General features: G+C 41.3%; 1 protein-coding gene across 1 annotated transcript; it reads right to left on the bottom strand.

Annotated features, from left to right (window-relative positions):
• Nucleotides 1-93100: 93100 nt before the first annotated feature.
• Lhfpl6 (LHFPL tetraspan subfamily member 6) lies at nucleotides 93101-286520 on the bottom strand. Its single transcript, XM_051176920.1, has 4 exons — nucleotides 286263-286520; nucleotides 284386-284955; nucleotides 119183-119281; nucleotides 93101-94230 (listed from the first exon to the last, which is right to left on the bottom strand). The coding sequence occupies exons 2-4, from the start codon at nucleotides 284768-284770 to the stop codon at nucleotides 94112-94114; spliced, it is 603 nt and encodes a 200-aa protein (XP_051032877.1). The 5' UTR covers nucleotides 284771-284955; nucleotides 286263-286520; the 3' UTR covers nucleotides 93101-94111.
• Between the last annotated feature and the right edge of the window lie 1838 nt (nucleotides 286521-288358).

Genomic DNA, 288358 nt, shown 5'->3' with positions numbered 1-288358 from the left:
CTGGGGAGTTCATATGATAATTACAAGGGATATTTACTTCCCCCAATAAGAGTTTCACTCATGAGTGTGTGTGTGTGTGTGTGTGTGTGTGTGTTGGGGTATTTTTATAATGCGTGAAGGCTACTGTAATAAAATATTTGCAATTATGAAACTTAATAATTTTTGTTTGTTATACTTTTGTTGATTGAAACAGTGCTTGATGACATATCACAGTAAGTTTAAAAACAAAGCCCCTTGTAAGTGTGTTTATTCATCAGCAGTGTGCACACAATGCCTCACTAGAATGCGCATGTGTTTAACACAAGCTCCTTTTGCAAAAATAAAACTTTTTATGGTAGAATATTACTTTCAGATGTGTGACTTTTGTTTATGCTGCATTTGTTTAATTCTGTAAAGCTGTGTTACTGTGCCTGTCTAAAACACCTGATGGTCCTAATGAAGAGCTGAACGGTCAATAGTGAGGCAGGAGCAAGGATAGGCATGTCTGTCAGACAGAGAGAATAAATAGGAGAGAGGAGAAGACGGAGAACAGAGAAAACAAGGAGAGGAAGACATCGGCTGGCCAGCCAGCCACAGAGTAAGATGAAAGTAAGATACACAGGAGTAAGAATGATAAAAGCCCAAAGATAGACGGGATAATTTAAGGTAAGAAAAGCTGACTAAAAACAAGCCAAGCTTTAGCTTGATTTATTTGGCAGCTGGGTGGTGCCACCCCACTCTTCCCCCCCCACCATCCCAAAGAGCCAAAAGGCCAAAGAGTAAAAAGAGAGATAACACTTTTCAGTTAACAAAAGTAGTGTCGCTAACAGTCTCAGAGTGAAAATATAATCCCTTCCCAGTTTCTCCCTGATCTACCCAGCTCGTTAGATAACTAGGATTTAGAATCCCATCCCACCTTTTACTTGGGTTTCTGAACTCTTGTGGTGATGATAGTTGGGTTTCTAAATCCTTCCACTCCAGAGGCCCTGCTGCTCCAAATGGGACTGAATGAAGAGATGCCATGCCATTGTTATCATTTGGTATTAGTACTGATGCCCCTGGGATTCACCTTCATCTTGTGAGTATCAGGGCAGGTTCCAAAGCTACACAGAGAAACCCTGTCTCGAAAAAACAAAACAAAACAAACAAACAAACAAAAAAAACTGGGATTCTACATCCTAGTTATCTAGCTAGTTGTGTAGATCAAGGAGAAACTGGGAAGGGCTTAGGCTTATGTTTTTCACTCTGAGACTGTTAGTGACACAACTTTACCTGTGAAGGAGAATTGTGGAGGCTCATCTCTATCTCTCTCAAATGACTTGCTCCTGATTAAGCTGATGGAGCTATAGTGAGTGCAGACTGCGGGTCTGAAGTGTGGTAGCTTACAAGACCACTTGTCTGTCCCTACCGCTTCTCAAATTCCCACTAGTGAAATGGCAACCAGTGGCAGAAGTCAGGGCTAAGTTTGTGACCTTCATATTGTAGATGGCTATAGAAAAGAAAGAAAGAAAATTATTTCAAACACCAGACAATCATTACAATCCTAGAGAGTGGTGGGTAGAACAAAATAAAGAATAGAGTCTCGTAAGTGATATGCTATGCGGTTTTTAATGAGTAAATTCATATATGCATCAGCAAAGTGAAGCAGTTCAGAAGCAGCTGGGAGCTGGGCATTTCGTGTTATTGTTTCTGCAATGACTGTAGAACTTTATTACTGTGACTGTGTCCTAAGTGAGCCCTACTCTACAGGAAGCAGAGCTCTCTGGGAGGGTAGAAGGGGAAATGCCCACAAGTTGAAGAGTCTGGAGCGAGACATTTAGGAAGATCACAGCGGCATGTTCACCTGGCGGTGCATGGTTGCCGTCCCTGTCATTTGGCCCTGAGAGACTGAGTCAGTTATTTCCCTGTGGGCCAAACACAGAGGGCTCTGACTCCTGTGACCTAACCGTCCACTTTTGAAGTCTCTTCTGGGCTTGCTTTTATATTGGACCCGTTCTCAGTCCCCTACTGGCAGTGGCACAGGCTGTGTGGAAATGTGGGCTGAGATTGGCTAGCTTCTGGTATAATACACCGAGATGAGGCAATGCACTCAGTGCCCGTGAAAAATCAGATGGTGCAGTGGAAGGGGCTGTTAGTGTTTGCTCCTGCTGTCAGTTAGGAGGGTAACTTCAGGCAGCATCCAGAGCCTCTGTTTCCTCCTATGTACAACGAAAAAGTGGATCTTTGCAGTGCTAACATTCCATTATAGAAGAAAACTAAGGCCAAGAGGCCAGTTTGTGAAGAGACAAGACTATCAAAGAAATGAGTTCACCTGGCTCTATCCTCTGTTCTTGGCACGTAGTGATGACTGAGGAGGGAAGCCCACACCTGAAGGTTTACGCAGCTTGTGTGGCTCATCCAGGCTCCTGTCTTCTTAGCTTAGGTGTATCACTGTTTAATGATGTGTTCATCTATTTCTCCATTTTTAAAAAGTGTTCGGCACAAAGCACAGCCCTATTACCTGCTCCTTGTAGCTGCTCTGAGGCAGCTTAATTCTGTCTCCTGGAATAATTTGCTGTGGGCTCCTATCGATACCCAGTATTGTATCCCTGTCAGAGCACAGTGGCTGGCTGAGTGCTTGGGCCTGATTAGAGTTCCTAAAGCTCTGCTTTAACCCTTTGATGTGCTGAGGCAAGAGTCCACAACAACCATAAATCATCTTGATAGTGAGGGATGGAACCTGTTCCCCCAGAACAAGGCAGGATGATGTCTTTGTATCCCTGTGCTTTAATCACTGGCTGGATGCCTTCTACTCCTGACACAGAACCCATTCCAGCAGGGCATCCATTATCATTCATCCCCTCTTGCCTCCTTCTCCAATCTCAGTGCTCCCTTACCCATCAATCAGTCAGAGATAATCACATGGGAAAGATGCCTTTTCAAACAAAACTGTTCCTTTGTCTTTCTTTGGGTTAACCTGCAAACTTCAAGTATCCATCAATACTTTATAAAGCAATTTATTCTGAGCTGCAGCCTGGGTTCTCAAAGGGCTTCCTAAGTATTGTCTCATATATCTCTATCCAAGAACATCATTATTGTCTCAATGACAGAAAAATGAAGGCACAAAATTGTTAAGCGCCCAAAGTCTCATGTTGAAAGATGCCCCCCTAAGTACTTAAACATACTCTGCAGCCAAGGTCAAGGAGGCAAAGGAGAGAATGGGTGCCGAGTCCCTCCCACTGGCCTCCTCCACTGTGGTCTCACACCATCAGCCTCTGGCTCCTCACAGCTCCCTGGCAATCTAATGCCTCTCTAGAATTCCTGGCCACATGGTGTTTCTTCACCACCTAGCTTCTTTCCTCCTTTTGTTACCTCCTAACCTACGTCTGCCACCTCAATTAGTTTTCTACTACTCTTGCCCCATTTTAACCCCTGGAGTGATACTTCCAAAGTGTAAAGCTGAGCATGTAATTCCTTTTCTAAAAATAATTTTAAAAAGATGTAATTAAACAATCTACTTAAGTTGCCTTAGCAATGTACATACAGATTTTGTAATTTTAAATGTTCTTTCCTCTTGTTTTGCATATCTACAAAGCTAGACCGTTCATAACCACTTCCACCTCCATTGTCTGAGGTTTAACTGCATGAAGGTCAGTGTTTGAGCTCTGTGCCTCTCTCTACTTGGGCCCCCACATATTGCTTGGGTTGTCATCACTGACTAGGGATTTCTTGTGCATTTCTAGGCTGTAATGGGAACTGGGAAGTGACTCCCCATGCAGTGTTAGGCTCTGTCACAGGCTCCATGCTTGTATAGTCTTATTAACCTTTGAGGTATCTCACCAATAGTCTCCCCTCTCCCCTCCCCTCCCCTCCCCTCTGCTCTTTTCCCCCCCCCTCCACTATGTCAGAGCAGGGATTCATTCTGTCAGGTTCACATGCAACTACTTCTCTCATACTTTCTTCCGTTGCTAATTGGAATTGGAACCAAATCTCTCTTCATTTAGGATGGATTCTTCTCAGTTCTTGCCCCTATATGTGAGGCATTCTTCTGGAAGGTGCATTACACATTTAACTCACAATAATAACCTAAATCATTTAGAAAATATACTGTAATTAGACATATTTCATGGCCACATGTAATTGAATATTTTGTGCATTGAAGTTGCTTTATGAAAGTTAAAGAAGTCATGTTGGCAATAGCATTTCTAGAATACGGTGGTATTTATCATATCATTGTTGACTATAATTATATTTACAAATAAAATAAAGAGATTATTATAATATGATGATCCTGGAATGTGAGTGTTGGGTCTTAAGTCTTGCTTCCTGGGCAGTGGGTGGGTAGATGGGTGGGAATACCACCAAATGAGATACTTAAAAGAGAAAAATAATGGGTTTGAGGAAATTACCCAGCATTTAGATGTATTATGATAGTCATTAAAATTCATTCCTAAATAAGCTCAGTCCTTCCCCCTGGGCAAATGGAAGATACATTTTATAATTTATGTATGGATGAATAAGACCATATAATTAGTTCTGGGCAATGTGGTTTTAAAGAAATGTCATGTCACTGCCAGTGTGGAACCCTCAGAACCCTCCTCTCTTCTGCCTCAGTGACTGGCAATGACTTACGTGCTGTCTGCTTTGTCGTTCCCAGGCAAAGACCACATTAAGTTAATCCCTCAGCCAACTCCTGATGGTGATTTGTGATGTGTTCAGTGTGGTGTGAAGCACTACACAACATGCCGGTTAATACACACCTTTTCCCATAGAGCACTGTGCATCCTCATGGATTAGGCTGTCCTGGGCTTCAAACTGAATAAGCCCTTTACCAGCCAAACATTCTTGTTAAACCCTGAGCAGAAGGAGAGGGAGGTGACAGCATTCTATGGCTGAGCTATATCCCAGCTCTTTTTTATGATAATATTTTTTAAGTTTGAAATAAGATTGTTTCACATGTCAATCCCAGTTCCTTCACCCTCCCCTCCTCCCCCAACTCCCATCCCATTCCCTTTCTGCTCCCCAGGGATGGTGAGGCCTTCCATGGGGGAATCTTCAAAATCTGTCAATCATTTGGAGCAGGGCCTAGGCCTTCCCCCATGTATCTAGGCAGAGGGAGTATCCCTCTATGTGGAATGGGCTCCTAAAAGTCCATTTGTATACTACTGATCCACTGCCAGAGGCCCCATAAACTTCCCAGTCCTCCTAACTAACACCCACTTTCAGGGAGTATGGGTCAGTCCTATACTGGTTTCCCAGCTATCAGACTGGGATCCATGAGCTCCCCCTTGTTTGGTCAGCTGTTTCTATGGGTTTCTCCAGCCTGGTCTTGACCCTTTTGCACATCACTCTTCCCTCTCTGCAACTGGAGTCCAGGAATATAGCTCAGTGCTTAGCTGTGAGAGTCTGCTTCTGCTTCCATCAGCTACTAGATGAAGGCTCTAGGATGGCATATAAGATAGTCATCAATCTCATTCTTGGGCTTTTAAGATAGCCTCTCCACTATTGCTTAGATTGTTAGTGTGGTCATCCTTGTAGATCTCTGGACATTTCCCTAGTGACAGATTTTTCTTTAAACATATAATGGCTCTCTCTATTAGGGTATCTCTTTTCTTGCTCTCCTCTATTTCTCCCCTGACTCAATTTTCCTGTTCCCTCATGCCTTCTTCTCCCTTTCTTTCTCCTAACTCCCTCTCTCTTCCCACCATTCTCCCAATTTGTTCAGGAGATCTTCTTCTTCCCCTTTCTCAGGGAGACCATGCATGTCTCTTAGGGTCCTCCTTGTTTCCTAGCTTTTCTGGTGGTATGGATTATAGGCTGGTGATCCTTTGCTCTATGTTTAAAATCCATAGATGAGTGAATACATACCATGTTTGTCTTTTTGTGACTGGGCTACCTCACTCAGGATGGTTTCTTCTAGTTCAATCCATTTGCCCACGAATTTCATGATTCCATTGTTTTTTTTTGTTTTGTTTTGTTTTGTTTTTTGTTTTTCCATTGAGTAGTACTTCATTGTGTAAATGTACCACATTTTCTTCATCTGTTCTTCAGTTGAGGGGCATCTAGGTTGCTTCCAGGTTCTATTATAAATAATGCTGCTATGAACATAGTTGAACAGATGTCCTTGTATGAATGTGCATCTTAAGATTTGGGTGTATGCCTAAGAGTGGAATTGCTGGATCTTATGGTAGACTGATTCTTATTTTCCTGAGGAACTGCCACACTGATTTCCAAAGTGGCTGTACAAGTTTGCACTCCCACTACAAGTGGGAAAGAATTGCCCTTTCTCCACATCCTCTCCAGCATAAACTGTCTTTGGTGTTTTTGATTTTAGCTATTCTGACAGGAGTAAGATAGTATCTCAGAGTTGTTTTGATTTGTATTTCCCTGATGGCTAAGGATGTTGAGCACTTTCTTAAGTGTCTTTCAGCCATTTTAGATTCCTACACTGAGAATTCTCTGTACTCCACTTTTTAATTGGATTAGTTGGTGTTTTAGTAACTAGCTTCTTGAGGTCTTTGCATATTTTGGAAATCAGCCCTCTGTCAGATGTATATCCCAGCTTTTTAATGAAATCTTGGGAAAGTATCCATATAATATCTGCACCCCCAAAAGCACAGAGCAGTAGTGAATATTTAGATACATTTTTACTGTAGCTTTAAGTTGAAGGATTTTTTTCCCTAAGGTGACAATGGAAGTCACTTTTACTGTAAATATACTTTCATTCAATCACATGGTTTTAACTAGACATTACCCAAGGGACCTGTTACCTTCCAGGATGAGTGTACTTAGCAGGCATTGGTGTCTTCCACCTTGCATAGGATGGAGGGTTGGAACAGAAGCTGCCACACAGCACAAGGTAATGGGAATTGCAATCGGGACAGAGAAGCTCTAAAACTGTCACTGCTAGTTGTCAAAATCTTTAACTTCATTATGACTCAAGAGCTCTCTTCATCATGTGGACCTTGAGGGAATTTCTAGCCACTCTCATGGACCCCAGTGAGTCTCTATTTCAGAGTTATTAAGCTGCACTGGACCTTGAGAAGGAACATGACTACCTAGCATTATGAAGAATAGATACAAGGCTCTGAGATGTCACTTAGTGTGAATAACTAAAATGCTGCTAAAATAAATAATATCTATTTACCCAACATAATAATTCCCTCTATTCTGAAGGCACCCAAGGGAGAATTAGCAATTTCAAAACTCTATTTTTTTTCTCAAGACTTTTTGTCACTAAAAATTCATGTATATGCCAAATTAGCTAGGGTATAGTTTTTTTGGCTCAGTACAATTCTAGATATTTTCATGAAAGCATTATTTACTTTTGACTGATATTTAAAATTTTCAATTGAGTAAAGTTGCCTATTTACACCAACTGGAAAGACTCATCCAATCAGTCAGAGATTCTAAGCACAAAGACTGAGGGCTCTTCAAGGAGGGTAAGAGTCTATCTGTAGCCGGTCTTGAAATTCTGACCATAATCAATATGATGAAATTTCCAGCCTGCTTCTCTACTCTACAGCCTGCTCACTTGCCAAGCTCCACAATCACATGACTCTTCTTTAAGGCAAGTCTCTTCATGTATGATTGATAGGTAGATAAAAGATGGATGATAGATAATAGTAGATGATCAATGATAGACAGACGGTACATGATAAATAGAGAGAGTGTGTGTGTGTGTGTGTTTGTGTGGTGTTGTGTCTGAGAGAGAGAGAGAGAGAGAGAGAGAGAGAGAGAGAGAGAAAGAGAAATCATCACATCCTACTGGCTCTCTCTCTCAGGAAACCCCAGCTAATACAGCCATACAGCCCCCAGTATGTTAACAGATAAGCAGAATTTAATGGCTATCTGTTTGCTCATGGCTCTCCTGAATCTTTTTTTCATCATCTTTGCTGTTTTTCCCTTTCTTGGCACAGATTGGGAAATGAGAGACTTCTGCCCTCCAAACTCCTACTCCAGGCCCTTTAAGAATGATGGGACATATAGACAGCTATCTGGGCAGTAGGAGGAGAGTAGGCTTATCTTAATATATTCTGAAGTGGAAAGACACCAGGATGCTGCCTCAGCATGGTGTGGCTTTCTATAAACTTTACCTACACACTGGGTGTGGTCCTGAACAATGAGGTAAGCAGTGTAGTCACCTGGGGCTGGAAGGTTTAGCGGCCCTGTGAAAATCTCTGTAGAGACTGTCTGGATTCATGCCTTGGGTTCCTCTCCTCCCCTCTTGTCTCTTCTCATTTTCTCTCCCCTCCTCTGCCATGCCCTCCCTTCTCCTCCTCTATCATCCACTCCCCTCCCATCCATACTTTCCGAGACCCATCCCCTCCTCTTTCCTTTTCCTCTGTTCCCTTCTCTCCTCCTTCACCATTCCTTCCTCTCTCACTCCTTCCCTTCCTCTCTCCCTCCCTCCCTCCCTTCCTCATTGCCTGACTTATCTTTTTGAGACAAAATCTCACTAAGTAACCTAAGTTAGCCTTGAATTCACGTTTCTCTGTCCTCAGTTTCCCACATACAGGTATGTGTCTTCACTACCACACCTGTCTAAATTTCTCAGCACCACATTACACCTAAAATTCTTTAAAAACTAAACAAACCCTCTCACATTGTATTTGGAAATTAGCACAAGTAAACTTAAGCTGTATGTGGTCGATTTGTTCAAATGAATACTTGAAGGTTTCCCAGCAATAATCTTTATACACAAACAGTATTTCCACAGCATCAAAACAAGGAGTTGTTTTTTTTTAAAAAAAGCAATGATAAAGAGAGTCCTTGGAAGTGAGTGTCCCTCCCTTGCAAAAGCCTCATTATTATAATATACCAACATTTTAACTCAAGTAAGAAATGTTGGAACCCAACCCACTGGCTTCCCATTTTTATTCAGGTATTTGGTAGGCAGTGTCTGTGAGTTCTGCCAGGCTGCAAAACTGATTGTCCCCAGGTCTCAGATTGCAAACTGTCACTCACATCGAAGATTATTTATAGGACTTTTGGGGAGTCAGTCTATTACCATTCTCCATGCAAAGGTCTTCTATCAGCACCCTCTCCCAGGGGACCACCTGCATCAGTGGCCTCTCTTAGCCCACTTGTAGTCCAAGGAAGAGCAGAAAAAACATTTCTTGTGGAGGAGGACTTTCTCTCCTCAGCACTCCATGGATGTCAGAATGACTGATAGATGCTAAATCCCAATCAGTAAGTCAATTTACCTCCAATCAGGAAGCAGCTAGGCATGTAGATTAGAGTATTTCCCTCTAGAAAGCAATCTTTTTCCTTGATCAATCTTAACATTGTGATCTACAGACATGGCTCACAAGCATCCAGAGTGATTGTTGGGATTTCACCAGCAAAAGAGAAAGACAGGTTAAGAGCCCTTCCACTCAGAACCATCAGAAAGCATACTATTTTGTCTAGTCTGGTGTTTAGGTTCCAAGCAATACTCACCCACAATGCATGGACTGGAGTCATGTTTGGATATGTTTATATTCCCAGAAGGGCCAATTTCTCATATCAATGGACAATAATTTTACTCTTAAGCTATTTCATTCCATTTCAAATATTTTTGATATACATAAACTCTTAGAACATTATTTATTTCTATTCATATGTGTACATGCCTGAGTGTATGTATGTGCACCATATGCACCCGAAGAGGCCAAAAAAAAAAAAAAAAGGCATTGGATCTCCTGTAATTGTAATTGTAGATGGTTGTGAGCCAACATGTGCATGCTGGAACTTGAATCCAGATTCTCTGCAAGAATAGCTAAATACTCTTAGCAGTGGAGCCATCTCTCCAGCTCCTGCACTAACATTTTGCTCGAGAATAAGCCATATCTTACTTATAATTGTTTATTAAGTACATGTCATGTAGCTGCTTAGCAGAAGAGACTCAACAGGCTGGCAGTCTGGGTGCTTACCATGCAGAAATAGCAGACAGCTCACATTTCTGTAGATAGCGAGGTACTATTAGGGTCATTTATTACGTAGGGTTTAACATTGGATTTTCATTATTCTAGTTCAGAAGGTTAGGTTAGTCTTAATGAAAGATGGTCATCAAATAATCACCTTGCATCATACGAGCTCCTGAGACTCAGCTCACATACTCCAGACACTTGCAGCAAGAAATTGACTTGTACAGCTTGCTTAGGGTGGGGAGAGCTAGATAAATACAAAATCCAAGCTCTATACTCAAGAAGTGAGCCAGGGCCAGTTGGAAATCTCAGATAGAAAGGAGTCACTGAATTGCTTCTTCAGGGAAGCCTTGAGTGTGCTCCTAAATCCTTCTGGCCGTGTCCTGGTTACCTACATTATCGCAGATAATTTAGAATTCCAAGGTCTGCTCATCACAACCTTCTCTCCCACAAACATAGTTCTTCCTGACCAGATAACACTGCCAGAGTACCAGCATGACTCAGAACAATGACTCTGCCCCCACCCCCCAACATATCTAGGCTTTCTTTCTGAGACAGAAGCTTCACATGCACCTTCTGCCCCTGGCAGATTCTCAAATCACCCCTAGTAAGTCTTCATTTTCTTTGTTTCTTTTTTTTCCATGACACCACTAAGGATTCATATTGAACTCAACACTGGGGCTCAGCTATTGTAGATGATGAAAATGGTTAGATTTTTCTCCACCCAGCTTCACTGTGTACAACTGATTATGTCTAATACCCCAAGAGAGTTATTTTTAAATTGTTACCTAGTTTTAGAAGAAGACAACATCCTAGAAAAAAATTGATTGAATATTAGTGTAGGGTTAAGAAATATGTGTTGGGGTTGGGGGGGTATTAGCAATATTTATTTTGACCATGTGAGTTGTAGACCTTTTCATTGAAATTTCAAGATAATAAATAATTTTCTAAAAGTTATTATTAGAAATCATATGTAAAACAAGAAACATTTTAAGAGGCTGAAAAACTACTTCTACTTCATAAAAGTGCAATTTGTAATCTTAAAAGAAAAAGCGATATACTAATTAAAGATTTGGTAGACATATTATGTTTCCTCTTTAATATTCTTTAATGGTTTTTTCTGACAATTCGGAAGAATGTTTTCTCCATGGGTTTAAACTGTTTCTCAAGCTTCATATCTGAAATTATTAATCTTCTTTTAAAGGCCAAACCAATCATATATAATTCATTTTCTCATTTCTAACGCAATGGAAATGACTTTTGATTTGGAAGGAATAGGTAGAAACACAGTAAGCGTGAAACATACTTCAGAGTATCCAGGCCCATTAACGTTCCTGGAATTTTTTCTTTTTTTTAATCTCCTAACAAACTCTCTTTACATTATATATAGGGAAATGAGGCAATGACAACTTTTTTCCTGAGGGCAGAGCTGGAGTGTGGATCTCCAGTTACCAAATGAATGTTCTAGAATGTAGTACCCAGAGTCACCACAGACCCCAGAGGCTAAGGACTCAGTCTCAGGAAGCTTCCTTCTGTTCAGTCCACCATTCCCATCTCTGGTTTAATCCTTTGCTAGAATAATTCATTTAGCTGAAAAAAAAAAAAAAAAAAAAAGAAAAGGAAAGAAAGAAAGAAAAAGAAAAACTCAACAGTTTGCATACAGTTATCAGTGTGTTATGAAGACTACCAGGCAAATGCAGAAGCCAAGGGATAGGAGAAGAGCACAGACTTCCATACTCTCCCCAGGAATTCCCTTAGTATGTTTGCTGACCAAGAAACTAACAGAGAAAATCATGTTCTTGTTCTTACAGAGATCACAGTATCACTCAGGAGGCAGAGATAGATGGACCTCTGTGAGTTCAAGGCCAACCTGGTCTACATAGTAATCTCCAGGCCAGCCAGAGCTACATAGTGAGACCTTGTCTCAACCCCCTCCAAAAAAAGTTTCAATCTTTTAGTCACAACTTAGTCTTGCTGAAGGGGACTCCCCAGTTATGTCATTATTATATAAAAGACACAGCCTTAGAATTGCAGAAATCCCAAGAATATTAGGAGCTGAGAGTCTTTCTTCCTTCACCTTAGAATCTTAGAAGCATGTGATTCATTTAGGTAAGTCATTGGGCAGCATTATCACAGTGTACTGCAACACTGTGGAGAAGGGCAGAGTTGCCCTGGGAACCGTTTTTCCATGTCTTTATAGGTATTCCTTGGTAGTGGTGCTTCCTCACCAATCATGTTATCTGTCTGGTCTGATGCTTGGAGAAAAGCACTCTTTCTCCATCTTTGTTGGATTCTTTCTTCATGGAGGGGGGGAGCAGGGTGGGAGAGAAGTAAATGGAGGAGGCAGCAGAAGATTTGTTTTAGTAATTAATGCACAAAGAGAAATCAATCTCTCCCTCACCCAATTTGACTGTTGATTTTTCCATCTGAAGCACAAATACAGCTTACAGCTTTTGTTCTTGGGTCTGGCATACTAGTGGCAGGAGGGTTGAAATACAAAATTGTATTCAACTAACACAAATTAGAGAATTTAATCTTCCTGTTTTCTTCCATCTTCTACTCATTTGCCTACACTTGAAGGGCCTTTAATTCATTCCTGATGTGTTTATACAATGCCTGTTGTAAATCTATTCCCAATAGCCCCTTCTTTCATGAGATACCCATGTGTACAGCTTGTGTGCACCATAGACACATCGCAGTACCTCTTGAGCCTTAGTTCCTCTTCAGTCACCCATAGTTTTGAGAAAATTAGGTCAGATAATTAATAATACATAATAGTACTCAACAAAGTTACTATATGCTATAAATAAAAAGAATGGATTATGAAATCAATTTCCATTTCTTTGTTTCTAAGCAACTGGGGGGGTCACACTTGATTCTCTAGTGTGGTCCCTTGGCCCCCATTCTCATGTCCTGGGAGCCATCTGTCTTTAGGATATCTGCATTTTGCATCAGAGACCACACTTCATTCTCTCCATTTTCATGGGTGGCCACCTCTGCAGGCTGTTTCCTCCCTGCAATATGCACTGTAGAGTACACATCACAAGATACTCTTGCTTCCTCTGTTGAGACCTGGTACAGGGTGGAGGGAGCTGTGAAGGTAGGCTCCAGCTTTAGAACAGCAGTTGGTTGGGGTCTCCATCCAGCTTCACATATTCTAGAAATACATTAAATATGCACAGCATAGAGAGACTTTGGTTTAGTGGTTTCTTTCGTCTTTCTTGAGTGCTAGTTTGTACTTTTACCTACTTCATTACCTTCTCAGTCTCAGGGTGCTGAGATACCAGGATTTCCACCAAGGTGACCACACTGCTGGGTTTCTATGGCTCCATCTGTGCCTGTGTTTCAGAGCTATCTGACAGGTACTGCCAACCATCATACACCTACTTTCAAGGTCAGTAGGAAATGCAAAATGCTATAAGCTGTAGCTCCTTCCAAGAGAGTTATAAGCCATTAAAAATGACTGTGTCCTAAGGTAAGAAATTGGTTTAATGGTGACTGGCTGTAACACGGATTTATTTGACCGACGGATCCCTTTGTCACTAGGAGCTGTGAAGGACTATTAGCAAGGCACTAGTGTTTCAGGGGATACCTTCTGTGAGGTACTGATGCACAGGGCAAAACTCTGTTCTGCATTTCAGATACTTTTAGAAACATTGTGCTTTTGAAGTCATTACAAAAGAACAATCTGCTTTATTACCATTGGAATGCACATGTGATCAGTGAATTTAGGTCCTAAGTCGTTTACATGATTACCTGGTATGTCTGAAGAGGATACAAAAATTACCCCAGAATCTGTAGCATTAGCCCAATTGTAGAAGATATTAAGCTGTGAATGAGCAAATGAATAGTTTCACAAAATTTGAAAGCAGAATGGATAGGACAAAGCTACGACCAAAATTTAATTCACCCACCATACCACTATTTCTGTGAAACAGACTGAATGGTATACTCTTGGAATGAAGCCATGTACGATCCTCTTCTCACTACCTGGATTTGGAGAATGAAGTTCTAAAGGAAGTGGGTTACCCAGACAGGTACAAAGGGTGGCCATGGTCCTGGTTGGAGTCCCACTTTGTATGTTCAGAAGCAGCACTTATCTGTGCGTTTAGGAATATTTAAATTCCAGGGGACTCATGTGACTTTACACATATTAGAATAATTTATTATATTAGAATAATAAATCTAAACTTATAATTTGCTCATTTAGAACTCAACGGTTGCTTTTAAAGACAGGCAGTATTTTTCTACTATGAAGGGGGAAGTTCTACTACGAAGAGACTGAGATATCCAGGTCTGTACACAACCTAATGAGTTTCAGAAAGATGAGTATCAGGCCCCGTTCCTCTTCCTCAGGAATCTTATTCCTTGTCTACTTCATCCATTTTTCTCTTTTCCAATTCCACTCTCAAAAAAAGCAATATTTTTTAATTGCATTTTGTATGCATAAATATTTGCCTGCATGCATGTGGGTCCTATGTTATGTTCATATTCCTGGGTACTTGTGAAAGTTTCTCAGATGAAAAGGGGTCATGAGTAAAAACTGTGTGAAGACCTGCTCAAACTGTGACCGATACAATCAGGTTGACACCATATTTGCATTTGGGTGATCTGATTTGTCCTTGGGAAAAAATTTAATAACTAAATTAATAACAGAGTAATAAATAAATAGTCTGTAAGGAGAATTTCTGGGACATGATGAAATCCACAGAGCTGACAAAATACTCAGATGTGTTCTGCAGAGCCCAGGGATGGCAGTAACTGGAGTCATTGTTTCAGAGGCTTCTTGCTGTTTGCATGGTTTGCCTTGACTGTTGGGGTTAAACAAGCATGGCTTAAGAATTCTTCCCTATGGTTGAAATTAATAAACAGTCATGCTGCCTGAGGTCTAGGCAAGTAGGATCACAAGCTAATTCATCATATGTATGAAGTATTTACAAGGAGATTCTGTACTTTCTCATGCACCCCATTTCCAGTAGAGCAACAGAAGCAGCCCTGAGATCCAACAGGAAGATGCAAGCTCCCTCTTGTTGGGATCTCATAATGGTTCACAGTGGCTAAGTGGTTCACAGTGGTCACTTGTGGTCCCATAACATCGTTGTCCTCTCCTTATAAACTTGTTCATGGAAACTATGAGATTCTTCCCATGAACCTAGAGGTACTTCTTAGACTTGCCATTATAATTGCTGTCCCCAGCCCAGTCTAACACAGTCAGCACCCAATAAACATTGGTTGAAGAAACAAATGGCAAACTGCTTAGAGTACACTCTTGAAGACTTTTCTTGAATCTCCCTTGTGTCTAATTAGACACCCTGTCTTGTGTAAAAATCTTACACTGCTCTCAGAAGACCAGTATCATTACTGATTTGTGTCTTTCTCCCTGAGGTATGATTGCCTATGGGCAAAGCATATTCTATTCACACCATCTCTGACATCTAAAGCCTCCTGTCAAAGAGGAGGGTTCCAAAGACAAGCAGCAAGAGGGATGTGGTACCAGCTATAATGTCCAATGTCACTCTCCCAGTTTCTCTGGCTTCACGGGACTTCTTGGATTGAGTCACAGTTTTAATGCCATTTGTCTGTCTTCTGCCTGGGTGTAAACCATGGCCGAGTGTTTTGGAAGTTTTAGGCCTTGCCCTATTTCAAACATTTTTTAAGCTGGCATACAAAGCATGTCACTATATTTTGTTTTTATTCATTCCCTCTTCTACCGTCTTCCCCCTTTCCTGCCTGCTTCTTGTTGGGTCCCTGTCATTTCTCCAAATAGTCTCTCCTTCTGCTTTCATGGATTTAAAAAAAAAATAGTACTGGATTCAGCACTTGGGAGGCAGAGGCAGGCGGATTACTGAATTTGAGGCCAGCCTGGTCTACAGAGCTAGTTCCAGAACAGCCAAGACTACCCAGAGAAACATTTCTTTAAACACACACACACACACACACACACACACACACACACACAGGACTTGGTGTTGATTTTGTCTCAACTAATCCTTCTACCCTCTTTGATTGGCAGACTTGGAAAACCAGTCCAGGTGTCAGCAGCAGAGAGCATGTCTCTTGGGGTGTAGCACAGCTCCCTCAGTAGACCTGTTCACAGCCTACTGAAGCCTGTCCTCTCCAGGAACTTTGCCACCCTGGCCTGGGAGTGGGGCTGAGTGCAACTTCATTAAAATCCACATATCTTGCTTGCATTCTAGGTCTCTGCCCTGCAGAAGACAGCTGCCTCCTACCCCCTGAGGGTGGATTTCTTTTTCTTAGAAGTTTTCTGCCTGAGGAATTAAGTGGCAAGCCCTGTGCTCCACCCCCACTCTGACAGCCCTGTGGACAATCCATCAGTGAACCAAACACCCACTCCCCCTTGAGACACATCTGTCCTCATATGACTGTCAATCTTCTGGCTGCTTGTCAGTGACCTATATATATAATGCCTGATTCAGCGCAGAGCCAGCTTCCATCCTCACCCAAAGATCCAAGGTAAGAATAATAAGGAGATTTGCATCTGTGAACAGTCAGCCAGATATGGCTTCATGATTATCAGTTGGGGCATCGATAAAATGGGAAAAAACACTCGCATGTGGGGGCAAACAGCTGTCAGGTTGGATTAATTTCGCAGATATTGAAGTAAGTGATCGTCAAATGTACATGCACAGTAGCATGTGTGACATGGCTTTGAAACTGAGGTTTGTGCTGCAGAATAAAAGATGAATTAAGCCACTTATACCTGTCTTCACTTACAGCTTTCATCTGCAGAGCCTTTTCATCTTATTCTTATCTCCTCCTCCCACCCCGTACACACTGAATGCAGAATTACAAGTTTCCAATGAAGTTCCTAACACAACTGTAAATTAGCTGCACTGTGACAGCATGGTAGTCAAAAAGCAAAGGGAATTATATTCTCTAGAATAAGACATTACAAAGAGCATGCAAATCAGATGTGCGAATGTAAATGAAAGTCCTTCCTGGGGGAAAATGGAGTTTGCATGGGCCTGTGTATGATGTCTGAATGCTTCTCTCTCTCTCTCTCTCTCTCTCTCTCTCTCTCTCTCTCTCTCTCTCTCTCTCCATCTCTCTCTTCTCTCTGCCTCCCTCTCTTCCCTCTTCTCTCTCTTTCCCTCTCTCTCTCCTTCTCTCCTTCTCTCTCTCCCCTTCTCTCCTTCTCTCTCTCCCCTTCTCTCCTTCTCTCTCTCCCCCTCTCCCCTCAGTTCCCTGAAAACATAGTACATGTTCCCAAGCAGGTGGCTGTGTAAAAGGCAGTATAGAACAGGACATGAAGTGGCTCCCGTTTAGATCTGCTTCACACTGAGACAGCCTCCTAACCACGTTTTTCCATTCTGAGATGGAGAGCAACTTGCTGAATCTCTCCTGGTCAGCGATCTGGGGTGCCCCAAGTGTTCTTCGAACTCGGCAATGCTTTAGGCATAATTCAGAAGGACAGACAGAACCAGCATCTGGAAAAACTGGGAATTGACTATTCTTCTAGATTTCTAGTTAGAAGCACCTTGTCCCTGCTTTTCCAGCTGCCTCCTGATCCCCGACATAGAACTCTCACTCCTTCTCCAGAACCATGTCTGCCTGCACACTGCCATGCTCCCAGCCATGATGACAAAGGACTGAACCTCTGAAACTGTAAGCCAGACCCAATTAAATGTTTTCCTTTATAAGAGTTGCCATGGTCATGATGTCTCTTCACAGCAATAGAACTGACTAAGACACCCAATTTCAAGATAATGATTCTTTTTGTATTTTATTGAAATTCCAATAATAAAAAAACATGTCTCTGTTCCAGGACTTAGGATAATTCTCAACTGGCTGTCACAACTCAGCTGACACCAGACAGTGAATTCTAAAATGTTGACACAAATGCTGGTGTAGGGTGACCAGATGATGTGCAGTTCTGAAAACATTTTCTATTAAGATGCATTTTAGAAGCTGGTATAGTGTATTGCATGACTCTAGCCTGTAGGAAGCTGAGGCAGGAGGATTATGGTTCAAGCCAGTGTGGACTACATAAGAAAATCCTACCTAAAACAAAACAAAACAAGCAAAACATCATTTTAATTAATTTGAAAATAAAAATAATTAGATCCCTACATACTGACATTCTATTTCATCAAGCAGTCTGTTAATAAGAAGATTGTGTTAATGTGCCCCTCACCATCAATACTTCTATCAGTAACTGAAGTTCGTTTAGTAAAGTGTGAGTCATGTTTAGGAGTTGTATGAACACACATACATATTGCTTTGAAAATAAACTTTTTTTTTTTAAATTTCAGGAACATAGGTATCTCATTAAGTCTGCTTTTATTTTTTTCTTTGGATATGTGGGTAATATGACTTTCGAGGTCTTATAACTTTCCAAACTTATAAGGATATACTTATAACTTTGGAAGATCTATCACAGAAGTCCTTCTCATGAAATGGTAGGTGAAGATAAAGTAAAGGAAAACAGGAGGAGTAACAGTGGGAGCTATCTTTGGCTAATGATCTGTCTTTGAGAAAACAATTTTGTGATGCAGCTTACTGTTTTGTACACACTGTCACCGAATGTTCAGTGTCTTTGTGCTATCCCTATTACCAGTCCAATTATATCCTCCTTTAAAAAAAACATTAGAGAAATGAGATAGAGAGATGTTTAACCAATATTACATGTGTGTAGTGCGCAATTTCTTATTGAATGGCTAAAAATAAATATTAATATGTGGTGAAGATCCTTTCTGAAGAGAGGATACTTCTGGTCTACCTAGTGGCATCCCCGGACCTGCTGTGGAGCAGAGAGGATCATTGTATACTGAGCTGAGCCTGCAGTCCCTGGCCAAGGAGCTAGAGATGGGAGGGGTGCTGTCATGAGGTGAGGAAATGTAGTTCTCATATTTCCCACTCTCTTCACACATCATCTATGTCTGCAGAGTCAGCAGTTCCAAGACACAAAAGCCCCAACGTGCCTGTGTGCTGATCTTAGCAGTAAAAATCTTTACTTATTTATAAGTACACACCGCACTTCTATTTTCATCGAAGGGTCCCGAATAGCTTCCTGGGCAGAGAGGCATGATTAATCCCACTTTACATGATTGGGTCAAAGTTTGCCAGAAGCCATCATTCCCCAGGCATTTCCAAGTTAAATTTTCTGCATGGAAAAATACATCCTGAAAAGATTTTTTTCTTGAAAAATTAACACCAGGACCAAGCACACTGAGTCCCTTCCTAGCTTTGTCCCCATGCAACTTACAGACTTTCAGCAGCACAGGCACAAGTCCTGAGCAGTTATGCTAATGGAACCCCGTCTCTGATTGTACATTTTATTTATTCCTTCCAGTGGATGTTTAGCAAGATAGAGGATCCTGGGATGACCCTGTTCCACATGAATTGAGCTGGTGAAATGAGGTGGCATTTCCTCTTTCCTTTTCAAAAAGTCCTCATGTGCCTATGGAGACAGACTTCAGAATGTCTGACTTACCTTCCATATTAGACTTTTTATCTCTGCGATTGAACAGCCGAGCATAACTTCCAAAGAGAAGATGATTGATTAGGTCTCTTGTTTTCAGAAATATATGGCTGAAGTTCTTGGCTCTGTTGAGTCTGGACTTGAGTCCAGCATCATAGTAGTGTGAGCATGTGTCTAAGCTACTGGTTTCAAGATGGAGAGGAAGTGGAGGGAGTAAATGCCTGTGCCAGATGACATTCCTTTCTGCCTTTTATTCCATTCAGGGACCTATACCATGAGTGAGTGCTGCTTCAATCAGGGTGTGTTTCTGCAGTCCTTGTTCCTAAGATTATCCTCTCTAGTTTCTAGAGTTCCACCCTCATGGACACACCCACCCCCAGGCATATTTTATTCCTCTGGGTACCTCTCAGTCTAATGAAGCAGACAGGATGGACTACCAGACCTCACATACTCAAGAGGCACTGATTGGAAGGAAACAATTTGGGTCTGCACCAGGTCAGGCTGGTAACTTCAAGAGGGAAGACAGGTAGTGGAAACTTCCTGGCAATGCAAAAGATTGACACTTAAAGAAGAATGTGCCAATCATTTTTATTTAATATAAGAGATATCTGTGACAAGCTTTGGGGGAGGCAACATTTATTTTGTATCACAGCCCACAGTCAGCCCATTACTCTCAGATCTGTGGTGAGGCAGCACACCATAGCATAAGCACATGGTACAGAATGTCTCTCTCATGGCCAGAAAAGAGAGAGGCTAGAAGAAATCAGAGTGCCATTTTATCCTTTGAGGGTCTCTGTCTCTGATTTTGAGAGACAAAAAAGTTTACAAGAGATCAGAGTGGTTTCTCATTGGCAAAGGATGCATCCTTTGCTAATTCTAAGATACATTAAATAGGTAATGATCTCATTCACCTCAGAACCAAGGTGAGGCCAAATATTCCAGCCATGGAATCATACACTGCTTAAGATCCATTATCGTTCATGCACCTTTTAAATTTTTTATTTCACATAGTTCAAACACAAGTGCCATTGAGCTTATAGGTGTCTATTTCAAGCTCCCTGACTTTCTGATGCCTCTTCCGACAGCTGAGTTAATGAATATTTTTCTAAGCAACTACATGAAACAGCAAGAAGATCCTTGAACTTAGAGACAGAACTGGTTCGGGGTGACTGCCGTTGATTAGCTGTGCTACTTCTATGACTCACATAAAGTCACCAAGTCACAGATAGCATGGAGAAAACAGAAAATACATATGAAAGCATTTGTATCAGCTGTCAAGCAAGAAACCATTCTCTGTCTACATTAAGGGCTATTTTAATTAACATTAGGCTGACCCTGGCACTGAGCTGAATGCTTAATAAGTCAAATATATACTATACAAATTGGAATATTTTTAGTTCTAATGTAGCCCATAATAGGAAGGGCAGAGACAGACCATGGTCAGCCTTTAATCTACCTAGAGTAGGCATGTTACTGAGAGCATTGGCAACACAGCCAATGAAATGAATGCTTCATTTCAAAAGATGAACTCTTCAGGGTGAACAACTTGAATATATATTAACACTTAACTGGTGTCATTAAAGGGGCATCTGCCCCTCACAAATATATTTGAAGAAACTGAGTATTAAAGAAGAAAGGTGAGAAAGTAAGCTATCTCCATAACCAAGAGTGAGGTAGGAGGAACACAGTTCAACACAGAGCCTGGGTGTCTGTTAGCTAGCTGGGAGCTGGAGAACTTGCTTCTCTTCCCCAGTCATCAGAAAAATTCACCAAGAATGTTCTCCATTCATCATTCCTGTTTCATGGGCAGAGAACATGGAGGAAGGGAAGGGTAAGCAGCAATCCATGTTCCTTGCAAATCACTTGCTCCTAAGAAGAGCATAGCTCAGGTATTTAGGTCCAATTTAACAATTGAAACTTTACCAAAAAATAAGGCAATACAGCCCCTTCACCTTGGGGTGAATGGGTTAAGGGCAGAGATGCTGGGATTACATTTAATTATGTTCCCTTACAGGAACAAACATTTCTCATGGTATTTTCACTTTGTTATTCTGTTCATTTGGGTCTAATTACCAACTCCCTATATGGAAGGGGCATCAGCATTTCAGAATACATCTGTTTTCATCTTGAATGCAATGCCCATGTTTGCTAGAAGTTGCTGCATCCCCTGGAACTAGAATTATAGATGTTTGTGAGCTGCCCTATATGGGTGCTGGAAACTGAACCTGGGTTATCTGAAAGAGCAACCAGTGCTCTTAACTTCTAAGTTTCTCTTCTTTCCCTTCTGGTCCCATCTTAGGTCATTTATCCATTAAAGTAACAAACTGTTTCTCTCATATATTATAGCCATGTCTTAATGATAAAATCAGACACTGGTATCATGGTCAGTGAGGGCTCCTTTTACAAAGTACCACAGACCTGGTGTCTTAAACAGCAGGAATTTAAACCTTGCTGCCTCCAGCAAGAGGTTTATATCCATTGCTAGAAGCCCAAAGTCTGATAGCAAAGTCCTAAGGGGACTGGTTTCTTCTGTGTCCATTCCCAAGGTGGTTAATGGTCATTCCCAATGTCTCCCCATGGCCTTCCTTCAGAAGCAACTTTCTTTCCTAATCATTTCTCATGGATACAAGAGTCATGTTGAGTTAGGACAGACTCTAATGACCTCATTAACTCAATTACTTTTCCTCCATATACTATCACATTTGGAGATACTGGCAACTCGGCTTTAATGTATGAATTGAAGAAGTGGGATTCAATTTGGCCCATAACAATTGAGATGTCCTAGATTTTAATATAACTCCTTTTTTATAATTTCACATTTCCAAGGACAATTTACTTTGCAGGTTGAAGTTCAAAGACTTCACAATCCAATATTAAATCACCTTGCCCTGAGGACTTAGAAGTTTAAAGTCCAAAGTTCTTGTTAGGTAAAAACCAATTTTCTCTAATATTGTATCCTGGCCAAGCAGAACGTGTGGAATGCTAAGAACCTCAGTTGTAGACGATGGCAGATCTCCTGGAACTGCAATGGTTCCCGATGGTTGTGAGCTGGTTCCTCTGGGAGAACGGGCAGTGCTCTTCATTGTTGTCTGTCTGTTCTGTCCTGGATCCTCTGCAAGAGCAGCTTCAGCAACTGTCCCAGGGTTGGTTCCACTGGAGGCTGTGAAGTTCCTTCAGAGCCCAGAAATCATGACCTTAAGTGCATCACATTTTTATAGATGATCTTTGTTTTGTTTTGTTTTGTTTTTCTTTCATGTTTCTTAACTTTTTCAAAGCAGGATGTGAGGGGCAGGAAGCCCTTCAAAGACAACACCAAAAGAGTTGTGTGTTACTTTATTTGTGCTTACACATATACTATATGTTTCCCCATTTGTGATTGTCCAGAGTGGAACCCTGGGCTTTCACTATTCTAGATAGAGTCTTCTTATTTACTTGAGAGTGGAATATCGATTGTAAATAGACATCATTCTGAAAAGTTCACAATTGTCTGCAGATCACTGTGTTTTATTTTCATAGTCATTATCTCCTAGCTAAATGAAAACTGTTGATTTAAAAAAAGGTATGCAATATGATATTCTTTCTTCTCTCCCCAATACCAAGTAAACTGAGATGTAAAATGTAGAAATCATGTAGCAGTACAAGACGGGGAGTGGCTTTCATTTCTGTCAAGTGGGTTTGCCAGCTCAACTCTGGAAACAGTCTCAGCTCCTCACCAGTCAGCACTCTACACCAGAAGCCTTGATGCCCCCCCTCAGTCCTGCAGGGAGTGATTCCATCCTGGGGGAAGTGGGGCAGTAGGCCTTCTGATGGTAGTATTTCATGGCCGACTTGGACATGCTGCCAGGGTGTCTCATGATACCTACCCAAAAGCAGATCTATTGGTCTTACTTTGCACTTTGTCTTGGGATGAGCTGAAGGGCAGAGAAGGAGTAGAAATCACATCAACTTCTACCATAGAAAGAGAAAGCCAAAAGTGGGGAGAACAGGCTCTATGATGGCTTTTCTTGGTATCAACTTCACTACATCTAGAACTGACTAATAACCCAAGTCCCTAGGCACACCTATGAAGGATTTTATGTTAATTGTCATTTGGGGTCAGAAGACACACCCTAAATTTGAGACGCAGCATCCCTTAGCAGCAGAGAGCACAAGGAAGAAAGAGTTTGCCTTTTGCCTGCTTGCTCTTGGTCCATTCCTTCACTGGTATTAGAGCCCATTTCTTTGGGATTCCAGCATATACTGAAGACCAGCTGAGACATCCACCCTTGTGGACAGCTGTTGTCAGACTAGCTGGATCACAGCCTGCAAGCCACTCTAGTAAATCCCATACACATATCAATTCATTCTATCAGTACTCTAGAGAACCCTGACTGATACAAACTTCCTCGTGTTTTTACTGTATTGACTTAAGGCTTTTGTGTTTGATTTATTTTCATATGACAATGGAAATTCATGTTTGCAACAACTGAAATGATACCACCCTACAATGACATAAGAGGGAAGAGACCACTGCAGTCCATCTTAGATGCTCTCATTGACCAAATCCATCATCCTTTCTAGGTGCACATTCTTCCAGCTAGTCTGGGTCTTCTTACTTTGGAAGTAACACATCCCCTTCCCCCAGGCAGACATGAGTTCTGTAGCTTTCTTAGTCTATGACCTCACAGTATGGCTAGGCCCATGACTTCAGGGATCTTCAGAGGCCACTGGGCTGCACTGTTATTATCCTCAGGCCCATGCATGGAAGGACTGCAATATCCCTGAAGGAAACTGACCCTTGCCAACAGCCATCAATTGCTAATAGCTAACTCCCTCCACATCCATGCTTGGACCAGTCCTGGTTTGACTGGATCTTGCATATGCTATCACGGTCTCTGTGAGTTTACGTGTGCTACATCCCTCTCATTCCTGTGAAACACTGTTTTGCTGTGGTCATTCACTACCTGTGTACTTACAATCTTTCTGCTTGTCTTCCCCAATAATCCCTGAGTCTTGGGAGGAAGGAGTATGATATAGAAGCCCACTTGTGGCTGAGTACTCCTCAGTCTGCTAAAGGACTGCTTTCTCCTTTAATTTTAATGAACTGAATTGGGATGACATGCTCAATTTGTTTATTGTTTGTATACAAAATAATGGGTTTGTTGTGCCTATTCATATATATTTGGATATATTATAGATTGTAAGTAATATATTATTACATACAGTTAATATTTACCTCTTACTTTCCCCATTCTTCCTGAACACTCTAGCAGATACCCTTCCTTTTCATACATAGCACCACTTGAGCTTTCATATCACACACACACACACACACACACACACACACACACACCACACCATACACACACACACACACACACGAGCACATACACACATGTATTGTCTTTCTGGCAAACAAATAATCCTTGCCTTCTTGGGATGTGAACAATTTAGACATAGGATATCAGTGTTTTGATTTATCAACAGATTTAATCTGCTGATACTTATTTTTTTATCTATACTTAATACTGACAGTGATTTATAGTCTTTTTATACATATAATAATTTTAAACATTTTATCTCCAACTTAAGCTGTCTGATGAAAAGAACTACTGAGTTTCCACCTTTTTCTGGTATTGAAAGTAGTTTAATAAATGATAGGATAATCTTTCTTTTAATGGTTAAATGAAATTCAGCTGTGAGCCCATCTGGTTCCTGGATCTGTTTAGTGGACATACATTGATCATCTTCCAGTCTCTCTTTGTGGTAATTGACCTAATAAAGGTTTATATCTTAATTTGAGCATTTCATATTTTTTCAGGAATCTTTTCTTCTATAATTTTCAAATTTGCCCTGATGTTACATACATTATTTTATCTTTCCAAATGATTGCACTTGTATGGTTTTCTATTATCTCTAGTATAATAATATTAGATGCCTGAGTTCTTTGGATACTAAAGTAGGAAATAGAGAACACATGCCTAGAAGTTCTTATATACTGGGGAACCAACTGTAGTGCCCTGGCCCATGGCATCAAATTCCCAGCATTGTGCTAGGCCCATAGAACTAATGAGTAAGCAGACTGTCTCATACCTGCTGTATTTTTTATGGTCTTAAGTAACCCCTATGAAAGGCTTGTTTGATCCACAAAGGGGTCAAGACCCACAGGTTGAGAACCACCGTTATAGTGGAACTCAATGACTAAGACTATAGTGAGATGTGTGAAATTTTGGCACAGACATATGTATCATAAGACCACAAATGCAGACTGAATTGGTTTCTGTACAAGTCAGATGGTCATTGGACAGCTGAGTGAGAGTAGACAGATTTTCCCAAGGAGCTCCGGGAAGATGTGGATGTCAGCCCCTTGGCAGGGGACATCTGAACTCCAGGGTTGGTAGAAAGTCAGGTTGGTGTAAGCTACCCAGTACTCTGGGATATTGTTCCCAGGTAAGTGAGACTCCTTATATATTATGCCTTCTGTTTTATTGTTTCATCCTTGAATATTCTGCCCCATTCTGAAATGTGACTCACATCAAATCTTGACCTAAAATCACCAATGAGACTCTGTGTCCCCCAGTTATCACTAACTAATTTTTTCTGCTTTCAAGACCCCAGACAACTGTGTAAGTATTTGTAATGCTGTCCCCTTTCCAAATGAGGTGGAGATTTTTATTATTGCCCACACACTCCTTTTTCTTCTTCACTTTCCTTGTTATCCCTTGGAGCAGCCTCTTGACTATTTCTATCTCAACTTTATACTTTAAGGTCAAAATTAAAATTAAAACCAAGCTCTTCACTAGTTAAACCAATGCTTCTTATCTCTGTCCTCCAAATTTATAGAAAAGTTGTTGGCTTTGTTGCATAATCTGCCTGCTCATTCTAGGTTATATTTCTTTATCTGTGTGTATCTTCATGATTATTCTCTGAGGTGAACAGCATTTACACGGCTGAGACTCCCTCAGGTCTAGCACAGTGATAAGATATGCAAACATTTCTAATTAGTTGGTGCCCACCATAGGAATATTAAACATTGTACCTACCACACACATAATAAATATTTAAACAGGCAGGTGTAAATCCTAGCCAATGATGGTTCTGTATGAATTATTCCTTTGGGGTGGCTTTGATCTAATTCTAGTTTCTAGGGAAAAAAACTTCATCTATCTGAAAGAGATGATAGTACGTAAGAAGCAAATCCAACCCACAGGCTGAAATTATTCTTATGTAGTTCTAGACTAGCAGTCCACTGACATACAGGGACTCAATGAATCAATACAATTTCTCTCTGCATTCATAAAATGTTCAACTTTGTAGAAAATATAGCTACTTCTATGTCTGGTCCCTGTGTCTCCTTTGATGATGACAACTCACCGTGATGGCTAATTTTATGTCTAGAATTATTGGAGAGGAGAGACAAGAACTTCAGTTGAGGAAAATCCTCCATAAGGTCCAGCTGTAGGGGCATTTTCTTAATTAGTGACTGACGGTGGAAAGTCCAGTCCATTATGGGTGGTGCCATCCCTAGGCTGGTGATCCTGGTTCTAAAAGAGGAAGGAAGACGAGAAGGTGAGGAGGAGCACAGGAGGGATCAGGAAGAAGGAAGATTGAGTCAGGAAGAATAGAAGAGAGCAAAAAAAAAAAAAAAAAAAAAAAAAAAAGAGACACCATAATAGACAGAGCCATTATATGTTTTAAGAGAAATCTGTCACTAGGGATGTCCAGAGATCCACAAGAATGACCCCCAAATAAGAAATCTAAGCAATAAAAAAGGGTACCTTAAATGTCCTTCCCCTATAATGAGAATGATGACTACCTTAAATGCCATCCTAGAGCCTTCCATTCAGTAGCTGATGGATGCCCATTGATGCTTCTTTAGCCAATAGCTGATTGCGTGCATGTGTGTAAATGGCTTGACATGCCATTTTCAGTAATAACACTAAATGTGGATTGCTTATCACTCAAAATTATTTAAGGTGATATACTCTCGAAGAAGTTGCTAATAATTAAAGATACCTCTACTATTGACATATATTAGTATCAAAATATATGGTAAGAATTTTAAATATTTTGGGGGAGATTTAAGAATGTAAAACTAGCATTTCTAAATTAAATATTGATATATTGTATGCAAATCTGTATTCACAACCATATTATTGCTTCAGTTATGCTTGATGTGTATAACTAAATAACCCATCAAATATTATTTACATCTCTGAAAAGTGTGTATGCTGGCTTATTTTATATCACCTTGACACAGGATAGAGTTATCTGAGAGGAGGGAGCCCCAGCTGAGAAAAATGCCTCCATAAGATCAGGCTATAGGCAGACCTGCGCATTTTCTTAATTAGTGATAGATGCTGAAGGACCCAGCCCATTGTGGGTCGGGTCATCCCTGGGCTGGTGGTTCTGGGTTCTACAAGAAAGCAGGCTGAGCAAGCCATGGGGAGCAAGCCAGTAAGCAGCACACGTCCATGACTTCTATATAAGCTTATTAGTTCCTGCCCTGTTTGGGTTTCTGTTTTGAGTTTCTACCCTGCTTTCCTTCAGTGATAGAAAATTGCTTTTGGTGATGGTGTTTCACCATAGAATAGTAACCCTAATTAAGATAGTGTGTACAATCAAGTTGGACAAGAACAATTTTGCTTCATGTTTAAGTCCATCAAAGACTTGAGTCTACTTATCTCAGGTTATGCTAATGTCAAGGCATTGTTCATTTTTTTTTCTAAAAAAGACTTTTTGCTCCAAAGCACTTCCCAGAAGTATTGTCAGGGGCCCAGCTTCTCTTCTCTTTTTGGAAGAGAAAGAGAACCCATGACCTTCAAGCACGGATTGACTGAAGGGCAGAACAAGCAGAAGTCACCCAAGAGAGAATTAGCTTTCCTTTGGCAACAACCACTCAAGGGCAGTAGCTAATGGTTTCACTTTGAAAACCACAGAGAATAAAATGATACTATAATTTGAATGTTAGAGATTGTAATAAAGTAATGGCATGATTGGTAGCCCTGAGAAAAGGAGAATGTGTGGGTCATAGCCTGTCTGATAACCTGATCATATACTTTCAGTTTTGTGGTATAATATTATTTTAAGGTGTGTGACTTTTGTTTGTGCTGCATTTGTTTAACTTGGTGAAGCTGTGATTGTTTGCCTTTCTAAAACACCTGATGATCTAATAGTTGATTGGCCAATAGTGAGGCAAGAGCAAGGATAGTAGGGGCTGCAGGCAAAGAGGAGGGAAAAAAAGAAAGAGGAGGACATCAGGGATCAGCCACCGAGTCACCCAGCTTCACAGCAATCCTTTGGAGTAAGAGTCAGATGACAGATGAGAGCAGGAAAAGCCCAGAGGCAAAAGGTAGATGGGATAATTAAAGAAAAGCTGGCCAGAAACAAGCCAAGTTAAAGCCGGACATGCATAACTAAGAGTAAGCCTCTGTGTATGATTCATTTGGCAGCTGGGTGATGGACCCTCCAAAAGAAGAAAAACCTCTTACTACACAGTTTGATGTGTTCCCAAATATCCAGGAGGTCCTGAAGAAAGATAGGCTGAACTATGCTGATCTGGAGGCAGCAACATCATCCTTGGACTTCAGTGGGAGCTCTGTCTTGGCCCCGAAAGAGGAATTCGGCTGGTCTAAGGTAGGGCCAAGGAACCTTTAAACAAAGTGTCATGGCTTAGCAATGCAAGTCTCAGGAAGAAATAGATGTCAGGTGTGGTCTCTTCAGGAGTTTACAGTACCAGAGTAGCAAGTTGGGATGGCTGAAAGGAAAATGAGTTTTGTATCTGGGTTTACATTTTTGTTACTTCCTAGGTGTTGGGACATTTAATAAGGCGATTAGCTTTATTGCCCACACCCATTTTTGACTCATTTATCTTTTCAGATATGTACATGACATTAAGACTGATATGAGCAGATGAAAGCTGATGGCTTATAAAATGCTTGGAGTTGTTTCTACTCTTCCTTTTCCATATCAAATTCTTTAAAAACTTAAGACAGTTTCTCATTTCTAGTAGACCTTTTTTTTTTTCTGAAAACAATCTGTGGTGGTTGGGGAAATGGCTAAGTTGTTAGTTCTTGCCTTGCAAGCATGAACTCCAGAGCTTGAATCCCCAGGACTGTTTGTGGGTGTAACTGCTCAAAGGGCAGAAAGTAAGTGTCTGGATTTGCTAGGCCTTAAATGGGACATCTGTATTGCACCTCTTCCCACAACACTCAGAAAATTGCCGTGAACCAGTGGTTCTCAACTTGTGGATCATGGCCCCTTTGAGGGTCAAATGAACTTTCACAGGGGATATCAGATATCCTGCTTATCAGATGTTTATGATTTATAACAGTAGCAAAATTTACAGTTATGAAGTAGCAACAGGAATGATTTCATGGTAGGGGTCACCACAACATGAGGAACTGAATTAAAGGGTCCCAGCAACAGGAAAGTTGAGAACCATTGCAGTAGAGGGAGGCGGGGATATTATGAGTTAAAAGTGGTGATGGTGGGGAACTTCTGTGCTCATCTCATGAATTCACGGCAGCTGTGAAGGCCTAGTAGATCAAGACCTAGCTGAGACAATCAGTGGCTGTAGGGGAAGGGAGGGTCAATTTTCTTCAGGTGTATGGCTCACAGTATGGCTCATGCCCCAGTGGACGATCCCATGCCACGTGTATATGAGAAACACAATTAGACTCAGTAGATGGTTTCTTTTTTTAAGTGTAAAGAGAACATGAATGTGAGCAGGGAATGTGGGGGGTCTGGAAGGAGTTATATTCTACATATGTATGTATAAAGTACTCAAAGAACAAATTAAAATGTGTGTTTTTAAAAACTGAGCATGGGGGCATACCTGTAGTTCCAGCACTGGCAAAGTGGAATCGGCTGGCTGCCTGGAGCTCACTGGCAAGTCAGAACAGCCTTTGGAATGCCTCAAGAATGGCACCCAAGGTTGTTTTCTGGCCTCCATATGTGTATATATTCACAGGCATGCACACCTGCACAAACAAGAATGCTTTTCTTGGTAGCCATGTTGCACATTTACTTTTCTGGGTGCTCAAAGAACTGTCACAGCCACCATGCCTTGACATGGCCTGTGACAGATGGTACCCATTTAAACTTCCAAGACAGACAACAATTGCTGGCAATGGGCAATGGAAAATATGCATGTAGCTCTAGGTGGAGCAGAGACCTTACTTTTAAATTCATGCACATCTCTGTGACCTGCGTGTGTATCAGATTCCTGTGAGTTAAATTTTGCTTTATACATTATAGAACTCAAAATGCTCCATTTTCCATGCTATATAGGTGATAGAGTAATAATGTTACAAATTGAATCTGTGACTTTTAGCGATGAAAGAGAAAGGGAAAGGACAAGAGGGACCGAAGAGGAGAGGAAGAGTGAAAGGGGGAGAAGGGGAGGGGTGTGGAGGAGGAGGGAGGAGAAGAAAGACCAATGAATTGGACTAGAAAGAGAAACCTGGAGAGGTCTTTGGGCAATTTATGCAAGTACTGTAGTCTGGAAAGTCAGTTGAATTAAACATCTAATCTGCATGTTTGCATTTGGAAATGTTTCTATTGGCATTTGTGTCTTGGCAAATACTAATTTTCTCTCAATAGCAAGAATTCATCATCTGCAGCTCCAAGAAAAAGAGCCAAACACATGTGACTGGAAATTCCTTCTTACTGGCATTCAACTCTAATCACCTACAAAATTGCATATCACCCAGAAACCATTACTGTGGCTTTAGATTTGACCTCTAGCCTTTCATTTTTGTTTTCACTGTGTTGAATCAAGAAAAGGGGATCTGGAGACAAAATTTCATATTAACTTTTGCTGATGTAATGTTTATTAGGAGACACTTCATCCTAGATCTCTGGATTTCCTGAGCAGAGGTTCTAGCCTCTTTTATTCTGTATTATATATTTTCAAGCTTATTGATATAATAGCCCCGTGGAGGTTAGGTATGCTATCACCATCCATACCAAAAAGTAGATTTATTTATTGTCCAATATAATAAAAATAGCATCATTTAGTCCTTAAATGTCCTCTGATAACCCCATGTCCTGATGGCTTGGCAATCAGCTTATGATACTCTGGAAGGTAGTAGCATCCCTAGGAGTTAGGACCTAGTGGAGAGAAACTGGGGCCATCTCCTATAGAGCCTAGTGGAAGGAGATAAGATCACCTGGGATATGTCCCCCACCAGCAATTCTGAGAAGCGAGTTGCCTCCTTTTCTTCTGATTCATGATCAGCTTTGCTCCGCCCTATTTTCTCACATTGGCATTCTGCCTCACAAAGGGCAATGGGACCTGGTGGCCAAAAACCAAAAAAGCAGAACATGTAGCACAAAATAAACTTTCTTCTTCTAGGCTGATTTATTTCAGTCATTATTTTACCACAGCCACAAAAAGCTGACTATCAGAAAGCAAAGGTCGGGCATGTTTGCTCACTACCTAGGCTAAGGGCCCCTAAGCTCAAGATGTCCCTTTCAGTAATGTAACTTGACTGTGTGCAGTACTTTCAGAGGCCAGAAGAGGACGTCATATTCCCTGGAGCTGGAGCTATAGGTGTTGTGAGCAGGCATGGGTGTGCTGGGAATTGAACCTGGGTCCTCTAGTGCTCTTAACTGCTGAGCCATCTGTCCAGCCCCACCCACTCTTACTTCTTGCCCTGTGCTCAGGTAGCTGAGGGTCAGAGTTTGCTTTTGTTTTTGTTTTAATCTGTGCATTTGAGATTGTAAATTAAGCATGGCTATAATCCCATCCCAGAAAAAGAAGTCACTTTTCATTGTAATTTACTTAAAAGCCTTTTATAGAAACCACTCTCTCTAAACACATGGGTTATTTAGAATTAAACATCTTCAATTTTCAGACATAGAAGAATATTTCAGTTGGCTTTATCTTACTGGGAACAGTCATAATTGCAGTGTAGTCAAAGGATGCAGAACACTCTGCATTATTAGGTTATTTACTTTGGCCTATCACATCTTTTTGTAAATGTGTGTAGGTGTCTACAAAGAATGCTTATTGGGAATTTATAGGCCCACTGCTTCCTACATATCTATTTGACAAGCTATGTAATTGGTCTTTGCATGTATACTTTATAAAATTTATTTTTCATTTTACATACAACCCTAGTTTGCCCTCCCTCCTCTCCCCTCACTATTCCATACCCTTCCCATCCCCACCCACTCCTCAGAGTTTGTAAGGCCTTCTTTTACGAGTCTGAACAAAGTCTAGCATACCAAGTTGAAGCAGGGCCAAGTCCCTCCCCCCTGTATCAAGGCTGAGCAAGGTATCCCACCAAAGGGAATGGGCTCCAAAAAGCCACTTTGCATTTATATTCTACATGACCACTTGAGAGGTTTTGTAATTGTTTTTTGTATATATATATTTTACTGAAATTTCATCAGGTACTCTTTTTTACTAGAGGCAATTGTGTCAAATTGTCTTATTGTGGTATTGGATATCTTCTTTTAATTTGTTCAATTTTTGGTTTGTGTATTTTGAAGTTATGCACAATTTGATTACCATAAAATATTTTTAGCTGGGAATGACTGCCCCATAAATACTACTGCCTCTTTTTTATATTAACACACTAGCTCTTTTCCATTAGATTTTGCATAGCTGTCAATATTTTTATAGTCTTACATTTTAACTGTCAGGTTATAAGCAGAAATAATTGGGTTTTGTTTTCTAATCAGCACAGCTGTCTTTGTCTTTTTAGAACCAGTTTATGTTAATGTAATTGCATATCTATAAGGTTAAAGATAGCATATTCCTATGGCTGCATTTGCTGTTCTGTCCCTGTGTGTCTGTGTTTTATAATGAGTGTGTTTTGCTCCTTCTTTTGACTGATTTGTGGGCAGCAGGCTGAAGTCTTCAGAAGGAAAATAAGTGAGGAACAAGAGGCACAAAAATCATGTGGTCTGGGGAAATTGTGACACAAAATAATGAGATTCTGTTTTCAAAGATCCATGTTGTCAGTGACTTCTTAAAGAGTGGTCAGGACATGCTGAAGCACATGGCCACACATGGTTTTGATTCTTCAAGGAAAGGATGTGCCTTATTTTTCTCTTGACGCCAGTGTCAGGGAATATTCTGAAATTAATGTCTTAGAAAGAATGACTTGTAAGGCAATCTTCAGGAAAAATAATTGGCGATTGCCAAGCCAGACTGTGTTCATTTGAAATGCTAAATAAGATTATCTACATTTTCTCTTTATGAGAGGATCACTAGACCAGTGAAACAAGGTGGTACATAAATAATTCTGGAATTCAACAAGCTGTTTGACATAACATGCACTGGATGGACATGCTGGAGACACACAGGCTGGATGGCACCACAATTGCCTTCTTTTAAAGGTGGTTCCCTAATAGTTGCTAAAACTTCCCATTCATTGTCTTGGTCCTCAGGTGGCTTGCCGCTTTAAGGGATGACTTCGATAAGTTCATAGAAGTAATGCTATAAAACTGTGTGTGGTGTGAAGCTATAGGAGATGAAATATGTGCTGGATGATGGAATGGCATTCAAAGGATCTCTCACACACTCGTTATCCTGGATGGGTAAAGTCAGGGGGCTTGAATCCAATTTTATTTTTAAGGCAAAAAGCAAAAACCTAAGAAGCTTGGGCTTGGCAACAGTGTGTGAAGTGGGTTTAAATCCTGTACATTTACGCTGAGCGTGAAGCAATATGAAGCAGCTATGTGAGCAAGCTTCCTCACAGTTCGCCTTGCCATTTTTATAAAAAGCAGTATATATTAAGCAAGAATGGCGTTGACCAAAGGTACTTGGGACATCAGATTTATTACTTGCTATGATCCCATATTACCCACTGAAATGTTAGGATGTCATCAGAAAGTGTAGGAACCTTGAAGTAACGATAAACTCCAAGGGCCACATGAGTCCCAAAGTGATTGTGGATGGGCAGCATCCTAGATGAGAGGCAGTTTGGGTCTATGGAGACTTGTCATCAAAGACAAGCTGATGTAACCAGCAAGCTTGAATTTACAGAGACCCCCCCTCCCCACAGGGACAGACACACAGAGACAAACACACACAGAGACAGAAATGTAGACAGATACAGTGACACATAGGCACACACCCACGCAGGCGCGCGCACACACACGCAGGCGCACACACACACGCAGGCGCACCCACAGGCACACACACACACATGCAGGCGCACGCACACACACAGGCACACACACGCAGGCACACACGCAGGCACGCACGCACACACGCACGCAGGCACACACACACACGCAGGCAGGCACACACACATGCAGGCACACACACACAGGCAGGCACGCGCACACACATGCACGCAGGCATGCACACACACGCAGGCATACACACGCAGGCACACACACGCAGGCACACACACATGCAGGCTCACGCATACACACACACACGCAGTCTCTCTCTCACACACACACACACACACACACACACACACACAGGCACACACACACCTCAAAACCCACAGGACATTGGGGATCTGTCTAGGCTAGGGAGAGAGCAGAGCAGTGTGTACTCATGTAGACAGTGCTGGGGCCCGTGAGGCAGCCTTGACAGGGATGGAAAAGCAAGGAATGAGGTTGGGCATTGATTGCTTTGTATAGTTTTTCTTTGTTTTCTCCCCTCTCATAGCAGATTTTCTCAACATGAAACTACAGCACATTTGGTCTACAAGAAAAATGCACACCGAGTTAATAGTGGCATTTCTAACTTTTAAATTTAAATTTATTATAAAGTTTAAAAACATAATTTTTAAAATCAGTCATTACTAGAGGCATAAAAATGTTCCTCTACTCCATTTTTCCTCTGGCCAATCCCTTTCTTAGGCCTAATTTCCATTATTATTTTTTAAGGTAATCCCTAGAAGCTACTAATTAAATTTGGCTTCTCAAGATAAGGCTTCACTTGGTGGCTCAGGAACTTTGTAAGCTAGACTGGCCTTGAACTCATAGCAATCCTCCTGCCTCAGAATGGTGGTTCTTTCTACCTTAGCCTCTTTAGTGCTGGAATTACAGATAAAGGCTCTCCTGCTGTGATTTCTGGAAGATTTGGAAAAAAATTTTTTTGTTGTTGTTCCTTAAATCCCCAAATTCTACATCATACTACAATACTGATTTTATTTTTCTAACTACTACAGAGGTACTATAAACCTTAGGCAGTTTGTTCCCCCTCTGTGAGGTGTGATGTCATTCATCCTTCCAGTCCAGGTCCTTCTCCACTCATGTCCACCTCTCTGGCTATGTTTAGGGTGAGTCGCTCTAATCATTTCATCTTATTAGAGCTATGCAATAGTGTTGCTTACCAAGCCCCATCCTCCTATGGTTTTGACTGTAAAAGTCCCTCAAGGCCCTTCTTATGTCAGATGGTTGTCCTTGGCATATGGTTCTGGGAGGAAGTGGTGAGTTGCTTGAGAGGTGGAGCCTATTGGGAGGGCTTCACTAATGGGAACCCAGCCATCCCCTCTCCTTTTGTTTTCCCTCTGGCCACTAAATAGAAGGTTTGACCGTCTCACATATGTCAAAGGGCCAGAATGGCAAAACAATCAATCAGACAATACCACTAAAATAAGCCTACACTGAAACTTTTCTCTTTATAACTAGGTCTTACATATTTGGTATAGTCGGAGAACAATGACAAACATACTCCTTAACAACAACTTTCATTTCCTGGGGTTATAGGTGGCTATTTGTTTGCCTAATTTTCCATGTCAACCAGTAATGTATCAGAAAGGGCTAATGTAACAAACCCCTTCTTGAGCTAGTTCTAACATTTTTATGTAGCTTTCTTCTGAAATTCTCCTACCCAGATCTTGCTCCTCTCAAGGATGACTCTGCAGCTAGAGCAGCAACAGTCTTGCGTCTCAAAGTCCCAGAATCCTCTTGGTTTCCAAGAATTATTTACTTTCTCTCTTGGTTCACATTGCTTAATTTACTGGAGCAGGTATTGCAGAAGACCTCATGACAAAGCCTAGGAGAAGGTGTCTTGAGGCCTTAAAAGTCTGATCGTGTCTCATTCTAACTTCACATTTGATTAACACTTAAATGGCAATAAAATCAAAAGTAATTTTCCCTTCACATCTGGGAGGAGTTGCTGACTCCCCTGTGGCCCACGTTTTGAGGCCCTGTTTGGACTCTTGGTACCTCTTCTCATGACACAGGATGTGATCTAGTTAGTGAGCAGAGGGCTTCACTCTGCAAATGTGGTGGCTGCTTTACTTGTGGGTTTCAAAACAAACTCTTGGCCCATCTCTTTCCTGTGGTCTGGTAAACTTCCCCAGAAGTGGATATTCGAATCTACTGCGTGGGGGACATGAGCCTGACTGGCAGTATCCAGGCAGCAGCACACAGGGTCCCCTGCTAGCACTCAGCCCTATCGACTTCCACATAACACCTTTCTGTATGTCACCCTGCGCCCCAGTTTTTCCAACAGCCAATCTTCCTGGTGCAGTTTCTCCCAGAATTAAACTCCCATTTTTTGCCATTAGGTGGAGGGTTGGTAGGTGGTGGTGGTGCAGTTCTCTACCAGATTGGCCAAAGGAGGGCTCATTGGGGTAACTGCTGTTCACATTAAAGTGAAGGTCTACTTCCTTCTTCCACAGTTAACTGTTACAGCAATTTTAGAGACATCTATGTTTGCTTTGGGAAACTGAGGCCTCAAATTTTTCTGTCACTATCCCCTCCCTATTGCTGACTTATATTTCTACTTTTGTTGGTTCAGAAAACTTAAAAATCACTAATTTCTGTTTCAGCTTTCTTGTGTTTATTGAGACTTGCTTTGTGACCAAGTATGTGGTCTATTTTGAAGGAAGTTCCCTGAAGTGCTGAGAAGAAGGTATATGCTATTGTGTTTGGGTGGAATGTTCTATGAATATCTTTTAGGTTTATAGTATCAGCTCCAGCATGTCTGTTTAGTTTTTGTCTTGATGACCTGTCTATGGTGAGAGTCAGGTGTTGAAGTCTCCGACTATCAATGTGTGGAGATCAGTGTGTGATTTAAACTGTGATTGTTTCTTTTAAGAGGTCGGAACCCTTGGGTTTGAGGGACTTATATTGAGAATTAAAATGTCATCTTGATGGATTTTTCTTTTGATGGGTATGAAATGTCCTTCCCCATCCCTTTTGATTAATTTTGGTTTGAAGTCTATTTTGTTAAATATTAAAAATGGCTACACCAGCTTGATTCTTAGGTCCATTTCCTTGGAATATCTTTTTTCAATCTTTTACCCTGAGATAATGTCTATCCTTGATGAGATATGCTCTTGTATGCAGCAAAAGGATGGATCCTATTTTTTTATCCATTCTCTTAATCTGTATCTTTTTATTGAGTAATTGAGGCCATTGATATTGAGAGATACCAATGAACAATTATTGTTAATTCCTTTGCTGCTGCTGCTGTTGGTGGTAGTGTTGGTGTTGGTGGGTGGTGTGTGTGTGTGTGTGTGTGTGTGTGTGTGTGTTGGTTTTACTGATGGGAGAATATTTCCTGTGCTTTCATGGGTATAGTTAAACTCCTTGGTGTGAGATTTTTCCTTCTAGCACTGTCTGTAGGACTGGATTTGTAGTTAGGTATTGTTCAACTTTGATTTTACTATGGAATATTTTATTTTCTCCACTTATGGGTTTAGTAGTCTGGGCTGGCATCTGTGGTCTTTTAGAGTCTGCACCACGTCTTTCCAGGCCCTCTTGGATTTTAAAGTCTTCATTGAGAAGTCTGGTGTAATCTGATGTCGTTATATGTTACTTGGTTATTTTCCTTTTCAGCTTTTAATATTCATTCTTTATTCTGTATGTTTAGTGTTTTGATTATTATGTGGTAAGGGGACTTTCTTTTCTGGTTTAGTCTATTTGGTGTTCAATAAACCTTTAAAAGCAGCTCCTTTAGGTTAGGAAAATTTCTTTCTAGGATTTTGTTGAAATATTTTCTGGGCATTTGAACTGATATTCTTTTCCCTTCTCTATTCCTATTTGTAGGTTTGGTCTTTTCATGGTGTCCCAGATTTCCCAGATGTTTTGTGTCAGGAACTTTTTAGATTTAACATTTTTTTTTTTTTTGGACCGAGGTATCTATTTCTTCTATCATATCTTCAATGTCTGAGATTCTCTCTTCCATCTCTTGCATTCTGTTGGTGAAGTGTGCCTCTGTAGTTCCTAACTCTTTTCCAGGAGTCTCTCAGTTTGTGTTTTCTTTACTGCTTCTTTTTCCATTTTCAGGTCTTGGACAGTTTTGTTTCCTTCAATTGTTTGTTGTTTTTCTGCCTTTCTTTAAGGGATTTGATAATTTCCTCCAATTGTTTGTGTTTTACTGTATTTATTTCTTCTCTAAGGACCTCTATCACGTTGGTTTTAAGGTTTTTGGGTTTTTTTCCCCTTATGCTTCAATTATATTGGAATTTTCAGGACCTGCTGTGGTAGGACAGCTGGGCTCCGCTGGTGACATATTGCCCTGGCTATTATTGATTGTGTTCTTATGCTGTCATCTAGGCATCTGGATTTGGGATGATTATAGGTCTAGCTGCTGATTTCTGGGTTTGTCTTGGTTGGGTTAGAGTTTTGCTCCTTGGTTTCTGTTTCCCCTCCAGATTTTTAGAGAGTGTGATGGCTGAGTGTTGCCTTGTTTTACTGGTGTGCTTGCCCAATGTGCTCATAGGGGAATGCTGACTAGGGAAAGGGGCAGGGAGAGATGGTCTAAGGGAGCCACAGGAGGCATAGGCTGGGGCAGGGAGCTGCTCCTGGTGTTCTGTTGCAGCATTAGGGGTAACTCTGAGAATTCAGCCATGGGGTAATAGAGAGTATGGTGGAGGTCCCTGGGCAGCCTACCTGGTCTTCTGGCAGACTTTGCCTGTGGTGGAGCAGGGGATATCTGCCCAGGTTTGGAGCCTTTTTAAAATCACAGTTGCTAACACTTCATAGCATTCATATTTCAGGGGATACTACTGAGAGAGTAATTTTTACATATATCAGGTATATGATTGATAAGGAGACAGCTTCAGAATTTGAAGACTGAGCATTGTTTGAAATAATGGCTCTGCCTTTTGTGTCATTGTATGTTTTGGGAATCTCATTTTTCTGAGGCCTTCTGCCAAAGCATAATAATAGTACTTCCTTGTAGCATTTGTGACATGATGTGACATAAATATGAAGAGAAAGTCCAGTGTCTCAGTAGGCCATTAGTTAATATTTGCGGAATAAGTAGATGGATGGATGAGTTAATGGCGGAATGAAAGAACCTTTGATTCCCATGTTGTGATGGCTTGGTGAGATTTGAGTGGGCTCTCTGATAACTTGAGTGTTTTGAGTGTCCTTCTGAGGAACCATGGTAATTAGTTGAATACTCTAAGTGCTTTTAACGCAGTCCTTTTTCCCCAAAACCTTGGCACTATTCTTGCTGAAGTTTTAGCCTTGACTCTTCCAGTGGAGTTTAGCACACACTTCTCCCTTTGTGCTAGGATATAGATATGTTTGACAGTGATGCTGCTGAAAAACACTCTCGTCTGTATGCTACAGGTATGTAGACACTGTCATTTCACTTTTAGGAGATGTTGCAAATCAGTTGCACTTACTTGGTTACTGGATTATTATAAGCAATAAATTTCCCTCATGGAAAAACTCCTTCTGAACTCCAAATACAAAGGCATCCCAGAATATATCATCTAAAATGTCTCCAATGTGCCAGAATGGAAGCAGAATGCTTGCTTTCTTCACAATTAGTATTAGCCTTAGAACTGATGGTTCTTTTATCAGGTGTCCATCTTTAAGTAATTATATATTGCTTCAATTGCTTCAGTGAGCAATTGTCTTAGAAGTCTTTCAGATGCCCATGATTGAAACACTGGACTAGTGAGAAACTGTGTTGAGGAAAAGCTTTGAACTGAAAAAAAAAAAAAAAAGTCAATGAAACACAGCTAACAACCTTAATTCTGTTATCTTTCCATGTGAAACAAACCCTTTGCTTTAAAAAGTTTGTGAAGTTATTTCCCTAAGATTCAAAGATTTATTTTATTTTATTTCATCCGTGGGTTTGTCTGACTGTACGCATGCATATAGATGTCCACAGTAGCCAGAAGAAGGCGTCAGATGTCCCGGAACTGGAGTTATAGCCAGCTGTGAGCCACCATGTGGGTGCTGGGGGACTGAACTGTGGTTCTCTACAAGAGCAGCTGGTGCTCTTAACAGCTGAGCCATCTCTCCGGCCCTGGTTTGCAAGAAGTTGATTAAGTAGCTCCTTGTCTGCCTTAATTCTTCCTGTGCTTATTGATTTCATAAGACCCTCTTGGCTTCTGTGAAGAAACCATGTTAATTTACTTATAAATGCTTTGTTTGTGTTTGTTTTCAAAACCTGCTTCTTCTGGGTGAAATTTTCCTTCCATGGGAAAAAAACATAAGAGACAGCAGATGTTTGGTGAGAATGCTTATTCTGGCCAGACTCTACAAGTCACAGGCATGTGCTTCCTGATCTCTCAAAAGACTCAAAAGAAATGCTGATGTAAAACCATGTGTTTCCTGGTATAAGGACAAGTAGATCCTTCCACCTTAAGTGGTTTTAATAGAAGCGATCTGTATATGAGTGGTTTCTTTTACAAAGTATTTCCAAGTAATTTGTATTATTTTGTACAAAAAAATATAGTAAAAGGAAAATCTCTACATACTCCAACACCAAGCAGATATGTTTCCCCTCAATTCTTCTCTGACAGTTTTTCTGTGAGATAATGATTAAAATAAAGAGAAGGCAAATCGGACTTATATAATAAATAGAAAATAAAAATAGGCTTTCTAGAAAATAACTAGAGATGTTTTGCAAACTTTTATAAGGCAGGAAGGTGGGGATGGAGAGATGGTTTGGCAGTTAAGAGCACTGGCTGCCTTTGCAGAGGACCTGATTTGGCTCCCAGCATCCACATGGAAGCACACAATCATTTGTTAACTGCAACTCCAGGGGACCCAGCACCCTCTACTGGCCTCTGCAGGCACTAGACACAGTACACACATGCATGCAGGTAAACACTCATAAAAATTAAAGAATTCTTTTTCTAGAAAACAAGACAGGAAGGCTTTCTGAGGGCAAGCCATCTAATACTCTGAAATAGGTATCTGCTGGTTAACCTCCCAGGCTCAGAGGCTGGGTATATTAGACAATTCATTGGTGTCCCACCAGCATCTCCACTATGCCTGTCAAGGGCTGTTTGGCTCATCCTCAAAAGCACTGCTTTCATCAGATTAAAAAAAAACTCAATTTACGTGAAAACAGAGTCTTGGAATACATGTGAGGTCATGGTTTATTGTCTATCCATCATCAGAGTTCCTCAAATATTTTTCTGTGTGATCAGGATGGTAACAACTTAGTGATGTGACTAGTGGCCATGCTTGATGTAATCAGGGCTGACTATGGAAATGAGAACACTGATAGCAAATATGAATGACAGTGTCACCCATAAGCATACAAAGAGCTGTTGGCTTACAACGCCACTGGTAATACTTAATTCCTTTCTACTTCCACAATAGTAAGTCATACGAAGGCTAAAAAAAAAAAAAAAAAGAAAAAAAAAAGAAACGTGTTCATATGGCTCAGCAGTTCTCAACCTGTGTGTCACAGCCCCAAAAGACCATCAGAAAATACAGATATTTATATTATTATTCGTAGCAGTAGCAAAACTGTCATTATGAAGTAGCAATGAAAATAACTTTATGGTTGGGAATCACTACAACATGAGGAACTGTATTACAGGAACTGTATTAAAGCAGCATTAAGGTTAAGAACCCCTAACATAGATAATACTATTCATAGAGGATGACTGGTATTTTCCTGAATGACAGACAGGTTCGTCAAAGTCTTCAAGGGAACTTGCCTGCTCTGCTGCTTCTGATGCTTATTTAAGAGTCTCAGAGAGAATTTCATGAAACTTTAGGGCCATGCTAGGCAAAACCTAAGTGCCCATTAGTTGAATGAATAAAGAAAAGATGGTACATATACTGAATGGAAGACTTAACTAGTCATCAAAGCATTGAATCCTGTTACTGTAACAACACAGACAGAGCTGAAAATCATTGTTAAATGAAGTATGTGAGGTCCAGTTTGGTACCACTCATGTGGAATCTAAAATTAAAGTTGATCTCACAAAAGCAGACAGGAGAAAGCCATTACCAAGAGGCTTTGAAAGGAGGAGGATGTGATAGGAAAAGTTTTCATGAATAGGTATTAAGTTAGGGTTGGATAGATGTCAGAAGTCTGCTATGCCTATTTCAGCTAGCGACTAAAGATGACAAATATTGGACATGGGGGGCATTTTGAATGTTTCATGATGAATAATGTCTGAAGACCATCATGTCAACTTAAGCTTTCAACTTGACACATACCTTGAGTTACCTGGGAAGAGGGAATCTCAGTTGTAGAACTGCCCAGAGCAGACTGGCCTATCGGCATGTCTCTGGGAGCACTTTCTTAATTGCTAGTTGATATAGGTGGCCCAGCCTAGTGTGTGTGGTATCATCCCTAGACAGAAGGGTCTGTGCTGTATGAGAGTGGTAGCCAAGAAAGAAAGCAGCATCCTCCATGGTTTCAGCTTCAGTTCCTGCCTTGAGTTCCTCTCCTGACTTCTTTCACAATGGATTATAGCCTGTAAAATGAAACAAAATCTTTCTTCTCCAAGATGCCTTTGACTGTTTATCACAGCAACAGAGCAAATTAGTGTGTGTGTGTGTGAGAGAGAGAGAGATGAATTCTCTTTGTTCTTAATAATACTCAATAGTCAGATATTAGGGTTAATGAAGATCAGAGAAGCAAAGCAGCCAGCCACTAGAGAATTCCTACCTCTACCAATGCTCAGACCAAAGGGGCCATCCTGTCCTCAGACTGCATTCTCAGACTGCTTAGACTGCACTGCTCCTCAGACTGCACTGAGCTCCTGTCTCCTCCCATTTTATATTCCTCTCTAGTGCTGGGATTAAAGGAGTGGGATCCCAAGTGCTGAGATCACCTTTGTGTGAGCTCTGTTTCTCTTTTAGACTGGATAAATTTCATGTAGCTCAAGGTAGCTGAACTAACAGAAATCTGCCTGCCTCTGTCTCCAGAGTGCTGGAATTAAAGGTTTGTGCCACCACTGCCTGGCCTCTATGACTAGCTAATGCACTCTGATCTTCAGGCAGGCTTTATTTGTTATGTCATAAACAAAATACCACCGTGTGTGTGTGTGTGTGTGTGTGTGTGTGTGTGTGTGTGTGTGTGTGTGTGTGTCCATGAGCAACCATATCTTAAAAAGTAAGGTTCTGCCTCCATATTGATTCACACTCATGTGTAACTACATAGACCTGGGTATACACATAAACATGTACACAAATCTGTGTATGTGTGTTAGACCTCATATAGCACCTGTAAATAAGTTTCTATATGTTTTTGTATTTGTTAAAACTAATGGGGAGAAAGCTCCCTTTGTCAGAAACTCCTGAGGTTTATGTTTATAGTTAACTATCCACTCAGATGTCAATGTAGACAACACTTTTTAAAAGCATCTCAAGCTCTGTGCTTTTTCTTAGGCATTACTTCCAAACCTGTAGCCGAGGAATGTCTGTTGGGGGCAGGCTTCAGACCTGGGCTCCCTGCAGAATTCAGCCAAGGAGATTGTTTTCAAAGGTCCAGAGCATATAGGCAGACGAAGTGACTTGTTCCGACCTCTGGGGTTGCTGGAGGAGACAAGAATGAGAAAATCAGTGACTGCAGAGGTGTAATGCTGTGAAAATGTTCAATTATGGGAGGTGATGCTGTGTATCAAAGCGAATCCTGCCATTTTCTGTCCAGATGACAGGCTTTATACCCATAAGTCTACAGAGTAAAGCAGAAACAACACAACAGGATCCACAAGAGACAAAGCCATTAAAATATATTTTAGTCAGAAATTTATTTACATTATATGTGATGTGATGTGCACGTGTGTGTATATGTATGTATGTATATAAACACATACATGCTACATGTATGTGGGTAGACATGAGTGGGTGTGTTTGCATGCATATGGGGGTCAGAGACTGAGACTGGGTATCTTCCTTGATGGTTCTGCGTCTAATCACTGCAGCAGGTCCTCTTGCTGAACTAAGAGTTCTGGTCCTCTGGCTGGCCTAGCTGGTCAGTCAGCTTGCCCTGAGTTGCTGGGTGATGGCTTCTGCTACTTGAGCCATCTCAAAAAACAAAACAAAACAAAACAAAACAAAAAAACATCAGGCATGTTTATGGTTAGGGAAATCCAAGAGACTCTCAAAATAAAATAGGCTGTTGCTGCTGCCCATGGTTGCCTCCTAGAGGTTGAAGGTTGCTGATGGCGCCATGCACTTCTAACATAGGATTTAGGATCACAACTGGATCTGGCCTGGAAGCCTCCTCCCTGGGGACTAGCTTTGGAAACTACAAGGGAGGGAAGCAACCTGTATCGTTTTGGGGAGTCTCTTGGACTCCCCTAACCAAAAATATGCCTGGAGCTGTGGTTTTTGTTAGATAGTATGGTGTTTTTTGTTTGTTTTTTGTTTTGTTTGTTTGTTTGGCAGTGAAGATATTTCAATAAATAGGGTGACTGGACTACATATGTGGGACAGGTGTAGTGTATCTGATGCAGCAATGAGAACCCAGAGCAGTAGTACACATGGGGAGACATGTGAACATTTTGGTAGTGCACACTATTTTGCTCTTTTTAAAACTTGAGGGCAAAACTAAGAGGGAACAAATTACCTATTCTTATTCAATAACGTGTGCAAAATCATTATAAGGTGGCTAATTTACAAAATCAAATAAAGTAAGTTCATATGGATAGAAGTCAGTAATAATACATATTCTGTTAATAGCATTAGATAGCTATTTAATAGCTTTAGCTAAGTATCTAAAGATCTAATAGCTTTGGAAGCTAAGCTAAAGACTTGCTTGATAGAAAAAGATGATCAAATGTATGTGTTTATGTGAAGTGAAAAACTGAAGATGATTAAGCACTTTCAAAAGTATACCAAATGCAATCGTACAGTAAGCAATGGAGATGAGAATACAAAGGAAATTTATCCTGTCTTCAAATCACTTGAACCATAGTGAGATAAGTTAATCTGAAGTAGCAAGAGGGAAAAAAATTAATAAAGCATTACAGACCAAAATGATGTGGTTTGGCTCCCCTCCTGTGAGGCTATTACACTGAGATCTTTGAGAAGTAAAGAGATAATTAAGGTTTTGACACTTTCTGATGCTAATAACTCCCACAGGAGGAAGGAGCACTTCTCATTCCAGGAGCTCTCAGCTCCCCACAGTGGCCACAGACTTGGAGCATGGTGGGAGCATCCCATTCCTGCCCAGCACACAACATGCATTCACTACTGTCAAATGGCCAGCACTCAGCCCTTCATTCAGTCAGATGACTGTCATGTCGGGTCATGTGTGCTTCAGCTTGACTAGACTGACAGTCACCTAGAAGACACATCTCTGGAAGCCTTCCCTTCCCATAGAGGCAAGACTCTCCCTGAGTGTGAGCAGCCAGGGCCATGTTCTTATGGGCTATTGTTTTGGAGTAAAAGGAAAAGCCAAACTCAGCCCAGCACTCACCTCTCACAGCATCCTGACTATGCAAGTAGGATCTTCACATTCCCTGCTGCCATGCCTTCCCTGCCATGATGGGTTGTACCCTCGAACCCTGAGACAAAATAAACCTTCCTTCATTGACTTCATTTACCAGGTATTGTGTCACAGCAATGCAGAAGAGTAAATACTGGAAGGATAATGAAGGGCTTTCTGGGATGGGGGAGGAGGGACACAGTAGTCTATAAAATCCTTCAAGACAAGGGCAGTTGTCATCAAGAACATCTCTAAAACTCCCAAAGCTGACAGAAAACAACCCCTGACAAAAACATTCTGGCAGGAAGAGCCCAGCAGGAGAACGATCCCCACCATTTTAGCTGATTTTTATGTGTAATAAGTCTTAAGATTTGTGACTCTGCACATCAAAGGAATCTCTGAAATAATGCTCCCTAGTGCACAGTGTTTGCTACATTCCACATTGATTTATACCTACTCTGCTGACTCTTGAAATTTAATAAAACCTTCAGCTTTGACTTAAAATTTGAATTATAAAGAAATATGGTCAATAGTTTATTTAAGACTTGAAGTCCTTTTTTCAAAGAAAATTCAAAAATAGTCCTCCCCAGATGCATAAATCAGGGTCAGCACACTGAGCTGTGAGTCATTTCTTCCTCTCCCCATTATTCTGTAAATAAAGGTGTTTGGTTGTCTTTTTAACATAGCCTCTGTCACCTGCCTCCCTGTCTGTGGCTGTATTAGTACTATAGTTGCTGAGTACTGTAACTGCCATAGGGACAAAACAGCCCATAATATATTTACTTCCTCTTCCTGTGTAAGAAAAAGGAATTACTGAATTCAAAGTGTTGGTGTATGCTATAACAGCAAAGGGCATTTTACTACGGGAAAGAAGCCTTCTCAAAAGACTAGATATCACAATTCCCTTTATATATGTGTGGTATGAGCAAATCTATGGAGACATTACATTAACGATGGCTTCAAAAGTGGGGACTTGAAAACTATGTCACTATCAACTGACATAGTGGTTTTGTTGTTGTTGTTGGTTGGTTGTTTTCAATGAAATGATCTCAAGCTTGAAAATTTATTTTTAAAGCATGGAAAATTCTGTGAATATATCACCAAACAACTGACATATATATTTTAAGTGGGTAAATTTTACAAATGAAGTATATTTTCATAAATTTTTTTTTCTTCAGACAAGGTGTGAGGGGTTGCTAACTTCCAATTGAGATTCATGGAGTCAGCATCCTAAAATAAGAAAAACTTGATTTTGTTAATTCTGTTATTGCTTCAGAAGTGATTAAGAGTCCCACTGTGGGTCCAGCATGAGTTCTGAAGTTGCATATGACACTTACTGCATGGGCTATTCTGTACTCTGACTTCACACAGTGGCAATAAAGACAGGGTTTTTCTACAATGGCCAACTGGAGGATCTACATGTGACATTTCAATGCGGTAGCCCCAGGAAAGGGAACTCTGGACACAGGGTGTCAAAGAACAAAGCAACAGCAGCAGCAGGGTTTATTATGGCCCCTTCCTATGTGTCACATCGCTTCTACCACATACACTGCTTCAGCAAGTCTCTGAACCAGACTCCACCTCTCCATGGGAGAAGATGCAGGGATTTGCAATCATCACCCTCATGCTCTGTATTATGTCCATAACACAGCTTCTCATAAGTCAAGGCAACAAGAACTGAATCTAACCAAACAGTTGGTGCTTTTAAGATCATGTGGAAATTAATTACATTCATTTCTCACTTGGCATTTTAATACATGTGTTCATTCTCATGGCCTATGAAGCTGGAATTTTCAATACTCCTATTTTTATTTTACAGAGGTATCAGATGACCCAAGCTATCATTCTTTAAAAACAACACCCCCAAGGAACTTCTTTTATGCATATGATTGTTTTGCCTATATGGGTGTATGTACACAATATGCATGGCTGGTGAATTCAGAGGTCAGAAGAGGGCACTGGATCCCTTAGAACTGGAGTAACAGATGGTTGTGATGTACCCTCTGGGTGCTAGGAACAGAACACAGTTATAGAGTGGCCAAAAGAAATTTGTAGTTTTCTCCCATGGGAAATAGTGTCTCTGAACACAGAAAGGATTGTAGCTGTGTATGAGAAGCAGTTTGAGAAAGTTGAAATGGAAAGTGACAGTTATATGCTATCTTTTCTTTTCTCGCTACTAAAAAATACAATTTGTGTTTTCAACTTTTTGAAGATTTTATGATTGTGTGTATACAATTGTGACTGTGATTGTGAGTGTCTGTGGAGGCTTTTGGGTTACAGATACAGGCTGTTGTGAATTGTCTACAGATTCTGGGAACCAAATGTTCATCCTCTTCAAGAGCAGCAAGTGCTTTTAACCACTGAGCCATCTCTCCAGCCTGTGTGTTTACATTTTTAAGTTATATTTACTCCAGATGTGTGGGAAAGCCCACAGTGTGGGGGAATTTTTAATAGCATGTCCTTTGCCAATTCCAAGTGGGTGGTTGTACCAATAAATGTAATGAAACTTACAGCAAAGTTCTATTGGTCCTCATGTGCCAAACAGATGTGAGATGAGAAATAAATGCAAGGTCTCTTAGCAGGGCTGAGGCATAAGGTCCCTAGACAAACTGCTTGTCTCACTGAGCCATCCGTAGACAGGTCAGAACCTGAGTGAAGAAGGAAGTTTAGAAGGTTAGAAATGAGAAAGAAGATAATTGTCCAAATGAGAACATAACTGAAGCCTGTCTCAGAAACTTATTGTGAAGATATATAGGAAAATGTGTTTTTTGAATTCGCTTTTCTTTTTTAAAATATCTTTGAAATTGTATGCACATGACTAGCATGGAAGAATGGCCAAGAAAATCCTTGTAGAAGTGCAGGCATGGAATCGGGCTCATTTACCTTAATCCTATGTGCTTGAGCCAACCAGCTCATCTGGGGCTATCTTAAGATAAACAGCAATGTCTTCACTTAAAAATCATGCATCCTGAAACAATATTCAGACTAATAATCAACATGATTTTCAATTTAATACATGTAAACATTCTACATCTTCTTTTTATGATTTTTTCATTTAAATTTGAAACAAGCTTGTTTTACATGTCAATCCCAGTTCCCTCACCCTCCCCACCTTCACTGTCCCCTTACCCCCATCCAATTTCCTTTCTGCTCCCCAGGGAGGGTGAGGTCTGTCATATCACTTGGAGCAAAGCCTAAGCTTTCCCACATGTGGAATGGACTCCTAAAGCCCATTCATACGCTAGGGATAAATACTGATTCACTACAAGGCCCCATAGACTGCCCCATCCTCCTAACACCTAAGACCCAGTGTAGGTCTGGGTCGGTCCTATGCTGGTTTCCCAACTATCAGACTGGGATCCAAGAGTACCCCCTTGTTCAGGTCAGCAGTTTCTGTGGGTTTCTCCAGCCTGGTTTTGACCCCTTTTCTCATCAATCCTCCCTCTATGCAACTGGATTCCAGGAATTCAGCTCAGTGTTTACTCATGGGTGTCTGCTTCTGCTTCCATCAGTTACTAGATGAAGGCTCTAGGATGGCATATAAGGTAGTCATCAATCTCATTATTGGGGAAGGGTATTTAAGGTAGCCTCTTTACTATTGCTTAGATTGTTAGTTGGGATCATTCTTGTAGATATCTGGACATTTCCCTAGTGCCGGATTTCTCTTTAAACCTCTAATGGTATTATGGTATCTCTTTTCTTGTTCTCCTCTGCCTCAATCTTCCTGCTCCCTCATGTCCACCTCTCCCCTCCTCTTCTCCCCCTTCTTTCTCCAAACTCCTTCTCCCCTCCTCCTATGCTACCAATTTGTTCCAGAGCTCTTGTCCCTTTCCCCTTCTCCAGGGGACATCTTCTTTATAATGATGATCTTTTCAAAAATTTGACATTCCATGGCACATTTTCATTCATTTTACTTTTTATTTTTGTTTCTATGTGTGTGTATGGGGGGTGGGGGGATGCACATGAGGACAGTGCCCTTGGAGGCCAGAAGAGGGCCCTAGAATTCTAGGAGCTGGAGTTACATGTGGTTGTGAGTTGCTAAATGTGGCTTCAGAGAAGTGAACTTGGATCCTCTGAAAGAGTATTAAGTACTGTTAACTACTGAGCTATCTTTCCAGTCTCAAGTTTTAAAATATAAAAAAGAAGTTATTACAACTTCTTTTATTGTTTCATTCAAAAAAAATGAAACTCAGGAGTTAAATAATAGGAAATAAACCTATGGAGCAATGGAGAAACGATCACCTATTCTCTATCTTCCTGATCCAAAGACCCAAGAATCTCCTTCTTCGTCCTCCTGTGTGTCGCTCTAGCTTCCTCTGAGTCCTCCAGAAAACTCTATGGCCTACTCTGAACTGCTGAATTAGACTCTGCCCTCTAAACCAAGGTCTGACTCCATTGGCAGTCTCAGAGTGGCAACAAACAAATCTACCATAGCACACAGCAGTTGTTAAGAATTTGTCATTTAAAGGTTGAGGAGATGGCTCAGTGGTTAAGACTCTATATTGCTCTTGTTGGACTTGGTTCCCAGAACCTAAATTCCACCTGTAAGTCTGGTCCAGATTATCCCAATACACTCTTCTGGTCCCTGGTCTCCAAGGGCACATTCTTTCCTGTGCATGGACACATATGCAGACCAAAAAAAAAAAAAAAAAAATTAAAAAAAATATAAAGTAGAAGTCAACCAGATCTTGGTTTTTATAATATAAATAGGATTATTGATCAGACAAATTTTGTTTCTGAGGTTGTTAATCTCAATGGGGGAAAAAATCAAATCTGGCACAAGAAATATTCAAAGGCTGAACTTGGGGCTCCTTAGAAGGGATTCAGTCTGCAAGAATCCTATTCATAATCCCTATGTAGGGAAGATATTATGTCCACGTAACACACAGGAACTGCTTCATTTGTCCTCACAGTATTCCCCCTTCTGTTCTAGAGATGAAGAAACTAAAAGGCTAAAAAGATAAGGCTTGCTTTCTTCTCTGCAAATGCTTGCCCAGTCCAGAGCAGAGTCAGGACACTGAATTCACCTCCCAGGGCTCCTTTCTTCCACCCTCTGTGAACTCAGCACCTCCTTCTGCACAGGCTTTTCTGTCTCTCATAGTGGGTCGCTCTGTGTAAATGCTGCTTTGCTTGCCTGAGTGCCTTTCACCAGAAAGACTTCTGTAAACATTGTGTACCAGTCTCACCTGCTCTCAATATTCAAAACAAATATGGGAGTGAGCGGGCGACTTGATGTGCTTCTCCTCCATTCCCCTTCTAATATTAGGTTCAGGGTGGATGCCACTTCCTCACCTCCTACAGTGGGCAAGCACAGCCAAGTTATGGTTCAGATGGATACCTTATAAATCACTGCTCTGTTTTTTTTTTTTTTAACAAATTTTATTTTAATTAGAAACAATCTTATTTTACATATCAATCCTAGTTCCTTCTCCCTCCCATGCCCCCTACTGACTCCCCCCATCCCATCCCCCATCCATTCCCCAGGGAGGGTGAGGCCTTCCATGAGGAATCTTCAAAGTCTGTCAAGTCATTTGAGGCAGGGCCTAGGCCTCCCCCATGTGTCTAGGCTGAGAAAGTATCCCTCTATGTGGCATAGGCTCCCAAAGTCCATTCATATATACTAGGAATAAATACTGATCCATTACTAGAGGCCCTATAAACTGCCCAGTCCTCCTAACTAACATCCATGTTCAGGGAGTCTGGTTTGGTCCTGTGCTGGTTTCCCAGCTATTAGTCTGGGGTCCATGAGCTCCCTCTTGTTCAGGACAGCTGATTCTGTGGGTTTCTCCAGCCTGGTCTTGACCCCTTTGCTCATCATTCCTCCCTCTCTGTAACTGGATTCCAGGAGTCCGGCTCATGTTTAGCTGTGAACATCTTCTGTTTCCATCAGCTTTCTCTCTCATCTTTCTCCTAACCCCCACCCCGTGTTTCCAATTTGTTCAGGCAGGAGCTCTTTTTCTTTTATTGAAAATAGATTCTTTTCTCATACAATAACACTGATTATAGTTTCCCTTTCCTCTACTCCTCCCATTTCCTCCCCACCTTCCCTCCCCTCCAGATCCATTCCCTTTCTGTCTGTCATTAGAAAAGAACAGGCTTTTAAGAGACAATAACCAAATGTGACAAAATAAAATATAATAAGATAAAGCAAAAACTGTTGTATCGAAGTTGGACATAGCAACCTAACAAGAGGAAAAGAGTCCCAAAATCAGGCACAAGAGTCAGAAACCTATTCATTCTTACACTTCCATAAAAATACTAAGTTAATAGCTATAATATGTATTCAGAAGACCTGGTACAGACTCATGTAGGTCCTGTGCTTACTGTTCCAGTCTCTCTGAGTTTACATGGACCTTTGCTGTGGATCAACCTTTTTGTACTATATGAATATGTATTACTCTCATTGTTAATAAAAAGCTGATTGGCCAATGGCTGGGCAGAACTTTCAGAGAAAATGCTGGGAAGGGCAGAGTTAGGTGTGTCACCAGCCAGATGGAGAGGAAGCAGGAAATGTAGAAGAGGTATGAGTCTTGGGGCAGCACTAAGATTAATAAGAATGGGTTAGTTAAACTGGAGGACTCCATCAAAGCCCTTCTCCTAGAGCTCGGGGAATCCCATGAAAGCAGAAGCAGGGGGATTGTAATAGCCAATGAGATGAAGAACACCAGAGGAACAAGGCCCCCTGAATCAACCAAGCAAGGTGTGTAGGTGGAGTTTCCCTGTATCCTAGCAGCCAGCTATTACTATCTAGCTCAGCCCTGTAGTTGGTTAGATTACAAGCTGCTCCAGGCAGGGAAATCTCAGTGGATATTGGTGGGGTGAATGCAGGCTTGGAAAAATAAAAGCCCAGATGCAAAGCGATAAGAACATTCCCAGGGGAGTCCATTCATCACCACAGAGGAACAAACAAATCACACAGATCCCTTTCTTGAAAATCACCAAAACATTTTCAGAACTTTACAGACTTGATTTTTGTTTTTTGTTTTTGTAATCACAAACAAATCATTACATTCACAGCACACTTGGCAGAACCCTGTTGTAGGTAGGAAATTGGGGTAAACAGGGAAAGCTAGTGTGATCATCTCTGTAGAAAGAAACCAAGATGTAAATATTCTCATAACACTAAGAGGAGCCCTGTGCCACATAAAAGATTTCATCTAATTTCTGAAATATATGAATTTTGGCTTTCTGTAGCACATTTTACGTTCGGGATAATGAAAAGTAATGAGCTGGATATAGATCCTTATGTGAAAGTGAATATGATGATCATTACTCATCTCAAACATAAGAATCTATTTTAATTACATCTTAGTAAATTTACTCTGTTTTAATGATAGTTTGGCGGGCTTGGTGGTGCTAAAAAGCATTTTGAATCTTTGATTTGCAATGGAAATACTACATATATGGCGCAAACTTGCACAAAAATGAATGTAGGAGGGAGGGCTCAGACTGCAGAATCAGGACCACCTGGGAAAGATGCTAAATATGCAGAGAGGTGTTTGTGGTGGTTCTAATGAGGAGCATCTCCCAGAGGTGTAGGCACTTGAAGGCTTGATCTCCAGTCCCTGTTGGTGTCATTTAAGGTTTAAGTGGTGGCACCCTGCTGGAGGAAGCACATCCCTGGGGGGGGGGGATTTGAGAGGTTAAAGCCTCACTCTGCTTCTACTGCACTCGCTCTTGTTTGTGATTACAGTGCCCCTTTGACCACTATGGACTCTCCCCCCCCCCCCCCGTGATCATCAATGAAATAAACTCTCTGCTTTTGGTGGTGATATTTTATCATAACAACCTGAAGGTAACTAACACAGTGCTGTATTTTGCCCTCAGCCCAAGAGACTCTGAACAAACCTTTGTGCCTTTCCATTGGTGATAAAGCTTCACATTTGAATGTTGGAAACAGTGTCTAGAAGACTTAGACTCAGGAGGTCCTGAAGCTGGTTGGCTTAGAAACAGTGGTCTAAAAGGTCAGATTCAGTGGGGGTCTGAAGCCGGCTCTACTGACTCTCAAAGAACCACTCATTGTTCATGGTTACTAGTTTTTTACTAGCTAAGATATTCGAGCTTCTGGCCTTTTTAAAATTGAAACTGTTTTACATAGATTGTTTTTGTTGAAATTCCCTGTTGAGTAGTGGTGGGCTTAGGATCAGGGCAGATACTCAGTTCCTAAGTTGTCAAATTCAGCACTTTACCCCAGTGAAGGGAAAAATCAAACACTTCAAGAAGTAATTGAACAGATATTTGAAAAGCAAGGAAAATGAAAAATTATCATGTGATGTAAAGTTTAAGGGTCTGGAACCTGGTGTTTACTCTGAGTGGGATGAGGATAGACAAGAGTGCACAGATCTGCTTAGAGAAATTTCTTACATTAAGTCAGATTCAACTGTACTTTTAAAAAGCAGCTTCAGGTTAATTCACACCCAAATTTAAAACCTCTCATACCACATACTCTCTTTTTATGGTAATTGTCTCACAAATAAAAACCTCAAACCTGGAATTAGGTGGAGGTCATATACTTAATTTATCAGTAACCAAAGGCACACAGGGATTTGAATGTTGGGGCCACCAAGGAGAGTCCCATGAGTCTGAGATATGAATGGCCACACTCTCCATCATTGGGCATAATGTTTTATGTGTAAAAACCACTGCTCTAAGGGAAGAAAAATACAGGTTCACCAACTTATGAGTGAAAAATATGTAGAACAGACTAAATTTGGCTCACAAAACAAATGCAAAGCATTCCTATTTTCAAACAGTGGAAAGATATACAGAAGATGTCACCATGAGTGGTTATACAGCGTGAATACAGATTGGAATCTCATATGTTGACATCAGTGAGTGATAGATTTTCTTAATATCTTATAAAGATAACTGTCTCATAAGGAGTAAATAACTTTACAAATCACAATTTAAAAAACCCTTTATTCAGATAATGTATCCCAACTTGAGATCCACAGAATTCAATTCCATGGGGATATATTGACAGACTGACTATTTGACTCTTAACTGTATTCTGTATATGAATAACAAACATGTTAGAAATTCCTTTGAAAACAACCTCTAAAAATACTTTGCAATAAATATAACCTAGAGGTTAAAGGATCTTTACAATGAAATTAGCATACCCAACCCATAAATTACTGCAGAAATTAAATACCCCAAATACCAAATCATTCCACCAATAAATGAGCAAATGAACTGAACAGTTTTCTAAAGAAGTACTACATGTGATTAATAAAGTGTGAAAAGGTGTTCAGCATCTTTACTGTCAGGGAAATGCAAACTGAAATAGCTCTGACATTCTTTCTTACCTAAGTCAGAACAGCTTTTATCAAGACAACACGTGATAACAAAGGTTTGGGAGAAGTTGGGAAAGAGGAACGCTTACTTACTGCTGGTAGGAATGTAAACTGGTGAACCCAATATGGAAGTCAGTATGTATATTCCTCAAAAAAAATGAACAATAAAAACCCCACTAAAAGTAGAACTATCATATGACCTAGATGCACCGCTCTTGGGTGTACACCTAAATTAGGAATCTAAGTCAGCACCACAGCGATATCTGTGTTTGCAGCAACATTGTTTAGAATATCCAAGATATGGATGTTTATCTACAGATGTATAAAGAAATATGACTGATATGAGATAGATAGATAGATAGATAGATAGATAGATAGATAGATAGATAGATAGATACAGACTCTGGGTAACTGTCTGAACAGGGAGATTGTGTGGCATCCAAGAGACAGAGTAGTTGGTACCTGTGCCCAGAAGTGACTTTCCTGCCTCTGAATCCCCACGGGAGCATCACGGGAAGTATCTGCTTTTTTTTAATCAGGTAGATCATTTGTGGTGATACTCAACCCCCAATACCCATGAATCAATGCTTTTCAGGCCACAGCATGTATTTTAATTATCCTGTCTTCAAAGCAGTATCAGTCTTAAACTTAGACATCTAAAAAGGAAAGACCCAAGAATAAAATAAGTGATCCATACCAGCTGCTTCTAGTTTTCTCTCTTTTGAGGAAACATGTTATAATTTCTCATTTGAAAGAATACTGTGCTTGAGTCTACCAAGAGCTGTGAGAGACCCTGCAGCACAAGCAAACACTTTTGCATCTGGTTTTCTTTCAGTCTTTCCCCAAGTTTTGCTCACTGGAGCCCTGTTTACACAGCCAGTCTTTGTGAGTTGAAAGAACAGGAATGCATTTCTTGAAGCTCTGCAGACTGAAGGCCAACACCAGGGTGAAGTTTATGTAGGTTATACTTACTTAACATGGCGTAAGGGCAGTGAGAGAATGCCACCCTCATGCCCCAATTGCTTACCAAGGCCTCAGTGCCTAGCACTAGCATATTGAGAATAACGTTTCAGCATGAGTGGTGATTGGGAAGGGTACAAAGTTAACCCACAATAATCCCCACAATTCCTAAGAAACAGTTTATGGCATAGTTGTTTTTCTTTCATTGAAAATAGATTCTTCTTTTCTCATACGATATAAATTACAATTCCCTCTCCCTCCACTCCTCTCAGTTCCTTCTCACTTCACCTACCCTTCGGGTCCACTCCCTTTCTCTCTCATTAGAAAAGAATGGGCTTCTTAGAGATAGCACAAAGCATGACAAAATATAATAAGATGGTTATGGCAACTGGAGGAATTTGCAAGGGTTCCAAGAGCAGGCACAAGAGTCAGAGACGCATTCATTCTCATGGTCAGGAATCTAATAAAAAAATACTAAGCTAATAGCTATAATATATATGCAGAGGACCTGGTGCAGACCCATGTAGGCCTTGTGCTTGCTGCTTCAATATCTGTGAGCTCATATGTGTCTTGTTGAGTTGATTCAGAGTGCCTTGTAATCCTGGTATCCTCCATCCCCTCTGGTTCTTAGGATCTTTCTGCCTCCTCTCCCTCGGGATACCATATTTTTCTTTCTGGGTCTGGGTAACCTCACTTGGGATGATTTTTCTTTTCCATTTCCATCCATTTGATGGAGACCTCCCATTTAGACTCTTATCTCCACATAATGTCTGGCTGTGGATCTCTGTGTCTGTTCCCACCTGCTTCTGGAAGAAGCCTCTCTAATGATGACTGGGTAAGGCACTGATATATGAGTATAGCAGAATACCATTAGGTGTCATTTTGTTGATACTTTCTTCTAGAGCAGAAGCTTTTGGCTTTACTCTAAGTCTCTGGGCTGTCTAGTCTCTGGTTTGTGGATATCCAAGCAGTGTCAGGCATGCTTCCCACTCATGGAGTGACCCTTAAGTCAAGTCAGACATTGATTTTCTACTCACAGAAGTTGTGTTCCACCATTGCCCTAGTATATTTTTCAGGCAGGATAGATTGTAGGTCAAAAGGTTTTGTGGCTGGATTGGTGTCCAGTTTTTCTTTCAGTGGTCTGCCATGTACTTTCCCACACAAAAGAGACTAGAATGTAGGAACCAGTTTGACTTCTTTGTGTTCAATGAGGGGTGTGTATGTGTATCTGTGTGTGTGTGTGTGTGTGTGTGTGTGTGTGTGTGTGTTATCCTTGGCAAATGGGACTGTGCTTTCTGTTTGCAGAGAGCAACCCTTTGTTTTAGCAACAGCCTGGGATGTTGAATTTCTATGGAAACCCCTTGGCTCACAACTCATTTGAATATAACCCAGTTCTACCACTGGAAGCCTTGCCTGGCAACAAGAGATGGCCAGTTGAGTCCTATAACCCCCATTACTAGGAATCCTCATTAAGGTCATCTTCATACATTCCAGGAAGTTTCCACTTCACTAGGTTTTTACACTACCCCTCAAATGTTCCACAGTGCCAGTCATCTCTTTGCAGTTTCTCTCTCCACCCCTTCTTCCCTTAACCTGATCTCCACACTCCTGTCCCCTCATGCCCCTAGTCTGCCCATAAAATTTCTTCCATTTTCCCCTCCCAGGGAGATCAGGTGCCCATTAAGCCCCTCCTCTGCTGACTGTAGCTTGGTTATCATGTACTTAGCAGCTGATAGTCACTAACAAGTGAGTACATATCATTCTTTATCTTTCTGGATCTGAGTTACCCCACTCAGACTGATTTTTTTTTCTAGTTCTATCCATTTTTACAAACATTTTATGAAGTCATTGTTTTTAATAGCTCAGTAATACTCCATTGTGTAAATGTACCACATTTTTCTTTATTATTCTGTTGAGGGGCATCTAGGTTGTTCCTAGTTTCTGGCTATTATTAAAAAAGCCACAATGAACATGATTGACTGGATGTCATTGTGGAGGGATGAAGTTTCCTTTAGGTATATGCCCAAAAGTGGTAATGCTGGATCTTGAAGTGGGTCAATTCCCAACATTATGTAGAACTGCCATATTGATTTTTATAGTGACTGTACAAATTGCACTCCCACCAGCAAGGGAGAAGTGTTCTCCTTGCTCCAAATTCTCACCAGGATGAACTGTCAATTGTGTTACTAATATTAGCCATTCTGACAGGTGTAAGATGCAATCTTAAAGTAGTTTTGATTTGCATTTCTTTGACTAAGGATGTTGAACAGTCCAAGTGCTTCTCAGCCATTTGAGTTTCCTCTATTGAGAATTCTCTGTTTAGATCTGTAGCCCAATTTTAATTGGATTATTTGGGGTTTTGATCTACTTTTTTGAGTTCTTATATATTTTGGACATTAGTCCTCTATTGGATGTGGAGTTAGTGAAAATCTGTAGGCTGCTGCTTTGTCTGACTGACAGTGTCTTTTGCCTTAGAAAAGCTATTAAGTTTCATGAAGTCTCATTTATTAATTGATCGCAGTATCTACATTATCAGTGTTCTCTTCAGAAAGTTGTCTCCTGTGCTGACTATTATGGTGATATATTGTTTATGATTTAATAAAGATTGCCTGAAACTCAGAATGCAAAGCAAGCCACACTAGTTAGCCATACTGGCCAAGAAGTGGTGGCACACATCTTTAATCCCAGGACTGAGGAGACAGAGGCAAATGAATCTCTGTGAACTCAAGGCCACCCTGGGATACATGAGAATGAATCAGTTTAAAAAAGAAACAGAGCTCACACCTTTAATCCCAGCACTAGAGAGAATATAAGAAGCCAAGTGCAGTCTCAGACAGCAGTCTGAGATTTGGTGAGGAACAACGAAATCTTAGATACAATCTGAGGTTTGGTGGATCACCCCTTCAGTTTGAGCATTGATAGAGGTGAGAGCTCTCTGTTGGCTTGACCTCTTTGCTTCTCTGATCTTCAACTTGAATCCCAATATTTGTCTCTGGGTTTTTATTATATGTACTATGGACAAGTAGCACAAACTATTCCTACTTTCAATTATATCAGGTTCAGTGTATCTGGTTTTATTTTGAGGTTTTGATCACTTGAATTTGAGTTTTATGCAGGATGATAAGTATTAATCTATTTGCATTATTCTACAATACAGACATCTACCTTGACCGGAACTATGTGTTTGTTGAAGATGCCATGTGTATTTCTGGTTTTTTGTTTGTTTGTTTTTGTTTTTTTTTGTTTGTTTGTTGTTTTATCAAAAATAAGGCATCCATATGTATATAGATTTATGTCTGGATTTTCATTGGCCAACATATCTGTTTTTATAACAATACTATGCTGGTTTTGCTATGATAACTTTGTAGTACAATTTGAAATCTGGAATAATGAGACCTTCAGAACTTTTTATTGTTCAGAACTGTTTTAACTATCCTGGGTATTTTTTTTTGTTGTTGTTTGTTTTTCTTTTTGTTTTTTTCCCATATGAAGTTGAGTCCTGTCAAGCTCTGTAAAGAGTTGTGTTGGAATTTTGATGGGGATTGCATCGAATCTGTAGATTGTTTTTGGAAAGTTGGCCATTTATACTATGTTATTCTACCATTCCATGAGCACATGAGATTTTTCCATCTTCTGATATCTTCTTCAATTTCTTTCTTCAAACACTTGAAGATTTATCATAAAAGTCTTTTACTTGCTTGGTTATGTATTATTTGAGGGTATTGTGAAGGATGTTGCTTCCCTGGTTTCTTTACCAATCCATTTTTGTGAGTTAATAATGTATCCAGCTACTTGACTGAAAGTGTTTATTAGCAATAGGGGTTCCCTAGTGGAATTTTTAAGGTAACTTATATATACTATCATATCATCTTCAAATAAAGATATTTGACTTCTTTTCCAATTTGTATTCCCTTAATTTCCTTCACTTGTCTCATTGCTCTAACTATGATCTCAAGCACTATATTGAGCAGGTATGGAAAGAGTGGGCAATCATATCTTGTCTCTGTTTGTTTGTTTATCTATTTAACAGAATTCCTTTGAGTTTCTCTCCATTTAATTTGGTGTTGTGGCTTACTTATTGTATTGTCAGTCAACTATGAGTTTTTTGTTTGCTTGTTTCAGGGAAGAATAACCCTGCAGTTCTTTCATATGTAGTGTTATATACAAAAGTCCTGCACCAGTCCAACTGAGCTGTCTGATTAGTGAGGCTAGCACCATGGACCTGCATTGCTGGAATCACCAGAACAACATACTCCTGCTCTGTAGCAAAGAAAGCTATATCCTATGTCTAGCACTAAATGCTAGCACTCCAGGGAGGACAATGTGGCTTAGACTCCAAACTCCAAGTGACAAATCACACTCAAAGACATTGATTTCCTTTACTGGGAAGTTTTATGACCTTCTGCCTGTGCTTCATCTTTACTGCGTATTTGCTTATTGAATTATGCCCATGCCTATTTTTCTTGCCAAATTACTTAAAAAATATTCTCAATGAGCTACCTCTTCATCCCCAATCTTGGTAGTAATATACAGAGCACATAAGCACCAAGCTTTCAGCAATAAAGGGGGGATAGCTGCTGTGAATAGAGCTGTAGATTTTTAAAGGAGCAGATGGGCCATAGACCCCATGCTGCAGGAAGGAGGAGGGTGCTGACCTTCAGAGTTTAATCTGAAGATATAGACCTCAGCAGATCTCTTCCTCCTTTGTTATACTTGAGATTCTCCTCTGGTCCTCAGTGCTTAAACTGATCTCAGCATTGCTTGAGTGATTATTTAGCAATGCTAAGGGAAAACTATGTTAACAAAGGGCAGAATCTGTGAGGAGAGTCTAGTAGACATTTGAGGACTGGGTACTCCAGGGAGTTCATGTCAGTTAAGGTTGAGATAATACATTCTCATGTGTTTAGAGGAAGCTATTTTCCAAGCTATTTAGAGGAAGGTATTTTCCAAGACCTTGGTGGGAGGGTCCAGCACCTATGCACAGGAACACTGACATTGCTGTGATTATACAGAGAGAAGAGACTCTAGATGCCTAGAGAAACCAAGATAAATGGATCTCTGAACTGATAGGATCCTTGATTTTGGATACCCTTGATCTGATCTTCCTTCCCACATGGGAAATTCCAAGGCCCCCACATATGCCAGGCTTCTATACCACATCTCCAGCAAACTGGGAGCATAGAAGTCCCTGCTGAGAGTTATAAAGGCTCATACCACTGTCAGATCAGCAAAAGAGAAGCCTGCCATTAGCCTTAAGAAATTGCCAATCAGTGACTGTTTAAAGGCTGAAGGTTGGGGAGTGCGGGCTGGGGTGTATCACACTCTAACTTGTGATATTACAGTAATGGTTAGTACTGAGGAGGGAGCAAGGTAAAAATAAATGTGCACTTGAACTCTTAGCTCTAACCCTATGTACAGTGGAGAACTGTCCCTCTGTTGACATCTATCTTATCAGGCATCATGGGACACTGGCCAGGAAATAGCTCCACAGATTTCTAAAAATGCTTGTTGCATTAGTAGGTACAGAAAAAAAATTATTATTATGAAATCAACTAGCTTTTAGTGGATGCCAAACTTGGTGTTAAAACTCTTTGCTTATTTTATTTCATTTACTCAATAGTTATACGTAAGAAGTGCAATTATTATAATTTTATAGATAGAGAAATCAAGGCTGAGAAAAGTAAAGGAATATCTTCTGTTAACATGTGTTGTAAGGGGAGACCTGGGATTTTAGTCTAAAATTTGCATTCTGCCACCCCATTTTCCCCCGACCCTTGCATGTACAAATTTTGGTCCTCTGGGATGAAAAAACAAAAATCTCTAGACACCTGAAAAGAGGACAAGAAATAAGCAGGAACAATCAAAGAAAATAAACAGCTTAGAAATGGAAGGAACAAGGCAGAGGTTGGGGCTTTCAGTGGTTCAAAAACAAATCACTCCATTAATTGCACAGCTACAACTCAAACATTGGAAAGAACGTCTGTATTGCAGACATCCATGAACTGCTGGCTAAGAGTGACTTTCATTCCAATGAGGAGTTTTCTTTTCTCTTTATGTCCTACATACAGTTACAAGTCTGTGAGTGGGCCTTCTGTTGACTCCTCTACATGGTCAGAGCAGCTGGGGTTCTTTCTTCTACATGTTGCCTCAAGAGGGGTAAGCCACTGACTTTCTGAATTGTAACAATCATAAGTGTAAGCAGCCAGGCACAAAAGTCTAGCCGAAGGAAAAAATTAAACAAAATTTTGTTGATTTAAGTATGTGTTATCCACAGTCCTGTACTTAAGAGTATAGCAGTAAAAGTCTTAGAGTTGCTGGTTTAGTGACAGGAGACAGTGAAAAATAAAACCGTTCTTTCCAGCCAGTGCCTAGCAATGGGCATCTCTCAGAACAAATGGCACACATGTGCAGCAAGACCAGGAGTAAGAGAAAGCCTACCAGAAGAAGCAGAAATATGAGCTGGGACAGCCTGCTGCCAACTAAGATTGGCCCTTGTTATAATATACACAGCTGAGTTCCAGGAGGCAATAAGGAGTAAGGAGCCCTGAGTTTGGTTGTGCAGAACTTTCCCTGGGGCTCTCAGGGAATCATCGACATTGTCTACCATGCATCCAATAGTGAACTGGTCTGCATTGAGACCCTGGTGAAGAACTGCACCGTTTTTATTAACAACACACAGTAGGGACAGTAGTACAAGTCACACTGTGCACTGCCCCTGGCTTTGTGAACCATGTAACATTCTCAGATATATCTTCTGGAGGGGACTAGATGGGTAAAGGCTGAATTCACTTGACCAGTGATTCAATCAGTTGTGGCCAGTGAATGAAATCCCAGAAGGAACTAGTACTATCACGCCGTCAAATTGGGTGAACACACTGATACTGGGGAAGAGTAACATGGACCAGCTTTATAAGAAGGGTGTGGGAGCCCAGCGTTGATGGCACACACCTTTAATCCCAGCACTTGGGAGACAGAGGTAGGCAGATCTCTGAGTTTGAGGCCAGCCTGGTCTATAGGGCTAGTTCCAGGACAGGCTCCAAAGCTACACAGAGAAACCCTGGCTCAGAAAAACAAAGGGGGTGGGAGAGGAGGGAATGGGGACTGTGCATTCCTGACTGACTGCCCCAGATATTGCTCTGATCTGTATTCCCTATAACAAGATATATTATAAACTGTGATGCATAGTGTTGTTGCTGATTTCTATGTGGTATTCCGTTTATCTGTGTTTGGGGGCCTGTATCATAAGACCCCTCAGTATTAGGCCAGTCAGTCAGAAGCGCAGTGGGTCACAGCTACCATCAGAAGTAAGTGAAATCCTTTTGCTTTGGTTTTAAATTTGTTTTTTTTCCTTTAAATTTTTATGTGTATGAATGTTTGCCTGCATGAATGTCTGTGCACCACATGTGTGGAGTGCCTGAGGAGGCCAGAAGAGGGCATTGGATCCCCTGGGACTGGAGTTATAGACAGTTGTGAGCTGCCTTGTGGGTGCTAGGAACCAAACCCTGGTCTTCTGGAAGAGCAGCCAATGCTCTTAACCTCTGAGCCATCTCCAGCCCTGTATGATTGATCTTGGGCTCCATGACAAGCCTGTGTAGCATCTTCACTGACTCTAAGTAGTCTGTGAACTGAACTGCAGAACTATACCACAGACTCATCTTGACACTGTATATTCTGTGCACTGAGTTGAAGTGCTTTGATGACACTTGAACATATTCAGTACAGGAATTTTAATTCAGAAAGAAAGAAATGTTGGAGGCTCTTGGAGGTGCCTCAGTCAGTAAAATACTGGCCATACTAGCATGAGGATCTGAGTTCAGATCACTAGAAGCCATTAAAACACCAGGCAGGTACGGTAATCCTAGTGTTGGGAAGGCAGAGATAAGAAAGGTCACCGAAGCTCACTTTCAGACAGCCTCACTGAATTGGAAAGCTCATGGTTTAGGAGAGACCCTGGCTAAAAGAAAATATAAGGCAGATGGCAATAGAGGAGCAAATAGTAGAAGACACTGTCCATAAACCTCTGACTCAGACACGCACATGAACGAGCACATATGCATATACTACACACACACACACACACACACACACACACACACACACACACACAAGACAAAATTTGAACTTGAGGACTATACTATTGATCTTGCAATAGACTAGAGAAAACAATGTTGACATTGCCAGAGGCAAAGTTTGAGCTGGGAATTCTAGGAGGAAAGCACACTGTCCTGTCCAGAAAGTTCTTTAATTGAGGGCAGCAGTTGGCATCAGTAAATGGTGGCTCATCTTAATCCACTGATCATGGTAATCACAATGCCTGCAAACTGGCCAAAAGCAATAATGCATTCAAATTAAAGTTCAGCTGCTGGTTCCATGAAACTTGTCCAAGCACAGTGCTTCAGCAGTGTATGTAGGTGCAGCCCATCACTGAAGACATAGTGCCAGTGCTGTAGAAGAAACCCAACAAATGATAGGCCAATTTCTCAGAATTCAACTGTCTCCCAGAAGCATCCAAAATGCTTCTCTTTACAGGGAAGTTAGTAAAACCCATGAGTTGGAGATATTTTATACCATCTCCACCCAGTACACTTGGAATGGAAATGGAGAAACCCTTTTGGAATGGGACATGCTAAGAAACCTAAGCTATTTTATCACAGGCTCAAGCACTGATGATTGATCCTCTGCTTTACATTTGACAGCACAGAGAGGCATCTCTGTGAGGAATACCCCAGGAATTCCATGGCCTGGCTTTACCCTGTGAATTAATGAACAATAACCAACTGCTTGCAGCCCCCCAGTGCCTTCTAATTTACTAAAAATGAAGAGTAAGAAGCGATACAGAGCAGCTGCTTAGGCTGACTGGTAGCTAATGTTATTCCAATCAAACTAGTTATAGTAACTTGGAAAACACTGTATTTAGGGGCTGGAGAGACAGCTCAGTGGTTAAGAACACTGGCTGCTCTTCTAGATGGTTCTGAGTTCAATTCCCAGCAACCACATGGGAGATCATAACCATCTGTAACGAGATCTGTGCCCCCTTCTGGCTTGCAAACATATATGCAGGCAGAATACTGTAGACATAATTAATAAATAAATCTTTTAAAAAATAACTATTCGTTGAACTGTATTTAACTGATATTCATTTAAAATCATCCAAAATTGTTTTCCTTACCAATAGTAATGGTATTATTCCTTTGGCACTTATGGAGACTGACAGACTGTTGGCTGGATGTTAATTAACTTAGCTTCAAATTTCAAAATTGCAATTTTTCACTGAATAAGACTTGGCCAAGGGCAACATAAGGCTAAGTGGATGATCTCCAGAAAAAAAAATTAATTGGTGTGGAATATAAAAACAAACAAAACAACCATTTTATATCTCTGGATATTTCTTCAAGAGTAAATAACAGGTGGAAAATATTCTAATTACTAAATCTTGATATGAACATTTTAGCATTTGAGTCATGACTGCCCCATCACTCCAATCTTATTCTAGTTGTAGTTGAACAGAGAGTGACTCCAGGGGACAGAGGCAAACGGATGATGTCTACTGCTCTCCTCAGCCTCTAGACTGAAGCTGCCATTTCACCTCTCAAAGAACAGGTCACTAGCACACCATTTATCAGTCACACTCTCATATTGTAGAAACTCTGTTCTGAGTAGACATGGCAGTGGAGCCTGGATGCCTTTCTCCATCATCCCACCTCACAGTCACAGGATGAGAGCTGAGGTCCATGTGCTATAAGCTGAGTACTGATGGTCTCCACCAGGGCCTGCTCTTAGGAACTGTTTCTGTCAGTGCAGAGGATATAACCATAGCAAAAGGATTTTATCTTGCTGGCTGTGCTAATAGAGTAGGGGTGGTACATGGTTAGCGGTGAGGTGCCATCCCACTCCCCACTCTGGTACAGAAGCGCTGAGGATCATCTAGTTGCAAGACAAACATAAGAATGAAGAACTTGCCAGTTCTGTCTGAACATGGAGTAGTTGTACAATACTGTGAAAAGGAATAATGGTTTGGGGGAACAAATAATTTAAAAGGGATTGGTAGCTCCAAGCTTGCAGAGCATCCAACAGATGAAAACATCAGGGTCAGCCAAGAACAGCCTTGATGTGATTTAAAAAAAAAAATTAAGTTACCCGCAGGGGTCTGCAAGGCTGTGTGAAGGCTCTTATCAGTACCAACTCAGGAGCAATTAAAGCAGGTAGTGGAGATTCTGTCTATCAGCAAAGGTAGCTGAGCCTTATGAAACAAAAACCACAACTTCTGACCAAATGCTACTTGAAAGTAGGCTTCTCTGGCATGAGGGAACAGGATGGTCGAATTGGGAGAATGGAAGAGTGGGAGAGCAATGAAAGAGATATCTTGATAGAGCCATTATGGGTTTAGGGAGAAACCTGGTGTTAGGGAAATTCCCATGAATCCACAAGGATGACTGCAGCTAAGACTCCTAGCAATAGTGGAGAGGGTGCCTGAACTGGCCTACCCCTGTAATCAGATTGGTGGATAATACCAACTGTCATCACTGAACCTTCATCCAAAAATTGAGGGAATCAGATACAGAGTTCCACAACCAGTTGAAGAGTAAAGGAGGTCAAGATCATAATGGGGAAATCTACAGAGAGCTGAACCAAGTTTGTGGAAACTCATGAACTGTGAACCAACAGCTTTGGATCCTCCATGGGACTGAACTAAGCTCTCTGAATGTGGGAGACAGTTGTGAAGCTTGAACTATCTGAGAGGCCCCTGGCACTAGGACCAGCTAATATGAGCTAGTTTATGGGAGCCTATTCCCTATGATGGATTGCCATGCTCATCCTTAATGGAAGGCGTGGTCCTGCCTCAACTTAATGGGCCAGGCCTTGTTGATTCCCCATGGGAACCCTTACCCTTTGGGAGGAGTGGATGGAGGTGGACTGGGGAAGTGGTGAGGTGTGATTAGAATGTACAATGAAATTAAATAAACTTAAAAAATAGGCTTCTCTAACCCAGAGGAACTTCTAAGGATAAGGATCCAAGGCAATCCATTGTCATCCCAATGTGTCCAGGGTGTTATGAGTAAGCAACAGCTTGCCCCATCCAGAGAGGATGGAAGGAACCAGAACTCAACCCTGAATGAGTGTAGAGTGCACCTGCAGCAAGTCCCTATAAATGTGAAACTGCTCTTCAAACCACACATGAGCATTTTGCACAGATAGGCTGGTGTGTGTGTGTGTGTGTGTGTGTGTGTGTGTGTGTGTGTGTGTGTGTGTGTGTGTGACTGGAGACTTCCTCATGGGTTGGATGAAGGGCAGCTTCATAAAGATTCAAAGAGTATCCCTAGGAAACAGCAACAGGTGAAAATCAGAAAAAAAAATACGAGCAAAACATCAGAGGCAGAAGACTTCAGACTTAGAAATGGCACAGGATCAATACTGTGATAATAGCTAAATGACTAGTATTTAATAAAAAATGAGCAGATTTGCAAAGAAACAAACATATAACTCCTATACAAGAAAGGCAGCAAAAATATTTCTAAACAGAGCAAAAGCAGCTATCAAATATGATCCAAGAACTGAAGGAAATCGTGTTGAAAGAATGAAAGGAAGGTCTATTAATGAGGGTTCCACAAAGAGTATTAATACAGACATGAGAGTGGTCAGTTTTATATGTGTTGACACAACTGGGCTAGGTGACACCTGGGTAGGTGAAATCTCATCAGTCCTGGGCATGTCTTATGGAGGAGATTATCACTGGGAACAGGATAGTGAAGGAAGTCTCCCTCACTAGTATGGGTAGACAGCATCCATCCTATAAAGGTTAGACACAATGAAGAAGCAGAGGGGGTTGCTTTGCCTTTTCTTGCCTTTCCCTCCTTGAGAAATCAACACCCGTGTTTCTCAGGCCTTTGATCTAAGACCAGAACTCTACCTGCTTCCCTGGGTCTTTGGGCAGCTGGCAGCTCATAGGGCTTCTCAACTTCTGAGAATTAAATCGTTCCATAGTCACAGAGCCCTGAGGAGTCAGTTTTTCTGGGGTGTCTGAATTCTGTCTCTCTGTCTCTCTCTCTCTCTCTGTCTCTCTTTCTCTGTCTCTCTCTCTCTCTCTCTCTCTCTCTCTCTCTCTCTCTCTCACTCACACACACACACACACACACACACACACACCAGAGCAGTCATTTGTTCAGAAAGAGCCAAGTGGAAATTCTGATATTGAAAAGCACAAATGGGGACTAGATAAACAGTTCAGCAGTTAAGAGCATTTATTGCTTTTGCTAAGTACCCTGGTTTGGTTCCTAATGCCTAAATGAAAGCCCACAAGTGTGTGTAAATCCAGTTCCAAGAGATCCAGTGTCCTCTTGTGGCCTCTGCCAGCACCAGGCATTAATACACAGTGGTATATGTATATATGAAAACAAATGCACATAAATAATTTTTGAAAATAAAAGCACAAATGTGGGGGAATGGGCATGATTCATTGGCAACATTTTGCCTAATATATATGAGGCCCTGTGTAATGTGTATGGTTTTTCTGCCTGCTGCCACCGAGTCTTGTCCCACCACCGCGCCAGCCCCAAATAATACACAGAGACTCTGTGTTTGATACAATGCTGTTGGCCTGGTTACTTGTTTCTTATCGGCTAGCTCTGCCTTAATTATTAACCCATTTCTGCTGATCTATGTATTTTCACATGGCCTTCTCTTACTGGGGAGGCGGCTGGCGTCCAGCTCTCTCCAGTCTCTCCATCTTGATTCTCCTTACTACTTCCTATTTCCTCCTTGTCTCCTAGTCCCTCCTATCTTCCTTTCCTATTGGCCAACAGTGCTTTATTATTAACCAGTATGAGAAACATATACAGAATGACATCTCCCATCAACCCTGGATTTGATTTCTAGTACCAAATTCTAACATTATCTATGCACACATACTTGGAGAAAGCAAATTGGGGTGTTTAGGAGTTCAGTAATACAAATGAGTTAGGGGAATGAACCACCAGAGTTAGAGGGAAGTCAATAGAAATAATAGAATCTGAAAAATAGTAAGGTTGTAGAAGAAGAAGGAGGAGGAGGATAAAGAGGAGGAACAGCTTCACAGAAATGTGGGTCACTCTTAAACACACCAATGTAGGAATGGTGGAGGTGGGAAGGGAAAAGAGGAGGGGAGGATAAGGCCAGTGTGGAGAGCAAAGCACAGACTCGTTCCTCAGGGGGCTGGCGCCACTCACTCCTTCCTGCCCCACCTCCTGTCATAGTAGCTTCCCTGGGGCAGCTCACAATCTTTGCTCTTTGCCTTTGCCCTCTCTGCACTTGCTTTTGGGTGTCCCCTCTCTCCTCACATCTATCCAGTGAATATATCTATCCATGCTTATTAATGAGAGAATTTTTTCAGGTAATACCAATATATGTTATCAACAAGTTAGTACCTTATCCTAAGTGCCATTTTATCATAGTTTTGAAAAAAAAAAAATACAACAGCTGAACAGTTGTGTGATTAATGGGGTTAAAGTTGTAGGCACTAAGGGTGTTGATGTAACTTGAGGCTACCAAGCCTCCTGCCCTAGCTGAATTCAGCCTTGGGCCGTGGTAAACTGTTTCTCATGGTTCCTAAAAATCATGTTCTAAACGCTTGGCCTACTTCTCTGTGTGTGCTCCGGCACACATGCATGATTATCAAACATCGATGAGTGTTTGATCCAGTGACTGCTTTTTCCTTAACAAGAACAAAGATGAAGCTAGCCCTGCTCTACACATCTTTGCCTCACAGTCACAATGGTAGGACTGCTCTTTCCTTGCCTCCTCCGATCACAGAGACTTGTGCCCACGGCTGTCCCCACACCAGGAGAGATCTCTCATTTGTAGTGTAGTCTGTCTGCTCACAGCATGGTTGGTTGGATCTTGTTATCTCAAAAGAAGATGCTAGAGAACAGGAGAAAGAAGGAAGAGGAGAGGAATGGGACTAATAGGAAGGGGAGAGGAGAGAAGTGGGCAGGGAATTGAGTGTAGCATGTTTCAAAAGCTATGTTGTCCTTTATGTAATAAACATTATTAAATGAAAATTTCTGTTTTGAGAGATCTTTTGGCAGTGGCCAATTTAACACAACTGAAATCATTAAAATACAACCATCTGATTAATTACTTTGTGGGGTCAAAACATGTTTTTATTTTTATTTTCTGAGTTCTTTCTTCCCACATACTTTAGCCATTTATTTAAAAAGCTAACTAAATAGCTCGAATTTTTTTTCTAGAGGCAGGGAAAAACAAAACCCTCCTAGTGGGCAGGAATCTACTGGAATGACTGACTGGAACATCTGTATGTAACATCTAGAAGCAAGGAAGGACCAGTCCTGGCATCGGCCATCTAGTCTTTGAGCTTAGAAGGAATGAGGACTCCTAGGTTATGGTGAATGTAGTTTGTCTGCATTTTAGAACATTCTATCATGTAATTACAGTGGGGGGGGCGCTTTGTGTAGATGGCTCTCTGGCAGTGTGTAGGATTTCCCTTCCAATTGCTTTATACTTGTCCTGCAGCTGCTCCTGCAAGTCCTTCCTCCAGCCCTTGATTGGAAATACTTAGGTCTGAACTATTGCATATACACCTGAGAGGTGTAATTTAAAGGGAAGATGATACATTATCATAAGATGATACATAAGGAAATGGGTGTTATACAGTCCTTCATTAAATAAGAGTATAATGTGTCTGGACTTTCAGTGCTCTTTTTTAAAATAATTTTTTAAAATTTAAATTTGAAACAAGATTGTTTTACATGTCAATCCCAATTCCTGCACCCTCCTGTCTTTCCCCCCAATACCCATCCCATCTCTTTTCTGCTCCCTAGGGAGCAGACTTCCATGGGGGGGGTCTTCAAAGTCTGTCATATCATCTGGAGCAGGGCCTAGGCTCTCCCCCATGTGTCTAGGCTGAGAGAGTATTGCTCTATGTCAGATGGGCTACCAAAGTCCATTCGTATACCAGGGATAAATACTGATCTATTACCAGAGGCCCCATAGACTGCCCAGTCCTCCTAACTAACACCCACGTTCAGGGGGTCTGGGTCAGTCCTATGCTGGTTTCCCAGCTATCACTCTGGAGTCTATGAGCTCCCCCTAGTTCAGGTCAGCAGTTTCTGTGGGGTTCTCCAGCCTGGTCTTGACCCCTTTGCTCATCACTCCTGCCTCTCTGCAACTGGATTCCAGGATTTGGCTCAGTTTTTAACTGTGGGGGTTTGCTTCTGCTTCCATCAGCTACTAGATGAAGGCTGTAGGGATGGCATACAAGGTGGTCATCAGTGTCGTCATTGGGGAAGAACATTTAAGGTAGCTTCTCCACTATTGCTTAGATTGTTAGTTGGGGTCATCCTTGTAGATCTCTGGACATTTCCCCCAGTGCCAGATTTCTCTTAAAACTTATACTTCCTCTATTATGGTATCTCTTTTCTTGTCCTCCTCTATTTTTTCCCTGACTCAATCTTCCTGCTCCATCATGCCTACCTCTCCCCTCCTCTTCCTCCTAACTCCCTCTCTCCTCCCCACATGCTCCTAATTTGCTTGGGAGATCTTGTTCCTTTCCCATTCTCAAGGGGACCATGTATGTCTCTCTTAGGGTCCTCCTTGTTTCCTAGCTTTTTTGGAGGTGTGGATTGTAGGCTGGTGATCCTTTGCTCTATGTCTAAAATCCATATATGAGTGAGTATATATTGTTTGTCTTTTTGTGACTGGGTCACCTCACTCAGGATGGTTTCTTCTAGTCCCATCCATTTTTGGCTGTGAATTTCAAGATTCTATTGTTTTGTTTTGCTTCCCCCCACCCCACCTGCTGAGTAGTACTCCATTGTGTAAATGTACCATATTTTCTCCACTCATTCTTCAGGTGAGGGGCATCTAGGTTGCTTCCAGGTTCTAGCTGTTACAAATAATGCTGCTATGAACATAGTTGAACAGATATCCTTGTACAAATGTGCATCTTTTGGGTATATGCCTAAGAGTAGAATTACTGCAACTTGAGGTGGACTGATTCCATTTTCCTGCGGAACCACCATACTGATTTCCAAAGTAGCTGTACGAGTTTGCACTCCCACCAGCAGTGGAGGGAGTGTACCTTACCCCTTTTTCCACATCCTCTCCAGCATAAAACGTCTTTGGTGTTTTTGATCTTAGTCACTCTAACAGGAGTAAGACTCTCAGAGTTGATTTGATTTGCATTTCTCTGATGGCTAAGGATGTTGAGCACTTTAAATGTCTTTCAGTTATTTTAGACTCTTCTATTGAGAATTCTCTATTTAGTTCTGTACCCTCCTTTTTAATTGGATTACTTGGTGTTTTGGTAACCAGCTTCTTGAGTTCTTTGTATATTTTGGAAATCAGCTCTCTGTCAGATGTGGGGTTTATTCTGTGGGCTTCTGTTTTGTCTTGTTGACTGTGTCTTTTGCCTTATAGAAGCTTTTCAGTTTCAGGAGGTCCCATTTATTAATTGTCAATCTCAGTGTCTGTGCTATTGGCATTATGTTCAGAAAGCGGTCTCCTGTACCAATTCATTCAAGGGTCCCTTCCACTTTCTCTTCTTTTTTTTTTTTTTTTTTTTTTTTTTTTTAAGTAGGAAGTATAGATGGTTCTACAGTCTTTTTTTTTTTTAGGTTTATTTATTTTTTTATTTAATTTTATATAACAAAGTCCAATTAAATGAAAACAAACATTAATACACAATATTTGGGAATTTGGGCGTCATTCTTTCCAAACTACTTCCTGCTGGTAAGGGGCACTGTCTTGGGGGATTCGAAGAAGATTCAGATATCCTAGCTGTAGTCTATAGGGCTGTTTTGTCCAGCTGTTTTGAATGTAGGATCAGCTTGTACTCTGTTTCAGGCAGTCTGGTGTGATCAAACTATATTAGTCTGGAAGGAATCCACATCTTTTCATTTTCTGTGGAAACAAAAATAGAAATCCTTTTCCCCAGTAACTTGTCCTTCAACTTAAATTTTGGAGTCAAAGCATTTTTTTTAATTTATTATTTTACATGTTGATCCCAGTTCCCTCTCCCTCCCTCCCTCCCTCCCTCCCCCTAGCCCTCCTTCTCTCCTTCCCTCCCTTTTACCCTGTCTAGCCTCTCATATGTACCCTAACCACCCTCCCCTCCCATCCCCCCACCCCAATTCCATATGTAGGGGAATGCCATCCAGTTGGGGTCATGTAGATCTGACAGGTCCTGTGAAGTAGGGACTAGGGCTTCTCTCCTGTCTCTAGATTAAGGCAGTTATCCCTCCATGGGGGATATGTTCCAAAGTCCTTTTGTGCACCAGGGATACATCCTGGCTCCACTGTCTGAGGTCTCTTAGACTGCTCAGTCCTTCTGGCTGAGACCCATATTCAGGGGGGCCCGAGTCAGTCCCATGCTGGCTTCCCAGCTATCAGTCTAGTGGCCCTTAGCTCCTCCTTGTTCAGGTAACCTGTCTCTATGTGCTTCTGCCGCGTGGTCTTGTCCTCTCCATCTGCTTCTGGGTTCTAGTTCGACTCAGTGTTGATTATGGGTGTTTGCTCCTGTTTTCAACAGGCATTAGTTGAGGGCTCCATGGAGAAGTTAGTTGTTGATCTCACTCTCTGGGAAGGGCATTTATGATAGCCTTTCCGCGGAAGCTGAGATTGTTAGTTGGGAGCAGTCTTGTAGTTCCCTCGACCTTTCTCTGTGTTCAACTTTATCTTCAAACCAATATTGGCTCCCTCTTTTATGTTCTCTCTGTGTGTCTCTGTCTGTCTCTCTCTCTCTTTCCTATCTTCCATTCCTACCCAGGCTCAATCCTCCTGGTCCCACATGCCTTCCTCTCCTCCCCCTCATTTTCTCCTACTTCTCTCTCCATTTGCTGTCCTCCCCCACTTTACCTGAGCTCTGGGGGACTTGTCCCTTCCCAGTTCTGTGAGGGACTTTATATGAATCTCTTAGAATACACCTTGTATCCTAGTTCGTCTGGTGATGTGAATTATAGGCTGGTGATCATTTGATCTAGTTCTAAAATCCATATATGAGTGAGTACATACTGTGTTCCTCTTTTTGTGACTGGGTTACCTCATTCAGGATGGTTTCTTCAAGTGCCATCCACTTGCCTGCGAATTTCAAGATACCAATATTTTTTTCTGCAGAGTAGTATTCCATTGTGTAGATGTACCACATCTTCATTAACCATTCTTCAATTGAGGGGCATCTAGGTTGCTTCCAGGTTCTTGCTATTACAAATAGTGCTGCTATGAACATAGTTGAACAGATGTCTTTGTTGCATGGATGTGAATCCTTTGGGTATATGTCTAAGAGGGGGATTGCCGGGTCCTGTGGTAAACTAATTCCCATTTTCCTGAGGAACCGCCATACTGATCTCCAAAATGGCTGTAGGAGTTTGCACTCCCACCAGCAGTGGAGGAGTGTTCCCCTTTTTCCACTTCCTCTACAACATAAGTCATCACTTGTGTTTCTAATTTTAGCCATTCTGGCAGGGGTAAGATGGTATCTCAAGGTTGTTTTGATTTGCATTTCCCTGATAGCTAAGGATGTGGAGCATTTTCTTAAGTGTCTTTCAGCCTTTTTGATTTCCTCCATTGAGAATTCTTTCTTCAGTTCTGTACCCCATTTTTTAATAGGGTTATTTGGTGTTTTGTTGACTAGTTTCTCGAATTCTTTGTGTATTTTGGAGATCAGCCCTTTGTCGGATATAGGATTAGTGAAAATCTTTTCCCAGTCTGTGGGCAGCCGTTTGGTCTTGTCAACTGTGTCCTTTGCCTTACAGAAGCTTCTAAGTTTGAAGAGGTCCCATTTATTAATTGTTTCTTTCAGGGTCTGTGCCCCTGGAGTTATGTTCAAGAAGCGGTCTCCTATACCAATTTGTTCAAGGGTACCTCCTACTTTCTCTTCTAAGAGGTTCAATGTGGCTGGATTGATGTTGAGGTCTTTGATCCATTTGGACTTGAGTTTTGTGCATGGCGACAGACATGGGTCTATCTGCAGTCTTCTACACACCCTCATCCAATTGTGCCAGCACCATTTGTTGAAGATGCTGTCCTCACCCCATTGTATAATTTTAGCTGTTTTGTCAAAAATCAGGTGTTCATAGGTGCGTTGATTAATATCAGGATTTTCAATTTGATTCCATTGGTCTACCTGTCTATTTTTATGCCAATACCAGGCTGTTTTCAGAACTATAGCTCTGTAGTAGAGCTTAAAGTCAGGAATGGTGATGCCTCCTGAAGTTCTTTTATTGTATAGGGTTGTTTTGGCTATCCTGGGTCTTTTGTTTTTCCATATAAAGTTGATTATTATCCTTTCAAGGTCGGTGAAGAATTGTGGTGGGATTTTAATGGGGATTGCATTGAATCTGTAGATTGCTTTTGGTAAGATTGCCATTTTTACTATGTTAATCCTACCTAACTAAGAGCATGGGAGATCTTTCCATTTTCTGGTATCTTCTTTAATTTCTTTCTTTAGAGTCACAAAGTTCTTATTATATAGGTCTTTTACTTGTTTGGTAAGCGTTACACCAAAATACTTTATGTTGCTTGTGGCTATTGTAAAGGGTGATGTTTCTCTGATTTCTTTCTCTGCCTCTTTGTCATCTGAAAAAAGTAGGGCTACTGATTTTTTTCAGTTTATCTTGTATCCTGCTACTTTGCTGAAGGTGTTTATCAGCTGTAGGAGTTCCCTGGTAGAGTTTATTGGGTCGCTTATATAAACTATCATATCATCTGCAAATAGAGACAGTTTGACTTCTTCCTTTCCAATTTGGATGCCCTTGATCTCCTTTTGTTGTCTTATAGCATTAGCTAGAACTTCTAGTACAATATTGAAGAGATATGGAGAGAGAGGACAGCCTTGTCTTGTTCCTGATTTTAGAGGAATTGGCTTAAGTTTCTCTCCATTCAGTTTGATGTTGACAGTTGGTTTGCTGTATATTGCTCTTATTATGTTTAGGTATGTTCCTGTTATCCCTGACCTCTCTAATACCTTTATCATGAAAGGGTGTTGAATTTTATCGAAGGCTTTTTCCCCATCTAGGGAGATAATCATATGGTTTTTCTTTTTCTGTTTGTTTATATGGTGGATCACGTTGATAGATTTTCGTATGTTAAACCATCCCTGAATTCCAGGTATGAAGCCTACTTGGTCATGGTGGATGATTTCTCTGATGTATTCTTGAATTTGGTTTGCCAGTATTTTATTGAGTATTTTTGCATCGATGTTCATCAGGGATATTGGTCTGTAGTTTTCTTTCTTAGTTGTGTCTTTGTGAGGTTTGGGTACCAAAGTTATTGTGGCCTCATAAAAAGAGTTTGGTGATGAACCTTCTGTTTCTATCTTGTGGAACAGTTTGAGGAGTAGTGATATTAGTTCTTCCTTGAATGTCTGGTAGAATTCTGCACTGAATCCATCTGGCCCTGGACTTTTTTTTCGTTGGAAGGCTTTTGATGACTGCTTCTATTTCATTGCGGGTTATAGGTCTATTTAAGTTGTTTGTCTGTTCTTGATTTAATTTTGGTAAGTGATAGTTATCCAGAAACTTGTCCATTTCCTTTGAATTTTCAATTTTTGTGGAATACAGATTTTCAAAGTATGACCTGAAAATTTTCTGGATTTCCTCTGTGTCTGTTGTTATGTTTCCCATTTCGTTTCTGATTTTTGTTAATTTGCATGTTCTGTCTCTGCTTTTTCGTTAATTTGGATAAAGGTTTGTCTATCTTGTTGATTTTCTCAAAAAACCAACTCTTCGTTGCATTGATTTTTTTGTATTGTTTTCCTGGTTTCTATTTTGTTGATTTCAGCCCTCAAGTTGATTATTTCCTGGCGTCTACTCCTGCGGGGTGAATTCGCTTCTCTCTGTTCTAAGGTTTTCAGTTGGGCTATTAATTCTCTTATGTGACTATCCTCTGTTTTCTTCATATGGGCACTTAGTGCAATGAACTTCCCTGGTAGCACTGCTTTCAAGGTGTCCCATAAGTTCGGGTATGTTGTATCCTCATTCTCGTTGAATATTAGAAAGTCTTTAATTTCTTTCTTTATTTCTTCTTTGACCCAGGAGTGGTGCAATTGCACATTGTTCAGTTTCCATGAGTTTGCAGGTTTTCTGTTAATTGTGTTGTTGTTGAATTCCAATTTTAAAACATGGTGGTCCGATAAGATACAGGGGACTATTCCTATTCTCTTGTATCTGTTGAGCTTTGTTATGTCACCTAGAATGTGGTCGATTTTAGAGAAGGTTCCATGTGGAGCAGAGAAGAAGGTATATTCTTTTGTCTTTGGATGGAATGTTCTATAGATGTCTGTTAACCCCAGTTGAGACAAAACTTCTGTTAATTCTTTTGTTTCTTTGTTGAGTTTCTGATTTGTGGTCCTGTCTAGTGTTGAGAGTGGTGTATTGAAGTCTCCCACTATAAGTGTGTGAGGTTTTATATGAGCTTTGAGTTTTAGTAGTGTTTCTTTTACGAATGTGGGTGACTTTGTATTAGGGGCATAGATGTTCAGAACTGAGACTTTGTGTTGATGGATTTTTCCTGAGATGAATATGAAATGACCGTCTTCATCTCTTTTGACTAATTTTGGTTTGAAGTCTAACTTGTTAGATATTAGGATAGCTACGCCTGCTTGCTTATTTCCATTTGATTGGAAAATCTTTTCCCAACCCTTTACCCTGAGGTAATGTCTATCTTTGGAGCTAAGATGTGTTTCTTGTATGCAGCAGAAGGATGGATTCTGTCTTCGTATCCATTCTGTTAGCCTGTGTCTTTTTATAGATGAGTTAAGACCATTAATGTTGAGGGTGAGTAAGGACCATTGATTGTTGATGCTTGTTTGATTTTGGTTTGTTGTTGGCAGTGGTATTGTGAATATATTAGTTCTGCTTCACCCTAGGTTTCTGGTGTAGTTGGATTATCTGTTGCCTACATTTTTGTGGGCGTAGTTACCTTCCTTGGGTTGGAGTTTTCCTTCCAATACTTTCTGTAGGGCTGGATTTGTAGGTACATATTGGGAAAATCTGGTTTTGTCATTAAATATCTTGTTTTCTCCATCTATATTGACTGAGAGTTTTGCTGGATATAGTAGCCTAGGCTGGCATCCGTGTTCTCTTAATACTTTTAGAACATCTATCCAGGACCTTCTGGCCTTGAGGGTTTCCATGGAGAAGTCAGGTGTAATTTTGATAGGTCTGCCTTTCTATGTTACCTGTCCTTTTTCCTTCGCTGCTCTTAATATTCTTTCTTTATTCTGTATGCTAGGTGTTTTGATTATTATATGTTGAGGGGTCTTTTTTCTTTGGTCCAGCCTATTTGGGGTTCGGTATGCTTCTTGTACTTTCATGGGCATGTCCTTCTTCAGATTTGGAAAGTTTTCCTCAATGATTTTGTTGAATATGTTTTCAGCACCTTTGAGCTGGGCCTCCTCACTTTCGTCTATGCCTATTATTCTTAGGTTTGACCTTTTCATGGTGTCCCACATTTCCTGGATGTTTTGTGTTAAGGATTTATTGGATTTATGATTTTCTTTGGTCGATGAATCTATTTCTTCTAGTTTATCTTCTGTGCCTGAGATTCTCTCTTCCATCTCTTGAATTCTATTGGTTATGCTTGTGTCCGTGGTTGCCGATTTTTTTGCCCAGCTTTTCAATTTCCAGCATTCCTTCCGTTTGTGTTGCCTTTATTTTCTCAATTTCAACCATTTCCTTCACCTGGTTAATTGTTTTTTCTTAGCTTTCTGTACTTTGCTTAAGGAATTTGTTCATTTCTTCCACTTTTTTGTTTGTTTTTTCCTCCATTTCTTTAAGGGATTTTCTCACATCTTCTTTGAGGGCCTCTATCATTTTTATGATGGTAATTTTTAAGTCGTACCCTTCTGCTTCCTCTGCTTTGTTGTTGTGTTCCATTCTAGTTGGTGTAGATTCCCTAGATTCTGGTGGTGTCATGTTTGTCTTTCTGTTGTTAGGTGTTCTCTTGTATTGCCTTCTTCCCATAGCTTCTTCCAGTAGGTGTTGGTGGTGTCTCCCCCCTCTCTCTATGGTACTTCCCCGATGGGCTTATGTGGGTCTGAGATTCAATATCTGTAGCTCTGTGTGGTCCAAGCTCTCTAGGAGGTTTCTCCACAGACAGGGATCCAGGGATGGGGTCAAGGATGAGGATCCAGAAGAAGATGCCAGCAGGTACTCACAGTGGTCCTCTGGCCAATAGCTTTGGCCAATAGCTGGCGGAAGAGGACAAGGGCTGAGCTGGAACTTGAGAAGGTTTTGCAGGGTAGTGGGATCTCACTGGAAACTGGCGCTCTCCAGCTGAGACCTCGTTCTTTGGCAGGGGCCAGGATTTGGGGGTCAAGGATCTTTCCCACAGGAACTCCGAGTGGACCCGCAGAGATAGGGGGATCTCTGGGAGGGGCCCGGGACTCCAGCAAAGGACTGGAGGTGGGGTCAAAGACCAAGCAGGTGGAAATTACAGGTGGTCCCGCGTGGATAGTCAGGTCTCCTTTGTTCAGAGTTGCTCTGAGAAGTCTCTGAATTAGGGTGGACTGTTGGCTCCACCCTCTGTCCCAGTGCTCAACCAGAGTGGCAGGACCGTGGGTGGGGTAGGGCACAGGGTAGGGGGGGTAGGCTGGCGGTGGGGATGGGTGGGCCCACTTTCTCTTCTAAGAGGTTCAGTGTGGCTGGTTTTATGTTGAGGTCTTTGATCCATTTTGGACTTAAGTTTTGTGTGTGGTGATAGATATCTGCTGTCTTTTACAAGTCAACATCCATTTATGCCAGAACCATTTGTTGGAGTTGCTTTCTTTTTTTTATTGTATAGTTTTAGCATCTTTGTCAAAAATGAGGTGTTCTTAGTTGTGTGGGTTAATATCAAGGTTCTCTATTCTATTCCATTTGTCTTCCTATCTATTTTTGCACCAATACCAAGCTATTTTCAGGACTATAGCTCTATAGTAGAGCTTGAAGTCAGGGGTGGTGATGCCTCTGTAAGTTCCTTTATTGTACAGGGTTGCTTTGGCTATCCTGGATCTTTTTTTTTTTTGTTTGTTTTTGTTTTTGTTTTCATATAAAGGTGATTATTGTTCTTTCAGTATCTGTAAAGAATTGTGCTGCAATTTTGATAAGGATTGCATTAAATCTATAGATTGTTTTTGGCAAGATTGCCATGTTTACTATGTTGATCCTACCTATCCAAGAGCATGGGAGATCTTTCCATTTTCTGGTATCTTCTTTCTTTCTTTAAAGACTCAAAGTTCTTATTATATAGGTCTTTTACTTGTTTGGTTAGCATCACTCCAAGATATTTTTTGTTGTTTGTGGCTATTGTAAAAGGTGATGTTTCTCTAATTTCTTTCTCAGCCCCTTTATCTTCTGTATATAGTAGAACTACTGATTTTTTTTGAAAGTTAATCTTGTATCCTACCACTTTGCTGAAGGTGTTTATCAGCTGTAGGAATTCCCTGGTAGAATTTTTCAGGTCACTTATGTAAATGATCATATCATCTGCAAATAGTGAAAGTTTGACTTCTTTCTTTCCAATTTGTAATCCCTTGATCTCCTTTTGTTGTCTTATTGCTCTAGCTAGAACTTCAAGTACAGTATTGAAGAGATATGGAGAGAATGGACAGCCTAGTCTTGTTCCTGATTTTAGAGGAATCACATTGAGTTTCTCTCCATTTAGTTTGATATTGACTGTATATTGCTTTTATTACGTTTAGGTATGTTCCTGTTATCCTTGATCTCTTTAAGACCTTTATCATGAAGGGGTTTTGGATTTTGTGAAAGGCTTTTTTAGCAGCTAGTGAGATGATAATGTGGTTTTTTGCTTTTTGTTTTTGTTTTGTTTTGTTTTTTGTTTTTTTTTTTTCAGTTTGTTTATATGGTGGATTGATGGATTTTTGTATATTGAACCATCCCTGCATCCCTGGGATGAAGCCTACTTAGTCATGGTGGATGAGGTCTCTGATATGTTCTTAGATTCAATTTGCCAGTGTTTTAGTGAGTATTTTTGCATCGATGTTCATGGGGGATATTGGTCTGTAGTTCTCTTTCTTAGTTGTATCTTTATTTGAGTACTAAGTTAATTGTAGCCTCATAAAAAGAGTTTAGTAATGACCCTTCTGCTTCTATCATGTGGAACAATTTGAGGAGTATTGGTATTAGCTGTTCATTGAATTTCTGGTAGAATTTTGCACTGAAACCATCTGGCCCTGGTCTGATTTTTGTTGGGAGACTTTGATGACTTCTTCTATTTCATTAGGGGATATAGGTCTATTTAAGTTGCTTATCTGTTCTTGATTTAATTTTGGTGCTATCTATCCAGAAAACTGTCCATTTCTGTTAAATTTTCACATTTTGTGGAGTATAGATTTTCAATTTCCTCAGTGTCCATTGTTATGCCCCCCCTTTCATTTCTAATTTTGTTAGTTTTCATTTTTCTCTGCCTTTTGGCTAGTTTGGATAAATGTTTATATTTTGTTGATTTTCTTGAAGAACCAACTCTTTGTTACTTTGATTCTTTGTATTGTTTTGCTAGTTACTACTTTATTGATTTCAGCCCTCAATTTGATTATTTCCTGGCATCTACTACTCCTGGCTGAGTCTGCTTCATTTTGTTCTAGAGCTTTCATTGTGGGAATTTTAGTACTTTGACAGTACAAGTCTAGAACACTTCCTAGGCCTTAGACTGTTCTGCAAGGAAGCCAGGGACATTAGGAGCAGAACACACAACAGCGCAGACAACCAAGTCATACTCTTAACCTATGGCAAAGGGGCTCTTGAGGTTGAGTGTGTATCTCAGAGTACCAGTGGATGCCATTCCTGTACCTTTGGATTCAGCTCCCCGATACTGACCACTCACCTGCTTAGAAACCTCAAGTCATAACAGTGCATTAGAACTTTATAATGTTAAAATATTGAATAAGGACAGTATCATTCAGTGAGCATTCAGTGTGTGGCATGCATTGTGTTGAGGGTGCCCCTTGGGTAAGAACTATCATTTCCTAAAAGATGAGCTTAAGTTACCTGCTGGTGGCCATTGTCCAGGCAGGAATGGGTCTCTATCCTAAGCCTGTTTTACACTGACAGATACAGTTCATATTCTGTGGCTTTAAACTGAAAGCTTAAATAGAGTTCCAAACAAAATAAGAACAGAAGAATGACTTCATCCTAACAGGACCCAAGCCAAGTGAAAGGAACAGAAGAGGTCAAAGCTATCTTGTACAGTTCACCAAGACAGCAAGTGGGGTCAAAGAGGAATGGTTTACAGAAATGGCATGCAGAGCCAGCCCTAATCTGGTTCTACATCCCAAACCACATAGGAACAGACAGACCAGACATGTTTTTGCCAGCATGCAGTGGATGTGTAAGGAAGCGAGGTCGAGTGCTCAGTTTTGTATTATTGTTTTGCCTTTGTGACTGAAACTGTAGTGAAATCATCATTCCATTCTCAGAACCTTCTGGCTTTACCTTGTCCTGAGAAAATCCAAATAGAGATTTGTGTCAGAAATTCCAGGGGACCACAGGATTGTGCCCTCACCCAGCCTCGTAGAGCTGGCCATCAGGTGTGTATACACTCCATTATTACCTCCATATTCATTTCTGAAGCTTAGCTCATGTCTAGTCTATTTTATCACCATCTTTGTAAGAATCAGCTGTTTAGAATAATCATTTCTCTGCCCAGGCTTCCTGCCACAGCTGTATTGCAAATGGGGAGGGTGGTATTTAAAGTACTGACTTCTATTATACTCATCACGACTGGCTCCCCTCTCTGAAAATGCATTTAGTTTAATTGGTTTTCAGGTGAAATTTTAGAAAATTTCGATTTCCTTTTCTTTGAGATCTCATTGTATGAAATCAGGCCTCATTTGAATTCTCCAGGACTCAGAGCAGCCTCACCCAATTTGTTCGCAATAGTTCTGCTTCTCTGAGAATTCTTCATTCTCCTAAGAATATGGGATCCTGGAGGGAACCCAAGATCAAGTGGTCTGAACAGCCTCTTGGCAGCCTCCAAAGGATACCGATAAGGTGGATATCTGTTTTTGTTTTGTTTGAGGGGGAGGGGCTCTTCTCAGCCTACACCCTAATAGAAAACCCATCTCTCACAGTCCCATGCCATTTCTTCATACCAACACTGTGGGAAACAGCCACAAAACAGGGTTAATTTTCCAGAATTGCCAACTGAATAATGTTTCATTCTTTTTCTTTGAAAGTAGATTTAAAAGGAAAGCTGTCTTGTAAATCTGAGATTTCCTGGAGAAGTTTTGAGCGAGAAAACTGAAGGAATATTTACACATTAAATGTATCAGAGAAGCATATTCTTTGAATTATTACCCTGGAAGGCAAGAGCAGACTCCTTTTGAAAGTTCTTCTTGACACATGTGCCATTCTGTGTACTTAGACAAACATGCACACATACAGAAACACACACACACAGAGACATACACAGAAACACACACACACATACACACAAACATGCATGCACACACATACATTAAATAGCATATGTGTTAATGACTAGAACTGAAAGGGGATTGTATCTTTTTCTTAAAGAAAAAAGAAGAAGTATCTGTTTATTTTTAAAGATGTATTTATTTTTTGTGTATGTGTGTGTTCCTGAATGTATGCTGTGTGTATGCAGTGCCCTAGGAGGCCAGAAGGAAGATAAGTATTGAGTCACCTGGAACTGAAGTTACAGCCTCCATGTGGGTTCTGGGAACTGAGCATGGGTCCTCTGTAAGAGCAGCCAGTGCTCTCAACCCCTTAGTGACTTCTCCAGCCTTGATTACCAGCTTCCTAGTCTTTCCCTTGCAAATGGCAGCTCATCCATCAGCATGTAAATTGTCTCTCCCATTGCCTGTAGGACACCCTGGAATAAAATCATAAAAGAACCCAATCCTCAAAGTCCATCACATCACTTGGTGCAGAACCAAGTGCCCCCCACCATAAGGTGCTCCTCCACAGGGAATAGGCTCCAAAACATCTTTGATGATTCCCCATTGTAGGTGTCACCCTCTCTGAGGAGTGGAAATGGGTTGGGATGGGGAGAAGGTGTGGGGAATGGAAGGACAGGAGAGAGAGGGAGCTGGGATTGGTATGTAAATTAATATTGTTTATAATTTAAGAAAAATTTAAATAATAAAAAATGTTGTAACCATAAAGAAGAACCTAATCCTTGCAATTTCAGCAAATCTATTTCTAGTACTTTGTAGTATTTTCCCACATTGAATTAAAGTATTATTTCCAACTTAGGTTTGTGGAAAATTTCATCCTGTTGCTGTTTTATAGGTCTTCTCATGCCATCTTGACCCCTGCTATACTTTCCTTAAAAGACCCTGAAGAGAGACTAAGGAAACGCTTTCTAGACGTGGTACACACAGCAGTTTTCTGTCTTCATTCTTGTCCTGAATGTTTTTACTTGCCAAGGGCTGTTAGGAGCCATCAGATAAGGAGGGTTGAGGATTTAAGTTCCAAAGGGCATAAACTGTGTATCTTCACTGTGTGTTCATTTTGAGTAATCAAGTTGTCATGTCATTTGCTAAGAATAACATTTAAATGTCTATCCAAGCAGATATGAATAGAACCCTAGTTTTTATTGCAATAGGAAACAAAATGCATGCAGCTGAGGTTTCTCAGCCATAAGTCACTCAGGCATGTAGCAGATACTAAACACTGAGAGATAGGCTGACAAAGTAAAGGAGACAGGACATAAGCCTTGTCCTTGGAATGATAAGGCCCAAGCATGGAAATAGACAGTTGGCAATTTAGCATTGTGACTTTGTTCATGGAAGGATCTATTAGGAAGCCACATGGTCTGAGGTGAGGAGGAGGCAGGCATGTTTCCTTAAATACCGTGACATAGCTCAAATGCTGAGATGTGATATATTTCTTTAAGCTGGGACCTTAATTATGCATGGAGTCCAGTAAGACCAAGAGAGGTGGAGAAAGGCTGTAGATAGGAAGGACAGGCATGCATATGTACAAAGAACAAAAAGTCCTGGCATTAAAGGAACATAAATAGGATGGCAGAGAACTAAGACACAAACAGACCAGTCAGACGATATGGCCAAGTCACTGATGAAGACAACACTGGTGACAGCCATACTTCACCAATGTATGGTTAGAGGAGAAGTGAATGGGCAGGAAAGTGAGTCTGAAACATGTAGAGAAGGGATATACCTTAAAAAAAGATAAAATGTGGCATGTGAATACATGTAGGAGAGATATATACAGGTATTATATACACAACTAAATGCAAACACATGTCAATCTTTGTAATGTTCACTTCAGGGGTGGTAACTTGATGGTCAATATACACTCACCAGATGAAACTGCTCCAACAAATGGCTTCAAATGTCAGCAACAAATCTTCACTAGTTTGTTGATTGGGGAAAAAAAAGTCGGCTAGAGTGTTACATTAGTAATGTAAGTGGCTTTCAGAATTAATGAGTTGACTCTGGCCCATTATGCAGACACTTCTGGGACTGCCTGGATAGAGTTCTGAGAATCTGCAGAGCCAGAAGCCTCTTACCTCCAGGAGTGATATTCAAGCCTAGAATCATCTGCTTTGCAGCTTCACAGGGGAGTTGAGCCCAGATGAACTGAATGCCCCTGCTTTACAGCACTTCTTTCCCTCTGAGAGCCTTCTGAAGGCTTATGTACTCATAAATGAACTGACCATGGGGCAGCTTTTGTACTTACTTTCATGGCTGGACATGGCAGAATCAGGTTGAAGACTTCCTTTAGTTGTAACATCCCACCTAGTGCACATTTATGCACTACTTAGGATTTTTACCTTTTTTAAGCATCCTAGTAATCGGTAACAGGTCCAACAAGAACTTGAAGTTGAGATTGGTACAGGTTCAGATCAGTTGTAAGTAACTTAGTAAGGATGTGAGAACCAGGGCAATGCCAAGGATAGCAGGTTTGCTGCCATTCAAAATTTCTTCCACAACGGTACAGCAGACAGACAAGAGACTGGAGACACCTGGTTTAGAAGGAAGGTTATAGATTGGGTTTAGAAGAAGTAGTTGTGTGAGTTTGTGAAGTCTGGAAGCTACATTCATGCTTTGGGAGGCTTCGTTAAATATCACCAAAGCCATAGACTCTATGAGATTGCCTAGGTAGCCAGTGATGTATAAGGGACCTCAAAACTGTGAGAAATAAGTGACCAGTATCAGAGCACACAAGTCAGTGATGAGCATGATACTGTTTTAGTGTTTCTGTACATTAAAAAACCCTGAGTTCTAATAGCAAAGCTCCTCTTCAGATAAGCTGTCTTTATTGGGGACATTCGATGTACAGGGACAAACTCTGAGGATGCTTCAGGGGAATCCCTGGGTAGTGGGATGGGATCTCAGGACCACTGTGCATAACGTAAAAGGAGTGCTACTGTTATTCAAAGGGAAGAAGAACACAGAGTAGCTAGCTCAGTGTCACAGTGAAGGCCAGGAATGGTATTTATTTAGTCTGTTCATTTGTGCTTGTTCAGGGTGGTCAGGGTAACAGAAGTGGTTGAACAGAAAGCATCTCCCTCAGGAATCTGCATCAAATTGCAAGCTGGCTTTGAACATAAGTTGTGTTTATTTTCCATAGATATTGAGGGACAAAAATTATAATTTATAACCAAAATATACATTTTAAGTGACCCTATTGCATTATTTTAGAATAATACGTATGCTTTAATTAAGACAATTTGCTCATTGACAATTTCATGCATGTACATGATGCATTCCATTACTCCCGTTCCTCCTTCCTCTTTCATCTCCCTCCCTCGTCACACGTCCTCCTCCCTACTAGTCCCTTTTCCACATTCATGTCTGTTTTGGCCACTGGGTTTAATCAAGGTGGTCCCTACAATCATGGATGTAGAATTATCCACTGGAAGCTGGCGAGCTTACCCATGGTCACACAACTGAAGACAGGGACTCTCTTGCCCTAACAGCCATCAATACTAACAGTTCCCCGGGGGGTGGGGGAGTAACTCAGGAGCCTCTCCCCCATTCACAACAAACTGCTGCCCAGTGTTGCGCAAGCCCAGTGAAGATAACCATAACTACTGTGGTTTCACGATTGGGATGGCTATGGGGTGCCCCAAAGACAGTGTGGTGCAGCCTGTCTCCCTGTCATCTGCCTCATGTGTTCTTTCTGCCCTCTCTTCTGCAGTGTCCTGTGTCGTAGAGGGGGTGGTTTGACGTCCTGTTTAGGGCTGAGCACTGTTCTCATTTATTCTAAGAAACTTGAGCAACTGCAAGTCTCTGCGTTCATTCCATTTTACTGCGAAGAGAAACTTCAGTAATCAAGGGTGAAAGTAGCCTTTGTCTATGGGTATACACATAATTATTTGGAAAGCACTTTGGTGCTGTGTCAAATTAGCAAAAACATAGAAAACTCCACCTCTATCCCGGGTATATAATCATGGTTGCTGACCAGAACTATATAGCAAGACTCTATTGCTGAAGATAATACACATTTGGTTATACAGCATAAAGAAATGATGCTGGAACTGACCTGGACGCTTCTTCCTGCTGACCAGGGTACATGGTGCTGAAAAATACTGTGCAGGCTGCTGATAGAGAAAATTTGCAGCCTTATGTGCCTGTGAACTAGAACTGCAATGATGGCATGGTAGGCAAGATGTGCCCATGTGCACATCTTTTGACTAGGTTTTTGACTAGGTTTATTATAATATTGCATATGAATTTTCTTCCATTCCATCTAGTAGGCCACAAATCCAACTAGAGGGCAGTTACCCCCCCCCCTCTGCAGTACCACAATTGTACACATGGGCACATCTTGCCTAGAATGTCAGCACTGCAGTTCCCATAGTTTACAAATGCATGACTGTTAATGTCTTTTCTCCCCAGCAGCCTGCATAACACCTTTCAGGTCAGTCCCAGCTTCATTTATGTCCTGCAATGAAGTGTGTGGTTTATTCAGCAGTACGATCTTAACGTATAGTTTTGGTGGGCAACCAAGAGCATAACCATAGGCTGTGCTGTTTTTGGTGTGGGGGGGTGGGGCACTCTGGGACCTTTCTGCCCAACAGCTCAAAGGGAGGATATCTCACAGTCCTCGGCATTATGCGTGGAGCCATGCATTCTTTTTTAGTATTAGTCAAAATTCTGGGGACCAGATTGAGGACACCATAAAAAAGGTGACGATAATTAAAAAATGTATATGTCATGCTTATCATGTGCTAAGTGCCACCAAAAGCTCTTTGTGGGTTGTTTTATATTATCCCTTTTTAAAACTTTATTAGGAAAATAATATTAGAGCCTGGCCTGATGGCCCTGGCTTGTAATTCAAGGTAATAAGGAGATTGAGGCAGGAGAATTGCCAGTTCAAGGCCACCCTAGGCAACTTAGTAACTCTATTTTAAGATGAAATAAATGTAAAGGTTAGTGATCTAGGTCTATATTAGAGTGCTTGCTTAGTATATGCAAAGCCCTAGAGTCAATCTTACCTCAAGCAATTCAAAGTCATTCCAGTTAAATACAAAAAAGTCTGTTACAAAAATCCCAAGCTTATTTCTCTATATATTATAAAATAAATATGTATTATTATTATTATTATTATTATTATTATTATTGATCCTGACCTAATATATCCCCTTTTAAAGATCTATTCTTATTTTATGTATATTAGTGTTTTGCCTGCTTATATTTATGTATGTGTACCATGGGCGTGAAGTGACCTATGAGGCCAGAGAAAGGTGTCGTATCCCTTGGAACTGGAATTAACAGATGGTTGTGAGTGGCCATGTGGGTGCTGGGAACCAAACCTGAGTCCTCTGCAAAGGCAATGAGTGCTCTTGGGAGATACTTTTTAAACTGTCTTCTTCTGTGTCAATTCTCTCCTCTCCCCCATCCATATCTATAATAATTCTGTAATATACAGTAATTTCATTTCTGTCCCATCACTTTCCTTAAACTCTTCTTAGGCAATTGCTTGTTTTCTCTTGGCAAATGATTAACTACAGCAAACCTCCTCCAACACACTCTCTATGATCACTTCATAGTATTCCTGCCCCTTACAATTCTCTTTCCTGTTATTGGTGTGTGCCATCATACATTCTTTTAGATTTCTTTTGTGGTCCCTATTGTAATTTAAGAAAAGCAGCACGTGAGAGAAAGATGGCATGCCACAGTGACAGGATTCAAGCAGAGGGTTTTTGTTTGTTTGTTTGTTTTAAATCAGGGGGAAAGAATCATAAAAAGGGGGAAAGGGAGGGAGGGGAGAGCCTCCAGAGACAGGAGCAGCAGGGGAGAGGAAAGAGGGGAAGAGAGAGAGAAAGAGGAGTGATGGAAGGAGAGAGAGGGAGGCAGAGAGAGAGAAAGAGGGAGAGAGGGAGAGAAAGAAAAAGGGTGGGAGGTGAGCAGGACCCTTTTAAAAGGGTGAATGTGCACAGGTGGTACTCTTAGTGGCTGCAGCTGAGGGCATATCCTGTCAGAATCCCAAGGACAGGCCAGCACAGATGCACCCACAGCCCCTGATGGTTCTTTCAGCAAGGATGTCCATGGTGATTGTTCAGTGGTGCTGGCCCCTAAGGCTTCCTGCACTTCCTGCATTTGTTTCTTACTCTCTCGAGTCACAGGAATCTGGAGAGTCTCCTGGGACCTGTTTTTCAGCTGTTCCCTGGGCCCTGCACCTGCTGCCTGGAGGCTCCACACCAGAGTCCTGTGAATGGCTGTCCCTTTCCTCCCTTGCTCCTTCCCTCTTCCCTGCCCTCAGGAAACAAAGAGGTTGTTTAGACCTCATCACTCTCTGCTTCAGTCCCTTCCACTGCTCCCAGCATCAGTGTCAGATCACATGGCACCAGAGACACAGGCAGTTTGAGCTGCCCACTGTGGGTGCTAGGACTAGAACTCCAGTCTTCTGCAAGAGGTAGCAAGTGCTCTTAACCACTGAGCCATCTCATCAGCTCCCGTCCGCTTATATTTTTGAGACAAAATCTCCTATCTCAGGCTGATCTTGAATTTACTATATAGCTGAGGTGGGTCTTGAATTCCTGATGTCCTGTGACTATGTCCCCAAGGCTGAGATTACAGGTATCACCTCACTCAACTTACAACTCTTTCTTATTTTTTCCAGAATTTTCATAATTTTACTGTTTTATTTTTGTCACTTTTCACACACACACACACACACACACACACACACACACACACACACACACACTACATTTACCTCCCATCACCCTTTCTTATGTCCTATCATTCCTGATGACCCCCTTCTTCTTCCCAGCTAGCCCCCTTTTTTCCCAGCCACCCCCCCTAACCTTCATGTCCTTCTGTGGATGTGAGGAGACCCAGCAAGTTTAATCGGGGTTGTTTGACTGAGTGAGGATTGGGGTTTATTTAGTAAGTATCTCCCCATCCACAGCTACTGTTGTAATTTCTGTGAGCATGTAGCCTTGTAAATCTGATATCTGATTCCATCATAATGTCTATGAGATTGAAACAGATTGTTTTATATACCAGGAGTTAATTCTCCTTTGCTGCCAAGTGGCATTCTGCTGTTAATATGCCATGCTGTGTTTACATACTGGTAGACATTTGAATTGGTACCAGTTTAGCATAAAACTAAATCACATTCTTATGCAGTTATTTTGTGGTCATGGGCCTTTTTTTTTTTTTTGCCCCAGCTCACAAATACCCAGGAAGATATATATTACTGTGATTAACATAGTAGAAATTTGCCTATTGTCTTTTAACTATGACTCTACATGCCCACCACAACATTTAGAGTTGTTAATCTTTTTACTCACCTGGTATGTGTTAATGTGATCTCATTGCAGCTCTGAGTCCATTTTCTTGACATCCAATTTTGTTGAATATCTTTCACTTGGTTAGAAATAACTTATTCAAGTTTTTGCTCACTTATAATACTGAATTTTAAAAACCATTCATCTGCAATAGTTGTAAATGTATTCTGTTCATAAGGTCTTTATCAGACATGTAGCCTTTCCCTATCTTTGCCTCACCCTCTCATTTTCTTTATGTTGGTTTATCAAAATGAGGAAAAACTATTTTGATTTTCTAAAAAATAAGTATGTATATCTAATACTTTGTGTGTGTGTGTGTGTGTGTGTGTGTGTGTGTGAGAGAGAGAGAGAGAGAGAGAGAGAGAGAGACGGAGAGGGAGAGAAAGAGGGAGAGAGAGAGCGCAAGACACTGGGCACTGAACCTCCAGGGTGGTGTGTGTTCAGTTTTGGAGGGCAGAGTGGTCATGCCAAGCAAGTACTGGTCCACTGAGATAACAAGTCCCAGCCCAATGGGTGGAGATTTATTTTGTTTGTTATTATTATATGGTTGTTATTGTGCATGTGAGTGCAGCCATGCATGTGTCACAAAACATGTGTGTAGAGGTCTGAGCACAACTTCTAGGAGCCAGTTCTGTATCGTGGCTTGTGGAGATCAAACTCAAATTGCCAGGCTTTTGTGGTAACTGCTTCATCTGCTGGGCTGTCTCACAGGATGGGAGATGGGAGGGGGAGGAGCCCAGTAAACAAACTGCCCAAATGGATGCTCCATTAGTGGGAAGGTGTTTTTGTTTCTGTTTTTGTTTTTAATTTAAAAATTGTATTTTTCATTTTACATACCAACCCCAGTTCCCCCTCCCCACCCCCTCCCTCCCTCCTTTTTCATCCCCCATCCACTCCTCAGAAGGGGATAAGGCCTTCCTTGGGGAGTCAACAAAGTTTGTCATGCCAAGTTGAGGCAGGACTAATACCCTCCCCCTGTATCCCATCGTAGGGAATGGGCTCTCCAAAAGCCAGTTTGTGCTCTTGGGAGAGGTCCTCTTGCCACTGCCATGGCCTCCACAACAGATCAAGACACATAACTGTCACCCACATTCAGAGGGTCTAGTTTGGTTCCCAGGTCAGCTGTCTCTGGTTTTCAAGAGGGTAAGGTTTTTTTTTTTTTTTTTTTTTTTTTTATCATGGATAAGAAAGAAGACATCCAGAGTCCAGAGCAGAGAGACTGGGCGTGGCCAGGGCTAGAGAAGTGGGGTGTGGAAGGTTCACAGGTTTATAAGGAGGATGAGTACTTGGGGGTAAGGGTAAGGGCCTGGAGGCTAATGTGGACTTTGAAATGCGTAACACTATTCAGGATAAATTGATAAATGTGTGTGGACTACAGAAAACAGTTCCATGCATATATAGTAAAAATGTTCAATTTCTAAATATGTGTATGCAATTTTAAAACTGAATGATCCTCCTCCCCCCACCCCTGAAAATCAAATCAAGCTAAAGTTTATTCAGTGAGGACCATTTTATTAAAGTCTAAGAGGAAAACTCTGGGGCAGAGAAGCTGTAAATCTCAGCAGCTGCATGGAGGAGAAAAGTAGAAAATCCTGCAGTTGGAGTTAAACCAGCAAGGGTGGGGGTGGGGGGGGGTCAGCTGAATGGTGGATCGGTGTCACCATGGTGAGATGGCCTTTTAAGGATATGCCACATTAACTAAGGCTTGCTTTAGAATGAATCCATTATCTGGCATGCAGCTTTTGCTCCTGAAGAGCTGGCTCTGTCTGGGAGACACTGAGAATCAAGTGTCTTTATTCTCTAGAATCAAGGCTTACTGTTGGGGGGGGGGTCACTGTAGGGGACAGGTGCTGCACAAGTGGCCAAAAGCCTCAGGTGAGAGTAGAGTGGCCTGTGCTGGCACAGAATTTCAGAAGACACACAGAACCCGGTTGACAGAGGAAGGCAGCACTTGACACACCACTTGTGACATTCCATCTCGCAGTCGCAGATCATATTGAAAGACTGTGTCTCTTCCCATAACACTCATAACAGTCCTGAAACTCTCATAAAATCTGTCATGATTGAACCAAAAGTGAGCTAAAGTTTTCAAAGAATCTAAGCTAAAAGTAGCCACTTACTTTTCATGTACTCTGTGCCTACAAGGCCGGGCCTTAAATGAAAATAATTGGATTAACAGGGCTGTCCACCATGATAGAAAAGGCTTTATTTAAGAAATTAAGCAAATCTGATTCGTGAATTAACACTCGATGACTCAGTGAGCTATTGATCAAAGAGAATTTATTCACAGAGCTTTTCAAATACAAACAAAATAGTACTTTTTTTTCCCTTTACAAAATGAATATTGAAATAATTGTGGTATAGCACAGTAGAATAATGGAAAAAGAAAACAATATCCAATAATTGGAGAAAAGACTTCTCTTCACTCTCATATCTGCAACTGAATTCCCACCTATTGTGGACAAAAGCTGTCTTGTTTCTTCACAAGGATATTACAGCAGAAGCTACTCAGATCACTACTGTGTCTTTGAATAACATTGAATACAAAGGCTTACCCCTAAAGATATGCATAAACACCAAAGATACACTGTGAGCATAAAGCATTTATGCAGGATATCAAAAATACTGGTAGAGTGGCTTATTGGTCCATGGACTAGGCTTAATGTATGCTTTTATAAAGTGATGATACTGTACTGATGAATATTTTTTAAAAAATCAGGAGCAACAGTGCACAGCTGACCCCTGTGCAATAGTGTGATGACATGTGTGTGCATATGACGTGTGCATATATGTGTTTGACCTGTGTATGTGTGCATGTGGTTAATGTGCTTTCAGGCTCAGTCCTCATCTTCAGGGAATGTCTGCAGGTACTTGTCCTGCTTCCTAAGATAATACTGTTTCTACTAGCCCTTTTAACTCCCCTAGTCCTCATCTTTTTTGAAGGAGAACAAAAATTAGATCCTCATTTGCATATATAGATTTGCTGTGTGTGTGACATTCGTTAACGATACTTGTGGAACAGAAACCCCCAATGTCCTGCAGTGTTTTTAGCCTTTGGTCCACTTTCCTCCATCATCCCATATTCTCCATGCTTTTGACAACTTCCCCACCACCCTCCCTTCCTAGAGAATGTTCCACATTCAATCGGATTTCATTACATTAACAGTGTACTGGGTTAGAACCACTATTCCACCTTGTGAAAGTAGCTGCTGCCTTGGCCCCTTCAATCCACCGTGGTCCGTCCTCTCCTCTGCTTGCTCCCGAGGGCCTGGTCTCAGTAGGGGTAGTGTTTCTGCTTCTTGCCTGAGAAGCAAGCCAGCCATGTGCACAGCAGCAAAGCAGCCGCAGCACCTGCCCCGGTGCAGTAGTAGGCCCAGCCGATTTCACACTTGCCTAAGGACAAAGCCAGGAGAGGATAGCAGACAAGGATGAATATGGTTGGAGGAGGCTTGGTTATACTTTCCTGAGTGTTCATTTTGAATTCCCACTAAAAACATGGTGTCCTCTCTCACAGAGGAAACCATGAGAATGAAGAAGGGAAGACCAGCTGTGTGCATTTCCACAGGTCTCTAGGTCTGTGTCTCGTGTCAGCTAGGAGGACCGAAGAATGTTTATTCCCTTCCACACTCATGACTACAGCAAAGGAGGAATGACAACCACAAGGACACGAGGGGCGATGGCATCTGTTCTTACCTTTAAGCCAGACTCACTTGCATATTAAGATATAACAGAACAAAATTTAAACTACAGGAACAGGGACGGTCCTCTTGAGGAGGGGACCCATTTGAAGGACAACACTGCAGTCGATACTGTGACACATGAGGAATGTGTCAAGAGACCTGCACTCTGTGATCGAAACTGGAGGACAGGACCTCCCAGATTGACCTGGGGCTGAAACCCACTTCCAATTCAAAGTCCATTTTAATGAGAACACTACGACCAGAGTCCAAACAGGTCCTAATTGCCCAGAGTAATGGCTCACATAATTCTAACATTGATTTCTTTCCCATGTGTCCACCGGGTTGATTCTTCTAACTGTACTGGGAGGTGGGTGTTGTTCAAGAGGAAAGTTAGTGAACTTGGCAGTGTCCTCCAAGCCCATGTAACTATTCAGAAGTGGAGGCAGGGTTCAAACCAGCATAACAATAAGAAGTTAAGAAGTATTAAATTCTAAAGCCTGTCTGGGTTGGTGAGCGAGTCTCATGTTGATGAACTCTGGTGAAACAGTCTCAGTCTGTAACCCACACTGACATTCAGAGCCTATCTACCTCAGTCTCTATGGTGCTGGACTTGGAAGTTGCCGTGTCTGGCTATCTTGTTTTGTAGTGGCATCTGAGTTATTCTTTTTATATGCACAGCACATGAGTGCTCTGTCTCTTCCATTGGTCACTGTCCTTTCTTCCTTAGTTCTAGTTATTCCTGTTGAGAGCCCATTTTTCCTTCAGGTGTTTTTATCTGGGGGGGTGGTGGTGGCAGTGGTGGGGATGGACTCCAGAGCCTCGAGTATGCTGGATGAGTACCCTGCCACTGAGCTGCACACCTAGACCACTAACCCTTCTTTTCTCCAGTTTTATCATCTTCCAACAGCAGCCAGTTTCTTCCTCTATTTTATTATTGCTTACATATTATGTTAGACAACACACTTGGATCTAACAGGTGTTGAACATACCAACCACAGAGAAAACCATGTCCTTTTTTTTTTTTTTTTTTTTTTTTGAAGTTAGTCATTTTTGCTTTGTTCATTTGTAGAAAAAATACCAAAAACACAAAGACACCCAAACTGTCTTAAGTAGACATTTTCAGTTGCATGTCTAACTTGCCCCATGCATAGACACAGCTGTGTGAGCTACTGGCTTGAATTGGCACTGCGGGTAGATGTATGGTAATAAGCAAGGGCAAAGATCGACTCCACTTCTTGAAACTTCCATTCTAGTGAGAGACTGACTCTGTAAGCCATGGAAAGTGCTGTGGCAGAAACAAAGACAGAGGAGGCATCAAGAGCAGCTGGAGAGCTTTCACACCTCAGACAGTCTAGGACATTGCCTGGGTACATAGATGACAAGCCACGCCATTTAATCCCTGTCTTCAGTGTCATCCTGGAGGTGATAGAAAGTAGTAACCGTGTATTTATTACTTTTGCACAAAATCATTACGGGTTCGTTCTTCATGGGAATAAATACTTATATATTTGATCCTCAGAAGAACTCAATGCACTGGGTCCCTGGACATCATTCAGGCAGGAGTCTGGATGGCCCAGAGGTTCACCATTTGCCCCTGTATGTACACATACTGCCCGTTCTATATGGCTGAGGTACCCAGCCTTGTTTGCAGTGTGCTTTCCTGACATTCCCCCTCCCATCTCTACACCACAACCAACAGTAAAAAAGTTATTAAAAAAAAATCAAGTCATTCTTATTTAAAACCCTTGACTTCTCAAAACTTGATCTCCTTTCTGTGGCCTGTGGGGTCCTTGGTGAGCAGTTGTCTGCTGTCTTTCAGACCTTGGGGCCACCTTGCCCTTTGACTTCTCATTACGCTGGCCAGATTTTTCTATAGCACTCTGGGCTTGAGGCCCTACACACCCTCCTCCCTCCACCCAAACATTCTATTTCCAGATCTTCAGGGAACTAGATCCTTCTCAATGTTACCTCTTACAGGGGTCAGATCATCCACCCCTACCTGTTTCCTCACTGCGTCCTCCACCTTCGTTTCCTCCACAAACGGTGTGCAAACACTGTGTGTGTAAACCTAATTCAGTCTCTGTCTAGAACGGAAGTTGGAAGTTTCCAGAAGTGGGATGGTCTTTGTTCTGTCCTATACCTCTACCCACAGTGCTTGACTCATCCCAGGCACTCAGTAAATCCCCTGATGAATGAGAAGCAAGGTGAAAGCAAAACAGAAAGGAAGGAAGCAAAGCAGGCAGGCAGCCAGAAAAGAGTGAGTCTGGGATGTTGATTTTATTTTAAGAGTAACTCTTTGGCACTGAACTTTAAAGGGAAGTTTTCCAACCCAAGCGTGCATTGCTGCCTCCCACAGGCTGTGCCCCTTTTAACAAGGTAATGGCTTCAGAAGGGTCACATCTCCAGCTTGGGGTGGGTCCCCAGGCACAGTGACCTCCCTCAATACTGGTCAGCTGGATAATAAGTGTTTTTCAAGGGTGACAGAATTCCTGTTTCATGACCACATTTGCTGACAACGACAAGCTGTAGTCTTGGGAACCATCGCCGCTGTGAATTATTCGTTAGCCATATTAAATAAATCTAGGAGGGCGAATTAACAAGCAGCTGAGAGTAGCCAGTGGTTTAGAACCTTTCAAGGAGTCAGCAAAAATGTGTGGTCTCACTGTTCCACACAGGGCTCATAACATGGGAGGCAATCTATTGCTCATTATTAACAGATATTGACCTACTCGCAGCTCTATGACCTAATGTAGAAGGCAGAGTGTATTAATTATTGGACACGTTCTCAAGAAAGAGTAGCTGTCCTGGATAATTACTTGAGAATGTACATGTCGCTGCAGCTGCATCTATTAAAGATGATAAAAGGAGCTACAGAAGGGCTGACTACCACAGAGCCAAGGTGAGAGGGGTATCACCCTAATTGCTTCCTGCAGAGGAGTCAGAAGTCTCAAGTCTAAGAGCTCTTACTGGTGGGGAGCTGCAGCTGATGATAACGTGCTTCACCCAGTCCCCTGGGTCCCTTTGCTGGCTCTGGGCACTAGTCACATCTTCTGTTTGTACTTGACCTCCAACAATTTATACTGCAGCTCTCCTCCCTTCCGGGTTCATGAGAAATTAGAGACAACTCCCCTCCACTCTGATAGTTGTAGTTCCCTCTGAGATGGCTGCAGTCAATGGTAGACTTAGGAACGGCATGCCACTGTCAACACTTGTGGCTTCTTACCCCCTACACGGACATATTCTGCTGTATAAGGAAACTTCCAGAACATCTGAGAGTTTAGGTTGGTACTTACATCAAACTGTCCCCCTGCTTGGTGTTTAGCACCTTGATGTCTCTTCTCTTAGGTACATTTCATATGCATACAGGTGTGCATGTGTGTGTATCGGTACAGGCGTATGCATGTGCAGAAAGAGGTCAGCCTTGATTGTAAGTTTTCGGGAGCTGTCTACCTTGTTTGTGAGGGCAGGTTCTTCAGCAAGCCCCAGGGATCTGCGTGGTTCTACCTGGGCAGGCCCTTCACATGGTTTCTGGTTCTCATGCTTGCAAGGTGAGCACTACTGACTGAGCCATCTTCCAAGCCCACCTTGACACATTTCCTTGAATATAACTTTTCATGTAAAGGTCTGCTCTGATGTACTAGATGTAAGACAGCCAAGGATGAAGCGGGCTTTTTTCACATGACTTTTATCAAGTGATATGTCTCAGTTGTCAAAGGCTTAACCACCTCACTCACCGTGCACCACTCACATCTTGCCATCTCTGAAAGACTAACGGGAGAGGGAAAAAAGAGATACAGGGGTGGGGTAGGGTGAGTGCAGCATCTGTTTCACACTAGCCCTGCACTATCATCTTCCTGGGGCAAACCCCATTCTTGATTTTGATTTGTGTGTACTTGTAACTTAGTATCACCATATCTTAGAACACAGTCAACCCAGGAGAATGCTGGGTGGAAACTAAATAAGGGTTCTCAAAATGTTTGAGGATATGTAAGAAAATATGCCGTACAAGTTTCAGGATTAAAATTCAGCAACTGGTTAGGAGCCAATATGAGCAACTTAGATTTAGTTTGCTTTAAAAAAAAAATCCCATTATTTCGGAAACAAGAACTCCATTCACTCACTCGCAAAACCCCATCAAACTAGCCTCAAATACACGAACATATGCATGCATGCATGCAAACACTTGCATGTATTTGTGAATACAATATGGGTGTATGCCTGTATATATGTACATGAATGTATGTATATGTTCTCAGGCCCAGTTTGAGAAGCAAAACATAGCTTCTCACCAGATCAGCCTGGTGAGAATAAGTACTTAACTACATCTGAAGAAATGCTAACTGGTCAACCCCTGGTTAATTTTTTAAAAATATTTATTTTGTGTGTGTGTGTGTGTATGTGTGTGTGTGTGTGTGTGTGATGAGGAGGCCAGGAAAGGGTGTGGGATACCCTGGAACTAGATTTACAGGTAGTTGTGAGCTGCGAGCACTCTTAACTACTGAACAGTTTCTCCATCCACAGCTGAGGGCCTGGACACCCTCCTCTGTAATGTTCCATTTCTTTCTGGCTCTCCTTTCCTTTATTCATATTTCTGCCCTTTTTTACTTTCATCAACTCATCCAACAAATATTTATTGAATGATGGCTGTTTCAAGTTAGGTGCTGGGGACTTGGTTGATTAAGATGAATACAGCCTCTGCTTTCAGAAGAGTGGCTGCCTAGTCAAGAAGATAAGCATTCACATAAATGTGTAAAGGTTAAGTATGAGATATTCTTTGAAAAACTCCCCAGGATGCTGAGACAGCAAATCTGGAGAGACCTACAGAGTGTGATCAGTGAGCTGATGGAATGAATGGCTTAATTCGGAAGTGACATTGGAACAGAGCCCTGGCAGCTGAGGAAGGGCATGCCAAACACAGATATTGGAAGCCAGAGAAAAGTATCTGGATGAAGGAGGTTGTCAGAGAGAAATGGGGATAGACTTAGGGCTTGCAAACTCATTGCTCATACCCACAAGGTATGAGTACCGTTTGGTTGCACTACCAGGAATGGACAAGAAGGGCTCTTCTTTGTCTGAGAGCTTGACTCTCAGAGAGCTCTCCTCAGAATTTTTACATGTGCCATGAGATAGACATATTAGACATTAGATATTCTACATTCACAGATAACTCCGATTTGCCAAAACTGTCCTGGACTGGAAATATCACTGTGAATGCCCTTACATGGTCTCCTGAAGCCTGCTTTCTGTTGAGTGTTCACATCAGTTATGTGCCACCTATAAGAAATATGCCAGCCCATCAAATATCCTCAAAAGTATACAAAAGTGCACACACAGGTATGCATACATGTGTATATACATACACACATGCACCCACATATCCACACACATATGCAAACATGTGCACATCTATTTGGAGAAGCAAGTAATAGTCCAGATCAGCCTGAGATGCCAAGACTTTGGCCGATCTGAGGAGACTAGTTTCCTAAGGAGTCCTCAATTCTTGATTTTTTCTCATGCTGACAAACTAGATATAAGAGGGACTTTTTTTGTTGCTGTTGTTTCCTCAGGAAAGTATGAATGTGAAGTGGAACTATCTGCACTATACAGGATTGCATCTGTTTGCCATAGACTTGACAATAAAGTCCAGACTTCTTCAAAGGAAAGTAGAATCTATTCTGGTCATGATTTCTTGCCTAGAACCCAACACTTAATACTAGAAACACAAAAATTACCACCATGTTCTACAATTGCAGAAGAAAAGTCTTTCAGGACACATTAGGCCATTAACAAAGAGGAGGTCTGTACATTCCTGTGTTTTAAATAGCAAGATATGCTATGAGTCGTAATAGAACTAAATTAAACCAGGAAATAGGGGCCATTCTCTCTTGGCCTCTCCCTCCCTGCCAGGGCAATAAATGCTTGTTATTATAATGCAAACAGAAAGCATTTTACCAGAGGGCAAGTTTGGTCTGTGATCTTTCAGGAAATTAGAGAGGCAAATCTGTTTAAACTTTCCCTTTTGCACTCTGGATGCTTCATCAAACAGGACTCCAAGCCTGCCTGCTTGGCAAATTGCTGCTTTCAACAATGGGGAATACTATTCTTGACAGATAAAATAGAGGTTAATGGGACAGAAGGCAGCACACCATAGCCACCTGCCAAGTCCACAGACAAAGGCTCCCTGGCAGCATTCCAGGGCAGCTCCAGTGTGTTGGGTGGGTGGGTGGGGGTGGGGGGCAGGATGAAGTGAGGTGTGGCTGGCTTTTGAGGGTGATTCAATTTAGTTTTATTGTGCAGCTTTTGGAAGTAATAAGAGACAAGGGAAGAATGAAAAAGAATCTAGAGCAGATCCAACTCACTGCAGTTCCCCGATCTTCTCATCTTTGATTTTGTAATATAAACTCCAACTTTTCATTAATTAGTTCAGTTCATATGTCATACTCTAGATGTGACTGCCTTGGCCTGTTTTCTTTCTGTATTCTGATGCACAATGCCTGGACACCCAAAGGCAATTGATTTGTGCCATGAGTGGATATCAGACACTATGCTAAGGCTGCAAATAGAAATTCAACATTTATAATTGTTTAATAGCTGTCAGCTGAAGACTGCAAGCTAGGGGCTAAATGAGGAGAGGCCCTTCATTTACTTCATTTATCCAAGATATTTTTAGGAAATTAGAGATACAAATCCATTTGTAATTTCTCAACATGATTCTCACCTCTCAGAAGGAGATATCTAGTTCCTTGCAAGATGAGTAACTTGCCCCATATCTCTGGGAAATCTCAAACTTGACATGAACTTGGGTCAAATTAATCACAAAACTTTCTCTTGTGTTCAGATAATGTATAAGGAAGGTCTAGCCTGCTTCTACTTATCTTGTGAGATGTAGATGTTTTATTGGAACTTATGTGCCAGAGGGACATGTCACATTTCCAGTGTTTTTAGAAGATTCTTCCCTGTCCACTTTGATGGCTTCTAGTTATATAAAGGATCTGCATTGTGAAGATTCAGTGCCTGGCCACTGAGCCACTCACACTACACTGGGTGACTTGGCAACCAGGTGTGGGGAGGTGCCATACTAACTAACTAGCAAAACTCCTCACTCTAAGTAAGGTATCAATGACAGACTTCATCCAAGTCTAGGTCAGACCAGCAAGTTTAGTTGGGTGGATAAGGGATTACAGGAATATGAGTAATTACCCCAAAAGTCCCATCAGAGCATAGATGAACTCCTGAGATTGGTGTAGACTATGCCCCTTCCTTCCCCTTCAGTTACTCTCTCATCTCCCAAGACCACAATGTGAACTCAAGAATAGAAGCCTCAGCTATGTTAAGGATGGCACAAAGTAGACCCATCAGTGTTTAATGTTTGTGGATGGTTTACGTCCATGGAGAGTTGGAATGTTGCTCAAACATTATCTTGAGCTCCCTCAGCAGCCATTCACTGTCAACTCTGTACCTGACCTAAACCATTGTGACAATCAACTGAAACATTCCATTAACAGACCACTAGCTTTTACCAACCCAAAAGCAAAAAATGTAATCAGACAGTATCTGAGGCCTGTGGCAGAGACTGCTCTGCTTACCTGTATGTCCACCAAATAAGTATTTGAAAGGTGCCTTGATTTCTAACTTTCTTTTTTCCTGTAATTAACAACTTCAGAAAACTGTTACCAGGTTAGAGTATGGTATTCGGTTTGCGTAAACCTGTAGCCTTGATTCTAGGTCATGGTCACTCATAGACAGCTCCAGAATAAAATATCCTTTATTCCCTTAGTGGTAGGAGCTGTGTTTCTGTATTAATGAGCACTACAGTTGGGGCAGAATTACATACAGCTAAAGGGCACATGGGCACAGGTGGCAGGAATCTCAGAGGAGGGTCCAATGGTCTTTCCCATCCCCTCCTTCTGTGAAGGACTGTCAGCATGGCCATGACTTGCTGGGGGTCTTTCGTAATTGCAGCAGCTGTGGTTAAGATAGTGATGCAATAACAGGCCAGGCAGGTCTAAAGTAAAGTTGCTTTTGGAATTCAGATAACTAATGTTTCTTGCATGAAAATTTAGCTCTAAAAGTGCTCCAAACTCACTGTACTGATTCATCCCTATTTGATGAAGGTCATGAGGAGTGTGGTGATGTACTATTTATGATTTATTAAGGCTTGCCTGAGGATTCAGAAAGCAAAGTCAGCCACAAGCCATAGAACTGAGGCACACATCTTTGATCCCAGCAATTAAAAGCTAGGAGGTAGTGGTACATGGATCTCTGAGTCCAAGGCCACCCATGTCTACACAAGATTGATCTAGTTTTAAAGAGAAACAGAACTCACACCTTTAATCTCAGGACTCATGAGAGATATATAAAACAGGGGCAGGGTCTCAGTATCAAGCATTCATTCTCCAGCCACGTTGAGAATAGGAATGCCCCAGACCTTTTAGAGGTAAAAGCTCTCTGGCAGCTTTGCTGTCCTTATCTTCAGGTTGAACCCCAATATCTGTCTCTGGGTCTTTGATTATTTCGTGCTACAGAGGAGTGTCCCAATTCCATAGTAGGACTGCCACGCGCTATGAACACCCAGAAGTATGGCTGCCGCCACCAGACTATCTTAACTCTTACCTTGAGACCCAATGCAGGGTTCACAATCAAGTCCAACAGGCTTTGTTACACACAGAACAAAGCAGAGAAATTTAGGTCACTTTTGTCCCTGGAATACCTGTCACCAGGCACCATTTGCTTAATTGTGTATTCCCCATACATTACTGCTAATGGAAGGTCCAGTCTACAGGATGGCATTGTGGAGGACATGGGTTCTTGTGGAAAATCTTTACGTCATTGGTGGCCCCAGAAGGGGACGAGGTGACCCGTTGCTTGCTCCATGTTCTGGTTTAAGATGTGATCACTCTGTTCTGTATATGCTCTTTCCAAACCAGTGGGATCACCCCAGTCTTGAACTTCCAAAGATGTGAACTGTGTAAGTTTTTTTTTTTTTTTTTTGTATAAAGCTGTTTTATTGATGAAAACTTGACTGACATATTGCTGGAGACAACTCCATGGAATCTTTGCTTATTTCTCTTTCATCATAGGATCACTGCTGACTGCCCAGCATGCCTTGTCACAAATGCCTGAGTTGGGATTTAAGAAGGTGACTGGTTTCAAAGCACAATAGCTTTTTGCTGTGACATTTTGTATGTTAGCATGCTAATACATACATGTTAAGTTTGGGTAGAGAAGAGCAGGCATGTCTGACCTTATTCTTTTTGCTGAACAAAGACCAAAGGCAAGAAAGAAAAGGATCAATGGAAAGAGGAAAAAAATTCTACAGATTTAAATACCTCAGAAAGACAGGTTTCTCCCCACTCCACACTTGAGTCCTTCATACAGCGTCATAGTAATACATTTTTTAAGGTATGTTAAGACAAAGCACAAAAGAGTATGTCTGTTGTCTACAGAATAATTTCAAAATCAAAACTAAGCAAATTTCAATAAGAAAATAAGATAAGCCAGATGTTGGCAGTGCACATCTTTAGTACCAGCACTGAGAAGGCAGAGGCAAGTGGATCTCTATGAGTTTGAGGCCAGCCTGGTCTACAGAGCTAGTTCCAGGGGAGGCTCCAAAGCCACAGAGAAATCCTTTCTCGGAAAAAAATAAAAGAAAGAAAATAAGCTATAGATGCATATAGATGCATAAGTCTATGGAACAAGAAATGAATAAATAACATGGCTGGAGGCACTTTCATCAGTAAAGTGCCTGCAACACAAATACCGGACCTGAGTTCAGCTCCCCAGAACAGACACAAAAGCAGAGTAAACCACTGTGTTTGTAACCTCAGGTTTGGGGTCAGAGCTGGGGAGTTTAGACAGGTAGATCACTGACACTCATTGTCCAGCAGGTCTAGACAAATCCAGTTCCAGTATAGCTAACTGGAGAGTTATTGAGGAAGATACCTGGTCTCTGTCCGTCATGCATGCATGCATACACATCCAGACACAGACAATAAACAGGAATGGTATACAATGTGAAAAACTGATACAATGATTACTTCCCCTCCAAAGTGGAGGGTCAAATCCAGGGATTTACATTGTACCTGCCACTCAAGCATTCTGCTATTAAACAACAGCTATAGACCATGAATTCTTTTTATTCTGAAATTTTCTGAATCAAAATACTGATCTTCCCCTACACTCCACTCGTGAGGGTGGCAGTGTGTGAGAGTGGTCATGGGGACAGCTCTGTAGTACAGGTGTTCTGACTATACCTGTCTAAGGCTGTACAGCTAACTAAGCCATCTGAGCCAACAATGACAAATCAAGTCACTTAGGATTAAGGAGACATCCTAGCTTTAGTACTGTAATCTGGTTGCAAAGTGACAGGTAAATTAGACCTATGTGCAGGCTCTCAATGTCCAGGGAGGAGGGAACAGAGTGCCAATCCAGACCCCTGGCAGGAGCCATGTAGTAGCAGGGCAGCACTCGGGAGGCACAGCTGGCCCATTTTCCTCAACAAATGCCTCCAGTCAGGCAAGATGAAGTAGGCCTGTACTCAAGTGGGAAACACTTCCCATAGAAAGGAGTTTCTCTAGCTGATATGTTTGAAAGACAAGAAAACTATGAGCTCCACAGAGAATGACTATGGCGCTTTTGCATGCAACCAAAGTGGTCCCCAGGCAGCCTTGCAAATGCTTCAGGCAAAACAGGAAGATAGGAGGGATGGGGGCAGGCATGGCGAAGGTACTGAACCTGAATACAAGAGAACCTTCTTTAATTTCAAGACTTTCCCAGAACCAGGGCATCTTTCCTCCATTTTTGTGACCTTTGTGTCCCCTTACTTCTGCCACTGGGTGATGGCATCACAGGATCATAGACTTTAGCACTGCAGGGATTTTTGAAAAGGATGACGATCCTATTCTGAAAAGGGCCAGACAGTAAATATTTTAGTTCAAAAGCAATTACAGATATCAGATATGTCTTTGAGCATTGCTGCCTGCCCATAAAATCTAATTACAGAAGCATGTAGATCAGATTTGGCCCATAGCTTGCCAGCCTTGGATCTAGGCCACCTCCTGTATTTTATACACGAAGATAGTTGTCCAAGATCTCTCAGAAGTGTTCTCCTCAGCATGTCACTAGTCTGACTGATTTGCTTATAATATAAAGACTTGATTCCCATACTAAAGCAAGCTAGTGCCACTGCTAATCACAGCCAGATATTTAATCTTGACTGTTGACCTATATACTATGTGCAACCTGTGATGACCTGCTGTATCAGTTACTACTTCTCTTGTCTATGACAAACTACCTGACCTAGACAATTTAAGGGAAGAGGATTCATTTGGGCTCTTGGCTTTAGGAGCTTTCAGTCCATTGGGTGGGGAAGGTGTGGCCAAGCAATGCCTTGGAAGACTGAGCCTATGGCAGAGCTCTTCAAGGGGGCCAGAATAGGAAGATGAGAAAGGTAAACTAGAACTAGGGTGGGGCTGTACCTTCAAAGGCCTGCATTTAGCAAACTTCCCATGCCAGCCAATTCAGGTCCTACCTCCTAAAGGTCTCTTAACCTTTCAAAACAGCACACAGTCTAAGAACAATGTGTGGGGGACATTTAACAGTACCATAACGTCTACCTTCATTTAAAAAATATTTTTAATTTATGTGTGTGGGTGTTTTGCCTGCATGTATGTATGTATGGGCATCACATGTATGTGATGACTACCAAGGCCAGAAGAGGAGTTACAGATGATTGTGAGCCACTACATGGGTGCTGAGAACTAAACCTAGGTCCTCTGCAAGAGTGGTAGGAGTTTCTAAAAACTGCACTTATCTTTTCAGCTCTGGATGCCTTCATTCTTTAAAGTAATTTCACATGCTTAAAGTAATTTCAAAGCAAATAACTATAAAGTTGTATGGGAAAAATAAGCAGCATCATGTTTCATTGTCAAAGTAGGACTTCTGGGTATATCATCAGACCTTGGTATCTCCTGACTTTTGAGACACAGATTTGACTTAGCTGAAAATCTTCACATGCAGTGTGATAACCACAGTGAACACATGTATACACACACCATTCCTGGTCTTTATCCCCCTCAGAGGGAACTAGCACATCTATTTACATTGGTGTAGGTGTTATGAGTCATCCGGAGATGAAATGAAAAACCCAGGAACATATAGGAGGCTATATGAAAATACTACTGATTTTCAATAAGAAACCTGATATTCTTTGAGACTGGAGGCTACAAAAGGTCCTGGAATCATTCCCCTGAGTGCTAAAGATGATTGTGTATCATGTTAACATAAATTGCTTACAGGCTTATGTGATGGTTTGAAAAAAGATGGCCTCCAAAGGGAGTGGCACTATTAGGAGGTGTGGTCTTGTTGGAGGTAGTATGTCACCATGGAGGTGGGTTTTGAGGTCTCATATATGCTCAAGATATAGCCTAGTGACTCAGACTACTTCTTGATGCCTATGAGTCAAGATGTAAGAACTCTCAGCTCCTTCTTCAGCATCACGTCTACCTGAAAGCTGCCTTGCTTCCCACCATGCCAATAATGGACTAAACCTCTGAAGTGTAAGTGAGCCACCCCAGTTAAATGTTTTCCTTTATAAGAGTTGTGACAGTCATGGTGTCTCTTCACAGCAATAGAAACTCTAAGATAGCTGACTTTCAGAGTAGTGGGTGGGTAGGGGTTATAGGCAGGAGTGTGAGTAATCTTAAAGAAGCCACGCTGGAAGGTCTGAACCCAACACAGACTCTCTAGCTCCTTCTTAGCTAAGTGAATTAAACATCCCTGGGGGAAAAGCTGTTTCTGCAAAGACATTGACTGGCCAATTAGAACTAGAGTGGTGTGAAAAGGTTGGAATGTTGCAGAACCAGAGACTAATTACCTATCTTGGGCTAGCTTTAGCCCCCTGAATAGTCATGCCTTGCCTACATCTGTGTTGGAACTAGCATCCATTGACTAATAGAAAAAACCCTTTTGGAAACTACTGACTTAGATGAACTCCTACCAGCTGAAAAGGCAAGAGTGGCATTGGAGAGCATCCGAGGTCTCTAGGAGAGCTTCCCCCATCTTGCTTTAACCCAGCCCTCTCATGTACCCATTACTCCATCACTATGTTTTAAAATGCCTTATTTATACATCTCCATGTCCTATAGCTGTAAAAACTCCCTGAAACTGCTTCATGTGAGAGCATGGAACCTGGACTGACCCAGCTGTGTGTTTTTAGGCCACAGTCACTCAAATTTGGCTCTGGAATAAACTATCTCTCATCCTGTTTGCCAACTGCACAGTTGGATCCCCCTCCAGGCCTTCCCAGACAATATACTTCCTAGGCCCTTCCTGAGACTATGTGCACTTAGGGAAGAATTCTATACATATGGTTTGGAGGAGTGGCTTTATATTCTGGTGACTGCTATGACTTTCCCTGCCCCTCCTTCTAGGAGGCCACATCAGCAGTCTACACGCCCAGCTGTGGTGATATTATGCAACCTGTCTTCTTAATTAGCATGATGAATCTTTTAAAATGAACTTTCACTGATAAAGAGAATGGAAGAGCAGAGAATTTCCCCCATTCGTTCATGAAAGGATTCTAGTTTGCATCTAAGACTAGAACCATCACTCCAACCATGATATTTAGAAGACTTATCTACCTGTATGGTATAGGTTCTGAGAATTCCAAACCCCAACACATGCAGCCAGAGTGGAGAAGCAGGCTCACAAGGAGAAGACACAAAATTCACCAATAAAAGTCCATCTCTGGCAACCGCTATGATCTATTAATAAAGCTTCTGGTGTTGATTGAGATATGCATGACAGTAGTGCTCACTGCAGTATAAACTATGCACTTGAGCTGTGTTTTCTCTGTGTAGCAAAGTGATGCCACCGTCTACACGAAGATGTTTTAAAGTATTGAAACTGAGATTTCACTCTGCTTGCACGGTACATATTAGACTGCCGTGGGGACTATATTACAGCATAGCAGGCAACCTGGGCTTCGTGTTTTCTCTTGGCCTCCCACATCCCACTAAGGCTGACACTCGGAGCGCAGGCAGAAAGAGCAACACCGTGGGTTTGTGTCGGGCTCAGGGAACCTGATCCTTCTACATTATTTCCCTCTGGGGTAAAAGTCGGGCAAGCAAATATGCCCGACTTTTACCCAGAGGGAAATAATTTTATTATATGGGCATATGACAGCTTCACCTCTGTGGTATTAGTTACTGTTCTGTTGTTGTGATAAAATATCACAGCCTAAGCAACTTAAGAAAGAAAGGGTTCACTTTGGTTTATGATGGTCTCAGAGGGATTGAGTCCATCATGGAGGGCACGGTGGCAATGTGGCAACAGGTGTAGGGAGCTGAGAATATGATTTTTTTTTAGTATACAGGAACAGAATCAAGGTGGTAGTCCTATAAAACTATGTATGATGAGAAAAGATAAGATAGAATGATAGAATAAAGATGAGAAACATGAGTGATAAACAGCAATAAATAAAAATGACAGTGTGATATAAAAGCACAACAACGCGATAACAACACGAGAAAGAACTGTGGAATTCCTTTAACCTTTGATACTTTGTTTTCGTGGTCCATTCTTTCTTGCCACTTGAAGCAGGTCAAATTCTGATAACCCAAACCTCAAAAAATACTCCCCCCCCAAGTCCAGTTCAATTTAAAATGTTTTCTGGACAAACTTTAATATCCATGCAGAAGACGGCAGGAAACCATCAATGGGATATAAAAAAAAAAATCAGGGCAGCACTTTCAGCTTCCTCTGTTTCCATAGGTGCTATTTGAGGTGTCTAAAAAGGGTGCACCACTAGCAGACACGTTAACAAATGAAGAACGTTTGAAGTAGAGATTAGCATAACACCAGCACCTGTTCAGTGGCCAGACTTCAAGAAATCTTACTTCACATAGGTTTGCTAAAAGTTGTTCTTTTTCTAAATGCTGAATTTCATTGTCAGAAATTGCTGCAAGGAACTGAGTGAGGCTTTAAAATGGCCATAGCCCTTCTAGCCTAGAGAAGGCTGCAGCAGGAAAAGAATTTAATTTTTCAAAGACTATTAATCTGATTCTTTAAACTATAACTGTGACCTTGGCTTTTCTCTGAGTAGTGACTAAGTCTGAGTCCCTCAGGGAGCTATGCCATACTCTTGTCTGGGTGTCAGATGCTCAAATCCACAGAACAAGATGGATGCCAAAGGCTTGTATAGCTGTCCAAAATCAGCAGTCAGCTGACTCCACCTCCCACTTCCTTCTTTCCTTCCTTCCCCAGTTCCCTTTACCTCCGTGAGCATGACGGACATAATGGCACATGGGTGATTTCCATATCTATGTGCGGCATACCTGCTACCTTGAATGTGCATGTCTGCAGTTTCAGGTGAGATGAACTTGCAAAGGTGTGTACAGAACCAGGTATCCAGAAGGCAGCAATTTTTCCTTCTAGAGGGACTACAGGCATTAGAGGCATTTACTAACTGATAGCATTAAGTGGCAATGTCCACACTCTTAATTTCACAACCATGGGAACCACTGGAATAGGCAGGCCAAATGAATGTTCAAGAAGTAAATCTGTTGTCCTTCTCTTTGCTGGGAGGTATGCAGAGGCTACTGGGAAGCACAAATAACCAGAGAGCTGGTGGGTTGTTTCTTATATCTTTGCTTTGTTTTTCCTTGGTGATGCCTTAGTGCTTTGCCCAGTCAGGTATCTCTGGCCAAACTGGGCTTCCCTAGCCAATAGAAGTTTCTAACAGAACTCTAAACAACAGGTTTAGAGTTATGTTCCTGAGTTCTCCAGGGTTCCTCAGCATACACAGTTTAGGCCCCAGCTGAGCTCCCAGCAGCTGCCTGACTTCAGGACAATATCATCCTGCACTGGGGCCTTGGTTGAGAGAATCCAGGCCCATACAGGCCTGGCATCCAGTAACTTTGTCTTAAGTTTCAAAAGTTTGGGACAGGTCCTGTGAACAATCATGTACAGCACATGAATGAGGGTACCAACAGAGGTCAGAAGAGGTCAGAATGCTCAGAGCAGAGTTACAAGCAGCTATAACTCACTAGGTGCTGGTACTCAAACTCCAGCCCTCTGTAGGAGCATCACAAACTTTTGCCCACTGAACCATCTCTCCAGCATTTCTAGCCAAATCCTGATGTGTGCTGAGCTCTTACCATTCCCTGTCTCACAATGGGATAATACATTTACTTTCAATGACAGTGCATTTGGATGAGCGGAGTCTCCTGTTAAACTGAGGAATGGGAAACTAATTCTAGTTGAGAAAAACAAAACAAAACAAAGGAAGAAAAAAAAAAAAAAAAACCAACGCCTGACAGAGCCTGTACATGAAGCAGCCAGCACCATCTACAAAAAGGTCCAGGAAAAGAGACAAAATGATGTGTGTCATATACATTAAATGCTACAGAGGTCTATCAGAGTTGTTTCTGTCATTGTCTTTAATAATAGAGGTTTTGGTGTCAGTCAGAAGATGGCTTGCCAGTATGACTTGAAAAGCACCAGGAATCCAGGCTTGGAAAAAGCTCTAAACTGTAAAACTTGAAAGGATTTGAAGGAGGGGTGTAGGAGGGACTGTTTTCCCATCTTTACCCAAGTGTCCTGTAAGTTAATTTTTGTATGATAAGTTCTAATTTGTAAATCAAGTCTGGCTCGATTTAAGGATGGAATGCATAAGTAAGGGATCAGGCATCCGAAGGAGATGTGTTTGAGGTATGTGGTCATCATTTAAATGGCAGTAGGAAGGATTTTTCCTTGGAATGAAAATGTCAAGAAAGATTCTCATCTTTTCACGGCTGGGATGCCTGAATTTAGTCTGCAGGGCTGTTCATAAGACACTGGCAGCACAATTTCAAGGACAGAAACCACTGTGGCTTCTTAATCAAATTAAATAGAAAATGAAAGCAATAATTACTCAAATTGACTTGGCAAATTAGCAAGACAAATTAATTGAAACACTACTTTTGATCACAAGGATATAATTATAAAAGTCCTCGATGGATGAAGATATCTCTGAGGCATGAATTGAATCAATTGGATAACCTGATTATGGAGACCATGTGTTTAATACATGAAAAAGGAAAGACTAAAGAGTGACTGAAAAGCACATGTTAAAAATGGTCTTGGTACCTTTTTTTTTTTTTTTCTAAGCATATGAATCTCTTGAGTTTGAGGCCAGTCTGGCTTACAGAAGGAATTCTAGGACAATCAGGGCTGTTACACAGAGAAACTTTGTCTCAAATCAGGAGGGCTATTGTCAGAGTACTTGAAAGTACTTAGAGTACTGAAAGATTTAACTGGTTGAAACCTGGTGCAAGGTAAACTGCTGGGAATCAACAAGAATGACTCCAGCTAGGATCTCCAGCCATGGTAGATATGTAGCCTGAACTGGTCAGCTTCTGCTAACAGACAAGACTTGCAGTGGGAACTTACAGTCTGTCCTGTCTTATGGGATGTGCTGAGATAAGGGTGGTGCAGAGATTGTGGGAATGGCCAACCAACAACTGGTCCAGCTTAAGACCCATGCCATGAGAGTGAGTCCACCCTGACAACTGCCTGGAGTGCCAGGACCCAGTGGCTGGTTGGCTCAGAAACCTAGGATAGAACCAAACATGACTGGAGGAAAAACATATCAATGTAATGATGTCTAATGCTATTCTGCTATACTCACAGACTGGTGCCTACCCTAATTGTCATCAGAGAGGCTTCATCCAGCAACTGCTGGAAACAGATGCAGAGACCCACAGCCAAACATTAGGCTGAGCTCAGGGAATCCTGATGAAGAGAAGAAAGGATAGGAGGTGTCAGAAGGGTCAAGGGCATCACAAGAAAACCCACAGAAACGACTAACCTGGGGTCATAGGAGCTCACAGAGACTTCATGGGACTGATTGCATGTATGTCCCTGTGAATATATATATATATATATATATATATATATATATATATTATAGATAGCTTGGTCTTCTTGTGGGACTCCTACAGTGGGAACAGGGTTGGGTCACCTTGTCAACCTTAATATATAGGGAGGTGCTTTGTCTTACTACAACTTGATATGCCATGTTTTGTTGATATCCATGGAAGGCATGCCACTTTCTGAATAGAAATCAGGGAGGAGGGAATGGGGGTGGGTGGAGGGAAGGTGGGGGGGGGACAAAGAAGACAGGAGGGAAGGGAAACTACAGTTGGGCTGTAAAATAAACAAACATGCCTTATCCACATGGCAAATCTTTACCAAGCTCTCCTTATGCACTGGGAGCTCTGCTGTGCACTGGATTGTTCCTATCGTGTACACTTGCTCTGACAACAAATGATGGGACAATCACTACTGTTAATACGTACACAGCATAAACTACTACTGATCCTTGTCACAACCACTGGCTACACTGATGAAATAAACTCTGATGCCTGATCAAGGAAGACAATGGTGACTCTTCTTCTCTTACTGTTACTGGCAATTTACAACTTCTTCCTCAGAAGCCAGTTCAGACATACTATCTCCAGTAGTAGTCATTTGTTCAATGGGAGATGTATAGTCAGGCTAGCCCAGCTCAATGGAAAGACACAGAGACAGACAGAGACAGATGGTAAACTATTGCATTCTTTGTTGTTTGACATGAACAAGGATGCTTAGAGTTATAGGTACCAAACTCATCTCTGACCATGAGGGGCATAAGCTTCAGGATAAAGTCAACCTGTGAAGAATAGATGGTTGCAGCCATTCTGCAGATCGTTCTTCTCAAACATAGACCCCAGACTGTATCTCTAAGAGGAGACCCAGTTAAGTTTGCACCTTAGTTCTGGCCTTGTTGTGAGTCATCTGAAATATCCTCTTTGTTTTAGTCAATTTAAATCAGACTTTTGTCATCTAAATATAAAAGGGGCCCTAAATTACATAAATGATCAGTATTTAAAATACCACTGAGGGGGGCTGAGAAATTACTAGGCAGTTCAGAGCATTGTTCTTGCGAAAGTCATGGATTTAGTTCCCAGTATCCACAAGGCACCCATGATCTATAACTCCAGTTCCAGGGAATCTGACACCATCTTCTGACATCTGTGGGTATAAATCACACATGCAGTACACATACATACATACAGTCAAAACACTCATATACATAAAAAGCCACTGAGAAAATAATAATAAATTTCTGAGGTGTGGGGACCCAGCATCAAACTTTCTCAGCAAGACCACTTATTTATATGTTAAAGGTTGATAACTACTGTCACGGTAGATGCAAGCTTGGTCAGATTTATATACTCATTGGCCAGCCTACTGGGACTCTTAATTCTGTATTTAAATGAGTAAGTTAATAATAGTCTTTTCTTCCTCATGAATCAGTGTCACCCAAAGATCAGCATTGTAACATTCTCTGATTTGTTCAAGTAGCTACTATTGAAAAAACTTATTGACAGTTATGTATTGAATATGAAGATGCTTGACAAATAAGTGATAGGGAAAAAAATTAGGCATGCAAAGAACAAATGCCACCACCAACATCCACAAACAACCTTTTTTTTTTTTTTTTCACTAAGAAGTGGAGACAGAGACATCTGTGTTAGGTCTTTCCCACATTGCATTACCACCACAAATGTAAACTTTCTATGAAACCCCTTCCTGTCTAGTACATATATTTTCTGAGCCAATTCAAATGTTTTCCTGGGTGTGTGTGTGGGGGGGAGGGGATGTCCTTGTTAACCTCTAATCTAATGAAGATACATTGTATCTTGAATCCATGGTTAATACTTGAGATTCAAACCTGCTCAAACAGAAAAACTAAACATAAAGGCGGCTCCTTTCTGGCCATTCCCCTTCATCTCCCAGAAGCCTTCTACAACATCCCCAAGGAAGGTCATGTGGTCTTGTTATTAGTTGTTTTAGGTTTCTATTGCTGGGAAGAGACACCCACAGCAACTCTTATAAAAGAAAACAATTTCTTTGGGGATGGCTTACAGTTTCAGAGGTTCAGTCCATTATCATCATGGTGGTACATGGCAGCATGCATGATGCTTGAGAAGTAGCTGAGAGTCCTACATCTTGCAGACAACAGGAAGTGGACTATGACATGAAGGGAAGCTTGAGCAAAAGAGAATGCAAAGCCCGCCCCTACAGTAACACACTTCCTTCAACAAGGCCACACCTCTCAATAGTGTCACTCCCTATGAGCTTATGGGGGCCAACGACATTCAAATTATCACAGAAGATCCTAACATAAGGCTGCTCTGAGCATCTAATAAGCAAAGGGAAGCACACAGCATCCAGCAGGGAGATAAATTTCTGTGTTCAAGTGACATCTGAAGGTCCAAGGGAAAGCAAGTTTCAGAGGTGACAGGTCTGAGGCTGCCTCTGTAGTCCACCTCTGCTCTTTTCTGCTGCTCAGTCACTCCATTGTGGGTAGTGATGCGGGAGGGGCTGCCAAGGGAAGGACAGCATAGTTGTGGTTCTCCTCCAAAGGCATATGAGCCTTTCCTCAGAAATCTCTGGGAACATCTCCAGTGTCATCCCATGCCCAGTGTGAGGGCTGGTGTGGCACACAATGGAGTTGTAGTGCTTGACATCTGATTTTCCTCCACTGCCCCACAGGACATGGCATTTACACAGCATGGTCGGGTAACTGAATAGTGCTATGCAGTTAGGAATTTTCCACTGTCCTCAGAACATGACCACTGCTGGGGAGGTTGTGACAATCAGTGAATAAATACACCTGAAAGGAACAATTTTCTAGCACACTACAGGTCTTATTTGGCTGGGGTCAGACATCATCTAACCATAGTCCAATCAGCTGCTTTTGTGGAGATATTAAACTATTCTAATGTGAATATTGCCATTTTTCTGTAATCTTTCAAGTTCCAGGTGCAGAGTTGAGTGGTTGTGACAGAGATATATAATTTGCCATTTGGAAAGCTTACTATCTGGATCTTTATAGAAATGCTTGCTAACCCATAGCTTAATCTCACCAACCAGAATAGAACTGTATGAATGAGGCGATCACTATGCCCACTGTAATGGCCACACTTTTCTGTCTAGCATGTGTCAGATGTCTTAGCTTCCCTTCCTGTTAGTGTGATCACAGCGAAGAAGTCAGTGGCAGGAGCCCACCTGACCGAGTTGGTCCCTTGGCACCAAAATCAGGAGAACGAACAAGAATCATTCATGACAATACCCATCTTACTTTCTCTAATCTCATGTAGTTCAGAATGTCCTGGCTAGGGAATAGTGCAGTCCATAGTAGACAGGTCTTCCCTACTCAGTTAATGTAATCCAGACAATTCCTTCCACTGCCCACAGGCAAACCTACCTAGACACTAAGACTCTTTTCCCAGAGAACTGTGGAGTGTGTCAAGCGATAGTTAAACTGACGATAATGGGTGCATATTATATATTTTTAATAAATTTTTATTATGTATATAGTGTTCTGCCTGCATGTATGGTTGAACACCAGAAGAGGGCACGAGGTATCATTATAGAGATGTGGTTGCTGGGACTTGAACTCAGGACCTCTGGAAGAGCAGCCAGTGCTGAGTCATCTAATATTTGTCTCTCTTGCTAGTTTTAAGTTCCTGAAGGGCAGTAAATAGTGACCTGCTTTATTCTTTGCTGATACCACCTTCCTGGCCCCTTGTAAAGGGCCTGGTGAGCTCACATGCCACCACCCTTTGGGTGCCCACAGTGTCTCCTTCTAGAGGATGTAGACATAAGCTCAGGTTATCGTAAGTGGCAGAAGCTGGGGGTGACTGGGACACTCAGCATCAACCACTGAATGTGGTACCCAGAGTGTTCTCTATGGACAGGGTCACCTGTGAACTCATGCTGGGCTCATCTACACAGTCCCGGGAGCCTTGTCAAGTTAGCTCCATAGTTTGTGTCTTCCCTAAAGAACCTTCAGAGGAAGTGTGACAATTTCCCAAGGGAAATAAGCATGGGCAGTTAGTGGGACAGGTCTAAAAATGGTTCTCCGATTTCTTCTCGGGTCTTCTGAAAGAAAAGATGACAGAGTCCCCCAAAATGGAAAAATAGTACAATAAACAGAAATTATTTACACAGGGGATCTAGATCCCATTTAATCTTTATGTCAATTTCTTTCCTCCCTCTCCTCCCTCATCATCCAGTCTAAGAGAAACATAAAAACAACTGGACAGAAATTATACTAGTATCTTGAATTGCTAATTTGGTTTTAATAACATAAATAAAGGGGGCTGGAGAGATAGCTCAGCAGTCAAGAGCACTGGCTGCTCTTTCAGAGGACCTGGGTTCAGTTTTCAACACCCACAAGGCAGCTCACAGCTATCTGCAACTCCAGTTCCAGGGGATATGATGCCCTCTTCTGGCCTCTGAGGGCACTGGAGACACATGGTTCACAGACATCCATGGAGGCAAACACTTATAAACATAAAGTATAAATAAATAAGTAAACTTGGCATGTTTTAATCCAACATTCAAGTTTTTGATGAGCAGTGTTGAAAAGACACAGACTATTGGGGTCCAGCAAAGCATCCTCAACTACAAGATCTGAATCCCATTATATACTCTGCTAATTAACTCAGCGTTGCATCACAGCCACAGGTCAGCAGAGGACAGGGTTCCAGTCAAATTGGAGCCTGTGTTAAACAGTCAGGAACACTTCAAACACCAGGATAAGGGAAAGCCAAGGACATACTAAAGTGTCTCCCCAGGACATAGCACACACTGAAAGCAAAAAGTAAAATGGCTGTGAGGCACTGGGTGCCAGCATTTTTTACTACATGAATGGTAACTACAGAAGTAATCCAAACTCAGGCAAGAGGGGAGGAGAGAAAGGGATTGGTTCCCTTTATTTATGCAAATTAGGAGCTCACTATGTTCTTTGGAGAGAGCAGTGTCCTCAGGAGGAGAAAAGGGAATTGTTACTCAGTAATAAAAGCTGCTTCATTTTCAGGTTCTCAATTCCATTTGTTTTTCTCCTTATCCTTTTATTTTCTTTAAACATTATTTTGCTATGTGGCTCATTATGGGAACTGAAGAAAAAAAGTCAACAGCATTGTAACATAAACATTTTTTTAAAAAAAGCTAATTTAGAATACAATTTAAAAAAAAAAAAAAAAGAGAGACCAGCTCTTTCAGAACTTTTATTCTTGCAACTGACTGGTCTTCTGTTTAACAGGTAAATTGCATGTGTCAAGGATGGCCCAAGTGGCAGAAGCTTAGCCTCCAATCCACATGGCAGAGGAAACAGACTTGGCTGCCTTTGGAAGTCACAGCTGTTCCCAATATGGCATCTTGGACTTTGGGAGAGCCCCAGAAGCAGGAAAAGACACCGATCGGCCTGAGCCTTTCAACCCTGAGACGGGGCCATGAAACCTAGGGAGACTTTGTACTCCCTCTGAGTAGAGCATATGATCCATAAGTGTCTGCACCTGAAAGGTATCTATGTCTCTTCAACACAGAGACACAGTGAAGGAGACAAACAGATGGCCTTGCTATGATGATTGGCTCACACCCTGCCCACCCAATCACAGCTCTGACTACCCAACACCTCATTGAACCTGGACATGAAGCCATGGGGTTAGCATCTATACAATGTCTTTATCTTATGAAGATCCTTATGTTCTGTAAAACTTATTTAAAATACATTTACTTTGTTAATCTATCTTTATGATAGGGGCCTGAGTGAGGAACCCAGTGGGGATGAGGTGAACATATGTCCCATCCTGTACAGTAGTGCCTTAACAGTCTTTATGGTCTATTAGCACCGATTCCAGAAAAATAATCCAAGAAAAAGAATTCAGCAGAGACAACAACATATTCATCAAACACTTCATTAGGACAAACCTTAAAGCAATAGCAAGTGAGGTAAACTTATTTTCTCAACTGCAGCGAAATTAGGGGGCGATTAAATCAGTGTAAGTTTATTATAGACCAAATAAAACAGTCCCTGTTTACCACAAATTAAAATCTTGAATATTACATGGTGTATATACACCATTAGAAATCATGGAGGCTGCAGAGCGGGTAGGATGCACTTAGCTACAAGTAGAAAAGAACTGAACTTGTTCACACAGACAAGCTAAGCCCTTCATGCATGGGCAATATCCCAGGCACTCCATCCCACCCATCGCATCTGAGGATGTGGCAACTTGCTGCTTCTGCTGCTGGATTCTCTGATGAATGGTTTTTCCTTCTGTGCCCTCTGCTCTGGTGTACTTATTTCTCGCCCATCAGGAGCTTCCATCTACTGCTGGTAATCACACACATCACTCTGCTCTGGACCCTGGGGCAGCTCTGTTCTCCCCTTTCACAAAGTACTCCACACCCTGCAGAGAAACTGCTCTACCCTTGTTGTAATTTCCTTGTTTTGTTTGCCTGCAAAGCCCCCAGAGATGTATAATGAGAAATAAATATGTGGCTTTGAATAAATTAATCAGAGATTATAAAGGCTCTTGAGAGTAGGGCCATTCTTTTTTCTTTGAATCTGCTATACAAATCATAGTGCTGGCAAACAGTAGGATATCAATGACTCTTCACTAGACAAATGGATAAATGTATGTATGTATGTATATGCGTGTGTGTGTGCATGCACACACACATGTAAATCATCACACATGACAGCTAGCTAAATGTAGCTTCACCCTGTATTCTTTCTGGAAAGTGGTGGATAAGCCTTTTTCTGGGAAGGATGACAAGGAACTTACCCAAGTCAAACTGGCCAGAGATGTAGCCACAAGTCTGCCGGACTTCCTCACTGTCCCAGCCCAAGGGATAGAGGGCACAGCCAGCGCCAATCAACAAGCCTGTGAAGTGGTGAAACAGGAAGGGTTTACCAATCAAAATTTAGAACATGACAAGGCCACAGTGCCTGCTCTTTGAAAACACCACATCAAATTCCTTCAAGCAATTTCAAGTCAGTTAGATTCCAAGAACAATATCAAGTCTGCTTAAAATAATAGTAAAAACAGTAACAACTCAGTTTGTTTGAACTTAGCCTTTTAAAAGTACTGAAAACCTTGGGAATCCTGTTAAGGAAGTAAAGTATTTTAATGACACTTGCAAAAGCCAACCAATTCCATTAATCCCACGGAGAACTGATTCCAGAGTAAGGAATGTTACTAAGTTAGACTTCATAATTCATTGGAGATTTTGTTTCCAATGTAAGAATCAACAGAGACTGCTGCAGTGTTGTGAAATTTTACCAGGAGCAGAAAAAAACAACAGGACCATGTGGGCTCATCCCTTGAGCCTGTGAACTGTATTATCTGATTTTGCTCTGCTGGGACTCACCCAGCATCCACACAGCTCAGGAGTAGTCTAGAAGGCAGGTGCAAGGAAATCTAAATCCTCTTCACATACATATAAAACCAAAATGTTTGAGAATTAGAAAAAAAAGTGGTTTTGAGTTAATATAAATCAAGTAATCATGGCAGCAGATGGTGCTAACTGCTTGCCATGAGTCTTTAATTTTACACGTGGGTTTACAAGAACCTGAAAGGGATTCAAAGGCACTTCACTGGATTCCAGGAGCTAATCTGAAAGTGAGATATGGTCACACAAATCAATGAGCATTATTATCACTCACAACGCAAATATGCTAAGACTGTAGCACCAAACAATGCCACAGTCTGATGGGTGAGAATGTCAGTTATCAGACACCAAGTGAGCAGCCCCACAGGAGAACACCCTTCAATACACTAACTTGGATGAAATGCCGTAACAGGAGACCTTGGTCACAGACACACTGAGAATCCTTTCTGTGTAGAGACACAGCCTTCATCCTGCTCTACACCCTAGTGAGTAGCACTGGGTAAAATCATATTTCTCTAAAACAGCCGCACAGGGCAGAACTGGCCATGCCCTCCCCAAACACTGTGCTATGCCACTAAGGGTGTCTCCTAACGTGACACTAATTTCCTGCTCTGGTACCTCTCCTCTCAACCTGTCCCTTAGTCTACAGAAAAAAATGTCTTGAGAGGGTCTGACCTGATTGCTCAGGACCCTCTGTACAAATTACTGACTGCAGTATGGCGGGCCTGTCTGCAGTGCAGTATTGGGAGTCATGTTCTGGCTGGAACACCATCCAGGAAGCAGTTAGGCAAGGTTTTCTGACCAGGCAAGTGCCCACTGGTCAGCTTCCTCAGGCTTTTCCCATTGGGGGAGGCTTTTTTCTGAGCTAGTTTCCCCCACCATTAGATAGAGAGATAATTAATGAGGATTGCCAAAATTTATACAAAATGAATCCTATACATATTAAATAATCAATGTAAGAACACTATATGAGACTTAATTCTTAATAGGTAGCACCCATTTTTTGAGATTTTCTTAGTAATTTTTAAAGGGCAGCAAATACAGAAATATTTGGGATAGAATTTGTTCAAGTACCAAATTTAAAAGAAAATGGTAACTTGTAAGCTATCTATATTTTCCCTGTCGAATATGGGGAGACACATTCTAATTGACTAATCGGGAAGTCCCAAAAGTGCCTTCTTGGTCCTTTGTATGCTAGCCCTGAATAAGAAGGTGCTGAAACATGCTTAGCTACACATGTAGGCAGGAGAGCAACAGTTCCCCAAAGAACAGAACGCTTGGGAATCAGTTCCTTTGCAAAATGCAGGACCATTTTTGTGAAACCATGAGAAATAGACTCAGCCATGTAAATTAGCAACAATTTTATACACTAGAAACTCGTTCTATCGCTAAGCTACATTCCAGCCCTGTGAATGAATTTTCGAAATCAGCTATGAACACATGCTCACATCTAAAGACTAGCTATTGTGTAGAGTTCACTAATTCATGAGAGCTTTTATATTAATATTCATGTAGACTCTGTTTTGTCGTCTGCTACTGTCTGCTCACAGGAAGGACACTGTAGATGCCAGAGATGTTGAGAAACATTTCTAGAAGACAAGTGTATTGCACCTGTGGGCTAACTGGTGGCCACATGTGTTTGGATCTGTAGGTGAACACCAATGGTCAGTACATGTCTGCATTAGCAGGTGAGAACCAAGGACGGTCAGGAAACCAGCTCTATTCACAGTGAAGGATCCTGGCAACTCCATCAAGTAGTTCCTTTATTAGTATTTCAACACATAAACACAGCAAGTATCAGACTGAAGACACAGAAAACTTTAGGTTGTGTCAGGTAACACTTATCTCCTATTCAGTAGAAATGTTACAGCCTATGGCCCAAGCGAGGTCCAGCTACCCATTCCTAACAAACCAATTAAAAGAACCAAATTCATAGTGAAAAGAAGAAAAAAAATGAGATTTATTCAATGTGGTCACACTGAAAGAGGGATCTGTGGACTCGCTCCCATCTTAAGCTTAAGTGTCATGATGAAAGACTGGAGTTTAAATAGTGGGTCTCGGATGTGTACATCTAAAGGATCCTCATCAAGGTGTGGTCCTACCCACCCTGGGCTTTAGTCTCATCCTGTGAGGTGGTAGGACAAGTTGGAACTGTATGACATCTCTTTTTGGAAGACTAGTTCCTTCTCTGGTGGGGCCATTTCCTCCTGCCAGCATCAGATTCCTGGGGGAAATTCCAATTTCTTTGGGGTCTGTTACTTCCATGGTCTGACAAATGAGAGCCACAAGTGCCCCTAGAATATCTTCACTTCTGCCAGTCCCATCACAGAAGGGTGGGGTGTAAAGTAGTTGCCACACTGCACAGTACAAATATTGACCATGTTCCTAGCATCAGAAAACTCTAGTGGAGACTTCTGCTCTAGGCCTGAGGACAAAAGGGTGCAGGGCCTCCCAGACTTATGCACAGGGCCTGGTATCACTCTGTAATCATTAAAGTTGTCCCTGGTCTTCAGTCTTCTTTCTCAGTTAAAAGTAGGAACTGTAACTCTAAAATACATTATTTCAACTGCCCTACTAGCAGGAGCTGGGGCTTTGTGTCACGGTGTGCCAGTGAGACACTTTTGTGTGGAACGACAAAGATGAGACAGGGGTAACCTAGTATTTGCCACTGGAAGCTGAAGTCAGAGGCAAGCCTTTCTGCAGACAGAAGACTTGAGATCTGGGACAGCCTTGCAGGTATCCCCTTCATATCATCTGGAGAAGGTTGTCTGACATCAGCTTCGTTTGATCCCTGGACCTCTAGTTTCTGGAATTCCTTAAACCAGCTAGCTTCTCTGACCTTCACTTTTCTAGGCCTTCCAGCAGGCCTACAAACTTCGAGCCCAGAGGCTTCCTACTGAAGGGCCCTAGTGTGGTCAAGTCCACAAGTGGTCCATGCCTCGCTGGTGCAAGATAGATGATATGAACTTTTCTGTTCTCTCATACTGCTCAAATATCATGCATATGTTTAATTAAACATCACCTTGAATAAGGTTTAAGCTAAATTTTAAAGCTCTGGGGCAAGAGCAGATATATCCTCTCAGGCTAGGCTAGGGAATTTAACACGCTGATTAACATCTCGAGGAGTACGGGTTTCTGAATGGATGCTTCAAATGCCAACTAAGGTATGGATGGGAGCTAACTAGCATTTCATGGTCTCCACTGAATGTACCATATTATAAAATAAAAGTCATTAAATGTGAAAATGAGAACATCTTTTTAAATGAAAGGACCTGCCCCCATCATGTTGTAGCCCTGCCAAACCTCAGTTCATGGTGTAGAAGTGTTCCACCAAAGCATGATTTGGAAGTCTGGGACTTACTATCTATGTGGCCGTTGTGCTATATGCTGAAAGGAAGGTCACAGAAGTTGATGTATCTGCTCAAGTGGAATCTTAGTGACCCAACAGGTTGCTTCATTTGCTCATCAGGTATAAATGTCTCCAGAGAAACTCTGGCTTCAAACTTTAATATTATATATAAAGATTTCCTCTATTATATTTATAGTCCTTGGTACCACGAGGACCTAATTTTAAACAAGTTCCTTTGCCACCACATAAAAAAAAATCATAAAAAATGAAAAGGCCACATTATCACACGTTTTGAGAAAAACTGTACAGTCAGGAGGGAAAGCAAGGAAGGGTGCTATGGGGGGGGGTGGGCAGCAACCTTCAGGGTGTGCTAACAGAGGTGTGAGAGACAGACTCACATGGGATTAAGAAAGAATCTATTTTTGCAGTCCCAGAGAGTCTGCAACTTTTAAGAGGTCACGAGTAAGTCACAAATTATAAATGGAATCAATCTCTCTTATCATCACCACTGCAATCAGCTAGAGGTATGGGTGGGGTAAGGGTAACACATCACCAAAACGGTCATTTCGTAGATGTGGACAGATGTTGTCTCCTAGAAAAATGAAGTAACTAGGTGGCTCAATAATTCTTCAGTGTAGCAAATTCATTTTAATAATACATTGGTGATTAGACCTTCCATCCTGACTACCTACCTATGGCTTGAGGCTCATCCTATTCAAGGACAATTAAAATATCTTGAGAGCCACATCAAAGGACTGGTCTTCCTGAAGAAGCCAGTGTTATTGGAAAAAGACTTCTGTCTGATAAAGGCAGAGGCCGACACTCCAGAGTAGGCTGTTAAAGTTAAAAGGAAGTCTGTTTTTTGGGCTGGGGAGATGGCTCAGTGGGTAAATGACCTTGTGTTTGCAGAGGACCTGGTTTTGGTTCCCAGCACCTATGGGGTGGCCTACAAACACGTGCAACTCTGGTTCCAGGGGCCTTCTTTTGGCCTCTATGGGCATTATACACACATGTAGGCAGAACACTCCTTCGTATAGAATTTAAAAAAAAAAAAATTAAAATAATGAAGGTTTAAATGTCTACTGTTTAGCTCAGTGAGGCCCTCAGCATGGGTACTTCCTCTGTTCACACCCTCCCACAGGAGACTTTCTAGCAGTTCCTTTCAGTGTTCCCAAAATCCAGAAATATCTGGGACAATATCAATTATTTCTTAGAATTTGAATGTAACGCCTGAACGCTAGAGTTCAGAGGTTCAAGAACAGACCTAGGGCTGGGAATTTTCCCTTCTGAAAAACTCTATTCAAACTCAGCACTGAACACTTGGCCGGCAGAATATTAACATAACAATTCTACTCCTGCCAAGAAGGCAGAACAAACCTCTAGCCAGCCATTGCCAATTGCTCTCCCCAGGTGGGAAGGACTGAGTCCTCATGTTAAACTCATAAACCTTATTTTTTTTCCAGACTACTCTTGAACATTTTTTTTTTTATGTGATCTCACTTCTTTTCCAAGACTATTGAGCCATTCTTTTCTTTCCACCAGTTAGTGCTCACACCAGCCTTTTCCCCATCAATTCATCTTTTATGTTTCTTGGATGCATTCATCCATCCTCCAATCCCTTTATCTCCCTTTCTATGGCAAGCATCGAGGGAAAGTGTTGTCTTTACTGTTCTCATGGAGGCTGCTCAATCTGATAGCCAGTTATCTGGACATCCCTTTGGAATGGGTTGGCAAGCTCTCATCTCAAAGTCTCCACATGCTAATTTGTGTAGGAGATACTCTCCATTCCCACACAAGATAAGGACTCCTTACAAAACAAACAGTCGTAGACAGGAAGCACCAGCAAGCATCAGCATGGTAACTCTTTAGACCCTCCCAAAAAAAATGTAGCTAAAGGTATAGCAAGGAGAGCTGGTTGGTCTGCAGTAAGCCTCATTCTAGGTCCTAAAGAGAGACTGAAATTTAAATAGAGTGCTAAATATATGCACATGTAAGTGGCCATTGTAAGTCATGGTCCCAGCCACCATGGATCGGCCCTTACTTGGGCTTCAGTCTCACCTTGTGGGGGTGGTGTGACAAGTTGTCAGAGCTGTGTGACATCTCTTTGTGGGAGAAAAGTTCCTCCTACCCCTTTAGCTTTTCCCAGAGTCAGATTCCTGGAGAAATTCCTATTTCTTCGGGATCTGTGGTTTCAGTAGTTGAATGGTAAGATGGAGAGACACAAATGTCTTTTTGGAATATTTTATTCCTGCCAGGACAGTTATGTTTTTGCTCCTTAGGTTAATGCTTAAACCCCATCATAAAAATACCTGCTGTTTATGTTTAGAAATGTCAGCATTCAGCCTCCCCAGGCTACACAGCAGTGAGCTATGTGATACCCCCTACCCCCCTCCCCCGCCAGGAGCTGCTACACACACTAAGGATTTATTTGAGGTTGTACGTTGTATTGCAGTTATTTCTGTACCCATCTACTGCATATGTGATTAGTTTCATTCAATGAACTCATTCATAAACGTTTGTTAAATATTAAGTCACTGTAGTAGTATTATTTGGCACTTTCAGAAACCTTTAGAAATTATGTAACAGCTCATAATTAACAAATAATTGCCTCTATTTAATACAAAAGCTTATCAAAGCAGGCCTGCATTTTCTAAATGTCCTGCGGCATTTCCAGGAGACACATCCAACATTCTGAGTATTGAGCCAACATTCTGAGTATTGAGCGAGTGCTGCCATCCTCTCTTCCAGAGTCCTGCAAAGAGCCAAGTGCTCTCTGACCCACCCTCTACATTCACACACATAATAGCCCTGTGAGCCTGAGCCAGCTGACCACCTGTAATCAAAGACAAGGGACAGGCCCTCTGAAACCTGTCAATCCTTGCTTTGTTGGGTCCCAGTGGCCCCCAGTATAAGCTCTGGGACATAGAGAGCCTCTGACCAGAAAGAGCACCTGCAGACATCACAGTGAGCAATGGGCTCCTTGTCAGCACAAGGAGCAGCTCAGTGCTGCAATACACAGCAAGACGTGGCCATCTCTGCACTGACAATGGTATTTTATGGGATCACAGGCAGGCTCTTCTTTGTTTAATCATCCTGCAGATGACTTGGGGTTTTCTTAAAATGTTTTTCAAAATGGTCTGTCAATCCTCATTCTTTTTCCTTTTCCTTTCCCAGCTCATGTGACAGAAAACACAAAAGACGGATGCAGTGTGTTAGCACCAGAATGCCTTCTTAGCTCACAGCAAAACCTCACAAGCTAATTTCAGCCATGAGTGGCTTGTCATCTTTTCTCTTCCTGGGGTCTGAGGCAATATTGTTTCAGATAATGATATCCCACCACTTGCATGTGACAGCTCCCAGGCAAATGCATCTGCATAAAAGCACCATCTTCCTGGACCAGTGGTTCAAAGCTCTCAGTCCTTTCACTTCATTTCTTCAGGGCGCAGGTTTTGTGCATCTGTAAAGTGAGGGCAATATCTTTTCCTTGGGCTTCTGCAAGGATTAAAGGGAGAGGGTGTTTGTGAAGAAGCGACATAGCACTTGGTATCAAGAGTCAGTGAGTGTTCTTAATTGGAAGCCTTCAGTCTGCTCCTACAGACAGGAGATGGGGAATATGTTTTTGTATACATTGGCAGGATATTGAAGGTGTCCTTTTCTCTCAAAGAAGACTCTCTTCTTAGATGGGAAAATAGGGGAGGCCCTTACAAGAGTATTCCTACAACTGTGAGCGTTGAACACTTGCCCAAGACATCATTATTGGCTACACATACCTCAGTTAGTCCAAATGAAATATTTGTAGCCTGACAATCCCTCCTCTGGGAGCAAAGGATGAGCACCTGATGCTTGTCCTTTTTGCTTATTTGCTTATTTTTTTTTTTTCTTGCTACTGTTTTACTTTCAGAGGCACCGTTTATATGAGCCAAGTAAACGAGAACCTGATGAAGTGGAGCAGGAGGAGCCATCTAAGTGCCATCAGCCACAGGGATGACCAGAATCTGATCCCTTCCTAGTTAGATATGTGACCATGAGTCTTTGACTTCTCTGAGCTCAAATCTTCATGCACAAAGTAGGTCTAATAATTTCTCTCTCTTAGCACATTGCCTAAATCAGCAGCATGGCTGTCAGAAGTAAAACTAAAGGCTTCAAACAGTGTTTCATCTGGAGCAGGGCATACCCTAGAGGCTTAATGTAAACACTATGCTTAGGATTGTGTCAATGGTAATGACTACCATGCTGCTACCGGAGAAGTGCAAGCACTTTCCCTAGTACCTGTTATTTTCAGAGCCTTCCTTAGCAGCTATAGGTGTTGATGAGTTTAAAGTGAACACACAAGCAAAAATATAATATCACCAAAAAGCAGAGATACTTTATTGCTTTCTCGTGTCTTCGCAACAGATACATTTTTTTTCTAGATGCAATCACAGATCTGCAGCTAGGAATTATTGCACCCCATCTAACATAGTATCTTTAAAATTTTTCAGCACTTAGAAGTGTTGGAAGAAATGCATAGCTAGTGTCTGCTCACTGACCATGTGGTTCTAAGATTGACAGGTCTTTAGAATTTGTTTACCTACTTGCTTATCACCTACCTAACCCTTTTGCCATTTCTCTATGGATCTGGAAATCAATATCTTTTGGGGTGGGTGGGGTAAAAGTATTTGTTACAGTAGGTATCAAGCCTCAGCTAATATATTTTTTGTCATTTTTCATACCCCATCTTCTTGCAGTATGCAAAAAAAGTTTCTCATTCATATACTATCTTTGACCCTTTGACCTAGAAGGTGCTGAACCTGGGACTCATCAACTTTGGAAAGTGATTTATGCACAGACATCAAGCAAGGACACTTCTAACCTTTTCACATTTCTCAAACAACTATCCTGCAAACTAAAATAGAAACAGCTTGCTTTGGCTCTCTGACCCAGAAATATCAGTGGGAGCCTCATGGGACATGTTGGAAAGCCCAGAATGACAGCAGAGCCCAGCATAGCTGCTCACTTTTAAGTTATTATCCTTTAAGGGTCCCTGCTGTTGTGTGCAAAATAAATTATTCTTAAAATGATAAAAAACAACAAACAAACAAACCACTGATACCACCACCAAAAACTCAACCATCACCATTGGACATACAAGTTTTGAAAAAAACAGGGCTAGGCTTTCAGAAACTAAGCAAAAAACCAAAGCTGACCCTTGAGTATACTTCAGACCCTGGGCTCACTCTCTCCTTGCTTGGAAAATGCAGATTTGATTCCAACATTACCATTAGGGTGTGTCTAGCCTCAGAAAACTCTTCCAGTGGAAAACTATTGGGACAAAGGCCTTGGAGCCTGACAACCTTGTATTCAAAATATTTGGTCTGCTGCTTATTAGATACTGGCTGAGCAAGTCTTAAACTTGAGCTCTAGGAGTGTCTTCATAAGAATGGATATGCCAGCACCTCCTATAGAGTCACTGTGAGGGTTAGAGAAAATGTCTAAAGACCCAGCAGAGTGTAAGGCATACATAGTTCCCAGCTCATGCTCCTGACAGTCTGAAAAAGTGGAAGTAACTTTGCACTGTGAACATTGATTTTCATTTGTACAACAGTGCTTATATGAAAGGTAAGTGCACTACCTCAGGGTACACTGTTTTATAGGACAGGTTTGCAAAATGCTGAGATTCAAGGGCAGATAGTACCATGTGTCTGGTCTCACAGACAGTACAGCTTAGCATCATGAAACAGAATGCTTTCCCAACCCCCTCCTAGGCTGAGAAGCATCCAGATCTTTGCTTTGATTCCTGATAAACAACCAGTTCAGTTGCCTTCACCAGGGACCTCCTCTGAGCGTGGGAAGCAGCCTCACTCATGTCTGATGCACTCATCATGACTCTTCCCAGGATCGCTGGGCAAACTGACACCAGGGACCTAGGTGGTGGGGTCAAGGGCCCATCAGTGCATAGACTGTAACTGGAGAACAGGTTCTTGTCACTGCCTCTTGCAAGAACTTGAGGCAGATTTAGGAATCATGTCCTGTTTGAATGGAAATAGACATAAGACCTAGAAGCTCAGGTTCTAAGCTGAACATGCAAAGTATCTTGCCTTGATAATACACAGAGGACTCATGGACCCTGTGCCCTCTGGGAAGGGCTGGCTGGCTTGGGAACCAGTGGCATTTGAGTAATCAAGTTCCCTGGGGGAAAAAAAGATGAGCAGGAATGTGCACAACAGAGAAGAAGACCCGCAATAAGCATTATTCCATCAACTATTATCTAAGGATTTATGTAGAAGGGACATGGCCAGATTTTACCTCAAAGATACCCTGAGATGAAAGCTTATGGTACAGGGAGGACATTAGCTTTGGAGTCTGAAGAACAGGTGTGACCAGGATCTACCTTCGGCCTGTTAATGCCTTGAATCTCAGGATTACTTTCAAGGCCAGGGTGAATAAGGCTACCTGGACCACTCGGAGCTGGTATGACATCAGAGCATTGTACACAATTGCACAGCACATAACAGATGCACCATAGCTGGTTGTCCATCATGTTTGCACAGGGCAATGGAGGTAGAGCATTTCTTAGTATAAGCACTCAGGCAGAGGACCAACAGGTGGGAGAAGACATCTCCCTTTCCAGGCTCTTGTATTTTCAGTAAATGATGAGTGAACCCTGGGCCTTGCACATGCCACACAGTGTTTTGCCAGTGTTCTGGCTCCAGTCTTGATATCCTAACACCATGAAATCACTAAAAACAGCAGAGAAATACAAGAGTTATCTACTAAAGGAGTGGTAGAGCCTTGGAACACCCACTTGAGTTTTCTGGTGTTAAGAATTCAACTGCAGGAGCTTGCTTCAGTTTTCACAAGATGTTGAGCCTGAAGAGCAAACCTCCCTCCTCACTACCAACCAAAACCCACACACACACCCCGATCCTTCATCAGGCCCATTTTCTCCACCACGTAATGAATTGAGGTAGGAAGAAAAAAGTCTCAAACACAGCAGGCAGAAACAGCTAACAAACTTTAGTACATAGTACCCATGACTGCATAAACTATGTAAAACATTTATAACAAATTTCAACTTAAAATATACAATTGTCGGTATCTCTATAAAATCCCTTTTCACCATTGAAATATTAGAAAATCTGAACAACCCATAGCATTACTAATGCATACCATCAGTAAGGCAAACAGGTGGGCAACACAATCAAACACACAAACACACACACACACACACACACACACACACACACACACACACACACACACACACACACTGGCTTATGGGATTTCTGAAAGTAAGAGTCCCATCTGTCTCTCTTCAGGTCCTTTAAAAATACCTTAATTGCACTAAGACACAGCACAGCCATCTGGAATAGCTGAGAGACAGCAACTGGGAAGAAACTTCTTTCAGGACCTCTATGCTGATTTTCCTTTTCATTTTCTTTCCCTTCTGAAATGTCAAGAATAACTGGAGCTCTCCACTTTCCATCTGTGATTTCATGACCAGTCCCAAATAAGTTTTGAAAGTTATTCGAGAATTTTGTTTCCGCTGGGTTCAACTTTTAAAACATTAAGAATTTGCTCACACACTGTCTTGAGTGATTCTTAAACATTTTACAAAATGAATACTAAGAACATAGATATTAGTGTCTCTCCCAAGTACATTCCAGTGAGGAACAAACAAAATATATTTTAAATCCTATAATAGGCAGCCACAATAAAACTGCTCATAATTTTAAAAACATTATCCTAAATAGCATATTCAGATAACACTAGGAACATACTTTAAAACAAATAAATGCTGCACCTGAATTGAAGAACTGGAAAAAGGTACAGCCAGAACCAACCCTTTAAAAATATTTTTCTTTTTATTTTATTTCTGCCCACATTCATACACACACACACACTCACACATGCACGTGTGTGTGTGTGTGTGTGTGTGTGTGTGTGTGTATGTATGTATGTGTGTGTGCACTACTTGCATACCTGGTGCCTTTGGAGGCCAGAAGAGGGCGCCAGATCTCCTGAAACTTGAGATACTGAGCTACAGATGGTTGTGAGCCATCACATCTGTGCTGAGAACTGAACTCAGGTCTTCTGCAAGAGCAGTAGGTGCTTTTAGCTGCTGAACCATCTCTCCAGCCCCAGAATGTATAGCCAGCCCAAAGATCTAAATACTAATTTTACACAGACATATATATGATATGTTTATACATAACATACATACATCAAAGAGGAAAGAAACAGTTCATTTTTGGCAATAATGAGTGGGAAATGTCCATCAGACAATGAGTGGGTTTTAATAAGCAAATTTCCTGGAAAAAGGGAATAGGCCCCAGACTGGAGTCCACACAACCAAACAGAGCAAGTAGGAGCCAAAGGAGTATAGGAAAAGAGCAGCCAAATTGCAGAGTTGGGGGGAGGAATCACTAACATTTGCATAGTTAATTCATTCAGGGCCAGAAAAGCTGGTTGCCCACTTAGTAGACAGAGGGTGACTATGTTAAGGTGACTATAACGAATTACTATAGACTGGATGACTTCAACAACAGAAATTTATTTTCTTATAATGCTAGACACCAAAAGTCAGAGATGAAAGTATAGACAGTGTACTGTCTCCATGGTACCATCTTGTCTTGTCCCCCCATGGTCTTTCCTATGTGCCTAATTTCCCCTTACAAAAGCAGCAGATGGGCTGGGTCTCACCATATTATTGGCTTCACTTTCTTAGTCACTATTTTATGGGTCTATGTTTAATTGTAGACGACACTCTAAGCTATTGAGAATTAGAACTACAACATCTAAATTTTGGGGGTTCATAGTACAGTTCCTAACAGTTCACAGTTTGGGGATTAAGTTCCCAAATGCAAGAGCTAAAAAGAATCCTCAAATGGTTCTTTTTTAAAATTTGCTGCCAAAATATTCATAAAGAAAAACAATGGGTCATTTATTTTTCTTGTATTTACTGGGAAATCATCATGCAAATTTCTATCTTAGACAACAGAAAATCTTTTCTAATATATAAAAATACTTTTCCCCAAATGTTAAATTTGATACTGCAGTGAGATATTTTGGGTTCATATTGTACCTTCCTGTATATGAAACACCACACCTGCTTTTCCATGATTATATATGTTATGTATGCTTGTTAGTAAAAGGAAGCTAAGCTTCAGCTTGGAGAGATTAAATGACAGTCTCAAATCATAGGCAGAAAACAAAACTAAACAATAACAGCAGCAATAACAAAACACATCAGAGGCAGAATGAACTCATACTCTTTGTCCAGAGCTTGCGCTTTGTAATGCCACAATGTCACAGAGAGAGGATGGACATGGCTATGTGATTGGCATAGGCCACCTCATATTTAAAGAGGTTTGAGTCACACTTGGCTGCCCAAAAGACCCAGACATCCTTGTGGACACACGACCTGGCCAGCCAGCACCCCAGGGCACAACTGCAGAGAGAGCCTTCTCCTAGGAATGGGAAGGTGGCTTAGCCTAGGCCTCCTCCAGGGGAGATGTTCTCAATGGTACATCCCTAGCTCATTTGTGAATGGACAACAGCACCTGAGAGAAATGTCCCTGCCTCTAGTAGAACCCAGCAGTTAATCAAAGGCTGTCAAATGAGACTTGCACTTGAGGGCTTCACAGGAGGCGGAGAGAGAGAGAGAGAGAGAGAGAGAGAGAGAGAGAGAGAGAGAGATTGCTGCAGAGTGTTTATCTCCTTTTCTTTGCTGTTTCTGGCAATGATGTTACAGTCAAGCAGGCTGAGTCAAAACAATTTTCTAAAAATATGGATCAGCCGAGAGCACATAAAGCCTCATTTTTAAGGAGTTACTGTTAGGACTCCCCCTTGGGATCTTTTGTGGAGTCCTTCCCAGACCCCCCTCCTCCAGAATCTAAGAATATGCACAATCCCATTCTTTTTTCCTGCCTCCCCATGACTGACAAGTGAGTCTGCATTTTTCCCTCTGGAGCTTGACACAGTGTCCATAAGGGCTCCATCACTGGGCGAACAGGGCAAAGAGTTCCAGTGAGATTCTACTGAGGAGTAACTGGTTTTGTTGGCAGATTTGCTAGCTGCTACCCAATGAACTCACTTTGTTCTTTCCAGGAACGAGTTTCAAGCTCCCTCAATTTTCATGAAAGGAGGGGGGGGGGACTCTATAGGGTGGTCTGTATGTCACAGCCCTATATGGATGTTAGACAGTAGGGTAGAGATCAGGGGATACACCCTAGTGGTAGAGTGCTTGCCTAGCACACATGAGGCCCTGAGTTTGATCCTCACCTTTCAATCTGTATTTCTCTTCTCACCTAGACAAAAGGACTTAGAGGAAGGAGAACAGAGTTCTATGGCTTGGTGCTGTCCCATCAGAAGGACTGGGGGGTGGTGTTTGAAGAACACACATTGGTTGAAATGAGCAGAGGGGCAGGATGGGGCGGGGACCTGGATGAATGGAGGAAGTAAAGAGTTGCCATAGGTATCATTTTGTTGAGATGACAGGAGGAAGAGGAGTCCTAGTACAGCATGAATAAGGCCCCATACTGAAGTAGCCACATGATAAGACAGAGACAGGAAGATGGCAGGGGAAGATGGAGGTAGTTTAAAGTCATGCCTATGGAAGAAGAAACTGATCTCAACTCCACAGAAGCATGTATCTCTTCCAGCCCCCCTTTGAGACTTTGAGACTCCAGCACTGCAAGGGAAATCATTCCCATTGTTTTGCGCCACATAGTTGGTAATCCTGCCTTACTGAAGCCTTGGGAAACTTAGAACTAGCTTGAAAATACTCTCTTCACTCACTGCTTAATATGTTTCTTCTCTTGGCAAAAAGTTAATACAGTAAATTAAAGATAAAAGAGAACACGGTTTTCTAGGTTTACTAAATCTTGTCCCTCACATCTACCACCACCCACCCCTTAATCAAACACGCATAGCAAGAGACATACATGGAATCTCTGGTTTCTCTAAACGCAGTTCAAAGAGGTGGCCTGGCCTCAAATGCCACAGAGCACTATAAATCTCTGTAACACCAGGTCAAAGAGGGAAGGTCGAGCTGGGATGTTCATCTTCATCAGCTGAAAGCAGCATAATTTAATACACGAGACACTGCTAGCCATGCGTGCCCAGTGTGAGATGCAAACTGCATGGCCATAATTTATATCTAAATGGCTCTTTTCTCCAAAGAGCTTGAAGAAATTGAAAGACTTTTACTTAATCCTTGCAAGCCTTCCATGGCGGAGAGGAAGTAAGGTCATACTCCCCTCTCTCTTCTGGCACCTCAAGGTTTGGCCATTTGCTCTCCTCTTTATTCTTGTTTTCAGGAAAATTTAGTATCTCCTTTCCCAATATACATTTTCATTTGTGAAGTTGGTATACATTTTCATTTGTGAAGTTGGTATTCATATTTCCATTGAAGTGTTCCTGGGGAGCTCTTGGTTGGTAGAAGAAAACTGTCTCCATCTACTCCTCCTTTGGGGACATTTGAGCTTCTACTGAAAGCCCCTATGCACTTTGAAATGGCATTAAAATAATTTTAAGGTAGAGGCAGCCTCCCAGTGTCTCAGGAGACACTGCAAATATATTCAGCCACTCTTAGGTCAGCCTTCAGAGCACATCCCATTGGCTGCCCTCCAGGAACTGGGTTGATGCAACTAATGTTGAAGGGACCGAAGAGAGGACTCTGATCCCAGTGCAAGGATGCAGGGAAACAGGGAGCTCTCTGGCTCTGAGATGGGAGGCTCTTCCTCGCATTTACTGAACAGCAAGGACTGTTGCCAAGAAGGTGCTTGTCTTGCCTCAGATTTAGGACTTTTCTCCTGTACTTCTGTGGTGGCCGCCTTGCCTTTGGGATGACTCTGAGGGGCTGACATATCTCACCAGGCTTGGGATGCTTGATATCACTAATTCACCATCCTAAATAGTTTTCAGTGACTGACTTTACCAAGCACTATGGTACCCTGATACAGGAAAACACGTTTGTGTTGTAGTATTGGTGGTGATACTATCCATCAAACTCGGGGTCTCAAACATGCTGGAAGTCCTCTATCAACTGAGCTCCTACCATTCCTGTAGTTATCTAGCATGTCCATGGCCAGCCAAAACTCCAATCCAATAATGACTGCAGGAACTCAATTTTATTACAACCCTGTGGTTACTCAGAAACTATAAGAATTTCAACAATGGCCTTTCAAAATTTCAACACAAAGAAGTTTTTGTAAGCAAAAAAGAACTTAACACTCAATCTGATTTAGTCTACTTGTGTTAAAATTAAAATTTTATGTATTATTTGTAGTTGTCCTGTTGAGACTGACATTACAGAAACAATAGCACAATAGCATACACACACATACACATTTATCTTCAAAATGGCCTGAAGAAATCAGGGAAAAAAATAAGTCTAGCTTCTCTTGTTAAGCACTGGGCTTGAAACAAGCAAGAAAAGAACCTTAATGAGCATTTACTACAAGAAGAAAGTGATTATTAGCAAAGTGCCAAAGCTGGGAGGGTGTGACCATGTCATTGTAAACTGCTATCAAAAACTCACGCAGGTAGCTGGAACTTCAGGTGCAAAATTGGGAAAGCAGAACAGGAATTACCAACTCAGTTTTTGTGGGAGAAAGAACAGGGATGTTTGAGCATCTATTATTCTGTGAAGAAAGCAAAGAAACTGGAGAGTACAATCGTTGCCACTGATAGCGCCCAATGCATCTAGTGTGTTTTGATCCAAGTATAAAGTATATTGTGATCCAAGAAAGCAAACCCGAGGCAGAAATTACTAATAGCCACATTTGAAGTAAAGGATAACAGTGGGCCTCTAAGCATGATACCTTTTAGTACTTTCATTTAACCTGTAATAATAATAACTGAATTAAATCAAAATGTACGTTCCCAGAATGTACATTTTTGGTGTTTTAGTCATGCCTACCAAGGGTCACAAGTTCAATATCTTTGTGTGATTAGTGACCACCATGTTGGACATTGCAGACATTGGACATGCCCATCAGTTATGGACAGTTTCATTGGAAAGCAATGCTCCTGGTAGCACCCTGTTCATACTTTTCAGGTCACCATAGCCATGGCTGATACATATCTTCCAGCACTATTTATCCTAAACTTTCTTCCTTTCTTTTCATTACTGTGTATCAGTTTTAACTCTACTCAAGCTTAACCACTACAGAAATAAACATAGAGGATTACAGAAAATAGTCATTTTAACATATACTTAATATACAGTCATTTTAACATATACTAACATATACTTAATATACAGAAAGTTGGCCAGCTAGTCTTCACTCGTGGGCTCTTCAAGAGACTGTGGATAACATGAATTCTTCACTGAATTCCTGTCTCATCACTGTGCTGAGTAAACTCACACACACCCACAGCAGATACGCTGAGTAGTCTAGTGAAGCAATTGCAAAGGCTGTCTCCCTCCCTCACTACTGTAACTTTACAGCATTCACTTGGGGGTTGGAAATGTGCACAGGTCACTTACTTGAGCTCTCTCCAATAAGCAACATGGAGAACAGAGGCTAGGAAGGACAAAGGCAAGTGCCAATTGTTTGTCCAGCCTTTCTTATGAGAAGTCATTCTTTTCACCTAAGAGGGGAAACGCTACAGCTTAAACGATGACATCAATGAGGGAATCAGCAGAGAAAAGATGGCTTCACTGTCCCTCTTGGTTGGAGTCAAGGAGGTGTGTAGAGGGGCCAGTTTTCATTTACATCTGCTCTCTCTGGGAGTGATTATCAGGTTGGTCCTGAAGCAGAAATTTAGCTATGTAAAGGTCTATGAACTTTGGTGGGTTATATACTGAGCTTTCTCAGGGTCTGTGAGCACAGTTGCGTTATCTGCTTAGACTTCTCCTTCAGTGAGCCTCTATGCTCATCCATTCTCACATCTTCCCAGCCAGTTGAGATTGTCACCACCAGAAGCCATCCATCCATTTTTCATTTACATATCATTTGGCTATCTGAGCGATTAACCCAACTAGTGAAGTGTGGAATTAAGATGTTAGACTTACATGCTTTATATCCACAAAATCTAGTCTTTTACTGTTATTTTGAAGTACACTGAAGGGTGGTACCCTTTAAATTAAGGACTATCAGTCAATAAACCCAAGAAATACACTTTAAAATCAACCCAAAGCAGTAAATGAACTGAACGACAGATCACTGAGACTGTAAGAGCCTCAGTATTATGTAGACTGTTCAAAATGGTAGTCGGTAACTCCAAATGACTGCTAAACAGTGGAAATACACTTCTTCAAAGTGGAATGAATTGAAATTCAAAGAATTCATGTGGGAAAAGAATGTAAAATACAAAGGTACTCTTTTAAATCCTAATTAGAGGTTAAAATGACATTCTTAATATATTGGGGTACCAAATGTTAATACAGTTCATTTCATTTTTCTTTTTGCTTTTTTAAATATAGTAGCTAGGGAATCTTAAATGTTATGTGTAGCCCACAAGATTCTATTGTCAAATGGATAAGCACTAGGATTAAGCTTGTCTGTAATTCAAAGGCCCTTGAAAATGCTGACTCTCAAAAAGCCACACTAAAACTGACCTGCAATAAAGGCAAAAGGAGCCTTTGACAACAAAAGCAGAAGCCTACTTGAAACAGGAGAACGCATCATAAATATCTCTGCTATGGAGAGCTCCATAATGACCTAGCCAGAACCAAAAGCTGCAATATCAAGAAGAAATAAAACGCAGATCTCAAAATCCCTGCCTTGTCTTTTGAACTGGCTGTGAGGGAGCAGCTCACAGCCCGCAGAGGTTATGCCTGACTCCCACAACACACAAATCCTCACTTTGATTTTTCCCTTGATCAAAGATGGTAATGAAAAACAGCAAGCCCAAGGCCCCAGGAAGGAATTCCCCAGCTTGATATACAAAGGCCCAGAGAGATAGCAAGATAATTTAATAACTACGTCAAGAGTTTTCAGACTAGCCTTTAAATCTCCAGCTATTGAATAATAAGGGAAAATAGCAATCAACACATTGTCTGAGAAAACAGCAGAAACAGCTTTTCTCAAGTGGCAATTTGAGTCACGAGAGAGCTAGGCAATGAAGCCACTGGCCAGGCTTGTCCAGGGAACATCCAAGCAGTCCCTTCCTCTCTTCCTCTATGTACTTATATAGACAGGAAGGGAAGTCAATATCTGTCACTTGGGTTCCTTTCGAATCTTGATACCAAGTCTGATCTATGTGACACTGTGCATGTACCAGTTAGTTTAAACTTCCTTGCCCTACGCTCTATGAAGGATGCCAGGCCAGGGTAAAAAGGTCTCAGCCAGAGACACACTCCAGAGCAGCCACAGCAAGCTCTTCTCTGTCTACATATCAATCAAGAGCAGAAACTGGGCCAATAGTGAATAAACATCAACAATGAGGTTTTATTGGTGACAGTCATGTTTTGTTAACTAGCAGCATGATAATTGCAAAGCCACAATCTCATTAGGTAGTATTTACAATATGCAAAATATATGCATGAATAAAATGCTAGACATACTCTACTATTGTCTACGGGTATAAAGATCCAGCAAGGACTGTGCCCTATACTTCTTGGAGAGATGGTGTTGGTGTTTGATCCCCAGAGTTGGATCTGGGCCCAGCCATGGGTTTGGGATGCTTTCTGGTTTTCATTGCCAAATAGAAGACTTGGAATCCTGCCTGGCCAATGCTGCTGCTTTTGCCTCAACTGAACTTCTTACAAGGCAAGGTTACCATACTTAAAGATAGCCGCAACCTTTACATAACTAGATGGACAACCTGCTAGTTCCATTCTGTGCTTGCTATGGTATAGGCTGCTATTAAATAAGCATGGGATAGAATTTGCTTGAAATGTGAATGTTTTAGGATCCAGTGGCCAGCAGATGACTTTCTCCTAATTCCTTTAAGTTTCCATTTTCCATTCTGATGCAACAGAGCTTCCTTCATCCCCTGGATGCATAATCCTGATTCACTTTTTGGGTGTCAGCCTACAGCACCAGCTCTTCTTATCCTCAAGTTTCTGAAACCCCCACTGCCTAAGGCATGCTCTATTGAAATCCAGTTAGAACAACTGGAGGTGGAAGTCCAGCATGAGGCTTTTTTTTTTTTTTTTTTTTTTTAATGATTTCCTAGGGGCCACCAAGATGGCTCAGTGGGTAAAGACGATTGCTAACATACCTGGTCATTTGAGATTGACCCCTGAAAACCACATGTAGAAGAGATCTGACTCCAGGAAATTGTCTGTGGTTTCTACACATGTGCCTTGGCACAGGGCACACACATGTGTGGGTCACTCACACACACACACACACACACACACACACACGCGCACGAATGAATGCACAAATGTAACAATTTTAAGAGATTTCCTGATTCCATTGTTCAGTAAATATGGGAGCCACCAACTTCACTGACATTTTTTATAGCAACAGCTTCACAAACCACTCCCTGCATTTATTTAGGTTTCTCGGTACCCACAGAAGCCAGAAGAGGTCATCTGTGTCCTCTGGAACTGAAACTAAGGATGGCTGTGAGCTGCCAAGTAGGTGCTGGGAACTGAACTCTGGTCTACCACAGGAACAGCCAGTATTCTCAACTGTCACCAGTCCCACTCCTGACCCCTCAGGATTTAACTTCACTCTTAGTAATCTTCCAGAACTTTACGCAGTAATTGCCTGTCAGTGGCCTTTTGCTTCCGAGAGTCAGTGAAGCAGATTCACCTACAGCACAGAAAGAAATAACTCCAGTTTTGAGTTGACTGTCATCTTTGTTTGCTTTCTAACAAGCATCTGAGATGGTGTTTAAATGATCATCTAATGAATCCCAACTCAGTGCCTGGAGAGACAGATTTGTGCTCTTAGAAATATTTACTCTCTTCCCATCCTTTCTTTCCACTCAAATCCCTGCCTGTGCAAACATTTTCAGGACTGTTTGTCCTATCAACCATGCCTAAATCTGGCATGAATAGAAGGAACATAAACCCAGCCTGAAGAAGGCAAGGACTGTGAGCTTGCCTGCCTGCATTGAGGCAGTCACACCAACAGAACAGACCAAAGGAATATCTTAGGCACATCTGTCTTCTGATACGGACAGGTGCAGCAAACTAAGGTAATGTTCCCAGACTAAAACAGAGAAAGAGAATGTGTAAAGTCTAAAGAGTTCCAGAGTGAATGAATGCATGAGGTAAAGGCACTAATGAAGGACAAGCAAGATTAGTCTGAGCTGCTGGAGGGCAGCAATAGCCCTTTTCTCTAGGAGAAATCTGACTTAATGACTGGGCTCATACTATTAAAGCAAAGGAAGGAATCTGTCTGACTTTTGACAATGGGTGACATTACAGTAGCCTTGTGGGTGTGACTGACATGGATTTATTACTCTGTGTGGTGATTTAGTGAATGGCGCAATAATAAGTGATTCATGATGCATTTTCTCCAGCTTGGCCTTATGCCTTCCAAGGCATTCTGGACAGACCACCGTTCCCAGGCAGGGCTCGATGCTGTCTGGTTGGACACCTTTCCTTTTCAATCAAGAATGCACTGTCTGGAGAACTTGTGCCCCAGCAGAATGGAATTGTGGGGTTTCTGCACAGGGAAAACATCTTAAGAGTATTTGTTTTTCAAGTGAAATTTCAAGCTCTAAGTTACAAAATTGCTATTATCCTCTTTTGCAATTTAGCAAGTGTTAACAATTCCCTTTGGGCAATCTCTGTTTAACAGCTGGCTCCGTTTCTTAATTTTACCAAACTCCTCAAACATTTTAAACTATATTGACATTTACTGTTTGATTTCCTAATCTCTTCAGTTGCTTTAATTCAAATAAACCCATTATAAAAAGAAATAATTCTTATAAATACAACAAATTAAAGTTTAAAGATAATCAAATCTTAGGTTCTCAAATGTTCCCATGTTGTTTATAAATATATTAAGGTTTCAACTTCTAATGCAGTGTGAATATGATCAAAGTATTATTATATAGACATAAGAAAATGTCATAATGAGACATCATTTTATATGACTAATGAATGCTTTTTTAAAAAAACTTTTGATAATTTTATTTAAATGGAGAAATGTTTTTATTGAAGAGGCTGCTGGGGTCTACCCAGCTCTACCACTGGCAAGGGCAAGTTTGGAGAATCAGATCAGTTCTCACATGAAAATAAACAAGTTTCTTTTTAATTGAACTGAAAATTCCATGTCTGAAGGAGTTAGGTACCCACTTACAATTCAATCACAACCCTCAGTGAAGATACTCAAAACTTAAGATGTCATGTAGATTAATTTATGTAAAAGCATTTGATTAACTGGGATAATTTTCTGAAGTATTTTTACTTTAATCTTAAACTGATAGAGAAGTGAACAAACCATCTTTAAAAATTTGTGATCATGCAGACAAGTGATTGGGGCTGTCATCTGCTGGAGGGGCTGGACACTAACAGAAGATCTGAGCATACAGGGAAATTCAGAGATTAGAAGTGACTCTCACGGTGTCATCAGCCTCTCGGGTACCCTTGCTGGAGTCACTGGATCAACAAGCTCCCAGGGCATCCACATAGTGTGGTCTTGATCCACAGGCTGCCTGACTAGCTTGCTTCTAAGTAACAGGATTTTGCAGTCCAAATGACGCCCTGAGCCTTTTCCCTTCACTGCTTCAATTGCATTTATCTACATGTATTTGTGATGCACACACACTACAACTGGATCTCACAGACTCCACTCTCTCCCTTTCCTCTGGTGTCTACTGACCAAGTAATTGAGAATTTTCCTCATCTGTCAATGATGCTGTAGGTCCTCTGCCCGAGAAACGATTCATGAACACTAATGGTTCCTGACCATGTCCCTCTACTAACCCCTTGTTCTGGCCACATCCCCATGTGAAGTTCACCCTGATGCTGACTGAGGCATTTTTCAACAGCAAGCAGTTTTCCAGTTTGCAAATTTTTAGCTGTAAACATCTCCACTAACTTTTCTTGACCTCCAGGTAAAGTGCCAAATGAACCAAAGGGCACACAGCTCAGAAATGCAAGACTGGAAGATTTGTACCATGCCATCAAAACTCAACTCTGTGTTTGCTAAAGAAAATGATGTTAGAAGGTACCCGCCTGCAACTGAGTAAAGGATCCAGGACACAGACAGTAGGCAGAGGGAATGCACTCTGAAATCAAGCTCCTCCATATAACACATGTTTGCATAAATTTAATATCCCGCATGGAACTACAGACAGTATACATCTATCTTGGCATGACAGATTAGTTTTTCTTTAGGAACTTGTTACAAAGTTGATTCATTTATTTGACAGTTAATAGCTGTTTAATTAAAAAAGCAAGACTTAACATCAGATAAACAGCATTTTCCCTTAGGAAGAAACAAAATCTTCCTCTGCTGAGAGCTCCAGTTGTCCAGCACCTGTCTGGGACACACAGCACAGTGTACAACACTCCACTGTCCTCCTACCCCACAGCAGAGTGGCCTAAGGGGACTGCAGTGACTACTCGCTGATCTTAATTAAAAACAATAAACACACAACTAGAAAAACACCACAAACATTTGAATAAAGGATTCAATTATGTTAAGAAATAGCCAAACAAAGTAATGGCCTGAGTGCATACATTACAATTGCTATTTTGTTTGTGACAGTATCTTGGTGGTCTAACTTATTAGGCATTAGCTAAATGTGTTGAAGCAGACAGAAGCCTTACCCTAGACTGTAGCTCAAAGGCAGGGTAATTATTCTATAGTAATGAAGATATCCTTTTCACTTGAAAACAAACAAAAAAAAAAAAAAAAGAAGAAAGAAAGAAAGAAAAAGTCACAAAGTTACTGGTATAATCACTTTAATTAAGCACAACTCATTTGATCCTTACCCAGACCTTCCAAGATTGCTGTGTGCACATAGCCAATTATAAACATCCAGAGACATCCCCATTCTCATTACAGGAAACTAAAACACTAATAAATAATTCATCTCCCCCAAATCAGGACCATTCTATCTTGGGTCCAGTGTTTTCCTCCATTTTTAATAAATGCACATTACACTTCTCTTTCTTTTCTTAGAAAAGGGGAAGAGGGATACTGGAGAAATGACTGCATGGTTAAGTGTACTTGATGCTCTTGCAGAGGACCAGGTTCAATTCCCAGTACTCGGTTGTCAACTGCCATGTGGGTGCTGGGAACTCTACCCCATCTTTTGTAAGAGCAAGAGATGCTTTTAACTACAGAGCCATCTCTCCAGCCCCCGTTTAGGGAAAAGTTTAATAGCAATGGGATAGGCAAGAGGTTTGTATTCTTAGTATTTTTGTTTAACTTGCTAAGTTGATCACCTATAAGAAAATGTTTTTCTATGTTCTATCCAAGGCTAGAGAATGTCTTGTAAAGAGCCCTCACAACTTGGAAGGAGCTGCCTGCTAAGTTATTGTATATGGTAGGAAAGTAGCTACCACAGAGGTCAAATTGAAATGCACTAAGATATGATGAAGGTCTGGTGCCCCTAGGGACTTATCCATATCCTTGGTCCAAGCTAGATTTCTGACTGCAAGGACTTCCATCCACTGTGTCCAGTCTAACAGTTCAGTCTGAATGGTAACTCTTTGTTTTCTACAGTAACCATTCAATTAGTTAGATAAAACTTACTGGGATATCTTCAAGTAACAGGAAAACAGTATTTATTAGAAAAGAGATAATGAGGTAACGAGAGAAGTTAATTCAAAACAATTTGTTCTGTAATAGGCTCCTTTCAGTTTCAGCCTCTTCCAGAAAAAAAGAATAATTTAATAATGTCCAAAGATATTCAAATAGCATCTAAATGGCTTTTCTTTTTTGTTCTGGGCACAATAATTCTGTGCTAGATCTTGCATAGTATGAAATGCCCGAGAAATATTTTTAAAAAGTTTTAATTTAAGCTAAAAAGTCTTAAAAGGGTGGATATTCCCTATACATCACTGCTCAGGTACTAAGTTTTATGAATAACACTTATGTTTTAGAATTTTCTATCTGGGTTAGACAGCACATTTTGGATAAAAAAGAACATCATCTGGAGAGAGAGAGAGAGAGAGAGAGAGAGAGAGAGAGAGAGAGAGAGAGAGAGAGGTGCATTCTAACTGTGATTTAAGGGGAGGGGGTGTAAGAGAACCAAGAACAAAAACTCTTTCACAACAGCTCAAAAATCCAGAGACCAAATTTATTCATTCATTTGGCTTTCAGTAGGCAACTGCTTTGTCCTTGCAGTATTATGCAAGCCCACTTAAAAAAAAAAAAAAAGAACAGAACACAGAGGACTGAAAATTCTATTCCTATTGCCATGGTGAAAACATGGCAGCTAAGACAGCAAGCCCCTCCACCCACGCCCACACAAGGAGGGTGGTCTCCTGTATTATTTTCTAACCCCACCACTGAACTTGAAAACAGTATTAGAAGCTAGAGATGAGGCCTCTGTCTAGGATCTAAAAAGGATACTTCAAATACCAATTCAGGAGCTAGAAAGCAGATCATAAGGAGAGAACTTCAGGGGTGTGTGTGTGTGTGTGTGTGTGTGGGTGTGTGTGTGTGTGTGTGTGTGTGTGTGTGTGTGTGTGTGTGTGTGATGGAACACATGCTTTTGGAATAAAAGCAGAAGGGGGCATATGAGGGGGATGAGCAGGCCAGAGGGGGATGAAAGGGGCATGGGAGAGGGCAGTGGGTAAGGGGACTCAGATCATGGTAAAGGATAATGACTCATAGGCATAAAAATGTCATGGTGCAACCCAACATTTTGTATGATAACTTCAAAAAGGAATACTTTTAAAAATCCAAACATTATTTCATGGAAATAGCCCCTCTTTTTCGTTATCCAATCAACAATGATATAAAAATAACAAAAGATCACAGAGACAGAAAATTTCCAGGACCCCACTCCTACCAAATACTTTAGTCAGGCTCACAATAGCTATCTCCCACATCTTGGGAAGGGTTGGCACCTTATAGCAGAATCTAACCAGGAAATTTCTCGGCAAAACCATCCAGAGGAAACCCCACAGAGACATTCAGTCAGTCTTCCATAGCTGCAAGAGGCTTTCCGCAAGGGAAGTCTGTAGAAATGTTAACATTTCATTACTTCCCATACTAAGGGCTGTTAAGATCAGGAAATCACTGCCACTTATCGATTTTTACAGAGGAAGAAAACAATTGCACACGTCTACAACTTCCTGGTGGCTGAGCTTAATGGCTTGCCTTCCAATCAACATTCTACACTATGAGAAATTGCGTTTTAAACCACCATACGTGGGTGAACATGTAGGAGAAACTGCAGCCAGCCTACCCAAGTCACAGTTGCCCTGCCTAGGTGCTCAGGCCAGCCTGAATGAGCATGCTCAGCAGGCACTTCCTCCCTGAGCCAAGCCTGCCTCTGCCCAGAGACTGCTGACAAAGAGACACCTGATCCAGAGCCAGCAATGAGGAAAGGACAGCACAACAGAGTCTGCTGACTGAGTCAACAGGACCTTGGGAGGGGGTATAGAGACAGGTGTAACTTCCTTAATAAATGAGTCTGCAGCAGGTTCTGCTACTCACTGACTCCCAGTACCCGAGTCCTTGCTGCTGCATTGTCTCCCACCCTCCCCCAAGGGTTGCCTGAGCAGGATCACCTGCAACAGGAGCATGCCTGTCAGATATATGAATGGAGGGTTGAATTTACTACCTATAATATAGAAGCAGGAGATAATGTGTGAGTAGTCTGATTATAACCTGAGACAGTAGTTTTTCTAACTAAAACACACTTCAACTGCAGCTAGGCAGAATTCCATCAGAAAGCCATGTCCCAAATGGAGTTATTTTTATCTCTGTTGCCCTGGAAACTTTTGTAAGTGAAGAAATGGAATAAGTATGAGGTCTTGCAAGATAATTTTTTAATGTTCAAGATATTTGCATTAACTAGAATCTAAAGATGTTCTTGGTTCTTCTACAATATATGTGAGGAATCTAGAGGAACCTAATGAGCTATGGAGGGCATGCCCTTGGAAACAATCCCTGAGATTGATTCCAAAATAGTGATGCATTCAGATAGGATTGGTAGGGCTCCAGTTGCCAGATTGCACCTCTAGGGTTTAGTGACATCCTGTGCCTGCTGTAGGACTTGGAGTGATTGCAGAGCAGAGAGCTTAGATGTCTGTCCCCAGGCATCAGGAAGGAGACCACGACCACTGGGGCTATGAACTAGGAAACAACCTAGCACACTTCTATATTCCAGCAGCCATGTATTTTTCTCAAAAATGGCCGACATAAAATTCAATGTCATCTTCAAAGATGCATGCCGGAACTATGCTTCCAAGCTATTCTTCAGCTCAATGATAAAACAGGGACTGCCCCTCACAAGTGACAAGTGCATTTACCCCTTGAGCCATCTCACTCACTCAGTTCTATGTTTTGTGTATTGTTTTGGATTGATAAATTCCTGTATCCATTACATTATTGTTTTTCTTTTCTCTTTTTGGAATCCCAATGATACCGCAATGGTGACTAAAAGTAGGAATTGTTGAGCATATATACAATGTGTGTCAAGTCCTGTCCTCAGAGCCTTATACCTTAATTCATTTTATCTTTACAACAACCCTGAGGCAGGTGCCACATTGTCCATTTTTTAGAGATATAAGGTGACTTAAGAACAAAGGCTAAATGTTTACCCAAAATATACAAATTATAAGAAATAACGGAGAGCCTGAACCCAGGCAATCTAGCACCTGTACACACTATAGCAACGGTGTCATTATGTTGCCCACCTGTCACAGAGGGGTCAATGATGAATAGACTTGAGCTTGCCCCATGAAGTTTACAAAATTACATGCGACACAAAGCCATACTGTATGAACCACTAAGTGGAACAATCCCATGGCCTTTGGCGGGGGGGAGGAAGAAATGCTAACTAACAAAAGATGTGCAATAGCTTATGCAAAAGCAGCATTTGTTAATCATTTTAATTCAATTGAGCATTCTTTAATTGAGAACCATTTTATGCCAAGTCTTCAGAAACTCTGTACCCAAATAATAACTACAAAATGTAACCACAGCACCACACACCCAGAAAAAAGAGGCTGTCTTTAAAGCAGGAAAATAAATTTGAGTATTCATAAACTACGTTTCTATTTAAACTTCAAACAGGAGCTGTATTTTTGGAAGCAAGTATATTTCAAATGAGTTTTGCTGCTGTCCCTTTGGTTAGTAAGGGGGCAAATGCGTTAGCATTTGTACTCGTGATTTCAATCTACCACAAACACTGACATGTGAATCCATAAGGGCAGAGCTCAGCATGTTCATAGGTCAGATGCATATGCGACCTTTACTCAGATTTAAAAAAAAAAAAAAATTAGGTGAGCAGTGCCCACCAGCCATCCTTCAACTTCTTTTGAATCAGGACCCCTTCCCCAGGGTAACTCATCTGCCATTTGCTTACCTTTGTTCATACCCAAGTGGACAAGAAGTCACTACTCTTTGACTGTGGCTTATTTCACTCAAAAATGTGTTTGTCAATGCCAGTGTTGCCAGCAGTGCCAAGTGTGGTTATTATTGGCTTATTTTCATTGTATCACAGCATTCTTTGGTAAGAATATTCCAGGGTGCATCAGATGTTAGGCACAGTTGAGTGGCAGTTTGACACAGGGACTGATCTTGTCATTATCCACAAAACTGTGCTTGAAACACTGTACTGAGCTACATCTCAGGAATCTTCATGGTGGATTCTGGCGGGAAGATGGGATACCCAGGCTCTCCTGCCTATGCATAGCCTGATGAGTCTCCCAGGAATCTCTTTAGGGTCACTTAATCTCCCTATTCCTGGCTCATACTAATGAATTTTACATATAATGCTTCAAGTTCCTATTGCTGTGGGCTCATTTTTGACCATTCTTGTTAAAATGTGCTATGAACATCTTGCATATGAAACTTAGGCATAAGGAATAATACTGCCAATTATCTATTTTATCCCTGCCTAACCACTTAAGTGCACATTAGTGATTAAAGTCTCTATACCTATTGGTATGTAAACCCTTGAGAGTATTAGAAAGATTGAAGGAAAGGAACTAAAATGAAGAAAATTAGCATGTTAACTTATTTAAAAACATAAATAATTCACCAGAACCAGGCCCTGTGTAAAAGTCATGGGTCAAGTGTGGTCCTTTTCCTTAAGAACACATTTTAAAGCATCCCTTGGAAGAGTCTAGTGGCTCCTTTCCCTATCCCTGAATACAGCAGATGGCCAATGCATTTGGAGGAGACCACATTCCTCATCCCCTGGGGCAGGCCAACATGGCTTGCTTTTGCTTGTGCTGGGCCTTTTTTTTTTTTTTTAAGTAACCCATGATAGAAACATCTGGAAAAATAACATGACTGAACTGATGGGATAAAAGACCAAAGTGAAATATCCAATGTTGAATTTTTGGAGACTGATAGAGTATAGACTGTAGGATACAGATGGGCACACATCCCACTGTAATACTTGTCTATCGCTATATGGCTTAACCAGATAGTGGAAGGAAAAAACAGATCAACAACACTGAGGGGAAATAAAGTTTATGTATGAACATGTACATACACACATACCTGGAGTTGTAAATGTATTTTCAACATATTAACAGTATGAGCCGCTCAAAACAAAGACAACTTGCCCATCAGAGTCCCCTCTGAGTCATATGGTAACATTTACAGGGACAGAAAGGATTCAATTGGAAAAAAAGTTGTACAAAGGAGACCACAATGTTCATGGGTAGCAAACAAAGGCAGAGTACTGGGCGTGTAGAAACTGCAATGGGGGCCATAAATCAAGTGTGAACCAAAGTGCTGCACAGTGGGTCACAGCACTGTGAGTGTCTGGGGAAAATACACCCAGCAGAGCTGGTATATTCCTCACGTCCATCGATGTCTCCCAGGATGTAGAAAACACTTGGCACAATATAGATGCCTGGTACCTGTTTGTCGGAGAAAACTATACAATGGTAAGGGCCTTAGTCACTTGGCTTATGAAATACTACAGTGATACTTATAACTTGAATGTAAATGGGTAGGGAATAAAAGTTCCCCACCCCCATTTACCATGCAGACTCAAAATATTTGGGCAATAAAATCACGTTTGCAGCTGAAGTAAAACAGAATCAGATTTATCTACTTTATGCACGAATGCATTATTTGGTTCTAAGAGAAAGATAAACTGCTGGCTTCGTTTTACAGTTTACATGAACATAAATCAAACATAGGGAAGTTACAGAGTCATTGCACAGCTTTTTAAACTTTTGTAGCCCCATTCTGAGAGGTGGAAAAAATCCCCCCCAGAAGCAGTTTGCTAGCCCTGATACTTATTTTCATCTTCTTGCCTGGGATAGGCATACAGATTTGGCACAGGAGTCCAATGGTGAATATGTTAGACATGATCACACAAGGTGGTTTTCTTCAACATGAATGCAGCTCCGTTTTAAAGAACTGTTCCATGAAGCCTATGACAAGTTTAGAAATGCCCAAAGGCAGAGAGAGATGTCGAACTCCAGGGCAGAAAAAGGTAGAAGAATCCACGGTGCTTTTATTACATGTCTCCTCTAGGTCTCTTCTCTCCAGCGAGCTATCCATGTTCCCACATGCTCTCCCTGAGACATACTGACTAACCTCTCTCTCAGACCCCTGGGTGCTGTTGGCAGACATGGTGCAAATCTTTGAGAAGCCTCTACTGCCTGACCCATGTGTTATGTAGTCATAGCAGTCCTTAATAGAAAAATGAGGCCATGGCTGCCCAGACAAACTCATCAGACACCCCCATTCCTCAAAGCTGGAAGTGGAGGCCAAAGTGGGAGTTTCTCCTGTTCTTTTTGAAGATGCATTTTTGCATTTTCCTCTATGGTGCCACTAACAGCCCCTAATTCTGCTCCCACTCCAAAGGGCAATGAGAAGGGGGAAGAAGACGCATCCAACTGTCCTCCTTCAGCAAAATTCTCCCTCGTTAGCCCAGTCTGCAAAAGTTCATTAGCTGAATAAACCATTCTCCCCAGACCTCATCTTTATTCCTCCCTCCCCGCCCTCCCCCCTCCTTTCTTTTTAACCTTTCAGTATAGAATTAAATCTTTGTGAGGAACTCTCACAGAGCCAGGCCTCGCTCCTGGGCCCCTGGCAGGCTCTGACTTTGCTGGCTGCATTCCAATTCAGTGAGGTGGCAACACGGAGACCCTGCAAACAGGCCCTGTGTCTGCATGGGAGTCACACTACAAACAGGGAATGAGAGGCACGGGGTTGGGAATTCTTGAGTCAGAGTCAGTCAAGATTGGGGGCATTCTGAGGAGACAGACATTCATCTGTGGCCCCACAGCCCCTCTGTGAGCTGAGCTGAACAAAGAGAATGTACCAGAAGAATGACATTTCACAGCACCTTATGTACTGGTCTCAAACTCAAGCAAAATAGACCCAAACCCTCAGCTCCTCACCACACCCAGTCTTGCTCCCACCCTGTCCTGGCAGAACAAATGAGCGAATGGACAAATAACCAAGTGAGCGAGAAAATGAAAGAAACAAGTCCCCTTTTTACTATACCCAATCATAGATAGATCTGCTATGAGCTGTGAAAAAAAAATGCTGCAAATTATATTTAAGTATTCACTTAAAAGTTCATGTTAATACCTTCATTTATACATGGAAGTCTCCATAGAGAGGACAGTAGATTCAGAGGTACATAATTGGCTATCTGGCAATATACTCTGATATATGTACAAGACATTTTAAGGAAAAGGGAATAAAACTTTTTATTTATTTTCATAGGGTACAACAGAACTACCTGAGTAATATCAGGTCATTTTTCTATTAAGATCTACCCTCTCGTTTTAAAAGAACTATGTTCGTTCTTACATTTTATGAGGAATCTACTTATAGTTCAGTGGGCAGGTGGGCAAGTAGAAGCAATTAAGACCACAGTAGAAGTCTTGTCAGTCAGGCCGTGTGCTGCTAGTGCCATCATACACTTCAGCTGAGAGATACCTGCCAAGGCTCCCCTTCGGGCGGAATTTCTCACAGCTCCAATCAGCACTCTGCCCTCTACAGTTGTACAAATGAAATGCTTGATTTGGTGACGGCAAACTCCCACACTGCCTTAGCTTTGTAATTGTTGAGTTGGGGCCAGAGAGATGGCTCAGCAGTTAAGAGCACTGGCTGCTCCTGCAGAGGACCCAGGTTTGATTCCCAACGCCTGTGTGGTTGCTCACAACTACCTGTAACTCAAATAAATAGGCTGTACACCCCATTAGCGCCTCATCATTCCATGGAATAAGAATTGTGTTAGCCTTCTGAAATTACTAAAATACTTCAACTTCTGCTATAACCGCTATGCTCTTAATTATGGAAAGTAGTTCTGAATTATTTCTAAATAACATTCTTTAATTTTTAATCATTGTGATTTATGCAATGATTATGACCAACAAAAACACACTGTTCATAAAACATTTTCCTATTTTTGCCACAAAGGCCTTTTCCTCAGGTGATCCTTTTTGGTTTTTCGAGACAGGGTTTCTCTGTGGCTTTGGAGCCTGTCCTGGAACTCACCCTGTAGACCAGGTTGGCCTGGAACTCACAGAGATCCACCTGCCTCTGCCTCCTGAGTGCTGGGACTAAAGGTGTGCGCCACCAACACCCGGCTCTCAGGTGAGTCTTAACACTACAGGCTGGCACTCAGCTTTTCATTTCTAGAAATACTTTAAAACTCCAAGTGAAAACACAGAGAGCTACTTGTTTCAGTAATGTGACCAAAGGCACAAACCGCCTTTAGAGAGGACACAGCTTAGGAGCCTGGAGTTCCAGGAAGATCTGATTCACCACTCCACAGCCTGACAGTCTCACATAGGACTGTTAGTCAGCTATGAGGGAGAGGTTGTTAAGATGGAATCCATGACCTCCGCTTCATTGCTGGAGGCAAGGCCTATCATGGAGGGAACAAGTAAAGGAATGAAGCTGCTCACTTCACAGCCTGGAGCAAAAGAAAGACTGGAAACTCTCAGTCTCCTAATTATCTGAAGTCCTCCCGTTAGGCCCCATGCTCTCTCAGTTATGTCAACCTGGTGAACGAGGCTCTTCTTCACAGGCCTGTGGAGATAATGTGGAGCCACTTACAGCAGATGTATTTGAACTCTGGGGGGGGGGCGGTCAATAGCTGCCATTCTCCCACTATTTGTTTTCTACTGAGGAACACAGCAGCCGCAGAAATAAAGCTGATTTTCCAGAGATTTCAGCATGCTAGTTATCATGTGATCCTCAACATATAGACTGTAACTGTCATATGTAAGCAACCTGTACTTCATTTTGAAATTCTTAAACAGGTTTGATTAAGAAACCACAAACCCTTTGTGTCTTCCTTGTATAAATAGTCAATATTGCCACTACGAGGAAAGCAAAAACAGGCATTTAAAATAACTATGGGTAGAATGGTGGCCACTAGGCACCTGACCAGGGATGAAGATAGATGGAGATAGATGAGGGGTTACTAAAATAGTCAGATATGAGGAATTCCTTCTGGTTTCTTGTATCAGATTGAGTTAAGTACTGGCTGTAACAATCTATAAAACATTTCACAATCCCTACAAGGACATATTAATTCCTAGCACACAGGAATGGTTGTGGTCAGAGGACATGGAAGTAATTTTTAACTTTGACTTCACCAATGTAAGTTGTATGTGTATACTCAATCATCATACTATATCCAATCCATACGTAAATATTATGTCTCAATAAAAAATTTAAGTCAAAGGATTGTTCAAAAAGAAATTCTTCCTCATCTGCCAGAAACCACAAGAGCAGCTTTAACAGCAAAATCACAAGTTATCACAGCTAAGTGTTGCCTGAGTTCCTGGGGACTGGTTTTGTGGGTATCAAGGTTGGGGAGCCCTGTGACACTCAGGTACAAAACCGATACCTCAAGACTTTAAGTAGGGAAGGGGGATTATTCTCAGAAAGCTTTTAAAGGAATGTTCCAGAATGGATTGCATTTCTCTTTGAATGTGAAAGACCCTTGGGAAAGATGAGCTTGCAAGCTGAGAGAGGATCTTCTGGAGAAGGTGTTGAAAACCACAAGCAAGACACAAGCTGTTGCAAATTCTCCTGCCTGTGTTTGCCCTGCATTCTCTGTTTTCTTAGCTAGGGAGTTATTTGTCCTGGGAAGAGTCTGTCTTTTCCTACAGTTGGATCTCACAAATAGCAATATCATGTGACATTTTTATTTTTCTCCCAACTAAGACTAGTTTAGTGATGCAATTGAAAAGGCACTGTGCTACATCATTTCTATTTTGCTGAGGAGGAGGGCATTTTTACTTCTGGTGGTCACACTACGTAACAACTGTGTATCAGCTCAGACAGACAGATGGGCAAATAGAAAAAGTATGGAATCATAAGTGTGTTTGCCCAATATTCTATTTGTCTCCTAAGGGCAGGTTATCAATCACAAAGATCAAAAAAACTAAAATTAAAACTTTAGCTGCTGAAATTGCTCAATTTGGGAAGCAATAGGCCGAAAAGCACACTTCAAACTACAGCAGTAGTCTTAGATCATTATATTCACTTAGTTTGAATTCCTAAGTTACAAATATAGTGCTGCCTTTCAAATACTTTATAAAATGCAGATAATTTAATTTGGGGGTCGAAGGTTACTGACTATTGAATCTTATACCTTTCTAGCAAGGGCTCACAGTACACTAATGGCTCACATACCATGGTGAACCTGAGTCTAGCATTGCAATTGTGCCTACATATTGAAATAATTTAAAAACCATTTCCAATATTATTTAGATTTCATTGACAGCGTGTCATCATATTTTTTGCTTTAAGAAGTGTAAAATCAGATGTTTCACTCTGAAAACCATCTTTTCCAAATGAAGAGCGTCACACAGTGTGCTTTCCTATAAACAGAATACATGTTCAACCCCGCTGCAAACAATGGGTTCACTAATAGAGCCCTGCAGCTTTCCATTTAAGCCACTACCAGTGCAGCCCAGCAAAGAACATTTGCAAACAACTTGGAAATGTGGACGTGGTTTCAAACTGACATAGTCTTAAGGCCGACTACATATTAACCCTCCTACATAACACATATCCTGAAAAGTATAAACAAGGAAAAGCAGCCAGAGGCATGGAAATATAGAGCCGGACAGACTTATCACTAGATTCCTCCAGTAGAGCAAAGTCTGGGCAGAATATGAGAGCCTGGCTTAGATATTTTTCTGTCACTTTATTAAGAGTTCCCATATTAAACACTTAACCAAACTCTAGTTCCCCCCCCCGAAGCATTAAGATGAAAATAGAACCACAATTATGAGAAATGACACAATAAAATGAAGTCTTTTAATGAGTATTAGAAAAATTAGATTTTCCTCGTTAGAGTCAATATCACTAATTATGAGGGTAAAGGTTTTATTTTAATCTTTTGTTTTGTTTCATTTTTGGTTTTTTAGTGGTGTGTAGAGTTCATGAGGCAGCATACATGTGTGCCTTTGTGCCCAAGCATGTGGGAGTGTGTGCGCATGTGTGATATATGTATTTGATAGTGTGCACATGTGCACGCAATGCACACCTGTTCGTGTGTGTGCATTAGTGCATGTGTGTACGTGTGTGTACGTGTGTGTACGTGTGTGTGCACAGTGAATGCATGTGTGTGCATGTGTGTGTGCATGTGTGCATGCATTAGTATGTGTGTCTGCGTGTGCGTGCATGCGTGCGTGCGTGTGTGTGTGTGTGTGTGTGTGTGTGTGTGTGTGTGTGTGTAGGCTGGAGGTCAACATTCAATGGTTTTTCTTGACCACTCTCCACCTTTTATTTCCTGAGACAGGGTCTTTTACCAACTGGCTGGCCAATGAGCTTCAGGGACCTGCCTGTCTCTGCTTCTTCCCTGCAGAACAGAGGTGACAGACACCTGCCACAACACAACACAGGGATTGTACCTGGGTACTGGGGCTCCAAACTCAAGTCCTCATGCCTGCACAGCAACTACATGACTGGCTGATCAAAGCCCTTTGCTTGCCTTTTAAAGACAGACAGGGTCTTGCTATTTAGTCCTGACTCCTCTGCTACTATGTAGCCCACTTTATCTCAGACTGGTGGCAATCCTCCTGCCTCAGCCTCCCAAGTGCTGCAATACAGGCATATGCCACTGTGGCCAGGAAGAATAAAATTTTAAGAAAACATAAATAAATGAAAACTGAGATGATAGACACTGAGGATGAAAAATAAATCAAAGCTATCAGCAAGCTACTTGGCTGCTTGGGTCTCACATTGATAATCATAGTAGGGGGTGATAGAATCCCACCCACACTGCATGGCTGTGGAATACATGGCTAGTGGATGAGGCACACTGCCAAGTGGGCTAAAGAAAATTTATCACCTGATTATGGGCCACTTTTTATTCACATAAATAGCAGCAAGATCACATCCAATTTAATATCATGGAGATTTTTAAAAAAAAAAAAAAAACAAAGCTAAAATATGTTGCTCCAATTTCTCAGGCTAATGAAAATAGCTGGGTATAATTTCAGAGATCTGGAACCTGTGTTACTATCACGTCTTAGAGGGCATTATACATTCCCAGAATACTTCTGAGAACTCAGAAGTAATAGAGGAAAATCTCTCATCTGATTTGCATACTGGAAACTCAGCTTTATTTTGCACTCCTAAGTTGCTGTTGACAGATTTACTAGGTAGGAGAAACACAGGGCAAAGCACACAGGTTTACAGTGTCTAATCTTGTAAGTTAGGCAGATGCACACCCATGAAACCAAGGCTACAATCAAGATAATGAGCATGTCTGCCACTTCTCAAAATTTCTTTGTGCCAACTTTTAACCCATCTCCCTCCCTGCCGGAATTCCTTCCTCTATGCCTGCACCTTTCTCCTTGCCCACCCCTCACCCCTGTTCCCCTTCTTCCCCCCCATCCCCTCCCCCTCCCTCTCCCTCTCCTCTCTGCATTCTATCCCTCTCCTCCTCCCACCCCTCTGCCTGGGCCACCCCTCTCCTTCCCTCCTGTCCCTCTCCTCCCCCCCACTCCTCTGCCCCTGCCACCCCTCACCCTTACCCATCCACCCCTCTCCCTCATCTATGGATAAGCACTGATTTGTTTCCAGTCATTATCTGCTCGTTTGTATTCCAGAGTTGAGAGACTGCAAATGAAACAATGTAGTACATAATCTTAGTCCTCTGTCATGCAGCATAATTGTCTTGGAAGTCCCCCATATTGCATATGTCAGTAGTTCATTCAGTTATTGTTTGGTAAAAGCCCAAGATATGAACATACCAAAACCGGCTCACACATTCATATGATGACAACATCTATGCTCCTTCTAGGCTTTAGCTTTATGAACAAAGTTGCAATAATATATAAATCTATATATGTGGATACATTTTTCTTTATTATAGGAATATATCTAGAAGTAATTGCATGGTACTAAACTTCTGAGGTCGGTCCCAAACTGCTTTCCAAAGGTGCTTTACCATTTGTAGAATAGACTCCAAGAAGATTTTCTAAGACTCACAAAAATGCTACCCCAACCAAAAACAAAAAAAGCTGTGGAAGGAAGGAAATAGACACGAAATTTCAGTGAACTACAGTGGTTTTCAGAATGAGGTCTGTGGAGAACCCTACTTTTGCAATTACCACAGAAGGTTGGTCCTATTTTTCACTACACTGACATTACCCGGCAGCACCCAGCTCTTCTCTTGTCAGGAAGTCCTCCTTCTCTTCCATGTATGCACTAAGAACCAAAGGAAATGTCAGGGACTCAAGAAAACCCTTCATGAAACACTCAAAAACTATATTTATTAGTGGCAACCCTAAAATACGTCTGTTCTAAACGTTCTGATAAAATGGGAACTTTGTATTTTTCCGTTTAGGATAAGGCAGCTGTATCATGGGCTTTGCCTATCTTCTTGCTTTCTTTCCATCAAGTTTCCACCCACAAAACATCTTTTTCACTCGGGGAAATATCAATGTGTTGTTGTTCAGACCTGAGTACTTGGTCAATGTTTCCTCTACAGTGAAGAAAGTAAGCACAGGGCTGACAATTGTTTTTTTTTTGTTTTGTTTTGTTTTGTTTTTGGTTTTTTTTTTTTTTTTTTGCCAGAAATGAAATAGGAACTTTAATGTAAAAAATAAGGTTTTTCCATATAGTGTACCTGGCCACTAATCCATCCTGAGGTCTACTGTGAAGAGGTTATTAATGGTGTTAATAAATACAATTTTGTGCTGGAAAATTATATGTGTCAATGCTAGGAACTCTGTATCATTCAGTAAATCAATATTTTCCTAAATCATGGCATTATAAAACTACAGGTGGGTAAAGTTTCCTCCTGAAGGTGAGATGGAATGGTGTATTTCCTCACCACAGTTGGAGGAAAACCCAGTTCATGGATAGTTCATTAATCAAATTCAAAGATACAACCACTTGTACAATCATCAAACCACAGTGGAATCAAAGAATTAATTACTTGAAAGGATTCTTAAGATACTACTATCTTCTGCGATTGCAAATACATATATATAAGCTCTTGTTTCTCTCATAATGTGTGGTCAAATCAACTTCTTGCAATAAATCATATAGATAACAGAAATGTAAACTAGACAGATGTTAAAGAAATGATGATTACAAAAAAATTATAAAATAATGATGCTCTTAACTCTTTATGGGAGAACATATTTATAAATTATATCGTTTAACAATATTATTTTTTAAATCACCATAATATATTTGATCTATTTTTAACCAGAATATTATGCAACACTGTGGGTGCCCATAAAGATGGCTGCATTCCATCTTGGCACAAGGACAGAGAGTTCAAACTGTCCTCAGCAAGTCATAAGACCTAAAGGTCAAAGGTGTGGCTACCGAAGGACATTTCAGCTATCATAGTCTAAATAACAACAGACCTGAATCTGAGGTGTGGCTACTCCTGACCTCAAGGCTAGGGAACGAGAAGTTGGAGCTAGGGTGTGGTTATTGAACCCTTAGAATAAGTGAGGAAGAAAAGTCTGTTTGTTCCATAAACATAATACTGTGTTCCCCTTTTGGGTTAAGGTATATAAAAGTGGTGAAAAATAAACTTGTTGCATTTCAGTATTGACCTGCCCTCCTGACCTTTATTCTGTCTCTCTGTCTGTCTTTATTGTCTATAGCTAGCCTTTCCCTCGTCCATACTCCCCCACTCAGGTACGGACTTGGGGCTGCTCGGCTGGCTCTGATTGCAGCCCCGCAAAGACTGCTCCCGACACAACACATGACTGTGCAGTGGAAAATAATCTGATCAATCAGTTGTTATTCAGACCCATTCAAAATGTTAGTTTTACATAAAAATGCCTTTACAAAAATTTCCAGAGTAATATTTGAGTAGATCTCTAAGTATAAGCCAAGTTAAGTTGACATATGTGATAACTCTAGGGTGTGGAACAGACACAGAAGTATGGAAGTAGACACAATGCATATAGCCCTTTGTCTCATGCTAACACACACAAGAAGATAACAATGTCATACAAATACATCAAAAATAGGAGACAGTGGACCAGTAAGATGACTTAGTGGGTAGTAGTGCTTGTCACACAAGCCTGATGACCTGCGATTGATCCTGGGAACCACTGTAAAGACAGAAGGAGGAAGCTGATTTTACAAAGTTGTCCTGGCCCCCCCCACACACACACATATGCTGTGGTTTGCACAGGCACATGTGGACTGTCCTTAGGAGGCCAGGCAGCTCCTTATAGCAACAACCTAAAGTACAAAGGGGACCAAGGGGACAACGGTGGCAATGGTGAAAAGCATGAATTGAACACTGTGGATGGCTCTCACCTACGAGGCTCCTGTAGCTACAGCTGTTGCCCTGAGTTCCTACCCTGCCAGGGCCAGAGAGTCATGAAGACCTCTAAGATGGCCAGTTTTGGAAAGGCCTCCTAGCCAGCATGTATTCAGTCATTACATCAGATCCCTTCCCCTCTGAGACAGCAGAAATTCATAGTCACCTGCAGTGACAAGAAGAGAAGAGTTGCCTGCCCTGCCTGGTGTCTGCCAGTGCCACCAGCAAGAGACCCATAGAATGCCTGTTGGTCTATTCTGGTATATATATTTCCTCAGAAGAAATGACCCAGTTGATAGTGAAGGAAATGCAACATATAGAGTTAGCTGGTTTAAAAATGTGTTTTTATTTCCCTAAAGAAACCATCTGGAACAAGCTAAAATGTCAGGAAAGGGGGCATAATCTGTCAGGTGAGTGTGGTACTGCCTTTCATAGTGTGATGGCATAGAAAAGTGAGATATTAGACACATGGATAGATAGATACATTGATACATAGATAGATGATTGATAGATAACTGAGAGCTATATAGATGATGAATAGATGATACATAGATGAATGGATGATAGATAAGGAATAAATAAAAATATTAAACTTTTGTTAGCTTTTATTTAAAGTAAGCAGGCTATAGCATACAGAAGCCAGAGTTCTTTGAAGTCTTTATAATTTCTAAGCATGCAAAACAGTTTTGAACACAAACTGTTTGGAAATCCAGTGATACACAAAGCCTTATGTAGCTAAATATTCTGAGAAATAATTCCAAAAATATCTAAAAACCTCACAGGAAAAAGACTGAAGAGAGATGTCTAACACTCACAGGATCTGCAAAGTTGTGAAGTTGTAAGTAATGTTATTCTTGGCATTTTGTTACAGTTTTATAAAATGAGCACAGCGTGTTTAAATCAACAAAGGAACAGCGGAAGTGAGCCATTCAAAGGTTGTCCTTGCTCTGGTCCAGGGAAGAAACTGTTAATTATTGCCCCTTCATTGTCAGCTGATTCCCACTGTTCTTCTCTCCCTGTCAAAGCTTCTCAGAGTGCCCATCTCTGCTTCACAGTCCCATCTCTATTTCAAGAGTTCTGAACATCATCTGCTATAACAGAGGGTATTGGCTCTCTGTAAGTATTTAACAATTATTTATTGGCGAGTATTGCAATGTTCTGCTTTGCAGAAATCACATCTGTAGCTAGTTACACATTAAATTAAGTAGATCATTGCCATTTCCTGAATGAGTCTGGATTTTCAGCATCCCCACTGCACAGCCAGCAATAGCTGTGACAGGTTGCTACATGGAGAGTGTGAGATCAGAACAATTTGTATTTTGGGTGCACACAGACACCAACCACCCAGTGTGTAAGCTATCAGAATCTAACAGACCTGGGGCAAAACTGACAGCCTAAATGTATGTATATGCTATACATCCCTAAATCATCACTTCATCAACATAGCGTAATTGGGAATAGTCCATCATACACCTCCATTGACTCTTAACATTATCACTTAAGAACCAAAGAAGTCGCTATACTTCTGTAATGATTGGCTCAGTTCTGGAAGGAAATTGTACCCTGCTCCTTTCCTGTGGTCACACCCAGACCTGCCTGTATCCTCAGCATCCCCGTGGTAACATCAAAGCCTGCATCCCCAGAACCGTGTTTCTCTCCTTTTTAATTACTAACAGTTTTTAGTGTCTTCATCTGTCCCCTTGGATTGATAGTTTACAAATCTCTATTTGTAGACTTCATGATGTTAGAACCCAACAACGAGAAGAAGATGTATATGAGCTTTAGTGGTATGTAGAGAGGATTTATAGACAGGCATTAATGAGGATCCACTGGAAAATAACCACTATTACAAACGTAAGAACTTGGGATGAGCTCAATATTAAATTTGACCTGAACAGAATTACTGGGATGTTATAGTCCTACTACCAGTGAACAGATTTTCAATAAACTTATTAATAAATATTTTTTTTGGAATCCCTGCTAAGTAGAGGATTCCAAATGCCAAACATTCCAAACAAGTAATGGGGGTGCTGTGGGGACTAAGTGCTTGCTATTGATAATTTATTTAACAGCTCTTTTCAAGTGATTATTCAAGTGTCCATTAAGCAGATATTTAGTCTGGCCCACATACTTTCTGCATATTAAATCAAACAATCAAACAAAACACAGTAGTTGCAAGAGAACAACCTTCTGCAAATGGCAACTCAGAATCTCTCAGGTAGATGTGCCACCCTAGAGGTCATCAAAGTTTGCTTGAAATGAAATAGCCTCTCCAAAGTACATCTTCAAAGATGGCGAAGAACGGGAAAAAACCTTTCGGCTTACCCCCCCCCCCCCAACAGCACTTTAAGTGTAACAGATGGATCTTCATAATTAGCACCACATTTGCATTTTTCTCTCTACAAGACGAGCTAATAATGTTAGAAGGAGGATTTAAAAGCACCGTTCCATCATATTTTTATTGATCTTATTTATAATTTGTATGCCTGGGCTTTTTTTTTTTAAATGGTGCCTATTACTTCCATGCCTTTCCAAGGATGAGAAGGTAAGTAGCAGTGTTACTCAGGGACACTGGTGTGAAAGTGACTTTAGGACAAGAACTGAAGGATGGCCTTCAGAATGTGGAAGACACATGGCCACTCTGATATACCTCAAGGCTCAGCTTATCTCTTATGCACCTATCTGTGAGGGTCTCGTCTCCTCTTCGTGCCAGGTGACTCACACTACTCATCCCTAAGGAAATGAAATCACTCACCAAATTGCCCTCTCCTGGTGTGTGGCTATAGCAGGTAGCTGTACAACATAGAACATGGAGAGGGCTCAGCAGCCAGCTCTGACAGAGCACGGAGGGGTAAGAATACCTACATAATGAGCACGGGAACCAGCTCCCAGAGATGGTTAGATAGACCCAAGGATCTCCTGTACCCTGGGTTGGACAAGTGCCAATATTCTCTTCAGCCCTTACAGTGTCCTCATGAGCTGATAGCATCTTCATCTGTCAGGTCAACCCTAAGACTTAGCAAGTGAAATGTTTTGCTTTGAGTTCTCTAACACAGTAGTACAGCCAGAATTTTCAATTAGGTTCCACCCAACAGCAAACTCCCCTAACCATAGAAGCATGCCATTTTGACCAATTATATGCAGTGATTTTGCTCTGGCAATGGCTTTGCTTTAACTAACACTCAGTTCTCTACCATCAAGAGCATAGCATTACAAGGCGCCTGAATTAGGATGAGGTGTCTATCAACGACTGTCTATAGAGAAAGCTAACTCTTGATCTTTGGCTCTCTGGTGCTGACTTCTAACTGCTTGTTAATTAACCACAGACTATTAGAGCAGCTAATGAGAGTCAGAACCCTTTAAGCCACAAGTCTGATTCGGCCCTTTAGCAATGCACAGTTTGAGCACTCCATGCTTAGAGTGGCAGAGATGAGTATTCGCTGTACTATATGCCACAATCACATACATACACAATCTCTCCCTCTCAGTCACATACGTATATGATCTATTTCCCTTTCTTTCTGTTTCTTCATTTCTGTCTGTTTGAAAATTATCAGTTTATGGAGGATGGGAGAGACAATTACTAAAGTGTCATATATAACTTTTTTTTAAAAAAAAAATCACATTAATACGGCTTACATCTTCTTACATTTCTCGGGGGGGGGGCAAGGGAGGTCATGGAAATAACTCATTGTATCTAGGGATACTTAAAAAATCTGGACTTTTAAAAAACCTCAAACAACTGACTTTCTACCAGATTTCTATAGCTGCTGGAATTACTGAGACAGACAGGATTTATGAATAATGAGTGCCCTGAGTGAAAAGTGGCACTACCACACTTAGATACAGCATCGTCAAACCCACATCCGTAACCTGGCCCAGGCTGTAGGGCTCTTCAACAACACAGGGCATACTTTCCACACCAGGCTCAGCACCAGTCACCAACTTCTCATCCCAACCTAGGAACTCAACGTCTGACTTCTTGAAGCCAGAACCAAGAAGCAAGAAGAGGGTATTTCCGTCCTTCATGTAGAATGGTGTTCTGGTCATTGTTCTTCTCACCCTTTGTGAACCACTAATAATTTTCAACAGGATGGAAAATGGAAACATAAAGGAAAGGGGGGAGTGGGGGTATTGTTTAACAATATGCCCTGAGTTAAATAGTCTACCTTGGAGAAAGCTGGTTGCAGATACAGCATGTTCTAAGGAGGCGGAACACTTCATCCTACAGGAAAGCTCCTTATGTTCAGGAAGTGAACAACCCAAAAGTTTCCGGAAGTCTCTGAAACTGACCAGATTCACTAGCCCCTCCCTCCCCAAGCATATACAAAGCACATTTAAAAGCATATATGAGCATATATAAGGACTGCAGAGTAAAACTCTTAGACAAGCCTAGATGCCTAGGACAGGTGTGAGTGAGTTTAGCTGCCTGTAATGGCAAGAGCCCATCTGAGCTATCCGAAAGGGCTGCAGGCTGTGGAGAGTGCATTCCAGGTTCCCAGATTTCATAAGCTATCACCCATGCTGGGATGGGCTTTGGTGAGTCAGCTGCCTTTTGAGTCATTTCTGCTCCAGGGACCCCTTATCCATACCCTTGTAAGTGACCTCAATAAAACTCACTGGTTCACCAAGTTGGACTTCAGTGGGATCCTTACTTTAGACTGTCATAGATACCCTAGCTGGGGCAAGTAGATGTATGGTCACATGTTCAAAGAATAGTGTCACATAACAGGAGTGAGGGAAGAGAGTACAGAGGCTATTCTTTCATTCCTTTGTCCTCAAACTGTACTGTCTCACATCATTTCCTATAATCATACTAATTTCTTAAATCAAAATACTCAAGAAAAGTGGAGGACACAGACCTCACAGCTCCAGAGTTTCAGTAAGTGCCTTCTTTGTGGGTTGTATTTAATGTACAAGCCCAACTCTTTACAGAAATAATGCTCTCCAAATTACAAAGCTACACAAGGCTGTTATTCAGGGTGCATCTTGAGTTAAACAGGTCGACCTGTGGGCACTCCATCCTGAATATCACCCAGTATCATCTTTAGTTCCGAGTAAATACATTTTGAAGCTCAACCCACTCCTTTTGTGGGAGCACTGTTGTACCAAGTTTCATACATGTACTCATCCAGTGACAGGGTAAGGAAGTGTGAAAACCAGAAGCACGGACTCTGAGACAGAAGAACGATGCTATTTAAAGAATCTAGCTTGTTGGATGTTTTCTATAATTATGAAAAGCAAGACCAGGCATTAGACACCACTGAAATTATTGTTCTTCTGAGTATCTCCGCTTTCAATTTCTATAAACAAAGGACAATAGAATGTATAAAATTACTATGATTATGTCTGGTGGGAGCTAAGATTTAAGCTGTGTGAAAGGGGGCTGGCTGTGGTGCCATCTGCAATCCCAGCTGCTTGGGAGACTAAGTGGAAGATTTTGAATTTGAGATCAGTATGGGCAACCTGGGAAGAAAGAAAGAAAGAAAAACAATATAAACATGGGAGAGTATTACTAAGACATGGTTATAATTTTTAATAGAATGTGAATTGTTCAAGCTATATTCACAACACTAAATCCAGCAAGATAGTTTAGAGATATTTAAAATGCCTATAAAAGAAATGACTTACTGAGAAAGTGTAATGAATACTTCATTTTTTTGTTAGACAAATAAGAGCAAATTTTTGTTGATAGGGAAAGAATTGATAGGATTAGACTTTCAGAGAAAGAATGAGAGGGGGAACTTAGCCAAGAAACTGGGCACACATTGGGGGACAGACACATTATGTGGGTAACTGACCTCAATTGGGGGGGGACAGTTCCTTAAACTGACTCAATCAGGTGCATGGACAAATTAATCCATGTTCTTGCTCTTCAGCTTTCATAGAATCAAGGGAGGTGGTGTACCCCATGATGGGACGCAGCTTTCAAGAGCTCTCTATATCTGTGTCCTTCACGTGTACAGAACTAAAGTCAGTTACACTGAATGACCATAACTAGAAGCCAGCTACACTGAATGACCAGTAGTATTATCTTATGATGTTTTATGACAGTTGCAATGAAATATCTACTAAACCCAGATGTGCTCAAAAATGTGCCTTAGTGAGAGGCCAAAGAAATCCACATTCATAGAGTTATAATATTTTCATTAATGTGAAACAGGCCAGAGGATAAATGGACATAATATTAATAATTACTGGGAAGTAGCATTGAAAGGGAGAAATATTGAGGTCATAGTCACTTTTCAATAATTACATACAAATATTGATTTATAAATTATTTCTTAAAATATTGTGACATAACAGTCATCTCCAAATCTGTCCACAAATGAGCCCAGACTTATACAACACACTGCCCTGCCTTTTATTTCTATAATGAAAATTTCAAAGGATGGAGTATTAGATATATAATGAATCAACTTATCTAAGCAATAGATATTTGATTAAGAAAGGCAACAATGGATCCTACATAGAAAATTAAGTGGAATTATGCTCACTTAAAATTCATAACACTGTCTGACTCGCTGCCAAGTCACCCAAGGCCAACAGTTAAAGTGCTCTGGCATTTAAAAAAAATAGAAGGAATTTCAAAATAAAATAGAATAATTAGGTTATTCCTACCCTCTTTGTTCCAGACTGGCCACTTTGGGTTCTGTTATGTGAGGTCTCACAAATATCTAGTCATTGTTTTTGTACATTTGGAACACAACTTCAAATTAGCAGCTGCTGACATAAGTCAAGCAATGAAAAGTCTTCACTATGTCTTCAAGGAGAGATTCTTGCAACCAACCTAAAATGCTATTTCTTCTTATGCCTTATCTAAAGATATGGCAAACTTGCTCACCTATTTGCTAAGCCCAAGGGATACCAGAAGCCATGGGAAAACGAGTTTAGGGCTTTGAGTTTAGGGCTTGATGTAGAGCTCATTAGGGAAAAAAAAAAAAAAAAAAAAAAAAAAAAAAGGGCATGATGGCTAGTAACAGTAGAGAAAATTGAAAACCCATTGAAATGATAAAGAACTTGAGTATAATGCTCCAAGGAGACAGCATCAAGACCCAACAACACAGAAGGACTCAGGATAACCAGACTAGAAAAGGTTGGTGGAGAACTGGTATCTATTCTTTAAAAGGTATATTACTAGCCAGGCAGTGGTGGGGCATGGATTTAATCCCAGCACTCGGAGGCAGAGACAGGTGGATCTCTGAGTTGGAGGTCAGCCTTAACTACAAAGTGAGTTCCAAGACAGCCAGAGCTACACAGAGAAACCCTGTCTTAGGGGGGAAGAGGGAAAGAAAAGAAATATATAACGTGTGTGTGTATGTGTGTGTGTGTGTGCGCGCGCACGTGTGCACATGCACATGCATGCATGCATGCTTGTGCCACAGCACACACAGAAGCCAGAGGACAACTTGGAGGAATTGGTTCTTTCCTTTTACCACAGTGTCCTGGGGATCAAATTCAAGTCCTTAGACCTGGCAGCAAGTACCTTTATCTGATGAGCTCTCTCACTGGCCCCTGAAACCCAGTCTAGTGTTAGATTCATTCTATTCACTGCAGTCAGTTTCTTAAGTTATGGATTTCTGGTTCATTTCTGGTTCATCCATGCAAGGTTCAGAAGAGCACTCATAAGTGTGATGGTTCATCTCCGCTGTCAACCTGACTAAGTTTAGAACCACTTAGGAGACACATTTCTGAGTATGTCTGGGAATGTTTTATAGACAGGTTAGCAGAGGAGACAAGACCCACTCAACTGAAAGTGCATAGTGTCAACTCTCGGGCCAGAAACCCAGACTAAACAAAGGGGAAATGGGAAAGCCTGGCTGATTATGAATGTTCATGGTTCTTGACTGTGGCCATGGTGTGATCAGCTACCTCATGTTAATACTGTCCTTCACCACTGTGATGGATAGGATCCCTCAAACCTCAAAAGTAACCAGAAAAAAATCCGTTTTTATTAAGTTGCCTTTGGCCAGCAATGAAAAAGGTAACCAGTATGGTAGGTATGTGTGTGTATGTGCCTGTACATGTAAGTGTGAGCACCCTGTATATAAAGATGCATAAAACACCCTTACATATCTACATTTCTAGGGAGGTGCTTAGAGTCAAAGCCCTTGAAAGCAATTTTGCCTGTACTCAAGAGTGTTGCCAGCACACTCAGTGAGATTCAGTGGTAGCTTCTGGATCTCAATCTGAGACAGCTGGCTTTTGTCAGATTTAGGCTAAGTGGATGTCTTTCTGTTGGTCCAGGCCCATAAAACATTAGCCTTTATATGTGGCCGTAGCTAATCTTATATACTCCAAAACATCATGGGCCATCTTATGCTTTGTATATTTTTGCTGTGTTATGTTTTACTGCACTCAATTATAGAAATTACATTGGACTACAAGCATATAATAACTGGATATTCAGGATTCAGACCTGGCATGAAAGTTACAATTAATGTTCTAATGGAAACCAGAGTGAGGGAAAAATGCTGACATTTGGAAGGGGATGTATTAAGATCCTCAGCCTTACAAACTCACTGTGGAATGTTTGTTCTCAATCCACACAAACACTCTACAGTATTTTACTTCTGCTTTCAGGAGATAGCAGGGCATCAAAGCTAGTTGCTGGATCATGGGTCTCCCAGGGGGTGTACAATAAAGCCGGAATGGGAAGTGGGTGTTTTTTCCCAGGCATGTGATCCATTTCGTCAATCTGCTTGGCAAAGGGCAAGAGCCAGCTAAATAAGTTTGTGAGTAAATGGAAGAAATTATTAAATCTGTGCATATTTCGTACAAAAGAAAGCTTAATCATCTGCCACCCCCCTCCATGGTGACAAAGAATATTGGAAGATTAGCAATAGAGAAAAGAAAAACAACAGGCATTACGACTTCATTGCAAGTAAATTCCTCTTGTAGCTGAGTGTGTGCTTTGGTTTAAGAAGGTCAGGGTTTGCTATTGATACTCTTTTCTAGGAAACAACAAACCAGTGTGGAGCCTTTTACACAACCTCACTAAGGGAAAAAACAGCTCAAAAAAAGTCACTACAACTGGGCATTGGTGGTGCACGCCTTTAATCCCAGCACTCAGGAGGCAGAGGCAGGCGGATCTCTGTTGAGTTCAAGGCCAGCCTGGTCCACACAGCTAGTTCTAGGACAGGCTCTAAAACAATACAGAGAAACCCTGTCTTGAAAAACCAAAAAAAAAAAAAAAAAGAAAAAAAAGAAAAAGAAAAAGAAAAAGAAAAAAAAGAAAAGAAAAAGAAAAAAAGTATCATGCACCCTATTACCCTGTTGAAGGAAATTGCATTGCTTGTCTGTGTGCACCAGTCAGAAGATGAAAGAGGCAAACTTCAAAGCACACAAAGGCTGTTTACAGCCCACCCTTATATTAGAACCATTTTAAATTCAAGTTCTATTAGCACATGGCTTGGCTCCTAATAGTTTCCTTCCAGTAACACTCACAAAGTAAGGTTTAGCCAAGTGGGGTTCATTTTCTTATTGTATCAACTAACACTCTTCACTAATATTCCAAAAGACTAGAACATATTCAACCCACTTCTGCTAACTATTGGGGGAAGATCCTATCTCAGCATGGTAACAAAACAATAGAAAACAGAAATGAAAGACTTCAGAAGAGATCAGTGGATTTGTGCATTGCTGTTTTGAGAATCAGTGGGCTTCAGAAACATTTTGGAACAAGGGCCATGAACTGAGTGAACGTGGGCCTCATGGAACCCTGAGAGGCTCCTGGCACATCAAAGGAACAAAATGTTTCTACAGAAAATGCATGATGTACAGCTCTATCAAGTTAAAAGGAAAAGAACACAAGATAGCTTAAAAGAGGTCAGTAGAATGACACCAGCTGATCCTGTCCTTACTGGGCAATAGAGGGACAGGAGGTGACACACAAGATACCTGAGGTTTAATCTAGATTAGAACTTTACAAGAGAAGAAAAACAGCACAGAAATCTGCCTGAAAAGCCATCCTCAGCCCTCAAAGGTCATGAAGTTCTCACAGAACTTAACAAATGAGGCTTGCCCATCAAAGAGAAAGTCTCGAATATAAACCAGCTAAACCTGGTTTTGATGGGGTAGCCCAATTGGGAAATGCAGCCTTTGGCTTAGACAGGAAAAAGGAAGTGACACACTTTATGGCAACTGTCACTCTCATGGCAATGTTCTTAGACTATGAAGATCAGCCATGGGGCAATGAGCCTGTACTTCTCTGCCAGTGGGATCTCATCTTTGTTACAGTATGGGGTGACGGAGGACTGGACACAGACCTTGATATGGACCTAATTATATTGACAACAGATGATGGACACTTCATATACATCCTCTGCCTGCTGCCTCATTTAAATCTCTCCACACACACAAGGTTTGGATACCATATTTACAGCTCATCCCCAAGGAAGCAGAGTGGGACTGTAGCCAATGGGTGAATATAGAGTTCAAAGCACATGTAGCATTAAGTGTATTGACTAGAACAAGTATTCAATAAAGGCCAATCCGTCTTATGTTAGGATGCCTTGCCTAGCTGGGCTGTTCTCAAGCCTACTTGTCCACCCTTGGCTTTCTCCATCTAGTTCCTTCTCTGGAGAGGGTGACAACGATGCTACTGAACACAAAAGTAATGCATGCATATGGCAGAGGCAGCCTGTGAAAAACAGATGCCAGGAACAAAGAGTCTCCCTGGAATCCTGACCTTTCCAGGCTTTTTATGGACTGCAACCTGCTGACTTCACTTAACTACATATACCAGACAGAGAAACATATAAAGCTGTTCTTATTTTAGCCTTACCCTGGGAGTTGCATCATTTTTCCATCGAAAAGAATCCATTTTCACCGACTTTTCTTGAAAAACAACATCCAAGTGGGCACAGTGATTCTAGCTTTAACAAGACTACTTTGTTCAACTAAAATATCTAAGCAGCATATCATTGAATATGCATGCAGAAAAAAACAGGCAAATTAAAGAAGATTAATTAGGCCACATCAATTTTAGGTTTATGCGGTGTTTGTAGTTTTATTGTAAATAAGCCTGGAGTATATCATGATTCACATTTAAATTCATGTCTTTCATCTTAAAAAAATGCAGAACACTTCATCTTTTAAAAAGTAAACAGAATTCAGGTATCACTTTTATAGTGCTTGATTTTTTTTAAAAGCCCAATAGTAATAATATTTGACTTTCATTAAGTGATTTGAAATTGGGAATACAAGTTACCTCTGCTGCAAACTGGAAATTGATAATTTGAAAATTAGGAGAGGTAATAGAATCAGTTCCTAACTCATTGGCAATTACCTTACATGAAGTGAGTTCCTTCTCTCTGCCATGGCAGTTGAACTTTCTCGTTCAATATTCAATACCCAGGGACTGCAGGACAGACTACCAAAACATATTTAGCACAACTATATAAAGACCCAGTAAGTAAAGCATGATATGACTGAAGAAAACAAAACAAAACAAAACTTCCTTTTAATACACCAGACCATCATCTATGAGAAAACTGGAGGAGACCCAGTTCAAGGTCAGGCACAGGAGTTTAGGGGGCCGATAAGTATTCCCTGGATGTAGTTCACTCTGGTTCTTTTCCTTTATTCCTCAAGCAAATACAATTGATTTCCTAAGTAGTTACTGTGTTGAATGGTCCATCCTACTTTGCTTACATCCTTGGTTATGATTTTAAAACAGTTTAAGTTGAGAAACTAAGGAACATTGGATCTCAAAGCACCATTATAACTTATAAAAATTGTTATTATTGCTTATGTGTACCTGTAGGAGGTATATGCACACACATATGAGGGTGTGCCCAACTGTGCATGTGGGTAGAGGCCAGATGGTATTGGGTGCCCTGCTCTATCACTGTCTACCTTATTCTTGACATTGGGTCTCTTGATGAACCGGGAGTCAAACAGGCAGCCAGTAAGCCTAGGTAATCTTCCCAGCCTCTCACGATGTTGTAGCTACAGTCACATGAATAGTACAGTCACATGCACAGCCATGCACAACTTTTCATGTGGGCAGGGAACTAAACTTGGGTCCTCATGATCATGCAGAAAGTGCTCTTACCCTGTATGTCAAACTAAGAACCTACCAAAAAGGAAACTAGGATTGTTGAGGCTGGTGTTTTTAGTATTTTAAGCTGAAACACCATTTGATTTAGGTGGGATTCTCTTTTCTCAGCAACATGTCCTTCAGGATTGTAATCAAGGGACTGCAGAGGTGTTCAACGGTAAGGAGCACTTGTTGCTCTTGTAGAAGACCCAAGTTCAATTCCCAGCACCCACGTGGTAGGTCACACTGCCTATAACTACAGTTCCAGAGGATCCTATGCCCTTTCTGGCCTCCAGCTGAGGCCACTGAATGCTCATGATGCACATACATTTAGGCAAAACATTCACACACTTTTTTTTCTTTGTTTTTTTGAGACTGGGTCTCCCTGTATAACCATGGCTGTCCTGAAACTCAGTCTGTAGACCAGGCTGGTCTTGAACTTAGAGATTTACCTGCTGGGATTAAAGGTGTGTGCCACTATGCCTGGTTAAAATAAATCTTAAAAAAAGCACAATGAATTGTAATCAAGGACTACTCAAGTAAGAGTTGGTTTTTACATAAGTACTCAAATCCTATTTTAATTTCCATTTTAATATTACCAAATAATACTTAATAACTAGAATTTGTAGAGAAAAATGAATGGATAATTATATATGTTCATCCCTCTTGGTTTCCTAGTAATATTTAAAAGATAGAATATTTTCACCTAACAGGTCACAATGAACATAATTGCTGGCATTTTAACTCAATTGGAAAAATTAATGTTCTAGTATTTTTATATAGTGTTCTTTGCTTCTTCCTTTGTGTTTTCACTTTGAAAAGTTTGCTAATAAGAGTCAAAAGGTTTTCAGTTGTTTCATGTCTAAACCATTTAATAAAATGTACTGAGCACCCAGCATGCACAGCGCAGGCCCCTGGAATGGCTGCAAACGTCAGCTGCAGTAGCAGTGGCAGCTCCCCAGAGCTGTGATCTGGGTTAGCTATTGAAGAACACAGGATGTGGGCAAGCCTCCACGGCACATTCTGGACTAACTCAACATAAAAACACACTCTCTTCCCCACCCCACACAAAAGTGGCTTTTTCATAGACCATCAATGCTTATCAACATAAGAATACTTGTATTGTTTCGATAACAAATTATTTTTTGCTTTTTCCCCCTCCAGAAGAATGACCCAAATCTTAAATTTCCAGGAATTTCATTATTTCTAGAGAAAACAGACATGTTTAGCCCAGCAGCTAAGAGGGCTGTCTAGAAGCCTGGTGAAGAAAGATGGTTTATGGAATAATAACTTGGTTTTATTTCACTGGGGAAATGCTTTGAAGTCTCCTGTTACTTTGTGAGATTGCTGTAATGTATTTATCAAATGTTAGGAATCGGTTACTTCATTGGCTCTAATCACCATTGACATTGTGAGAGAAGAAAGAGAACAGTTTTCCAAAATATAATCAGAGCTATCTGTATATACATAGAATACACTCAGAGAGTAAAGAAATTGTAGAATTCTCACTATATTTCTGGTTATCCCTATCATATTGCTTGGCCCTGAAGCCCACAGAATTATTCCTAAACACTCAAGACAGAGCACAAAGGCACTGATTCTTAGGGAGCTGACTTCAAGGCTGAAGGTTATGAAAGCAGCAGCGTGTCCCTCAGGCACTTAACAATGCAAGAAGAGGTCACATGCTTCCTGAGGGCAAATGCCACAGTTGACATACCGGGAGTCACATCCAGACAAGTGTCAACTTCCTAAAACTGCTTATTAGCCAACCTCAGCCAGACTTTCTTAGATAACTTGCAGAATGGAAGAAACTAGAGGACCTTAGAGAAAACCATACCTCTTTATCAGACTTCAGACTAGGAAGAAGATACCTGCTTACATATTTCACTCCATTCCTGCCTCTGCAGAAGGCCAACATCACAAAACAGAAGCACATGTAAACTGGTAAAACTGAAGGCAACCCAGGTAATTTCTTTTCCTGAATGCATCTCAATGCATGTGGTGTTATGAATAGGAATGGCCCCCACAGACTCACGTGTTTGAATGCTTGGTCACAGGGAGTGGCACTATTAGGAGGTATGGCCTTGTTAGAGTAGGTGTGACTTTGTGTATCATTAAGGGCGGGTGTTGAGGTCCCAGAAGCCTCAAGCCACACCTATTGTGGTATTCTCTTCCTGCTGCCTACAGATCCAGATGTAGACTTCTCAGCTCCTTCTCCAGCACCACATCTGCCTGCATGCCACCATGCCTTCCATTATGACGATAATGGACTAAACCTCTGAAACTGTAAGACAGCTCCAGTTAAATGTCTGCTTTATAAGAGCTGCTGTGGTCATGGTGTCTCTTCACAGCAGTAGAACACTGACTAAGAAACCATCAGCCTCAGAATCTCAGACAAGCCCAGATACATAAGGTTTGAAAGAATGGTAGTGTTTTATAAACACTAGTGATTTTTTAAATTACTGAATTTTATCTCTGGTTCTCAAAAGCAAATTTAGAAATAACAGCAAACCTAAAAGCTTCCTCCAGAGGCAGAAAAAGAGGGAAAACATACAACACATGTTTTACATCACAAAAACAAACAAGCAAAAAAAAAACAAAACCAAAACAACAACAACAACAAAAAAAAATAAAACAAAACAGAGGCTCAAAGGTCAGAAGCCTCAGACACCAATAAACACAAAAAATTCAAAATAAAACCTTAACAAGTTAAGCTTGGCACTATATAACTGGGACAACATGACTAAGCAGCACATGACAATTCAGTACTTTGCTATTATTTTATTTCTGATAAGATGTCAAGATAATCCAATGGAAGAAAGGACAGACATCTCAATAAATGGGGCTGGATCAACCACACACAAAAAAGAAACAAGTTTATCTTATACTCTGTTCAAAAATGTATTCAAAGTGGATTATGGATCTCCATGTAAGAATGAAAGTATAATAAAAATACCTGTGTTGTTTGGTTAGACATGAATTGCTTAAGCACAAATTATGAAAGAAAGAATTGTTAGAGTAGGCTTAATTCAAATGATAAAAAGTTTTTATTGAAAGGCAGCTGGGAAAACAGAAGTATAAGCATCAGATTTGTGGAAATAATTGCAGCATCATGTCCCACCTATAGTGTACATTCCCAAATGTATACAGGAGTCTTATAGTTCAGGAAAAGAACACATTTAAGAAGGAGAGAAATGTCCAAACAGGACCACCACGAAAGAAGGCCCTCAGATGGGCCCTGGGTACATAGAAAGAAGTTCAACCCTACTGGTTTCAAGGGCAGCGTAAGTCAAAGCCACTGCCACACAGCTACAGGCAGATCATATTTAAAAAGACTGGCAGTGTTAGGTTCTGGGAAGGACATGGGGTGTGCAACACTCTTAGACATGTCTGGTGTGGATGCAAAATTATAAGCATATTTCAGAAATGGGAATAGTAAATTCTTATAAAATTAAAGGTACAACCCAGAGAGTTTACCTCTAGGAATTTACTCAATAAAAAATAAAATAAAATAACCAAAAAACTTACATTGGCATAAAGAGAAAACCACAAGACAAAATGCACACAAAGGAGAAACGATGACAAGGCCACCTTCTAATGTGAGGGGGTAGCTTATCTACTGAGCAATTGCACACCTTGGCAGATTTCATCAAGTCACACCATAAACTGGGTGCACTACATTGCACCAATACTACTCGGCAATTCAAAGTTCAGTTCAATAAAGACCCCCTCTTTATTCAATGCCTGCAGGTATAGGGAAGTACCATAGGATAGCAGGGGGCTAATGATCAAAGTTCAGACCCCAATATAGAAAATTTAGGTAGAACAGACCACCTTCCAGCACCATGATGATCATCTAGATTTTTTTTTTTTTTTTTTTTTTTTTTTTGTAGAAAAAATGTGCACAGGGAGAAAAACTAAAATCAGCAGCACTAGTGGCTGCTGCACACATTCAACTGAGTAACAGAAACAGAGGGCTCGGGACAGTCTGCATCAGTAATCCTTGGAGAAAGGGAAAGAGGAGGGGATGGGGGGGAGAAAAACATCAACAGAAGAAGCAGAGAGGTGCCAACTAGAAAAACAGAGTCTATGGTTAGGAAACGCCTGGCAGGAAGAGGTTATGCAGTCTGAACAATGCAGGTGGAGGTGCTGGAAGAAAAGTTAGAGATATGAGAAAGGGTGTGAGGGCCAGGGAGGGAGAGCCATTCGTGGAAAAGTCAAGATGAGCCAACAGAGAAGAAAGAAATGGAGAAAGCAAACCACACTGACATTAAAGAGGGTTTAAAAAAAAAGTCCACATTTGGATGCAAATGTGAGATATGAAGATGCCTGCAGATTATTTTCCTGTAAAAATAAAATAAGGAAATACCAAAGAAGTGGCAAGAATAATTTCTTTCCAGATGCTTCAGTACAGTTTTGTTCCATCTATAAAATGTAGCCTTGGGGGAGATTTTTAAAAGATTATGTGGCTCTCTTAAAAACAATCAACCAACCAAAAAAACAACCCAACAAAAACTCAGCTTAAATCATGGTTTACTTCCAAGAACTTTTAATTTTAATAATTTATGTTCAAGAATTTTATTTTTGGTTTTTCAAGACAGGGTTCCTCTGTGTAGCTTTGTAGACTAGGCTGGCCTCGAACTCTCCTATATCCACATGCTGGGATTGAAGGCTGCACCATCACCACCCAGCTTCAAGAATTTTAAAAATGTTTGTAAGCGATGTTGTGCTGGAAGGCAGAGAAGCAGCAAGAGGGAGCTAGATGGTGGCTCCTGTCTCTGCACCAGTCCTAATTCTGTCTGGAACCCTGAGATGGGCGCACACTCAAGGGTGTGTGTTACAGAAACACTTTGCTGACTTCATTTATTTCACTTCCTTCTACTCGTCCTCTCGTATTTCCTCCCTCCCTTTCTCCTCCCCCGTCTCTTGGTTCCAACAAATGATGCACATACAGGTCAGGCTGAGGGCTCAGCTGCTGCCAAGGACACAAACCACAAGCTGCTCGGCGCTGCCTAGGACTTGGACTTGCTGGAAGCCAGCTAGAACTTCTGATGCTTTGACATAAGAGAGAAGCAAGCATAGAACATTCTGTCCTAAATATTAATCCTTTCAGAGATAAAAGCATGCTTTTCTTTCCTATGGGAACTTCAGCCTTTTTGTGTACAACATTTCTCTAGTTTCAAGCTCTTATTTGTCTCTACATTTCCTAAATGTCAAGTCTTCCATCTCAGTTTGGAATTCTAAAACTCATCCTGACAAGAAAGCCTGGGGGTCCTTTCGTATTCAAGACTATAAACACAGTCATGAGAATGTAAGGGAAATTATTCTTGACATCAACAAAAGCCCCACAACCTAACTATAGACATCTTGAGAAAAGCACACTTTATTCTGGCAACAACAGGATATGCAAGAAATCACTTAATGCAGGTTTGAAAATATCCTAATTGGTGTTGGCATCACACCTTTTAATTCTAGATTCACATAATCAGAATGAACATGAAATAAGATCATTTTAACATAATAAATACTGTATCTTATCCTAATACTGTACTATATCCTAATCCCTTCTTCTAACTGTATGCTGTTCAACTCATCCCTAGAGGATTGGTGGAAATTTCTATTTTTATACTGTGACCAATGGCTTTCTGCCAATTAGCAGGCATTCAATGAAACTTCATATAAGATATGTGGGGAGTTACAACAGCTGCTAGCTATGCTTAAGAAACAGCAAAGCCCTTTGCACAACTCGAGGTTCAGGGATTCAAGCTTGCTTAGCTAAAGGGAGCTCATGAGAACTCCTCTGACTGAGTGAAAAAGAAACTCCAGTCTCCTCTGGATTCTGCCCTAGAAGCCTGTACTCAGTCTTAAGAGGAGACACTGCAATGGGACAAACAGAAAAAAACATGACTAGCAGCTGGCCTAAGATGCACAAGCCTGTTTCCCGGTGGTTCTTAATTATAAATAAGAACTGATTCTTTGAAATGACTTAGTACAGCACCTGAGGTAGTGTTTGTGGGTAAGTAATAAACAGTATTTGATTATAATGCAGTTGTACCTATTGGCACTTTCAGTAGTAGAGTTCTGCATAATGTGACCTCCTGATACAGGTCTATGTAGACTCCTGGAAAGATGCTTGGTCCAATCTTTCAGATATCAATGAAGAGAAAAGACTGTGTGGGCCTGCCACTTTAAAACAAGATGGCTTCTTACCTGTGTGTCACATGGGAGACAGGCTTAGAGCTATCTGTGTAAGGCCGGGTGACGAGTAGGATTCCATAACCCACAGCCCATCTGTAGAACCTAGCCACTGTCACAAGCCTCTATCCCTGACTGGCCTGGAGGTCCCCTCAACAGTGAGGATGAAGGAGGAGGACTGAGGGGTGTAGCTATCTCCTGGGTGTTCACATGCTGGAAGAGTGGTGCCCAATGAATTATACTAAGAAATTATAATCTTTTTTAGGGAGTTCAGCTCAATGCATGGGAATTGGGTTCTTAGAATTGTTGCTCTGGGGAAGATTATTGTACTAGATTCTTGAGAGCCATGAGATGAGGCTGACAAAGTTCCTGGCTGTACTGGGTGCTTCCTCCTTGGGGATACAACCCACCACCAGATCTCTGAGGCCAAGTGAATAAAGTGATGGGTCTTGGACTTCTCATCTCCAAAACTGAGCTAAACGAGTCTTTCTTTATATACTTACCAGCCTAGGGCAGTGTTATAGCAACAGAAAGACAAACAAACAACAAAAACTAAATGCTGGAGAAACCAAAATAAAATCTACTTAGAAACTTGTGTGAGTATTTGTCCTATGGAAAGTTCAACCCTACCTATAATGGCACTGGCTCTTCCCTAATCAAACTGCAAGCATTTGTCGGGCATTCGTTATCAATTTTTAGAGTCAAACACCCCACAACAGGCAGATTAGAATTGAGAAAAGAAGCTTCATGGCTGTCTCCTGGGAGACTGTGAAGTCAGTCAGCATTTGTCTCAGCACAGCTGGACAGAGGTGGGGCTGACTACAGTGGGTCTCCTGCCTCAGAGAAAGAGCCTGGGGAGGTCTGAGTGGTCTAGCACTGTGTGGCTGATCAGAGGCTGATCCCCTTTCCCTCATTATCTGTCTCTTCAGAAAGCCTGGGATTGGGGCTGGCAGTATCTTAACACCATCTTTACAGGGAGAAGGGGTGGCCCAACATTCAGATACACAATACAGGTCCCCAAAGGCATATTTATCCACAGTGTTAAGCTAGGCCCTGAACCTCCAAAGCCCTATTCCCTCAGCATGGCTGCTTTCAGACTGTGCTGCAATCCCTATGCTTCGGTGACTGTGTTTTGTTTAATGTGATTGCTACTGTGTGTCACATATTGAGTCTCTGGGAATGTTGAACAAATTCCAAATGTTTGGCTTTTGCTCTCAGCCACATAGTTGTTAAATGTTTTAATGTAACTCCCCTCTGTAAACATTCCCAAATTCTACCATCCAAAGACTTTTAGGGAAAGCGAACAAGCCCTATTAGGCAATGAATAAATATGACATATCGTGCTATGCACTTTCTGTTATGGCCTCTGTGAAACGGAGACTAGATATTGCTGTCAATAGTTTATATATAAAGAGACAAAGTCAGATGAGCCCAGGGTAGCTCTATAGATGCAGTCTTTCTCCACATCACCCATAAGGTAGTGGGAAAAAAATAAAAAGAAAAGAAACAGTCTTCATTGTTATTGTCAGCTCACACTGATAGACTACCAAGAGTGATTAAAGATTCTAGTATGACAACATCACCATGCGCACTGCAGTTCACCCACTGGTGTGTCTGGTGTGAATCCCACCAAGAGATTACAAACTTATATGACCCCAGCTTCCTCTCCCATCACTACTATAATCATCTCCCAACTGTAAAATCCCCCTTCTCACTCTGATTTTACATACTTTCAAAACTGGGTTGGAAGCGGGACCAGCTGCACTCTAGGGATAAAATTAGTAGAAAGCGATCGGTACCCAGTGTGGTAGAGGACTTGCAATTATAAGACTAGTCAACACAGCGGAAGCATAGCCTCCTCAAATTTTCATACTAACACACACATTGCATACCCTCATTTACTGGGTAGAGGTAAAGGTCGTGTTTAGTGTTACCTTAACCTCTAAGTAAATGGCAGTGGTAGACCATGAATCAAGTCCCTATGTGGTATAGAGACATCCTGCTATTGAATAAATGTCTGAATACTTCTGCTAGGATTTTCAACCAAGCAAATTAGGACAAAGAGAAAGGAGATGTGGATTCTCACAGTTCTCCTTTTTTCAGATTCTCATGCAGCCATTGGTGTGTTGAGGGTCTGTTGCACCATACCCAGGCTATACATAAATTAACAATTCCTGTTAGGGATTGTAGATAAGATACTCTGTGTTAATCTGATCCTCCTAACCATTAAACTGTGTGCTTCCCAGATATGCAAACTGACACAGCATCATCTGTTGATGCTAATTAAATGCAAAGGTCTCATTTTGATGAGGAAACTGTCCTGTTGGCATTGGCAAGGCTCTGCTGGAAGTGGTACTTGTACCTCACCTGCTACATACATGTTACAGAGTAAAACCTGTCATGCACAGAGAGAGCCATGAACTGGGTACACACTCAGAAAAGTGAGTCTTCAAAATTGAAACAGATCACAAATTAGGAGTCAAAGAGTAATTCAGGTAAAGTATCTCCAGTTCCACACAGAACCGCCGGTGAGAAAAGCTGGCTTACAGCAAACCAGAAGGGCTATTTTAGTGCCAATTAGCTCTATCCGATGGTAAAACTGATATATATCTGCAAATTGACAGGTTGATGCTAGGAAATGGATTCATGTAAACTCACAAAGGTTAATCACCATTCCCCATTTGCCCTACCTACACCCATGAGATAAAAATAGCTAAGTGGAGATGGAAGCTGAGTGAAACTGATGGTAAACCATAATCATAATGGTTGCTAAGACCTGCAAATATTGAATTTAGAATGATCTATACACAGTGGTTCTCTGTGAGAGAATGCATATAGAAAATGTGGACTAAGATTAAGCTGCTCTTATACACACACACTTACAATATATATAATTTATACATGCCCAATCTGAGTTTCTTTTATTCCATAATGCCTGTTAACTAATAAAGATTAAGCTGGATATGATTTTTGTTATTATATTATTTTGTAAATCCAATACAAATAAGTTCAAATACCAGGAAAAATACATATTTTCTCTCAGGCCTCACCTCATATCTTCTTTGAAATCTATATCTATGTGTATAGATGTTTTGCCTGCATGGATTTCTGTGTACATAGATGTACATGCATGCCTGATGACCCTGGAGGCCAGAAGAAGTCAGAGCCCCCGGAACTGAAGTTACACACAATGGTAAGCTGACATGTGGGAGCTGAGACTTGAACACAAGTTCTCTGAAAAAGCAACCAGTGATCTTAAACCTCTGAGCCATCTCTCCAGCCCTTAGACTTTGTTTTAATCTGGGGTTTGAGTATCTGAACAGTATGAAAAGAAAGTATGTGATCTATCTCAGAAAACTGGCTTCTGTCCTGAATCAATGACATACACGTGGGAAAATGTGTCCTTTGCTGATATTTCATCTAATTAGCCTGCTCTGAGGTTTCAGGCTCACACACCAAAGGAGTCCCTGAGGCTCCTGGGTGTATATTTTACCTGGGAATTAGTGTCTTAAAACTAGGGCTCTCATTAGCTAACGAAGAACAAAGAGTCAATGATCTTCAGGGATGGCTGCTGTCAAACATCATAAATCAAAGACCACTATTGATTAACTAATTTGAGCAATAAAAACAGACTTTGTTGCTATGGCAATAACAGAAGGGTTAAAAATTCAATCGCCCAAGAGATTTCTGATTCTCATGAGATTTCACTGAAAACAGAAACATAGAGAAACCTTCACTCTGTTACAAACTGTAGCTAAAAAGTAATAATTCTTTTCAAAGTTATTCTCCTAAAAATATTTTTTATTGATGCCAATTTTTAAGATGACCTGAAAGAAAGTCACATTAACAATACATCAGTAGGGCAACTTTTACACAGAACATGGGGTAAAGTCCAAAAAATTATAATCTTTTCTATCCCTGTGAAGTCCAGAGAGCTGACTCCCTAATTTAGCAACTCCTCAGGAGTTTCAATGGTCCACATTACCACTACCAAATTAGTTAAAGGAAGTGTATTGCTATTCACACATCATATCCCACCAAACTGCTGTCCATGGCCTGGGCTCCCAATTATTCCAGGAGGAAAATTCTGAGTTCAGGCATATAATGTAACAGAGAGAATCACAAGTAAAGAACAAAGTGGCAAATGACTTCATTCTTCTCTTGGACACAGCTGAAGTTTCTGCCTGTCAGGAATAGCAACAGCAGAAACACACCAAGTCTGTGTTCCACATTGGCTTCCAGCTGCACAATTTCCATGTGGCCTCAGAGGGCAGAAGCAGTCCATTATAATGACCCCAGTTCTGAATCAACAGTAATAGGACAAGGAGGGAGCAACCTAATCTTAGTCCCTTTCACTTGCAGAGGGCAGCAATGACCTACTGAAGGGTATGTTTGTAGCTATCCTCCTGTGGCTCAGAAGATCCTGTTGGTTTGCCTTGGGACCCTGTGAACTCATCCCAAATGTCTTGCTACTGGGTTGAGTGCTCCTCTCTGCCTTTTGGGAAGATGCTCGCTTTTGAAGGCGAATTTTTGAGCAGGGAGAGCTCTACTTAATGGGGAAAGCTCACTTCTTTACATTCTTCAGCTCCACAGCTATTGTGAGGAGCAGAGATGTGGAGACACAGTAACATTTAAAATGGACAGCTGGTTTTCTAAAACCCTGTTAATATTTGGTAATATGAAACACTTAGGCTTAGCATCACGGGCAGAAGGAGTGCTCGCCTTAGTAACATCTCTATTGGATATCAGCATAAGTTAAGTGAAAAATACTAATTGTTCCCTGGACAGAAGCAAAGAACTTCTGTGCATATGTTATAAAACCATGGTTGTTTCTGTCATGCTTTGATAATTGTGTTCCCAAGAGTGAGCTGAATAAGAACAGAGAGACTGGATTTATCTCCTGAAATCCAGTGACCTGCCAAATAATCCGATACTGAACACTTTCTGAGAGGGAGAAAAAGAGGGAAGTGGGGGGTAGGGAGAGAAGGAGAAAAAGGGGGAATGTAGGGAGGGAGGGAAGGAGGGAGGGAGTGTGGGAGGGATACAGACAGGCTTAATTTTGTAATCAAGTCATGAGCCATGAAATTCTTTGACAAGTATACCATACCTCCATGATGCTCTTCATCTTTGGCCATGTTCCAGAAATAATGTCATGATTTGTACTCCAAAGCCCATCAAGACTGCTCACAGTCAGAAGGAAATTATCTGAAAATATTTGCTAATTAAAAACATCCAACTACCTGGTTACACTGTCATTGCCAATCACTCATGACTTTTATCTGTGATAAAAATTCTCAAAGGAAGCTGAACTAAATTGTTTTTCCCTCATCAAAAACACAACCCCAGTTTCACAAGGGAAGCAAATGTCATGACTAGTTTGAACATTTCCCATTTATATGGGTGGAAAAGTGCTAAAATGTAAGAAAAAAGTCTATGGTGGGCTCAGATTCCAACATCCCATCAAGGAAATGCCTATTCATACATTATTTACCAGAGAAGGAACATTTTATTTTAGCCAACTTTATATACTTCAGGAAGATTGTTCCTGCTGGTATCCTAGGAGAAAAGTTCTCTCCATGAGATATTAACTTCAAGCTTCCGCAGTAAGACATTTCTTTTTTCTTTTTTTACCTAATTCATTTATTTTCATTTATGTGTGTATGTTTTTGTCTGCTAGTCTGTAATGCACCACTTGCTCTTGTAGGTCAGAGAGCACTGTATCCCCTAGTGCTGGAGTTACAGACAGTTGTGAGCCACAGTGTGGGTGCTGGGAACCAAATCCAGGTCCTCTGGAAGAGCAGCCAGTGCTCCTAACTGCTGATCCACTGCAAGGCATTTCTTAACTCATGACGGAAGATCTGTCCTCAAAGTTCTTCCAGTCAGACTGGCTTCTCTAGCAGATTCTTGACACTTCCTCCCACCCCTCCTCTCCTGCCCTCCCCCTTGAAACACATTCTCTTGATCAACAGCTCAGAAGTGAGTCAAGGCCAAAACTAAAGCATGAAAAACTCATCAGAAATGTATAAAGTCCTATCTAATGAAGATCCAGTCAGGTAATAGAATGGATTCCTAGTGAACATGGGTGGAGTTTGATTGAGTAGGTACCATCTGTCTCCTCTCCAACATAAATGAGGAATTAAAGGATAATTCAGTTAATTTCAGACTGCGCGCTTAATGTCTCTATGAGTTTGAAGCCAGCCTGGGTGCCATAGTGAATTCCAGGTCAGCTAAGGCTCTATAGTGAGAGCTGTTTCAAAAAAAGAAAATAAACAATAATAAATGCTTAAAGAAGTAAGTTATATGGAGTCAAAATAGGTTAGCGAAAATGAAATAGTCCTTTCATAAACACAGCCCATATGTGGTGTCCGTGGCTCCTGTTGTCCTGGAGGCTTTGGCCTGTGCTGCTGCCAAAGGCTATGATAGTGCCAGCGGCTGTGCTGCAGTAGAGAGCTGTGTTGATGTCTGTGTAAGTGCGGACACCGGAGACCATATAAATGTCCATGGTCTGTGATGTCGCCAGACACCCTGTGAAGTCCATGATCTGTACTCCGCTGGCTGTAAAGGACAAGGAAGCCACTTTTGCAGTGATATCGATGACTGCAGACTCACAGTGGAGAAAGGGGGCATGAGAGTTCCCTACCCCCACTCCACCCCCCCCCCAAAAGAAACAGCCTAAACAGAAAGCCATTAAAGAAACGTCTTAAAAATTGTGAAAAGGATGCTGAGGTGTAGCTCTTCACAAGTGATGGCTTCTGGCAGGTGGGGAAGGACTCAGTTTCCTTTAGGAGTCTGGCCACCAGGAACTTGATCATGCTCCAGTGAGTATACAGGCAACACAAATTGGACTTGGTTGTTGTTGTTGTTATTGTTGTTCTTTCCTTCTTTCTTCTTCCTTCTCCTTCCTCCTCCCTCCTTCTTCCTTCTTTCTTCTTCTTTATTTCTTCATCTTGTTCTTACTATTCTTATCCTTTTGAGGAGACAAGGTTACTAGGGTTTGGGAAGGCAGACCTGGGAGGACTGGTGTGATTAGGGTACATGATGTGAAATTCCTAAATAATCAATAAACATATTATGTTGGAAAAATTAAATATGATACCTGTTCTTCAATATCTTCCCTCTATAAGTTGTGATATTATATCCTGGGTATGTTCAAAGACAGAAAAGTGGCTATGAAGATGGCTCAGTTGATAAAGTGCTTGCCACACTGCATGAGGACCTAAGTTTCCATCTCTGGTACCCATGTAAAAAGTGGGGCACAGTGCATCATCTGCAGTCCCAAAGCTAGGGAGGCAGAGATAGAAGGATCCACACAGATTACTGACCAGCTAGTCTAGACAAACCCATAAGCTTCAGGTTCACTGGGAGACCCTGTCTCAAAACACTGTGATAAGGAACCATTGAGGAAGATAATTCAAAATTGACCTCTGTGACCAATGTGTGTACAACCAACCCCTAACACAACAAGTTCATATATACACAAACATGTATACACAAAATTTTAAAAATGAAGATAAGAAAAAGAATACCATCCACTGTTATATTTGTTAAGAATTTATCAGTCAGAATGATCAGCTTCACTCCCATTTTAGTAATATTAACAGTTTATCTTCAGTTTATATGTTTTTTCATGCAGTATACCACTTTTCTATGTGATAATTAAGAATCAATTTTAAAGATCAAAATTAAAAGAGAAACTTCTCTGTGACAAACACAGACTTTGGGAAAAAAACTTAATCAAAATGAAATTCTCTTTTTTTTGAGGGGGGATAAAATAGATTATAATTTATCCACATACACATGCTCCTAATGTACAAAGCAAGGGAACTGGCATTCCTATAAATTGATTGTCCATGATATGTGGATCCATTATTCACAATAAATTGCTGATCCTATAGATAAACATGTCAAGCTATGGAGAAGATTCGTTCTGCATCCATAAACTTGATAAACTTGGAAGTTAACTTTAAGGGGGCTTTGAATGGTTCTTTAAAAAAGTAAACATTGATTTCAAAACAAGTTTAATAGTGAGCCAGATTTTAGGTGGTGCCGCATTTGCCCATTGGCTAGAGGCATTTCAACAAGCCGTGCTCTGGTCTAGCCGCTATGAGCTACATAGTTAAATGCAAGGAATCCTTCTGAAAGAACATAGGGACCAGTCATGGAGACATCCAAGAAACTCTACTTCCACCATGCAATATGGCAGACATGGAAGCTGGATGCTAAAGGATTACCCAGGTCATGTGAAAAAGGTTTTCTGGAGCAAATAATGCCTGTGATGAATTTCCAATGACTGAAGGATGCAGATAGTTTGACCAGAAGGGGACAGGAAATTCTATCATTTCTATCTTTGTGCCTTGAACACAGTTGAAATTAGCCATCCTCTCTGTCTTCCCTGCCATAGCTCCATTTCAGGCCCCAGCTTCTAACCCTAGAGGCCTGTAGGTACTATGAAGAGTTGATGCCTTTTGAAGGTAGATTTAAGAGATGGGTCCCATTTGATGAGAGAGAGCCCCCACAGCTGAACAGCCCTTTACTTAAACACAGCTCATCCAGGAAGTCCTGTGAAATTGATCGTCATGTGGGTCCTGTATGGGCTCAGATTCTCTCTTCAGGACCTCTGTCTCCCAGCCCCACCTTGAACCCCCTACATACAGCACTCAGATCTCTTGCCTCGATGAATTGGCCTTATATTATTACTTATGAATGCACAGTTACTATATGTGCTGAAACAACAAGACCCACGATGGTCAGCGGGAGAGACACTAGCCAAGGCACTCATATTCATTTGTGTGGCATTAGATATTATTCTTTACATATAAAACTTTAAGCCCACCTAACCATGACTGCCATTCCCATTCATTGCCACCCTTCAAAATCCAAAGCTAATTTCAATGAAAAGGGAAGTGACCTTAGCTTTTTAACAACTCAGCACCAAATAATTCTTACATTTTCTACACACAATGGTGGACATAAAAGTATGCAAAATGTATTTATTTTAGACAAGTTAGCATGGGGAGAGGATAAAGAGTTCATAGTGAAGAACAGAGGCTCCAAAGATGACACAACCAGTGCATCACAGAGCATTGCATGACCGACCATTGCATGGCAGAACATCGCATGACAGATCACTGCATGGCAGAGCATTGCCTGGCAGAGTGGTACATGACAAGACCCTGGGACTGACAGGTCTTCTAGCTCTGGATTCATCTTTCTTTCATCTTCTCTCACTGGGCTTAGGTCTGTGCTTTGTAAATACACCTTCTCTCTGAAAGTTTATGTCCCATTTCTAGAGATTCAGTCATTAACAGGAGAGATACAAATCAGATAGTGACAACTAAAAGCACTGGTTTCTTTTAAAAGCCGTCCCCTTCACAGAGATTAGCATCTTTGCAATGTCCACTTCTCATTCCCACAGCTATGAGTCCAGACTCAGAGGATGGGCTGGCTTCCTGACCTTCTCAGTGTTTTCATTGTTACATGATCTGAGCTTTGAAGTCTAATAAACAGCCTGTACTGTTCACATGGTAACTTCCTAGGGATGCTCAGCAGAGAGAGCAGGAACAAGTTTTTCCTTAGTGAACACAGAAGTGTTCCCTTCTCTATCAACAGCAGCCCAACTCACTAGCATTAGCCATCGCGTGATAGTTCTGCATCGTGTGAGTGGCAACTGTGGACTAAAGGGGACAGCTTGAGCAAAGCCACGGTGTGTGTTTGCAGAGCAGAAGTGTGCAAGGATATAGATGTGTGGCCTGGGCTGAAGGGTGGAGGCAGAGATTCCCACAAAGCCCTCGTCTCAAGCGAATTCTAAGATGGCCTGTGTTCTCTTTGTATCCATGATGCACAATGCAAAGGGCTTGATGCTACTCCCCTGCCCCATTTGAATAGGCTCACATTAAGATTTCCAGGTATCTAGGGACATGGCCACCTATTACAAAATAAGGACAAGAAAAACAAAGATTTCTCTCTCTCTCTCTCAAACATATGAATAACACACACACCAGGCTTTTATCAACCATCTAATACTCTAGGCTGCGATGTGTGCAGTAATCCCTGAGTTCACAAGGGACTCCAGAGTGAGAGAATGAACGCCAACCACAGTTCAGATGAGGAGTGGGCATTTTTGTTCTTCCACAGAGCTTCCTCAGATTTGGTTTAAGATCTCCAAAGATAAACATGTCTGTGTTGGTTAATTTTCATTACCAACTGCAATGGATTTAGAATCTCCTAGGAGACCCCTCTCTGGTTGTCAGTGAAGTTATCTGGAAAAAGTTTAACCTTAGAGAAGACCCAACCTGAATGTGGGTTGCATCACCTCATGGGCTGGAGAACCTGAGCTAAGCACTAACCATTTTCTAACAGCTGGTATGGTGTAGCCAGCTGCCTCGCCTTTCCATCCAGGGCGGACTGTGGCTTGTCAAACTGTGAGTCAAACTCTTCCCTTCCTCCAGTTGCCTTTGTCGGGTATTTTGCCATAGCAACAAGAAAAATAATCATTAGTCCAGCTCTCAATTTCAATTATTTCATTAAATCGCTAATCCTAACAGTCAAGCCCACTGACACTTTATTTCATATTCACTGACACAGTCCCCTTTGACGGAGTTTGCCCAGGTCCTGCTTGAATCATTTTTTAAAGGATCCACTACAAAAAACCCACTTTCAACAACAAAGTAACTTTTCCACAGGTAAAGGTAGAAATTGCAAAAATAAAAAAGTGTTATAAAAGTGTTATTTAAAATGTATGGGTGCCAAACTCTAGTCCAGTACAAGTAAAAATGGTTTGCAAAAAGAGCATTTCAAATGGCTGAGTGGCCCAAATGAGGCCATTACTAGAGTGTGGCCCTGAACAAGAACATTTCTATGGCTTGCAAACATCAGCAGCAACTTACACAAATGTTGGGTCTAAAAAGGCCCAGACACAAGGCCTAGTGGATGTTCCTGAGCCTGGCTAGGGTTTGATGACCTGTCTTTGGCATATCACTTCCATATAGGAGTGACTCACCAAAACTGCCTCTGCCCAGCTACTGCTAATGTAGTGAAATATTATTGGTCCTTCCACTTCTTCCCATCCTGAGGTCCTCATCCTCTCTCTCAACACTGTATAAGCACATACTTGTTACAATAAAATGAGCTCCTGTTTTGACAAGGCTCCCAACTCAGTGTGATTCTCTCTGGTGACTAGGAGGGGGGTCGACACTCTCTATCACTCTCAGCTCCAGGAAGAGACTGGCTGGACGGTCTTTATCTGCTGGAGGACCTGGCACACAAATGCTCTCAGGGCCGGATTTATAATCAATCAAATGAGCAACATGGAGTCTTGGGAAAGAGCAATACTTAAATCAATTTAGAACTAAATGATAAGAACCCTATGATGTTGGGATCTCCTTTTGTTCTTCTTTCTGTATGACTACAGAGGGCATGAAGTCTGATTTCTTCCGGTTTACTCCTGCAGAACAATAGACAAATGAGGAAAAGCTTTCCAGAAGTAGATGGTCATTTTCTAAGTTTCTAGTTACACAAAATGTCCTCCATATATCGGGGCAGAGACTGGAGAAAGTTGCATATGTAAACACTCAGCCATTGGTTTCAGAAGAGTGGCAGTGGTACTTTCACCTCCTGAATAAGATTTCAACTGAAGCACCAGGAGAATTCTTCCTCAAAGCCTCTGCTTAGAGGTTATGTTGTGGATATGCCTCCTTTGAGACACAGTAGTGAACATTCTATACCTTACAGTCTGTGGAAATGAAGTACAAAAAGGTCTATGCTGTATTACTGTAGGAAGAAATGAACCACAAGCCTGTGGCAATAGCCCAGCTTTGCTATTTTGTGGGTCACTTAAATGACCTCACACTTATTTTCCAGGTTCATTAACAACCTGGCTTTATCTTCTGTTGTCTTTGATCTGACTCAACATCACTTTTCACATGAGAAAAAAACTTGGTGTGATGAATTGATAGCAGCTTTTTATAACTGGATTTGGCTTCTAGCTCATAATTTAAAATGCAATATCACTTTTACTCCAATTGTTGGTGCTCTTTTCATACAGAAAATAGTGCTTCGTCTTCTTCTTTACCCTCCTAGAATCAAACTATTAAGTTATTGTGACTTTTAAAAGTATTCCTAGGTTCATTTAACACCATGAGACACAGAGGCTAAGTTGGCCCTGAACAAAATAAAAAACCTATTGTATTGTGTCACGTGAGGCCCTGAAATAAGTATTGGTCACAGGAAGCTGCAAGGTGATGCCCCTGCCTCACATGGAACTGTGGATGGGTGACAGGGACATGCTACAAACAGCAGCACATTTCTCCTGACACGCAGTGTAGAAACAGCAAGTGGGAAGGACAGGCAGGAAAGCCTGCCGGGAGCAGAGAGGGCCTCCTCTGTGTCCAGGGTAGAACTGATCCTTCAAAGAAGGAAATCATTTCACAGCCCAGTACTCCTCACGTTTTGCACTGACCTTATTAAAAATAGAGCCTGATGTTGCTGTTTGAGAGACTCGTATATAAAATACGATGTGACCCAGAAATCTGGGCTTCAAATGTGCTTTGTGTCTGACCCTGATCCAAATGGTCCCAGGATTCTGCTCAGAGAACTACCCAGCAGATGGGATGGGTAGTAGGGGCGGGGGTGACATATCAGGCAGAAAGAACCATCTGTGAGATGAGAAGTAGGACACACAAGAATAGAATGTCTGGGGAACTGGAGTGAAGAAGCCAGCGGCCTGGATTGGGAACCGTTCATGGGTGCCATGTGCAGGAGCTTGCATGTGATCCTAAGCAATATAAGGGTCGATGAGAAATAAGATCACATGTGGCTAATAACCTTGTAACATTTACTTTAGTTGAACACTGAGCCAGACATGGTAGCATATGTCTATAATCCCAGCATTCAAGAGAGTAAGCAGGAGGACCACAGTTTTCAGGCCAGCCTAGACTACACAGAAACATATCAAGATTCTATCTCAAAACAAAGAAAACAAAAATAAAAACCCATGCAATTGGTACAAAAGCAGAAAACAAATGTTACCAATAGGGCTCCATATGATGGTTTGATACAAGAATGGATCCTTTAATGGTTAAGTTAAGGTAAACATATATAAACCTGTGACTACTATCACATATGGTGGAAACATTCAAAATATTTACTTCTAACCTTATAAAATGTAGATTATTGTTGTCTGTATTGCCGAGATGTGCAGTTACACACTATATCACTCACTCCTAACTGTAGCTTGCTACCTGAAGACCAGCCTTTCCCTTCTCTTCCTCCTCTGCTCTTCCCAGCCCTTTCTGACCTCTCCACTGTGCTTTACCTTGGACGAAATCAAGTCTTTTAGGTGATGAATACGAATGAGATCTACTCTTTTTGCAACTGGCTGTGTCACTTAACATAGTGATCTGCAGGAACACCCACACTGTCACAAATGATGGTCGTTCATTCTTTTTTGGTTTTGCATAGTATCCAATGGCAAATATACTCTACATTTTCATCATCCATTCATCAACTGATAGTTTTTCAGATGTTAAGATTATCTGCATTTGTTTCCCATTGTTGTAATTAAAAACAAAAACCCTACCAAAAGCAACTTGGAGGAGAAAGGGGTTTATTTCATCTTACACTTCCAGGAAACAGGCCGTCATTAAAGGAAAGCCAAGGCAGAAACTCAAGATGGGAACTTGGAAGGTGGAACTTAAGCTGAGGCTGTGGAGGGATCCTGCTTACTGGCTTGCTCCCTTTGGCTTGCTCAGCCTGCTTTCTTATACAGTCCAGGCTCACCTGCCAGGACCAGGACCTCCCTCCCCCATGGTGGATTTGACCCACTCACATTATCACCAATCAACAATTCCCCACAGATGTGTCCACAAGCCACTGAAGGGACAATTCCCCAACCGGTGGTGGGAGTGATTCCAGTTTGTGTCAAACTGTCAAAAACCAGGAACTTTTAATAAGTGAAGGGTCAATCCTTATAAATTTGATTATGTGTTTGGAATAAAGCCATGAAGAAATGACGACTTCTGTTGCATTGCTCTAAAAGCAGACATTAATGTCAGAATACAACGAGTTAAAGGGGGAGCTGAGGGGGCAGCATGTCTGATCACAGATCATAGACGTCATCTACAAGCCACATACAGGACTTGTCAAGACAAGCTTCCCTCTTCCTAAGCACTGTGATGTGTTTCCCAGCACAGCTCTGCAGCCCAGGAGGAATGGCGCTGGAGATACTGACTGACATCACAGAAAGGGAGTCTCAATGGCCAGAGAACATGAAACAACAGTAGTTACCAGCAAAAGCATCATCATTACCCTCCCTCACCACTGCAGAGAGAGAGCAGATAACAGCATTCAGCCCTGCCATGAGAAATGAAGAGCTGACCGCACTCCCTTTGGTCTCAAAGTGGATCACTTGACTCACAGAAAGCAGTTCCCAGCACTGGAAATGAAAAATAATACAGACAACAACCACATGAACACCTCTGACTACATATGGCACTAGCAGTGTTTTTTATTTCATGCCATGTAAAATTTAATTTTTCATATATTCATTGTTTTTATTAATTAACTGTGGCAAAACACATGATTTATACTGTCTGTAGCTAAAAAGATGTACGTTGGAAGTCTATATTGTCCCTGAGTCTAGCTCCATTGAACAAATGTCAATCTCACTGACCCAGGAGGTACTTAAACATTTTTTTCTGAGTGTGTCGATGAGTGTGTGTTTCCAGGTCAGATTATCACTTGAGTTACTGGACTTAGAGCAGACATCACTCCCAATGTGAGCAAGTATGCTTGCTACAATCCTGGAGAGGCAAAAGAGGAATTCACTGCCTCACTTCCAGTCTGCCTGCTAGAACATTAGTCTGTTGCTGCCCTTGAACCTGGATTCACACCATGGCTCTGCTAGTCCTTAGGTTCCTGAGAGGAGCAGACATGGACTAAAACCTAACTCATCTGCCTCGGTTGCTGTGGGACCTCTCAGTCCTAAATCAGCATGAGACAGTTATTCATATATGTAGCAGAAACCCATTAGGTGGTATCTCTATATGCATTAATAGATGATAAGCAGATAGATGACATATTTTTATGTACATATATTATTTATAAAGAGAGCAATCCAATATCTTGGATTATTATTGAATTTTAACTATTTTATTGCTATACCACTTTTTGTTTTCAAATGTTCATATTATGAACATATATTCATATTTTACAAATGAACACTGTTGACTGAATGAAACTTATAACCACACTGGAAATATATCTGAAAACTGTGGAAATATTTGAACAGCCACTAAAAAGTAGGAGGATTTTTGTGGCTTAATTTCTGCCCTGTTCCAGCTCTCAAGTCAGTATACAATCCTGCTTGTCTGCCTTTCTTTTGGGGTTACGTTTGGTGCGAAGAATTGAGAAACTGTATTAGTTGTTGTGAGTTTGGAGCTCAACCAAAAAATGAAACATTTCTGTGCCCCTAACTTGTCTAACATGAAAATGTTTTACACACACACACACACACACAACACACACACACACAGGTACAAAGAGTATGTTGATCTAGGTGTGGTGTGTGTGTGTGTGTGTGTGTATGTATGTATGTATGTATGTATGTATGTATGTATGTATTAAGGAAACTGCTTCTTCTTGCTTCTCATCCAACCTTGCCTCAGGCAAAGGCATTTGCTGACATCATGGTGCAGATTTAGTTTCCTTTAGTTTTTTTTTTTTTTTTTAAAGATGGAATACTGATGCAGCATTCCTCTTTGGTTTCAGCATCCAAATAGACCAAATTTGGTAGTTTACAGAAGCATCAAAAATCAATGAGCAAAGAGAGAAGATGGAGGCACCACTGTAAATAGCTATTGAGCATGAACCAGGAAGTGGCTGAAATATTCATCCAGCACATACTTGGGTCTTGCAGTAGGAAGAGAGAGGAGACTGACCATGTCTAGTCTTCCCTTTAATATTACATGACAGATTTCAGGTGTTTATAATAGCTTAAACACCTTACATTCCAGATAACTAATGAATCACAAGAAATATCACTGACTTTTTAGTTAAATGACTATTTTTTTCATTTAAATATTCATTAGAAGGAAGATCAATAGACAAATATAGTATATACTCATTCATAAGTGGATACAAGACATAAAGTAAAGAATACCCAGCTTACAATCCATAACCTCAGAGGAGCTTGAACCCTTTTCCAGTAACAGATGGAAGCAAATGCAGAAATCCACAACTAACCAATAGGGCAAGCTCCTGGAGTACAATAGAAGTGAGGGAGGAGCAAACACATAAACAAAGGAGTCAAGACCATGATGGGAAAACCCACTGGGGAAACCCAGTGAGAGATCACTGACTCAGGTCTACATAAGACCAAACTAGCCTCCCTTAATATAGGTGACAATGGTGTGACTGGGACAAAATGTGAGGCCACTGGCAGTGGGTCCAAGATCTAACACTAATGCACAAACTGACTTAGTGGAGCCCATTCTGTATGGAGAGATACCTTGTCCAGCCTAGACATAGTGGTGCAGGGGTGGAGAGGTGCCTTGGGTCCTGCCTCAACTAGATGATGGGACATCATAGTAGACTTCCTATGGGAGGCCTTATCTTCTTGGTGGAGGAGATTGAAGGAATGGGGAGAATGGAGGGAGCAGGAGGAAAGGAGGGAGGGGGAACTGTAATTGAAATTTAAAAAACAAATTAATAATAATAATAAAAACATTTATTCTTTAAAAAAAGAAAGGAAGAAAGAAAACTAATACAAAATTGGCTCTACTAGAATGTGGTTTCCTTACAGTCATTAATTATGGGTTTCCATCAGAGATATGGTTTCAGTGTCCTCTCCATGCCAACAGTCCTTGTCCATTTTACCAAGCCAAGCCTTCTCTCCAAGCTGCAGATTCATATACCATATCGCTGCCTAAGCATTTCACATATAAAACAACACGGAAGAAGGGACTTTTGATTCCCAGTTCACACATTCTCTATGAGAATATAGCGGGTGCTCCCTCTTAGCACTCAACACAGTCTGGCTCCACCATGAACCACTGGTTTCAGCTCTAAACTACTTGTCATAAATTACAAATCTTATCTGACATCTCTTGTTTGCTGTCATGGTTAAAAAATTTAGTTAGAGTAAATCTGTCTGTTCAGAAAAAGAATTTCTTGGGTGAATCCCCATTTGTAAGCAGTATAGATGCTACTAGAGAAATCAAGTGTGGATAGAAAATAAAGATCCCCTCTATCTCTGTTGCTCCCTTTTCCTCTCCCTGTCTTTCTCTCGCCTAATGAACAAGATGATGGATTTTTCTTTTTGAAACCCTTTTCATTGATGCAGACTCGCTTTAACAAAAAATAAGAATTCAAGCAGGAGGTTAGAATCATCTGTGAGAATATTAAATACTGGGTGTTTTCAGGCTGGACCTAACCAACATTTGCAATCAGCCATTCTCAGGATCATCTTTCGTTATATGTAGAGGGTGTCACTTGGGGAAAGGGGTGAATGTCAAACTGGAGGCCATAGCCTCTGTGTGGTAGATACAGCCCTTCTAGAGAGATTCATGCATCTGACTGCCTTCCACTGCCTCAACCTTCAGAATGACTGATGGACTTTCTCCCTTCCCTTGTTTAGCCCGAGGGCACTTACTGTTATTTACAATGGCAAACAAATGACCAAACACGGCCACTCTCATCTGTAGACCAGTCACAATTGTCCATTTAGAAACCTCTGACATTTCTCTTGGCCTATTTCCCATTCCAGAAATGTTTGTGCTGACACCTTGTGTGCTTTGGGCTCACTTTCCCCTCATTTGTCAATGACCACCGTGGGGATACAAACCATGCTTGCTATCAGATTAAGCAAAACAGGAAGGATGATAAATCATTGAGAAAGATGATGTTGCATACAAAACACAGAGATGTTTCTAGATGTATCCCACAGTCTTCATTATCAGCATCAGTATTCTCCAACAGAACAATGCCTCAGGGGGCATTTTAATACCTCCCAGAAATTTCATTTGCAAGTCAGATTCAAAGAATAAGGTTGGGGCATTTTTTAAAAAGGTATTCTACAATTACTTAATTCCAAAAGAGCTCAATATGGAGCCTTCCTTTTCCCATCTCAGCCAACTTCTAGTTGTTGCACAAGTTACGCTGGCACCACAGGTCAGTGGGGCAGAATAGAGAGAAGATAAAAACAATATCATTTTGCTGGTTACTAGGTTTCCAGTAAATGCAATATTAAAGTAGAAAACAGACTAAAGGAGCTCTCTTGGTGCCCTTTCGATGAAGGACTTTGCAATCTCAAATATTCTCATAGCATAAGCAAGATCTAGCCACCATAGAGGTGGCTATGAAAATAAGGACAAATTTAGGAAATGGATGGAGTCAGAACAGAACTAAAAGAAATAATGAATGAGTCCAAATTTTAAAATCCAGAAATTGTAGCCAGATGTGGTAGTGCACGCCTTTAATCCTAGCACTCAGGAGGCAGAGGCAGGTGGATCTGTGAGATTGAGGCCAGGATAGCTGGAGCTATCCTGATAGCTAGACAGATAAACCCCGACTTAAAAAACAAAACAAACACAAATCTACAAATTGTGATTAAGGAAATTGATTTGACTTTGATGGTCCATAGCTTTTATACTTGGCAATAAGAACTAACTTATTGTTAGAATGATGGCCATAATGACTGTGGAGGTGGTAGTGGTTGTGGTAGTAGTGATGATGAGGACTATGGTAATGATGGTGATGGTGAAAATGATGATGGTGACAGACATTTCCTGATCCTGTGCAAAGCTCTAGGCAATGTGAAATATATTACGATGTTGCCAATCCTTGCAACAACCTCCAAGGTTTTACCACCTTTCCTGTTTGGCTGAGAAGAAAACTTGTGCTCAGGGATGAATAACCTGCTCAAGGCTAAAAAGACAACTGAGTCAACAAGGGCTGAAACCAAGAAGACTTGCCCTGGCTGACCCCCTCCACTATTCATGTAACTTTGTTAATGTCTGGTGCCACCTCTCCAGATTTCATTCTCTTAGTGAAACTGGACATATTCAGTGCCAGGTGGGTATGGGCTATTTCTGGGAGTAAGCAAAAGACTTCCATGTCTTTGTACTACTCCACTGTTGCTGGTGGAGTGCTCAATAAACACAATCGACAGTCTCCATTTAGGTAGAGAATTTCTACCTGCTGCAATGCTTTCTATTTCCCACAACATGCCTACCTGAGGCAAGACAGTTCCTCTAAGGAGAGATTACAGTGCTTGCTGTCAGCAGTATAGATCAAATCAGCTAAATGCATTTCAACACTGAGCTATTGTGTTTAAGTAGCAAGTGCATATACAAGCCCATCACAGGTAGTGTCGACAGACATCTTGGAGGCAGACTCAGGCTATTGTCAGCCACTAATGGGCACTGGGATAGGGGTATAAACCATATGTATCATCTCAAGAGCCTTACTAAGTATTACTGCCAACTGAAGTCAGGTTGTCTTGATTCCTTCCAGATACAGAGTTGCCAATAAGAGAGGTATTGCAATGTGTTGTTACAGAGGGAAGGCACTATCTCCACCAGCATGAAAAGCAGGAGCCCCTTTGAGACACTTTCATAGAATAAATGAAGATGCTAGTATATTAAGGCAACTGATGTCAAAAGGGAACAGCTCCGATCCCTGCTGAATTATTCTACCTCAATCAATCCAAATGCGGGGTAGCCCTAAATAAAGTCTGAAATTATGCCTTTATTTTTTTTAATCAACAAAAAATTACATGAATGTCCTTAACTCATTCGATAGTACTTAATGGGCACATGACAAAGACTAGAGGACAAACTCCGCTGTCTTCTGAGGCACTGACACATCATGCTGTGTCAAAGCCCAACTTCATGAAAGAGAAATAACGATGTCATTAGTACAGGAGATATGCGCTGCTTCTCAAATGGGGCACAATACTGGAAGTTTGGAGACACAAGGGTGTACTCTAGGAGGCAGCTTTGCATACATTGATAAAAGTGCTCAGTGGCCAACAGCCAACCTGGCAGTTCTGCGTTTCTGTTGTGCTATTCAAGACAGCCCAGGAGATGGACTAGATTCTCCAGTTCTCAAAATTTATGACAGTTTCTTCTTATTATTTTTACTTTATAGTTTGTAGATTTAAAACAGCAACAACAAAGAGGAGCTGAAGCTTTGCCTTAGCAGCCAATAGCACAGGCTGCTCTTGCAGAGGACCTGGATCCAGTTCCTGGGACCTACATGGTGACTACATCATCCGTAATTCCAGTTCCTGGGGATTCAATGCACTCTTCTAACCTCTAAGGGAAAAGGCACACATGTGGTGCATAAGATATAAACAGGCAAGCATATAAAGAATTCTAAAAACAGAAAAGCACAAAGGGGCATCCTCCACATCTTTAGCAGACAGAGCAGGGCCTTAGCCCAGGCTGCTCCCACTTTTCTGACTGCCCCCCTGATTTCCTAAACAACCTTGAGCAAAGCACCTGACCTTCCTGTAATTTCATAAGCCTAGCTGTGAAATAAGAAAGATAATGACAGTAAAGTCTTATACCCACAAACCTCACTGTGAATTAATCACAGTCTCTGAAAGAGCTTTTGACAACAATTAGCAAAACCCCATAGTGATATAGTCTATATGGCCTACATCAGCCTATATGGCCTATATCCAGAACTGTGCATGGTACAGTACATTCAGCTTATTTGTGGGCAAGGCCTCAGGTGACATTCGAAGAAATACATTGCTTGATTGATTTTGGTATGTAGTGAAGACAAGGGAAAATTCCAGTTAAAAAATTTTACCCAATACAATGGTTGAATGCACCATCTTCCCAGTCCATGTAGTGGAATCTATCTCCCAAAGGTGTGGCAACTTGGTAGATGACCAGTCTAAAGTTTCTACTAATAAATGAGGTTAGTACTCGGAAGCAAAACTCAAGGGAACTTGTTTATCTTTCTAATACGTAGCAATGTTACAAGAATGTGCAGTCATTGGGGACAGAGCTCTACCCAACTCTGACTTTTAGGGCCTTGATCTGGGGCTTTGTAGACTCTAGAACCATCAGAGGTAAATGTTTATAGTAATTTTATCTCAGAAGTAAGTTTAGTGAGAATCATAGGGTGTCTACAATCAGCTACAATGCTAACTCTGAGGATGGGGATGCAAAACTGGTAAGGTGATTTCCCCCTCTGTCCCAGAAGTCCATTCATTTCCTAGAACAACCCTTTACAATGCCTTCCCCTATCATTCTCCAACATCTCCAATCCTTTGCTTCTATCAGAGATGAAAAGTTTTGGGATGACTTTGGACTAGACAAACTCTCCTAACCACATAAATAGAATCTTACCTATAAACTGAAGCCATGATTGTGGCCTTTTCAGTCACATAACACACAGTTCATCGCAATGTACTTTATGTTGGCATTTGTCCCTTTAGACCCATTCTAGATGTCAAACGATGGCTCTCATTACCTGGGGGTAACACAAAGCCAGTCCTCTCAGGGTCCTCCTGGTCAAAATGTGAATGGTACTAGGCTATTTTAAAGCATTCTTAGATATTTATCACAGCTCAAGCTCCAAACAAGGCTGCATGCCCATCTCTCGGATGCCACCCATATGGGTTTGTAGGCCCTCTTTGTATCCTATGTTCTTTATAAGGAAATTGGAAGGTATGAACAGAAAGGCCAAAAATAGAAGTGTGTGATGTTTCTATGGTTCCTTTTCTTTCCTGTGTTCCACCTCTACACAGAATCAAAGGCTTGCATCTCAAACCTCCTGTAAGAGCAGACCTGGCTGCCATTTGTTCAGTTCTGTTATATTCCTTGTTGCATAGTGCTCTGTGGTATCTCGTTAAGTGGTTTTTTTTTTAATGTCCCCATCAAAACTTGTGCACAAAGTTCATAATTAGACCCTGAGACCTGGCCATGGGCAAGTCTAAGATCTTTGGGGAAAAGAAGCTGGGGAATTCCTTCACAAGGCTGATGTTTTTGTCTCTTTGTAGAACTGAGAAGTCTTTTTTAACACAGCATTAGCCTGGAGGTCACGTGGCCGTAGGGCAAGCAAGATACTCCATTTTACAAGGTGGTGTGTCCTCAGAACACTGTTCTCATGGTCTGTCAGAATACATGTGGAACTATCATATGGGCCAAAGCAATGGTGGCCTGTACAGAAGCTCTCTGAATGACAGATTCCGAGCCTGCTTTCTGAGGCGAAGTTTAAAGACCCTCAACAGGGAAGAGGGAGAAGAGATGTATAAGGGTACCCAGTCCCTCGGGTGCTCGAATTTTTCTCTGTTGTTGGCAGATTGCTGCTTCTTTACAGGTTTCCAACCACAGGTGAAGAAAGAGATGTCCGTGTTTGATTTGGAAGGTGCTTGCTTTCGTTTCATGTCTGCTCTTCCCTGATCCCAAGCAAGGTCAAAACTGGAAAAAAGTTATGCTGAATGAGACAAATAAACCTTAGAAGACACACCCCAAAGAGGGACAATCCTAATTTTCCCAGTAGCAAGGACATTCAAGGAGGATCTCTTTGATAGTGCTAGCTGACTTGGCAGAATCTAGAATCACTTGAGAGACAGACGATGGGTCTCTGGTTTGCCTGTATGGGATTATCTTGCTGGTGTGGGAAGACTCCTCTTAATTGTGGGTAGGCATCAAATAGAGAAGAGCTAAACAGCAGTGGCATGCTTATATTTTTCCCTCTCTACTTTCTGATTGTGGATGCAATGGAAACAGCTGCACTCAGCACCCACAGTTTTGACTTTGCTGCTACAACAGACTGTACCTTAAAATGTGAGTTGAAATAAATCCTTCCTCAAGTTGCCTGCATGAGTATCTCATCACATCAATAGGAAAGGCCTGTGACAGTCTACCTCAGCTCCAGAAAATGATGGTGCTGGGTACAATAGATGTGGGTTGCTGGTGTGTTCTGGAAACAAGTCAGCCTTGCTAAGGCTGTACTTACAGCTTAGATCCGTGGCCATAATTAGCTATGCAGCTAAACATCTGCCATAAAAACCACAGCTCCAATCAGCATGTGAGCTTGTTAACAAGAGCAATTAAAACAATAATGCCACAAGCCAAAGAAGCTGCGAGTATGTATTTAATCTGAAGAGTAAGGCTGAAGAGGATAGCCACTAAGGATACATACAGCTTTTCTTTATTCGCCGTTCCTTGTTTGGCTTGGAGCTTTCCTTGTGTTAATGTTAATTCTCTTCCCATAGTTAATGAACTCTGGTTTCCCTGGAAGTCCACCTAAAAGATTACTATTATATCCCAGTCCTTCCAACCACACCAGGCAGGTGGGCAAAATAACTGCCCTCTAAAATGGAATCAACTCCAATCCCACTGGAATGAGGATGACTCTCCTATGCAGTACACTCAAGCAGTACAATAAAAAAAATAAAGCTAATGACCACAGCATGCCTCTAGATTTAGTCAGCAACAACTTGTGAGTCCTATCACGATATGTACAAACCATGCCAGGATGTTACAGCATAGCAAGGAAACAGGAAGTGTGAGATAAATAAAACACAGCACAGTTGGACAATAAAGCCTTGTAGTTGTTACACATTTGGAGTCATCAGCAGAAAGAAGGTAAAGGTGCCTTCTAAGTAGAAATCAAAGAATGACACGTGACATGGGTGGTGGTTGAAGTTATTTCTAGCATGGATGGTCCTGAAGTTATTTCTAGCATGGATGGTCCTGGTTATTTTTCTTTTACTTTTCTTTTCTTTCTTTCTTTTCTTTTTTTTTTTTTTTTTCTTTCTTTCTTTCTTTTTTTTTTTTTTTTGTCAGTTTGACACAGGATAGAGTTATCCATGAAGAGGACTCTCATCTGAGAAAATGCCTACAACAGGATTGTCTGTAGGCACATCTGTGGGGGAATGTTTTAAATTACTCACTGATATAGGAGGTCCCAGCCCCCTAGGGGTGGTGCTACCCCTGGGCAAGTGGTCCTGGGTAGGGAAGAACACAGGCTTTATGGGGAAGAGTAAGGGGCGTCCCCTGGTCTCAGTTTCAGTTCCTGCCTCCAGGTTCTCCTTGCCCTAAGTTCCTGCTCTCAGTTACTTCAGTGATGGAGTGTGACCTCTGAGTTGTAAGATAAAATAAATCCTCTTTCCTTCCCCCATGTTGCTCTGGTCATAGTGTTTTATCACAGCAGGAAACCCTAAATAAGGTAGGCATTGAGGGGAGATGACATTCTGCTCAGCCAGGTTGGCAAGAAGCAGCAGATGCTTTAGAAATGGGAGGTGGCTTCAACTACTCCAATGCACAGATAGTTGAGGCCTACAGGAGAGGCACAGCATGGGTAACAAAAGCCGACACTTGCTTTGAAAGCCAGTAAGTAAACCTCCCCCCTGGTTTATAGTTGGCACTCTGTTGATTTTCTGTGGTTGTATCAGTAGTGTCTGTCTAGTGAAGATGCACAGAATCTGTTGCAAGAGTCAAAAAGCCTCTGGGAAGGTGACAGTAAGTCTAAGAAGGTCTTGACGAGGACTTGGACTGGGGAGAGCAGAAAAGAAAGAAGTGTTTGCACTCAGAGTGGGTACATGCAACAGGACTTCACATGATGTCCAATGTGGCAACCACAGTCATATCTGGACACTCGGCATTTAAACTATGTCTGGGGCAACATGAAAACTGGATTTTCAATTATACTTCATTTTAATTAATTTCTATTTAAATAGCGAAAAGCCATTACCAGCTACTGCTTTGGGCAGTGCAATTCTCTGGTGATTAATATTGCTATAGGGAAGGTATCAGGTAACCAAAAGGAAATAGCATTAAAAATGTTTAAATCTCTGAAGGTGGGCTTTTTTACTACTTTCAGCAATTTCTCAAAGCCATTGGCATGAGCCGTGTCAATTAAAATATACTGGGCTGTGGCCTTTGGTGGGGAAAATAGAAATAGTTTCTATTCATCCTTCTATCTGTTTATTCCTAATACAGTGACAAGTGCTATAGGTAGTCAACGAACATCCATGAATGAGTAAGTGAGTGAGGTAATGCATAAACACATGGTTAGCACGCAGTCAGTCATTCCCAAGAGCTACCTAAATCAGTACTCTGGAGTATCTAAACAGAAGAGCCCAAAGGGTCAACATTCACCTCTCTTGCTAGCACATGCAGTGCTAGTTTTGTTCAAGTAACACTAACTAGTTCAGTTTAATTGTGTGCACTTAGGAAACGATTTCCTAAATATAAAAGCAATATACAACTTTGGAATATATTACACTAGTAAAATAAGAGTTACTTACTCCACTTCCTTCCTTCTTTCCCCTCTCTGCTCCTGTCTCCCTCCTTCCCTCTGTCTCTTCTCCTGTCTTTTCTTAGAGACAATGGTCTTGATTGTAGCCTAGGGAGGCCTCAAACTTGACACTCCTCTTGTTTTAACCTCCTGAGTGCTGACATAACAGGCCTTCACCATCATTTGAGGCTTACCCACACTATTTTAACCAACTAAAAACTTATTATGTGTTTTTATGTCTTTGTTATGTAAAATAAAATACTGTACATATTTCCCCCGAAAGTAAATCATCATATTGTTAACAATGACAATATTCTTCTGAAATAATTTTAATAGCTATAAATGTCCCATCATGTGATTTTTGCCATAAATTGTACCCCTTTCACTGTTCATGTTTTCCTAATGTTTTAAAATGTTATTTGGCTACTTAGATGATTTGAAATCTGTAATAGCCCTGGCATGGAAATTCCATTTCTAGTAATCTATTGTAATGAAATAATACCCAGTGGTCAAAAAAGTATGGTCAGTTTCAGAGTCAGACAGCTAAAGACACACATCAAACAGAAAGAATCCAATTGTGTCATATAAACATCACACCACATGTAAAACATATCAATGAAAAGTTTGAAATGAGATGGGAAACACTTATAAAGCTAAAACATTTAGAATCAAAGTACATAGTTATTAAAATGACTGGGTTTTAGGATTTACTTATTTTTATTTCATGTATGGGTTTTTTTGCTTGCATGTTTGTACATATACCACATGTGTTTTCTATCCAAGGAGGCCAGAAGAGGGTGTCAGATCTAGAACTGGAGTTACAGATGGTTGTGAGCTGAAGCATGGGGGCTGGGAACCCACCCCAGGTCCTCTGCAAGAGCAGCCAGTGCTCGTAACAGCTGAGCCATGTCTCGAGCCCCCTTTATTAAATTATTTATAATCGCCAAGGTTTAAGTCCAAACTTAAGCATAAACACAGGGGACAGGAAACTATGAAAATGGCAAAATATGGCTAATACTTGCTAAGAAATTATAATTTTGTTTGCTTCTACCTCTAATTTTTCCACATATTCAAAGTTTGGTAAAAGACACTTGCTCTTAACAGAGTGTTCTGGTCAAGAACACAGGGTCCTCAAGGAAGACACCCAACCCATGGTAATATCCAGTAACTCATGACTGTTCAGGACACTGTGAACACAGTTTTTCCCTCATCTACAGAAAACAGACTGACTTATGTAAAATAAAAATTTCAATACCATACAAAATAGTAGATTTCCTGACAGCATTTTCTAACAAAACTTATTTCAGTTTCTTCTCATACGCTTTCACCTCCAAGAGCACCTTTCTGCCTTGATTTATGCAAAGGGGAACATCTCAGAGATTGGGAACACAGGACACAATTCCATCCCCTTTCTAAGAAGGTGTAAGGACTCGGTAACCCAACTTTAAAACTTAGACAATAAAAGGGTGTCTTAACTTCAGTGGATTTGCCTCAAAAAGATGTGTTTGTTTTGTTTCTATGTCAAAGTGTCTTCATCCCAATGTTGGGGATCCTGTCAAGGGTTCCCCACTACATCTTCCTAACACCATGAGCCGATGTTGCTAGTGTACCGGGCTGTCTCTGTCACAGGAAGTAAGCACCATGGCCCCTAGATCCGCAGCTGTGCTTGCAAGATGATGGCTAGTGTGGGCACGTTTTTAGCCTTGCCTCCTTAGCAGTTCACATCATTTTATTAATTTCCTCACTTTCCACTGTGCATACCACACTAGTGGAAGAGATAGTGAGGGCTTGTTACTTTCCTCACTGTTGAAGAACACGAGATAACTTACTTCAGAGATGAGGGCGCGACAGTCAGGTTCTAGGCCTGCATCCCTCCCTCATTTCCACACAGCTTCACTGTGCTTTGAATATCATTTACATACTTAGATCATTGCCTGTAGCTCAATTTCATGTAAATGATTTTGGTTTAGTGGGGTTGGGGTGGGGTGGGGGAAGCATCCAAATAATATTAACGTTTCTAAATATCCACACGGAGCCTGGAAGATGGATGGCTCTACCTGCTGCCAAGCCTGATGACCTGAGTTTGATCCCTAGGACCAACATGGTGGAAGGAGAAAACCGACTCCCACAAATTATCCTGAGATTTCCACATGCACACATATGTACATCCTAACATAGTAAAGAAAGAAATAAAAGTAATCTTAAAATCCCAGAGAAACCTATAGTTCTCTATAGCTATAGTTCAATACATAGACTCATTAGTATATTTAATTGGAATTAACTTCAACAGTTATTTATTACATAATTTCAGTAAGATGTTCTACACTTAGTTGCATGTCCATACTCAGAGGAGGGCAGAAACAAAGCTGCCAAAATAAATGTTTCCCTGACTGAGATTATGAGTGTTCCACTTCTAATTAATTAAATAGCTCAGAATTTTCCATTTATATTGACAGATTGCTTGTGCTATTGGTCACATGGCTGCAAACAGAGAAGTCATTTACTCATGCTCATTCAAGTCGCACCACCACACTTCATTCGTCAGGCTTGGCTGCTAGTTACAACAGGAAATGTCTGCTCTCTGTTCCATCTGAAGCTCTCCCTGCTCTCCAGTTATGTCTGCTGGCAGAAGAGAGTGATAGAGCAAGAGAACTCAGTCGCTACAGAAACCAGGCTTTCTAAAACAGATGCGCATCACACAAGGAAAAGTCTATTTTCAAAGGATACATATTGTATAGTGCCCTGAGGCTTTGTAATATGTTCCCTATATCTCGGTTCATTCAGGGCACCTGTCTTCAAGAACCTCTTTCCTAGGTAATAGCCCCAGTTTACAACCTCTTTCACTATGGCCCGTTGATTTCATTACATGGGAGTTGGTGATCTAGTCAATCAAATACAGACTTTATCTTTGATTCATTTGATAATATCTTTCACTTGTACTGCATTTTATATTTCTGGAATCATTCACAGAGTGGCCAAAGTACATCAGTGATATGTATGGAAAAGCATTATACCCAATTTATAGAGGAGGCAGAAAAACACACGAGCTGTGTTACCATAGGAGAAGAAATTCTGTCAATCCACATGCATGAATCTTCTTCCTATGACTATACTTGCCAAAGCATAGAATCATCTCTCAGCACTTGGGGGAGGGACCGGCTCCATATCCCCTGGATACCCAAGTCCTGGCCTACCTAAATGCCTTGCATAATGGTGCATAGAGCCTATGCACACCCCCATATACTTCGAATCATTTCTAAGTAACTTAATAGCAGTTAATACAGAATCTATGCCATGTGAACTATTGTTAAGCTACCTATTGCTTTGGAAATAATGATGGAGAATGTTTATACATGTGTAGCAATTTGGAGGAGGAATGTCGTTGTGGTTGGTTGAATCCATGAACTCAGAATCTGTGGAGATGGAGGGGGCGCTGTACTGCTGGGATCAATATTTATAAAATGCCTTCTAAGTGTCAGGTACCTAGCTTGAAGCTGAGAATATGACAAGCTGGGAATGTAACTAAATGGTTTTTCGGGGGTGGTAATTTGCTAGGTCATGCTTCTGGGAAGCCAGCGTTAGGACCAGCAATGCTGTGGGAAGGCTTCAAGATTTAGACCTGGCACTCACAGATCTAAAGAGATAACAAGTGACCTTGGGAGACATTACACCTCTCTGATCTTCAGCTTCTTCAAGTTAAACATAAATAAATAAATAAATAAATAAATAAATAAATAAATAAAATGAGATGCTGGATATAAAGGTCTCGTGCTATTGCACCTCTTTGGAAAGAGATTAGGGAAGAAGAATAATCAGCTGGGGCTAATATTTATAAATAACATAAATCATTTCTCACTATCTGTGACGTTCAGGATGAGGTAGATTTTGAGAACCCATGAGGACCCATCTTCTGATCATGACTTTGCATGTAGAAGAGTCAAGGCAGTCTTCTGGGGCCTCATTTGTAAAAGAGCAAGAGTTTCCATGATTAATAAAGTCTCTGCACTCAGGACCTAGTCATTCCCAGCACGCTTTTCTACCCCCAAGGGCTCAGATTTCAACAGCACAACACTTGCAACCTTGATGAAGCCAAGTTAATGAAATGTGATGTAGTAAGACCCCCCAAAGAAAGCTCTTTCAAAACCCAGCACTTCAAACATACATGCAAGCTCCTACATTTACACATCCCAAATCAGAAAGGGATCAGGTGTCTGGGTGCCAGCCAGAAAGACTTTTATTTTGGACTACATGGACCTGACCAAGTAACTCATCAGAACAGAGCTATAGCTAGAAAGGAGCACTTTCAAGAGTGGCGAGAGAGACCAAAAATAGTGACCTCGGGATGGCAGGCATCTGTCACCAGTGAAAAGACTAATTCCATCCCATTTGAAAGAATGCTTGCTCTACTGACCACCAGAAAAATCCAGGGGTTGCCTGTGCCAGAGACATTTCCAATGAGCAGATGGGAGGAAAGAGGCATCATTACTTTTCACAAAACCCTGAGTGTTGCCCAGTTGCCAGAGAAGAGCCCAGTACTGGCAGCCTCCCTGATGTGTGGGGCTGCAGGTGGCTCCATGAAATCTCCACAACAAAATCACAGCACTGGGCTATCCAGAGTGCAGAAGCCCACCCCAGTGCTAAGTGCTGGCTGCATGCTGGCTGGAGCCAGAAAATAAAATTTCAACCATGACCGTCAGGAGCAGCACAGATTCATTCAGTGACAAATGTCTTCAATCTCTGTCTTTCAGAATGTTCTAATGGGTTTTAAGCCATGCCCCCACTTACTTGCTGTAGTTGTCACCAGCATCGGACAGGGGCACGAGGTCACATTTTGTGGTAATGTTTAGCAAAAAGTAAATGGAAAAACAGGCAATTGCAACGCAAAACCACCAGGGTCTTAGTTAGTGGTGCTGAATCAGAACTGAGATGGGATGGTCAAGGAGAGAGAAGTCTGAAGGAACACTGGTCCTCCACACAGGAGTTCTGACTTTAGCATCTCCAACATGGTCCGGGGAAGGAGTGAAGAGAGTTGGGTAAGCTCTGCCCAGCATCAGCATAGAAACAGGAGGAACAAAGTCCTTAGAACCAAGTATTCATTAAAGGAGAAAAGAAAACCACTTTGAGGGAGCTAGAGAGATTCTAGCTCTAGCTCTAGCTCAGCAATGAGGATATTTGTAGCTCTCACAGAAGACCCAGGTTGTTCCCAGCACCCACAAGGTGCCTCACAACCACTCCTGATGCCAAGGAATAGGACACCCTCTTATGGACTCCAAGGCTACCATCCATGCAGGCAAAACACTTGTACCTAAAACCTAAAAATAAATGAAATCTTAAAAAAAATAAATAAATAAACTTGTTCAAAAATTACTAAAATATCCACTCCTTTTGAGCAGTAGGATTTTTTTTTTTTTCTTTGCACTGCCCTGAGGAAAGCTACCTTGTAACTAATGAATTTGTAACGTTTGTAATGTTTCAATCAGTGAGAAGCCTTCTTGCTTTGATTTCATATTTAATCTCCTGGATTATGACAGCAAACCCAAAGACAGAGGCAGCCCCCCCAGCTGTTTAACTTGGGGCTTATTTTCTCCGCTCTCTTTAGTGTTGAGAGTGCCAGAGATGACAGTAATAGCATTATCTGATTTGATTTGAGTGGCAATCTTTTCAGTTTAATAACTCTGATGTCAGCCTCTCTTGTCACGCTGCCAGGCCTAATTCCCACTTCTGCTGTGATTAATACTCTAACGAAGACACTGTCTGATTTTAGTGCTAGTATACACTCCTGAGACTGGTCTCCACTGCAACTGGAGCCTCTGCAAAGAACACCATGGTAGCCACCCCCACCTATAACACCTGTCAGTCATGAGCCTCAAACCCACTGGTAGGTTCTTTAGCACTGGGTGACACATTTAGCATTTTAGTTTCTCTTTCCTTATTTACTTTCTTTCTCTTTCCCTATCTCCCTCCCTGCCTCCCGACCCCCCCCCCTCTATGTGTGTGTGATTCTCATTTACTCCAGAAGAGGTAAATGTCTGTTTCCTAATTAAGATGTCTAGAACACAAGTGGTCTATACAATATCAGTTATTTAATGCCTACCTCAGAACCAACTGGAAGCTCACTTGTTTCCTGGTCCCCTGATGCATGCATGGAAACATTTACCGGCTCTGGGGGTGCTAAAGCCTGCCTAACAAGAGCTAATACTGCCCTGCCTGTGTTTTCAGTAATTTATACATCATATAGGTACCTATTTATTTCAAAGATTAGAATCAATCAACAGAGAAGGAAAGTCCAAATAGCCAGAACATGCTGGGAAGTACAAAACAGCTCTACAATTTAAGTGGACAGCAACACTGGGGAAAGGTACATGAGCCTCCAGACATCTAATCCAGCAAGATAACAAAAAGGTACAGGCAGTTCTCCATGAGAAGAACTCAAGAACAAAGGATCCATGAGTGAATCCCACATCTCTGGTCACTATCAGCTGCAGTTTTTTCTTATGTTTCCCTTCATGACTGTGGGGTCACACTCGGCCTCACCATAGCTGTGACAGCACCACTTCGCCATTCTCCCATACTCCAGGTGTGATGAGGAGCTGGCTGTCTCTCCTAGACCTGTGCAGCATCACAGGGATTATTTTTTACAATGTGGTTATGGTAGTTTGAGTCCAAGGGGACCCATAAGCTCATAGAGAGTGGCACTATTAGCAGGTGTGGCTTTGTTGGAGGAAATGTGTCACAGTGGAAGGGGACTTGAAGTCTCATATATGCTCAAGCTATGCCCAGTAACTCAGTTCACTCCGTGTTGCCTGCAGATCAAGATGTAGGACTCTCAGCTCCTGCACCATGTCTGCCTACATGCCTCCATGTCCTGCCATGGTGATAATGGACTAAACCTCTGAAACTTTAAGCCACCCCATTAAATGTTTTTCTTGATAAGACTTGCCATGGTCATGGTGCCTCTTCACAGCAATTAAAACCTTAAGACAGCGCTCAAAGTTGGGTAACTTGTAGGAATCATTTCTCATTCCTGAGACAAAACACCTGCCATAAACAGCTTGAGGGGAGGAGAACCCCCTGACATTTTCAGAGGCTTTAGCCTAATGGTGGGTATGTTTGGAATCACATCAAGTATCAGCCATAAGGATACAGGAAGGAGCCATGGCAAGATAGGGCTCCAAGAACACTCCCCCAGTTTCTTTCCAAGTTGGCCTCACATTTTACCACTTCCCACTAATGGCATCATTTTATGAATCTATTGAATGATAAATCTATTGACTAGGCCTATTGACTTGGAATCCAATCTCCAAAGCCACTCAGCTTGAAGCCAAAGACGCAGCAGCACTGTGTCTATGAGTGGTATTTTATGACCACACCCTATCAAATTCCTTCATCAGTTTACTCCCAGTCACAGTGGCTTTCTTACAGGCCTTCCTTCCTGAGTCCTTGCCTCCCTTCATGACCATTCCAGAGGACACCCTTGAAATTCAGCTGTCTTAGACCCCTTTCCTAGAATCAAAGTCCAGCTTACTATGGAGCCAGCACATGGCCACCCCCAGTCACCCACCCTTCTTCAGAAGGGCCAAAGACCAGGTCTTGCCTGTTGGCAACCACAGGCTCAATCCTAGCAGGTGGTTGGAGCTTCTGAGGACTCAATGGAGACCCAGAGCTTAGTTCTTTAGGAATGCTGCCTCCCTGAAGAGGGGTAAGCATAGAGATGGTCAGAACTGGCCTTGCTGAAGAGCTCCTGGATCCAGCTGGCAGAAGCCCATCTACACTTGGTCTCCCACGACATGAGTCAACGGAGTCATTTTTCATTCACCAACTTCGAATTGGGTTTCTGTCACTTGCAGCTGAATGATCATGGCTGATACAATTGTATATTTTTCATACTATGCCAACCCTACTAAAGAAACGCTTTAAAAATTGTTTCCTTCTCCAGGTGCTTGCAAGCTTTTGTGTAAAATCCAAACTTACCATCTCTTTCTTTCTAAACTCCCTTTCTTCCGATTTTCTAATTTTACCTTCAGACAAGGCACCTGCTCTCTGGCTTGACCCTTCAGGCCATGCCTTGGCATGTTTCCCCAAACTTCTTTTCCCTGTCTCTTTCTAGGTAAAGGCCCCTTTGCAGCACCTAGTGTGCTCTCAGAACACACCTCAATTCTTCATTCTAGCTCCTGTCAGCACGTGCTCATTTGCTGCATTCTTTTCTGTATACCTGATGACGGATTAATACCAGTGCAGCTTCCTCTATTAACTGGGAATTTCTTAGGGAAAGGACCCGGTACTGTATGAGTGTTCTTAAACCCTTTGAAATGTGTGCTTCTTTATTTTTAATGACTGGGAAGAGTCTGCGCCAATTTTAATATTATCAGAAGCTTTAGAAACAAGTACTCTGATTAAAATCAAGCCTACTATTTGGTATAATATTACATTTGTTTTTAAGTAGGGAGAAATTTGGATTGTGGTCCATAAAATCGGGGGTTCTCAGATGTGAGAGTCTCAAAATCACCTAGAATGCTTAGGAAAACGCAGATGTTGAGGTCATCTCCCCAGTGTTAGATCCCCAGATCAGCAGATCTGGAGTAGGGCCAGAAAATTAGCTTCCAGCACATTCCAAGTGGATGCCAGTGCTCACACTGTCATGATAGCTATCCTTTCTTCTCTCTACAGTCAGTGTCTTCTGTGACAGAAATCTCAAGACACAAAAGAGGTTGTCATGCCTGTTCTACCCAGTTATTAGGTGTCCTTGACCAGGCTGGGGTGGAGGGGGGGAGCTCAGAGGTAAAATGCTTGCCTAGCATTCATTAGACACTGCCTCTGACCTCCAGCTCCAGCACCAAGAAGAAAAGACAAGGTTCTAAAATATGCTGCATTTCCTCATGTGAAATATGAGGCAGCAACTGAACCCAGGTCCCTTGTGAGGGGTAAAAGTCAACTGCTTCTTACAATGCAACAGGTGGTGAGTGTCCCTTCAATCCCCCCCCATCCCCACCCCAAGACTTCAGCATCACTATTGCTGTTGACAAGGGGGATCCATGTAGGAGGTAGTAATCATTCCCATGTCTTCGGGTTCCCAATCCAGAGTTCTTATAGCTCAGTCGCAGCATCTCTTCTGTGTCCACACTTTTCATGACAATGTGAGACTACACCCATGCTACTCTCCACGTGCTACAGTCGTCTTGTGCTGAGGAGCAAGAGTGCGTCTCTTTATCTAAGAGAACTTGTTTTTCCCTCTGCTTTCTGAATTCAACAACAATTCAAGTTTCAGAAAGCTTGTGCATTAAAAGAAGATAAATACTAGGCCTAAAGTCATCTCATTCTCTCTCCCCTTAATAGTTCTTAAAAGTTTTCCTACAAAATAGCTTGAAGCTTCCTGTATGGCAATGGGTATTTGTAGCATTTTATGACCTGGATGGCTGGAGAAGGAGAAGTAGAAAGATAAGAAATATAAGGGGTGGGGGGGGGGGAAGAGGAGGAGAAGGAATAGGAGAAGAGATGCACTAGTTTCTCTCTCCATTTACCCCATCAAACTACAGGCCTGACCTTGATGTTGGCGGCAGAAATGCTGAGAAGGTGTCAACTATGTGTTCAAACTCTTGACAAGGGGCTGGGCAGGGAAACAGAGTGCTAAGGGCCAGAACCAAAAGTCAAACAATTAACATTTTTTCCATGCCTCACTGTTATTAGCCAGATCAAAGGGGGCCTGGGTTTACAGATCTCATCAGGCCCAATGGCTCTCAGAACAGACAGCAAACTGCCCATTAGGCCTTCAGGACACCAAATAGTTCGTTCACAGGCAGAACTGGTTTTCTAGTAGATGACTCTCTTGGAAATCTTTTCTAGATTATTCCTAGATTGCTCTGCAGTGGTGAGTGTGAAACCACTCCACTTTCTTACTTGGATCTATTTACCCTGTTTCCTGTGCAAATGGGCACATTGTTCACAGATGTTTTCACACAGCCTTTTGAGATGGGCACTCGGGCTCCAGGTTAAGTAACTGCTACCGCAAAGTATCTCGTCTGCCTATAGGAGAAATCAAAGATTTCTTGGGTATTGATAGCCTCAGGGAAGCCTTTCTAGTTTTCTTTCTCATTGCTTGCTGCTGCATATGGTGTAATTCACACCATACATCTTGATAGAGAAACACCCCCACCCGCCCCCATTCATAAGATGTCATGTGAGTAACTGACTGGAGGTGTGGTGGTAAGGTGTCATCTCTCATATAACATAGACAGTATAGATAGAAGGTATGCAGCTGGCAGTGGGGAGTGGTGGGGCCAAGAGGGAGGATGGGGCCACTCTTGTACCCTGTATTGTAAAGAGGAATCGGCACACATGTTATTAGCAGATTGGTGTGTACGCACTGATCATAGTTTGCTTATGCTGAGAAAACTCTACCCCAGATGGCCCTGGAGGTTGCTCTCGGCAGACAGTAAATAGGCAGTGTTTAAAGAAGTTCCTCAGCTTAAATGTACCAAGAATGAGTAAGCAGTGGTAGAGAAAAGAAGGAAAGAGGCTCAGGCAACAAAAGACTCAGAAACGTGGCTGATCACCTGACTAGAGGGGCAAGACTGAGCTCCGGGATGACTGACCATGTATGTCTCTCTCCCCACAACCCTCTCCAAACCTGCAGGCTATAGAACAAAGGCAGGGCTCTCTCTCTCTCTCTCTCTCTCTCTCTCTCTCTCTCTCTGTGTGTGTGTGTGTGTGTGTGTGTGTGTGTACACTCACTGGGTTTTCAGATCACTAAATAAAGTACAACCTAAAGATTCCATTCCTAAGGGCTGGAAAATTAGCTCTATGGTTAAGAGCTCTTTCAGAGGCTGTGGGTTCAGTTCCCAGCACCCACATGGTGCTTTATGGCTATATGTAACTCCAGTTCCAGGGGTTCTCACACCCTCTTCTAATTCCATGGGTGCTGTATGCACATGATGCATGTATGTATGTGTGTATGTATGTATGTATGCAATCATACACATAAAATAAAATAAATCTGAAAATAAAAACAAAGATCCAACCCCTATGTCTATCCATCAATGTTTGTGACAAGTACCAAGAACTCTTATGGTCTAGTTACACACCTTTACCAATACCTTGTTGCTAGGACATAGCAGCAAGTGAACTCAGATTTTTCAAATGTTCCTAAAAATAAAAGAATGAGCATAGCAGTTCTTAAGGGCACACAGGATCAGGGTAAAGTTGGAAAATGGGATTTGAGCAAATTCTAAGGGATTCTGATTTCAAGTTTGTAGACCAGTTCCAAAAACTAGGAAACCATGTGCAGAAGGTTATTAAAATGGGCACTCCATTTCATAGAGGTTGGAGCTCCTGGCCTCGTGGCATCTTCTAGCACTCCACCCCCCCCCACCCTGCAGGGATTCAGATGCACTGTCTGTCACCACAGTCCACACACAGGAGTCTCCAGTCTAGAAACCAGTGCTTCCCAGCTGTGCTGAGCCAGGGTCCTGGCTAGGAAAGTATCGTGTACTGCCTGACTCTCACCTCTTGAGTCCATCATCACCACTCATCCCTCTGCACACGCCCGACTTTCCATCTTCTCACAATGCTTGAGGAGTCCCAACCTGGCAGTGCCCTCTGCCTAGAACCCTTTCCCTTCCGTCATCTTCCTGTCAATTCCCCTGCCTCATATCTTTCCTCAAACAGTAGCTCCACCTGCCTAACCTAACTAAACTTAACCTTACAATTAACCATGAACTCCTCAGTCCCTTTCCTATCACGTTTTCTTTTTATCTTTTTGCATTTATTTAGAAATGATCTTATTTTACATATCAATCCCAGCTCCCTCTCCTTCCCAACCTCCCATGCACCCCACCAACACCCCCATCCCACCCCTTCCCACTCCCTGTCCACTCCCCAGGAAGGGTGAGACCATCAAAGTCTGTCACATCATTTGGGGCAGGGCCTAGGCCCTCCCCCCTGTATCTGGGCTGAGACAGTATCCCTCCATGGGGAATGGGCTCCCAAAACCCAGTTGTTCACTAGGGATAAATACTGTTTCCACGACCAGAGGCCCCATAAACTTCCCAGGCCTCCCAACTGACACCCACATTCAGGCGGCCTGGTTCAGTCCTATGCTGGTTCTCCACTTGCTCAGGTCAGCTATTTCTGTGGGTTTCCTCAGCCTTCCCTTCACTTTTTCTTAGCCCTCCACAAAATCCGATGACTATATTTGTTATTTACTTTTTTTCCATTACAGAGTAAGCTCCATGAGGTCAGGGACTTTTGGTAATATTGGAATAATGTTTGATGTACAGGATGTACCCAATAAATATATGTTGAATTAAGGAATATAACTGAACTAAATTTCCAGTAGCAATATCTAACCTTAACATCTCAAAAAAGAGTATCAATGTATCTGGTACATTTGGCTCACTTCAATTCTAATTTACATTAAAAGTGTTGGCAGCAATCAAATAATTGGACACCTACAGATAGAAGAGCTAGTAACCACAGGGTACCTATATAGGTCATCAGCTTGATTTCCCAAAATGCATTTTTTAGATTGTGTATGTGTGTGTGTTATGCATACATGTATGTTTGTGTACCATGTACTAGCCTGGTACCCAGGAAGAATAGAAAAGGGCATTGAATCCCTGAGGACTGGAGTTACAGATGTTTGTGAACCTCCATGGGGGTGATGGGAACTGAACTCTAGTTCTTTGGAAGAAAAGCCAGTGCTCCTAACTGCTAAGCCATCTCTCTTGCCTCCCACAATGCATCATTTTAGCAGACTAATACAAGAAGTATCCTCCAAACATCCTTAAAGAGATTCTGGGCTAGGAGGTTCGGGCATGGCCTGGTATCCAATCCGCTAAGGGAGCTGAAGCAGGCGGGCTGTATGCTTGAGGACAGCCTGGGCTAGGGTTGAGTTATTTTAAGACAAACCTGGGCAACTTAGTGCAACCCTGTTTCAAAACAGAAGTAACCATGCAGCTCAGCACTAGAACACTTGCCTGGCTTATATGAGGCCCAGATTCATCCCAGTGGAGGGAGGGAGGGAAAAAGGAGAAGGGAGGGAAGAGGGATAGAGGGAGAGAAAAAGGAGGGAGGGGGGAAAGGAGATGAAGAGAGGGAGGGATGGAGGGAGGAAAGGAGGATGGAGGGAGGGAAGAAGGGAGGGAGAAAAGCAGGGAGAGAGGGAAGGTAGAAGGAAGGTCCTTCAGGTGGCTAATAATATAATGCATGATAGACAGAAGTTTTGATTTACAATTCCTTTGGGGAAAGATATGCTTTGATGGACACAGCAAAGTTGTAATAATGATGGGAGCCTAGACCCACAATGCATCGCTTTTTTACCAGGACTACCAACATGTTTCAATTATATTCATTTAGCCATAGCAGAGAATGTTTTAAAGTGCAGCTTAATCACCATGTCTTGGAAATTTGCCTTTCAGCACTGCTATACAGTAGGAAGGATAGGTTTTATGTTTGGTTTAATAAATTCAGGATCTATCCAAGACCTATCATTATCATTACTGGCCAAGTATTTGCAGTTTCAGCCTGTGAGATCTTAAATCGTCTATCTATCTTCTTTAATCTCAGTAGACTACCAGCATTTCCTAGGGGCAGCAGCTTACAGGAGCTTCTAAAACAATGTTACCACACACTGCATAATATCAAGAATAAAGATTTATCTTCTTGCAATGCTGGGACCTGGAAGATAAAGATCAAAGTGAGGGTAGGGTTGGTTTCTTCTGAGCTGAACTCAGTGGCTTGCAGAGAGTCTCCTCCCTGTGTTATCACACAGACTTCTAACATTTTGGGGTTCTGATCTCTCCCCTGGCCTGTGAGCACCAGTCATGCGACATTAAATGCCGCATTGAGAATTTCATCAGAATGTCATCACACCCTTCAAGAGTATCTCCAGATACTCTTCTGAGATGTTGGAGGTTAATTCTTCATATATGAATGTGGGATGGTCTTTAATGCTCATATTGCTAAATGTAGTATTTAATGCTTACGTGGAAATAATCATATTCCTTTACATATTTATCTGCTATCACCTGTGTAGACAAAAAGTTAAGAGAAAAAAATACACTTTCCTAATGAATGTATGCATGAACTTCCTTTAACAAACAGAAATGAACAGAAGTGAACTCATTACGTTAACGGCAACTAAAATCTTTAGCTACTGTTAGCAGAATGAACTAACTTCTATTTCCCTTGCTGCTCTGCTTTGCCTCCTGTGTCTCTCGTTTGCCCAGACTTGCCTTTCTTCCTTCACGTTCTCTCTCCTCTGGGCACTGGTGCAAATTAAAGAGAGGAAAGGAAGGTTCCATCAACCCATGTAACAGGAAACATGGAGTCAAACAAACAGTTTAAAACCAACCCCACGATGACATCAGCAGGGAACCATCCCAGGAATCACTGCTATTTCCACATCTGATGGGGCAGAATCTTTTATAAATGCAGTTGGGAGGAGAATTTTGATGGAATTCAGAATATGATTGGGGTCAGGCCTCTGCCAAGTCATTCACTGAGTGAGCTTACTATAGTCAAGGAGTGAGGCCGAACCCTCCAATTTAGACAGAATGTATTGAAAGAAGAGAGGAAGGGCTCACATGCTGTTGGTGAAGCAAGCTCAGCAGAGAAGAGCGAATGGCCTGCAAAAACCGCAGTGCTTGCAGCCAGAAGGTGACCTGCTTTTATCCTGAAGCTACATCGTGTCCAACTGCATTAAACACTGATGGGCTTTTCCTCCAAGAAGGGCCAGCCTTCTCACTAACAGAACCAAGCAAATGCTCACAGTGGTCACACCATCTCTTCAGCTCCTTTGGCAAGTTCTTAACAAAGGTGAGAGCCCCAGTGGTGCTCAGCCACAGACACTGAGGTAAGCCAGGAGTCCCAGGATCAGAGCACAGCGGCAGGAGTGAGAAGGGAGGAGAAAACATTTGTCAGAGTTGAATTCCATCTGGTCTCATGCCCTGCTGAGCAGTGGAAACCAACAGCACCTACCTTTCTACCCAGCCGCGCCAGGCTGCGGAAACGCCCAACACGCGGTCATTTATTTCATCTCATTTTATTTATTTATTTATTTATTTATTTATTTATTTATTTTTTTTGCTTGTCACCCTGAAATTAATAAGGGCCACCACTGCTCACCATCACATTCAACAGAGCTCCATCACTCTGTCAGGGCCTTAAGCAGCAAGCACAGGGATGAAAGCAGAGGTGGGGGAGGGGTGGGCGGCAGGGAAGGAAGGGGGCAGAACAAGGAAAGAACAAGCAGAGGGAAAATGTGGAAAAATAATGTGAGACCGTACATATTATCTGAAGCTGAGGCAGCCATGTAATTATAAAGCTAGCTTTTCTCTCACTTGACAGCACAAGAAAAGGAGGTGAGGAGCAGCTTCTAAATGAAACATGACATTCCCTTATTAAAGTCTGATTTAGATTTTAAATGGCTTAATGCTTGGCGCCTACATCCATGCTCTGGGCTAGCCAAGAAGTAGACGTCTAATGGAAACAGAAACTGCAATATTTTTCTTGAACAATGCGTGCACTTTTCAAATAATTTTCTATATAAACATTTTTTTTTATACTTGGAAGAGATTTTCTTTAATTATCCAACTAATACTTGTCTACCTTTTGGTAAATATGAACATATTCTAACACATATGGTATGCTTTGTGCTTAAAAATAACACAGGGCAATAATATGTGCAATGCATTAAGAATTTACTGCCTGGTTTTGCTTCATTTCCTCACTGTTGGGGGTAGCCCACGGAAACTGCCTGTCCTTACAAGCAATGCTCAGTGGCCCACATTAAATTGCACCATTGCATGCTGGGACCTGCAGACTCCAAACCAAATGGCAGCTGCTGTGCATTTCTTTTTTCCATTTAGAAGTCTGACAAGATTTGCTTCCCTCTATCCTGGAGAAAAAAGCCTCTTCTCTCCACCATGCTGACCACGCTAACATCTACCACAAAAGGCTCCAAATATTATTCCTCATTGTGGAGAGGAAATGCTTACAACTTTGGCAATTTTGATCTGTTTGTGAGATGTCATCAGTGACAGCCGTAATAATAGCACTTAAGTGTTAAGCATTTTGTACAATGAGCAATATTCGACATACATTATCTCTGTATGCAATGAACAATAATCTACACGTGGTATCTCTGTGTACAATGAATGATATTCTACATGTACTACCTGTATATAAAGTGGATAGAAGTAACTTCATCTCATAAAGACAAAACTGAGCTGAGGTGTTGTGGAGTTTACCACAGGTAGCCAGCAAGTAAGAACAGATTATCAATCTCAACCTAGGTCTCTGAATTCAAGAACAGCTCTTTTCTCCCATCCATGGTCTCCAGTCTCCAGCTCCCAGCCTTTTTTTTTTTTTTTTTTTTTTTTTTTTTTAAGTGTTTTCTCTCACTTCTTTTTCTCTTGTTAGGAAGAAAACGAAAGACTAATTTTGCATGAATTTTAGTAAAATTCTGGAGCCAGAATTTTTAAAGACCAGGCTTTTCCTAGATCAAGAATTAACTTTGTGTCTTTCTCTGTTTCATTTTCAGCTCTCCATGTAGTCCAAGCTGGCCTCAATCTTATGATCCTCCTGCCTCAAACTCAAATACTGGAATGCCAGCTGGAGTAGATTTTACCTTGCATTATGGAATACAAACAAATACAGAGCTGTCCTTAGGAATCACCCTTGATAACAACAACATTAGGCAGTCCCCCCATCATTCGTTCATTCATAGCTTCGGGATTTCTGGAAGTTTTATTTCTCACCATGACAGTCAGAGTCTCTGGATGCTATTAGCAATTCTTCATAATGAATGGCTCCCGGGTCTCCCTGAGACCCATGGTTTTCTGATTCTGAAGTGAGATGGGCACTAAACTTTAGTTTTTACTTTGAAAATTTATAAGCAATTAAGTCCTAAATATTTACTTATGGTTTCAAATTTTCCTAATATCTTACTCAGTCATACTTAGAGTCCTGTGTGTGTGTGGGGGGGGTGCATGTGTGTGTTTTACCTTCGCATATGTCTGTGCACCATACACATGACTTGTACCTGTGGACATCAGAAGAGAACATTAGGTCCCCTGGAACTGGAGTTACAGACAGTTGTGAGCTGCTGTATGGATGCTGGGAACCAAACTGGGTCCTCTGTAAGAGCAGCAAGTATTCTAAATCATGGATCCATCTCTCTAGTCCCATACTTAAAGTCTCAAAGATGACCATCTTTATGATGTGACTGTGTCACCCTAACAATATAGCTATATGCAAAATCTGTGTCTTCTTGACCAAAAACAAAGGCATCTCTCTCAAGAGTATGTAAAATATACACAAAATAATGTTGTTTCTCAGCCACCAGCTGTAAAATGACTAAGTCACTCCTCTCTTTTAATATTTTTTCCTGCACAGTTGTTTTGGAAAGTATTCTTATCTTTAGATTACTATTCAGTTCTAAAGGGGGCCTGGCATGTCTGCAATCTGGTAGAAGATGAGATAGGGATCCAGGCTCACCCTGCCAGCTTCATTCCACAGACTATTCCCAGTCCTTACTGGTGGGATGCCAACAGCATCATAAAGGTCTGGGCGGCAGCTGCCCTGTCCTTACACTTCTTTAGTACTTGCTACCAGAAAGACAGCTGTATCAAAACTTAATGGCAAGATGACCCAAACATTTGTAAAGAAACACCCTCAGTATCTGTTCACTATGTAGCTTGCTCATCTCTCTCCCTAGTTCCCACTCTCTGGAAGCTGCTAAAAGTGTTTTTAGAATAATAATAGATAACCTAAATTACCCTTTATTAAAAGGGTTGTTCAAGATGGGAATATGGCTCAACTAGTACAGATTTTGCCTTGCAAACATGATGGTGTGAGTTCAAGATCCGGAACCTACTTTAAAGAGCCAGGCATGGTGGTGCATGTCTTTAATTCCAGTGCTGGGGAGGTGAAGACAGACAGTCCTCCAGACTAACAGCCCCAGGCCATGTAAGAGACCTTATCTCAAAAAGTAATATGGACAATTCCTCAGGTATGACACCAAAGGTGGACCTCAAGCTCTCATATACACCCGCAGACACACAGGCACACAGAACTGTTAGATTGTCCAAGAAGAGTTTTGCCCTTTGCTTTAGTCAGGTGTTCTATTGCTGGGACAAATTGCTGGGAAAAACAGGTATTTGATTCATAATTCTACAGCTGGCTTCATTGCCATGGGCCTGAGATGAAACTGAAATTCATAATGGGAAGCATATGATAGAGGAGGCTGCTGAGCTCACAGTGGGCAGGAAGCAAATAGCCAGAGGGGAAGGAATCAGGGCAAGGAACACCCCTCAAAGACACCTGCAATGATCTACTCCCTCCCACCAGGCCCCATCTTCTAATAGCCCATTCTGTATGAAATCACTGATTAAGTCATTGGTGGAGTAAGTGCCCGCATAACCCAATTGCTTCTCAGTAATTGGATCCATTAACTGGAGACTATCTTCACAACACACAAACCTTTGGAGGTCTGTCCATATATGAACCATAACTTGATTCTTACAGAATTCCATGGGCCTTTGTTCTAACATCCATGTTATCAGTCCTTGTCACTGATGTCCCACATCTGTGTATCTTAATCATTCTTGTCTCTCTGGCTTGTGGTTTCATTCTGTATCTTCCCACGTCCTTTCTAATTGAATTTCTTCCTCAAGATAATGTCCTGCAAATCTTGAGGGCTAAAATTATACAGAGATAGAATATTCTCTCTCTCTCTCTCTCTCTCTCTCTCTCTCTCTCTCTCTCTCTCTCTCTCTCTCTCTCTCTCTGTGTGTGTGTGTGTGTGTGTGTGTGTGTGTGTGTGTGTGTGTGTTCATCAAGTGATTAGTAAAGTAAGTTATTGAGAAATAAGGAAAATAAATGCATTCTGGGCAGGAAGCTTGTGAGTCTGTGGCCAGCCTAGGATACACATGAGTTGTAGACAAGTCAGACCACAGGCTGTGACCCTGTATAAGTAAAAGAAAAGGGCAAGAGGAAGAAAAGAAACAGTGTAGACTACTTGTGCCTCCTGGCTAATCACAAGAATGTAAGAAGTTGGGTTTTTTTTTTTTTGTTTGTTTGTTTGTTTGTTTGTTTTGTTTTTGAATGGATGGGCTTGAGCTCAGACTTTACAACCAGATATTTGAAATACAACAGTTAACCTTTATAGATTCATGATAACATTCATGGTACCCATCTCATCGAAAGCTGAGTGAGGGGGGTATAGGAGAGTTTGAGATAGCTTTGAGAAGACTCACATCCTGATCCTGCCTCAGGCAGAATAATTTAAATGTTCAAATTAATGTAGCAGGATTCTTCCCTTCATATGTGAACTAAACAGAGGGTTTTGAACCCCCTTGACACTCTGTGAAGCCTTTTGCAATCTTTTCTTAGTTCCCTGGTTAGGAATGAGTCACAAGGGCAGAGAAATATACACAAATGGAAAGCTCTAACTACCAGGGCTACTTCTGAAAGCTCAGAAGTGAGGTCCTAACCCTCCCTGTACCTGAAGGTTGGAAGGCCCAGGACAGGGAGTCTGTTTTCTTGGACTCTGCTTGATCTATGCTGCAAAGAGGAAAGTACTCTCAAATCCACAGGGCACCTCATGTGCACCTGCCTTGAGAAGTAAGTTATCATTCCCTTTTAGTTACAAAGGAAAACTACAGCAGTCTCAAGGAGAACACCAGGCTATGTGTAAAACCAAGATTTAGCAAAAAAACATCAGCACCACAGTCTGCCTGTGCAGCTCACCATTATTCAGCCAAGGTTAACCAGGTGCCCAGGGATGGGAAAGAAAGAAAAGGCACCTGCCACCCTCAAGAGTACTCAAAATGCAGGGGCAGGGAAGGGGCAGTAAATTGCAGAATTAAAATGTAAATGCATTTCTGAGCTTGCACAGGAAGGGAAAGGTATATTCCCAAAGCTGGAGAAGTCAGCCAAGGACACACACGTTGATTGATGTAAACTTTTTAATTCCAACCTTCTAGAATCCCGACGAAAATAACCAAGCGATGAAGATCAGAAACTGCTACGGCACATGTAATGTCACACAATAGGAAAAAAAAGCTCAAAGATCCTGTAAGAGCCCTTGAGCTTTCTAGGCATTTACAGGAATAGATCAAATCAATAAATAGCGACCAACTCAGACCTACACACTCTTTAGAGCCATCTGCTCCCTTGCCATGTGTCTGTTTCTCTTTGATCCTGATGAGACCTGAATCCCCTCTAAATGGAGCGCCTGCACCTCTGACAGCTCTGCCCACTTGACCTGGTGAAGAATCTTACTCTGTTTCACACTTAATGCAATTTCTGACAAAATGCCATCCCTGTTACTTCTACATTGCTATGTCAGTGTTGCCTTCAAGAAGCAATGAGTCCACAAACTTCTGCAAATGTAACAAGTTTGCTATTTTTCTACCAAGAATTGAGATTTTTTTTTTCCAGGAATAAAAAGAAAAAGCCCAAAGCACAGAGCCATAAATCAGCAGCAGGAAACAAGGTCATGTATTTTACAGCGTTTGATCCAAACACATGCAGTGCCAAATTGGCCTTTAGTCACTCAAACTGACATAAAATGTGCCCAGGCTGACACTGTATTTTACCATTTGCCCTTCTGGCAAGATAAAGGCTGTCCTTTTCTCCTTCCTGGGGATTTCTCTTTCTCTTAACAGCTCACTAAATGCTTGCCTTTGTTTGAGAATCTCTTTAAGGCATTGTTTTAAATCACCCTTTCTTCCCTCCGCCAGCCCTTAGCAGCTCCTGCCCCTGCACCTAGCTAGGTGATTAACTGGCTCACTGAGGTCTCACTGCATTAACATTGCCAGCATCTTCCCAGCCATGCTGACAGGTGAGTGGTGATGGGGGAAGGGATGTGGTTGGTGATAAGGGAATGGAGAAAGAATGGCTTAAAAGAAAAACACTAAACGGGAAACCAAGAATAATAAAAAAAAGTTTTCATAAAACAAAAATAAGTTATTATGGGGAAACAGTTTCACTAAGGTGGGAAAAATAAAAATACAGCTTGAGTATGGTTTTAGATAATTCCATTCTTCAAAAGTTATATAAGTACAGTGTTTCTATCATTATGTTCATGGTATGTAACTTAATGTTGTCAATTAAATTACAACTAAGAAATGTTCTTAGTGTTTTGCAGTCTAGAAAAATTCTAGAACATTCAAGACAAAGAGGGCTAATTACAGGGTCCAATTGTGATCCTTCTGGAATCATCTCTTAGCTGGATTCCTGTGAGCTTCACGTTTGTATCTTTCTAGACAATGCCGTCCCCCCCCCCCCCCCCCGACCAATCCCAGCATCAATATAATAGCTTTGCCACACTTCCTAGCTGGATTCCTGTGAGCTTAGTGTTTGTGTCTTTATGGACAATGCCCTCCCCCAGAGTCAACATAACAGCTATGCCACACTTCCAGCAGACTTTGGGAAATGAATGCAGAATATTTGTATCCTGGCAGACTTCATGCCCCTGGAATGAAGTAATTCATTTGCAAGACTTCCCACCTTCTACCGTGCCAGCTTCAAATACCAGACAGTGTAGGACTTGTCACTCAACTCCATGCAAGGGCTCAAGCAGCTCCTTGTTGATTTTGCTGGCAAGGGTTAACAAGTCCCTAGAGACCCCCTTTGGGCACACCAGAAATTACCAAAACTGGTCTCTATATGTTTCTCATTTTCCAGATAAAAGATAATTCATGAGCCTTCAGACTTCCCATAAACCCCACTGGGTGTTGAGAGCCCTTAAGCAGCCAGCTCACTAGCTGAGCAACAAGGATGAAGAGGTGCTAATTAACAGACAGATGAATGTATAATGCAGGAATCAATGGAGACTAAAAGAAAACTCATCTGAGCTAAGACATTAGCATGCTAGATGACCTTGGCCAAGGCACTTGACCTCTATAAGCCTTAACTCCCTGCACAGTAAAATTGGATAAAAAGAAAACCTTGATGAAAATTGGATGTTGAATTTAATTGACTGTGATGAGCCTGCCTAAGTAATTTACAACTCCAAAGACAATAGTCAAAACACAAAGCAAACACCCAAAGTGCCAGCACAGGAGGGAGCCATGTCAATACTGCTGTCCAACACAGCACATTAAGTCCCTTCTACCAGCCAAGGCACTATCACATTAATTTAAAGCATACCACAGGATGGTATTATTTGCCTTTTACATTGGAAATAAGAGTATGTCTGGAGTTTTTAGAAGATCTGGGTTTTAAAAATTCTTATCTCCCTACATGATCCCCAGACAACACATTTTCTGGAAATGGACTACCATAATGTTAAAGGGAAAGGCTTGCCAACTGCTCAAGAAACTCTAAAGACAAACACAGTAGACAGTAGGGGGGTAATGAGAACATTTACACTTCTAAATTACATCATTAGTTCCTGCCTATCCAAGACTATTTAAAATGCAGTTTGCTGATTGGAAAGGAAACAATGAAGTACAAAGAGAATAAATGAACAGAACATTTGTTAAAAACCACCCATGGCATAGCATAAATGCCTGCTCTAAGCAGGTTAGAGGTTTTTGTTTTGTTTTGTTTTGTTTTGGGGAGGGGTCTCAATTGAAACAATTTTTCCCTCTGATTTTAAAAATAGATACAGGATCCTAGCCTGCTTCTTTATATCCAAAGTTTGAGATACCTCAAGTCCTCTGGGCATCATCTTTTATTAGTATCATCTCTACCAAAGACCCCAAGTATATGTAGCTACACCCAGACATTTCCCCCTTACATTCTAGACACAACTCTTCATTCCCCTCCATTGTATGTTCTCTGGGCCACTGTCAGTCTGTGCTAATACATGGTCCAGAGGACCTTAGTAAAGCATTCTTTTGCTGTGGGTGGTCCAGAGAGGGAAAGTGAATTAATTATGTGATCGCTATATCCACTTCTCTGGTGTCCTCTATATTCACCTCCTGCATTGCCAAGTCTGTCTCATTCTCTCTAGCTACAAATGCCGGAACAATCTCTTGGCTGGACTTCCAGTTTCAGTGGAACCCTTCCTTTCTTCCTATGCGTCCATCCCCCCAAACCCAAGGCACCCCTATTAAAGGGATAACCTACCAGCAGTCCTCCCTTCTTCGGTGGCTTCTTCAATATTCACAATAAAGTTTAAATGCTTTAGGGTCATGGAATTCAAAGACTACCATGTTTTACATCATTCAGTAAATTCTCATTATCTGTCCATTGAGTTCAGCTGCACTGAAATTTCTTCATATTAGTAATACTGGAGTACTTAGTACTTTCCCAAGTTACCGCATGAAGTATTCAAGTGTGGGTACTTCAAGTTCTAAACAAGTTACTTTCTGGTAACAGACACAAGATCAAGGATATCTTTTTGAAAAACTGTTTGCCAATAATACAGCTTACAACAGCCAATATGTTTTGAATGCATAACACAAGCTTTTGTTTGAAATAGCCCTTGTAGAAATATTTTTGAATGGTGAAAGAATTCGAATGATATACATTTTGCTTCATTAGTTTCGTATTTTCTACTTTTCCCCTGAAAAATCCTGACAGCTCACACTGGACCAATCCATAGGAAATCTCAGGATTGGCAATGGTTCTCCATGCTACTCATTTCACTTGTTTGAATCCTCTTATAATAGTCTCTCCCCTTTTTGATACATTAAAACTAACTGGAGAGAGAGAGAGAGGGAGAGAGAGAGAGAGAGAGAGAGAGAGAGAGAGAGAAAGATTTCTCAACTCAGATGTTCAGAAATTCCCCCAATGACTTAGGAATCAAAACAGATATGGCCTTAAAGCTGGACAGTGCCGAGACACATCTCATCCTAGATAGAATGCCCAGAACACAAGCAAAGCAGCAGATCCCATGCTTACTTGACATCAGAATGAGAACTGATAAACTGGAGGCTGTTTGGAAAGTCAGAGCCTAAATATGGGGGAAGCTTTAAAATTTCTAAATAATCCCAGAGTGTTCATGCATTAGGCTCTGTCTTCATGCTGTCCAGACCAATCAATTTTTGCAAAAAATGAAAACTATGTTGACATACACTAAGAACAAAGCAGAGGTAAGCATAAAGCTGGCAGTTAAAAGAAAGCTGGGTCTGGAGTTCAGACTAGCTTTCTATACTGCTTTTCTAAGTTTTCCAACAATACTTGCAGCTTTTATGCATTACACTATTCATGATACAACTGGTCAAGGTGGGTTAAAAGATTCATTCATAACTTTGAGTTCTGTCCTAGTAACATCTGCTTGTTAACCAATATAATGCAGCAGGCAAAAGTACTTTATGTAAGTTATTATATTATTGCCCTAACAACATTGTTATATACCTTAGGGCTAAGAGTTATCATAAAATTAATTAACCTCATAAGAACTAGGAAATATAAAAAGTAGGATACACCAGTCTTTACAAAGCTAGTTTCTCAAAAGTACTTCCTGGTCACCTAAAAGTAAAAACAGCTACTCCAAACCAAACTTCTACTGAAAACCTTTTAAATTTGACAATAAAGCCAACCAGATCTCCATTCAGTCAGCTTTCAAAGATCCCTATGTGTTCCATCATGACAGACCTGGATGTCCTGGAATTCACTCTGTAGACCAGGCTGGCCTCGAACTCAGAGATTCACCGCCTCTGCCTCCCGAGTGCAAAAATTAAAGGTGTGCACCGCCATGGCCTGCTGACTTAGGACTTTTTCATCCAGATTGTACTTAGCTTTTCCTCTTAGGGTGACAGTTGATATGACTAGTCACAAGACTCTTCAAGTCTATGTATTTCATGTATATCAGCAGGGGCCAAATAACAGGCAAATAGTACACAAAGCATTTTAAATAGCTAACTCAAGCCAGCTCCAGTCCTGCCAAACAGTAACAAAAACAGCCCACTCACAAGAAGTATTTTAACAAAATCAAACATCTGAAAACCAGCAACACTCTAGCAAAATGAAAAAAAAAAATTATCATTAAAACAAGTCTTTCTTCTCTGGTGCCTCAAAACCAGAAGTTATAAACATGCCCATAAGAAACATGACACATGATTTGTAAATACCACAAAATTGACAAGCCTAATCCAAATATAAATTTACTTGGGAAATTTGATAAGGGCAGAAAAGCTACCACAAATCCTCGTTTAAAGAGTTGCTAATGTATTTGACCTTAGCTTGACTTTGGAACACATCAGTTTTTCAAGAAAGCTGGTGGAAACTATTTCTTCAAATTACTGATGGGGTCAATTAGCATCAAAGTCTTGGCAAGATCTGAGGGTTAGGAGACTTTAGGGAACAATTGGTGAGTCCTTTTCATCTTGCTCTCCAGACTACAGGCGAGTCAAATACCAATTATACTGAGGAATCTTCTCATTCATAACTTCAATAACAAAATACCCACTGAGAATGTGTGTGTGTGTGTGTGTGTATTCTAAACCATATATATAGTTCACACAGTGTTATGTATACACACACACACACACTGTGAGATTTAACCAGATTTATGAACTGTGTCAACAAAGTTGAGAATAGAAATTGTGATCTATCTTTACTGGTTGTGGCCATCAGGTGAGCCCATGTATAATACCACCTTTTGCAATAGTACAAGAGGGGGGAATCTCCTAGATTTCTGAAGGATAAAGAAAGTAATTCTGGTTGTATTTAATGGAGAACAGAAGAGAATTTGAACTAAGAAGGGCTCCAGGTTTATCATGAATAGCATGGCTTTGGAGCAATGACAGCCAAGATGCCAGCCCCCAGCATGACCTGAAATCAAATGCCCATGGTCAAATTCTACATAATCCTGGAATAGTGCCTACAAAGATACCAACTTCTACAATTTGAGTCTTCAGTCTCTTGTAACTGGGGTTTCTTCCCTGCCTGGCCCCTCCATGCTTCAACCCCAAATAAGCACATAAAGATTTAGATTAATTCTAACACTGTTGGCCCATGACTAGGGCTTCTTATTAGCGAGCTCTGTCTTAATTATTAATCCATTTCTATAAATCTATGTATTTCTATATGGCCTTATAGTACCAAAGAATACCTGGTGCTTCCTATCCTCCCAGCCTCTACATGGTGTCTCATTCTACCTCTCTCTGCCTACCTTTCCCAGAATTCTCCTCATCTCCTAGTCCTGCCTATCTTCCTGCCAAACAGTGTGTTATTCATCAACCGATAAGAGAAACATACATACAGAAGGCCATCCCCCATCAGTTTCTCCTGAAAGCCCATACAGTTAAGACTTGGTTTTTAGGGGTGGCACAGCTAGAGGAGGTAAGAGTTTTAACATATAGGGCCTACTGGCAGATCTCTGTGTTAGTGGATGGCACATCCTCAAAGAGGATTGTGGAGCCCTGCTCTCCTCTATCCTTTCCTCTTTTTCCTGGCCAGGAGGTGGGTTTTGCTCCACTACATGGGTCCACTATAAAGAGCTGCTTCATCATAAGCTATGGATCAATCGGTGACCCTACCCAATTATGGACTGAAACTTCTGAATCCTTGTCTTTATGAGTTAATTGACTCAGACACTCTGCTATAGTGATAAAGTTGATCATACTATTGTTTACCTCTTTTACCAGCTGTCTTACCTTCATAGGACTAAGGGAGCATAGGTTACTTGCAGCCTTTCAGATAGACCATTTAGAGACATCAGAGACAAAAGCCCTTGCTCTCAGCTTCAATCAATACTTCTTCTTAGTTTGAAGTAAAGATGGCCTATTTTTAAATTACATCACTATCCAGGGATACATGGCACTATCTGTGTGATCCTTTAATCTTGAATTGAATTTTAGCAAGGAGCACTTCAGAGTGCCCTAAAATATCAAAGATACATACGCCCAAGTTGTACTGCTAGCTTGCAAACTTCTATACATGTGTTTCATATACATTTTGTGTGGTAGAAAGGATATTAGAAGCTAAAAGTGGGGATTTGATGTCTCTAAAATATTTGAAGACCCTCTTGCTTCCTTGTTGGGTTCATGTCATTTGGCCAATAGGAGATACAGGATTTTACATACCAGGGAGATCACTCATAAAAATATGTCATGTGTTGGGTCTGTCCTATATATGCTCATTGTTTCTTTATCAACCACATCTACAGGGACTGAAACAAACTGGATGTTTTTCTCAGATTATAAAGATGCAGTTATTATAAAGAATCTTTGTCTAGACATCAGCAACACACCTTCCCGGAACAACTGTAAGGCAGCTGACAGTCTTGCTCAGTGACTTGTTAGATGATAACTTTTTTCAAAGGGTGAAGAAAACAAAAGAAATCTAATTTGGGATTTAATTCAAATCAACCAACAAGTAGAGACTGGTTAATGAAGGAAATGGTGATGGAATCCTGAAAAAAAAAAAGTAGGTGGTCACTATTCCCTTTCACACCTTCCTTCACTGTGTCTTGCCAATTATATTGACTTTCTAATTACTTTCCTCACAACTATCAACTCATCCCAGCTCCTACACACACACACACACACACACACACACACACACACACACGCACGCACGCACGCACGCACGCACGCACAGATACAATGGCCACCACCATGCCTAAGAAAATCTTGTACAGCAACACTATACTAAGTATAATGGTTATGAAGTCACCAGGATTGGTCAACTCTCCTGTGTTACTGCTCCTGTCTTGACAAACACTTTTTGTTAGTAAATTATGAACAGATACATAATGATTATTTCTCAAATGCTGGAGAACACCTACCTGTAAGTACAGCAGTAAACTGAAAACATGATGAAAAGCAACCTGAAAGAATGGGTAGTAATCCACATGCTTGGAATATTATACGAATAGGTATCTGGCATTAGCAAGCATAAAATATGGGATAAGGAAAATTCAATTTCAGGAGAGGGCTGTAGTAAAATAAAAGCCCTCTGTAACTCTTAACAAATCCATGGCATTGGAGAATTTAAATAATCATTTGGGGGATTTTATTTCCTCCTTTATTTAACATTATATTGTAAACCAATACATCTAAATGTGTGTGCTAATCAGAAACTAAGTGGTCTCTGGTAACCATTAGGTATTACTATAACAAGGGCCTAGGAGTCTAGAAACTAGGTAGAAGCCAACAATATTACATGACAACTGAAATGGATAGAAAGACTCAGATTTTAAGAGGATTGACCCAACTGGACTTTATTGGTAAATAACTTTATAATAGGGTTGAATTATGAGAAACATTCCAGAATGACTAAAATATTAAATGTTGATGGTCTGAGAGTAATTTGATATCTGCAATTTACTTTTGTTTCAATTTATGATCTACATGTGTTGTCTAAATGGACATACTAATACAACACCCATTTACTTTAAAAAAGATGAAATATAAGTAAAAGTTTCAGATTCTAGGCTGTCATTAAAATAAGTTATAAAAAAGATTTTTCTTTTGAAAATTTTTGGTTTCTTGACACAAGGTCTTACTCTGTAGACCTAGCTACATATGTAGACCAGGAAAGGGTCAAACTTGTCTTGGCCTCCAATTTCAGTCTACTGAGTGTGTTGATTGCAAGCATGAGCCACTACTCCCCACTTAAAAACAGGCTTAAAAGGAGTAGAGAGGACAAGTAACAGGCAGAAGGGAAGAGAAGAGCCAAGGAGAAAGTGAAGGGGAGAGATGGGGAAACAGAGAAAGAGAAGACACAGGAGGAAATAGAATGGAAAGGCTTTGCAACTTGGAAAAACGTTAAAGGAGAATTATTTTTGTTTTGTTTTTATTTTTGAGACAGGTTTGAGATAGGTTTGGAGCCTGTCCTGGAACTAGCTCTGTAGGCTAGGCTGGCCTTGATCACAAAGATCCGACTGCCTGTGCCTCCCAAGTGCTGGGATTAAAGATGTGCACCACCAATGCCTGGCTACATATTCTTAACATTGATAAGGACTGTTGACACAGTTATACTATGGAGGGACCGAAGGAAGTTGGCATGAGTACAGGAAAAAGCCCTGTCAAGCCAAGTTCAGTGACAAGATAGCTGAAATACAGCAAGCTGTGTTCTTTGGATGTTAAGAAGCTAATAACTATCCAGATACTAAAGGGAAGGTTGGCTAATGAACAGGAAGAAGCTCCAGGATGTAGGGATGAGGCTGCACTTTGAGAATGAGATACAATTGACACTTGCTGTATGGGATTTGGTTCTAGCATTCCGCTCATATGCCAAATCATCCCTTTCATGAGACAGATGCACGTTCTATCACCCACACAAATCTCCACATACTTTAAAACATCTTTAGACTATTTACTATATCATATACAATGTAAAATGTACATGGATTGAGGTTACTTGGTTTAGGGAATAATGACAAGGGAAAGATGTCTCACATCAAGAACCGATAGAATATTTTTTGATATGTAGTTAGTTTAATAATGAATAACCAGGATTCAGAGACAGTGGTCTATCTATAGTCAATAAATATCAAGAATTAAGGGGGGGCAAAAGTGTACATAAGAGAGGGACAGAAAGAAATGTTTTGAGAGAGTTTTGAAATTTCTCAAAATAATCATGATTTCATCAGAGATTTTTCTTTTAACTTTTTGGGTTTGTTTTACTTTTATTTCTTATTTTTAGGAAGGATGAAATCCACAGATGAATCCTGGGGTTGGGGTTTGGGAGAGATTGAAACCCACATTTATGTACACATCTTTTGAGCTTCACTGCAATTTTATATCACACAGTCTCTAGGGACTGGCATATTTGGGGCTGGTACCACTGCCTTGCTCAATAAAGGTACAAGGACTTGATTCAATCCCTGGGATATTTTGCACTTAATCTATTTTGATCTGTTGTAGGTATGTTGTAGGAAAAAAAAATAAGAGGAACATGTCTAGGTTTTTATATTAAACTCCTGTGTTCTTCCAGCTAAAAGCACTCTGGAGGATAATTAAATATCTGCCACACTTGCTCTGTTCTCCACACCCACTGAGTAGTTGTGGACTTAGCGGAAGAGAGACAGACATTTGCTATCATGGATCACAGAGGCCATTAGGGCAATGAGCCCTAATACAATTCGGTGTAGAAACAACTAACTACTTTTGTGGTAAATGGTATAAGGTGACATGGAAAAGATACAAAAACTGCATCCAGTCAAGGTTTCTAAGTCTGAGGGGTACAGAACAATTAAAACAGATAATCAGAAAAGGCCATAACACTTCGGGACTGATTTTGTTACCTGCCAGGAGGGGTAACTTTGCCAGGACCACCGAGGAAATAACATTCAGAAAATAAGCCCAAATGATGTGAAGGAAGAGAAGGCCACTGGCAGGAAGGAAATGCATATTTGAAGACTTCATCCCCCACTGTGGCAATGCTTGGAGTATTCCAGGTCTATACAAAGAGACCATGTCATTTCTACAGAGCAGCTATGGTAGAGAGAGCAAAGGGAAGAGCAGTACCATGCCAGCTCGCTTCCCAGGCTCCAAGTAGCCCTGTGAATGACATGTTTTTGTCTTGGATTTTCAGGCCTTTATTTTTAGATCTGAATCATAATTCTCCCTCTCAGATCCAGCTAAGAGTCATTTTCATCACAATCCCTAATCACAGGCTCGTTGATGGGTCACTACCTGAGAAAAGGTATTATCTATTTTTCTTAATGTGCAGATTTCAAAAATGAATGACACTGTAGCACAGTCCTCCTCTCCTCGCTTAAAACTTATATTGAACAGATAATGGCATAACTAATTTCCATAAGAATGTCTTTCATCATGATATTGTATTTCAGGAAGGATTTTACCCAATGCAGCAATGGGTCTTTCTGTATTTAATATTATCTTTTGTCTGCATGTCAACCATGATAAATTCATTGTTAGTTGCTCACTCGAGACAAACCACTCAATAATTAACTTAAAGCCACAAAGTTCCCAGGAATGGACAGTAACTGGTAAGTGTAACTTAAGAACCTCCATAGCTTTGCATCTTCCTCGTGAACTTTAACACAGAAAAAGACACACACACACACACACACACACACACACACACACACACACACACACACACACACAAAGCATGGCCAGGCCAAGGACAGCAGGCAAAGGGTTATGTAGTTAAGGAATTGTGCATTGTGTGTGTGTGTGTGTGTGAGAGAGAGAGAGAGAGAGAGACAGAGACAGAGACGCAGAGATGCAGAGAGAGAGAGAGAGAGGGAGAGCGAACATTGAGTGTGTGCATGCACATGGGGGCGAGAGTAGGACACTGGTGACCTGCTCTGTTATTCTCCACCTTATTTACTTAGCCTGGGCCTCTCACTGAACCTGATTACGCTGGTGGCAAGAAAGCCCCAGTGATTCCCCTTAGTTCTGGCCCCATGACACTGGGGGTACCACCTATAGGCACACATGTGACCATGCCTGGCTTTTACGTGGGTACTAGGATCCAAACTCAGGTCCTCATTCTTAGGAATAAGTGGCCTTGACCACTGAGCCCACACTCTGCAACCCCAGCTTTGCTTCTCTGTAAGCTGATTTGTTGGGAAATGTTCATAACTGTGTGACAGAAGCAAGTGCATTCAAAGGGCATTTATGACAATCAGTGCAGCAAGAGTATAATTGCTGTAGAAAGACTCAAGGTTACAGATTCATTACAACAATCTTCCCTTTTACCTAACAAGTGGTGGACACAGAAGACAAAATGTAACAGTAGAGGTACTAACCCTTAAGAAAGTCAATATTCTAGACTGTACCAAGTCTTGTCAATTAAAACCTTCACTTTCCTTACAAAAATGGTTTTATATCATCTGCATCATTATTAGAAATTAAACACATGCATAATCATCTTATATGGAAAGAAATCTTTTAAAAAATTATTTTATCAAGTAGAGCATGCCCCATGTTGATGAGTAGAGGCTCAAGAGTTTATTCGTCACTGTAAATCCAGCCCCTAGTACCAAGATTAGCATGTCAATATTAACATATAACAATAAATTCCTGAAATGGACGGAACTGCACTTTAAATAACTGGTGCTTATAACAAGCATATATGTGGATATTGATGAAGACCTCTGTGGCATAGATGCACACAGGAGAGGCTGGAGGTAGAACATGATTTTATACTTCAAACCAACACCACCACCAAAGCTGCAGTATAAATAACATATATATCATTGTTCTGAAATGCTTGGGACAATCCCCTTCATAATAATCACATCAAAATATTGTGATTGCAACCAATAACAAAGGTAAACGAATTGGGGGCTGGGGAGATGGCTCAGTCAGTGAAGTGCTTGTTATATAAACATGAGGACCTGTGTTCTGATCCTGCACACCTGCACACCATGTAAAGAGGCAGGCATGGTAGCATGCACCTGTACTCCAGCACTAGGCAAGTGGATGACCAGACAGTCTAGACAACCAGTGAGTTCTATGTCCAGTGAGGGACTGAGTCAACTAGGAAGGTAAGTAGCAACAGAAGAAGTCACCAGGGATTGACGTCTGCTTTTACATTCACACACATGTATACTCATTTGCACAATAAAGATATGCATGCAAGCATATACCATACCCTAAAAATAAGTAAATATAAGAACTTAAAAGTAAATAAATTTGCAACTAATCAAGTGAGAGTGAAGAAAATCACCTGGGTTTCCCTCCAGGAGCCTTTCTGCCTGCCCAGCACTCTGGTGCTTTCCTCAGTACTCTGCAGACACTCCAGAGGAATGCTGATGCACTGAGTATACAGGATGACAAGATGAGAGCCTAGAACAGCAGCTCCTGGGAGCCAGACAAGCATTCCTTATGCCCCAGCTCCCTTTATCTTCAGACCTATCAATCTAGCATCAAAGTAGTAATTGATGCCATCAAAACCACAGCAATCTTGTTTTGCATCTGTAATTTGGAAGGCTTTAGGTGACTCCTCTGGCAGAATCAGGAATGTTGAAATGTACCTTCAAGACTCAAATGGCAGACCTTGAGTCCCTTTCTCTGAGATATGTTCAGCTAAATTTACTTCTAGGTTACATATTTAATCAAGTTTCAAAATGACATGTTCTGTTTGTTCAAAAATCTGTTAAATTACGCTTTGGGTTTTATATATATATTCCATTTTAAATGACAGCGTTTTTGCTCATCCTAAGTGCTAGCACTTAAAAGTTTTAGCAACTTTTGATACATTAAAATGAAAAATATCTAGAACTTTGCCTTCAGGTTTGTTTGATAACTTGCTTGCCTCTTTTTCACCAATCATAAACATTTTGTACTTAATAGTGATGCTCTGTGTGCTCCTGTGTTTCCTCCACTATCCTCTGACCACTGGGCTGTCATCTACATTCCCAGCAAAGCCTTTTAATTGCCTGACATGGCCTGACTAGAAAGCAGTCATCTGTCTAATATAGATAACTCTAATATAGAGACCAAGCAGTCTCCTGGGGTGAACTTTTCGTTGACAGGCTCCTGTCTGCTTTCCCTCTGAGCTGAATCTACTGTGTTCTACAACCCAGCCAACCTAGGTCTATCCTTAAGCAGGTAATAGCTCATCTGGGGTTGGGTCTTTCTTCTTTCCTACAGCAGGCTTGTACTATGATCCATAAACTTGCCAGGACCTGCCAGGGGTCTGGCTCCCAATCACAGAGCTATGAAACACCTCTTGAGCACAGTAGATGGTGGGGTAGAGTTTGAAGGCTTGCTCTGAACCCAAAGACTTCCCAATGTTGGTAGCGAAGACTCCTTTTGGTTATGTACTCCTGACTCTCCTGCATCTCTGGTTTTTTTCTTTTATATCTGCTTTTAACTTTTTCAAGAACATAAACTCAGCAGGAGTAAACTTTCACACTTCCTGTATTTCCATCATGGAAACTTCTCTGCATATGCCTGACATTGGCCAAGTTGTCAAAAACAAAGACTTAATAATATCCAGTTATTTCTAACTCTAATTGTACCCTTAAACTATAATACAATCTTATTTCTATTGAGGTTTATGGTCATAAAAATTTAAGCCAGAAGATGTTGTTTGTCTGACTAGTCTCTTATTTAGTGCAGCTTTGCTAGTTCATGGTCTTGTTAGCTTGCGCGCAGGCACACAGCTGCTTTCAATTGAGAGTCCCCTGGGAGAAGGGTAGCTGCCATTTTGACTTTTGGTTCACCATATGAGACAAGCCAGAATCCAAACAGTGAACTGCCTGGCCCACTCCCTACCTTCAGGCTTAGAGTCTATGCCAGCTCTACACATATGAATATATGTCAATCCTAGCCTGGTAACCTAGTCCATTCTGAATATGCTCGTCAGCAGACCCAGTAGTCCCCATTCCTAATTTACACTGCCTACCCTAATCTGAAAAGAACTAGACCTTTGGATAAGTACGTAAGTTGAGCAAGAGAGGGAAGCTAAAATACTTCTAATCAGGACTCATGGTCCCCTTCTGGTGACCCCAAAGGAACAATGGTCATGGCAGGTGCATGCTGATGAGCTTGAGGGACAGGGACTAGGGCTTCCAAGTCTATCTACTAAAACAGTCCGGCATCCCTGGGAGTCTCCACTTACCATGCTGCCAGTTTGTAAATGAAAATGCAACTTTCCCACCTTTCCCTGTGATATTACAAATTATTTCCATTTTAGGGAAAGTGACAGGCAAGATAAAACATAGTGGGGAATAGAATTTATGAGGTGCTTCCCGCACTTCTGGGCTACAATTCTTGCACTTGTCACCCCTGTTGACAAGCTTAAAATAAAACCAGGATTTTTATTTTTAGGTATCTAGATAGTCTTCCTGGAATTTCTTAAAAATTCATTTTCCCCCTTTGGCAAGAAGAATTAACACAACATGGAATGAATAATAATTTTATTTATTATGTTGCTTTGATTTTTTTTTTTTTTTTGAGAGTGGAAAAGTCTTACATGGCTTGATTTTCAAAGCATTACTCTATTTTGCCAAAAGACTGCCAAGGCAGCAAGCGATAGCATCTGTAATGGTTGCTTCAGGGCAACCTTATTGTCTCTCAGCAACCAATCAGCAGAAGTGGTGTGGACAAGCAAAGACACCCCATAATACCCTTGTCCAGTATCCATACCCACCCCCATGATACCCTTGTCCAGTATCCATACCTACCCCATGATACCCTTGTCCAGTACCCATATCCACCCCATGATACTCTTGTCCAGTACCATGCTGTAGTGGTTTGAATAGGAACAGCCTCCATAGACTCATGTGTTTGAATGTTTGGCCTATAGGAAGTGACACTACTAGGAGGTGTGGCCTTGTTGGAGGAAATGTATCACAGTGAGGGTGGTCTTTGAAGTCCCATATATTTTCAAACTATGCCCAGCACACAGACTCCTTCTGCTGTCTGTGGATCAAGATGTAGAACTGTCAGATCCTTCTCCAGCACCACTGTCTGCCTGCATGCTACCATGTATCCTTCAATCCGTGGAATGGACTGAATCTCTAAACTGTAAGTCAGCCCCAATTAAATGTTTTCCTTAACAAGAGTTGTCGTGGTCATGGTGTCTCTTCACAGCAGTAGAAACACTAAGACACTACACCTACCCCACAACACCCTTGTTCAGTTCCTGTGCCTTGCCTAAACTGTGTTTCTTGACAGAGCCCATGTGCAACAATAATCATCCTAGTTCCTACTAGGTGAAAAGCCCAAGAAGGAAGGAAAGACAAAACTGCCCATAGAAGAACACTTCAATGTACATATGATATGTAACTGACACTTGTGGGCATGTGACATGTAAAGGACACTTGTACTAAAACATGTTCCCATTTAAAGTCTGAGGAAAGAGGAAAAGTGAAGAATAAACTCGATTGAGATGACTGAGTTGGATGCTCTTGTCCTTAACACATTAACAGAAATCCAGAGTTTAAAGTTAAATAAGTGACTAAGAAGTGGAGTTGGGATCCAATGCATCCATTCTACTACATTTCTACATGCTTCAATGCACTGAGTAGCTTTATTGGAAGAAAATAAATATTCAGGCACTCAAAGTACTTAAGATCAGGAGTGGGGAGGGATGAAATAAGCAACTATAATATGATGCAAACAGGGAAAAAAGTAATAATGTAAAAAAAAGTTTTATGCAAAGTGACGGACAGAAAAAAACTGTATGAAAAAAAAAAAAAGCAATTTTATGCTAGGGTTTTCCCAAAGATTAATCTACCCAAACCAAGATAATTGAATGTTTTCTATGTGTTTCATCAGCATATATCGGCACTGTCCATAGTAGATGCTTAATAAATGTTAAATGCTAAGTTGATTAATTAATAGGACTTAACAGGTGAACATAGCATGGAGTTGCTTAAGAAGGCAGGTATCTATGTACACACATGCTGCTGTGTGACAAGCTATGTCCCATCTAGGAGCTACAGTGAGTGGGAGGGAAGTAGGAAAAACGGTGCCTGGAGGCAAAGGCACAGTGAGCTGAGCATCCATTACATGTGTCTGTACTTAGTGGGATGAGGAGACATTCTGTCATTGGAAAGTTCCTAGTGTAGACCATCAAGATCGGTGTCATCAAAGGCACCATCCACATTATATTTCCAGTAAACATCATCTCTTGGAATGGGACCAGATAGAAGTCTTGACAAGGAAAATGAAAGGCACTCCAGATGTGTGGCTCTTCCTGGGAAATGGTATATGGAAAGAAGAAAGGATTCTTTGTGATATTAAAAACCCTATCCACATACTATCAGAGACAAAGCTCCAGCAGGCTGCTTAGAGTCATGGGTACAGAGCTAGCTAGAGAATGAAGTGGAACCCTATTGGAAGGAATCACCTCCACTTTTATAGATAGAGGAGAACACCAGATAATCAAACATGGCAACAAAAATGGCATGCATAGACAACTACAGTGACTTAAGCAGAACCACTTCAGCCCTCCATAGAACTATGTCCAAGCCAGACCAGGATAATGTACCACAACTGATGAGCAAGCTACAGCTTTGTCCGATGATATTTATGAGGAAAGCGTGTTGGCAGAACAGGCCCAAAGCAACCTGCACGTGGATTCTAGTCCAGGGACCTGCTCGGGGGGGGGGGTGGATTTGAACACATTAAGAAGTATTTCTAATGGGAAAAAAATGGGCAGAACTGGTGGGAAACAGGGTGGGTTTTAGGGAAGTACAGATGAGGCTTGATGTACCCTATTGCTTCTGTGTAAAAATCCATCCTAGCATATTGCTCCCCTTTGGGAATATAACATTTTTTTTTAAGTGAAAATTTTAGGGCACACTCAGAAAAATGGGAGAGATTATTTTAAAAATAATAAGATGTACCATGATGGCCCTGTTGAGATTCCAGGTGACTCAAGCCAAAACATGTTTCTGAGGTTGAAGTGTATGCACTTAGAAAACTGAGTGTACACAAGTGGTATATTTAAATCAAGAGCTTACAACAACTGAACATCCGGGGCAAAGGTTCCTTAGAACTCAACTGGATTTCTTTGAGAACTTTCATCCCTACTTCCCTAAGAAACAGGGCTTGTGGCCCCAAGGCTCTGCAAATCTCCCCTCCAAACTTCAGCTATCACATAAGGAGCACAGGATATTCAACTAAAGAGCAAAGGACTCTTGCTAAACAAATAACCATTTCACTATTCAACCCTTAGCCACAAGTACATTCAAGAAAGGAAAGTCTGGGGTGGGGAAGTGGAACAGTTGGTAGTATTCGCCACAAGCAAACAACCTGAATTCAACCCGAGTTCCATTCCTAGAACCCCAACTTTTAAAGAAAACAAAACCCAGATGGACAGCAAAGCCACATTTTAAGCTGACCTCTTTCTCTCCCCACCTCTGTCCCCCCTCACACACTCATAAGAAAAAAGGAGAATCATGGGGCACAGGGTTGATGGTATAAGCAAAAGTCACCAAGTGCCCTTTGTCAGCATACTCTGCAACAGCTTCCAAGTGCCCTTAGGGAAGCCAGGCCTGGCTCAGATATTTTCCAGAGTCCTCTGTACACTTCAACTTTTTGATCTTCTACTTTTGGTTTATGGTTCTAAAAAGCAAGAATCAGGATATAATGCCAAGGGTGCCGATACAGATGATCGAAGTCTGGAAGTTATCCAAAATCATCTTCCCTTCGTGCTCATACCCTGAATGGCTAGAAACTTCCCAACAGATAACCCTTTCTCCCTCCAGCCCAGCCTGGACCACTTTTTGTCCTGATAAAAGAGTAGGGGAAAAAATGATGCTGACCTTTCATCTGCCCTGCTCAAAAACCCTCAGTGGCTTCCAAGGGGATGTTCCATCACATCTAAATTCATTGCCCTCCACAGCTCAGCCCAGTTGATGCTTTCCACTATAGCAACTGCCACAGCTCAACAAATACCATCAAAGGTTTATTGACTTTTTTTTTTGTCACAGTAGAATCTTTCCCAGAGAAAAACATGAAACATAACCCAAATCATATAAAACAAAAATACATCATCATTACAAAGTTATGCCATAATTAAAATCTCCATCTGCTTATTTTTATAAAGCCCTGTGCCTTTTACTGGTCTCATGTATATACTCCCTAAGATCAAAAGTGCAAGAAAATAAAGTTTTTTCTATATTTTAAAACAAAACGTATAAGACATAGTTATCTTTAATAGCAATGAAGTGCTTTACAGACCTCTAAATAAGGTGCAAGTGTAAGCCCAAATGCTGTTATCCTGAGTCATATGTCAGAAGGATATGGGGTTTCACAGAACATCATTAGGTGTTCCAAAGAAAGAGTTCACAGCTAAATGACATTGGAACTCATCATACACCACTCGTCCCACTGAAAAATCAAGTGTAGCTGATCCTCAGAGTGTCATGAAAAAAGTGGCTAAGTCATTTGATCCATGACTTTTTCAAACCTACTATCTTCAAATTGCCCCCCCCCACCACTGTTTTTGTAGGAGCACTCATGAATACAAGGTTTCTGAAAAGCAGTTTGGAAAATATTGCTATAACCAACATGATAATAGCTAGGATTACCTTAAGCCATTGACATTTCTGAAACACAAAATTGACTATATACAAAAAGAAAACACATTATAGTCATGGACTGTGGCCTGATTTTTTTTAAATGCCATTTTATGTTCAATATTTGATTCCAGAAGAGTTATGGTTTTGAGTGGCTTAGGTCCCTATCAATATCTGGGCATGTGGGCAGATTAATTAGGCCACGATCTCAGTTGCTGAACAAAGATCAGTTCCTACTCCACATACAGGAGCTTTAATGAGAGGAGTAACATCACAGGTTTGTGAGGTGACTGTCATCAACAGGTGGCTTTCCTGCTGAGCTCAAGGTAGTGACTCCTGTTCCCACCATTATATGTGTATCCCCCCCCCCAGTAGATCCAGGAGCACCAAAGATTTGCTTTCCCTTAAGACACAGAAGTGCCTGCTTGGTTTCCACCTACATCTCATTAGCCTAAACTTGGTCACCTACCACACAGAGCTAGCTGCAAGGGATGCAGAAGCAAACTCCCTAGCCAGGCCACCAATGGTGTTTCAGCAGGGACAGAGTTGAGTGAAACCAGAGTCCTCCTGACCACTGGAGATCAGTGGTCTTTGATGAGCTCCACAGGGCCTGAGTACCCCTGAATCTACAGCGCTTTTGAAATCACACTGCCTTCTGTACGTCCACAGGTGCCTTAGGGTGGTAACGCCACAAGTGACCCTGCTGCCTTCCTTCACTGCCATAGACAATGCATAGAGTGACAGTCAGCTCCCCACTGTTGTGACAGAACAATGGGAAAGGCTGGCAGGTTTACTTGTGCTCATGTCTTCAGAGGTTTAATTCAGAGGCTCTCTCTGCTCATGGTGGGGAGGGCAGGAAGGAGAAAAGGTGGTCACTGCATAGTGACCAGAAAGCAGCATGAGGAATCAGAACAGGACTCAATGCAAAGGGAAGGCCATGACTCACCAACCTATTCCCTACTGCTATGAAGGATCAAAACACTATACCTCTTAGAAGGTCATTTCCTCCTGCTATGATCAGGAAACAGCATGGGGGGGGTCAGAACAGGACTCAGTGCAGAAGGACATGACCCACTGACCTCTTTCCTTCTGCTATGCCTCACCTCTTCCAATAGCGCCACCAACTGGAGGCCAACCATCTGATAGGTGAGCCTTGGGAGGAGGAGTTGGGGGCACTTCACATCTAACCCCTGACATGTCCCTCCTGTTGCCAGCTGCCAACTCTCCAATTCAAACAGGTTTGGGGCAGTAAAAGCCATAATAATACGGGGTCAACACACTAAGTTGTGCCTCTCAGGAGCTCACAACCTCAATACAAAATACATGTGTATTCTTGTTGTTTTGAGCCTAGTTAGAGCATTCAGAAATATCAAAACTAGGTTTTTCTTTGTTGAGAATAACCTCTGTACACAGGAAAATTAGATTTATGACACTGAAATAAGTTTTTCAGCAATGACAAGTAAAAGACAAGAGATAAGCATTTTAGCATGAAACTCACCTTGAGGCAATTTGGCATTAATCACAACTACTTATAAAAATTGCCAGTCTTCATTCTTTTCAGGAGCCTACAGCACAAATAGAAGTTGATCCTGTTCCAGCTGCAAATCCATCTTTTATGCTCTTTAGGGTCAGGAAATTGGCATTCTCTTGTTACTCCTCCTACTGCCACCCAGTAACAAGTTAGAGAAAGAATACAAACAGCTTTGTATAGTTCCTGATGCGTGACAGTTATGTTTGAATGTGGAGTGCACCCACCTCTCTCCCTCTCTCTCCCTCCTTCTCTCCCTCTCCCTCTCACAATCACCCAATCTCCCTTTCTCCCTCCCTTTCTCTCTCCCTCTCTCTCTCTCTCTCTCTCTCTCTCTCTCTCTCTCTCTCTCTCTCCCTCCCTCTCAATCTCTCTCATAATTGGTCCTCTGCCAGTGGGGCCTTTTTGAGAGGCTGTGGCATCTTCTGGACATGGGGTCAAGCTAGCAGACATAGGACAACAGAAACAGGCTTTCAGAGCTATCGACTATTTGTCCCTCTGGGGTTCTCTCTGCTTGCTAGTCTGTTAGGATGTAGCATGTTTCAGCCACATCCTTGCCACAATGGATCACACCCTTTCAGACCAGGAACCCAAATAAAGCCTTCCTCTCTGAAGCTACTTCTTTCATAACTTGATCATCATAAGAAGAAGAAAAGTAACTAACACATACTTTGCAAAGAATAATAGCATTAATGTGGCTGTGTGGCACTGAGTGACAGTAACAGAAAGTAGATGAAGAAGGCTCCTGGGATTCATATGCAGGTCCAAATTTAAAATTTCTTCTTGCACAGCTCTATAAATGTTGATAGTCAAAGATTTCAAAATATCTTATTAAAGACATATTTTTATTTTTCTGTTAGTGCCTGTATGCTGTATATGCCTGGTACCTACAGAGGCCAGAACAGGCCATCAGACCTCTGGGAACTGAAGTTATAGGCAGTTGTGAACTGTCTGATGTGGGTAGGTTCTGGGAATAGAATCACAGGCCCTGTGCAAGAATGAGTACTCTTACTATTTGTAATAGCAAGAACCTGGAAGCAACCTAGATGCCCCTCAATTGAAGAATGGTTAATGAAGATGTGGCACATCTACACAATGGAATACTGCTCTGCAGAAAAAAATAATGGTATCTTGAAATTCGCAGGCAAGTGGATGGCACTTGAAGAAACCATCCTGAATGAGGTAATAACCCAGTCACAAAAAGAGGAACACAGTATGTACTCACTCATATATGGATTTTAGACCTAGATCAAATGATCAAAAGCCTATAATTCACATCACCAGACGAACTAGGATACAAGGTGTATTCTAAGAGATTCATATAAAGTCCCTCACAGAACTGGGAAGGGACAAGTCCCCCAGAGCTCAGGTGAAGTGGGGGAGGACAGCGAATGGAGAGAGAAGTAGGAGAAAATGAGGGGGAGGAAAGGAAAACCTGTGCAACCAGGAAGATTGAGCCTGGTTAGGAATAGAAGATAGGAAAGAGAGAGAGAGAGACAGAGACAGAGACAGAGAGAGAGAGAGAATATAAAAGAGGGAGCCAATATTGGTTTGAAGATAAAATTGAACACAAAGAAAGGTCGAGAGAACTACAAGACTGCTCCCAACTAACAATCTCAGCTTCCCTGGAAAGGCTATCATAAATGCCCTTCCCGGAGAGTGAGATCAACAACTAACTTCTCCATGGAGCCCTCAACTAATGCCTGTTGAAAATAGGAGCAAACACCCATACATAAACACTGAGTCGAACTAGAACCCAGAAGCAGATGGAGAGGACAAGACCATGCGGCAGAAGCACATAGAGACAGCTTACCTGAACAAGGAGGAGCTAAGGGCCACTAGACTGATAGCTGGGAAGCCAGCATGGGACTGACTCAGGCCCCCCTGATTATGGGTCTCAGCCAGAGGGACTGAGCAGTCTAAGAGACCTCAGACAGTGGAGCCAGGATGTATCCCTGGTGCACAAAAGAACTTTGGAACATATCCCCCATGGAGGGATAACTGCCTTAATCTAGAGACAGGAGAGAAGCCCTAGTCTCTACCTCACAGGTCCTGTCAGATCTACATGACCCCAACTGGATGGCATTCCCCTACATATGGAATTGGGGTGGGGGGATGGGAGGGGAGGGTGTTTAGAGTGCATGTGAGAGGGCAGAGAGGGTAAATGGGAGGGAAGGAGGGAGGGAGGGTTGGGGGGGAGGGAGGGAGGGAGGGAGAGGGAACTGGGATCGACATGTAAAATAATAAATTAAATTAAAAAAAATGCTTTGACTCCAAAATTTAAGTTGAAGGACAAGTTACTGGGGAAAAGGATTTCTATTTTTGTTTCCACAGAAAATGAAAAGATGTGGATTCCTTCCAGACTAATGTGGTTTGATCACGTTAGACTGCCTGAAACAGAGTACAAGCTAATCCTACATCAAAACAGCTGGACAAAACAGCCCTACAGACTACAGCCAGGATATCTGAATCTTCTTCGAATCCCCCCAAGACAGCGCCCCTTACCAGCAGGAAGTAGTTTGGAAAGAACAATGCCCAAATTCCCAAATATTGTGTATAAATGTTTGTTTTCATTTAATTGGACTTTGTTATATAAAATTAAATAAAAAAGTAATAAAAAAAAAAGAATGAGTGCTCTTAACCACCAAGCCATCTCTGCAACCCTCAAAACATCTTAAGATTCAAGATTTCAAATATGTAAGTGGTAGGTTGTCATTTGTTAAAGAATTAAAAGGAAAAATATGTATATATCCTGCCATGCTTATATGTCCTGAATATGTGAATGATACCCATGAAAATCGTAATAGCAGCTGTCGTCTGGGGAGACCGAGGATGGAGTAAGAGATGCATTTATAGCATTATTAATGCTATAAATGCACAGCACACCCATGTATTACCAGTTCAAATAAATGAGAAGTGATAATTACATGTTTTCATATTGTTACTATATTATTTCCACCTGAAATATTACCCATGTTATTTTCCTATGGCTAGAATAACTGGCATCATAAAAGAAGAATTTGTTCTGTTACAGTTCTAAAGGCTAGAGAAGCTCAAGGTTCAGGAAAGACTATGCTGAAATTCATGGCTCTAGGGACGGACCCTCCTTTGTCTCTTGCAGCTTCTTGTAGCCCAGCTCTTCACTGACTTGTGGTAGCTTGATGTGAAGTCTCTCAGAGTGGGTCTGTGTGTGTGTGTGTGTGTGTGTGTGTGTGTGTGTGTGTGTGTGTGTGTATGTGTGTGTGTGTAGCATTTTTTTTTTATTTATCTCTGTCCAAAATTTTCTATTGTTGTAGGGGTCCCAGTAAATTAGAGTCCATCCTAATGATTCCATCTTAGCTTGACCATATCTATGAGGCCATCAATAAACAGTATCATACTCATAGGTACCTAAAGCTAGACTTCAGCATATTTTCAGGAGACAATTCAATGCATAGCACTGCCATTATCATACCACTGCACATCAGGCCCCATGCACATCTCCTTTCTCTGCCCCTTCATTTTGGTCTGAACACAATATATCTGGGCCACTGGGTGACCCCAATGGCCACCTACCTGCCTTTAGAGATTTAGCTAGCATCATCAATAGTAAAAATTAATTTCTTATTGGAAGAAATTTTGATAAAAAATAAGAGGGTGAACATTTTGTCCATTTTTGTAAGAAATCAGATCATCCTATAAAGCACTGGGTGGAAATTCCAGTTGTTTGACAAGGCTGATTTATGCATCCAGAGCTAATATACATTCTTTGCTTTACTAGTTTTTATCTGGTAGAAGTTGCCTTATAAATGTATGCACTATGTTAAATTGTATAGCTAAGTTTAATAAAATAGAAAACAACTTGATTTATTAAATGTGTAATTATCATTCTTATGCTGTAGTTTTACCTTTTTTGAGGGTCACCATCACCTCTTCTTAGTTATTGAAGTGAATAAGCAATCAAGCTCTGGACACAAGAAAGAAGGGGCATGAGGTTTCACAGAGACCATTAACAATCCAGATTTTTTTTAAAAAAAAAAAGAAAAAGAAAAAACTCAAGTAATAAATGAGCAGAATAAACATATTTAACCATCCATGAAGAGTACTTGATTACTGACTTCAGCTCTGTGCTTGATGCTTTGTAGAAGGAGGAAGGAGGTGGGGTAATCACAGCCCGCTCTCTTTGTATGATATATGTCTTTTCATCTTCTTGGCAGAAGATCTACTTGCTTTTCAGGTGACAGCGACAGCACTGCACTCACACAAGCAAGCAGCAAACTTCTATTATTATGAAAACATGCTTGCCATGGAGCAAGTTCTAAAGATTTGAAGAAATATCCATTGCTGTGTCTCTCTTTGATGCTCTTAAGCTCTTGTGTTCAATGCAAATTACATAAGCATAATGACTGTGAAGCTATGGAGACCACGATGGAAGGGAAAGGGGCATGGCCCTGGTTATTTTTGTGGATGATCTGTGGCAGCCACAGGGTTGAACTACTCAGATCTCCTTCTAGGAGGTCCACTGATATGTTGCAACATCTCTTCCTAGGCACTCAGCCAATGATTGAGTACCAAAAACTTATGAGAATCACCGGTGCCCACCCAACTCACGGTTCTTCTAATAGGCAACACCAGCTCAGAGTCCCACTTAGCCTGGCCTTCAAAAAACTGCAATGAACTCTTAATCCTTCCTGCCTAACCAGTCTTCCTTCTTCAGTCACTTCAGAGAGGTCAGACTCCAGGCCAGTTTGCAAATCTCTCTCTCTCTTTCCTCCTTTTCTACTCATCCAAATCATGTGCACATCTCATGAGCAGAATAAGGTTAAAACTCTGCTTTGAGTGGTGAAATAGTAATGGATCCTGTTCTAGTTTCCCCCTATCTACCTACAACCTCACAGGCTAACCATAGACCACGACCTCTGCAACTGCTTTCAATTAACCATCTTCCTCCTCATGCGTCTCTTTGGACCATTTAAAGTTCATTTATTGTCTACAGTATCTCCCTCATTCTCATCCTACCTCTCTTCTTACTTTAAGCAAATTCCTGCTTGAAAATAATGGGGCAGGTTAGTTACCATCGACTGCTAGTTCATGGTCCTAAGTACATTAGACTATCAAATAAATACATCCATGTGGTTCTATGTGACACGTGATCAAAACTAGACTTGGCTGTAAAACACAAATTTTTGAACTAAAACAAAATAGATATAAAGCAAAATAAAGTTTATACCAACAAAACAAAAGTTTTAAAAGGTCACACACAAGATTGAGCACCTGTTATTCTAAGACTGCTATATGTCATGCCAAGCAAGACTGAAGTTCTATAAACTTTGTGCTAGTGAATTTCAGAGCTCTAACACTGTCTTCAAAGACCTTACTTGTTACAATTACCTAAGAATAATTGTTCAATTACAGCTTGTCTTCTCTATATAAATTTCAATAATCATATTTTTTTATTCTACCTTATTGAGGAAACTTTAACCATTTGGTTGCATCTCTATGACATTCCTTCTCTTAAAAAGAAATACAACAACAACAACAAAAGAAAATGAACAAAGTCCTGGCCAACAACAGGATAGAATCCTAAATCCTAGCATGTATGAGTGAGCAACAGGAAGGTAAGAAGCTTCTCGACAGCCTAGGCTATGTGAACCCTATCTCCAAAAGCAACACTGAGGTCCATATTAACTCAATGTATTTCTTTACACAGCTAGTCTTTTTCCACAAGTCATCTCTTGGACCTTTCAAAACAAGCTTTAATTCAATGGAGCAAGAATTAAGAAGAAAATTCAGCTCTTGAGAAGGTACTTCTAGTTCTAGGGTCAAGAGCACCAGGGATCTATGGCCTGAACCTGACCAGTGCTTGACCACTGTGTCGGTTACCTCCCTGATAATGAAAATCTGGAACAAATCTTACTAAAAGGCTGACACTTGTGGAGGTTTCATCAATTCACTCCATTATTTTTGTGGTACTGTATACCATAGCAGGTGCATGGAAGGAGGTCCTCTCACCCCATCAGGGAAGGAAAAACTAGGAGGAAACTGGGATCTCGTAATCCCCTTTGGGAGCTTGTCTCCAGTCACTTAGTTCTCTCTCCCTAAGCTCCAGTTTGGCCACCCTTGTCTAATGGTACAAAGATGGAGACCAAGACTTCAATACATTGGCAGTCCCTTGGGGACTCAGGGCTGAGTTACAGCGGCTAGATAACTCACGAAGACAAGTGGGAAAGTCAACGGCTCCTCCAACACACTTCACCCCTGGAACCAACAACACACTCTTCCAGGGCATTCTTTTCTTTCCATTTCCTTCTTTTCTTTTCCTCCATAATATGCTGCTCATGCCCCTGGTTTTGGAGAATAGATGCAGGCCCCTGTTGGCTTTGAGGAAACCAACCTCAATCTGAATGCTGCATAGGTGAGCCAGTACCTCACACCAAGCTTATACAGATGTGATTAAAATATACTTGTCTGTGTCTCTGGGTTCCTATAAATGAATTATCTTCAAGAATGACCCTCACAAACTCAGACTGCTCTTTGAGATGACATTAGAAACACAGAACTCGGCATTAAATATTTAGACAGTTAATTAAGTCGCACCATCGGTTCAGACTGCCCATTAAGCGTCATTTAGCATCAGAATCTAGTCTACTCAACTCTGCTATTAAAACCAAAAGTAATAAACTTTTATAGGATGTGTCATATTATGAAAGTTAAATAGAATTTGTTTCTGAAGGAATTTCAGTCAGATGGTGAGTAAAACCTGAGATACGGGCCTGGAGAGGTGGCTCAGTAGTTAAGAGTACTGGCTGTTCTTTCAGAGGATCTAGGCTCAGTTCTCAGCTCATGCATGATAGCTTACTACCATCAGCAACTCCAGTTTCAGGGGACATGACACTCTTGTAACCTCTTCAAGCACTGAGTGCCCATGGTGTGGAAACATACATGCAGGCAAATATACATATAAAAAGAAATGTTTTTTTAAACTGAAAGAAAAGCCATGTTATATAGACTCACTATTAATAAAAAGAAAGCCAAATCGTGATTTAAATTGGTTTTCTTTTTTAAACCCACAGAGTTGAGATGGCGAATAAATTCTTTGGAAACAGAATAGGAGGGTGTGGAACAGAATCCCTGCCAAGTTTCAAGGTCATAAAAGTAGATGAAATAGAACACAGGACCACATTTTTTCATGTTGATACTTTTGCAGATCAAATCGGGCAGGAAAGTGGGAGACTTATGAAAAAGTTACTATATGATAGATTGCTAATTAATTCTATGCATTGCTTGAGGAGTCATTTAAATGGACAGATAAATGAAAAAATAATACCTTTAAGTTGTTTATAATCATGTTAATTATTTTTTAAGCCTACTTCCTAGGATTCCACCCATCTAGGACATGATACATACATTATTAGAAACATTACAATATTTTTTACACTAATTGGTACTTTGTAACTTATGTCAGTGTTGTCAAGAGGAAAGGGAGATTTATCTCCACCCTAACCTACTAAAAGGATGTTTTGGCAGGGAATGGTGCCTATGCTGCCAACTACACCACAAGCTAGGGTGGGAGGGTTGTAAGTTCAAGGCCACTCTGGGAAACTCAGTGAGATTTTAATCACAGTCTTTAACAAAGGGAGCATTCAGTGGTGTGGTACTTGATTAATATGGACCAGAAGCTGGGTTTAACTCTTCTTTAAAAAAAAAAAAAAAAAGCTTGCGGGGGACAATAAGGTCATCAAAGATGCCTACAGTCTGCTTAATAGAAGTTCCAAACTATTGTGGGAATCTTTGGGGTTGCTAATTAGCATTATGAGTACAAAATAGTTTTACCCTACCACAAAACAAGTGTACATTGGACAACACTTGCCTAAGAATTTAAACCACTGTGTTAATGAGGAAATAATGAAATTACACTCCTTTCAACCTTTCAACCTATTTTCCACCGTCAAACTTCTGATTTCTGTCTTGAATAGAGCTTGAAAGTGGAACAGGGTACCTAAGACAAGTTCTCTGCCACAGAGGAACAACCATACATATTCTGTCAGAGACACACACGCCTGGTAAGTTTGGCAAAGGTTTACTTCTCCAGTCATTTGCTGGGTTGTTTCAACAACAGCCATTGTGGCACACAACTTGGGAACAAATTCTACTCAGGGCAACTCAGTCCTGCTCTTAAGCATCATCCATCTCCATGGTCTCACTGACCATGCATCATGGAGAGAGCAAGCCTGGGAAGGGTTTGGTGTGAGTCATCATAAAGCCACAGCTGGAACATAAATTAAGTCCTGTTGTTCTTCTATATTGTCCCTTAGGAAAAGTTTTCAATAGAAAATTAAATTCTGCACTCCTGTCTCACCATTATGATGCTTCAGCCTGTGCTCTGTCCTCCCTACCCTGTGACAATTCATCATCTGGCCTCTTTAACCTCATGCCATGGTTTCTTCTAGGCCTCAGGCCTTTCCTGAGAGCCTCAGACTCCAGCTCTGCTAACCTAAATCCTAAGACCCTCAGACTCTCACTTCCCAGCACAGCCCCTTCTAACTCCCTACTGGTGTGAAGTACCCCCTTGCTCTTATGTAGCTGCCTACAGTACCCGTTGGTGGAGTTGTCCAATTATTTTTTTTTTCCCATACTTACTTCTGTTTCTGAAATGGGATTGTTCCAAGCAGGAACAAGATAAGCCTTCCTTATCTTTGAACCTCATACCATCTGGTATGTAGTAGATGCTCACAATGCTCACTGTAAATGTGTAATGCAGGTTACCATGGTGGTAGGTAGGGCAGGCAGGATGAATGTTTAGTAGGAGGAATTAGGAGACTCCTGGTGTTAGCAATATTCCACAGCTTTTTTTTTTTTTTTTTTTTTTTTTTTTTTTTTTGTTTTTCAAGATGGGGTTTCCCTGTATGGTTTTGGAGCCTATCCTGGAACTAGCTCTGTAGACCAGGCTGGCCTCAAACTCACAGAGATCCACCTATCTCTGCCTCCAGAGTGCTGGGATTAAAGGTGTGGATCACCAATGCCCAGTGATATTCTAGACCAGAATAATAGTTTTGTAGTAGTAGTGTATCACACTATAAAAATATAGATGAAGTCAAAGAATTATAGTAAAAAGTAAAGGAAGTAATATTAGGATATTTTTCTGTAAGACCTGACTGTAGTGCTTTTTCATGTTTTTAGTAGTACAATGTCTTTCTTCACCATTTTTAAAAAATAAAATATTCAAATAAAAATGAACTCCCCCCCACACATGCATGTGTACACATGTGCACATGCACACACACACGTACATGTACATGCACATGTACTATCAGATGAGTTGTCTTCCTGGCTCATAGCTAGCTGTGTTATGTTTTGCAAGAAGGCTTCTATATATCTATCCCACTGCCCATCACAGTGCTGTCATACACACACACACACACACACATATACACACACACACCATATATATGTACATGTATATATAATAAAAGCCCTACAAGTAGGGTTGATGATGGATGCACAAGTTGGGGGTAGGGGGACCTCCTGAGAACACTCTTTCTATAGCTTGTTTCTCTGTCTCTTAGTCTATGATCTGGGGTATACATTCACCTCCTGCCTCAGGACAGTAAAAGCTGGCCCTGAAGACACATTCTTTCTGATGATGTTAAACAAAATGATAGCTGTTTGCTTTGTACTTGTGCAGCTCTCCCTGAATACCCAATGGTCCCAGAACCCCCTCAGATACTCTATCTTAAGATATCCCAATTCTTTATATAAAATGTGGTAACATTTGCACATAGCATACACACATCCTGTGTACTTTATGTCAACTAGATTAATAGAATACCTACCTCAAAATAAATGCTATGCAAATGCTTGCTGTGCTGTTTTGCTTAGGGAATAATGACAAGGAAAGAAGTCTATACAGCCAGAATAGAAACAATTTATTCTTCCCCAATGCAGTATTGTTAATCTGCAGTTGGTTCAAATGACGAATGTAGACTCCAAAGATACAGAGGGCTGCTGCGGAAGTACGAACAGTATGGAAACTCAGAGCTGCTATGAAATTTAGATCCAGCCTTGCATGACACCATCAGTCCCTCATGTCTCAGAAAGCCATGACTATACAACATAAAAGATTCTGAATGGGTCCTGTGTGGTTCTGAACTTCTCTGATACCAATTGAAGACATAAAAGTACAGTGATGAAAAATTTCACACATAGCAGGAAGATATCTAAGATTCCAAAGCATTCTTGTGACCTGTGGAAACAGTTTGCTTACTGATTCTTTAGCAATTACACTCTACCACTCCTTTTTTAATTCAAACACTTTGAAAAACTATCCAGAGTTCCATATTCTGTGGTCAAGCAGCTATCATTTCTAGCAGGAATATACTAGTTGTTATCACTGACAACCAAAGGAAAGAAAAAAAATAACCATTTTTTTTTTTTACTAAAATCTTGAAGCATGACATAAATCTGTTACTAAAGAGATGGGGTAAAATTGATAACAAATAAAACTTGGATAAAAATTGATTTGGCTGTTTCACCAGGACAGAATTATCTTGCTGTCAGCTTCAACACATGTGTTTTGTTACTGAGGCAAATTCTGCTGTTTTACATCCTTCTATGCATGTAAGAACAAAGTGTTAAGTCATTAGACATCTTCCATGCACATCCAATGCTATTTGACTGTTTGCAGAGAGGAACTGGTGTTGCACAGAGGATAAGTCAAACCCAGAGGGCTAGGATCTGGAGAAATGGCTCTGAAGGCAAAGGCTTCTGCTGCCAAGCCCGATGACCTGAGTTTGATCCTGGACCCCACATAGTGCTCTTGGAGGCAACAAGAGGTCATTGCTGGGAACCAAATCCAAGTGTTCCTAACCAATGAGCCATCTCTCCAGCCCCCTGCAAGAAACATCTTGACAAAGTTGGCATTAAAAACAGTTTTATATTCAATTAGAGAAGACATCATCCTTAGTATTATGATTTGAAATTTGTATATTGGCTTGTAAGCTGGATGCCTATAACAGAAAGCTTGTTGGTCAGTGGGCTATGTCAGTCATTATACAGGACTTCCAGATATTTAGTTTGTCTTTGCATTTTGATAACTAAAGCGGTTTCAGCCTACTCTTTAAGTTTTGAATAAACATGAGGTAATGTAGTAACAGGCATTTCCAGTAACAATTATAATGCTATTAACTAGACCTGCCTCTGTTGATTACTGTTTATGAATAAAATAAATTCAGTTTACATATGCTTATTAAGTTAGCAGTGAGCTTTGTATTCTTGAGAAGCAAATAGGGATTAAGGGAAATGCTACAAATTGAATTATTTCAATTTTTGATACTAAGTATGTGAAGCTTCCCTAAGAAAAAAGAATTTTTATCTGAAAAAGTAAAACATGAAGGATTTGTGAGAATAGAAATAGATTAAAAACATTTTGTATGACTGTTATTGCTTGAATGTGAAATATGTCCATAGGCTCATGTAAATTTTAACACGTGGTCCTCATCTGAGACATTGTTTTGAGATTTTGTAAGTCTTTAAAAGTTAAGATACTGTTGATGAAGGTAGGTCATTAAGGAAAAGCCTTTGAGGGTTTTAGCTTGTTTCTGATGAGAGTATCCTACTCCCCAAAGTCAGGTTTGTTTCTGTTAATGAATACACTTCAAGCACAGCAAACATATCTATATACCTACAAATAGACCTATTCATTATGTTTTATTACTAACATGGTAATTTCTATCAAAGAACAATTCAGATATTGACTAAATTTCTAAACTACATGTGAGTAAACTCAGTGGAGTTGATCTATGATGTGTTGAGGACCAGAAGTTAACATCAGTTACGTTCTTTTTTATCAGTTACATTCTATTGCTTTTCTTCTGTGTTTTTGAGACAGGTTCTCTCACTGAACCTGGAACGTGATCATTTGGTTAGAATGAACAGCAAGCCGAGTCCCAGGATCCTCCTGTCCCTGCACGCCACCACTGGAATTAGAGGTGTACAGTGCCCTCCACCCAAATACTTGGGATTGACCTCAGGTCCTCAGGCTTGCATGGCAAGCACTTTACCAACTGAGCCATCTTTCCAGGCTTCTAATCTTTATTAGACAACACAATTATTTCAACATCAGAAAAAATTCATGAGAACACATAATCTGAGTAACTGTGCCAGGTACATGTGCCTTCACAGACCTGTAACTACATGGATTCATCTCATTCATAAGAGTTATTTTTTTTATCAAAATTAATTAGGCCCAATCAGCAGGGCACCTTAAACACATCCCTTAAAGCTTGTAACAGAGGCAAAAAGCCAGCATTAATACAAGGAGAATCTATTAACTGAGAGAAACACATAGGAACACAATCAAAGACTATGATTGTGATGGTAATTAGTAAATTGAATATTTTTCAAAAAGTCTCTTTGTTCTTCATGGCACAAATGCTATTGTTGGGCTATCCTTGTTATGAACAAACAGCAGAGAGGACTGGAGCATGTGAAGGATCAAAAGATGTGATGAAAGGGTCTGTAATTAATAATAATTGCTTCCCAAGTGTCTATTCTACATAAAGAATCTACTTCATAAGGAACGTATTCAAGTCCACCAGATAGGCTTAATGTTTTCACTGTGGGTGGTCTTTTCTGGAAAAGCTGTTCACAGGCTCTGCATGGGGCAGCTAAGCATGATTAATAAAACTGAAGTCAAGTCCCTAAGACAGAGCACACCTTGCCTGTACTACCAATTTCGAGGCACCAGCAATACAGAAAGTCAGCCTCTGCAGTTTGTGAAGCTTGTGCACTGAAGGCCTCCACCCAGGGACTACACAGGCACCTTTGCTTTTGTATTCAAGCACTTTGACTTAATGGATGCCTTGTTGAAGGCGGTGGTCAAGAGTGTCCATAATGCTCTGAGGTACTGTACTGGCAGGATTGCTTGCATACTATTGCTCTTCGGTATAAAAGAGACAATCACTTTTAGTCCAGCTGAATGCAGATATATAAAGCCTAGGAAACCAGGAAAGGAAAACCAGAATAGTATTTCAATAAGACTAACAAAATAAGAGAAAATTAAGTAAATGTTTCAACTAATTTATGCCTGAATTAGAACATCATTTACCTTAATTTTTCCCTGGGAAACAGATGAATGGAAATAATGGAATATAATTTTTAAATTCTTTTGATAATCACCTAATAATTATGAGTCACTCTGGCAGACTGATTACAGCAGTAACCTTACCCATACTCTTTCACTTATAAACTTGTAGTTTACATTTTGTGAAACTGGAATAGACCAGTCACTTGCTTTGGCAGGGAGAATATCATGGGATGCATTCCATCCCAGTGCAGAAACTCACCTTCCATAGGGCACTGTCATGTTTAGATATTGCTCTGTAATCATCAAAACAAACCTGAACATACCTGCTGTGTGATAAGATGCAAACTGGAGGAAAATGCATTAGCTGAGGTCAGCCAGGCTGCCAGCGGACCCTTTCTTTACCCAGGATAGACTCATGAATGAAAGGTGATTCTAACCTAAGCCAGACCACATCAGAAGAACCACATTGCCAACTCATAAACTCATGGGCATGATTATTATATGTTGTTTGAAGACATTAAATGTGGGGTTAAGAGTTTCAATCACTGTCAGTCCAAAGTTGTTCCTTGAAACTCAGAATGCATTCAGCATCTTTCATTTTTCTTCCTCTTGCTTTTTCTGTCATTCGTATCACCAAATGCTATGACTCATGATTACTCAATATACTTCAGCCTGTCCTTCTTCTGTTCTTCACATTATGGGCCATTTAGGTCATGTCTCTCCATCCTTTGTGCCTAGCCTAGCCCTTCATCAGTTTTCCTCTAAAAGATTTCCTTTCCTCATGATTTGGGCCTTTTAGATCATTCTTTAATCACTGCAGTAATTTCCTGCTAAATGAGAATCATTATTTACTAAAATACATGTTAGGACATATCATCCTATAAGTACACAGGATGTTCTGAAGAGCTTAGCATGAATGCCAAGAAGCTCCATTATCTGATGCCAATATGCTCTTTGCTGATGCAGCCCTCTGCACTCCCTCAGTCCTGTCATATTAAAGTTACCACCAAAGCAGACCATGCTCCTTCACGTGTCAGCACTTGGAAATTCTGGTCCTCTTTCCTTCTCAGGTGATGAACCTGCTACCAACTGCTTCAACTAAGAACTCTCCTGCATAGGTATGCATCCCTCACTGCCACTTGCATGCCCTTCTCTGCACCTTGGGTAGATCTGACCTTCCCCTTAATCCTGGTAAGATCTTCGTTGCTGCTTGATCTCTACTTACTCAGGGTGCTAGGAGGTATAATCCACACAGCTCTTGATTCTTTGTGCCCTTCATATACAAAGCACAGGTTTCACATGCTAACTTAAATGTGTTGTAATCTTGGCTTCCCAGAGGAGGGAGGATCTGCTAAGAAGGAATTTGTTTGACCAAGAAGCATACCAAGATCTGGGGGTAAATGAGTACCTATAACCAAGATGCAAATGGGAAGTTCAGCACTAAGTCAAACTACTTTTGGTTCTTTCAAAACTCTCACTTCAGTATCACACTACAGCAGCAGGTGCTCCACTCCTCATCCAGAGACTCCACAGCAACTGCACTAATTTCATTGAGAATCAAGACATTCCAGAAGTGTCTTCCTGGTCTCACCCGTGTCTGTCTGTCACATTAGGCAGGATTAAATAAGTGATGTTTATGCATGCAATAAAACATTGCAAAACAGAATTCTATTTTTTTTTAAAGTTTTTGCATTTTGCTCTGAAAAGAAGAACAAAAAATGACACATTAATGCCAAGACTCATGGCATAGCTGTTTCTAATACAAACAACTGTATTCAGCAGGGAGTTCTACAAACTCCTTGATGGTATTCCTAGAGAAAGTGGCTCAATGACCTTCAGGAAAGGCTCAGAATTTCCATAGGTCACCCTTTCCTTAATCTGTAAAGTGATTGGCTGAGTCTCATAGCAATAAGCTTCAGTGAACTTATTTAACATTTAGTCTGCTGAAGCTAATATTCTCACCATTGAACATAAAGGAATGCAAGATGTTTTTGACATTGATTTAAGGTATTAAATAAGGAATATTCTTGTCATGATAACAGTGAATACCCATTAAGTTTGAAAGATTTTTTTTAAAGGTTGATTTTATGTGTATGAATGTTTGACTGTGTGTGTGTGTGTGTGTGTGTGTGTGTGTGTGTGTGTGTGTGTGTGTGTGCGCATGCTCATGCACCAGAAGAGGTCCTCATATCCCCTGTAACTAGAATTACAAATGGTTGTGAGCCATGATAGAACTCTAACTAGGGTGCTCTGCAAAAGTAATAAAGGCTCTTAACCATGGAGCCAACTTTCCAGCCCCAAAAGATTGTTTTAAAGGTTTATTTTATTTGTATGAGAGTTTGCCAACATTTATGTCTGTGTACCACATGTGTGTAGTATCCATAGAGGCCAGAAGAGGATGACAGCATTTATTACCTTCACTATATTGAAAGGAAGAATACGATCAGAAAGCTAGAACTTTAGTCAAGGCTAAATAACTATGTGCTAGCCTTTCTTGTCAGTGTCACAAAATGCCCAGAAAATCAACTGAAATCCAGAGAGGAAAGATTTAGTTTGGCTTATAATTTCTGAGGTTTCAGTCTGTTCTCACTGAGTAAAACAGTGCACATCACACTGGCCAGGAACCATGAGAGGAGAAATGGTCATGGTAGGCAGATTTTCCCTTTCTTCCTTTTAATTTCTTCTGGGCCCTAGGTTTACATGACCTTGCTACTGCTGACATTTGGAGCAAAGCTTCCCCCACTGTTAATACTCTTGGGAAATTCATGCCCTCACAGACACACCCAATGTGTGCCTTTATAATCTCCTAGGCATGTCTCAGACTAAACCAAGTTGAAAAACCAAGATTTACCATGACAAGCTAGAACATGGAAAGGTTCAATCCCTGTTCCCTGCATCTCCAAAGCATATGGAATTCTAAACATTTGTCTTTCATCTTAGTCTTATGCTTTCAAAAGGCATTTACTACCTGCAAATACTGAGTATCCAAGCACAATCTACCTTGTGATGAAAATTCCCCAACAGTTTCATATATACTATGGAATATTTCTACTGAACCTCATGCCTCCTACTTACCTAGTTAACTTCAACATTAAACCCAGTCTTAGCCTATCAAACAGATACAATTCTTGCTCATCCAGCTGAGTGAGCTTTCTATTCTCCTCTCTTACTGTCTTCTTCACCTTTCCTTACTCTCTAGCTGGAGTTAGCTACAGTTTACATCAGGATAACCAAAACCCTTCTGTTTTTCTGCCTGAAAATTGACCACAACTCTTCAGGACCCAGATTGCCCATTTCTAGGCAATGTGCCCTGTCTTGTCTCTCCTACCCAGCACAAATGACTCCAGCCTTCTTTCTCACTGTACCATTTTTTTTTATCTTAATGTTTTACAATGCCAAAAACTGGACCCAGCCTCATTCGTGCTAAGGATGTGCTCACTGAGCATCAATTCCAGTCCTCGCTGTTCTTTTGAAAGACTGCTACAGCCCACCCTTCACTATTGCTTGCTGTGGTGGTCTGAAAGAAAATAGTCCCAATAGGCTCATAGTGAGTGGCAGTAAGAGGTATAGCCTTGTTGGAGGAAGTGTGATATTGTTAGAGAAAGTGTGTCACTGGGGGCAGGCTTTGAGGTCTTAGATACTCAAGCCAGGTCCAGTGTAGCATTCTCTTTCTGCTGCTTGCCAATAGCTCCATCTCCAGCACCATATCTGCCTACATGCCACCATGCTTCCTGCCATGATAATAATGGACTAAGCCTCCGAAACTGTAAGACAGCCCTAATTAAATGTTTTCCTTTATAAGAGTTGCTGGGGCATGTCTGTGAGACATGTCTTTGAATAATAGTTGATATGTTGCAGGGGAGCCAGCCCACTGTAGGGGGTGCCATCCCTGGACTGGTAGACCTGTTCTGCATAGGAAAGACAGTTGAGAATGCCAGAGAGTGATTATCAACCCCCCCCCCCACTGCTATGGTCTCTGCTTCAGTTCCTGCAATCAGTTCCCTGCCTCAAGCTCCTATTCTGGTTTCCCTAGATGTTGGAATATGTAACCTGTTATCTGGAATAAATCCTTTCTTACACACACACACACACACACACACACACGCACGCACGCACGCACGCACACACGCACACACGCAGAGAGAGAGAGAGAGAGAGAGGGAGAGAGAGAGAGAGAGAGAGAGATTCCATAACCCTGGTGTCTCTTCACAGCAACAGAAACCCTAAATAAGATACTTGCTAACCTCTCCTTAGAGCCTTTCTAATCAAGCTGTATTCCACGCACCAGCAATATCAGAGGCTCCCAGGAATCTTGGGCTCTCTCAAATCCTAGATCTCACATTAATAATGTCTCATGGGGTATGTGTAGACTACACACTTTGATGAGAACTCCCTTTCACAACCTACAAAATCAGAATGAAAAGAGTGGTGTCTTGTTTATCTTTAAACTTAGCCCAAGAGGCCAGGAAAGTGAGGAAACACTTTCATGGGCTTCTCCCAGCAGCCCTAGAGCCACAGATGAGGAAACTTGAGACTAAAGGCTTGAGGGAAATTCCCCAAAATTCAGTCAGTGGTTACCAAAATGAACACCAAACTTAGCTAATTTTAAAGGTTAAATTTTGAATTCTTGTCATCTCCCCATGGATAATGTACATTTACTCATTGGCTCTTACAGTATTTATCTTAGCATTAGGATCATGCCCAGGCAGAATGAGTTGTCACTTGCTTTAATGTTCATGGACTCTTTCATTCCTGTGCTCATAAAACCTTATTGAACTCCCATTATTAACATAACGTTGTGTTCAATATTAAACATGGAGAGAAGAGCAAGCCAAATCAGTTCTTACTCTTATGGGGATACCAAGCAATAAGGGGCAGTGTTCACACACAGACAGAAGGTGTGTGTGTGTGTGTGTGTGTGTGTGTGTGTGTGTGTGTGTATGTGTACTGTATACCTACAATAAGGAGGAAAGTGTTAGTAAATGCACTTTACACAACTGACTGTACATGCTGCCAAACAAATTCTGGTAGAAAAGACCCACTAGGGCACCATTTAGTTTTCAATGCATCAAAGATTTATATACTCTTCCCATTACCATTAATGACTGTTATGGACGTAATTTGTCCCCACACACCAAGGGGAGGATAAATTCCATGCAGAGGGGAAATAGAGGGTATTCAAAGGGAGAAAAAGTATTTTATGTATAAGGATGACTGATGACTGATAATGACCGCAGTGGGGGGGTAATAGTAATTTTTTTAATTCCTTATTATGAGTCATAAAGACATAGGTCAATATGGGGAGGGGGAGGGGAGAGAGAGAAAGAGAAAGAGAGAATTATCCAGTTAATATTGCATTCTTAGTTGACTGCAATGAGTGAGTCCAAGGGGATGATGAGTGACTTACACGAGTCAAAATAGATGCTAGAGAATGAGATAAGAGGACAAAGCTTGCAAGTCAGCAGTACAGAGGCACCCTCCAAAGCAACACTGTGGCATACTTTAATGTCTTCATGGCTAATAAGAATAAAACTGACAAGAAAGCATAGGTATGGGACTTGGATCATAATTTCTGCTGCCCTGGGAATAGTATTTCATAGAGTGATCAGGAGATTTTGCTCCTCTTCAGATCTTTATTAATCTACTGTCATGTCTCTGCATTTTATTATTGCTGCCTGGGTAATGGATTATATTAATAATTTGAGGTCATAAAATACAAAGGCTAACTGAGGGAACTGGGAACAAAATGAAGAATGAGGTCTGGCATGATCATTTTCTTCACAGATCCTCTGCTTTTGTTCTGTAAGAGGAGGTTAACAGACAGCATCACCAGGGATGTCTGTCATATGAGAGAGCAGACACTTGTTGTGTAGTCCCCAAAGGCAATCAAAATCCTGCAATGTGTGTGTAGGACTCCTAGTACAAAAGGCAAGGAGAGAAGGTTCCTAAAATACACTGGCTTATCGCCTGAACTCTTGGAATATGAGTTTTTAACCTAAAATTAAAGTTACATAATACCATGCCAGGCTCATGGTGAATAACAGGCACAAAGGATACCATGCCAGGCCCATGGTGAACACAGGTGTAGCTGCTGAAAGGATCCCTACCACTCAAATCCACTAAATATAGGAGCTTTGTGAACTAGTTTCCTCTGGAGGGTTTGTTTTTTGTTTTTTTTTAATAAAAAGAAACACATCACAAGTTTGGCCAGATTAACCTGCAAATTGCCAAGACCAATTTCATTTTTGTTTTGCTTTGTTTTTATTTTTGTTTGCTTTTGTTTTTTCAAGACTGGGTTTCTTTGTTTTGTCCTGAACTAGCTCTATAGACAAGGTGGCCTCAAACTCACAGAGATCCACCTGCCTCTGTTAGTATATCTGCATATAACATCTAATACCATACTAAGCATTGAGTGCTTAGTGAGGAGTATTTGATAAAACGTGATAAACATTGCCAGGAATGAATGCAGTGACCACTTGAACACACCTTCCCAGTGGAGATAGTAAAGTAAACAATGACTATCAGGGTCACATCTATCTACTGCAAAGCCAGCAGATACCTGTGTACTTGTACATGCAATCTAAGACTCGAGAGCAAGAAACAAGGGTCTTTGAGTCTGTTTATAAGACATCACATGTATCATCTTATTCCAGGCAAACTGTCCACCAAAAATAATCACTGTCAACAAACTCCCTTAAACTGGGCAGCAATACTATACAAGTTGGGTTATACAAGCTGAAAACACCCAAGCTATGTGTATGAGTTCAGTGTAGACATGAGGCCATAGAAACGCTGGTGGAAGATTAAAAGTGCATGCCTAAACTGAGAGTCTCTCGTCCCCAAGCACTACCTAATTCTCATCTGGAAGTTGAGGCACTGTACTAATAAGAGGAAAAGTTTAAAGTCTCATGAGACAGTCTGTGAGGCCTGTCTATATTCCTTACTATATATCTTGATTGATATGAACTGCCTTCCATTAGAAGCAAAAGGAATTTTTACTTCACACCGAGGAACCACGTCAGATGAGTGGCATCCCTAAAGTCTATGTGCCTCTCCTATATCACTACATTCCAAGAGTACCTGCAAAAAATGACCAGTGCTGTTTTTAAAAGGCGCCCCTTAAAGATATAGCTCAGTGGGAGCGCACTTACCCAACATGCACAGGATCTGGGTTGCATCCTCAGCAAGGGATGTGGGGAACATAGAAGAATAAAATACACCATTTACTTAGAATCAAACCAAATTGTCTCCCGATAAGCTTGCTACCCAGTTCAGCTCATATACAAAAGGAAGAGAAATGGGGAGGGGTTAAAGAAGAGGTTATAGTTGCATTATAACATCAAAGTGTGACAAAGAATTCTTTAAAAAGAATAAAACCCAGTTGTATATCAGAGAGACTATCAATTCTAAGCACTACAGACAAAAAGAAGGTTTAGAAATTAACTGTGTTCGCGTTCACTGCAGACTACACATCTTACTGCAAAACAAAGTTTCAGCTACAATTTTGGTGCTGTGGTTTTTATATTTAGGTGGCTGTTAAAAAAAGATGGGTTGATGGCAAACTGACACAGGACAGAAAACAAGCCACCAAATGAGGAGGAAACAGTCAAAGAAAAACACAGCGGAGAGGAGACTGAGAGGAGTTTGCAGTAGACTGTGTGGGTGGTGGGAAGTTTTAGACTTCACGGATGGGAACTTTCTGAAGGAACATTTGCTTATTAGAAAACTACATTCCACATAAAATTCAGTCCAAGTGTAAATTCCTGGCAAAGTGGCTTCCTAAGGATAAAGCTGGAAGCCATTCTTTTAAAATTTTAAGAACCTCTTGCATGAAGTTCATCTCTCTAGAGCTCTCAGATTCCAGTGCATTGACTCACAGCCTCAGCCACCACCCTGGGGTGTGTGTGTGGGGGGGGGGGGTCCCAACCCCTGTCCCTCCTCTGTGCAAAGAAGCTTGGGAAATCATATGGAGAATAACAATACAATGAGAAAAGCAGCTGCCAAATAAGAGGCATCAGATGAACAGAAAAGCAATGAGGCCATTTTGTTAAGATTTTAACTCAGTCTGAAACTGATGGTGTTGTCAGGTACAGCTGAAAGACAAACGCAGAAATGACATCTGGGGACATGAGAGACGATGTTTTATGGCAAGTCGCTCCTCTCTAGCATGAAGCACCATGCTTTTTGTCATATTGGAAAGGCTGAAGGGAAAAGGATCCGTGTCTTCAAATGGAGTGCTCACCCATGTGTGAGAACGTTGATATGGTATTAAACTTATGGGAGCACAAGGGAGCCCAACACTGCTAATTTTTCTAGTTGTTTTGTTTTTCTTGGTAAATTCTATGTAAGTAACCAAAGGTTTTCTACTTGCTAAAACTTCAAGCATCACTTTGAAATATTAACACATCTCTATACAGCAGAAATGAGCTCAGTGGTGGACAGTGTGTTCTGTGTCTATAGTTTCTCTTTCAGAAGGTTACTAAGGTTAAAGTCCTAGTAGATAAGAGCAGCCAGGAAGGGGGTGAACGGGAAACTGAACGGGACTGTTTCTGCCTGTTACTTGGAACTAGTCACTTAATTTCCCTAAAACTGAGGTTTATAACCACATCTTTCATTCAACATACTGAGGAGATGTTGATTTAACACTTAGTTTCGTGCCTTTCATACAGTAACCATGGAATGAATATATGTTAAGTAGTGTTTCGTGCCTCACATCAAGAATATTACAGCTATTGTGACAGCCTTGCTGTCCCAATTACAGGCTAGGAGAGTCTAAAATTCAGCATAGAACTAAGAAGGAATGCTTTTAAACAATATCACCTAGAGATAGGCTTTTCACGATAAGACAGTAATATACATTTGTTTCATGCCTTATAAAGGGGCTGGAGAGACAGCTCAGTGGTTAAAAGTACTGGCTGTTCTTCCAGAGGACTTGAGTTCAATTCCCAGCACCCACATGGTGGCTTACCACCATTTGTAATTCCTGTTCCAGGGATGTGATGCCCTCTTCAGACTGCCACATTTGCTGATGAGTACACCCAAGCAGGTAAAACATCCAAACATATAAAATAAAAATAAATCTTTAAATTTCCTATAAAATCTTAAATTATAAAAGAGGTGACCAAAGAAAACTATCGGTTTATTTTTCTCTCATATCCAATGTCTTATCAAAGTTCTAAAGACTGCATTTTCCCTAATAAATTCTACTATTCTCTATTAGTGAAATTAAAGTGGAGGCAAATAAACAAAGAGCCACAAATGCAATCATAACCTGAGATTAAGGAAGAGGTAAACAATCTCTTAGAAAGTCACAATAAATTAATTAAAAAATTAGAAACATATATTTTAGGTTTTACAAACCACATAAGGCTATTTCTTTCTTCATCTCCTTCTCCTTTCTCCCCTCCTCAGCTGCCCTCTCCCTCCCTCCCCTCCCCCTTTCTTCTACTCTCCTCTGGCAAAGCTTTAAAGCATACAAAAAAAAAAAAAAAAAAAAAAAAAAAAACCTACAAAGACTCTGATCAGACAAAAATTGGCTTCCAGACTGGATTTGCTGACAGGAGTCAACAAACTACATAACAGAGGCGGCCAAATGTTGCCTTCAGCTTGCTTTTTTAAATAAAGCTTTATTAGACACAACCTTTACTCATCCACAAACTGCCTCCAGACTCTTTCTCATAATGGAGAATCCTTTCCACAGAGACATTATGACCTGCAAAGACCCAAATACTATTTATTCACAGTGTCTTATCAGAAATAACATTTTATGCTCTAGAGCAACAAAAACGTTTCATTTTTCCTAGTTTTCTCCATCATTCTTGACCACAGGAAGGATTTGAGCAAATGGTTCTTGCTTGAGAGGGACTTTTTTTTTTTTTTTTTTTTGGCCAATGTTACATAAACAAAGTCAAAAGTCAAAACATGATCAATTTTATATATGAAACCAGTGTGAGATAAGAATTTGTTTCTTAAAATGGGTGGCACATATTTCATAATTTGCAACAGTAGAGAATGAGAAATACTGCCTTTGTAAAAATACTTTATGAAAAGTTGAAATAGCCTGTTAAAAACCCAAAGGAGGATACACAGTATAAACTTGGGCAGAAAGATATCCTTTGGGAAGAAAATGAGTTTTTGGTAAGCTGGAGTAGAGCTTAGCAAGCACAATCATATGCTTTACCCAGAACAATGACCTACTCCCATCTAAAATGCTTCTTCTATGGATCAATTCCAATTCAAATCTATAAAAAGCTAGGTAAATAGAGAAAAATGCTGTGTGTGCCTCTCCCCGCATGCACACATGCTTGCGTACACACACACACACACACACACGGATGGGGGGGAACTAACATAACTAGTATTGTTTTAGGGCCCCAATAACACACACACACACACACACACCATTGACTTCTCTTTGTATCTTCAGCCTCAGAAGGGGTTGATATAGTTCAGGTGGACAGACACTCCTCAGAGACTACCAAGCATATGCAAAGTCAAACAAGAGACTATCCAAAAGTCACTGCATGAAGGTAAAGACTCTAGGCTTCCAGCCTGAATCTAGTTACTTTCTGCCTCCCCCCCCACACACACACACAAGTCAGTGTTTTTTAGTGAAAGCAATTTCCAAGTGCCTGTTATACTAATACAAAAATCTGACCCAAGTAAAATCATTTCCAAAAGTCGGATTTCTCAGCTAGCCATCTTTCTCTCAACTCTGTTTCATCTTAGAAATTAGATTTAGAAAATACTACAAGATTGTTTTTAGCCTGTTTCTATTTCACATTCCTTCCGCATGACAAAGTCAAATTTTCATACTACTCATCCATCTCAGAAGCTCCAGGCTGGGTCCAGTTAGAGGCAGGCAGGCACCACTTCCAAGGGAAGGGCCAGTTTCACTGCCCAGCAGGAGATAAGCATCCTCCATCTCCAACAAAGTCAGAAGATTCAACAGACACAGAGGAGCTCCCATTGAGCCATCACATTCTTCATTCATCCTTTCTGAAACCAGAGTTGTTAGTCATTTTCCTTGGAGCCTAAAACCATTTTCTGTCGTGGTTTCCACTGTTAATTTAAAAATAAAATAAAATAAAGGAAAATTCATGAGTCCTTCTTTGTTCATCTAAAGGTAGGTATTACTCAGCTCACTTCCTGGCATGTAGCAGAGGCTTGGTATCTACAGACAGATGGACAGAATTGCCAAACAGCAGAATCATGCTTCTTTATTACACTACAAAGTGTTAACACACAAATGCCTTTGTAAACCTGTTCGAATAATAACTAAATATAATTGGGAGTTAACATGTACGAGAGCTCTATTAGCAATGAGCTAATGACAGTGATCTTAGTAGGCATAAGTAAATTTTGCAACTCGTCATAAGTATAAAGTTATAAATGTGACCATTAAACCAGGGAGAAAAAGACATGAGATATATAAGGTATCAGAGCACAGGCCAGCAAAGTCCTGGAGTTTAGCCTGTGTCTTACATAAGCAGCAACCAGATAGCAAAATAGGAAGCCTCCATAAAAGTACTTAACAGATACATAAAATGATATGTAAAAGCAGTACAACCAAACATAAAATAGAGCATGTAAGATATAGAACAATCTACAGTTACTCATGTAGGGCTCAGAGCTTATGGTAGTTTGAAAGAAAATGGTCCCCAAAGGGAGTGGCACTATTAGGAGGTGTGACCTTGATGGAGGAAGTGTGTCACTGTGGGAGTGGGCTTTGAGGTCTCCTTTGCTCAAGCTTCCCTCAGTGTTACTGTCAGTCAACTTCCTGTTGCCTGCAAGATATAGAACTCTCAGCTCCTCCAGCACCACATCTGCCAACACACCATCATGCTCCTTACCATGATGATAAACTATAAACAAGCCCCCCTAATTAAATGTTTTCCTTATATGAGTTGCTGTGGTCATGGTGGTGTCTCTTCACAGCAATAGTAACCCCAACTAAGGCAGAAGTGCAGAACTATATATTTATTATTGTGTGTGTGTGTGTGCACATACACAAGTGGGAAAGCACAAACAATGAAATCCACTTAGGAAGTCAAATATCTGAGACCCCCTAGTCCAGGGAAATGTGTACATATGAACCAATGGAAAGCCCAGCAAGAAGAACTCTTCTACAGATGACTGAAATAAGAAGACCTGACCTGGAAGTTCAAGTTTTATATACTTAGTAAATAATGTAACAAAAGTATGTACCTCTTCTACTTTTTCAGAGCATTATGTTTGCTTTGGCAAAGCACGGTACTGCCCAGTGTTCTATATATACATAGTAAGCTTGGCCACTTACCTTCCTTGTGTTTACATCTAAAATGTGCTGACTGTCTCTACTCTTCTCACTTGCCTGCCTTATCCTGTTTGCTTGGAACATCCTCAAATACTGGCCTTGGCTCTTACACAAATATACACATCTTAACCTGGCCTGTAAGCCTGAGCCTTCAACATTTGGTGGAAAAGTCATCTTTCTCAGGCACAGTAGGATATCTGGGGACTTAGTCAGTGACCATTAACATTTCTTCCTCCCATGCCAGGCACCTAATCTTCAAGTTTTAAGGTCAAGAGAGTCTAGGCTAGAGGATCAGAATTCACAGAAAAGTAATGAATGGTGCTAAAGGCGAGACACAGTGTAATGGTTCAATGGCTGCAAATGTCTAAACTTTAAACAGCAGGTCTAAAACTAAATGCATTGTATCTGTCTTTTAAACTTAATAAGAGCTATATATAATACTGTTGTTTGGAATTTTCTAAAATTATATGGTAAACAATTCTGTATTTTAATTTCTCAAAAGTTGACTATGATTACTCCTAATCAGTACAGTTGAAAATAGGAAATAGAGATCTGTTCTTGCTTAAATACTAAGGAAATAAAGTTGGGGGGAATAAATTATTTTACAGCTTAAGTAAGTATCTATAAAAAGGTCCTTGCTTTTCATAAGGTAGCATTTTTAATATAGATTCTTAAAAATAATGTCTATGGAGTGGGCATGGTGACACATACTTTTAATATCAGCACTCAATAACAGATGGGGAGATCTCATGAGTTCAAGGTAACCTTGGTCTAAATAGTGAGTTCCAGAATAGCCAGGATTACACAGAGATCTTGTTAAAGCCAATGCCCTCACCTCAAAAATGGTTTACACTCAGATTTTCTAGAGTTAGACTATGCTTATAAAGTCTTAACTAACATGTAGAATGAACAAAATCATTTTAAGGAGTCAATAATCATCAAAATAGATTAATATGTATGAGTGAGTATCTCCATTTGTACTTGTTCCAATTCTGCTGCTGTGATAAAATATTCTAACACCCTCACCCCCAAAAATCCAACAAACAAAAAACAATTTGGAGGTAAGAGTTTATGTTAGTTTACAAATCCTGTTTACAGTCCATCGTTTGGGGAAAATCAACGAAGCAGATAATCACATCACTCCACTCTATACAGTTTGCATTACTTTATACAATTCAGTGCCTGGGGATAGGGAATGGTGTCACCAACAGTGAGCTGCCTCCTCCTACATCAATTAATAATTAAGACAGTCCCACATAAACACATCCACAGACCAACCTGATCTAGATATCCCTCATCAAGACTCTCCTCTGGGTGATTCTGGGTTTGTCAAATTGACAATTAAAAGTAGCCAGCACACCATCTAAGGAAAAGCAACCAGAGTTGTGATGGCAAAATTTCTGAGCTTAAAAATTAAAAAAAAAATTAGCTACATGGTAGTGACCCAAGCCTTTTTCAGCCCTGAAAGGCAGAGGCAGGCAGATCTCTGTGAGTTCAAGGCCAGCCTGGTCTACAGAGTGAGTTCTAGGACACCCAGTCAAACCCATCTTGGGGGAAAAAAAAAAAAAACTAAAAACTTTATACAAGCTCTTGTTTTATATGGCTTACAAACTATCTGTAGTTTAAATAATGTGACAATATGTCTTCGTTTCATTTCACCTCACAAAAGAAATATGAGAAATAATCTTGCAATCTAAAAGTTTTTGCAACTTTATAGGGAATATGTATAAAACGTAAGAAATTAAGTTTGTAATAGTCTTCCTCTAGTTCTTTTAAAAACTGTAGATGTTTCCAGGCCACATATGTGACCACAAGCAGCATTTAAAAAAATAAAAAAGAAATAAAAGAAAAGATATTTGATCAATGTGGCTACAATGGGAAGAGGACTGAATAAAGGGCTCCAATGACTCACCCAAGTCAATTTTGGGAAGTCTGTGTTCGAGAAACTTTAACATGAAGTTTAGGCTTAAATAAAGCACAGGAAGTATGCATAAATAGGTGCCCCTGGTCAGGGTGTGGCCCTGCCTATCACTGACCTCAGTTCTGGTCTATCTTACAAGGTGATCTGATTGTTTACCAAAGTTGTATGGAATTCTTTCCTGGAAGGCAGGTGTCTCCTCAGGTAGGAATCAGGGTTTCATTTCCTTCTCTTTCCTCAGCATGATATTGTCGGAAAACTTTTCACTCTTTAGGATCCATTACTACAACAGTCTGATGGGTGGAGGGAAGGGCAAAAGTTTGTCTTCAAACTATGTGTCTCCCAACAGAGTGGTTACAGCTTTAATCACATCACCTTCCTGATTCACTGCTAAGTCACATGACCACGAATGAAAAAGTCCAAGTGGCCAGGTTTGATTTTAAGTTTCACTGTAATTCCAAAAGACCCACCTCTGAGGAGCAAGGGACATGGGGCAAGCAGCTAACTCAAGGATAAGGAGCAACAAGAAACTTGGGCAACACCCACTCCTTCAAAAGTTCCAAATGCCTAGATGGAAGGGTGATGGAGCATCTGGGGGATGAACTGCTCGTGCTTCTTCAAGGCAGGGTTCCCTTCTGTTGATGTGCACCACATGTTGTTGGGCAGCCTGGTGCAGCATGCTTGCTTCCTGTGCTCGATAGGTTTTTTTTTTTTTTTTTTTTGCTTTGTTTCATCTTGACAACTTGACACAATCTAGTGTCATCTGGGAAGAAGGAACCTCAACTGGGAAAATGCCTTCATCAGACTGGCCTATAGGCAAGTCTGTGAATCTTTTTTTTTTTTAATTAATGATTGATGTGGGAGGGTCCAGCCCATTGTGGATGGTGCTACCCTGTGCAGGTGGTTCAGAATGGTTTAAGAGAGCAGGTTAAGCAAACAATATGGAGCAAGCCAGGAAGCAGCATTCCTCCAAGGCCTCTACTTTAGTTATTGTCAACAGGTTCTTGCCCTAACTTCCTTTCATGAAAGACAGTGACTGGAACACATAAATCAAATCAAATATTTTGTCCCCAAGTTGCTTTTGAGTCACAGTATTTTTATCACAGCAATGGAAAGCAAACTAAAACAGGTACACATCTTGAGATTGCCTTGCAGGGGCCAAAAGATAATCAGCGTGCCAGGGCAGATGAGCCTTCCTATTTACCTCAAGTCTGTGGAGATCACAGAGTGGACAACATTTACTTTCAAGTTTATGTACTGTGCAAGGAGTCCCAAAGGAGACATCACTTCCATCTGCTTTATTACAATTCAATTTCTTGTGTAAACTAAACCTCCCCCAGGAGATTTCCCCAATAGGAAGCTCTCTTTCCTGATCTTGGGACTAGAGACGCTGGCTATCTCATTTTAAACCCATCCTTATGTTTCTAAAATTAGAGTGGAACTCAGCTCACTTCCCACTGCTCTGATTTATAATCATTTTACCAGAGTTCACACAGACGAGAGCTGAGTCAATGAGTTACCTGTACAGTACAGCTAAAGCCTATAAAAAAATACTGGGCTGTAATGAGAACAGGCTGTTTGGACTGGTAGAGTGTACTGCCTTAAATTTGGTGCTGATACACGGCACATTTCAAAGATGGAAAATCAAGCATTAGTTCCAATTTGTGCCACAACAGGTGGGAATGTAAGCACCCATTCTCTCTATTTCAGAAAAAGACTAAGCAGGAAGGCTTTCTTACCACTACATAGGGGCTGGTGAGGTGTATCTGTGCTAAGAGTGCTTGCTGTGCAAGATGAGGGTCTGAATTCAGATCTCCAGCAACACCTCCACATGTGCCTGAACCCCAACACCATAGGGAGTAGACATAAGAAAAGAATCTTACAGGCTTTTCTGGTTGCCAATTTAGCTCCATGTTCAGAAAATAAAATAAAATCTAAAACAAACAAAAAAAACCCTATCTCCAGAAATATAAGATAATGGGGATCAATAGAATAGGATACCTAGTGTCTCCCTCTGGCCTCACAGATATTTGCACAGTGTGGACAATGTACACCACACACACACACACACACACACACACACACACACACACACACACACAATGCTAATTCAAACCTCAGTCTCCTTTCTACATTACATAAGAGTAGAACTGTGCCCAACCTGGATAGACACACAAGCTCACGCTTAGTTTTTAAGACTCTTCCATTGCCTTTTGAGAACCCCAATAATTTTTTTCACTTAGAGGCCTATGTATTCTTTTTGATTTTTGACTCTTCTTCAAATTGTGTCACTTGTCCCATGTTAGAGATACAAATGTCACTATTCAATTACTCTTATGTTTTAAATAATAGAATTAAGGTAGCTTTTTCTTGTCCTGTTATATAGCACAGGTTGGCCTTAAACTCCTGAACCTTCTACCACAGCATGCAGAGTGCTGAAATCACAGGCATGTGCCCACCATGCTGTTTCAAAATGACTTTTGTTCATTAATGCATCCATCAATCAATAATGAAATCTCAGTGAGTTAGATGTGCTACAGGCACAAGAAAATTGAGCTTGACAGGATCTACTTACTGCTGTGAGTCAATAAACAAAAGAAAAAACAGTGAGAAACAACATTGAAGTGCTAGAATGACCTGTACATCCTGAACAAGAAGTCCACCGGGCAAAAGTGTTATTCCAAAACTAGCAAGAATACACAACTTAGCTCCTCCCTGATTTACCCCAGTGCCTGCCCGTTCTCTGTGCCACCCATAGGAAATGCCACAGTGGAGTCGCTGTAAGCCAAACAAGCAGTAAACACTTGAGGGTCAACTGTAGCCCTGTTTTGGAAAGGTTCTTTCTAAATTTGGCAAAGTTCGTATTTCATAGAAGTGAAGTGCTGCACAGAGAACATAGTAGCCTTGGTGAAGTGGAGGGCACACACTCAGGAATGCCACTTGTCTTGGAAATAGCAACTTCCAAGCCACATGATGAGCTACAAAATGCTCTACAAAACCCCTTTTGGTTACTCAGGCACAGTGGTATAAGCTTTACTCTCCTCATTCTGGAGGCAGAGGTAAGTGGATCTCTGTGAGTTTGAGGCTAGCCTGATGTACATATCAATTTCCAGACCAGTCAAGACCACATAGTGAGACCTTGTCTCAACAATACTATGGATGGATGGATGGATGGATGGATGGATGGATGGATGGATGGATGGATATCTTTTGGCTGCCTTCTAAAGGTAATCCCAATGAAAAATGCAATATCTGAGGTATTTACTGGAGGTTTTTGCTTGGAGGATTCTGCATTATCACTCCATATATGTGGGACAGAAAAATGGGCAGACGCTTGAACAGATCAGGGTCAATGGTGGCTTCCTTTCACAACCCAATACTAAACTCACTGCCTTTAACACACACACACACACACACACACACACACACACACACACACACACACCCTCTCCTTTTCCCCTTTCAATCACCTTGGAATAAGACAAAAGCACTCCACCCAGTTAGATATCCTGATAGAATCATCAGGAAGCAATAGCCAAAGGGACAGTTATACCATGACTACATCATCATTCATTATTGATAGGAATGCAAGCAAAATGATTACAAAAGAAAGAACATCATCAGATATCAAGTATGGATCAGAAATATTTATGCCTAAACAAAGTGGTATCTTTGGTACGGAGCCAACTGAGTGCCTTATGAAATGAGTGTGTTAGAGACAAAGGTCCCTCACCCACAGAGAAGAGGGAACTCAACAGTAAATATAGATAACATGGGTCAAGCATGTCATCAGCCCCAAAGGTGTATTTTGCGCCAATGAACACCTGAACATAAAGTTTTCCTGAATAATTTTATGGGAGTCAGCAATTGAATGTGTAGGAATATGTGACTGACAGTCACAGTTTGATAGGATTGCAGCAGGAGCACATGCCAGTCATACATGGGGCACAGTGCTCTTGACACCTCCACCAGAAAAAAAAAATGTGGATGGACTCCTTGTGAGCTATGGTGGGGCTCCTCACCAGCTAGGCAGAAGTGACCCATGGAAACTCAGCTCTCATGGTAGGGGTGGGGTCTGGAAAGATGAGCAGAGCTGGCTCTGTGAAGAAGGGAAATGAAAGGTTAAAGAATAGTGCTCTCAAAAGCATGGAGATAAAATGTAGACAGAAGGACAGGAAACTTTAAAGGATCCAGTTTAGCTAGTGTGGCTAGCTAGTTTAGCTAGTATGAGAAGAAGTTGAAGGCTGCGGCCATCATCCATGGGACCTCTGTCTTACAGGAGCACTTGAGGAATGAAGGGCCATGGTCAACCAAGATTATTCTCTCAGAGACATGAAGATAGACAGGGAGGAATAAAACACAAGGGTAGAGAACCTGGGCAGAAGGCTCCCTCTGTACCACCACAATGTACCCATGACACTGGGAACAATATATAACAATACCTAGCTTTATCAGTAAATGGGCACTGAAGCCATGATTGTGACAAGTAGTTACATACAATCTGCATATCACATGAAGTAACTGCAGCCAAGTATATTCAAGGCAAAATTTCAGATTCAGTCTCTGCTCTCAAATAACTTTTTTCCCTTTTGTTTTGGGGTTTTGTTTTGTTTTTTTTCAAGACAGGGTTTCTCTGTGTAACAACAGGTCTGACTGTCCTGGAACTGGCTTTTAGCCCAGGTTGGCCTTGAACTCACAGAGATCCACCTGCCTCTGCTTCCCATGTGCAGGTAATAAAGGTATGTGGGACAACTGGTCAGCAAAATGACTCATTACATTGGATTCCCATGACCCATCTCTAACATCAACTTCAAAGTATTTTTATCTTTCTCTTAACACTGTACTTGTTACAGTAACACACACACACAGAGAGAGAAAGAGAGAGAGAGAGAGAGAGAGAGAGAGAAAGAGAGAGGAAAACTCTCAAAAACCCTGAATTTAGCACTAATCTTAACATCACTGCAATAGACACCTGAAAATACCATTACAAGCATCTCTCTGTGAAGACAGAGTAACAACCCACCCTATAGCAGTGCTAGAGCTTTCTGTCTGTAGACTAGCAGTAGAGTGTTCCTGAAGGAAAGATCTAGCAGCAAAAGCAGTTATTTGAGAACATCTCGGAGTTATACCCTGAATTATATATGCTTCTTTTATTCAGTCAATCATTGTTTTGAGCCAAAGGTGCTGTAAGATCTCAAGATTAAGTGAGAAAGCATGTGGGAATAATTAATTTAGTGCATGATACACTTGCTATGTTAAAAGTGTGACACTGATGGTTTTGAATTCAAGAATGCAAACAAGTTGTTATTGCAATAAAAATACTGGAAGAGATGGAGAGTTAAAGGAAAAAGTTTCATGCTACAGGTGCAGCTCGGAAGTAAAGTGTTTGCCCTGCAAGTACAAAGCCCTGAGTTCTATGCCCAGAAGCAAGCAGTTCACTCAGATGAAATGGATAACACTAAAAAGCACACCATAAGCAAGAAAAATGGACAACACTGTGCAGAGATGCAAAACACAATTGCCTGGACACTGAGAACATCTATAGATACCACAGGGCATCTCAAACTATGATCTGTGAGGACAAAAACACTGAGTTAAAAAAAAAAAAGATGAATTTTTCAGACCTGGAAAGACAACTCAGCAGGTAAAGTGCTTGATGTGTACTCACATAAAAGCCAAATGGCTATGATGACCCCATATAACCCCAGTATATGGGAGACAGGGTCAGGAACTCACAAAGCAAGCTAGCTACCTAGACAAGCCAAAATGACAACCACCAGTTCAAGAGATCTACCTCAATATATATAGTAGAGAGTGATCAAACAAGATAACCAACGTTAACTGTGGCCTTCATGTGTGCACACATGCACACAACACGCACGCGCGCGTGTGCGCGCGCACACACACACACACATGCACGTGCGTGTACACACACATACACACAAAAAGGGAAACTTTTTATATCTTTAATTTAAAAACATCACCCAATAAGAATACTAATATCTCACAAACCAAGAGGAGAGCTACAGTGTGCAGCAATAGCAAACAGAACAAACGAAGATACAATCTTTCCTTCTTTCATTTTTTTCCCTCCCTCCCTCCTTCCTTCTCTCCCTTTTTCTCACTGCTGTGGGTCCACCTTCTTCCCTATGCTGAATTCTTAGCCTCTGTTGTTGCTTTCCCTCTAACATCTGGAATGCAGCCAGTACACAGCAGCAGTCAGTGGGCATTTATTTAGTGGCCTATCAATAATAGAAACCATGTACTAGGAATCTATTTTATCAGGCCTGATAGTATATATACTTAAAAGTCACACACACACACACACACCAAAAAAAAAAAAAAATCAATGAGTAGTGTTTCTGAAGTGCTAACTAAAGGACTGAGGGGAGGGTCAGAGACACAAGACTGATAAATATGTCCTGGGTCAACTTAGTTCCCACAAGATCCCACGAGCAGTGAGCGATACCATCAGGACTGCTCATAGAAGAGAAAAAAAATACTACAATTTAATTGCACTTAGAGCTCAATGAGGCTGTGATTTAGAGTCCAACTCCATGTAAATTCTAAAGTTCCTCACATGGATTTAGGATGTAAGTTATGCCACAAAAACAATCTCCCCTCCCAAAACTTAAGAGTCTAACAAGCTAAGTAGCAAACATACAGAGAAACGCAAACATTTCTTCTGTGCAGTTTTGACTGTCTCCGAACCCTGCCAGACTCATAGCTCTGGGTCTACCCCAACTGAACTGGAAGATTATTATGGCAAGGCCACTGCACACGGAGCACAGTTGTCTGAAATTACAGCAAAGTGAAATGTGTATCAAAAGGTGCCATACAGGGAAGAAGAAGTCACTGCTGTGTCATTTAATGAAACCCACTGAGCACTGAGGGCATGGGGAGCCAAATTGAATTTTAAATGGCTCCTACAAGAGGGTATAATCAGGGTAGCCACCGGTGGAGATGAGATAAATGAACTGACTTTTTTTTCCACCAGGGGATCAAAATAGAACATCATCTTTATGCATGAGGCACACACACACACCCCTACAAAAACTTAAGGTAGTCCACCTTTCTTCTTTTCATCCAGTACATTCTAGACTATCTTCCCCAAGGCAGCTTTTTATTAACGAACATTATGCAAAAGGATTTTGTCCCACCTTGATTTCCATTGAACTTTACTCCAGACAGTAAAAGCTACTCCCAAGAGTGAAAACTCCTCTGTGATCCTAAACCACTGCATAATAACTGCCAAGCAGCTGGCACTCTCCAGTGGAAGCTTAACATCTACCACTAAGTCAGACGCAGCCAGGGGCTTGCCTTTCAGCCAGTTCAGTCAAATGGTAAAAGAAAGGCATGAAATACAAAAGCTGTGCCTTTTTGAGAGTAAATGAAGTAATGCCTTCTTACATGAAGTTTCAAAACCACTATAATCTATATGTTCTAATCATAATCATTTTTATGAGCTCCTTGCTCATTGTTCCCAACTTCCCACTTGACCTTCAGCCTTGAACTCCTACCAGAATTGGAAACACAAAATGTCCAGAACTGAGTTGATGGCCCTGTTGTCCAAAACTGTAGACATCTTCCTCTCGATGAATGACAGTGTCCTTCTACGTGCCACTTAGACTTGAAACCAGCGTGACCATTGCTACTTTTTCTCACCAGAGGCAACCAATTGACAATGTCTCAACCCCCTTATTTCCTCCCCTCCCTTTCCTCTTTGCCTCATACACTTCACAGAGTCCAGTTCAGAAGAATCGCCAGCCAAGAGCACCACAATCCGGTGAGAACTTTGACTGGTAGATTTGAAGATCAGGTAAGCAGGGCAGTGAAGACAGAGACAGTCCTTCTCCACAAGGCATGGAGAAAGAAAGAAACTCAATGAGCACAGTGATTCTCAAGAGCATTTTACAAAGTGAGACTTCAACCAGGAATAAAGTGTTTCAGAGCTCGTAAGGAGTCACCTTGCCTGCCCATCTGCCCCCTCCCCATAGGAATCCTGAATATTTACAATAAAGAACTTAGGGTCTGAAGCTGAGTTTGGCTAAGCTTACCATGGTCTGATCTTTTTCATACCTATACAAGGGGTGTATGCAAAGGATCGCGGGGAAGTGTACTGGAAACGTCTTAATCTTTTCATCACATTTGTTCACACAGTTTTGGATTCTAGAGTTGGAACATCTTGATGGCAGATGCTAACATCAATATTCAACACAAGGCTAGCATCTGCCATTCTGAAAGAAAAAAAAACTTTCAAAGAGCCCATAATATATAGAGTTTGTAGAAGATAACAAATTATTATCACAGATCTCCCAGGCACTTTGCTGGACTCCAAAAATAAGGTCTTATTTTAACATTTTGTGATATTTTGCAATTTAACTCTTGCAATTAGAAATATGTCTTCTTTGACTGATTGTAACTTTGAGGATAGAGTAAAAAACGGAAACAGTTATATTCTCCCCATCAGATAGATAGATAGATAGATAGATAGATAGATAGATAGATAGACAGACAGACAGACAGACAGACCGATAGGAGTTAGACAGTAGCATTAAAATTTGAGAGGCTACGGTTATGGCTCAGTAAGGAAGGCATTGGCCTCACAAACAAGGGGCATTAACCAGCAAGGTATATTTGTGAAAAGATGTTATATAATACAACTACCCTATTTCTGCCAGATTTATAAGCTGAGGCCAACAAAGACAATATTCACCCAGGGGCAGGAGAGACAGCTCAGTGTTTAAGAGCAGTTGTTGGTCATATAGAAGCCCTTGAGTTTGGTTCCTGACACCCACATGGCAGCTCAAACCATCTGCAACTCCAGTTCCAGAGGATCTGATGTCCTTCCCCAGCCTCTGAGAGCATTGCACATACGTGGTACACAGACACACATGCAGACAAAATACCCAATCATATACAATAAAAACAAATAGACCTTCATACAGTGTTACCTGTGCTGAGAGGTTCACTACTCTTCATAGTCAGAAACTTTGAATTCAAAATACAACATAAGCACATAGAAAGAATTTCTCTTACTTCTATTTAAGTGTATATGCATGTGTCTATGTGTGTGAGCACATGTATGGGTACCCTAAGAGACCAGAAGAGATAATTAGATCTCCAGGAACTGGGGTTTCAGGTAGGTGTATGCTGCAAGAGCATCAAGTGCTCTTAACTGTTGAACCATCTGTCCAGGCCCCTAAGGTAGCATTTAATTAACACTTTAAGCGTATAGTGATAGTATTTGTAGCCTAATTAATAAGGAATTGGGACATCATTGGTCTTACTTTAAAATCTAGTGTTTCTTGCTTAGTTGAGTTGAAATGAAATTGAACCACAGGTCTCTTCATAGTGTTGGACTTGAATAAGTTAAAGAAATACTTAATACTATAGTCCAGTCCATTCTCCCAAAGACTGTCTGTAAAGGACGAAAGGACCTGTAAAGATGTGTTGTAATATAAGCTGATAATTTTCAAAACTAACCACCTTGAAAAATTCTTCTTCCTGGTAATTAGGTTATTCTTGGTACACAGAGGAACGTTCCTCAGGCCATCTTGAACATAATACTTTGAAGAGCCACAAGGTCAATTCTAAAGGCATCAAGAATGAAATTTTATAGACCTTTAATCCTAGCACTCAAGAGGCAGACACAGAAGGATCTCTGTGAGTTCGAAGCCAGCCTGGTCTACAGAGTGAGTTCCAGGAGAGCCAGGACTATTTCACAGAAATAGTCAAAAATAGTCAAAAATGAAACAAACAACAACTAAAGAACAAAATTTTGAGGCTACTGTAAATTATTTTTTTCTGATACTAACCCATACCTACAGAGCCACTTGGCTAAATGGGAAGGTTCAAGTCCTGGTGGTGGACAATGATGCCTTTGTATAGCATGAAAATGTCATGTATCTTCTGATGCTATATAAAAACAATGTAAGTATTTCAATCATCTGTGAGCTCTTTCTAGCAAATACTTATTATTTCACATTCCTCAGTCAGTTCACTCCATGACAAACGAGTTTGCGGCCTATATACTAGTGAGGGTAACTAATCCATTATTGACTTCAGTCTCGGTATTTTCTAGCTATGAATGGACTAACTGGTGGTAACAAGGGAGTAAGTGAAAAAAAAAAAAAAACTCACATGACTCTCCACTCTATAAAAATACAGAGGAACTGAGACAGGAGTGGATCATTATCTTCTGTACATGTGTTGAAGACCAGAAAACCAGCCACTAACCACAGCATTATAAAGGTATACATGGTGGTATGGATTTGGCCAGGGGCTGCCTGGGCCCATCCCAATGAGAAGTTCCTTGCTGGAAACCCATATCCATTAAATGTCAACTACAGAGGCTAAAATGTGGTCTTGATTTTAAGTTTCCGCCTATAAAATCTTGTTTCTGGTATAGGAAAATGATAAATGAGGGGACATTTTATATAACATGGATATCATAAACATTGTGAAATGCATGAAATATGTATCTAAAAGTAGTTCCAGGAAAAGGTGACAAGAACAAGGCAAATGGGACCAAGATGTGCCCAAAATAGCAGACTACAAAGGTGGGGAGGGACCCTTTTATAGCTGGATTAGGGAAGTTCATGGCACAACTAATTGTGAGTCTTAGAAGTCATCTGCCATCCTAAATATGAAATGCTTTTACTAAAGCAGGCCTTAAACTGTGACCTCAGAGGAAACAGCAGTGTTATCACCTAGAAGCTTGCCAGGAATGCAAATATTAGGTCCCCTCTAAAGTGTGTGTAGGAGAGAGAAGGGGGAAGGGGATGTTTGTGTATTTGCTATCTGGTGAAAGCCCTGGAACCAAGGGTATAGTTTAGTGGTAGAGCACTTACCTAGCATCCCTTGTGCCCCAGAATGCATAGATGCATATGCTGACTGAATCTCAATCTCTCTCTTCTCCTTTCCTCTCAGTATTTAGTGACTAAAGTGTTTGTGAGAACATAACTTTACACTGGACAAGAAAGACAGAAGTCAAACATCTATTTTTACAGAGTACCCTAAGCATACTCCACACATGCTAATGTTTTTATTATACAATATATTTCCCAATGCCTTTCTACAGGTTTTTTTTTTTTAAATTCAAGAAAAGGTAAAATTCAAAGCTCACTATTTTAAAAGTATGATATAAGCATGCCTTTTTAATAAAGACAGCAGCAAGAAAGCTCACCCACAAGTTACCTCAGGGAAAGTAGCATTCACTGGTTTCTTGAAGTGTTCTTAAGATAGAAGGTCTCCATTCAGAAGTCTCCTTTTTTTGTTGTTGTTTCACTGGTTGAAAGGTGACATTTCAACCTGTCATCAGCTATCACAAGACTATTCAAAGTCAAGGCTGACACTTTGTCCTTTACCTCATTCCAAAATACTGCAGGGGTTATACTGCCCAGTGCTACACCATATGGGCTGACTCTGGATCCAGCAGGCAGGGATAAGCATGATGCCTCTGTATCTTGCCATTCCTCAGCTCCCTGTTGTTTTTGGAACAACCCTCACTTTAGCTAAACATAACCCTTCTGGGGGATTCATTTTTAGTAAGAGAATCTGCCTTCCAGCAGAGCCTCCAAAATGCTGATTACATTCTGACACTGAGCTAAAGCCTCTCAGAACTCACTGATTTGGCATCTTCTGGTCTTTAAAAGTACTCACCCACTTTATGGGGGAAAAATCAAATAAAAGAAAACTACTAACCACAAAAGTTTTGAGAATAAAAAGAAAAGCAATTATGTAGCGAACAACTGGAGAAATTCTTCTGAAGGCATTGTGTCTTATCATCTGTTCTCTTATTAACTGTTGATGATTAGCAACAGATTTGCAAAATCTCTCTCCATGTTCCAAGTTATTTTTTTAACTTGAAATTCATTATTATCTGTGGTAATGGGCATATCTGTTTAAGAGACAGAATTTTTAATAAACCTCTTAGGCTTTTACTATCAAAATTATTTCTGCCTGACTTAAGAAACATGTATAGGAAATAAGACAATGCAACTGTTAAGACTGTGGAGATGGGTAAGAACCCAAGTAAGAGTGCTTGGGTTTGAAACCCCAGTGCCCACATGCAAAGTCAGGCTTTGCTGTGCATGTACCTGAACCCCCAACACTGTTGGGGATAAAGATGGAGGCTTGGCTTGCCGACTGCCAATATAACCAGATTCAGTGAAGGACTCTGTCTCAAGGGGACAAAGTGGAGAGTGACAGAGCAGGACACCTGATGTCCATCTCTGGCCTCTGCATGAACCTACAAATGTACATATGTGCACATACTACACACAGAGGGACACAAGCACACACTGGAAGAAGTGATAGAGAGGGAGGGAGAGGCAGGGAGAGCCAACCATTTCAAGGATATCTATCCTGAATTTAATGTCAGTAACTATTACCAAAGAGGGGATCATGAAACATATATACAAAGAAAAGCATGGTTATTTTTAAATGTACATAACTTTCTCAATTGTCTGTTCCCTTGGATAGTCTATAAAGGGAAGAGTTTCCTCCATATAATTAAAAAAAAAATCTATACATAGCTTAGAGAGGGAAGGATAAATCTCCAGGGTCCCAGATTCACTTCTTGTTGCCTTCCTTCATTGCAGGTTTAGAGATAATCAATAAAAGCTGATTTCTCTTTGTAAGCATTTTCCTATTCTGCCAGAAATAATAGCAGTCTCTGTTCCAAAACAGAAAAAAAATGGAAAGTAATATTTACCATAAGAGGAGAAAAATGAAACTGCCTAAGCATTTTTCCGGAGCCAAGTAAAACAACAGCAAGCCCAGTTTATGCGCAAAGAAAAAATTCTTCTCCATATCCCCAGAATTAGTTTTGCTTTAAAAAAATCTATGACTTCAACAAGTTTCTGAACACTGTATTTACATTTCCATTTTCAACAACAACCTCCTATGCTTCCTAAGAGTTTTGCTATATTTCTGTGTGAATGTAAGTATTAAAGACAATAAAAGCCAGTGGTGAGTGGAGAAACAGGCAGGAGAAACTGTCAGGCCCCCAAAGCACCTCCCAGCGCAGGCAAAGATACAAAACCCAGTGAAGTTTATTCCAGATAAGAAAACAAAGGACTGCACATCTATCTAAGTCTTGCCTGGACACACAAAACTGCTTTGCCCATTTTCAGCATGCTTACTTACAAAGTTTTATAATAAATGATCTGAAATAAGGCACTGGGGTTTTCTAATTTATATCAGACACCACAAAATGGTCATTTGGGGGGCCTTTTCTTCCTCTGCATTTTTCACAAAAGACTGTAAGAAAATACCAAGTGGAAGAATAATAGACTTTTACTTTGTTATAAAGTTACACACACAATTTTACAGGTCTTCCAGGCTTCCTGCTTCCCTTCGGTCTGTACCATCGATGGAGGTTGTCATATTTCACCAGGGCATATTGTAAATCAGACAAGTTCAGCCAGTCGGGTTGAAGGATGGAAGTGAAAAAGCCCAGTGGAAAATATATAAAGTGCAATTAGAACCATATGACCAGAGATATTGAAGCAATACTTGCTGGAAGAGTGCCAAGTGAGAAACCAGACCTTGTCTGGTGTTAGTGAGACTATCCAGTCCGTTTGGGACAGCTCATATCAGTCTCCTTACACTGTATTCTTTTCTCTCCTCCACAGAAAAAATTACCACAGAAGTTAAGCTCTCACATTCTAATCAGTATAGAACTGTATTTGTAACACGGTAAAAAACATAGTTGCCCAGATGAAATTATAACTCATCTAAAACTTACTTTGAAATGTAGTGTAAAATTAAATAAGGGTCAATGTTATATCCACCTGGAGTCATAAAGGCTTATAATGATCCCAGTACTGAACCAAACACCTTTTGCATTTTTCTATGAAATTCTTGCCTCTAAAGACCTCACGTGTCTAGCAAGGCAAAGACAACCCATGGGTCTACTGTTGAATAAAACAGCCAGAAACTGTAAAATACAAATTATCTCACCAGTACATACATTATAAGCAGTCTATTCATGCTTGTGTTACATAGATGGTACTCAGCAGGCCAAGGATGAGTGTGTGTGTGTGTGTGTATGTGTGTGTGTGTGTGTGTGTGTGTGTGTGTGTCTTTAAGGATGAACAGGCATGAAGAACTCTGACACTATAAAAGAATTCCAGTAAAAATTTTTGATTCAACTGTATCTATTATCATGGCCATTTCAGATCTACTTCTCCTTGCATTCCAAGTGCCAATTACAATCACATCAGTAGATAAAGGAAACATGATATTCAATACTGCTTTGAGGTTCTATCCAAACAACTCAAGTTTAGGGAAGTCACTTACCTCCCAGAAACTGTATTCCTCCAGCCACTCTTCCTACTGTCCTGGAGATGAGCTCTGACACACAGCAACCCATGAGGGCAGTGAGAGCTACCAGGAGAAGCAGGCCACAGCCAAGACCTGTCACTATGGTACAGATCCTCCATTCTGCGCTGGGGATGCCCTGGAAAGAGGCATAGCGCCCACATTCCTCCACCATCACCATCATCTGCCGACTCTCATCATGCACAGGATAGGAGCATCTCCGGAAAGTGCCAAAGGACACAGGCTTGCCCAACTGAGATCCCCAGAGCCAGTAAGGCATGAAGAACCCCACACAGGAGGTAGCAGCACAAAGGAATGACAGCAAAGCCCAGATTACTCCAGTACAAGTCAGGCTGGATGCCATCTTTCACCAGGCAGTACAGTGAAGACCCAGTGCAACTGTACTGAAGATATGAATGAAGGCGTGTGATCAGGAGACGCTCCCAGGTAATCCACAGTTCCTCAAGGAGGATGCAGCTACTGGCAGTAACAAACCTTTAGTCTTACTGGGTATCAACCCCTCATACTTTGTAGTAATGATGGTGGCCCCTGTTAAAAGAGCAACAGGAAACAGTGAGAGCTAAGTACTTCTAGCTTATTTAGAGGTCTCTAGAAGAGCTATAATCTTCAGTTAAGGAATGCCAAACTTCCTTCAGTGCTTCAAAGGTGGGAAGAACTAATTCCCTCCATACGCATCTCTAGACAAGTTTTGCCAAACTAGCTCAAAGCTTCCCCATGTCTTTATCTCCCCGTAAAATGTTCTCAAATTAATTCTGACAGCTATTTACTTAAAGAAATTAATGGCTTCTATTTGCCAAGCCAGTGAGTTCATTTCACATACATTAAAAGCATTTTTTTTTCTTACTAGCAGTAAACCTAACTCAGGACATTAAAATAAAATGAACCCTACTGCTGTTTATTTATTTGGCTTGCAAGTTCACACTTAGTTCCTAGCAATTTCTCTGCATCCCTTGGTGTGCCGACCAAGCAAAATGATGGTAATGTCTTACAATTACAGAGTACTGTAAATTTAACTAACAGCTACCACCCAGGTGTATGTATTGGATAGAACCATGGTCACACACTCCCAGAACTCAACAACACTGAGAACTCCTTTGGCCTTAACCTTCCAGGGTAAATGCAAGCCTCTATTATTTTCACTTCTATTGCGACTCATTGGCTTCAGTGATATCACCTGCTGGCCAGTTCGCCTGTGTTTAACTTAACCCGACAGGGCGCTCACCCTCTTCCAAAACCCGGTGTCAAACATCAGCTATTCAAAGGGTTCCACAAGGTGGGTTGACTTGCACACCTGAAAACAGTCTCCACAAAGAATGTAAAAGTACACCCACCTTGGTGTTCCATCTGCAAACTGCGTCCCAACTCCAGCCTCGGAGCCTAGAGCAAACTCTGTTTCCTAAGCCCTCAGTTCTGGATTCTACCCAAAGGGAGCTCCCTCTGGCTACAGTTTTTTAAAATCTTGTCAGCTGTGAGCCCAGGCTGGAGTTAAGTTGGTCTGGGGTGACCAGCAATTGGGAGGGGTAGGAGGAAGGAAGGCCTCTTCCTCAGCTGGAGTGAGGTGCCCTAGTCCAGATCAATTCTAAGCCCACTCTTCCCCCCCCGCCCCCCCCCCGCTCACCCACCGCACCCTGGGGCACCAGGGACACACAATGATCTCTGGATGCTAAGCCGCACCGGGAAGTTCTTGCAGCCGGTTCTGAGGAAGGGGCGGACAAGGATGGGACGGCAGTACCCCTCTCCCCGGAGGCCGACACTGCCCGCCGCTGAACCACGCCGCTCAGGAAGTCAGGGGGGACCCGGGTGCGGGGCTCGTGGCTGCGGGACGCGCTACTTACCGGGCCGGGCGGCGGCCACCGTCCCTAGCGGGTCCCGGGCGCAGCACAACTTGCTGTCTTTCCCTGGCGGGGACAGAGAGGCACGGAGAACCGTCCTTCTCGCCTTAGCCACTATCGAGACGGAGATCCGGATGACTCTGGAGAGCCGGGGTGGAGGGTCAGGAGGACCCGGTCGGAGAGTCCGCCGGCTGTGGCCGTGCGGCCCGGGAGCACCACGGATGCCGGCTCCAGCTTTGGCAGGCAAGGCACGCGCCGCCTCCTCCCCGCCCTCCCCTTTCCGCTGTCCCCTCCCCTTGGCCCCGCCGCGCAATCCTGGACGCGCGAGAGTGGGGGCGGCAGACAGACTGAGAAATCAGGGAGAAAGTTGCTTGCCTTCTCCGCAGCTTCTCGGGGGCGCTGAGGCCACACCCTACCACTGTGTTCTTTTCTGGGTCAAACACTGGGGTCTGGGGCTGCAGTGTTCCCGCAGCCTTTGAGGAGACTGGGGTGGGAAGTAGCCTCAGAGCGGGTAGCGTGATGTCCGTAAGCTTTAAGGAGCTGTTGAGAAGTGATCACTTTGGAGGACAGAGACCACGAAGGGTGTGGACCATGAGGAGGCTGGGCATGCCACCCGAGGCTGCTGGCTTCACTGGGGGACAAGCCAGAGAGAGAGAAGGCTGGCGACTCCTTCAGCCAGCCTCCCCCAACAGCTGCACACCTTTTAGAACCTCTTTCAAGACATTTCTCTTCTTCTTCCTGGTGTTCCCCACTCCCTTCCCGCCTCCTTCCCCCCATCCTTCCCTTCTTCTTACCCTCTCCATCCCTCACCCACAATCAAGTTTTATAATCTACACAACCTTTGGATTTCCTTTCTGAAAATCAGCCCCCTTTGATTTCTCCTCTGGACCTGCCGGGGTTCTGACTTGCCACCAGCATTTAGCCCTTTGGAAGCAGCTGCTGCGCTCTGTAGGTAACTGACTAACCCCTGGACCCTCCACTGAGGACAGTTATTTTAGGAAGCTACCATCTGGGAACGGAAACTTTTGAAGTACATACTTTCCCAGATACAGATTTTGTGATGTGCCTTTTCAAAGTAGTTGGAAGTAATAAATGGGCGAGAATTTATTTCATAATAAAATTTCAAGTGCACCATTTAATTAGGTAGCATCCCCTGGGGACAGGGGTTGTTTCATGATTGTTTGAAAGGGTCTGAGTGATTGATCCAAGCCTGTCCTCTGTAAGACTATGATGTAGGTAGTGAGTCTCCCAGAAAAACAGTGCAGCACACGATAAGCTTTCTCACTAAATTCCAAGAAGGGCAAAGAACAGTTCCCAGGAGACATTCGGCAAAGTCTGGAGATTTTTTTTTCTTGGTAACCATGACCCATGCCTGGGAAGGCACTACTGGTAGCTAGTCCATAAAAGCCAGGGATCCTGATCAGTACAGTACACCGGGCACACCCAGAATAATCCAGCTTGAGGTGTGAACAGGGTCAAGACTGCAGGGGTCTGTTTCAAAATGAATCCAGAGGTCTAGATCTGAAGTTTTCCTTCTTTAATTTATGTTTCAAGTTTTCTTGTGCAAATCACCAGTTGCTGAGTGTGGGTGGTAGCCATATGACTGGTCTGACTCCTAGCTAAGTATCCCCCTCACCCCCTAGCCCCCCCCCACCCCACCCATGCTCTCACACATCTCCTATCTACATAATGTGGAGGTAGCAGATACCAACATAGACAAATTATATAGTGTCAGCCAGACTCAACCACCCACCCACGAATACTCACACACTACCTACTAGAGAACTTGTCTAGGATACTTTCTCAAGCTTAGGGAAACTTTTGATAGTGACAAGTGCAGATTCTTTCATTACTGTGTATCAGAACACTAGGTTTATGGGTAGATGGCTTCATCTAATTCTCAACAAAAGGGAGGGCAAAGCTATGAAGGTAGTTACTATTTTACAGAGAAACAAGTGATTTACTAGAAAGCATTTGGTTAAAATATGAACTTATAAAAATTATCTCATTATTTGTATCCTATTAACTGGTATAACTATCATCAGAGAGATTTAATTAATATAAGAAATGAACAAGTCAAAAACTGTGAATCCTATAAG

This window comes from Phodopus roborovskii, unplaced genomic scaffold (assembly GCF_943737965.1).
Source record: "Phodopus roborovskii unplaced genomic scaffold, PHOROB, whole genome shotgun sequence".
In the NCBI taxonomy this organism is placed as follows: Eukaryota; Metazoa; Chordata; class Mammalia; order Rodentia; family Cricetidae; genus Phodopus; species Phodopus roborovskii.
The sequence above is the reverse complement of the archived record's forward strand: the minus strand, read 5'-3'. Positions and strand labels throughout refer to the sequence as shown.

What these genes read in the sequence shown, in the direction of transcription:
- Lhfpl6 (XM_051176920.1), bottom strand. Translation starts at nt 284,770, where the DNA reads ATGGCATCCAGCCTGACTTGTACTGGAGTAATCTGGGCTTTGCTGTCA. An exon ending in AGGAATACAGTTTCTGGGAG is followed by an intron (nt 119,282 to 284,385) that starts GTAAGTGACTTC and finishes ACCACTTCACAG; the next exon opens with GCTTGTTGATTGGCGCTGGC. An exon ending in CTCTGGCCAGTTTGACTTGG is followed by an intron (nt 94,231 to 119,182) that starts GTAAGTTCCTTG and finishes CTTTGTCCTTAG; the next exon opens with GCAAGTGTGAAATCGGCTGG.